At 46.7% G+C, this 230,153-nt stretch overlaps 2 protein-coding genes and 10 non-coding genes across 15 annotated transcripts; 2 read left to right on the plus strand and 10 right to left on the minus strand.

The window, feature by feature from the left end:
- The first annotated feature begins 7,625 nt into the window (after positions 1-7,625).
- On the plus strand, positions 7,626-75,494 carry PER1 (period circadian regulator 1). Of its 4 annotated transcripts, none has more exons than XM_040346769.1 (23): positions 7,626-8,074; positions 32,151-32,443; positions 37,084-37,182; positions 38,132-38,283; positions 39,663-39,784; positions 41,290-41,491; positions 42,392-42,443; positions 47,966-48,108; positions 48,944-49,022; positions 49,104-49,210; positions 51,367-51,520; positions 52,300-52,408; positions 53,348-53,482; positions 55,557-55,665; positions 56,436-56,583; positions 56,770-56,891; positions 56,982-57,164; positions 60,098-60,307; positions 63,151-63,866; positions 66,335-66,491; positions 71,032-71,224; positions 71,332-71,482; positions 74,900-75,494. In XM_040346769.1, the coding sequence occupies exons 2-23, from the start codon at positions 32,214-32,216 to the stop codon at positions 75,026-75,028; spliced, it is 3,702 nt and encodes a 1,233-aa protein (XP_040202703.1). In that variant the 5' UTR covers positions 7,626-8,074; positions 32,151-32,213; the 3' UTR covers positions 75,029-75,494. The 4 variants fall into 4 exon arrangements, with proteins under 4 accessions (XP_040202703.1, XP_040202705.1, XP_040202704.1 ...); XM_040346770.1 differs by lacking the exon at positions 7,626-8,074 and adding an exon at positions 17,738-17,925; XM_040346773.1 differs by lacking the exon at positions 7,626-8,074 and adding an exon at positions 36,279-36,385 and having other exon boundaries at positions 32,361-32,443.
- A 7,496-nt stretch (positions 75,495-82,990) lies between these two features.
- CTC1 (CST telomere replication complex component 1) lies at positions 82,991-209,369 on the minus strand. Its single transcript, XM_040346774.1, has 24 exons — positions 209,260-209,369; positions 209,044-209,183; positions 172,933-173,185; positions 171,661-171,866; positions 168,633-168,774; positions 167,779-168,069; positions 167,033-167,161; positions 161,571-161,797; positions 154,999-155,173; positions 152,130-152,282; positions 149,368-149,476; positions 147,773-147,854; positions 141,267-141,564; positions 123,223-123,312; positions 121,964-122,065; positions 121,825-121,883; positions 100,570-100,664; positions 100,338-100,500; positions 98,524-98,595; positions 94,332-94,479; positions 92,141-92,202; positions 88,497-88,659; positions 85,942-86,065; positions 82,991-83,267 (listed from the first exon to the last, which is right to left on the minus strand). The coding sequence occupies exons 1-24, from the start codon at positions 209,287-209,289 to the stop codon at positions 83,119-83,121; spliced, it is 3,462 nt and encodes a 1,153-aa protein (XP_040202708.1). The 5' UTR covers positions 209,290-209,369; the 3' UTR covers positions 82,991-83,118.
- Positions 100,148-100,219, minus strand: TRNAP-UGG. The gene has a single exon. It is a non-coding gene; the product is annotated as a tRNA-Pro (tRNA).
- On the plus strand, positions 174,659-174,730 carry TRNAP-UGG. Its single transcript has one exon. It is a non-coding gene; the product is annotated as a tRNA-Pro (tRNA).
- On the minus strand, positions 179,909-179,980 carry TRNAP-UGG. The gene has a single exon. It is a non-coding gene; the product is annotated as a tRNA-Pro (tRNA).
- Positions 199,337-199,408, minus strand: TRNAP-UGG. The gene has a single exon. It is a non-coding gene; the product is annotated as a tRNA-Pro (tRNA).
- On the minus strand, positions 199,730-199,801 carry TRNAP-AGG. Its single transcript has one exon. It is a non-coding gene; the product is annotated as a tRNA-Pro (tRNA).
- Positions 201,491-201,562, minus strand: TRNAP-AGG. The gene has a single exon. It is a non-coding gene; the product is annotated as a tRNA-Pro (tRNA).
- TRNAP-UGG lies at positions 201,932-202,003 on the minus strand. Its single transcript has one exon. It is a non-coding gene; the product is annotated as a tRNA-Pro (tRNA).
- TRNAP-UGG lies at positions 202,981-203,052 on the minus strand. The gene has a single exon. It is a non-coding gene; the product is annotated as a tRNA-Pro (tRNA).
- TRNAP-AGG lies at positions 205,047-205,118 on the minus strand. The gene has a single exon. It is a non-coding gene; the product is annotated as a tRNA-Pro (tRNA).
- Positions 205,564-205,635, minus strand: TRNAP-UGG. The gene has a single exon. It is a non-coding gene; the product is annotated as a tRNA-Pro (tRNA).
- Positions 209,370-230,153: the final 20,784 nt, after the last annotated feature.

Raw genomic sequence — 230,153 nt, forward strand, 5'->3', positions numbered from 1 at the left:
GGTAGATGAGTACGCTCTGGGGATAGATCAGTACTCTCTGGGGATAGATGAGTACGCTCTGGGGATAGATGAGTACGCTCTGGGGATAGATCAGTGCTCTCTGGGGATAGATGAGTACTCTCTGGGGATAGATGAGTAAGCTCTGGGGATAGATGAGTAAGCTCTGGGGATAGATGAGTACGCTCTGGGGATAGATCAGTACTCTCTGGTAGGGATGAGCTTCGAGTTCGAGTCAAACTCATGTTCGACTCGAACATTGCCTGTTTGGCGAAACAGTGAACAATTTGGGGTGTTCGTGGCAAATTCGAAAGCCGCAGAACACCCTGTAAAAGTGTATGGGAGAAATCTAAAGTGCTAATTTTTAATTCTAATATGCAAGTTATTGCCCTAAAAAAGTGTTTGGGGACCCGGCCCTGCCCCAGGGGACATGTATCAATGCAAAAAAAAAGTTTTAAAAATGGTCGTTTTTTTCGGGAGCAGTGATTTTAATAATGCTTAACCTCCCTGGCGGTATGATTCCTTCAGAAAAAAGGTGCTAAAAGCAGGACCATTATTTGCAAGGAAATTTGGCGTTTTATACTGTAGGCCTGTAATTTTTAGGAATAACTCACTTAAATCTGACCAAACAAGAGTATTGTAGGGATCCCGGGTATGACATTTTTTTTAAAAACAAAATTATAAATTATAATATAATAAATAATTATAAATAATTATAACAAATAATAATATAATTCAAATAAAAATTATTCAATAATGTAATCAACTCAAAATCACTGAAATTTGCTCAGTTGCAGAATTGTTGCTGTCATTACTTTTATTTTTTTTTGTGACAAATTTCCCCACAAATCGCTATAGCACAATTCTGCAAGTGATTATAATTTATTATCGCTGTTTTCTAGCTGCTCTAAAACCATTTTTGACATAAAGGGGCACTTTTGGTTGCTATGGACAATCTACAGTTTGCAGGGAGAAAGAACAGTATTTATTATATAAAAGTATATGTAGGACACTGGGCAGACCACTAGGGACAAGGGGGGTGTGTATTTTTTACATACAGTACTGTAATCTATAAGATTACAGTATACTGTATGTAATGTGTTTGTTTATGTTTTTGAATTTGGCCCCGTTCTCCGCTCCCGTGCGTCGTAACGTCGCAGGGAACGGAGATCGGCGGCACAGGAGGACGCTGTGTGAATCGAACGAGGTCCCGCTCGCTCACACAGTGCGGTGGCATCACTGGATCCAGGGACAAGGTAAGTAAACACTGTCTGTGGATCCAGCGAGGCGAGCCCGAGTCTGACTCAGGGTTACCGATCGCAGCACAGAAATCTAACCCCGAGTCAGACTCGGGAATACCGCCAGGGGGGTTAAAGTGAAACAATAAAAGTGAAATATTCCTTTAAATTTCGTACCTAGGGGGGTGGTGTATAGTATGCCTGTGAAGTAGCGCTTGTTTCCCGTGCTTAGAACTGTCCCTGCACAAAGTGTTGGCTCCCGGCAATACAGAGAAAAGTCATTCATAAAAAAATAAAAAAAATGCGTGGGGGTCCCCCCAAATTCAATTACCAGGCCCTTCAGGTCTGGTATGGATATTAAGGGAAACCCCGCGTCAAATACAAAAAAATGACATGGGGTTCCCCCCAAAAATCCATTCCAGACTCAACATTGGGAGCAGGCCCGGATTGGCCATAGAGCAAACCGGGCATTTACCGGTGGGCCGCGGCCGCTGTTCTTTCTTGCGGGGCCAGGGCAGGCTGCTCCGACCTTTCCGCGGCCGCCCGGCTGCCAGTTCAGCCTCAGGCTCAGCCTTCGGCATCAGCAGCAGGAGGACGTAAACAATAAGGGGGAGGGACTAGAGGAGATACCGCTCCACGGCCACCAGTGAAGTTCAGCCATTGGTGTCAGGGGGAGTGACCAGGAAGGGAGAGGAGCCTGCTACAGCCTGTTCTGCCGATCTCTCAGAGAGAACGTAAGTGTGGCCCCTGTAACCTGAATAGGTGGAGCGGTGGGGTGGCTGCATATAGAAGAATCATTCTCTCTATCGTCCTACCGCATTCTCTGAATGATTGCTTCTGCTCCTCTCCCTCTCGCAGGCATTCAGGTACAGCGGGAAGAAGATGGAGAGAATGATTCTTCTATATGCAGCCACCCCACCGCTCCTCCTATCCTGTTTATCTCTGCTGCCCCCAGAGTGCTCTCTACCCCCCCCCCACAGTGCTCTCTAGCCCCCCCAGTGCTCTCCACCTCCCCCATGCTCTCTGGTGCCCCGCCTCTCTTCCTGTGCTGCTCTGCACCTCCCCCTTGTGATATCCACCTCCCCCATGCTCTCCGCTGCCCCCTGTGCCCTCCACTTCTCCCCCAGCGCTATCCAGCCCCCCCCCGTGCTCTCCTCCTCCCTCCTGTGCTCTCCACCTCCTCCCATGCTCTAGGCTGCCCCCCTGTGCCCTTCACCTCTCCCCTTGTGCTTTTTACCTCCCCCTGTGCTCTCCACCTCCCTACATGCTCTACGGTCTCCCCCTGTGCCCTCCGCCTCTCCCCCTGTGCTCTTCACCTCCCCCAATGCTCTCCAGCCCCCCCAGTGCTCCACCTCTCCCCTTGTGCTTTTTACCTCCCCTTGTGCTTTTTACCTCCCCCTGTGCTCTCCACCTCCCTACATGCTCTACGGTCTCCCCCTGTGCCCTCCGCCTCTCCCCCTGTGCTCTTCACCTCCCCCAATGCTCTCCAGCCCCCCCACTGCCCCCTGTGCCCTTCCGCCTCTCCCCCTGTGCTCTCCACCTCCCCCTGTGCTCTTTTCAATCCCCCCTAATTCTCTCCAGCCCCCCCAGTGCTCTCTATCCCCCCCAGTGCTCTCCAGCCGCCCTCTTCTCTCCACCTCCCTCCTGTGCTCTCCACCTCCCCCATGCTCTATGCTGCCCCCTATGCCCTCCATCTCTCCCCCTGTGCTCTCCACCTCCCCCATGCTCTAGGCTGCCCCCCTGTGCCCTCTGCCTCTCCCCCAGTGCTCTCTAGCCCCCCAGTGCTCTCTAGCCTCCCCAGTGCTCTCTAGCCTCCCCAGTGCTCTCCACCTCCCCCATGCTCTCCCCCTCCCCCGTGCTCTCCACCTCCCCGTGTGCTCCACCTCTCCCCTGTGCTTTCCACCTCCCCCTGTGCTCTCCAGCCCCCAAGTGCTCTTTTACACCCCAGCCCAGTGCTCTCCACCTCCCCCATGCTCTACGCTGCCCCCCTGTGCCCTTCGTCTCTCCCCCTGTGCTCTCCACCTTCCCAATGCTCTATGCTGCCCCCCCCCTGTGCCCTCCGCCTCTCCCCCTGTGCTTTTCACCTCCCCCTGTGCTCTCCACCTCCCCCCATGCTCTACGCTGCCCCCTGTGCCCTCTGCCTCTCCCCCTGTGCTCTTTTCAATTCCCCCTAATTCTCTCCAGCGCCCCAGTGCTCTCTATCCTCCCCAGTGCTCTCTATCCCCTCCAGTGCTCTCCAGCCGCCCTCTTCTCTCCACCTCCCTCCTGTGCTTTCCACCTCCCCATGCTCTACGCTGCCCCCTATGCCCTCCGTCTCTCCCCCTGTGCTCTCCACCTCCCCTATGCTCTACGCTGCCCCCTGTGCCCTCTGCCTCTCCCCCAGTGCTTTCTAGCCCCCCCCCCGTGTTCTCTAGCCCCCCAGTGTTCTTTAGCCCCCCTGTGCTCTCCACCTCCTCCAATGCTCTCTGAGGCCCCCCCTGTGCCCTTTGCCTCCCCCCAGTGATCTCCACTTCCCCCAGTGATCTACGCCTCCCCCATGTGCTCTCCGCCCCGTGCTCTCCTGCCCTCCCTGTGCTCTCTGCCCCACCCTGTGTTTTTGCTTCCCCCTGTGCTCTCCAACCCCCCATGCTCTCCGGCCCTCTTGTGCTCTCCTCTTCCTCTCTGTGTTCTCTGCCTCTCCCCTGTGCTCTCTGCCCCCCCCATGCTCTCCGCCTCCCCCGTGCTCTCACCCCACCCCATGTTCTCAAGGTTCTTCCCTGTGCTCTCTGCCCCCCCTGTTCTTTCCCTTTCCCCTCGCCCCCTGCACCTTTGCAGGGTTTCCCCCTCCCCTCTGCCGGGGGATCCGTCAGGATGGAGAGTGGAGAAGGGGCCGGTTAAGATGTCATTCCAAAATGCCCGGGCCTATTTTTTGTCCCAGTCCGGGCCTGATTGGGAGGATGCTTTGGGGGTCTCAGCTCAAGGCTGAGAGGAAAGGAGAGAAATCAGTTTCTTTTCGGCAGTTCTCCTCGTTCTCTCATGTAGCGGCTGGAGAGGGGAGAGTTTACTTTCACTTTTAGCAGCACCCCCTTCTTTCTCAGGTCATGGCTGTTAAAGCGGTGGTTCACCCTGCAGAACAACTTTTTAGCATAAAATTAGGCATAGTAGCGCGAGCTACAGTATGCCTGTCTTAATTTTTTTATCCCCGTACTCACTGTGTAATCGTACATAGAAGATTCTGACTGCCCGCGGGGAATGGGCGTTCCTTTTAAGAGGGAGGGTGATTGACGGCCGGCTCTGGCACGTCACGCTCCCCGAAGACAGCCGGAGTAGGTCTCGGCTCTTCACGTCGCTTGCGCACAGACTATGCGCAGGCGCCGTGAAGAGCCAAGCCTATTTCGGCTATTTCCGGAGAAGCGCGACGCGCCAGAGCCGGCCGTCAATCACCTTCCGTCTGGATTGGAACGCCCATTCCCCGTGGGCAGTCGGAATCTTCTATGTACGATTACACAGTGTGTACGGGGATAAAAAAATTAAGACAGGCATACTGTAGCTCGCGCTACTATGCCTAATTTTATGGTAGAAGAAAAATTATTATTATTTTTTTTTTTTATAGGGTGAACCCCCGCTTTAAGAGGAGAGGGAAGAGGTGAGAAGGTAAGATGACACCGGTCCTCAATCCACGGCACCCCCCCCCCCCCGGTTCTCAGTTTGTGGCAGAACTCCACCCTGTTCTAGTTTTGAGGCACAACTAGGGTTGCCACCTGTCCAGGATTCACCCGGACAGTTCGGGTTTGGGATCTTGTGTCCGAGTTTCAGTCTGCCTGTAACCCGGACACATTATTTAGACTGGGCTATGGCTCCCCAAGTAACTGAGGTAGTCACACAAAAATCTGTTGCCATTCGGGAGATGGGGCTGCTGTCTGGGGACAGGTTTGGCATCACTGAGGGGGAGCCACGATGTCAGCAAGAGCAGTTTGGCCACACCCACTGTTTGCCGCAGCACGCTGCATTACCACTCTCCTTGAGGCACCCAAAGGTGCCCCAGGTCTTTTATAATCCTATTGTGTATACTACGAAAAAAAATGTGCCCTGTGCCGCTAAAGTGTTCGGGTTTGGCTTGAAGAAAAGGTGGCAACCCTAGGCACAACTCCCCCCCGGTTCACAATTCGCGTCAACCCCATCCCCAGTTTTCTGCACCATAACTGCAGCTGTGTAAGGTAAGGGGCCCCAAAATTCCTGATGGCGGCCCTGCGCTCAGGTATAAGATGAGTAATCTGGGGATAGATGAGTACTCTCTGGGGATAGATGAGTACTCTCTGGGGATAGATGAGTACTCTCTGGGGATAAATGAGTACGCTCTGGGGATAGATGAGTACTCTCTGGGGATAGATGAGTACTCTCTGGGGATAGATGAGTACTCTCTGGGGATAAATGAGTACGCTCTGGGGATAGATGAGTACTCTCTGGGGATAGATGAGTACTCTCTGGGGATAGATGAGTACTCTCTGGGGATAGATGAGTAAGCTCTGGGGATAGATGAGTACTCTGGGAATAGATGAGTACTGGGGATAGATCAGTACACTCTGGGGATAGTTGAGTACGCTCTGGGGATAGATGAGTACTTTTGGGTATAGATGAGTATAGATGAGTACTCTCTGGGGATAGATCAGTGCTCTCTGGGGATAGATGAGTACTCTCTGAGGATAGATATGTACTCTCTGGGGATAGATTAGTCCTCTCTGGGGATAGATGAGTACTCTCTGGGGATAGATGAGTACTCTCTGAGGATAGATGAGTACACTCTGGGGATAGATGAGTACTCTCTGGGGATAGATGAGTACTCTCTGGGGATAGATGAGTACTCTCTGAGGATAGATGAGTACACTCTGGGGATAGATCAGTACTCTCTGGGGATAGATGAGTACTCTCTGGGGATAGATGAGTACTCTGGGGATAGATGAGTACACTCTGGGGATAGATGAGTACGCTCTGGGAATAGATGAGTACTCTCTGGGGATAGATGAGTACTCTCTGGGGATAGATGTGTACGCTCTGGGGATAGATGAGAACGCTCTGGGGATAGATCAGTACTCTCTGGGGATAGATCAGTACACTCTGGGGATAGTTGAGTACGCTCTGGGGATAGATAAGTACTTTTGGGTATAGATGAGTACTCTCTGGGGATAGATCAGTGCTCTCTGGGGATAGATCAGTGCTCTCTGGGGATAGATGAGTACTCTCTGGGGATAGATGAGTACTCTCTGGGGATAGATCAGCACTCTCTGGGTATACATGAGTACTCTCTGAGGATAGATCAGTACTCTCTGGGGATAGATGAGTACTCTCTGTGGATAGATGAGTACTCTCTGAGGATAGATGAGTACACTCTGGGGATAGATCAGTACTCTCTGGGGATAGATGAGTACTCTCTGGGGATAGATGAGTACTCTGGGGATAGATGAGAACGCTCTGGGGATAGATGAGTACTCTCTGGGGATAGATCAGTACACTCTGGGGATAGTTGAGTACGCTCTGGGGATAGATAAGTACTTTTGGGTATAGATGAGTACTCTCTGGGGATAGATCAGTGCTCTCTGGGGATAGATCAGTGCTCTCTGGGGATAGATGAGTACTCTCTGGGGATAGATGAGTACTCTCTGGGGATAGATCAGCACTCTCTGGGTATACATGAGTACTCTCTGAGGATAGATGAGTACTCTCTGGGGATAGATTAGTCCTCTCTGGGGATAGATGAGTACTCTCTGGGGATAGATGAGTACTCTGTGGGGATAGATGAGTATGCTCTGGGGATAGATGAGTACGCTCTGGGGATAGATGGGTACTCTCTGGGGATAGATGAGTACTCTCTGGGGGGAGGAGTAGTATAGATGAGGGGGACTCTATCGGGTATAGATCAGTACTCTCTGTGGATAGATCAGTATGTTCAGGTATAGATCAGTGCTCTCTGGGGATAGATCAGTGCTCTCTGGGGATAGATCAGTATGTTCGGGTATAGATCAGTACTCTCTGGGTATAGATCAGTACTCTCTGGGGATAGATGAGAACTGGGAGAGGGTCAGTACTCTCTGGGGATATGGATCAGTACTTCTATGAAATAAATATATACTGGATCTCTCTGGGTGATGGGGTGAGGGGTGGGGTGGGGTAGTACAGATGAGGAGTACTCTCTGGGTATAGATCAGTACTCTCTGGGTATAGATCAGTACTCTCTGGGTATAGATCAGTATTGGGAGAAGAGAGAGGGTCAGTACTCTCTGGGGATAGGGATCAGTACTTCTATGTAATGAATATATCTGTATCTCTGTAGGTTAGGGTAGGGGGGTGCAGATTAGTACTCTGTGGGGGGAGGAGGAGTATAGATGAGAAGTACTCTCTCTCTCTCTCTTAGTACGGATTAGTACTCGGGGCTCTCGCTGTTGTTGATCTGTCACACTGCACATTGTCTGTCACACATTCTATTTCACGTGTCCCCTCACATTTCTGTTCCTCCGGCCAATCAGCGCGCTGAGGGCGGATCCAGGTAACTGGGACAACCAATGATCGCCCCAGTGGGCGGGGGAATAAAGGACTGCACTCACGTGTAGCACGGAATGGTTGGGAGAATCTGCGAGTGAAAGAATCAGAAGAGGAGGAGAGAGGAGAGGAGAGGAGAGGAGAGAGAGGACCGACCATAGAGGAGGACAGACTGACATTCCTTCCCTCTACTTCTCTGCAGGAATTCTCATCATATATAGAAAACTATGTGACCCCCCTGAGCCCATCACCCACCAATATCTTCACCCCCTGAGCCCATCACCCTCTGAACACTCTGCTAGCCTGAGCCCATCACTCTCCACACTGTAAGTACTCATCCTGAAATATGTGACTGTCAGGGTGGTTTTACAGGGTTGTCATTGGTCACAATCTTATCATCTCCTCCATTACACCTGTAGATGTGTCAGTGATTATGTGCCCCCCCCCCCATTGTGTGCCCCTCCTGATTGTGTGCCCCCCTGATTGTGTGCCACCCTATTGTGTGCCCCCCTAATTGTGTGCCCCTCCTGATTGTGTGCCCCCCTGATTGTGTGCCACCCTATTGTGTGCCCCCTATTGTGTGCTCCCCTATTGTGTGCCCTTCCTGATTGTGTGCCCCTCCTGATTGTGTGCCCCTCCTGATTGTGTGCCCTCCTGATTGTGTGCCCCTCCTGTTTGTGTGCCCCCCTGATTGTGGGCCCTCTGATTATGTGCCCCCCTGATTGTGTGCCACCCTATTGTGTGCCCCCTATTGTGTGCTCCCCTATTGTGTGCCCCCCTGATTGTGTGCCCCCTATTGTGTGCTCCCCTATTGTGTGTCGCTCCTGATTGTGTGCCCCTCCTGATTGTGTGCCCCTCCTGATTGTGTGCCACCCTGATTGTGTGCCCCTCCTGATTGTGTGCCACCCTGATTGTGTGCCCCTCCTGATTGTGTGCCCCTCCTGATTGTGTGCCCTCCTAATGGTGTGCCCTTCCTGATTGTGTGCCCCTCCTGATTGTGTGCCCCTCCTGATTGTGTGCCCCTCCTGATTGTGTGCCCCTCCTGATTGTGTGCCCCTCCTGATTGTGTGCCCCCTGATTGTGTGCCCTCCTGATTGTGTGCCCCTCCTGATTGTGTGCCCCTCCTGATTGTGGGCCCTCTGATTATGTGCCCCCCTGATTGTGTGCCACCCTATTGTGTGCCCCCTATTGTGTGCTCCCCTATTGTGTGCCCCCCTGATTGTGTGCCCCCTATTGTGTGCTCCCCTATTGTGTGTCGCTCCTGATTGTGTGCCCCTCCTGATTGTGTGCCCCTTCGGATTGTGTGCCCTCCTGATTGTGTGCCCCTCCTGATTGTGTGCCACCCTGATTGTGTGCCCCTCCTGATTGTGTGCCCCTCCTGATTGTGTGCCCTCCTGATTGTGTGCCCTTCCTGGTTGTGTGCCCCTCCTGATTGTGTGCCCTCCTGATTGTGTGCCCCTCCTGATTGTGTGCCCCTCCTGATTGTGTGCCCCCCTGATTGTGTGCCCTCCTGATTGTGTGCCCCTCCTGATTGTGTGCCCCTCCTGATTGTGTGCCCCCCCTGATTGTGTGCCCTCCTGATTGTGTGCCCCTCCTGATTGTGTGCCCTCCTGATTGTGTGCCCCTCCTGATTGTGTGCCCCCCTGATTGTGTGCCCTCCTGATTGTGTGCCCCTCCTGATTGTGTGCCCCTCCTGATTGTGTGCCCCCCCTGATTGTGTGCCCTCCTGATTGTGTGCCCCTCCTGATTGTGTGCCCTCCTGATTGTGTGCCCCTCCTGATTGTGTGCCCTCCTGATTGTGTGCCCTCCTGATTGTGTGCCCCTCCTGATTGTGTGCCCCCCGATTGTGTGCCCCCTATTTTTTGCCCCCATATTTGTGTGCCCTCCTGATTGTGTTGCCCCCGATTATGCTCCCCTCTGATTGTGTGCCCTCCTGCTTTCGCGGTAAGGGGTAGCTCTGGTTTACAGTGGGTGGAGTGCCATCATCCCTCAAGGGGTGGGACTCTATGGGCACTGAGTAAGTTTCAAATATTTAATAAAAATCTTTATTGGTACAAAATGATAAAATCTGATAAGACGTACAAAACATCATGCAGAATATAAGACGAGATACAAACATTTCATAAAAGAGGCCGCCGCGCCTTTTCATTTCAGCCTCCTGATTCTGTGCCCCTGTTCTCTTTGATTGTGCGCCCCCTGATTCCCCCCCCCCCCTGATTTGTGAGAAGCTCACAGTGTGCAGTGACATCAGAGTGGCCTGTGCAGCTGTACAGAACTAAGGAGCATTATATATAGATGGAGTGTTAGACATTAACATTTGTTGATCTTTTTATATTTTATATCTAATATTTACAAAACAATCATTGTTTTAGTAATTTTTTTTTTTTTTTGTTACATAACATTTTTAAAAAGTGTATTTTATTTTTATTCTCTATATATATATATATATGGCGGCATATGAGTAGTTACCTCCTTTTAGGCACCCTGTCTATCATTGAAACCTCAGCAGGGGAAAAAGTGGGAGGAGCCAATGTGCTTACGCATTTAGCCTTAGCGAGAGCTCTGCCTATCGTGTCTTGGAAAGAGAATTGCTCCACCTAGTGTCTTCTAAAGAGAATTGCTCCACCTAGTGTCTTCTAAAGAGAATAGCTCCGCCTAGTGTCTTGAAAAGAGAATTGCTCCACCTAGTTTCTTGAAAAGAGAATTGCTCCACCTAGTGTCTTGAAAAGAGAATTGCTCCGCCTAGTGTCTTGACAAGAGAATTGCTCCGCCTAGTGTCTTGACAAGAGAATTGCTCCACCTATTGTCTTGAAAAGAGAATAGCTCCGCCTAGTGTCTTGAAAAGAGAATTGCTCCGCCTAGTGTCTTGACAAGAGAATTGCTCCGCCTAGTGTCTTGAAAAGAGAATTGCTCCACCTAGTGTCTTGGAAAGAGAATTGCTCCACCTAGTGTCTTGAAAAGAGAATAGCTCCACCTAGTGTCTTGGAAAGAGAATTGCTCCACCTAGTGTCTTGAAAAGAGAATTGCTCCGCCTAGTGTCTTGAAAAGAGAATTGCTCCACCTAGTGTCTTAAAAAAAGAATTGCTCCGCCTAGTGTCTTGAAAAGAGAATAGCTCCACCTATTGTCTTGGAAAGAGAATAGCTCCACCTAGTGTCTTGAAAAGAGAATTGCTCCACCTAGTGTCTTGGAAAGAGAATTGCTCCACCTAGTGTCTTGAAAAGAGAATTGCTCCACCTAGTGTCTTGGAAAGAGAATTGCTCCACCTAGTGTCTTGAAAAGAGAATAGCTCCGCCTAGTGTCTTGAAAAGAGAATAGCTCCACCTAGTGTCTTGGAAAGAGAATTGCTCCACCTAGTGTCTTGAAAAGAGAATTGCTCCGCCTAGTGTCTTGAAAAGAGAATTGCTCCACCTAGTGTCTTGAAAAGAGAATTGCTCCACCTAGTGTCTTGAAAAGAAAATAGCTCCACCTAGTGTCTTGAAAAGAGAATAGCTCCGCCTAGTGTCTTGAAAAGAGAATTGCTCCACCTAGTGTCTTGAAAAGAGAATTGCTCCACCTAGTGTCTTGAAAAGAGAATAGCTCCGCCTAGTGTCTTGAAAAGAGAATTGCTCCACCTAGTGTCTTGAAAAGAGAATTGCTCCACCTAGTGTCTTGAAAAAAGAATAGCTCCACCTAGTGTCTTGAAAAGAGAATTGCTCCACCTAGTGTCTTGAAAAAAGAATAGCTCCACCTAGTGTCTTGAAAAGAGAATAGCTCCGCCTAGTGTCTTGAAAAGAGAATTGCTCCACCTAGTGTCTTGAAAAGAGAATTGCTCCACCTAGTGTCTTGAAAAGAGAATTGCTCCACCTAGTGTCTTGAAAAGAGAATTGCTCCGCCTAGTGTCTTGAAAAGAGAATTGCTCCGCTCAGTGTCTTGAAAAGAGAATAGCTCCGCCTAGTGTCTTGAAAAGAGAATTGCTCCACCTAGTGTCTTGAAAAGAGAATTGCTCCACCTAGTGTCTTGAAAAGAGAATAGCTCCACCTAGTGTCTTGAAAAGAGAATAGCTCAGCCTGGTTTCTTGAAAAGAGAATTGCTCCGCCTAGTTTCTTGAAAATAGAATTGCTCCACCTAGTGTGTTGAAAAGAGAATAGCTCCGCCTAGTGTCTTGAAAAGAGAATTGCTCCACCTAGGAATTTAGGGTGACGTCCTTTACCAAACTTGGTCATCACCTGGGATTTCTGGTGATAAGCCTAAATGAGTAATTTGTCCAGTAAGGGAGGGCAGAGTGTGTGTGGCGCCCCCCTCCTGTACCATAGAAGACCACACACCCTTCAACATTGTCTGGTGGGGGATGGGGTTTGTTATCTTGCCATGCGGCAAGATAACCTGTTGATAACCTGTTGTACCCATTGATAAGCCTAAATGACCGCAGCCGGGAGTCAGTCATTTGTCCAATAAGAGAGGGCAGAGAGTGTGTGGCGCCCCCCTCCTGTACGATGGCAAGCCACATGCCTTTTGACATTGTTGGGGGGGATATGTTATCTTGCAGAGGGGGGGGGGGGCACCAGGAATTTGGGGTCACTACTTTACCAAATTTGCTCAAAGACATCACCCAGGATTCCTGGTGATATGACTACAGCTGGGAATCTGTTTTTTTTTTTTTGCAGAAAGGTGGCATGTACAGCCCATCCCAGTTCACTCACAATTGACTTCAATGGTGTTTTTTTGCTGATGTTTGACTGAGCAACTTCTTTAATGGCTCCTGAAAAGCAATTGGCCCTTTCCCCTCTGTCCTCAACCCCCCCTCACCCTTTGTCTTACAGCACCCCCCAGCTGTACGTTCAGCAGCACCTGCTATGTCTCTGTTCTGTAACAGACTGCTGCCTCCTGTTATGTCATCCTCCTCCTCCTCATTATATAACGCCATACTGACTTGGATAACACTCCTCACATAGTCATCCCCATGTTTCCCCGCAGACAGAGATTAACGGGAACCGCTGTCTGCATTCTATAGCACAGTGAAATGATAACAACCTTCGTCGCTGTCTAAGTGTCCTGATATTACCTCCAGTTTATGGCAAAAAACATAATATAATTTTTTGTTCTTTTTATGCTGCTAAATATGTAACCCATTAAAGAAGTTATCCAAAGCAAACTAAATAAATAAAATTGTCCTGCATGTACGTTAGTTGTGCGCGAACAAGGGGCAAAAAACGAACATTACTAGGCTAATTTTCCTCTAGGTCGAATGTTTTTCATTCATACAGATCAGAGTGAATCAGGAAAGTACAGTATGGCCACTAGGTGGTGCTGAAGAATAATATTAAAGAGGAAGTAAACCACCTCTCAATAAAAAATAAAAAAAATAAAAGACCCTGCAAGAGAAAGGCATAATGAGCTAGTATGCACTAGAGCTGCACGATTCTGGTCAAAATGAGAATCACGATTCTTTTGCTTAGACTAAAGATCACGATTCTCAAAAACTGAATGCCAGAAACAACCCCCCCCCCCCCCAAATAAATAAATAAATAAACCTGTGATTTATCTGAAATAATGAATATATAAAAAACAGACCAGTGATATGTCTATAATGTTAAAAACCATATAACTCCTATGAAAAAAGCAGAATCAAACTTTGATTCTGCTTTTTTCATAGGAGTTATATGGTCTTTAACATTATAGACATATCACTGGTCTCTTTTTTTTATACATCAGAAGCAGTACCGCCGGCATCCATTGGGTGGCGCATGGATACACACAGTTGTACAGAACTGTGAGAAAGATTAATACATCAGAAGCAGTACTGCTGGCAACCACTGGGTGGCGCATGGATACACACTACAGTTGCACAGATCTGCAAGAAAAGCCCAGGCATCCATCCAGCGGCGCAGGCTGCTGACGCCGGTTCTGATATCGGCGCCATTTGCGTTCCACGCTGGTTTACGTGGAACCGGCCGTGAAACAGAAGAATCGTGGGTCATCCCGCGGGGAGATCGCGGGCGGGGAGAATCGAGATCGCGATTCTCCCCGCGATTAATCGTGCAGTTCTAGTATGCACAGCATACTAGCTCATTATGTGGCACTCGAAATCGAAGCCCCCTTAGTCCTCCCCGGTCCCACCCACCGCCACCGCCGCTATGTCCCCTCGTAGCTACTTCCTGTTATCGCCGCTCTGGCGCTGTGATTGGCCGAAGCGGCGCTGACGTCATACGTGGGAATACGACATTAACACTGTAATGCCATTCACAAAAAACGGCACGCTCAGTGCGCATGCGCTGTAGACATCAGTGCATTCCTTATTGCAAATGTCTCTTTAACCGTGTAGGTCTCGGAGATATTTCTTGCACCTACAGGTAAGCCTTAATCTAGGTTTACCTGTAGGTGAAAGGGGGTGTTTACAACCACTTTAACCTGCATAGTAGGATTTTCAATACCCCTCCAGTGAGCACAAAAATACATCAATCGTGTTAAAAATCTTTATTTCATCCAATAAAACATTTGGTATTTTGTATGTGCTTGTACATTGATACCCTCGATTATCATCCACTGAATAAGTGTAGACCGTTGTGGTTTAGTCTAGACTAAGAAATGAGGTTGACGCGTTTCGCGGAGTCACCGCATCTTCAGGACCTCCTATCATTTTCATCAGGAACTACATTTCCCATGAGGGAAACTGCCAGCCTTTGCAAGGCTGGCAGTTACAATTACTCCCAGAAGCATGATGGGACTTGTTGTTCTGCAACAGCTGGAGGGCCCCAGGTTGCCTACCCCCTGGCTTACATAATAAAAAGGGGTATAATAAACTCTGAAAACAAAAATACATACTTACCGGTAGTTTACTTCATTCATGCTTAGTTTTGGATGGCGCTGATGGTCATAATAAATAAGTATGAATTTGCTAGAATAATTAGCTCAATCTAGTGGCCGTGATGCGATATTTATCTGATTTACTCTATTCTGTATGAAGAATAACATCCGACCTGCAGAGCAGTGGCGGTTCGTCCATAGAGGGCGCTGGAGCACCGCCCCCTCTGGCTCTCGCCCGCTGCTGAGTCTAAAAACATACATTCATGCATTGCACATTTTTGGGACCATTGTCATGTTTACAGCGATCAGTGCTATAAAAAATGCACTGATTACTGAAAAAATTTGACAAAGTCTGGAAATCCTGGGTGACAGCTAGAGCGATCTCTGTATAATGACATGACTGAGGATGGCCTTGGACTCTAAGACCCTCTCCACGATTGGGTGATGGCTCTCTGTTGCTCTGTGGCACGCTCTGATCCCCCCACCGCCTCCCACATGCAGGAGATGTTGCTCCAGGCGCCTCATAGGCCTTTGTATATCCCAACTCCCCCCCCCCCCCGTTAGGGTTGGTGCCTATTAGCCTTGACTGTAAGTAGGTAGTGATCGCCTCATCCAGCTGCCCATTCTAGACCCGGCAGGGTCTACTCTCATTTACTATCCTGTGATTACCCTGGTAATCTTATTGTATTGAGCTCCTTTACCACTTCCATACCAGGCACTTACGCACCTTCCTGCCCAAGCCAATTTTCAGCTTTCAGCGCTGTCGCACTTTGAATGACAATTGCGCGGTCGTGCTACACTGTACCCAGACAATTTTTTTATCATTTTGTTCCCACAAATAGAGCTTTCTTTTGGAGGTATTTGATCATCTCTGCGGTTTTTATTTTTGCGCTATAAACAAAAGAAGAGCGACAATTAAAAAAAAACAAAACAATATTTTTTACTTTTTTATTTAATAGATATCACAATAAAAAAAAAAAAAAACATTTTTTTTCCTCAGTTTAGGCCGATACGTATTCTTCTACATATTTTTGGTAAAAAAAAATCGCAATAATCATATATTGATTGGTTTGCGCAAAAGTTATAGCGTCTACAAAATAGGTGATAGATTTATGGCATTTTTATTTTATAATTTTTTTTTACTAGTATTGCCGGCGATTAGCGTTTTTTTTACTGTCACCGTGACATTGCGGCGAACACATCGGACACTTTTGACACGTTTTTGGGACCATTTACATTTATACAGCGATTAGTGCTATAAATATGCATTGATTACTGTGTAAATGTGACTGGCAGGGAAGGGGTTAACCACTAGGGGGCGTTGAAGGGGTTAATATGTTCCCTAAGGTGTGTTCTAACTGTAGGGGGAGGGGACTCTTAAGGGGAGGAGACCGATGTGTGTTCCTCTGTACTGGGAACACACATTGGTCTCCTCACCGTCCACCCTCATATGACGTCCACCCGGATGGAGGAGGGGTTCCTGCCGCCGTCATTTTACAATGACGCGGTAAGGATGTGGTTAATGTACTGAACCTCTGCTGTACCGTAGTTTTGTTGTTTTAATTTCTGTACCATTTTCCTTTTTTGCTTTAATAAAAACGTTTCTGTTAAAAAAAAAGAAAATGACACTGGTAGTGAAAGGCTTAACCACTAGGTGGCGCTGTAGGGGTTAAGTGTTCCCTAAGGAGTGATTCTTACTGTAGGGGGGCGTGGCTTGCTGTGACACATCACTGATCGTGTTCCCGATGACGGGGAACACGATCAGTGACAGTGTCACTAGGCAGAACGGGGAGATGTTGTGTTTACACTAACATCTCCCCGTTCTATCTTTCTGTTAGACAGTTTGAGGGCGCCCGCGGCGATCGAGTCCGTGGGACCCGTGGGCGCGCTCACGGAGATCGCGGCGGGCGCGTGCCCGCAACAACCGCTTCTTAAAGGGGACGTACAGGTACGTCCTTCTGCCCTGCCCGTGCCATGCTGCAGACGTATATCTGCGTGCGGCGGGTGGCATTTCTATAGAATTTCCAAACTCGTTCTATACTCCTGGAGTAAAAATATCTAATATCATGTTATTGTCCGGGATCTACAGAACAAAATCCGGTCAGAGTTTGGTAAAATCTCCTGCAATGTAAATGGTTGATCGGGAGACGATTATTTTATAATAATGAAGTTCGATGTTTATTCCTCGTAGCTCGTTATTCCAATGATCCTCCCCTCCGGCTCTCCATCCATACATGCGTCCTTTCCCCCACCGACCTACTGAATGTCAGGTCTCTCTGTGACGCATTTTCTATATAAAAAAAATGTTTTTCCTCAGTTTAGGCCGATACGTATTCTTCTACATATTTTTGGTAAAAAAATTGCAATAAGCGTTTATCGATCGGTTTGTGCAAAATTTATAGCGTTTACAAAATAGGGGATCGTTTTATTGCATTTGTTTTTTTTGTTTTTTTTTACTACTAATGGTGGTGATCAGCGAAGGGGTTAAGTGTGACCTCATCTGTGTTTCTAACTGTAGGGGGGCGGGGCTGGACATGTGACGTCATTGATTGCGTTTCCCTATATTAGGGAACACGCGATCAATGACAGCGGCACAGTGAAGAACGGGGAAGCTGTGTTTACATACGGCTCTCCCCGTTCTTCAGCTCCGGGGACCGATCGCGGGACTCCAGCGGCGATCGGGTCTGCGGGTCCCGAGCCCGCGACCCACGGCTGGGCACTTAAAGAGGACGTACAGGTACGTGCTTGTGACCAGCCATGCCATTCTGCCGTCGTATATCTGCAGGAGGCGGTCCTTAAGTGGTTAAATAAAATAATTCTGTGCAGTTGGAAGCAGTGATTTTTTATTTATTTTTTCAGCAATGACATTTGCAATGGAATAACAGTTTTAAAGTTGCTGGCAAATGACTTTGACAGCTGTTGGCTTTTTTTATTTAAAAAAAAGCAGCGCGAAGACCCGCCCCCCCCCCCCCCCCCCCCAGGAGTCGTCTGTGTATTTTGGGGGACCTTTTAGAAAGGTTTGTGTGCTGTTTTTATTTTATTTTTTTTAAACCAGGAAGCTGCCAGTGAATGTCCTTGGCAGGCAATTTAAATAGTTTAATTCATTTAAATGAAAAAAATAAATAAATAAAGTTTCTCATCGCGTGCCCGACCTGTGTGTCTTTTTCTCAACGCCACGCGCTGATTGGATGACCTACTAACCTAGCCGTCAGCCTGGGGCGAGGGAGAGGGTTACGGAAGAAGATTTTTGGCAGAATGCGGAAGCAGACAGACAAGAACGCAGTCCCGTGTGAGCGAGCGTGTAGTTCGGTCTACCACATCCCTGGTGATCAATGCATCCGGAGCGTGTCCCCTCTACCGATGTGAGGTCACCGATTCTTGCTGCCAATTCAGGTCAGAACCTTAAAAAAAAAAAAAAAGTTTGTTGCCAACGGAATTGTTTTATTTATTTTTGACACACGGAGAAAACGCAAATACTTGCTTTTCTGTAAATTCGTGTTCATGCAGGCGACCTTGATCCGAATTCCTAATTTTTTGAGAAGATAGCATTTGCCCGAAAGCCGTTTGGCGTGAAGTCAAAAGCAAAAAAACAAAACAAAACTTTCTAAACGACTGCCATAGTGCTGATCTATAAGGATCCTTACCTGTCAAATGTCTTCCCTCTGTCTGTTATAAGAACTGAAAAACTGCAGATTCTGTGGGTGGGTCTGTTGTCTGGAGCTCTGTGGGTGGAGTCGTGATGTCAGTAGACTCTCCGCCCACCTTTACACTCCCCTTGTCAACATGCATTTTCTCCTGTGTATTTCTTGCACTAAATTCTGCTATGATCACTAGAGGTTGACCGATATATCGGCCGATATTTGGCCGTTTTGGAGAAATGGGCATCGGACGATTTTTATCCAAATTAGGCCGATATTTTACATGGCCGCTAGCAGTACAACGGATCCGGAGCTAGGCCGAAGCCGCGGCCTTTCCTGATGCTGTGACCGCGGCGGCAATCAGGAAAGACCGCGGTTTCGGCCTAGCTCCGGAGCCACGGCCATCTTGGTACACCCAGCGCGGCGGCCCTCCTCTCTATTTACACCCACAGAGGAGGAGGGGCCCGCGCTCGTGGGACACACACTACTCTCTGGTGTCTGTAGCGGGGGGGGGGTGTCTATAATGGAGGGAGAGGGGGTCTGTACTGAGGGGGGTGACACCATTTTTTTTTGCACCAGTGCCAATTAGTTCCACTTGCCATCCAGTGGCAATACCAGTGCCACCATCCAGTGGCAATTAGTGCCACCTTCCATCCAGTGCCACCTGCCAGTGCGATCCAGTGCCACCTACCAGTGCCAACTAAAGCCATCAGTGCCACCTGCCAATGCCAACCAGTGCTAACTATTGCCCCCTGCCAGTGCCAATTAGTGCTACCTGCCAGTCAGTGCCAACCAGTGTCACCTGTTAGTGCCACCTGCCAGTGCCATCTGCCCATCAGTGCCACCTGCCAGTGTCAATAAGTGCCACCTGCCAATCAGTGCTATCTGCTAGTACCATCTTTCATTGCCATCCAGTGCAACCTGCCAGTCCCAATAAGTGCCTTCTGCTAGTGCCATCTTCCAGTGCCAATTAGTGCCATCCAGTGCCACGAGCCAGTGCCACCAAAAATAACAAAAAAATTGGCCTAAAATATCGGCTGCAAAAATTGGCATCATATATCGGCCATCGGCCGCCCAGATTTCTAAATATCGGCATCGGCCAGAGAAAAGCCCATATCGGTCGACCTCTAAGATCACCAACATCCAGTGAAAATCCAGAAAAGTAACCACATGACTTCAGAAAAGGAGTCTCCAGGCTAGTGCGTGAGATATGTAAATAACCTGTCACTCACAGCAAGGGGGAAGAACGGACAAAAGTTTTCTCCTGTTTGTTTATTTCACTGAACAAAAAAAAAAAAAAGAGGATTGCTCAGAGCTGGATTAACTCTGTGTGGCAAGACTGGGCACAGATGATAGGAAATCTTATACTCTACATTGTGACATAAAAAAAAAAAATCGGGTTTACATCCACTTTAAAGTTTTAAAATTGCTGGCAAATGACTTTGACAGCTGTTGGCTTCTTTGTTTTTTGTTTTTTTTAAAGCATTACAAAGACCCCCCAGGAGTCATCTGTGTATGTTAGGGGACTTTTGGAAAAGTTTGTGTGCTGTTTTATTTTATTTTTTCCTTTTTTTTTTTTAATACACAAAGCTGCCAATGAATGTCATTGGCAGGCAATTTAAATGGTTTAATTTATTTATTTAATCACTTCAGGTTTTACCCCCCCTTAATGACTAGGCCATTTTTTGCGATACCGCACTGCGTTACTTTAACTGACAATTGCTCAGCCCTGCCACACTGTACTCAAACCAAATATCCTTTTGTTCCCCACAAATAGAGCGTTCTTTTGCTGGTATTTGATCACCTCTCTGATTTACATGTTTTGCGCTATAAACAAAAAAGTGCGTCAATTTAAAAAAGAATAAAAAATATTTTTTACTTTCTGCTATAAAACATATCCAATAAAAAAGGAAATAAATCTAATTTATTCATCAATTTAGGCCAATATGTATTCTGCTACATATTTTTGGTGAAAAAGAATGTATTGTTCTCCTGTGGATGGAGAATAGTACGGTATTTCACATTTTATTCTACGCTTTGTGGATCACATATGACAAAATGAGTCACCCCCCGCACACACCAACTCTCGCATATAACGGGGAGCTGTGTATCCAGGAACTGGTGTCCATTATGAAATCCTGATAATTACTGAGCCCAGGGCTGGCCCAAGACATTGTGCTGCCTTGGTCCAAGAATGACATGTTTATCAGCGCAGCCCCCCCTCGGATGCCCACACTGGACCACCAGGGAAGGGCAGTAAAAAAAAAAGGCAGTAAAAAAAATAAAATAAAAAGAATAGATGCCAATCAGTGCCCACAAATGGGCACTGACTGGCAACATGGGCACAAGTGATGCCCACAAATGCCATCAGTTCCACCCATCAGTGTCCATCAGTGCCACCCCTCAGTGTCCATCAGTGCCACCCCTCAGTGTCCATCAGTGCCACCTCTTAGTGCCCATCCATGCCCAGTGCCCACCTATCAGTGCCGATCAGTGCCGCCTATGAGTGCCCATCAGTGCCACCTATGAGTGCCCATCAGTGCCGCCTCACCGGTGCCCATCAGTGCCGACTCATCGGTGCCCATCAGTGCCACCTCATCGGTGCCCATCAGTGCCACCTCATCGGTGCCCAAAATCAAAGTAGAAAACATACTTATTTACAAAAAAATTAACAGAAGAAAATAAAAACGTTATTTTTTTCAAAATTTTCGGTCTTTTTTTAGTTGTTGCGCAAAAAATAAAAATCGCAGAGGTGATCAAATACCACCAAAAGAAAGCTCTATTTGTGGGAACAAAATGATAAAAAAAATAGTTTGGGTACAGTGTAGCATGACTGCGCAATTGTCATTCAAAGTGCGACAGCGCTGAAAGCTGCAAATTGCCTTGGGCAGGAAGGTGCGTAAGTGCCTGGTATGGAAGTGGTTAAAGTAGTTGGCAGTATCTGAATGCACAGGGCCTTTTTACGCAACACAATCAGAGCTCAGCGAGATCCAGAAGTGGCTGAGAGTTTACAGCGACTTTTTAGAGACCTTCTCCGCAGTGAGCTTCATTCGCTCCTGGCGTACATCTGTAATGGCACCAGACAGACCAAACGGTCATATAAATAGATCAGACGTATGTTCAGAAGTCAGAGACAAGCGGCCGCATTGGACGTTGGCCACGGGTCTATTTATCTCTGCATGAGCTTGTTCAGGAAAACCATTTGTGGTAGGCTTGTGGATGAGGTGTAAGCAAGAGATCAAACCCTCAACAGATTTCTAAAGGTTGGCATGGTAGTAGATATGAGTGTTTTTCTCATTAGTGCCTGCTTTTGTCACCTGTTGCCAAGCTCTTCGCCCCTTGGCACAATGGGCACATATCCTGTTTGTTTGAGAGCAGGGGTCTCCAAACTTTCTATACAAAGGACCAGTTTATTTCCAATCCAACACATTTTGGACAATTTCAACTTTGTGGGAACAGCTTGGGGATGGCCCCTTCCTGTTCCAACATGACTGTTCGCCATAAAGATGTGGATGAGCGAGTTTGGGGTGGAGGAACTTGACTGGCCTGCACAGAGTCCTGACCTAAACCCCCATAAAACACCTTTGAGATAAATTAGAGTGGAGACTGCCAGCCAGGTCTTCTTGTCCACTTCAGTGTCTGACCTCACAAATCAACTTCTGGAAGAATGGTCAAACATTCCCAAAGATACACTAAACCTTGCGGACAGCCTTCCCAGTTGAAGCTGTTATAGATGCAACGGTTGCGCCAACTCAATATTGAACCCTTATTCTCTCTGGAGACAAGACGCTTGAGAGGGGATATGATTTCAATTTACAAATACAGTACTGGTGACCCCACAATAGAGATTAAAAAAAATGACTCCGAGACTTTTGACTTTGGTGCTAGGGGTGATGGTTTGTCCCAGAATGGGAGGCGGTGTCCATATTGGTGCGGGAAGTCTCTTTCGGTTGGCGTGAAACAGGAAAAGTTCTGTTTTTGAGCCGTTGAGTTTAACCCCCCTGGCGGTATTCCCGAGTCTGACTCGGGGTTACATTTTTTGGCTACGATCGGTAACCCCGAGTCAGACTCGGGCTCCCCTCGCAGAATCCACAGGCTTGGTTTACTTACCTTGTCCCTGGATCCAGCGATGCCACCGCGCTGTGTGAGCGAGCAGGACCTCGCTCGATTCACACAGTGTCCTCCTGTGCCGCCAATCTCCGTTCCCTGCGACGTTACGACGCACGGGGGCGGAGAACGGCGCCAAATTCAAAAAGGTAAACAAACACTTTACATACAGTATACTGTAATCTTATAGATTACAGTACTGTATGTAAAAAATACACCCCCCCCTTGTCCCTAGTGGTCTGCCCAGTGTCCTGCATGTACTTTTATATAATAAATACTGTTCTTTCTGCCTGCAAACTGTAGATTGTCCATAGCAACCAAAAGTGTCCCTTTATGTCAAAAATTATTTTAGAGCAGCTAGAAAACAGCGATAATAAATTATAATCACTTGCAGAAATGTGCGATAGCGATTTGTGGGGAAATTCGTCATAAAAAAATAATAATAATGACAGCGACAATTCTGCAACTGAGCAAATTTTGGTGATTTTGAGTTGATTACATTATTGAATAATTTTTATTATAATTATATTATTACTTGTTATAATTATTTATAATTATTTATTATATTATAATTTATAATTTTGTTTTTTAAAAAAATTCATACCCGGGATGCCTACTAGACTCTTGTTTGGTCAGATTTAAGTGAGTTATTCCTAAGAATTACAGGCCTACAGTATAAAACGCCAAATTTCCTTGCAAATAATTGTACCACTTTCAGCACCTAATATCTGAAAGAATCATACCGCCAGGGAGGTTAAGGTAACTCTCCGTCATCCAGTTTTCTATCAAAGTAAGGCATTTCTCTAGTCCGAGATAATGATCCTTATTGTTACAGATGCGAAAATAGAGTTGGGTGTCATCCGCGTAGGAGTGGTAGAGTAACTTCTGGTTACTGATGATTCCAAAAAGAGGGCGGAGATAGATATTGAATAGTACGGGCGACAAGGGGGATTCCTGAGGGACTCCGCATGACACCGTGCGTTTTTCAGAAGTGAAAGGATCTAGTTTCACTATTTGAGATCGGTTTTCCAAAAAGGAGGAGAACCAGGGTAAATCCGAGTCTGCGACTCTAGCTACTTCAGCTAGGGTCAGCTTCTGAAATTAATTGCTAGGCTAGCCTCCTTGATGTATTGAAGTCCAGCCTCCTTATATTAAGGGCTGAAGCTTCCCCTGCATTGGAAGGTCAGTCTCTTCGAGGCATTTGTAGGGTTGCCTCCCTTATGTATTGGAGGTCAGCCCCTTCAGTGCATTGTGAGGTCACCATCCTTGATGTATTGGAAGTCAACTTCTGACATTAATTCGGTGATGTATTGGAGGTCAGCCTCCCTATATAGAGGGGTAAAGCTTCCCTTGCATTGAAAGGTCATTCTCCTTGATGCATTTGTAAGGTTGCCTCCTTTATGTATTGGAGATCAGCCCCTTCGGTCCATTATGAGGTCACCATCCTTGATGTATTGGAGGTGAGCCTCTTCAGTGCATTGTGAGGTCACCATCCTTGATGCATTGGAGGTCAGCCTCCCTATATTAAGGGGCGAAGCTTCCCCAGCATTGGAAGGTCAGTCTCATTGAGGCATTTGTAGGGTTGCCTCCTTTATGTATTGAAGGTCAGCCCCTTCAGTGCATTGTGAGATCATCATCCTTGATGTATTGGTGGTCAGCTTCTGAAATTAATTGGGAGGCCAGCCTCTTTGATGTATTGGAGGCCAGCCTCCCTATATTAAGCGATGAAGCTTCCCCAGCATTGGAAGGTCAGTCTCATTGAGGCATTTGTAGGGTTGCCTCCTTTATGTATTGAAGGTAACCCCCTTCAGTGCATTGTGAGGTCATCATCCTTGATGTATTGGTGGTCAGCTTCTGAAATTAATTGGGAGGCCAGCCTCCTTGATGTATTGGAGGCCAGCCTCCCTATATTAAGCGATGAAGCTTCCCCAGCATTGGAAGGTCAGTCTCATTAAGGCATTTGTAGGGTTGCCTCCTTTATGTATTGAAGGTAACCCCCTTCAGTGCATTGTGAGGTCATCATCCTTGATGTATTGGTGGTTAGCTTCTGAAATTAATTGGGAGGCCAGCCTCCTTGATGTATTGGAGGCCAGCCTCCCTATATTAAGCGATGAAGCTTCCCCAGCATTGGAAGGTCAGTCTCATTGAGGCATTTGTAGGGTTGCCTCCTTTATGTATTGGAGATCAGCCCCTTCGGTCCATTATGAGGTCACCATCCTTGATGTATTGGAGGTGAGCCTCTTCAGTGCATTGTGAGGTCACCATCCTTGATGTATTGGAGGTGAGCCCCTTCGGTCCATTATGAGGTCACCATCCTTGATGTATTGGAGATCAGCCCCTTTGGTCCATTATGAGTTCACCATCCTTGATGTATTGGAGGTGAGCCCCTTCGGTCCATTATGAGGTCACCATCCTTGATGTATTGGGGGTGAGCCCCTTCAGTGCATTATAAGGTCACCATCCTTGATGCCTTTGGAGGTCAGCCTCCCTATATTAAGGGACAAAGCTTCCCCAGCATTGGAAGGTCAGTCTCATTGAGGCATTTGTAGGGTTGCCTCCTTTATGTATTGAAGGTCAGACCGTTCAGTGCATTGTGAGGTCATCATCCTTGATGTATTGGTGTTCAGCTTTTGAAATGAATTGGGAGGCCAGCCTCCTTGATGTATTGGAGGCCAGCCTCCCTATATTAAGCGATGAAGCTTCTCATGCATTGGAAGGTCAGTCTCCCTACGGTATTGGAGGTCAGCTTCCTCAGTACAGTGGGAGGTCAATGTCCCTGACACTTCGGAAGACCAGTTGCTTTGTTGCCAAGGAATATAGGGCCTTAGCTTGTTTTTCCCTCCTATGTAGTTACATTTCTGTGTTGCAGGAGGAATAAGAAACCTATTTGAAGCTCCAGGAGGCCGGCCTCTTCGGTGTAGTGCCAGAGGCCAGTCTAGACTCCTGGTTGCATTAGTGAATATGATCTGTTTGCTTGTAGGCCGGTCAGGTGGCTGCACTGTGGGGTTTTGTAACCCTCCAGGCTGAATGCCTCCTACATGTGCTAATGATGTAAACTCATATTATGACAAATCTTCATAGGACAGAGCAGTGGTTGGTCGGCGATGCTGAAGAATCTCACGATCTGCTGTCACACCGCACTGCACGCTTTTACATAATGACTTTTTATATAAGACGATATCATGACACCGTGGGCCGCACTGCCCCCTCGTTTATATAAGACCTGGTAACCTGATCAGATCAGCATACGGCTGTGTGTGTGGGCTCTGTTATCCCGGGGTGTGTGATGTCACCCGGGGGATCCCAGAGATTTTCTCCCTTTCTCTCTCACCACCTTCCATGATTGCTTTCCCTGGAACACAATGTACTTGGCACCGGCCCTGTCTGTCTCGTGCCCTGGGTGGGTCTCTGCATTCGGCAAGAGAAGGGTTAAAGGAAAAAGGCAATGATCTGCCTGCTGGCGAAAATTGTTATTAAAGGGGAACTCCAGAATAAATCTCTCTCTATACGCTCCTGAGTAATATGTATATAAGGTGATTGTGTGTGTCTTGTTATATAGTGGAGGAGGAAGCAGTGATGGATCAGTAATCTGTATATAAGGTGACAGGGTGTGTGTCAGATAGTGGAGGAGGAAGCAGTGATTGATCAGTAATCTGTATATAAGGTGACAGTGTGTGTCTTGTTATATAGTGGAGGAGGAAGCAGTGATGGATCAGTAATCTGTATATAAAGTGACAGGGTGTGTCAGATAGTGGAGGAGGAAGCAGTGCTGGATCGGTAATCTGTATATAAGGTGACAGGGTGCGTCTTGTCTGATAGTAGAGGAGGAAGCAGTGATGGATCAGTAATCTGTATATAAGGTGACAGGGTGTGTGTCTGATAGTGGAGGAGGAAGCAGTGATGGATCAGTAATCTGTATATAAGGTGACAGTGTGTGTCAGATAGTGGAGGAGGAAGCAGTGATGGATCAGTAATCTGTATATAAGGTGACAGTGTGTGTCAGATAGTGGAGGAGGAAGCAGTGATGGATCAGTAATCTGTATATAAGGTGACAGTGTGTGTCTTGTCTGGTAGTGGAGGAGGAAGCAGTGATGGATCAGTAATCTGTATATAAGGTGACAGGGTGTGTCTTGTCAGATAGTGGAGGAGGAAGCAGTGATGGATCGGTAATCTGTATATAAGGTGACAGTGTGTGTCTTGTTATATAGTGGAGGAGGAAGCAGTGATGGATCAGTAATCTGTATATAAGGTGACAGGGTGTGTGTCAGATAGTAGAGGAGGAAGCAGTGCTGGATCGGTAATCTGTATATAAGGTGACAGTGTGTGTCTTGTTATATAGTGGAGGAGGAAGCATTGATGGATCAGTAATCTGTATATAAGGTGACAGTGTGTGTCTTGTCAGATAGTGGAGGAGGAAGCAGTGCTGGATCAGTAATCTGTATATAAGGTGACAGTGTGTGTCAGATAGTGGAGGAGGAAGCAGTGATGGATCAGTAATCTGTATATAAGGTGACAGGTTGTGTCAGATAGTGGAGGAGGAAGCAGTGCTGGATCAGTAATCTGTATAGAAGGTGACAGGGTGTGTCTTGCTATATAGTGGAGGAGGAAGCAGTGCTGGATCAGTAATCTGTATATAAAGTGACAGGGTGTGTCAGATAGTGGAGGAGGAAGCAGTGATGGATTAGTAATCTGTATATAAGGTGATTGTGTGTCTTGTTATATAGTGGAGGAGGAAGCAGTGCTGGATCAGTAATCTGTATATAAGGTGACAGGGTGTGTCAGATAGTGGAGGAGAAAGCAGTGCTGGATCAGTAATCTGTATATCCAATAGTGCCCCAATCGCGGCGCGATTTTGCCGTGATTGTCACGCAGTAAATCGCGCTGCAATCGCAACGGAACGTGAGCTTCTTTTGGGCAATGTTCTGTGATTGCAGCGTGCTCTACCGTGCGACAATCGCGGCAAAATTTGTGACGTGATGGGGGGGCCGTTGGAAGTTGGCGGCATGGCAAGCGCGTCCTGCGTTTTGCGGCGATTCCACCTGCGACCGGTTGCGAATGGAGCCAGCGAAGCAGAAAAAAAGTGCAGACAAGGACTCTGGTTTGTCATGGGTCTCTGTACACGACAGCTGCCCTTTACCAGACGCACGCTCTGCGGTGATGTAATCGGAGGCGATCGGCACACCAGAAGCCAGCGCGGGGCTAATCCACTATCCAATCCATGCTCCGTATTTGCATGTTATGCAGGAGCTGCTCTCTGATTGGCCACAGAGTAGGGAGAGAGGGGGAGCAGGCAGCACTGTTTTCCACGTGTGGGGCGATTACCGCACAGGGGGGCGGGGTCAGTGACATCACAGGGGCCGAGCACCTATAGGGAGGCAGAGAGGAGAGAGCTGGATGGTAGAGGGAGAGCGAGGAGACGAGGAGACAGAGGAGGAGGATGAGACAGACAAGGTGAGCTTCTATCGGTGGTGGAGCACCGGGGTCCTATCATCTCTCCCTGCAGGAAGACGTTCTCATTGGTAATCGGTTTTTTTTATTTCGCACTCTCGCCGTCTGCATCTTCATGGTTGTAGGTGACGACCTAGACGTGTCTGTTCTGCCTCTAAGCACTGTGAGTACGGAGGGGGCAGGGGGGGACTTCTACTTCCAGAACTGACCATACACTATGCAATCTGATTGTACAATCTCCTATAGGTTTATGTAATACAAAAGTCCATTCGACTAGGTAGGTCATTGTACTACACAGTCCTTATAGAGATTGTACAATCTGATTGTATAGTGTATAATCAGAGTTCATCCTCTACTGCTGGCTATACAATCTTATTGTACAATCACATGTGTAATACAGGGGCCTGTCTGATTGGATGCAAATTGATTGGAGTTTGTAATGTGTATGGCGACCTTTCGCTCTACTATTGATTTATATAGTATAAGGGCCTGTCTGATTTGATACAATAGAAAATAAATTGTTTAAACCGTTATGGGTAAGTCTGATTTTGTGTAAAGATTGTACGGCGATTGTAATGTGTATGGTGACCTTTTCGATCTACCATCAGTTAAATAATATAATAGCCTGTGTGATTTGATACAATGGAACGAGTTGTTTTGGTGTAATCTCCATGTTAAAACAGTTTTGGGTAAGAGATAAGATTATACAATCAGATTGTATCATGTATGATTAGCCTCTACTACCGCATATGAATTCTGATTGTACAATCTCCTTTAGATCTACCAACAAGTATGTAGTATAACTGCCTGCCTTCCTTGTTGGGTATAAATTGATTGGGTAGGGTAGGTAGGTCCTCGTATTGCATATCTCTGGTGGATCTAAGGTTGATTGTACAGACATTGTATGGCCAGATTGGATTGTGTGTATGGTGACCCTTAGATCCACCACCAACGTTATATAATAGAAGTGTCTGTCTGATTCGACACCATGGAATGAGTTGTTTAAGTGTGTCCCCATGTTAAAATTATTTTGGAAAGTCCCAAGGATCTTGTATAAAGATTGTACAATCAGATTGTATCGTGTATGGCCAGTTTACGATGTAATGAAGGCAAGCCAGAAACACCAGCTCGTCGTTGTGCTGCTTCTCCTTTCAAAGGCTGGGGGCTCGTCCGGGATGACGAGATAAAGTGGGTTGTCTGATGTTGGCCATTAGTGTAAGCACCTGAATGGGACCCGGTATCTGCCTCTTGCCCTCCCTGTACAGTGGGGCTTGAGTGTGAGAGGAAGAAGCAGCACAAGAAGCCAGTCAGTGCATGTGCGGACAAAAAGCATGCTGATAGGAGGAGAGAACATAGTGGCAGAAACATCAGCTCATCGTTGTGCTGCTTCTCCTTTCACTGCCCAGTTACAGGCTGGGGGCTCGTCCGGGATGACCTAGCCTCAGAGGAAGTGTTGTCTGATGATGGCCATCAGTGTAAGTCAGTGGCGGTTCGTCCATAGAGGGCGCTGGAGCGCCGCCCCCTCTGGCTCTCGCCCGCCACTGAGTCTAATAACATACATTCATTATTCAGAGATAGCCAGAACTTCAGCGCCGGCCACCTGAATAACGGCAGCTGGTTGGCTGTGCGGAAGTGCCTATCAGAGCCGCTGGCTCTGATAGGCTTTCCGAAGTACAGCCCTCGGCTCCCGGATGTCTTATCCTCGGAACGTACGGGGGGGGGGGTTCCTTGGATAAGACTGACGGCCGTCTCAGCCAATCAGGTTCCCCCGATTCTGGTTATCGGTAACCTGATTGGCTGAAGCGTCACCAAGGCGGGAGAAGACATCGAGGGACGTGGAAGGAGTAAGGTAAGTGCATTTGCACAGGGCACAGCGGCGACAATGGGCACAGTGGCATCAATGGGCACAGTGGCGACAAAGTACAAAGTGGTGACAATGGGCACAGTGGCAACAATTAATGGGCACAGTAGCTAGTTTGGTGACCCCTGTGCACTCCTGTGCCTCCTAGCTAGTTTGGTGACCCCTGTGCACTCCCATGGCGGCCAGACAACTTACGCACCCCCCCCCCCCCCTGGCCACCCAAGCCCCCTCTCCCCCTTCACTAGCCACTAGCCAATCTACTTTATTAGATACTGGTACTCTTATAGGCAGTACCAGTGGGGAAGCTAAACATTATTTCACCCGGGGCAAAGAATCAGTTCGGTGCCCCCCCTTATGGGACAAGATTAGGCAGAAGTGAGAAACTCCCAGGCCATAGCTGTTGAGTCAGCTGTCTGTCCCCTCACCCCTGCTTCTCTGTTCCCCCCAGATGAGAGATGCGGGGAGGGAGAGACAGAGGAGCGGAGGGGGGCAGCAGTCCGCTGTCACTGAAGCCGGTCCACTGAGCCATCGGCCCACCGGGAAACTCCCTGTAGTCCCTATGGGCAGTCCATCCCTGTACGTGATACGGCACAGAGGTGCATACTATAGGGTGGAAAAAAGTTATATTTACCTCTTCAGCATAGTCCACTTCTGTCATTTCATTGAATGCAGCTTTAAACGAGTTCTTACATCTGCCTATAATCAGCTTAACAATGTTTTTTCTAAGAGGCTTTTATTATTCTTGGTTGCGAGTATTTTCTTCTTTTGTTTCTGATCTGCATTGATGACACACAGAATCCTTCATATACATAATGTTATATAATACGGGATTATTCAGCCTTTCCGTGTCATTGGAATTCTTCTGATGATATAGGTCGCTAATAATAAGATAGATGACAGTATATAAGTGTATAGAAAGTCAGGGAGAGAAGGGCTCCACCCCCAAGGCTCCTGGGCTTAGTTGGAGGTTTCACTAAAGCTGTCCATATACTATACCAGGGATCTCCAAACCTTCAAAACAAGGCCTAGTTTACTGTATTTCAACCTTTAGGGGGGCCGGAATGTGGCCTCAGTAAAAGGAATAGTGCCCCATCATTGGTGTCAGTGAGAGGAATAGTGCCCCATCATTGGTGTCAGTGGGAGGAATAGTGCCCCATCATTGGTGTCAGTGGGAGGAATAGTGCTCATCTTTGGTGTCAGTGGGAGGAATAGCGTCCTATCATTGGTGTCAGTGGGAGGAATAGTGCCCCATCATTGGTGTCAGTGGGAGGAATAGTGCCCCATTATTGATGCCAATGGATGGAATAGTGCCCCATCAATGTCAGTGGGAAGAATGGTGCCCTATCGTTGGTGCCAGTGGATAGAATAGTGCCCCATCATTGGTGTCAGTGGGTGGAATAGTTCCCAATCGTCTGTGTCATTGAATGGAATAGTGCCCATCATTGGTGTCAGTGGGAGGAATAGTGCCCTATCGCTGTCAGTGGGAGGAATAGTGTCCCATCATTGGTGTCAGTGGAAGGAATAGCGTGCTATCACTGGTGTCAGTGGGAGGAATAGTGCCCATCATTGGTGTCAGTGCTGGGAGGAATAGTGCCCTATCATTGGTGTCAGTGGGAGGAATAGTGCCCCATTATTGATGCCAATGGATGGAATAGTGCCCCATCAATGTCAGTGGATAGAATAGTGCCCCATCATTGGTGTCAGTGGGTGGAATAGTTCCCCATCGTCTGTGTCATTGAATGGAATAGTGCCCATCATTTGTGTCAGTGGGAGGAATAGCGTGCTATCACTGGTGTCAGTGGGAGGAATAGTGCCCTATCGCTGTCAGTGGGAGCTTGTGGCCCATTATTGGTGACATTGGATGAAATAGTGCCCATTGGCACTGTCAGTGGGAGGAATAATGCCCTATCGCTGTCAGTGGGAGGAATAGTGCCCATTGGCACTGTCAGTGGGAGGAATAGTGGCCCATCATTAGTGTCAGTGAGAGGAATAGTTCCCCATCATTGGTGTCAGTGGATGGAATAGTTCCCCATCGTCGATGTCATTGAACGGAATGGTGCCCCATCATTGGTGCCAGTGGGAGGAATAGAGTCCTAAGGGGCAGATAAAGGCAAGCAAAGGGCCAGACGCCTCTAACAGCAGCTCTAAAAAACATCCAGTATTCATGAAGCCTCAAAGTGATACTAAATTCTTCGATTTATTTATTTTTTCATACTCCCCTGCTCTGTGTAATTGTTTTGCACAGAGCAGCCTGGGTCCTCCTCTTCTCGGGTCCCTCTTCTCCGCTCCTGGCCCCTCTTTTCTATTGAGTGTCCCCGTAGCTTGCTATGGAGGGCACCGGAGCTGAGCAACAACACCCCATATATCACTACAATACAGCATCAAAGATGTCCAGACTCGAGTGAAGGAATACAGTTATTGATTATGCTTCTGCATCTACCTCTCTATCTATCTATCTATCAATCTGTCGATCTGTCTATAGATATACTGTATATTATTTTTATTATTATTATATATTTTTTATATATTCATTTTTAAACCTATTTTTCTGTTTCCCTCCCCAGATCGTCTTCATTCTACATCTATTCTCTGGTCCCTCACAACACTGATTGGCCAAGACGGAGGGGATGAACGGATCCTGCGAGCCCCCTCCCCCTCTCGCGGAGAGGGGGAGGAGAACACGGGGGGCGCGGGAGATGGAGGGGACTCAGCAGGACGAGACGGACACCAACAGCCACGGATCCAGCGGGAACGAGTCCAACGGGAACGAATCTCGGCAGAGCCGGAGCTCCCACAGCAGCACGAGTGGCAATGGGAAAGATTCGGCCATGTTGGAGGCGACCGAGAGCAGCAAGAGGTGAGAGGGGGGCGAGACCGGGAGAACAAATTTGAGTTAACCCCTTTCCTGCCCCAACCTTTTAACACTGGGGGGGATGGGAAGATCAGTTAACTATTGTGATTGGCTGTCACAGTAGTAACATCTTCCATCTTCAGGAGCCGTACCCACAGAGACAAAGAGCTGTCTTTGAGAGCTCAGTGCTGGGAACGGGCTCTCGGCTCAGAAAAATCTGCCACCTATGGACTCATATATGCATTACATGTGCGGCAAGAGATTAAAGCCCAACTTTGGCCTTTTTTTTCAGTTTTGGGTAGAGTAAAGAAAAAGGTTACAATTTCTGCAAACTGTTTTTTGCCTCTAACTCCATTGGGGAGATATTTTAATACATCCTGTCTTTGTGACACCTATGCAAGATATTGGGGGGGGGAGTTGGGGGTGTTGTCACTGTGAATTTAGGGCAAAGACAGCAACAGAAACATAGTTAAAAGTTCTATTTGTGTCCCAATTGGAGAGTTGTTCCCTTACCTTATTGGTGAGGTTTTCCATCACTTCCTGTCGGAAAAGGAAGTGATCAGAAATCTTCACGACTTTACTAGAAATGTTTTTTTTTTTTTGTCTGTATCTCCATTTGGGAGATTTTTGATCACTTCCTTTTCCGGCAGGAAGTGATGGAAAACCTCACCATTATGGCAAGGGAACATCTCTCCAATTGTGCAGTGACTGATCTTGCCTCCGCCCCCTCCTGTAGTTTTCTGCAGGCAGCCTGTAGTGGGTGGAGCCTGCTAGGCCCCTCCTATAGCCCTGCTCACTCTCCTTGTGCAGGGTGACTGGTCTTGTCTCCACCCCTCCTGTAGTTTTCTGCAGGAAGCCTGTAGTGGGTGGAGCATGCTGGGCTCCTCCCATAGCTCTGTTCCCTCTCCTTGTGCAGGGTGACTGGTCTTGTCTCCACCCCTCCTGTAGTTTTCTGCAGGCAGCCTGTAGTGGGTGGAGCCTTCTGGGCCCCTCCCATAGCCCTGCTCACTTTCCTTGTGCAGGGTGACTGCTCTTGTCTCTGCCCCCCTCCTGTAGTTTTCTGCAGGCAGCCTGTAGTGGGTGGAGCATGCTGGGCTCCTCCCATAGCTCTGTTCCCTCTCCTTGTGCAGGGTGACTGCTCTTGTCTCCGCCCCCCTCCTGTAGTTTTCTGCAGGCAGCCTGTAGTGGGTGGAGCATGTTGGGCTCCTCCCATAGCTCTGTTCCCTCTCCTTGTGCAGGATGACAGGTCTTGCCTCCGCCCCCTCCTGTAGTTTTCTGTAGGCAGCCTGCAGTGGGTGGAGCCTGCTGGGCCCCTCCCATAGCTCTGCTCACTCTCCTTGTGCAGGATGACTGTTCTTGTCTCCGCCCCTCCTGTAGTTTTCTGCAGGCAGCCTGTAGTGGGTGGAGCCTGTTGGGCCCCTCCCATAGCTCTGTTCACTCTCCTTGTGCAGGGTGACTGGTCTTGTCTCCACCCCCCTCCTGTAGTTTTCTGTAGGCAGCCTGCAGTGGGTGGACCTACTTGGTCTGCTGTCTGTGCAGGCGATGTACAACACAGTGATGTCACTGCTACTTTCACAAGGTAGTATCTGAGTTTGTGGTACTTCCTTTTTCTGGTTATCAAGGAACATACTAAAATTATAATTTTTTTTATTTAAATTAATAAAAAAAAAAAAGTTTAATTACTTTTTTTTGCTTAAAGTTCAGCCTTAAAGCTTATATCTCCTATGACTGTAATTGTTGCAAATCCAGGCCCCATATCTAGAAGCCTCTTGGAAAGCAGTAGTGGAATCTGGGCAGAAGTGATCCATTGTAATAAAGCTGATTTTCAGCACCATGGACAGCAGAGAGAATATAATTGGCTACAACAATAGTGTATATTGTACTCTAGGAATGTGCGGGCATAACATGAGCAGAGAGCACGTGCAGCAACCGATACCCAGGAACCCACGATGCCCCATGCGTTTGGATTTGCTGCATTTTGAAAAGATCCATTTTTCTTCCTCCTGAAACTTCATGATCCCTAACTAAATATTGTTATAAATAAAATATATAATATTATAATATAATAATATAATATACTACATTAGGGCTCAAAATTTCTAAATCGGAGCTACTAGCCAGGCCACCATGCAGCTCCACACTCGCCCTCAGATTATTTCCACTTGCCTAATGCGACCCGGCGAGTGGAAATTTAGAGAGGGTTAGAATGTAGAGGTGTGTGTATATATTATATAGAGTATATATTGAGTTTATATACCGTATTTATCGGGGTATAGCGTGCACCCCTAAAGTTGCCCAAATTCCTGTGGAAAAAAAGATGTTTTGTACTTACAGTTTTGGTGTCTTGCGCGGCGTCCATCGGCGGCCTTGTTGGGTCCGGCGTCCGTCTGCGGCTTCGGGTATCCTCTTCGTCGGGTCCGGCGTCCTTCTGCGGCGTCCTCCCCGCTCGTTTCCCGCGCTGAGTTTGAATACTGCGCCGACATATACCGAGCGCAGTACACTCGTGTATCGTCGGGCAGGCTCGGCAACTCTCGCGCTGACGTCCTGTACACTCAGGACGTCAGTACGAGCGGCGCCGAGACTGCCCGAAGATACACGAGTGTACTGCGCTCGGTATATGGCGGCTCAGCATTCAAACTGGTGGCGGGAAAGCGGGTATCGGCGTATATCGCGCACCCACGATTTTGCCCAGTGGCGGCTGGTGGTTTCTTGTTTGGGGGGGCAAACAACCATCCCCTCCCGCGGAACCTCAACCCCCCCCCCCCCACTCGCTGTCTGCCGGTCCACCGGCACTTGCCCCATCTATGCAGCAGGCACATCAGGCATCGGTGGGGATTGTGGCATCGGTAGACGTCAGGCTGCGGTCGGGATAGGGCAGCGGCTCCTTTGTCTTCTACTCCTCGCTTCCGCCATGCGTCTCCTCCCCCTCCTCCTAGGCGGCGTCGAATAGAATCGCCTGTCGAATAGAATCGCCTGTCCTTTCAGCCAATCGGGTGTCTGGTATCAGACCCGCTTCCTGATTGGAGGAGGATCAGTGTTGCAACAGCAAATAATTATTCGCTGTTGTAACACACCTGGGTGGGTTCCAGACGCAATGCTCTGCGTCCTGAGCCAACCCTATTTTTAGGGTGCGCCCCTGAATGTGCCCCTATTTATTTGAATGGCCCATGAACTCAACACAGTATCATTTTTGCAGTTGCAGCATGTGTACATCCCCCTCCAGCTACTGTGTTGGTTAAAGGGTGGGTGGTTTGGAGGAGGCTTAAACCAAAGCTTAACTGTCTATTCATCTTATGGGATGTAGGCTTGATATGCATAGACTCTGAGTTATAGGCTGGTGCCTTCAGGTTCTTGGACACTGAGAAAGCTTTTAGGAGACCCCTCTGGGCATCCCCCCTATAACCCTGCGCGAGTCCTCCGTTTTTGCTAATGTCCTAAGGTGATGGACCTCTTCTCCTTCATAGAAAAATCACTTTTACCTTAAATAGTTTATTTATTTTTTGCTTTTATTTTTTGGTTCTTCAATCAACTCTTCAATGTCTTCTAATACCACAATAGAAGCAGTGCCTCTGGATTGATGGTAGCTCGGTAAAACCTTGGAAGCCATACCTGGACCCCGTGCTGGTGGGGATGGCCTGTAATGTTGCTTCAGGCACTGGACCCTGCGTTGGCGCTCGCCTCGGCCCTTGGTGCATGGCGTGCAGGGTGCTATACGGGTCCAGGGCCGTAAACTGCATCTCAACCAAGCCAGGGTTAAAGAGCCATAAGAATGTGAATAAGGTCAAGGAGGGCCGTATTTAATTAATTTTTATTTATTTATTCCAATTGTTTTTATTTATAGAATTCAACAAGATTACAAAGGAAAATTAAGGAGACACTTACATATTGTCAGACTTGAAAAGCTTAGTTCACATAGGCTTATTGGATGGACCCAAGCACAGAGGCCCGGTAGGTCTATCACATCTTGACGGTAGGAAACCAGGACAATGAGAGTGAGGTGGTAATCGGTCCATTCTCAAACCACAAGAGAGTAACTGATTGTTTGGAAACATCGCGTGGAATCCAATTTTGAATTAAACAACATACGAAACGAATAGCCTAGATAAATATGAGGTGAGTAAGAGGGGGTTTACATTTAGGGGGATGGGGGGTCTAGGGTCAAAATCTTTCTTAGTAGCCTAGAAGAAAAAGGGTAGATGTTCTTCAGGTAGGTAGAAAGGAACAGGAAAATGGAAAAAAAGGGGGGGGGGGGTTATAATAATAAAATAATAGTAAAAGATGGGACAAAATGACAAGGCTGCCAGAGAAGCCACCAGTTAAGGACTCAGGGAGGTCTTTTCAAGATAAAGATAAGATGAAGAACACAAGGAGATGAATGTAAACAAATAGGAAGGGGCGCTCAAAACGAATCAAATAGACTTCCAGCAGAGGTAAGTGAGTCAGTCAACAGTATGCAAATCAAACATACTTGGGGCAAGATCTATACTAAAAAAAAAAGGTTTAAAACAACAACAAAAAAAAAAAAAAAAAAAAAAAGGAATAAAAAAAAATAAGAAAATAATAAATGGGACTTGATGGACTACTTTTTTTTGGCTGTCGCACTTCTATGCTTCTTCTCATGTGATTCATTCTGTTTCCACCCACAGCACAAACTCTAACAGCCCCTCGCCTCCCAGCAGTTCCATCGCATACAGTCTCCTGAGCAATAGCTCCGAACAGGACAACCCTTCCACCAGCGGCTGCAGGTAAGTCCAGTCAGCGTTGGAAGTCTTTTGTGTTCTCCTCCTCTAGTGGTCTTCTTGCACAGATTGTCAAAATGCACTGGACTAGATAACTAGCAGAGCAACACGCATGTGATAAGGAGGGTGCAACTCGAGCCTCCCCCCCTTCACATGAAAACACTGGACCCGTGGAAGCTTCTTCTCCTGACCTCCCTTCCCATGAAAACACTACATCTGGGGAATCTGCTTCTTCTTCTTCCCATTCACATGAAAACACTGCATCTGGGGAAGCTTCTTCTCCTGACCTCCCCTTCACATGAAAACACTGCATCTAAGGAAGCTTCTTCTCCTGACCCCCCCCCCCCCCTTCACATGAAAACACTGCATCTGGGGAAGCTTCTTCCCCTGACCTCCCCTTCACATGAAAACACTGCATCTAAGGAAGCTTCTTCTCCTGACCTCCCTTTCACATGAAAACACTGCATCTGGGGAAGCTTCTTCCCCTGACCTCCCCTTCACATGAAAACACTGCATCTAAGGAAGCTTCTTCTCCTGACCTCCCTTTCACATGAAAACACTGCATCTGGGGAAGCTTCTTCTCCTGACCTCCCTTTCACATGAAAACACTGCATCTGGGGAAGCTTCTTCTCCTGACCTCCCCCTCACATGAAAACACTGCATCTGGGGAAGCTTCTTCTCCTGACCTCCCCCTCACATGAAAACACTGCATCTGGGGAAGCTTCTTCTCCTGACCCCCCCTTCACATGAAAACACTGCATCTAAGGAAGCTTCTTCTCCTGACCTCCCCTTCACATGAAAACACTGCATCTAAGGAAGCTTCTTCTCCTGACCTCCCCTTCACATGAAAACACTGCATCTGAGGAAGCTTCTTCTCCTGACCTCCCCCTCACTTGAAAACACTGTATCTGGGGAAGCCTTGCCGCTGATGCTATTCTCTTTTTTGTTCTTGTAGCAGTGAACAGTCTGCCAGGGAGAAAAATCAAAAAGAATTAATGAAGGCCTTGAAGGAACTGAAAATCCGCCTGCCGTCCGAAAAAAGAAAAGGCAAATCTGGGACTCTTGCCACACTGCAGTACGCACTTTCCTGCGTCAAGCAAGTCCGAGGTGAGCGGAATGATATACAAATATATAATAATATATTGCATATATAATGGTATTGTATTTATATCATTTATTTGTATAAATATATTTATATAATATATTATTGCTAATAAATCATAAATAATATATATTAATATAAAATCTATGATATACATAGGCGTGTGCAAGGGGTGTGCCTGGGCACACCCTAATCCTGGGATTGGCAACCTGTCAATGGTGGGCAGGTGACAGGTAAACCACAATCCTTCCTTACTGACCCTCAGAACCTGGACAGGAGGGTTGGTGGGGGTGGAATTTAGTGGAACTGATCAGTATTTTCCTCCTGCAGCAGCTGAAAGTAGGCTTCTCCTCCTCTCCCCTTTGTCAACATTCAGCTGCCACAGGGTCCCCCCTTTCTCCCATTGTTTCAGGATGGGGAGCAGGGAAAAGGCTGTTAAATATGTCAAACGCATATGTTAGAAATTAGAAACTGATTGGTTACTATGCACAATGACACCCCAGATTCTGTGTGCAACCCCCCCCCCAATTAAGGCACATTGATCAAAGTTTTTAACATTAAAGTGGTAGTAAACCGCAAAAAAAAAAAAAAAAAAAACTGCAAGACAATAGCATGATGTGCTAGAATACATTGCATACTAGCACATCATGAAATACCTTTGAACAAAACTCCCACAGCTCGCCCGGTCACCACAGAGGGGGCTGACATGTTTCTTCTGGGATCTCTGGCACTGGCACTGTGAGTGGCCGGAACTGCGATGACATCACTCGCGCGCATGAGCCCTTCCTTCCGTCAGGATATGCTGGACCTGCAAAGCGCATGCACCGCTGACGTCAGCGGCTGCATGCAGGGTCAATATCTCCTAAACCAGTGATGGTGAACTTTGGCACCCCAGATGTTTTGGAACTACATTTCCCATAATGCTCTACTACACTGCAGAGTGCATGAGCATCATGGGGAATGTAGTTCCAAAACATCTGGGGTGCCAAGGTTCACCATCATTGTCCTAAACCGTGTAGGTTTAGGAGATATTCTTTTTACCTACAGGTAAGCTTTATTCTAGGCGTACCTGTAGGTAAAAATCACCAAGCGAGACATACATCCGCTTTAAAGTACACCTATAAAGACGATTTTCTTTTAAATATTTTAACAGGCAGTAAAAGAGCTTTTAATAGTTGTCACCGGAACAGATGACCCCATTTGAAGTTGCTGCCTCTAGTCTTTTGGTGACAACTGTAAAATTTTACATTTTACATAATTTTCTGTCCCGATAACAATACCACCAGGACAAAAAGTTCTGTTATTTTTCTCGCATGCTTGGCTCAGGTGTCAGATATTTCCACATTTGTTTTCTGTGCTTGCTAACAGTTGACTGTTTTTTCAGCTAACCAAGAATATTACCAGCAGTGGACCATCGATGAGTCCCAGCCATGTAGCCTGGACATGTCCAGCTTCACTATTGAGGAGGTGGAAAGCGTCACATCGGAGTACACGCTAAAGAATCCTGTGAGTTCCTCTGGCTCTTAAAGTGATTGTAAAGATTTTTTCATTATTTTTTCAATAAAAATAACAAAAGTTATACTTACGTGCTCTGTGCAATGGATATGCACAGAGCAGCCCGGATCCTCCTCTTCTCTGGTCCCTCTTCTATGCTCTTGGCCCCTTCCTCCTGTTGAGTGCCCCCCCTCCCACAGCAAGCAGCTTGCTATGGGGGCACACAAGCCAAGTCACAGCTCCATGTGTCCATTCAGACTTGGAGCTGTGTCCTGGCCCCGCCCCCTCTCTCTCTCTCTCTCCCCTGATTGGCTGACTGACTTTGATTAGCAGAAGCCAATGGCGCCACTGCTGTGTCTCAGCTAATCAGAATGGAGAATCTCAGAAAGCCGAGACACTCGTGGACATTGCTGGACAGAGATGGGGATAATGTAAGTATTAGAGAGTGCTGGGCGGCTTCTTTTTACTTTAAAGTGATACTATAGGTTCTTTTTTTTTTAAATAACAAACATATCATACTTACCTTCACTGTGCAGTTTGTTTTGCACAGAGTGGCCCCAATCGACCTCTTCTGGGGTCCCACAGCGGCTCTTGCGGCTCCTCCCTGCAATAGATCGCCCCCTCTGGGAAGCTCTCTCCCGAGTCATACATTCGACGGCCATAGCCTCCGAGTGTATGACTCGGCCCTGCCTACCGGCGGGCGCGCGTCATTAGATTTGATTGACAGCAGCTGGAGCCAATGGCTGCGCGGCTATCAATCTATCCAATGAAGAGCCGAGAAACCGGAGAGAGAGCGATGCGGGATCGCGCCCACGGAAATTCGGGGGTCAGGCCGGACACAGCAAGGTGTTTTTTCACCTTAATGCGTCCTATGTTTACAACCCCTTTAATATATAGGATGGATATGTCATAACCATTTTGTTGCACAGCCTATTCACAAGCTAATTAAAGTAGATCTGTTACATACGCGGCCGATTGCAACTTGGTATAGGATGGAAAAGTGCACAAGTAGATTTGCATGAACAGCAAATCCAGGTGTACAGGCAGCTGAAGTTATGTACGATTTTTCACTTTTCACTTTTCCAGTAAGGCTGGGATCACACCTCCGTGCGGAGCGGCTCTCCGCAGGCGGTCGGGTGTGTGTCCCCGTTCACCGGTTCAGGTCCCATTTTGGTCTGAATTTTTGGCTGAATTCAGACCTGAAATGGACCAGAAGACGCACAGGACTCCTGTGCAATTCTATCCGCAGGCGCTCCATAGCTGTGGGTACCGGCTCCATTAAGTGCCGATCACAGACTCCTGACATGCCAATTGGATGCGGGGAAAGCCGCAGATTTTGCACTCTCCAGTTTTGGTAAATTAACCACTATGGCTGGCATCAGTTTCTTAAAGTCTCCTGCCTTCCTCTCCTCTTGTCCAGTAGGAAATGTTTCTGATGTCTGGTACTTCACCTATGTAGGGTTGGGTGTGAACAGCCTTGTTCTAAAATTCTGCATCTTTTTTTTTCTTTTCTCAAGGACACATTCGCTGTTGCTGTCTCCTTTATCACCGGCCGCATTGTCTACATCTCTGACCAGGCCTCCCATATCCTGCATTGTAAAAGAGACGTGTTTAAAGGAGCAACTTTTGCTGAGTTTCTGGCCCCGCAAGATGTCAGTGTCTTCTATGGGTCTACAGCACCTTATCACCTCCCATCCTGGAGCAGCTGCATATCTGGAGGTAATGTATAGATGAAGAGTGACAGTCTGTCCTCCTGCAGGGTGATACAGAAGGGAGCTATGAGTCTGTCCTCTTCCTGCGGGGTGATAGAGACAGAAGGAGCTATGAGTCTGTCCTCCTCCTGCAGGGTGATACAGACAGAGAAGAGCTATGAGACTGTCCTCCTCCTTCAGGGTGATACAGATAAAAGGGAGCTATGAGTCTGTCCTCCTCCTGCAGGATGATAGAGACAGAAGGAGCTATGAGTCTGTCCTCCTGCAGGGTGATACAGACAGAAGGGGGATATGGGTCTGTCCTCCTCATGCAGGGTGATACAGACAGAAGGGAGCTATGAGTCTGTCCTCCTCCTGCAGGGTGATACAGACAGAAGGGAGCTATGAGTCTGTCCTCCTCCTGCAGAGTGATACAGGCAGAAGGAGGCTATTTGTCTGTCCTCCTCCTGCAGGGTGATACAGACAGAAGGGAGCTATGAGTCTGTTCTCCTCCTGCAGGGTGATACAGACAGAAGGGAGCTATGAGTCTGTTCTCCTCCTGCAGGGTGATACAGACAGAAGGGGGTTATGAATCTGTCCTCCTCCTGCAGGGTGATACAGACAGAAGGGAGCTATGAGTCTGTTCTCCTCCTGCAGGGTGATACAGACAGAAGGGGGTTATGAATCTGTCCTCCTCCTGCAGGGTGATACAGACAGAAGGGAGCTATGAGTATGTCCTCCTCCTGCAGGGTGATACAGACAGAAGGGAGCTATGAGTCTGTCCTCCTCCTGCAGGGTGATACAGACATAAGGGGCTATGAGTCTGTCCTCCTCCCTGCAGGGTGATACAGACAGAAGGGGGCTATGTGCCTGTCCTCCTCCTGCACTTTGACTCCTGCTGACTCTCTATTTCTCTGTCTTCCTCCAGATACGGCCTCAATGGACTACACTCAGGAAAAGTCTCTTTTTTGTCGGATCAGGTGGGTATCGTAAAATCGGGGAGAAGTAAAGATAACAGTGACTAATTTTACTGCAGTTACCTTAACCAAGAGGAGAGATGTGAGAGAAAGAAAAAAATCGATCACACATATAATATGCAAAACAGATAAGTGTATACGAATAGAACATTATAGATATATATCTATATATATATATATAATAGTATACACAGCTATTACATCCTACATATGGGGAGAGGGAACACTTTCATACACCGAGGAGGTGTATATAGAGGGAATGTAGACATGGCTCCTTATATACAATATATATATATATATATATATATATATACACACACACACACAGAGACTGGCACAGGTCCCCTCCCACCTCCGGAAGTCCCCCTCTTCTGTCTCCCATATTTAATCCATCCTCACATATCGGTGACACAAAGCACCGTGTAATTAACATACTGACACGTCCTGCGTCACCCTCCCACACGCCTCCTCCTCCCCGCACAATCCCTGCGTCTGTAACCTTTCTCCGGCAAGCCCTGCAGCATGGCAGCCAATGCATTGCATACGTTGGTATTTATAGCCAACACATTCTACATAGAAGAGTTCACAGCTCCATGCATCCATTTCAATGAAATCGCTGAGATATTCTATAAAAGCCGAGGATGTGGGAAGGGGAGGTTTTGTTCCAAATAAGGAGACAAGCGATTTTGCCTTTTCGCTGTTTACGACCCGAACACAACGTTCTACTTCTGAACACTGATGATGTTTATAGGTTCATCTCATCTCATGAACAGAAAAGATGTGCTTCTTAGAAAAAGAAAATAGCGACAAGTGACGTTATTTTTACATCATTTAAATCTACTCGAGAGCGAGAGACGGAAATACTGAGCTGTTTATTCACTTTGAATATATCAGGTCTATGCAAGCTATGGAAGTGATGGGTTCTATGGAGTCATTCAGGTTATGGTGATGGGGGTCAGAAGGCAATAGAGTGTCACTCTAAGTTTGTAGAAAGTACAATCTAAGAAGATGTGTGTGTGTGTGTCAATAACAAGGCGTTCATTTATCTTTTTACCAGTACACTTATCCTCCTACCAGTACATTAATCCTTTTACCAGTTCAGTACCAGTACATTAATCCTCCTACCAGTACATTAATCCTCCAAACATGTTATTCTTCCCTGCTCTGTGCAGTTGATTTTGCACAGAACATCTCCGACCCTTATGTTCTCAGGTACCACCTCCCGTGCTGCAGGCCCCTCCCTCCTGCCGAGTGCCCCCAGAGCAGACAGCTTGCTATGGAGGCAACCGAGCCAAACTGCTGTTCTGATTGTCCATTCAGACAAGGAGTGTGAGTCCCTGGAAAGACAAGGCTCTCAGAGGGGGCTCAGGTAAGTATTGGGGGGGGGGGGCTTTTTTTACCTTCATGCATAGATGTTTCGATGAGCCTTTGGTGAGGCTGCGATGAGGCTTCGTGGGGCTTTGGTGAGCCTTTGATGGGGCTTTGGTGAGCCTTTGATGGGGCTTCAGTGAGCCTTTGATGGGGCGTCAGTGAGCCTTTGGTGAGGCTTTGATGAGCCTTTGGTGGGGTTTTGGAGAGGCTTCGATCGGTGAGCCTTTGATGGGGCGTCAGTGAGCCTTTGGTGAGGCTTTGATGAGCCTTTGGTGGTGTTTTGGTGAGGCTTCGGTGAGCCTTTGGTGGGGCTTCGGTGAGCTTTTGGTGGGGCTTCGGTGAGCTTTTGGTGGGGCTTCGGTGAGCTTTTGATGGGGCTTTGGTGAGCCTTTGATGGGGCGTCGGTGAGCCTTTGGTGGGGCTTCGGTGAGCCTTTGGTAAGGCTGCGATGAGGCTTCATGGGGCTTCAAGCAAGCTTTGCCATAGACTTCTATGGAGGCTTTGAAGCACAACTAAAGCTACATGGGGTAAAAAATGTAAATCGAATCCTAAGCAATGTGTAAACAGAACTGTAAGCTAACCATTTTATTTAGTGACCGCAGCTTTGACTAGGGTTCATAGAGCTGTAACACAGCCTGTCCGAAGCCTTGTTTTGAAGAAAATGTGAACTAGCCGTTAATGTGTGTTGAAGCCGAAGCAAGCGTAAATGAGCCCTTACAAATCTGCTGTACTAGCTCCTGTAACTGCATGTCTTAAAGAGAGATGGTTTTGGCTAACCGGACTGCAGACGTCAGTGATTTGTATAGAAGACGCTCAGGTTGCATTTCTGTATCGTGCGGGAAAACTAGCAAGGTTTGCATATTGAGCCTCGTACACACGACCGAGAAACTCGACGGGCGAAACACATCGTTTTCCTCGTCGAGTTCTTGTTAGGCTGTCGAGGAACTCGACAAGCCAATTTTCTCCATTCCCGTCAAGGAAATAGAGAACATGCTCGCTTTTTGGCTCGTCGAGTTTCTCGACAGTTTCCTCGACGAAAATGTACACACGACCGGTTTCCTCGCCAAAAAAAAATTCTCCCAGCAAGTTTCTTGCTGGTTGTGCTTACGAGGCCTTGGCCGTCATGTGATTGGGCTTTCTGTTCCAGAATGTTTTGCAGACTTACAATGTCAAGTGTGTTGCATATGTAGAGAATGGAAAATTTGAGCTTCATTAAGTTTAGGAAGTTTCCCAGATTGCTGTGAAGCATTTTATCACATGTTGTTCTTGTGCTGTACTTTACCCTGCCATATGTCTACAATTTGCAATAGAAGTTGTGTACAATAAAGCAAACCGAACCACTGTGAATATAGGCTATATTGGTTACAGGGGTCTCCCCACTTTTACAAACAAAGGGCCGATTTATTGTCCTTAAGGTTTTAGGAGGGCCTGGACTGTGGCCATCAGGAGTAGACAATGTTCCAGCATCAGTGGGAGTATATATCGCCACATTTGATATTAGGAGGAGGAATAGTGCTTCATTGTTAGCATCACAGGAGGGTATAGTGGCCCATTATTTGTGTCAGTGGGAGAAATGGTGTCCCATTCTTGGTGTCAGATGGCAGAATAGTGTCTCGTATTAGTGGGAGGAAGAGTGCCCCAGGGGTCAGATTGGAGACCCCAGGGTTAAACTTTTGTGGAGCTTGCTGGACATTCCATTCCAAAGCCATGGGAGTTCATATGGAATGGTCCCCTTCCCTTTGTGGCTCTTATAACTTCTACTCTTTTAGGAAGGCTTTCCACAAGGTTTTGAAGTGTGTGTCTGCAGGGACTTTCCGCCAAAAGAGAATCTATTTGATGGTTGGCCTTCTAACTCTAAGTAGACAATGTTCCAGCATCAGTGGGAGTAAATATTGTCACATTTGATATTAGGAGGAATAGTGCTTCATTGTTGGCATCATAGGAGGGTATAGTGGCCCATTACTGGTGTCAGTGGGAGAAAAGGTGTCCCATTGTTGGTGTCAGATGGCAGAATAGTGTCTCTTATCAGTGGGAGGAAGAGTACCCCAGGGGCCAGATTGGAGACCCCAGGGTTAAACTTTTGTGGACATGTAGACTTTTGTGGAGCTTGCTGGACCTTCCATTCCAAAGCCATGGGAGTTCATATGGAATGGCCCCCTTCCCTTTGTGGCTCTTATAGCCTCCACTCTTTTAGGAAGGCTTTCCACAAGGTTTTGAAGTGTGTCTGCGGGGACTTGTGCCCTTTCAGCCAAAAGAGAAGCTATTTGAGCTTGTTGGCCATCCAACTCCGAAACCATGGCCGTTATTATCAAGTTGGCTTCCTTTTTGGGGCTAAATTGCTTCCACTTTTCTAGTAAGGCTTTCCACGAGATTTTGCAGTGTGTATGTGGGGATTTGTACCTGTTCAGCCAAAAGAACATTTGTGAGGTCAGGTACTGATGTTGGGTGAGAAGACCTGGCTTCCAAATGATTTGAAATGTAGACAGTAGGGTTAGGGTCAGGGTTCTTTGTAGACCAAGTTCCTCCACGTTAAACTTATCAAACCATGTCTTTATGGAGCTGGCTTTGTGCATAGGGACACAGTCATGCTGGAACACATAAGGACCTTCCCTAAACTGTTCACACAAGTTTGAAGGCACACGATGCTGTAGCATTAACGTATCCTTTATGGAATCGCCAGCATTTGGAGGGGTATCCTCATATTTGTAGGCATATAGCAGCTGTGATGGTGAGGTGTCCACAAATGTTTGGTCTTATCGTGTAAATATGAATGTAACAGAATGTGTGAAGAAAATGTTGACGTAGCACAAGGATCCATTAAAAAAAAAAAAATACAACCACTAGCCTATCTTCTGCATTTGAGGTTCCACAACTATCCCTCAATCCTCACCAAACGGGCATGTTATGTGCTTCTCATTACAAGGGCACAGGCTGATTTTGTTACTTAAAGTAGAACTATAAGCAAAACTTTTTTTTTTTCATATTGGATGGAGTAAGGGAAGGTCATAACCCCTCTCAGTGTTTTTTTTTTTTTTGCCACCTGTGCCCCATTGGGGGGATTTCCTTTTCACTTCCTGCCCTGTAGCCAAAACAGGAAGGGAATCCCTCCAAATTAAGGGAATTGCTTGGTCACCAGAACTAATGACCCCATTGATATGAGGAAAGACGGGATGGACAGCCGCACTCCAAAAAAAACATAAGGTTGTCTTTATTGTAAAAGGATAAAAAACTCAAGGAAAACAGCCTACGCGTTTCACACTCCAATTAGTGCTTAGTCATGGCTAAAGAACTAATGACCCTATTGGAAGATTTCCCCTCTACTACTTTTTTGGTGACAACCAAAAATGTGGGATTTTATTTTACTTTTACTTTGAGTGATAATGGTAAACAGGATAGATGTAGAGGGCTAGTCTTCCTAACGGGGGCACAGACAGCAATGAAAACTTGATAGGGGTTCTCTATCAAAAAAAAAAAAAAAATGTTGCCTTTAATTATACTAATTTGACCTGGAATCAACCCAGATGTGATGTGGGAGAAAATTCACCACATTGTTGGTGAGGCTTAGGTGCGACTGCGTTCTGCATGAGTCAGGTCAATAGTTATACGGTGGATGTACCCATACGTGAAGTCAAATGATAATGCCATAAGACAACTGCATGGCTTTCGAGAGATAAACCCATCCCCCGAGGGCAAAAGTTGTCCATTTTGTTTGTTAGCAGTCTATAGAAATGGAGAGGTATCTGCAATGTCATCCTTTTACCTTAATTTCCTGAAACTGTCAGGATTTTCGTCATTGAATAATTCTTGTGCCCATGTATGGGTATAGAGTTTCCCAATGAAGATCTAAATTTTATGCTGATTGGGTGGCCTCGGGTGCATTCATCTCACCACATATAGTATATATAATATCTCTGACATTGCAATTTTCTTCTGTCTCTCTCAGCATCTCTCTCAACCCTCCCTAATATCATATCAAATGTTTGTCTTCTCTCCATTTCATACATATTCTCCTTAGTAGGAAATATGCCAAATCTCCACACCCAGCAACCCCCTACCCCACCAGCACCCCCCCCCCCCCAAATGTACCCTTTGTTTGTCCCCTTTGTTGCTGTGCTCTCCCTGGCTCTGGTCTTATTGCAGGCGTGTGTTTTCAGTGGGGGCCGAGAGCGGGATATGAACATCCGCTATCACCCTTTCCGCCTCACCCCTTACCTGATGAAGGTGCGAGATCCGGACAACGCTGAGGGGCAGCCCTGCTGTCTGCTAATCGCAGAGAAGATCCACTCTGGATATGAGGGTAAGAGAACAAACCTCAAGTCATCAACCAACTAACTAATTAAGGTAGCGGAAGGTGGGATAGAGGTTTTCAAATTAAGGATTTAGCTATTTAAGTAGAGTTGTAATTTAAGTAAACTCCTGTGCTTGAGGCCTTCTTGTTAAGCGTCACTGAAATTTCCTACCCTACCTTCCTAGTTCTCCTATTTCTGGGTAGAATTAGGGCACAGTGCACATGAGTGTAGTCCTGACATGAGATGTAGGCATGTGCTATAGAGCTCTGTTGGGGAGGAACTTAGAGCAGAATTTGGGTGAAGTTAGCGTGTTTAGGGTATCAAAGGATTGTGTTTTTTTTAATATGAGATAATATAGTTAGTAGTGCAGCTAAGAAGAGTCTAGCTGGAGTGTTGATTGAGATTCGGTAGGATATTTTCCTGATATTTGATAGAAGTATATATCTGAGATATATATATATATATATATATAACAGTAACTTTTTTAAACAAGGAATCATTTAATTAAGAATTTTCCTTTTAATAAGTTTTAAGGTGATGTCCCACTAAAAACAGTAAGCGGCGAGACATTTGAGTCCATACAAATCGATCGGCACACCATTGAGCTGCAGTAAAATTCTCGTTTTATTAATCCATCCACAGGGATAAAAACTCACAGAAAAGTTGACGTGTTTCTGCCCAAAGGGGCCTTAGTCATTGTTATGACTAAAGCCCTTTTGGGTAGAAATATGTCAACTTTTCTGTGTGTTTTTATCCCTGCGGATATAGGTAGCAGACAGCATCTAGGTAGGAAGGAAGAGGTAGGGCCTGTTGTCTTATTGACGGTTACGTCTCTTTCCTCAGCACCACGAATACCTCCAGATAAGCGTATTTTCACCACCAGGCATACGCCCAGCTGTGTGTTCCAGGAGGTAGATGAGAGGTAAGTTTCATGTCCCTCTGTCTGCATCTTATCTGTTCATCTTCCTGGAAAGCTGTCTGATGGTCCTCCATTTTCTTACAGAGCTGTCCCTCTCCTCGGCTACCTCCCGCAGGACCTTATCGGTATGCCTGTTTTGTGTTTCATTCATCCTGAGGACCGGCCACTCATGCTTGCCATACACACTAAAGGTATTTTGTTTGGGAGGGGGATAAAGGACTGAAGAATTTGTTTTTAGATGTTTTAAGTATTGCTGATTGTACCTTAAAGTCATTCTAAAGGAAAGATTTATTTTTTTAAATAACAAACATGATATACTTAATGGTTTTGCACAGAGCAGCCCTGATCCTTTTTTTTTTTTTTTTTTTTTTGGGTCCTCCGTTGGTGGTCCTTGCTTCTTCCCCCTGCCGAGTGCCCCTAATGGCAAGCAGCTTGCTATGGGGGCACTTGAGCAGGCTCGCTCCCAAACCATGCTGTTTGTGTCCATTCATACACAGAGCGGCGCCCCTGCCCTGCTCTCTCCTCATTGGCTCACTGGCTGTAAATTGACAGCAGTAGAAGCCAATGGCTCCTGCTGCTGTGTGAGCCAATGAGGAGAGAGAGACCTAAGAGAGCTGCTGCTCTCAGGCACATCGCTGGATCGAGTTGGGGTCAGGCAAGTATTAGGTGGGGCTGCTGCACTCAGAAGATTATTTTACCTTAATGCAACCTTGAGCTTTTAGAACCACTTTAAAGCTGAAGTTTAGGTACGGCAATTTTTACTTAGTTACATTGGACCATAGGTGCGACCAGATGTGCCTGGGCACACCCTAATCACCCCATGTTCACATACTTCTCTTTCACTGTGCAAGCAGGGAGATAGATGCGCCGGGGTCATATATACTGTAGACACACGCACACTTGTGTTTGAGCTTTAGGGAGCACACCCTTATGCAGTAGGCATTGGACCGTTGCTCTGATGAAGGCTTCTTAGCCGAAATGCGTCAGTGTATAGCCTGTACCCATGTAACCAATAAAGGATTTTATTCAAAAGTATCCCAGTTGCCAGCCCTTTTTAGATTCAAATATGCATTGGACCAACTTGGACATTCCTATGGGATCCCAGTGCAAACTGGAAGCCATTGTATTGGGCACCGCTACCGCAGTGAGCTTCCAGGTCTCATGCTGAGTGGCATTCCTGCTGCATTGTAAAAACAGGATGCTGTTTGCTCGGCACGGGCCCCATTCATAAGTCCAACATCAGTTCCTAAACTCAGAAATGTTCTTTTCCTTTTAGATTCATTCCGAGAAGTGTGGAGACTGCCATAGCATAAAATAGAGGGCCGTCTCCATATTAATGTCCATGGTTTGGAATGTCCAACAACCTCATGTAAGAGTGATCGTCGGGTTCCAAAAACTTTTGGCCAAATAGCGGGGGATTTACTAAAACTGGGGAGTGTACAATCTGGTGCAGCTCTGCATAGAAACCAATTACCGTATTTATTGGGGTATAGCGCGCTCCCGCGTATAGCGCGCACCCCTAAAGTTGCCCCGAAATTCCTGTGGACATTTTTTTTTTGTGCTTACAGTTTGGTCTCTTGTGCGGCGTCCATCGGCGGCCTCGTCGGGTCCGGCGTTCGTCTGCGGCTTCGGGTGTCCTCTTCGTCGGGTCCGGCGTCCTTCTGCGGCGTCCTCCCCGCTCGTTTCCCGCTTTCCCGTGCCGAGTTTGAATACTGTGCCGGCATATACCGAGCGCAGTACACTCGTGTATAGTCGGGCAGGCTCGGCTACTCTCGCACTCACGTCCTGTACGTCCAGGATGTGAGCGCGAGAGGACCCGAGACTGCCCGACTATACCCGAGTGTACTGCGCTCGGTATATGCCGGCGCAGTATTCAAACTCAGCGCGGGAAAGCGAGTATCGGCGTATATCGCGCACCCACGATTTTGCCCTGATTTTCAGGGCAAAAAAGTGCACGGTATACGCCGATAAATACGGTAGCTTCCAGGTTTTATTGTCAAAGCTTAACTGAAGAAGTTGGAGTTTGAAGCTGATTGGCTACCATGGACAGCTGCAGCAGATTCCGAATGCTCCAGTTTTAGTAAATCTCCCCCATAGTGTCTATAAGATGCCTTAGATGTTTCCTTGGGTTATATTTCTAGATAACATTTTCCATTTTGGGTGTAGCAAAAGAGAAATTTGCTTTCTTTATTGCCATGAGATTGGACTTGATGGACTTGTGTCTTTTTTCAACCTCACCAACTATGTAACTATATGAGAGGAAATCGACGTTTTTTTTCACTAGCTGTAGCTTTAAAGTGTGGTGGAATGTGTGCCGTATAAAATAATGATCATCTTTGGCCCTCAGTCTTACAGCAGGCCGGCCAGCCTTTCAGCCACTCTCCCATCCGCCTGTGCGCACGTTCTGGGGAGTACGTCACCATCGACACAAGCTGGAGCAGTTTTGTCAATCCGTGGAGTCGCAAAGTTTCCTTCATTCTTGGAAGGCACAAAGTTCGCACGTAAGTTCCGTTGGCCTGTTTTTTTTTGTTTTTTTTAGGTGCTTCGCTAAATAGGGCCCACTACTAAACGGGGCCCGCTACTAAACGGGGCCCGCTACTAAACGGGGCCCGCTACTAAACGGGGCCCGCTACTAAACGGGGCCCACTACTAAACGGGGCCCACTACTAAACGGGGCCCACTACTAAACGGGGCCCACTACTAAACGGGGCCCACTACTAAACGGGGCCCACTACTAAACAGGGCCCACTACTAAATAGGGCCCACTACTAAACGGTAATGGGATAAATGTTGTGTAATCCACTGCATTGAAGATTCCCATTATTCCTGGAACATCAGCTGAAATGTGAAGTTAGGCAGCAGGAGTGACCTGTGTTGGGTCCTAAAAAAAGGAAGAGGAAGAAGCCGTGAGAAACAAACTCATGCTTGGTGGCAGTCCTGTGTCTCTGACAGCCTCCTATTCCAGACAGTACCGATGGCAGGGCGGGTATTTCAGATACAGTTGGAAATTGGTATGGTGGTTCCAGGGATGTTTAGGAAACTGTTACATTCTAAGCAGCCATATAACATAAGGGGGCCTATGTCACAATGCTGGGACAGCTTATTGGGAGAAAAAAAGGGTATCCACTAAATTGGAGGAAAAAATATACCGGTATATATTCTTTTTACTTTTTACCAATTTCGAAGTTGTCCATGTCTCTTCCTGCTCCCTCTAACTGTTTGGGCCGTGTGCCTGTCTATATCTATCCCCTCATCTATTCCTTGGCTTGTCTTTCTGCAGAAGTCCTCTCAATGAAGATGTCTTTACTGCTCCCAAAGGGGCCGAAATGAAGCCTCTAGACCCAGACATTCAGGAACTGTCCGAGAAGATCCACAGGACATTGATGCAGGTATGGACCCTTTCCTTCTCTTCGTTCCTTCCATCTTTTCTCTTATTTTATCAACATTTTCCTTTCCTTTTCTCTGCAATTTCCAATCCCCTCCTTTCCACTCTTCTCTGTTATTTTCTGTCTCCCCCCCCCCCCCTTCCATTTTCTACTTTCCTCTCCTCCTTTCTTTTTTCTCCCTTCTCTTTCTTTTACTCATTTCTTTAGTCTGCTCTTCTTCTTTTCTCCAATTTCCTCTCCTCTCTTTTCCACTCTTCTCTAGTCTTTCCTGTCTTCCCCTCCCATTCTCTCCTTTCCTCTCCTCTATCCCCCCACCCTTCTCTTCCTTCTCTTTTTTTACTCTAATTTCTTTCTTCTCCTCTTCTCTCCAATTTCCTTTCCTCTCCTTTCCACTCTTCTCCGTTCTTTCCTGTCTTCCCCTCCCATTACTTTCCTCTTCTCCCTTCCCCTTTACTCTGCTCTCCTCTTCTTTCCTTTCGTTTTCTATCCTTTTCTCTCCCTTTCCAACTGCCTTACCTTTTTTTTCCCCTTTCCCTCCCTTTCTTTTAGTCATCTCTTGTTTTTTGTTTTTATGTGTTTGCACATTATTTCTGCTTTTGTGTTATTTATTGAAATATATTTTGATTGACTTTTTAAACAACTGCCATATGTCCATAGGCATCAACCTCCTTGGTGCAGCTGCCTGGACCTAATTGGCTGCCTTTAGGTATTGCATTGTAAGTGCAGTGGAGGAGCTGAGAATCTCTGTAAACTGCTGCACGAGACCTGTTACCGCGCAATGTCTTGCAGCAGTTGCAATAGATCGCCTTGGCCGAAAGCCTTTAAAATACTGTATGTGTTTTCATCCAGCTGCATCAGTCTGCTTTAGGGAAGTTAAGACTTAACTTTGTCATTATATTATGGTTGTTGTAGTGTTACAGCTGTGCACATTGTACTTTACAGCCTGTACATAGCACGTCCTCTGGTGGTGGGAATGGTAGTGGCGGCAGCAACGCATCTCAAGAACCATTTCACTGCAATGCTTCATCCAGTGACAGCAACGCCATGGTCATCGAGGAGAGGAGAGAGCCCAAACCTGTACGTGCGACTATGAATAAGTTAACGCTGAGCTGGTCAGATCTTATGATACAGTGTATGAGGGGGTTGGCTTTATTCCAGCTAGACGCAGATCTGCCTGAGCTTGCTAGAAATAATTTTTACAGATGAGTATTGTATGTCTTCAGTTTTATTTCATTTAGTTCTTTCCAAGATATTAAAAACTTTAGCTATATGGTCAAAAGTATGTGCAGACGACTCCAGATTATTAAAGGGGTTGTAAAGGTAAAAAAAAAATGTTTTCCCTAAATAGCTTCCTTTACCTTAGTGCAGTCCTCCTTCACTTACCTCATCCTTCCATTTTGCTTTTAAATGTCCTTATTTCTTCTGAGAAATCCTCACTTCCTGTTCTTATGTCTGTAACTCCACACAGTAATGCAACACTTTCTCGCTGGTGTGGAGATAGCCTCTTGAAGGGGGAGGGGGCGAGCAGGAGGGTCAGGACGCTATCTACTTGGCAGATAGAGAAAGGAGCTATGTGTTAGTGGGCGTCCTGACACTCCTGCTCGCTCCCTCCCCCTCAAGAGGCTTTCTCCACACCAGGGAGAAAGTCTTGCATTACTGTGTGTAGTTACAGACAGAAGAACAGGAAGTGAGGATTTCTCAGAAGAAATAAGGACATTTAAAAGCAAAATGGAAGGATGAGGTAAGTGAAGGAAGAGGACTGCACTAAGGTAAAGGAAGCTATTTAGGGGAAATAAATATGTACCTTTACAACCCCTAAGTGTAGGTGTTTTCAGTGAAGGGCACTGTTAATGCTACAACATGCAAAGACATTTTAGATAATTGTCATAAGGTTGGAAGCGCACAACAGTTTGGGGAAGGTCCCTTACTGTTCCAGCATGAACGTTCCTCTGTGCACCAAGCCGACTCCATAGGGTCATGGTTTCATGAGTTTGGTGTGGAGGAACTTGAGTGTCCTGCACAGAGTCTTGACCTCAACCCTACTGAATGCCCATTGTGAGCCAGATCTTCTGATCCAATATCAATGTATGCCTCCAACCTTGTGGGAACAGTTTGGGGAAGGTTTTTTTTACTGTTCCAGCATGATCATTCCCCTGTGTACAAAGTCGGCACCATAAAGACATGGTTTGGTGTGGAGGAACTTGAGTGTCCTGCACAGAGTCTTGACCTCAACTCTACCGAATGCCCATTATGAGCCAGATCTTCTGACCTAATGTCAGTGTGTGCCTCCAACCTTGTGGGAACAGTTTGGGGAAGGTCCTTTACTGTTCCAGCATGACTATTCCCCTCCAGGAAGACATGGTTTGAGTTTGGTGTGGAGGAACTTGAGTGGCCTACACAGAGCCCTGACTTCAACCCTATTGCACACTTTTGGGATGAATTGGAACACCTTACTTAGCCGGGTCTCCTCATCCAATATCAGTACCCAAACTCACAAATGTTCTTTTGGCTGAATGGGCACAAATTCCCACACTCACACTGCAAAATCTTGTGGCAAGCCTTCCCAGAAATGTGAAGGTGGCTATAGCCACAAAGTGGAGACAACTAATGCCCATGGTGTTGGATGGCCAACAAGCTCATATAGATGTGATGGGCTGGTGTCCACAATTTTTTGACCATATAGTATAAATGACACAAAATACCACTACTGTGTACTGTGTAAACCCCAAAACATATGTAATATATTGCAATTTACCCCTCCTTAGATGTGGTGGCTACATTCATTTTCATTTATTCAGGCTAAGGACGTTTTTAGCACAAGTCGCTCCAATGTGAACCAGGGCCTAATGTAACAGAAGGTTTGCACTCTGAACTCAGAGGTCACGCAACCACATTCTGGTTATAAAGCGAATAAAGAAACCTAGGGGGCTGGGATAGGGAGCTTTAAAAGTGTAACTGCTGTAATACTGAAATAGACCCCAAACCTATATAGGTTACTTTTTAAAATGGTGTAATGATGGTTAGTATATTCTACTCAACACTGACTGTCATCAGCATCAAGATTGAAGATATTATGTTTTGGGAGAAAATGAGAAGATAGTGTCTGGAATCCCCCTCATTCCTCACTATGTGTTTTTTTTTGTTCCCTTAGATGACCTTTCAGGAGCTTTGCCACAATGTCCACACAGGGAAGAGTGGGGGCCAGCAGACCTTCCTGGGCTCCAGGGTCATACGACCACCTCACCGAGGACATTTTCAAGGTACGTCCCCCCAGAACTTATTGTTTTCATACATCTCTTGCAGTATTGCTGCAATCTTAAAGAGGAAGTAAAGCCTCCTTAACCACTTAAGACCTGGACCTTTAGGCAGCTAAAGGACCTGGCCAGTTTTTGCGATTCTGCACTGCGACGCTTCAACTGACAATTGCACGGTCGTGCGACGTGGCTCCCAAACAAAATTGGCGTCCTTTTTTCCCCACAAATAGAGCTTTCTTTTGGTGGTATTTGATCACCTTTGCGTTTTGTATTTTTTGCGCTATAAACAAAAATAGAGCGACAATTTTGAGAAAAATTCAATATTTTTTACTTTTTGCTATAATAAATATACCCCAAAAATATATAAAAACATTTTTTTCCCTCAGTTTAGGCCGATACGTATTCCTCTACCTATTTTTGGTAAAAAAAATAGCAATAAGCGTTTATTGATTGGTTTGCGCAAAAAATGTATAGCGTTTACAAAATAAGGGATAGTTTTATTGCATTTTTATAAAAAAAAATTTTTTTACTACTAATGGCGGCGATCAGCAATTTTTTTCGTGACTGCGACATTATGGCGGACACTTCGGACAATTTCGACACATTTTTGGGACCATTGTCATTTTCACAGCAAAAAAATCATTAAAAATGAATAGTGTTTGGGGGTTCTAAGTCATTTTCTAGCAAAAAAAACTGTTTTTAACTTGTAAACAACAAATCTCAGAAAGAAGCTCGGTCCTTAGGTGGTTAATTAGATGTGACTTTTCTTCACCCAGCTCTCGCTCCGGCTCGCACGGTCCCTCCAGCCAGCATAGACAACACTCCTCCTGACACGGCGGCTCCTCGAATCCCTGAAGAGCTGACTCGAAAAGAGACCTCCAACTATTCCTACCAGCAGATCAACTGCCTGGACAGCATTATCAGGTAAGAAGGGAACAGGAAACCACATGTGCGCTGGGAAATGTGGTCCTCTCTGTAGTGCTTTCATGTCTCCTTTGCTAGTTGGCAGGAACACTTTAGACTGGACTTTAGCACAACAAATGAGACCCATTCAGTGAAATGTGGCCTTGTGTCTATTTCTCCTTCGCTTACATTCCATCTCCTTTACAGGTACCTGGAGAGCTGTAACCTCCCCGGCACAGTGAAGAGGAAATGTGGCTCCTCATCGTACGCCTCGTCCACCTCCACCTCAGAGGAGGAGAAACAGAGGACCGGGGAGAGCGATAAGGAAGGTGAGACTGGGGACACGCGCTGGTGCATGTGGCCAAGATTGAGGGGTAGAAATGTTAAAGTCGTATTCTGCTGTTTGCATTCCTTCACAGATCCCTCGGCTGGCCCACCACAGCGGCAGGATCTGCCTCCTCCACCCACACCAGCAGCAGTGGGCTCCTCGCCTCTGGCTCCTCTACCCCCCAGCAAGGCAGAGAGCGTGGTGTCCATCACTAGCCAAGGAAGCTTCAGCAGCACAATTGTCCATGTGGGAGACAAAAAAGCGCCAGACTCGGGTAATTTGCTTAGTGGCCAGTCTACTGCTGAGGATTCGGGGTGGAAGGGACTGGTGGACCAATGCTGAGCAACGGACTTGTGTGCACTACGTCTTGTGCTGAAAAGCTTGTATCTTTTTTTTTCTTTGCGTGCTTTGTGTGGTAATGCCGGGTCTGTCACTTTGCAGCAGGGCAGATAAGGTTTGACGCTTAATTATTTCAGAGGACAAAAAAAAAATAATAAAGCCGAAAAGTCGAAGTCATACCTGCAATGGGAGCACTTGCTTCGTAACCTAAAACTACAAACTTGGTTCCTACCTGTGAAGAGATAGTAAAGTGGGAGTTGCATGAAAACCAAAGGTCTTCAATACATAGCGTATTTATCGGCTTATAACACGCACCCCAATTTTAAGAGGGAAGATTAAGGGGAAAACAAATTCACAGCCCCCCATCCAGAACACAGTCCCCTTCCCCAGTACACAGCCCCCCATCCAGTACACAGCCCTCCATCCAGTACACAGCCCCCCCCTCCCCAGTATACAGCCCCCCCCCCATCCAGTACACAGCCCTCCATCCAATACACAGTCCCCCTCTCCAGTACACAGTCCCCCCCCCAGTATACAGCCCCCCCTCACCAGTATACAGCCCCCCTCCCCAGTACACAGCCCCCCTCCCCAGTACACAGCCCCCCATCCAGTATACAGCCCCCCATGCAGTACACAGCCCCCCCTCACCAGTACACAGCCCCCCCTCACCAGTACACAGCCCCCCTCACCAGTACACAGCCCCCCTCACCAGTACACAGCCCCTCTCCCCAGTATACAGCCCCCCCATCCAGTATACAGCCCCCCATCCAGTACCCATCCATTATACAGCTCCCCTCCCCAGTATACAGCCCCCCCATCCAGTATACAGCCCCCCCATCCAGTATACAGCCCCCCATCCAGTACCCATCCATTATACAGCTCCCCTCCCCGGTATACAGCCCCCCCATCCAGTATACAGCCCCCCATCCAGTACCCATCCATTATACAGCTCCCCTCCCCGGTATACAGCCCCCCCATCCAGTATACAGCCCCTCCCTGCACTACCAGGAGACCCCCCAGTGAAAGGGAAATTCAGAGGCCCCCTTCACACCTGAGCGATTTTAAGCTCAGCTCTGACGCTCCAAAATGCCATTCATTTCAATGGCCCCTGTTCACATATGAGCATTCTGTCGCCTGAAGGCCAGCACACATAGTACACAGAAACACTGGTTAAGCTCACATTTAACCCTTTGATCACCCTAGATGTTTAACCCCTTCCCTGCCAGTGTCATAGGTGACAGTGCATATTTTTAGCACTGATCACATCACTGTATTAGTGTCACTGGTTCCCACAAAATGTCAGTGTCAGAATGTCTGCCACGATATCGCAGTCTCGCTATAAGGTCCCTTTCACACTGGGGCCATGGCCACATTAGGGCTGGCTTTACCGCTGTTTATGCAGCGCTTTTCTGCTACTTTTAAGCCCAAAAAAGGGGTTACAATCTCCAGTTTTGCAGTGCTTTTAACGCACTTTGAAAGCGATGCCCATTCATTCCAATGGGCAGGGGCGCTTTGGAAGCACTGTATACAGCACTCCTAAACCACCCCAAAGATGCTGCTATCATGACTTTTCATAACGTCCCGCAAGCGCACCACCTGAGTGTGAAAACTCACACTAGAATGAATAGGTAGGCAGTTTTCAGGCGCTTAGCAGAGGCTATTTCCAGCGCTAAAGCGCCTGAAAACCGCCATTACAAATATTATTATTATTAGTATAAATAAAGATTCCATAAAAATGTCCCATAGTTTGTAGACGCTATAACTTTTGTGCAAACCAATTAATCACTTCAGCCCCAGAAAAATGTACCCCCTTCCTGAGCAGAGCACTTTTTTGCGATTCGGCACTGCATCACTTTAACTGAAAACGTTGTGCGACGTGGCACCCAAACAAAATTGACGTCCTTTTTTTCCCCACAAATAGAGTTTTCTTTTGGTGGTATTTGATCACCTCTGCGGTTTTTATTTTTTTGCGCTATAGCCAAAAAAAGAGCGCAAATTTTGTAAAAAACACATTATCTTTTACTTTTTGCTATAATAAATATCCCACATTTTTTTATTTTTTTTAATTCTTCTACATATTTTTGGTAATTTTTTTTTGCAATAAGCGTATATTAATTGCTTTGCGCAAAAGTTATAGCGTCTACAAAATAGGGGATAGTTTTATGGCATTTTTATTATAATTTCTTTTTACTAGTAATAGCGGCGATCTGCGATTTTTTTATTGGGACTGCAACATTATGGCGGACACATCGGACACTTTTAACACTATTTTGCGACCATTGTCATTTATGCAGCGATCAGTGCTATAAAAATGGACTGATTACTGTTTAAATTACACTGGCAGGGAAGGGGTTAAACACTAGGGGGCAATGAAGGGGTTAAGTGTGTCCTAGGGAGTGATTCTAACTATGGGGGGGGCTGGGCTACCAGTGACACGACCGGGATCAGTAGATCATTGTCCTGTCACTAGGCAGAACAGGGAAATGCCTTGTTTACATAGGCATCTCTCCGTGAGACGATCGTGGGCACCCGGCGGACATTGAGTCCGCATGATCTGCGGGCACGCTCACGGTACACCTTGTACCAATAACTAGAAGGGTGTAGCTCTGAAAAAACGCAGGATGACAATTCTCAGATACTCGGACTTAAGCTGTTTCCTCCCAAAAGCAGGTAAAACGCAGGCCTGCCTTGCTTGATTGGAATTGCCTTTTACATTTTATAAATCGAAAGCTTATTAATGAAATAAGTGTGTTGTTTACCTTACCTGCCCTTCCCATATGTACAAGTGACAGCCGATAAAAAATAAAGACTTTCTTAGTTCGGATATTATGAACTAATGCTTTCCATTCTTGTGTTTTCTACCCACAGCTGAAATGGTGCCTTTGGAGGAGTCCCCGTGCCCAGCAGCCCCACCACCTCCACTGCGACCGCTGGGGCTGACCAAAGAAGTCCTCTCTGCCCACACTCAACGGGAGGAGCAAGCCTTCCTAACCCGCGTACACAACCTCAGCCAGCTGCGGGTGTTTGACCCTGTTCCTGCGGGAGCATGGGAAGAGCAGAGCCAGCGGGGTCCTAGAGGTCAGTTCTCCATCTCCACTGCTACTTTTAGAGGGTTTCAGTCAGCCATATGTTCTCACTTTTTATTTCTGACTGTTCTTGTCTCTCCCATTAATGTAAAGTTATGCACTTGGGGGCTAAGAATATGCATGCACCATACATACTAGGGGGAGTACAACTGGGGGAATCAATGGTGGAGAAGGATCTGGGTGTTCTGGTAGATCATAAGCTCAATAATAACATGCAATGCCAAGCTGCGGTTTCCAAAGCGAGCAAAGTCCTTTCTTGTATTAGGAGAGGTATGGAGTCCAGAGAGAGATATATAATTTTGCCCCTGTACAAATCATTAGTAAGACCTCATCTGGAATATGCAGTTCAGTTTTGGGCACCAGTTCTCAAAAAGGATATCGGGGAACTGGAGAAAGTGCAGAGAAGAGCAACCAAACTGATAAGAGGCATTAACTGACAATTGCGCGGTCGTGTGACGTGGCTCCCAAACAAAATTGGCGTCCTTTTTTTCCCACAAATAGAGCTTTCTTTTGGTGGTATTTGATCACCTCTGCGGTTTTTATTTTTTGCGCTATAAACAAAAATAGAGCGACAATTTTGAAAAAAATGCAGTATTTTTTACTTTTTGCTATAATAAATATCCCCCAAAAATATATATATAAAAAAAAATGTTTCCTCAGTTTAGGCTGATATGTATTCTTCTACCTATTTTTGGTAAAAAAAAAACGCAATAAGCGTTTGTCGGTTGGTTTGCGCAAAATTTATAGCGTTTACAAAATAGGGGATAGTTTTATTGTATTTTTATTAATTTTTTTTTTTTTTTACTACTAATGGCGGTTTTTCGTGACTGCGACATTATGGCGGACACTTTGGACAATTTTGACACATTTTTGGGACCATTGTCATTTTCACAGCAAAAAATGCATTTAAAATGCATTGTTTATTGTGAAAATTACAGTTGCAGTTTGGGAGTTAACCACAGGGGGCGCTGATGGGGTAATGTGTGACCTGAAGTGTGTTTACAACTGTAGGGGTGTGTGGCTGTAGGTGTGACGTCATCGATTGTGTTCCCCTATAAAAGGGATGACACGATCGTTGACGCCGCCACAGTGAAGAACGGGGAAGCCGTGTTTACACGCGGCTCTCCCCGTTCTTCAGCTCCGGGGTCCGATCGCGGGACTCCAGCGCCGATCGGGTCCGTGAGTCCCACGGTCACGGAGCTTCGGACCGGGTAGCGTGCGCCCGCGGCTGGGCTTAAAGAGCAACGTACCTAAACGTGGATGTGCCCAGCCGTGCCATTCTGCCGACGTATATCGGCGTGAAGGGGTCCTTAAGTGGTTAAATGAAGCAGTTCACAGGTAGGGATTAAAAATGAAAATAATCAAGTTTAATGTGTATATAAAACATTAATGTATTGATGTATGGAAGGTAACATGTGTCAGTGCACACGATAAAACCTACATAAACATATAATAATAAACATAATTCATCAAACAGTAGAAAAGATTATAATCATGAATTAAATACAGGTGTAAATTCAGCAGCACATAACATGATATAAAAGTATAAATCGTAACAAGTTTAGATGAGTATCATCTATTTGAGGTAGGTAACTGCATCCTTAGTGCCCGACGCGTTTCTGTGTTTTTTGTTGTAAAAAACACTTTCTCAGGGGCGGGGATATCTGAAATGTTAAGATATAATTGCGTCAAAATATTGACACTGGGCCAGATTCTTGTAGTTCCTGCGGCGGCGTCCCGTAAGCTATTTACACTACGCCGCCCCAACTTACAGGAGCAAGTGCTGTATTCCCCAAACACTTGCTCCGTAGTTTGGGGCGGCGTAGTGTAATTGGCCCGACATATCCCCACGTAATTCCAAGGGGGCGGCTTGTATTTAAATTAAGCGCGCCCCTGTGCCGTTCGAACTGCGCATGCGCCGGGCTTAAAATAGCCCAGTGCGCATGCTCCAGTTCTCGACGGAAAATGTCAATGACGCCGACGTGTGCGTCATTGACGTAAAGTCGTATTCAAGAACGACTTAGGAAAACGACGTACCCGACGGGAAAAGACGACGCGGACCCGACGCCATACTTAACATGGCATACGGCGGACTGGCGTAAGGTTACCCCTCATATAGCAGGGGTAACCTTACGCAAACGACGTAAGCGTCGGCTACGCGACGCGATTTCGTTTGGGAATCGGCGTATCAGGCTCATTTGCATAAACAGATGAGACCTGAACGTAAACGCCACCTAGCGGCCGGCGGCAAATTACATTTAAGATCCGACAGTGTAAGTGACTTACACCTGTCGGATCTACAGCGTATCTATGCGAAAATTATTCTAGGAATCACTCGCATTGATACGCGGGTCAAAAAACAGAGATACGACGGAGTTTCCTGAGATACTCCGTCGTAACTCTTCTGAGAACATGGCCCTAAGTGCATAGAATGCATTAAGGTGAGAAACCTTGAGACTTTACAACGCCTTTAAGGAGGGCAAGTTTTCTCAGCAATGTCTGTATCGCTCCTTTCAGTGGTGATACAGAACTCTTGTTGAGATTGCAATCCCTGACTGTCAGCTAAATTCAGCAAATCGGATTCACCGCACTTAGCCAATCAGCAGCGGGGAATTAGATTATATGTTTCTTATGAGAATTTGGCTCTGTGGGATCTGAGTTCTTTCCCCAACCAGACATTCTTCATGACAGATGAGGCAGCTAGACATGCAGGGACTTTATGAAAAGATGTCTATTATAGCCAGATATTCAGATTTCATCAAATGCTTCGATGTTTTCAGAAATCAGTACTTGTTATATGGTCATGTTTAATTATTTAATTTTTTTTCCACACAGGAGCTAAGCCCTCCCGATCCCACCAACACCACCACAGCTCTGCCAGCAATCCTGCCCCCCCATCGCGAGAGGGGACAAATAATGGAGGTCGTCGGGGCAAAAGCCGAAAATCCAAAGCAAAGCGGCCGAAGCAAGGCATACATTTGTCACCCACTTCCATGCCAACGACCAACCTCCCCGAGGCTCCTCTCCTACCTCCTCCACCTCCAGTCATCCCTGGTTACCCATTCCCTATGTTCCCCCCACGACCTCCTGCTCCTGAACCAGCCCCATCCCTCCCGAGATACCCTCTTGTCACACCCATTGTTGCCCTTGTACTCCCCAATTATCTTTTCCAACCTCCCCCAGTGGCACCGCCCTTCTTTCCTGGAGTTCCAGGGTTTCCTACCTTTAATCCCACCTCCGAAGCTCCCACACCAGCCTCTGAAGCCCCTCCTCCCACCCCAGCTCCTCCCACCCCCGTGGCCACCTGCCAACCCCCTCCTCCTTCCCGCTCCTCCTCCCCGCCCCAGCGGCTCTTCCCGTCACGGTGCAGCTCTCCGCTCCAGCTTGACCTGCTGCAGATGGAGGAGCTGCCGCAGCTCAGTACTGGAGGGGGAGGACCAGGAGGGGAGCTGGAGGAGGAAGGAGGAGCAGCCGCTGGCAATGCTACCGCTGGAGGGCCCAACCAGGGGTCAGCAACTCGAGAAGAAGACAGACAGCCGGAGAACTGCATGGTGATTATTTATATGTTTAAATGCTGCTTTCACATCATCGTGTATAAACATATACACAATGTATACTTAGCTCCTCCGCACTGTCATTGTCTTTCCCATCTTGTCCACCCTTTACAAATCTCACATGGCCCTAATATTACATCTTGTTACTGTGTGTATAATGCTCTATTACAGTGGTCTCCAAACTGCGGCCTGGGGGCCGGATGTGGCCCTTTGATTGCCTTTTTCTGGCCCTTGGATGCCATTTCATCCACTGACACCAATGAAGGGGCATAATTCCCCCCACTGACACCAATGAAGGGGCATAATTCCCCCCACTGACACCAACGAAGGGGCACAATTGCTCCCAATGACACCAACAATAGGGCACAATTCTTCACACTGACACCAACAATGTGGCACAATTTCTCCCAATAACACCAACAATGGAGTCCAATGACATCAACAATGGGACACAATTCCTCTTCCTTACATCAATAATGGGACGCAATTACTTTCACTAAAACAAACAATGGGGCATTATTTTTTCCCCACTGACATCGGGACCTTTTCTACCACCACTGGTCACAGTCCGGCCCTCCTGAGGTCTGAAGGTCAGTAAACTGGCCCTTTGTTTAGAAAGTTTGGAGGCTCCTGCTCCATTATATCCTTTGTGTGTGTTCTGTATTGTCCCCTTCTCTGTCCTGGCTATGTGTACCATTCTGTACTAGCCTCATCTTCTCCATCCATCAACGTATCTAACATCCCCCTTCTTCTTCGTCCATTGACAGTCATATTGGGGGTTATTATGCCACCTACAGGAGGATTGTACACCCGCATACAAGTAGGTAGATTCAGAAAGAGTTGGGCCGGCTTATCAGTAGATAAGCCGACCTAACTTAGAATCTACGCCGACCTATGTTTAAGTGTATTCTCAATCAGAGATACACTTAAACATATCTGAGGCCCCGTACTCACGACCAAACATGTCTGCTGAAACTGGTCCGCAGACCAGTTTCAGCAGACATGTTTGGCCGTGTGTTGGCCCGAGCGGACCATTTTGGGACGGATCGGACAGGTTTCCAGCGGACAACTGTTTCCCGGACTTGTTTTAAAACAGTCCGCTGGAAACCTGTCCGCCCGGACATGTACGGTCGTCTGTACAGACCTACCGTACATGTCCTGCCGCCCGCATCCCTCGCATGCGTCGAATGACTTCGACGCATGCGTGGAAGCATTTTTAAGGCGGCCCGCCCACGTCGCCGCGTCATTGTCGCGGCGACACCGCGTCATCGACGCGGCGACACCGCGGACACGCCCCGCGTAATGTTTACGCGCGGGCTTCTGTTCGATGGTGTGTACAGCCATCGAACAGAAGTCCCCGGGCAGTCCCCGGCCAGACATGTCCGATGGAAACGGTCTGCAGACCGTTTTCATCGGACATGTCCTGCCGTGAGTACTCGGCCTCAGATACGACGGCTTGCGCTGTCCTATCTTAGGTTGCAATATTTCGGATTGCCGCTAGGTGGTGCTTCCATTGCGGTCGGCGTAGAATATGTAAATTAGTAGATTTTTTTGAAGCACCGATTAGAGCCAAAAGGCTCTAATAGGCTTTAACATAGGGTAGGCTCGGGTCGCAGAGAGTGCGCTCCGAGCCCACCCAGGTGTGTTACGACAGCAAATCAGTATTCGCTGTTGTAACAGTGATCCTCCTCCCAGCCAATCAGGAAGCGTGTTATGACACCGGTCACCCGATTGACTGATTGAAAGGACAGGTGATCCTATTGGATGCCTAGGAGGAGGGGAGGAGCTGGAGTCTGCCATGGAGAAGAGGACTTAGTGCTGAGTCGCTGGACCACGCTGCCTGACACCCACCACAATGGGGTAAGTGCCGGACCCCCCCCCCCCCCCCCCCCAAAAAAAAAAAACAGCCACCACTGGAGCTGGGATGCCAGCCGGAGGTCTGAAATCCCTTTGAAACCAGCCTGGAGTGCACAAACAACACAGGAGCGGAAAAGACGTAATTTCGGGAGGATGTGGCATTGGGAGTGCCTACACATTGCCGACCATGCATGCTCATTCTTCAAGCCTTTTACATGGGAGTTGCCAATTGTGTGCTCTCTCTTTTATCTACATATTTACAGAGACTGCTTGGTTAGCTAGCTCTTGGGTTCAGCAGCCACAAGTGTTGTGAACATTTCCTGCCATATGCCACAGTGGCACCAAGAAGTGACATACAACTCATGGCAAGCATATGGTCTCAAGGATCAGGTTCCACCCATTACCAGTGAAATCACACTGCTTTGACCAAGGCATGTTGATAGTGGGAAGGGGCTGGCCTACAGTTTCCGTTTACTTGTTAGGGTCCATTCCTCCTCTAGGCGGCAGTATAACCTGAAGGTTAAAGGCTTCATGTGTCCCTTATTGTTTTCCTAAGAAAACAATTTTATGGCAAGTTCAAAAATTCTATTATTTCTCCCCATCTCCAGGGTGATAATCAGGAGTCCTCGTCCCACCATGATGCTCTCTCGAGTTCTAGTGATCTTCTGGATCTCCTCCTCCAAGAGGATTCCTGCTCTGGCAGTGGCTCGGCCGTTTCTGGTTCCATGGGCTCTAATGGAGGCAGCACGTCTGCATGTGGCACCAGTAAGATATTTGATTTATTTGTGTTTTTATCTGTAGATGAATGACAGACGACATTATTATGACCAGGCCTCGACAAATTCCGGTCGCCAGGTCACAATTGCGACAAGAAATTGTGACCTGGCGCCCGCCGGTAATTGAGGGCGCGGCTTTGCAGCCTTCTAGGCCACGCCCTCAATTACCGGCCGTCGCGGGCCTGCCGCGATTGCGCGGCGGGGGCGCACAGAGGCACAGGATCCTGGATCCCGTGAAGGCCCAAGCTACCTTCTGTGACCTGGCGCCATATGGTGGTGGCCGTTGGCATTACAAGTAAAACAGCAGTTCTAATGTGTGTTCTTTTACTGTTTTCACTGCCATCTCCTTCCCTCTAATTAGAACCCCCAAACATTATATATATTTTTTTATTCTAACACCCTAGAGAATAAAATGGCGATCGTTGCAATACTTTCTGTCACACCGTATTTGCGCAACGGTCTTACAAGCTCACTTTTTTTGGGAAAAATACACTTTTTTAAATTAATAAAAAAGACAACAGTAAAGTTATCCCAATTTTTTTTTATATTGTGAAAGATAATGCTACACCGAGTAAATGGATACCTAACATGTCACGCTTCAAAATTGCGTCCGCTCGTGGAATGCCGACAAACTTTTACCCTTTAAAATCTCCATAGGCGACGTTTAAAAAATTCTACAAGTTGCATGTTTTGAGTTACAGAGGAGTTCTAGGGCTAGAATTATTGCTCTCGCTCTACCAATCACGGCGATACCTCACATGTGTGGTTTGAATATCGTTTACATATGCGGGCGCTACTCACGTATGTGTTCGCTTCTGCGCGCGAGCTCGGCGGGAAGGGCTAGTTTTCTGGCTCCTAACTTTTTTAGCTGGCTCCTAGATTCCAAGCAAATTTGTCAAACCCTGATTATGACTGATAAATGAAAGGGCCTAATGCCATCAAGACTCCGCTGTAAATAAGCTAAAAAGTGGAGTTTTTCAATTTCTGTGTATCCGATGCGAGAAAATCATTTTCCTGTCTTGTATAAAACAAGACACACATTTTTTGCGAAAAAAAAAAAAAAAGGAAATTCAAGCAAATACGTCATATAGAGTAAAAGCCAAATCTACACTCCAGTACTCTGTGCTCTCTCCAGGATGTTGTCGGAAAATTCAACCATTTGTACGCTCCATCGGACAATTGTCGGATTTTTCGCGGACAAATGTGGGATAGCATGCTTTAAAATTGTCCGTCAATAAATGTGTGTTGTCCGATTATCTGATCGTGTGTACACAAGTCCATATGAAGTACAAACACGCATGCTCAGAAGCAATGCTCACCATAACACAGTATTAGCAGAAGTTGCCCAAAGGATGTCACTAAAGAGCAGAAAAACCACGTAGTTTTGTTTGTTGGCCGACAATTCTTTGCCGTTTGTATGCAAGACAAGTTCACGGCCAACGCCCTTCGGACAAAAGTCCTAAGCTTTGTCCGATGAAAATCCGATCGTGTGTATGAGGCTTAAGTATGCTTTTGTCTCCTGTATTTAATACATTTTTGTGATGGTAATGCCTTTGCACCCTCCTGTGTGTATTTTGCAGTTTGTTAACAATTTCCCGATCTGAGGAGGGCTGCATTGGGTGAAGCATTATGGGCTTTGACACCATCAGATGTACTACCAGTGGCGGGTCGGGTCAGTCGGTAGCACTTACCCCATCGCCGTCCTCCCATTCTACTGCTGTTCTCCTGGGGCCTCTCATTCTCCGGGTCATCACGGCAGCTACCGTTTCCTCCCTCCTCCTCGGCGGCCAATCGGGAGTCTTCTCTTTTCGGCCAATCGGAAAACGAGTCTCACACCCGCTTCTGATTGGCTGGATTGAGGCTCAGTGTTTTAACAGTGAATATTCATTCACTGTTATAACACACCTGGGTGGGATCGGAGCATATCCTCTGCGACATGAGCCCGCCTAATTTTGAAGCCTATTAGAGCCTCTGGCTCTAAACGAGTGCTTAAAAAAAAGAAAACTTGCTGCTGTGTAATTCATGCACCCGGTGCCCTGAAAGGGGCCAGACGCATGAATAGGGGGCGGCCGCGGCAGCCGTGGATAGATTCATGGAAAAAACAAGATGCGCTATACAAAAAAAGAATTTTTTTTTTTAAAGGTCATAACATAGATCAGTGTCCATAGATGATCTAAAACGTAAAGAAAGTCCTGATCCCCAGTGAAGTGAAGGAAACAGAAGAAACAGTCCATAAGTGTTGATCTAAGGCTGTGGTGACGATCCAATAGATAGAAAAACCTCCACCATAAATCAATATGTCTGCTTACCAGATAACCAGCGGTCTCTTAATTAAAAGAAGACCCCAGAAGGCGTGTGGGTAAACACTATGGCAGTTGGAATGTAGAAAGACTGAATATCATGTACACCTCCGTCTCAAGCCAATCGATGGAAAATTGGGGTCCCGATTATCATGGAAGACACATAAGGGCCACAATAGTGTAATAACGTAGGTAACATTTATTAAAAAGAATAGATTCATGCTATGTATGAATCTATCCATTGCATATAGGGGGTGAAGTGTAGAGAGGGGGCAGCGCCTGGGCACCCCTAAAGGACGGGCCGCCACTGTGTACTACTCTTGAGTGCTGGAGTGTTTGAACTTTTGTAAACACCAGCATTTTGACTGAACTGTGGATTTGTTGACGAGACTAAAAGGTAAGTTAACCACTTGCAGACCGCCCGCCGTCGTTATAAGTCGGCAGTTTGAAGAGGAATATCATTGTTATGACAGCAGCTAGCTACCATAAACCCGGTATCCTCTTCTTCAGCGGACGGTCCACTTACAGATAAAAGTGGTCTCTGCAGGAGATTCGCCGCAAGATCACTATTATTGGGGGCAGGAGAGGGCCCGCCGCACTCTAGTTGTCTCCACTTACCGGAGCTGTCAGTAGCGGCGGAGACGATCGCTTCTGCTCTCCTCTGAGCCTGTATGGCGAGGGGAAGATGGCTCCCGCTCGGCTCTATAGCATTGGAGGGGGGAAGCGATGTCACACGTCACTTCCGCCCAATGCTCTTAAAGTGGAATTATTTTTTTCAAATACATTTTTATTTTTATTGCATTTTAGGCCCCGTACACACGACCGAGAAACCCGGTCGTGTGTACACTTTTCAGCGAGGAAGCCGAGGAGGAACTCGTCGGGCCAAATAGAGAACATGTTCTCTATTTCCTCGTTGTTCAATGAGGAAAGTTGGCCCGCCGAGATCCTCGGCGGCTTCAACACTGAACTCGACGAGGAACTCGATGTGTTTGGCACGTCAAGTTCCTCGGTCGTGTGTACGGGGCCTTAGTGTAAATATGGGATCTGAAGCCTTTTTGACCCCAAATCTCATATTTAAGAGGACCTGTCATGCTTTTTTTCTATTACAAGGGATGTTTACATTCCTTGTAATAGGAATAAAAGTGACCCATTTTTTTTTAAAAGGACAGTGTCAAAATAAAAAGTTAAATAAATAAAAATAAAATAAAAATTAAAGCCTGCACGCAGAAGCGAACGCATACGTAAGTCGCGCTCGCATATGAAAACTGTGTTCAGACTACTCTGTAACTCAAAACTGGTAACCTGGAGAAATTTTTAAACGTTGCCTATGATAAACGTCATAAAACTTTGTCACCATTCCACGAGTGTGCGCAATTTTGAAGCGTGACGTGTTATATATCAATTTACTCCGCATTAACATTACTTTTCACAATATGAAAAAAAATTGGGCTAACTTTACTGTTGTCTTATTTTTTAATTAAAAAAAATGTTTTGTTTTTTTTTCCAGAAAAAGTGCGCTTGTAATGCCCTGTACACACGATCGGGTCGTCTGATGAAAACGAACCGATGGATTTTTCATCAGATATCCGATGAAGCTGACTTTCATCAGTCTTGCCTACACACCATCGGTTAAAAATCTGATCATGTCCAACGCCGTGACGTAAAACACAACGACGTGCAGAGAAAAATAAAGTTCAATGCTTCCGAGTATGCGTCGGCTTGATTTTAAACATGCGTGGATTTTTGACCGATGGATTTTCCCACAGACGATCGTTTTTTTAACCATACGCAAATTTTAAAACCGGTTCTATTTTTTTTTTTTATCGATGGGGGAAAAAACTGATGGGGCCCACACACGATCGGTTCGTCCGATGAAAACGGTCCATCAGTCCGTTTTCATCAGACGAACTGATCATGTGTACAGGGCATAAGACCGCAGCGCAAATACAGTGCGACAGCCATTTTATTCTCTAGGGTGACCGAAAAAAATATAATGTTTGGGGTTTCCAAGTAAATTTCTAGCAAAAAAAAAAAAAAATGTTTACCTTGCAAACAGAGTCTGAAAAATAGACCCGGTCCTTAAGTGGTTAAATGGTTGGGTGCCTGGCACGGGATGGCAGGGTAAATTTGGCTTTTAGTTTGTTTAAAATATTATTTTAGTGATATTTTAATTTAATCTCTTAATCCTTCCTAATTCCGTATTCTTTGTCCTTTTCTTCTCTTACTCAGGGAGCAGCGAGAGCAGCAATACCAGCAAATACTTTGGGAGCATCGATTCATCGGAGACAGATTTGAGGGTTAAAAAGGCAGAGCGGGAAGAGGCCGAGAGGAAAGTTATCAGATATGTCATGCAGGACCCACTGTGGCTACTGATGGCGAATGCCGACCATGATGTGATGATGTCGTACCAGATCCCCTCAAGGTTAGAACCCTAGGGGCTTTTATTACATGAATAAGGTCTTTGGACTGTTCTAAAACTGATCTCAGCCGGTTTCTATTATACTTACGACTCATGTTGTACCCACACAGAGACATGGAAAGTGTCCTTAAGGAAGATCGGGAGAAGCTAAAGCAACTCCAGAGAAACCAGCCTAGGTTTAGCGAGGAGCAGAAGAGGGAGCTGGGGGAGGTCCATAGCTGGGTCAGAAGAGGACGATTACCGCATGTCATCAATATCACTGTGAGTGTTTACATGTGTATGGAATGCATAGAACATCTGTGATAGAGATTATATATATATATATATATAATATATATATATATATATATATATATATATATATTGCATGACTTCCAGAACAAGAACTTCTATAGACTAAAGTTTTTCTAGGCTTGTTGACCCCAAGTGGTCACGTTGGCTTTCTTTCATTCCACAGATAATCAATATCACCAGCTTAGTAGTTCCCATAATAGTTTTGTACTCACCGTAACATTTCTTTTCTTGGAGTCCATTGAGGCAAATAGAAAGTCTTAATGCTTGAGTTATGCAGCCGCCTACAGGAGGAGTGGACAATGGCAAACAAAAATTTGTAGGCCAGTCCAGGATAACTCCTCCCACTACCAGCAATCCTTCATTTGTTTTTTTTAGCAAAGCAGTACTGAGAGCGTGATCATGCCTTACATAGGGGTGGGACCGGGGCTGTTCAACGGACTCCAAGAAAAAGATTTTATGCCGAGTACAAAATCCAATTTCCTTTCTCATCTCGGGGCTCAGAGCACAGGAAGTCCCAACCTTTAAAATGCCCCCAAAAGCAGTACAGATCAGGTATTAAAGGTGCAAGCCCCTGACCAGGCTACGCACCAAGTGGGTGTTCAGAGACGAAGCAAGTGCTAAGGCAATGCCAAAGGCTCTGGACCTAGAAAATGCTCCATAGCTGTGACGGACTCCGGCCACCCTGTTGGGTATTTCCACCAAGAAGCTGCTTCCCAAGTCCTGGAACACGAGACCAATAGATCTGGCTATAGCAGTGATGGCGAAACTTGGCACCCCAGATCACAGCTCCCAACTGTCCCTGATTTCGAGGGACTGTCCCTGATTTGGAGCAATGTTCCTCTGTCCCTTATTCCTCCTCATTTGTCCCTCATTTTGGTCTGATCTATAAAGATGTATATAAAATGCACTTTTTATCTATCAAACAGTGTTTTCCAGCATTAAACTTTCATCTGATTTCTAATATGCTGCATTTGTAAATTCCAAAAGTCAATATAGGGGAATAGTAGTGGTAAAAAAAGCACTTGTAGGTTTAACCAATCTTGTTTTTTTTTGTACAATTCTCCTTTAAGGGGGCGTAACAAGGGGTGTGTCCTATGCCTACATACTTTTGCTGATAGGTGTCCCTCATTCCCATCTTAAAAAGTTGGGAGGTATGCCAGATGTTTTGGAACTACATTTCCCATGATATCTCATGCACGCTGCAGTGTAGGTGAGCATCATGGACATCTGTTGTGCCAAGGTTCCCTATCACTGGGCTATAGTAATCCCAAGAACCAGGCAACACCAGTTTTGGAGTACACCAAAAATTGAACTGTTTATTAGAACCAGAATACAGTCTTATATACACTTGAGGAGGTGGTTCCCCTCTCCTGATCATATTACCCTAACAATACAAACTGTAACCAGAAACATAAATTAACATGAGCTAATTAACTAGTCATTTATCCAGCCTAGGTGACTCAGGTCAGGTCAGCCTTGTTGTTTTCTAGCTCAGAAGACACAATTAGACTCGGTTCACACAGGGGCGGCTTCCAAGTCGCCCGGATCTAAAGCCGCTCCGCACATCGCGACTTGCAAAACAACTTCTGTATAGAAGTCAATGCAAGAAGCTCTGAAGTTGCCCCAAAGTAGTACAGGAACCTTTTTCTAAGTCGGAGCGACTTGAGTCGCTCTTATTAGAGCGGTTTCATTGTACAGAATGGAGCGCGACTTGTCAGGCGGCTAAGACGCCCCCGTGTGAACCGGGTCTTAACATTATCATAAGTATAAACACAGGACACCTTCTCACAATAGCAGGAGCTCCCAGTAGCAGACTGTCCGTCTCCCCCATTATACAGAGGCCAATGTGATCAGCTCTTTCAATTAACATGTATAGTTCAGAATCAAATAAACCAGGAATAGTCTTTGTATATTTCCTGGGAGATATTGTGGATAAATATTACTGTCCTATTTATTTGGCCACCCTGTAACCCTAATAGACAACAGGGTAACTTAGACATAAGAGGGACATGGGGGGCTGAAACAAAGGTTTCCCAGTTCTCTTCAAAAGCCCCTGTCCCGGCATCCTATGTGAAGTCCTGTGCCTGAAGGTAATTTCCAGGCTCTACTTGCATTTTCTGAACCATCAGAATCTGGCCACAGTGCTCCAAAGGCTGGTGGTAATTAACGAGAACAAGCCACAGACGGGCAATTGTAAGAAACTGCAACTCCAATCTTAAAGCGCAGCTAAAGGCAAAACTTTTAGAGAGGGATTAGAACATCTGTCAGCTTTTATTGCCGTCTGTCCCCATTAGGGAGATTCACCCCCTCTCTTTGCCACGTTTACCATTGTCATTGAAATTGGAAGTAAAGAAATTCCCAATTTTTGATTTGTCCCCAGAACAATAATAGAGGGGAAATCTTCCAACGGGAACATTAATTCATGTGATCCTGGTGCAAACCAAGGATTTCCTCAGTTTAGAGGAATTTCCCCTCACTTCCTGTTTTGGCTGTGGGACAGGAAGTGAAAAGAAATCTCCCCAGGAGATAGGACAGTAATGATAATTCACAATGTATTGCAGGATATCTTGAAATATTACAGGTGGTTAATTCTGAACCCAACAGGTCAATAGGAAAGTGATTCATTCACGTGGTAACACATGCTGTTAAGGGGGTAATTAAGTCTACTACTGTCATGTAAATTACCCTTAGTTTGGCTTCTAAAGACCTGTTCATTGTGTGATGTTAATTAACACTATATTGTGTGAAAGTTCTATTGATGATAGATGTGGAATGTGTATTGTATTGAGGTGAAAAGAGCTTATCTCAGAGTCACCTCGTCTGGATAAATGGTTAGTAATTAGCTCATGTGGATTGTGTCAGGCCCGGTGCCAGAAAGTCTACCCAAGAAATGTGTATTGGAGGCTCGTTAGCACCCATTGTATGATGTTGTGGGTGGATTGTGTCATTGTCCCTTTGATTACTGCAGCATGCTTTCAACTGTATAAAAAGAGCCTAAGTTTACCATTAAAGTGTCATTCGTTTGGAACCAGAGAACAGAGCTGTGTGTGTCTCGTTTTCTGGGGGAAATCCAATGGGTCCTGTCTGCTGGATTGTGGAGTGTCGGAAGCGGTCTTGGGTTGGTGGAATGGAATATCGTAATGGCGTTAACCCCTGACCGTTACAATATATATATCAGTTATTTTTATATCCTGATGCCAGTTTTGTTAGGTGAATGTTTGTATAGGTACATTTTGCATATACCGATAGCAGATGATTTTACAGGGGAAGGGGTTTTGACATTATAAGTGACCCTTGCACAGTCTGATTTAAGAGATTTAATGGGTTAAACCGATTTGCTGTTTCTGAATAATGATTGTTTATGTCCTCTCTCTCTCTTTCCAGGCCTGCACAGGTTGCTCTCCGGATGCACCTCCATACGAAGAAGACCTGGACCTCTCGATAATGATGGAAGAGGGAGGAGAGTGCACAGAGGGGGGAGAAGAGGCCAGGGCTAAAACGACGGCAAGCTGAAAAGCCTCCTTGCTTCTTCTGAGCTGATCAGTGACAATCCTAAGCTGCCTTATAGACAATCTTGCCAGTGATTCACTTGCTAGAACTGCTGGAGCGCCCACGCACTGCCGCTGGGAGGGGCTGGAAGATGGACCAAGCTGCAAAGGTGACATTTCCCGTCTTCTCCGCTCTGATTCAGCCGCAGTGGATTTCCACAATACGAAGTTTGGGTTTCGCAGAACCTCTAAGTGCTATCCTCGTGGGCTACAAAAAATAAACTAGATGGCTTAACCAGGCCACCATTGTGAAGGATGAAAGGGATCGGATGAATGTGTTTATTTTTCCCTATATATATTTTTTTAATTTATCATCTTGTGAAAGTTAGGGGAAAGAAAATGCTTTATGTTTTGGGCTGCTGGTCAACGTGCCGTTGTCCGCTGTTCGAACAGTTTTTGTAAATAAAGATCTGTTGTTTTTTTATTCCTTACAAATGTGTGAACATAGTTATTGCTGCAAGCCTTTGCTCCACCTTCCCTTTTATAAAGGGGCTACATGGGTGTCAGACCCAGAAAAGGTTAAATCGAGGCAACTACAAGGAAGAAGTGGAGACACATATACCATGGAGATTTACAAAAACGTGTGCACACAGCATCTGGTGCAGCTGTGCATGGTAACCAATCAACTTCCAGGTTTTATTGGCAAAGCTTAACCACTTCAATACTGGGCACTTTCACCCCCTTCCTGCCCAGGCCAATTTTCAGCTTTGAGCGCTGTCACACTTTGAATGACAAGTGCGCAGTCATGCAACACTGTACCCAAATACATTTTTTATCTTTTTCTTCACACAAATAGTGCTTTCTTTTGGTGATATTTAATCACTGCTGGGATTTTTATTTTTTACAAAAAGAAAAAAGAAAATATAAAAAAAAAAGTTTTCTTAGCTTCTGTCAGTAAATTTTGTAAGTACATTTTTCGCCTTTACTGATGTGCGCTGATGAGGCAGTAATATGCCGCACAGATGGGCACTAATAGGTGGCACTAATATGCGGCACTGATGGGCAGGCACTGAAAGGATGCACTGACTGGCATCACGGATGGGCACTGCTTCCCTGTAATCAGGGCACCGACTGATTACAAGCCCAGGTCTTCCCGCTGATTGGCACTCCTCGCCACACACACTGTCAGTGTAAGGAGAGCCGATTCTTGTTTACATCTGATCAGCTGTGATTGGACACAGCCGATCACATGATTAAAGAGCCATGGCTCTTTAGAGATCGGGGTCACGCCGTGTCCTAGCAACAAGGCGTGGCCGTTCTGGGCGCTGTCATATGACGTCCACCCAGATGGAGAGCCGCACCATCCCTATGTCATTTGACGTGTCGGCGGGCGGCAACTGGTTAATTGAACAAGCTGAAGTTAGAAGCTGCAGGGTGATGTCATAAGGAAGGGATGGAGAACACTTAAGATTCCTATTGGCTGAGGAGGCAGCAGGGGATGGTGCCTCCTATAGCCTACAGGCTGCACCGCCTCTTCAGCGAATTGGTCTGCTGTCCATCACTGCAATTTTGAGTTCATCCCGCGGGCTTCCTTTCAGTACAGATCCTGGATGGAGCCGTGACTAAAGTGAGGGAGAATAGAACAAGAAAGCAGAATTCTTCTCTCTCCCACAGCTCCATGCACTGTACTGTCTGTAGCTGGTGACTACAGCCTGAGAATTGCACAGGTCACAGCTGCAATAATCACCAGCTACACCCAGTGCAGGTAGCTGTGTAGGTCTGGAATTACACCTGTGCATTCTTGGTGCTTTTTGCATATTTGTACTACAGAACGTGTTCCATAGGAAACCATGTTAAATGTCCTGTATTGTAAAAATGCATAGGTGTGAATCCAGCCTAAGAGAGAATAGCATTTCTGCTCTGTGTTGTGTGACGGAAGCACCAAGGAGATCTTGCTGCCTGTGCTCAAACTGTGTATGTACAGTGCAGGGATGGGAGCTGTGCTGAGTGCCCCGTCAGCGGTGACCCCTGTACTCTCTCTCCTTCCAGCTGTGACCCCTGTACTCTCTCTCCTTCCTGCTGTGACCCCTGTACTCTCTCTCCTTCCTGCTGTGACCCCTGTCCCCTCTCTTCTTCCAAAAGTGACCCCCCCTGTCCTCTCTCTCTCCTTCCAGCTGTGACCCCTGCCCCCTCTCTTCTTCCAAAAGTGACCCCCCTATTCTCTCTCTCTCTCCTTCCAGCTGTGACCCCTGCCCCCTCTCTTCTTCCAAAAGTGACCCCCCTGTCCTCTCCCTCTCCTTCCTGGTGTCCTCTCTCTCTCTCTCCTTCCAGGTGTCCTCTCTCTCTCCTTCCAGGTGTCCTCTCTTTCTTCTTCCAGAGGTATCCTCTCTTCCAGAGGTGACCCCTGCGTCCGCTCTTTCCTTCCAACAGTGACCCTGCTAATAGTTTGACCAACCCCATTTCTCTTCTGTTCATGGACGGACACAGCAGCCTTTGACTGTAGGGTTATATCCGCTTCCTTCCAGGAGAGTTAGGCAGAAATACAGCACTTAAAGTGTTAACTTTTCTTCAGTGCAGCTCCTCCCAGGGGGCGTGGTTCCCCGGGTATAACCCACACCCTGCTCTAGCAGCCTCAGTTTTTCTCTGCCTAACGTCAGGAGAGGACAGGTCCTCTAGAGTCCTGTACTCTGGAGATTTTATTGCGATTTTTTTCGTTTTTTATTGTTTTGTTCCTGCATTTTTGGCATCCTGTGATCCATCAACTGCCGACTGGGTGACAGGCTGGGTCTTGACTCTTGTAGTCCCCCCATGTTTGTCACAGTGTGTCTGGCCGACAGCCATACCGTTAGTGGACGTTGGTTCTGTCTGGGATACCTCCAGCCGGTGGTCGCAGGACGAGTAAGTATGGACCCTTGCTCAGGTAAGGTGGTATGGCTGGAATTTTCCCCTGGGAGGTCAACTGAGGGTTCCCCCTGCTTTCCTCTCTCCCTTATTTCCTTTCCCTCCTTCCCCTTTTGGGTAGTGGCTGTGAGGGGGGGCCTTCTGGGGTCTCTTTATTACCACAGGACCGGTGTCTATAGTGGGGGCTGTGTGATATGTGTGTTTTACATATAGGTTATGTGGGCTGCGCTGTGGTGCTGTGTGCTGCGCTAAGATGTTGTGTCACTGTGGGTGTTTTAAACTGCTCAACGGCCGCCATTTTGCCGTGGTCGTGGTTTTTATGGTCGGCGGCCATTTTCCTGTAGTCCTATGGTGTTTTTTCCTCATACGGCAGCCATCTTGGATTTCGTTTGGCCTCATGTGGTCGTTTTTAGCGCTGCAAAAAGACCGCGAATCTCCCTGATGTGACAGACGCAGCACAGCCGGCTACAGTGCACACCTCAGATCTGTCTCAGCTCATGCTACACCGGGTGGGGTGGTGAGTTCCCTGGGGGCCTCTACCTCTGTTTTTAGCAGCCAGGAGGTGAACTGCAAGGCAGAAGGCAGAGGTGGTTCTGCCTTGCAGTTCAGGGTGACACAGCGGTGGAGCATTATGGAGCCTGAACCGGGTACTTCTGCCCCAGCAATGCCTGAGTCAACCCTTGCTGCCCCTCCCCCTGCCACATCTGTTGAGGCAATGTCAGCTGTCCTAGAGGCATTTCTCGCCAGGTTTGAAGCAGCTGCTGGCCAGAAGGGGGGTAAAAAAGTGCCCCCTCCCTGAGCCTGCTTCTGGGGATGTCTCTGACGCAGAATCGGACCCTGCTATTGCTACTGCCTCTGGTTCTGTAATGTCAGATGATGCGGGCTTAACCTACACGGACAGTGATGATGGCCCTGCTTCAGGGTTAGTCGCTGATAAGGAGTTTGTTAGAGCTCTTATTTCTGCGGTGCGTGATACTCAGAAACTTGATGTGGCGGAGGCACCTGATGTGCCAGTCCCTTTTGGGTTCCGCAACCCGCCACGCACCGCCAAAGTGTTTCCTTGTGTTCCTTATTTGGACAAATTGTTGTACAAGGAATGAGATACGCCGCAAGAGGTTTTTGCCGTTCCAAAAAACTTTGCAACCCGTTATCCCTTTGAGGAGGACTTTTTAAAAAAGTGGGTCTCTCCTCCGTCTGTGGACCCTCCCGTGTCCAGATTGAGCAAGGCCACCATGTTGCCTGTGGAGGGGGCTCCTGCATTTAAGGACCCTGCTGATAGGAGAGTGGAGGCTGTGGCTCACTCCCTCTTCACTGTAGTGGGTTCAGCTGTGAGGCCGGTTCTGGCCGGGACTCTGGTGTCACAGACTCTGACCGAAAGGGTAAAGCTTCTGCTGCAGGAGCTGGAGGAACCGGATGCTTCCGAGACCTGTAAGGACCTGGTTGAACAATTGGTTCAGGGTCTGAAGTTCGTCTGTGAGTCAGTCCTGGATACGCTCCCTTGCTTTCCAGGGCTTCCGCCTATGCGGTGGTATTGCGCCACCTTGTGTGGCTGAAATGCTGGTCTGTGGACCAGTCCTTGGTGGATTCGCTCTTTAAGGGTGAGCGGCTTTTTGGGGCATCCCTGGATGACATCATTAAGGATGCCACAGGTGGTAAGAGCACACTGCTCCCACAGTCTGGGAAGGGCAAGGAGCCTCGTCGTAAGCAAGGGCCCTCCTTTACTGCTCCCAAGCGTTTTTTCGTGCGCCCATCGCGGCAGGGGAAAGGTCCGCAAGGTGCTAAGGCCCCCGCTGCGGTGCAGAAGCGCACCTGGTACCACAAGCCAGCCTCCGCATGAAGGTCTGCCCCCGCCCGGGTCTCAGGCCGGCTTCGCGAATTCACGGCTCGGTGGAGGTCTCTTCTTTCCGACCGTTGGGTTTGCGAAGTAGTTGCCTCGGGGTACAAGATAGAGTTTCTCTCTTGTCCGCCAAACAGATTCTTTCCTTCCAACCTCCAGCTTCCTCCGGATCGTCGGCAGGCTCTGGCGGGGGCTGTCCAGGATCTACTGGGCAGGGGAGTGATTGTGACAGTTCCCTCGCAGGAATGGTTTCAGGGGTTTTACTCCAATCTGTTCGTGGTCCACAAGAAGGACGGGGTCCGCCCAATCCTGGACCTCAAGGCCCTCAATTGTTTTGTCAAAGTGCAAAAATTCAGGATGGAGTCGATTCACTCGGTGATAGCGGCACTCCATTAGGGGGACTTTCTGGCGTCCTTGGATATCATGGACGCGTACCTACATGTTCCCATATGTATAAAACATCAGAGATTTCTGCGCTTTGCGATCGAGGAGGACCACTTTCAATTTGTGGCCCTTCCATTCGGCTTGGCCAGCACCTCTGGTTTTCACCAAGGTGCTCCCCCCGATACTAGCCCTGCTGAGGCAGCGAGGGATCGGTATCGTGGGATATCTGGACGACCTTCTCCTGCGAGCTTCCTCAGGCTCAGAATTAGAGGAGGACGTGTCTGTCAGACTCTGCAAGAGAGTTTTCCTCCCGACGGAGAAACTGAAGACCCTGCAATCTGAAGCAGTTGTCGACCCAGAAGTGGTCGTCTCTTCGATTCTGCATGAGAGTTCTGGGTCTTTCGAGACGGTCCCGTATGCCCAATTCTACACCAGGGAGCTACAGAAGGAAATTCTGTCACGTTGGGACAAGCTCCCGTCTTCTCTGGATTACCAGATTCAGTTAAGCCATCTGATCAAGTCTTCCCTGGTGTGGTGGCTGACGTCTCCGGTACTTCGGACCGGGAAGTCTTTTCTACCGTCCTGCTGGACAGTGGTCACGTCGGATGAGTCGGGTTGAGCGCTCAGCCATTCACAGGACAACTTGTATTTTATCAATGAATACAAAGCTTCTCCTGATTGACTAAAATGTGTGGATATAGTCACTATCTCCACCTCAGCTAATCAGAGGAAGCTTTGTATTAGTTGATAAAATACAAGGTGTCCTGTGAGTGCTCAGCCAACACAATTTTGTTCCGTGAGACCTATGCCTAATTGTTGGCGTAAGTGGATGAGATAGTGCACCAAGGGCCAGATAAAAGCAGGCAAAGGGTCACATCCAGCCCCCGAGCCACATTTTGGAGACCACTGAACTAGAATTCTGATTGGGAGCCTGGTCTTGTCATTCAGCACTAGTACCTGACCTCACACACATTCCCACAGAAACACTAAAATATTGTGGAAAGGCTTCTTAAAAGAGTGGAGGCTGTTAGAGTCACAATGGGGCGGAAATTTCATATTATTGCCCATAGTTTGGGAATGGGATATTCAACAAGCTCATATTAGTATGATGGTCATGGTCAGTTGTCCACAAACTTCAACCAACCATGAAAGGAATATATAGGTTCCCAATCTCTGCTGTCATTTAGCCCCTCAGAACAGACTGCAAGTGACATACAGTGGAACCTCGGATTACGAGCATAATCTGTTCCAGGAGAATGCTCGTAATCCAAAGTACTCACATATCAAAGTGAGTTTCCCCATTGAAGTCAATGGAAACAAAAATAACTTGTTCCGCATTGACTTCAATGGCATGCAATCCCGCATGTGGCCAGAGGTGGGGGGCACTGGAGAGCCTCGGAAACAGCAGGAAAGGTATTTCTGTGTCTTTCCGAGCATTTCCGGCTTGGATCGGCTCAGATGATAAAAAAAAAATATAAAAATTTCATTTGGGTACATCGTTGCATGATCGCGCAATTGTCATTCAAAGTGTGACAGTGCTGAAAGCTGAAAAATGGCTTTGGCAGGAAGGGGGTGAACGTGCCCAGTAGGCAAGTGGTTAAAGGGGGTGAGATTTACTCAGACGTTCTCACCTTTCCCTAAATGGGGAAGTTTGTGACCAGATGTCACAAAGATATTCCAGAGTGAAAAAAAAAACACCTAGAAAGAAGTAATGGCAAAGTATTGAAGCCAGAGGGAGTCAGCACAACAGCCAGGCAACTAGAATTTTCAGAAAGACACAATGGCTGCCCCCTCATTCTTTTAAGACTGGTTTACTTGAAGGAACAGGTTTGTAAAAACTAAAATAAGTAAAAATTAGGGCTGTGCGTTAAACGCGATATTAACGGCGTTAACGCAAACCCATGTTAACGGCGTCAATATTTTTATCGCGCGATTAACGCAGGAGCCCTCGGGGTGGACATGCAGAGTGTGCAGCGGCGCGGCGCGGCTTACCTTTTCGCTGGATTCACAGACAAGTTACTCACCTTGTCCCTGGATCCAGCGATGCCACCCCGCTGTGTGATCGAGCGGGTCCTCCTTGCTTGGCGGGTCCTCCTTGCTTGGCGGGTCCTCCTCGCTTGGCGGGTCCTCCTCGCTTGGCGGGTCCTCCTCGCTCGATTCACAGTGCCTGTGTGCCGCCGAGCACCGTTCCCTGCGACGTTACGACGCACGGGAGCGGAGAACGGCGCCAAATTTTAAAAAGTAAACAAACACAATACACACAGTATACTGTAATCTTATAGATTACAGTACTGTATGTAAAAAATACACACCCCCCTTGTCCCTAGTGGTCTGCCCAGTGTCCTACATGTTCTTTTATAAAATAAAAACTATTCTTTCTGCCTGAAAAACTGTAGATTGTCCAAAAGTGTCCCTTTATGTCAAAAATGGTTTTAGATCAGCTAGAAAACAGCGATAATAAATTATAATCACTTGCAGAATTGTGCGATATTTGTGGGGAAATTCGTCATAAATTAGAGCGATTAATCGTGAGTTAACTATGACATTAATGCGATTAAACGCGATTAAAAATTTTAATCGTTTGACAGCACTAGTAAAAATATAAAGTAACTCCGCCACCCTTTCACTAAACTCCTGCGTCTTTAATATTGATTGGGCCATCCCAAATCCACTTATCAATTTGCGGGCAGCGTGGGCTCAAGGGGAAGCTGCTTTGGGCCTCACTACAATGACTGGGCCCCTGTTGCCCTGTGTTAAAGACTATCCTGTTTGTTCCTATATAAGAAAGGCACATACCCATTCGATAAAGTATTATGACAGCCCTTATTAAGGTATAAAATGAATATATTACACAAACTGACAATATAATTTGCCATATAAATATATTAGATCATCTTTAACAAAGAATAAATGTTGCTTTATAACAAAAATATACATTCGGTAAAATTCCTGATTAATCTAGAAGAAAATACACATCTGGAAGGTGTGCAGATCTAACTGCCACGTGATTGGCGCTCTCTGATCAGGCAACACAAGTCGCGGGGCTCCACTTCCTGCAGCTGCAGACAGGTCAGAGTGGGAGGTGGCGGCACGCGGGTCACGTATTCTCTGTCCCCTCGGGTGAATCTGGTAAGCTGGGCCACTGTGGGGGAGGGGAAACAAAGTATGCACCAATCATTATCAAGTACAGAGCAGAAGACATAACATCGAAATGTACAGTTAAAAGGCTCCACATTGAATAAAAAAGGAACCTATAAAATTCCCATTACGATGTTCCACCTTTGTCACTCCTAACCACCTTATTGTACTCTTCTGACCCCATCCATTTCCTCAAATTTAAAGCTGAACCAAACCCTCTTATCCATTTCAGCCATGGAAGCTGTCATCTTGGCCTCGGTTTGATCTGCAACTGCCATAATGCAGCTCATGTGATCAATTATGACTCCAGCCATTGGATGGTTTGACAGTTTGGTTGAGAGCACAACCAATGTGACAGCACTCCCGCCATGCCAGGAATGTAACTTTTTTTGAAACCCTTAAATTGATGGGTTTAGTTCTGCTTTAAGTGAACAACGCACATATAAAGCCACTTTCTTGTACAAAATGGCTGTTGGAATGTCTCCAACTTCATTGTACATCAAGTTGAGGTTAGTTCCTCCATCCCAAAATTGCTAATCACTGGGCCAGATTCAGATAGAGATACGACGGTGTATCTCCTGATACGCCGTCATATCTCTGAGTTCCGTCGGTCGGATCTATGCGCCTGATTCATAGAATCAGGTTCCGCATAGATCTCCCTAAGATCCGACAGGTGTAAGTGACTTACACCGTCGGACCTTAGGCTGCAATCTCACGCTGGCCGCTAGGTGGCGCTTCCGTTTGTATACGCGATGAATATGCAAATGAGGAGTTACGCCGATTCAGAAACGAACGACTGCCCGGCGATTTTTTTTTACGTCGTTTGCGTTCGGCTTTTTCCGGCGTATAGTTACCCTTGCTATATGCGCCGTATCCTATGTTAAGTATGGCCGTCGTTCCCGGGTCGAATTTTGAATTTTTTACGTCGTTTGCATAAGTCGTTCGCGAATACGGATGGACATAATTGACGTTCACGTCGAAACCAATGACGTCCTAGCGACGTCATTTAGAGCAATGCAAGCTGGGAAATTTAGCGGACGGCGCATGCGCAGTTCGTTCGGTGCGGGGACGCGCTTGATTTAAATGTTACACACCCCCTAGCTGCGGAATTTGAATTCCGCCGGGGGATTTACAATACGCCGGCGTAACGTAAATCAGATCCGCTGACCTATCTGAATCTGGCCCCATGTCTTTATGGACCTTGCTTCGTGTACTGGTTCAAATCATTTAGTGGAGGGTGGATTATGGTGTGGGGTTGTTTTTCAGGGGTTGGGCTTGGCCCCTTAGTTCCAGTGAAGGGAACTCTTAAGCATAGCAAGACATTTTGGACAATTTCAAGCTCCCAACTTTGTGGGAACAGTTTGGGGAAGACCCCTTCCTGTTCCAACATGACTGCACACTAGTGCACAAAGCAAGGTCCATAAAGACATAGATGAGTGAGTTTGGGGTGGAGGAACTTGACTAGCCTGCACAGAGTCCTGACCTCAACCCGATAGAACACCTTTGGGATACAGCGGAGACTGCGAGCCAGGCCTTCTCGTCCACATCAGTGCCTGACCTCCCAAATGCGCTTCTGGATGAATGCTCAAACCTTCCCATAGACACACTCCTAAACCTTGTGGACAGACTTCCCAGAAGAGTTGAACTGTTATAGCTGCAAAGAGGGGCCAACTCAATATTGAACCCTACGGACTAAGACTGGGATGCTATTAAAGTTCATGCGCGTGTAAAGGCAGGCGTCCCAATACTTATGACAATATAGTGTATGTGTGCAGACTGTGTCAAGGGGTTAAAGGCTAACTCCATCTTTTTCAACATGTTACACCCATATATAGGGTGTAATATGTAACGCGGTGCAAAAGATGGAGTTAGCTTAGATCAAGAGAGTCTTCAAACTACGGCCCTCCAGTTGTTCAGAAACTACAATTCCATACCTCCCAACCGTCCCGGATTTCGTGGGAATGTCCCGCGTTTCCCGTTAAATCCCGCGAATTCGCGTCACCCCCCCCACGATCCCGCGAAGGGCGACAAACCCCCTCCCCGCTCAAAAGCTGTGATCTGCGAACCCCCCCCCCCCGCTCAACAACCCTGATCCACGGAATTTCCCCCCCTCAAAAACTTTGATCCACGCCCCCGCTCAACAACTTTGATCCGCGCCCCCCCTCAACAATTTTGATCCGCGGAATTACTTCGTATGGGGGGTATGCTCATTTGTCCCTCATTCTGAAGTTGAAAAGTTGGGACATGTAGTTCCACAACAGCTGGAGGGCCGTAGTTTGGAGATCGCTGGCTTAGATTGTAACACCAGAGGCATCATGGTCATGTGATTACTGTGATTGGTTCTCAGTGATCATTTGATCAGGTCAATGCCACCCCTTCCCCATCCACAGAGTTCCCCCGTGACAGCGTGCTGGGATTCTTTTTCCCCACAGCACCAGTCACTTCTGAAATGAATGCATGGGGTCCACCGGGACTTCCATGTTATTCACATACATTTGTAAATGAATGAATGAAAGTTCCATAGTCGGACTTGTAGCTCTCAATGGAACATGAAGGTGGTGATCAGACTTGCCCGCTGATTGTAAAGGGTTAGATATCTCTTTACGTCCACAGAAAAGGGAAGGCTGACGTACACATGTAATCTCTAGCAATCACATGTACAGATCCGCAGTCATTACCTGAGGCTTGGGCTCCGCTAATGCCGGTCTGTCTGAATGTCACAACCAGGGGACGAGACACAGCTGGACGGGACATGAGGAGGCTCACATGATCCATCAGGGAGTCTTCACTGTGCTCTTCACTCTGCGGAACAAGCGGTAATTTGGACACATTCAATATCAGGGGTGGGGGGGGGGGGGGTGTTATACCTGAAGCTGGGCTTTACAACAAACCTATGCTTTATCCATACAGGGCTACCTAAAGGTATCACATAGATCTGGTAAAACAAATGCATGTGTCATATTTGATGGATTCTTATCATCTATGTGTCAATTTGCAAAGATTTGCACGTTTTTTTTTGCTCCTTAAATTTATGGAGATAATTCTGAGTTTCTATGAGAGGTAGAGTGCATGGAAAGGAGCAGTTTGTGGAGGTAAGAATGATTCATGAGATAAATTTGATTTAAAAAACTGGTGACATTGGGATCGGCGGGAGGAACCACAGTGGGCAGCGGGGGACCAGACCTATGACAAACCTTTTGGGCGGAACCATAGTGGGACCAGACCTATGAAAAACTTTTGGGTGACTCACAGTGGGCAGTAGGGGACCAGACCTACGACAAGGGGCCAAACCTATAGCAAACCTTAGGGTGGAACCACAGTGGGCAGCGGGGGACCAGACGTATGACAAACTTTTTGATGCAACCACAGTGGGCAGCGGGGGACCAGACCTATGGCAAACCTTAGGGTGGAACCACAGTGGGAAACGGGGGAACCAGACCTATGACCAATTTTCAGTGGAACCACAGTGGGAAACGGGGAAACCAGACCTATGACCAATTTTCAGTGCAACCACAGTGGGCAACGGGGAAACCAGACCTATGACCAATTTTCAGTGGAACCACAGTGGGAAACGGGGAAACCAGACCTATGACCAATTTTCAGTGCAACCACAGTGGGCAACGGGGGAATGTAGAATAATTATATTAATTTGGCTTTTTATCAAGATCTTTGGTTTACAAGGTTGAAGTCATCATTTAATGACATGGCCTAGCAAAAGACAGATCTTGAAATAGGTTAGGTATGTATGAATGGAGTTTTGTCCAGTTGTCCCGAGGATGTCCAAGATTGACATGGGTTCAGGAGGTCACTGGGTTCACGGCTAAGAATACTCACAGAGTCATGTATCATAGAGTAAAAAACCAGAAATACTGTCTTCATATGTTTCAAAGTGTCTAATTTAGCTTCATACAGGGAACCAGACCTATGACCAATTTTCGGTGGAACCACAGTAGGCAGCAGGAACCAGACCCATGGAAAACATTGGAACCACAGTGGGCAGCGGGGGACAGACCTATGACAAACTTTTTGATGGAACCACAGCGGGCAGCAGGGGACAGACCTATGACAAACTTTTTGATGGAACCACAGTGGGCAGCAGGGGACCAGACATTTGACAAACTCTTGGGTGGAACCACAGTAGGCAGCGGGGGTACCAGACCTATAAAAAACTTTAGGGTGGAACCACAGACAGTAAGCACCAGGGAACCAAACCTATGACAAAGTTTTTGATGAAACCACAGTGGGCAGCAGGGGACAGACCTATGGCAAACTTTTGGGTGGAACCACAGTAAACTTTAGGGTGGAACCACAATGTAAACAGGCAGATCCCCAATCTGTCAAGGGAGTAGAGAGAGATCTGCTGTTCCTAGTGATCAGGAACAGCAATCTCTCTCCTCCAGTCAGTCCCACCCCCCCCCCCACAAAACAACTCCCTAGGGAACATTTAATCCCTTGATCGCCCCCTAGTGTTAACCCGTTCCCTGCCAATGACATTTATACAGTAATCAGTGATCTCAAAAGTGTCCGATCATTCCGCTGCAATGTCGCAGACCCGCTAACAAAAAAAAAAAAACCGCAGATCACCGACATTACTAGTAAAAAATAAATAATAAAAATGCCATAATTCTATCCCCTATTTTGTAGATGCTATAACATTTGCGCAAACCAATCAATATACGCTTATTGCGATTTTCTTTTAACAAAAATATGTAGAAGAATACATTTCGGCCTAAACTGATTTTTTGGGGGGATGTTTATTGTAGCAAAAAGTAAAAAATATATATTTATTTTTTTTCAAAATTGTTGCTCTTTTGTTTATAGCGCAAAAGATAAAAACCGCAGAGGTGATACCACCGAAAGAAAGCTCCATTTGTGGGGGGAAAAAGGACATACATTTTGTTTGGGTACATTGTCGCACAAGCGCGCAATTGTCAGTTAAAGCGACGCAGTGCTGTATCGCAAAAAATGGCCTGGTCATTAAGGGGGCAAACCCTTCCGGTCCTTAAGTGGTTAAAGTGAATGTATGAGCAATGCAGAGGATCACTTTAAATGTATCATGATTTGAAGTCAGTGGGTACATTGAATGGTTGTACATCTCTGTACATATTTCTGTCCTTGATTACCTATAGAGCAGAGCTGATGGTGTTTCCATGAATTTTACTCCTCTGCACAACGTTAAAACATTTAATAAAAGTCCCTTTTGGAATAATAAAAAAAAAAAATTGAAACCTACCGGCAGTTCACTTCTGCCGCGAGTCCTCACGGTTAATTTTCCTCTAGCCAGAACTTGTCTCTTCAGCGCCTCCCAGAGGCTGTTGGGCACGGCCAGGAGCAGACAGACCGCGTCATCCTGGAGGTACAGCTGGACCTCCCCTGAGCCGTCCTCTGCCTTCACACTGGAGATAAATAATAGGATGGTGAACAGGTCAGCGCCGAGTCCAGTACACAACCCAGAAAATATTTACAATGCATGGAAAGTCTTTATCACAGTAATAAGAGAGCTCTATTATGTATGCTGTGCAGTACATGACATACCCTCACTGCTCCACATTGAACACTGTGCTCTATATTATATACTTCAACCCAGGCCCGGACTGGCCATAGGGCATACCGGGCATATGCCCGGTGGGCCGAAGCGGCCTGCATGTTACGTCTCCCCCAGTGTAACATGCAGGGGGTCCAGAACTGTTAGGGGGGTGTTTGTGTAACAAACTGTGGGGGGCTGTGTAATGTAAATTATGTGAAAGCCTAGGAGGAGGGAAGTGGAAGAGAGAGAGCACAGTCTGCACCTCCTCCTGGCTCTCTCCTCCTCCTCCTTGCTGCTTCCAGCGCTGGGCTGACAGAAGTAGTAATGCCGCTGTCGCTTCTCCTGTCAGCCTTAAAGTAGAAGGAACTTCCGGCACCCCCATTCCTGCAATAGACGCTACGCCCAGGGCAGCCGTCCCCTTTGCCCACCCCTTGTCTTGGCCCTGTCGCTACCCACCTATCAGTCTCCCTAAATATATACATACAGTGCATAGATATATACACTTTTTTATGTATTTAGATTTGTAGCTTAAGTACAACTACAGGCATATCTTACTAGCAGCCCTCAACACTTCCAAAGGGAAAGTTAAAAAGCCCTTTAGAGTTGCTTTGTAAAAAAATAAAAATAATTAAAAAACAGAGTCACTTGCCTTTCTAAGTTGGTGTGCAGTGCAGGCAATGGACATACTACATCGCCGAACAGAGTTGCACTTCATGGAGGGTGTGCTATTGGCAGTTACCAGGCACAGCACTTGGGAGCCGGACTGCACGGAATAACCGTTGGTGACGGCTGATTGGGTCTCGTGGCTAAAGGAAATGCTAACAGCTTGTCCATCAGGGGAGAAAACAGTCCTGTCCATGCCCCCTCCCCAGCACCAACGTGATGTGCTGGAGTGCTTGTGGAAACAGCTGACAAAAGGGTGACAATGCTGGAATTCCTCAGAACTCAGCCTAGCATTGCCACCCTCTAACAGGAAATGACATACAACAGAGAGCTCTCTCTTTCACTGAGAAAACCTTTTGTATTCTTTTTACGAAATGCAAAGTGTTCTGTGAATGGACAAAAGGAGATTATGGCCTTCTCCTCTCGCCTTGTCCATTCACAGAACACTGTATCCTGCGAAAATATGTTTTCTGAGTGGAGGAGGAAGGGTAAGGTGCACCCCACATACTCCTTTTCTCTTGCAGCCACTGCTCTTAAAGGGTCACTAAAGGAAAAAAATGTTTTTGCTGAAATGACTGTTTTTTGGGTATAGAGACATAAAAGTTAACTGATTCCTTTTAAAAATGATTAAAAATTTAATTTAATCTATCATATAATGTGCCTCTAGTTTAACTTTCGGTTTTAAAGGTACATACATGAAGTTCCGGGTGAGAGGTGAGTCGGGAAGACTCACAGAACAAAAACAAACAAATCCAAGGCAGTTTTTGTTTTTAAAATGAATCTGATTGGTTCAGAGGAGTTTTAGACACACAGTAATGTAATGACAGCTTAGACCACCGTGAGAAAGCTCCCAGTATGATGGTTATAAGGAAACAGGCAACCAGGAAGTGTGAAGATCACAGCAGAATTTTGCTACTTCAAAGCAAAAACGAACAATGAGGACATGAAACCAGTACTTCAGTAAGGTAAAGGAAGCTATTTAGCTAAAAAATTTCCTTTAGTGACCCTTTAAACCAGGTCCGTCTTAATAGCATCATGGTCCTCTGGGCAAAGTAATGTGCTTGGGCCCCACCAGCTTGCCCTAATTTACACACCTACTTTCAAGGAATAAAGTATAAGAAGTTGATAGATTTAAACATATATTCATACGGGGGGGGGGGTGCAGAAGGGCACAGTACAGAGGGGCAATGCAGAGGGGCACAGTACAGGGTGGAATGCAGAGGGGCACAGTACAGGGTGGAATGCAGAAGGGCACAGTACAGGGTGGAATGCAGAAGGGCACAGTACAGGGTGGAATGCAGAAGGGCACAGTACAGGGTGGAATGCAGAAGGGCACAGTACAGGGGGGCCAGGAGGGCACAGTACAGGGGGGAATGCAGAATGGCACAGTACAGGGGGGAATGCAGAAGGGCACAGTACAGGGGGGGATGCAGAAGGGCACAGTACAGGGGGGGATGCAGAAGGGCACAGTACAGGGGGGGATGCAGAAGGGCACAGTACAGGGGGGAATACAGAAGGGCACAGTACAGGGGGGAATGCAGAAGGGCACAGTACAGGGGGGAATGCAGAAGGGCACAGTACAGGGGGGAATGCAGAAGGGCACAGTACAGGGGGGGATGCAGAAGGGCACAGTACAGGGGGGGATGCAGAAGGGCACAGTACAGGGGGGAATACAGAAGGGCACAGTACAGGGGGGAATGCAGAAGGGCACAGTACAGGGGGGAATGCAGAAGGGCACAGTACAGGGGGGAATGCAGAAGGGCACAGTACAGGGGGAATGCAGAAGGGCACAGTACAGGGGGGAATGCAGAAGGGCACAGTACAGGGGGGAATGCAGAAGGGCACAGTACAGGGTGGAATGCAGAAGGGCACAGTACAGGGTGGAATGCAGAAGGGCACAGTACAGGGTGAAATGCAGAAGGGCACAGTACAGGGGGGCCAGGAGGGCACAGTATGGTTCTGGAGCGCTTCCCAAGACACGACCATATCCGGACAGTTTAGTAAAAAGCATGACTATTCCAGCAAATCCGGGACAGTATGATGTAATGCAAGATTATCGTCCCCCCCCCCCCAAGTACCGGGGGCCCCTGGGCAGTGCCCTTGCATTATAATGGCCCTGTCTTAAACCCTGCAGCTCCAGAAAATCCTCACTGAGTGGATCTGGCCTCACTGAAAGGAGATTTTTTTAACAGTAACCAGCAGGAGGCAGGATAATCTTCATTAGTGGATAGTTATGTGACTGGCCCTATATACCCAAAACCTTTATTTTATACTAGACTTCAGCTTTAAGAAAGAGACCAAGCAGGGTTACAATGGCCATAGTGGACATCGATTGAATTTTACTTTCACCAAAAGGTCACGATGAAGCAGTACGGCCTCCAATCACAGAGCGCTCTCTGCGGCATTAGACCGAGAGAACTCCAGGAACACCTGCGGGCTCAGCAGCATGGCCTACATTTTATGAATGGGTTGCATAATGCAGGCAATGCGGGCTGTGGTACTGAGAAACGAGGGAAAATAAAACTGAGCAAATAACGTTATCCGCTCTGTAAATCAACCCCAAGTGGTGAAAGGAGGATAAAGAACTCCGGGAACACCTGCAGGCTCAGCAACGTGGCCTACATTTTAATAATGGGCTTCTTTAGCTCTATCAGAAAATATTGGGGGGAAGTTAGTGTTGTACTCACCAAGCATTTGCTCGGAAGACTCCGGACTGAGAGGTGCAGAGAGGCGAACGTTCACACAATCCCTGGAGACAGAAAGAGAACAGATGGTGGCCGTCAGGTTTAAGTGGACAAACAGTACCATGCAAATCACACACCACTAGAAGAATCAGACACTTTACTGACCATTGTACCAGGAGGGGAGGTGGGAGTATGAAGAGCAGTTAGGCATATGCAAAGCACAGGTTGACCTTAAGCTGCTCACATCCATTACAATCTGATTGTACAATCCCAACAAATGATGGCCATACACAAAACAATAAATTACTCATTGATCAAAAATGTTAAGTGGTTGTAAACGCCAATAATGGAGCACAGTTCCGCCCACTGACACCAACATTGGGGCACAATTCCTCCCAATGATATCAACATTTGGGCCCAATGATGCCATTAATGGAGCACAGTTCCGCCCACTGACACCAACATTGGGGCACAATTCCTCCCACTGAGACCAACATTGGGGCAGAATTCCTCCCAAGGACACCAACTTTGGGGCACAATTCCTCCCACTGACACCAACATTGGGGCACAATTCCTCCCACTGACACCAACATTGGGGCACAATTCCTCCCACTGACACCAACATTGGGGCACAATTCCTCCCACTGACACCAACATTGGGCCCGATGACACCAATGATGGGGCACAATTCCTCCCACGGACACCAACATTGGGGCACAATTCCTCCCACGGACACCAACATTGGGGCACAATTCCTACCACGGACACCAACATTGGGGCACAATTCCTACCACGGACACCAACATTGGGGCACAATTCCTCACACGGACACCGACATTGCGGCACAATTCCTCCCACGGACACCAACATTGGGGCACAATTCCTCCCACTGACGCCAACATTTTGGCACAATTCCTCCCACTGACACCAACATTGGGGCACAATTCCTCCCACGGACACCAACATTGGGGCACAATTCCTCCCAATGACACCAATTGGGGCACAATTCCTCCCACGGACACCAACATTGGGGCACAATTCCTCCCACTGACACCAACATTGGGGCACAATTCCTCCCACGGACACCAACATTGGGGCACAATTCCTCCCACTGACACCAACATTGGGGCACAATTCCTCCCACTGACACCAACATTGGGGCACAATTCCTCCCACTGACACCAACATTGGGGCACAATTCCTCCCACCGACACCAACATTGGGGCACAGTTCCTCCCACTGACACCAACATTGGGGCACAATTCCTCCCACCGACACCAACATTGGGGCACAGTTCCTCCCACTGACACCAACATTGGGGCACAATTCCTTCCACTGACGCCAACATTTTGGCACAATTCCTCCCACTGACACCAACATTGGGGCACAATTCCTCCCACGGACACCAACATTGGGGCACAATTCCTCCCAATGACACCAATTGGGGCACAATTCCTCCCACGGACACCAACATTGGGGCACAATTCCTCCCACTGACACCAACATTGGGGCACAATTCCTCCCACGGACACCAACATTGGGGCACAATTCCTCCCACTGACACCAACATTGGGGCACAATTCCTCCCACTGACACCAACATTGGGGCACAATTCCTCCCACCGACACCAACATTGGGGCACAGTTCCTCCCACTGACACCAACATTGGGGCACAATTCCTCCCAATGACACCAACAATGGGGAACAGTTCCTCCCACTGACACCAACATTGGGACACAATTCCTCCCAATGACACCAACAATTGAGTCACTATTCCTCCCCCTGACACTAAGGATGGGGCATTGATTTTTTCCGCTGACGTTGGGACCTTTTCTACTCCCAGTGGCCACAGTCTGCCCCCTTTACTGTCAGGACAGTAAACTGGACTCTCGTTTAGAAAGTTTGGAGACCCCTGGCATAAACTGATGAATACATGTGTTTTTTTTTTATATTTTTTGGGGATATTCATTATAGCAAAAAGTAAATGAAAAAACGTTTTTTTTACACGACAGTCAATTAAAGTGACGCAGTGCCGTATCACAAAAAAAGGCCTGGTCATTAAGGGGGCAAATCCTTCCGGTCCTTAAGTAGATAAAGAACATCGATTGAAAGTGATCAATTTTTTTCTAGCTACAAAGAAGGGTTTGAACAGAGTGTGGGCACTGTAATTGGAGAGAAGATCTAATATGCTTACCTGGGAGAATGTGCTGCAACACATGGAGCAGTCCCAGGACAAGGTGACACCGAGGACACAGGTCACTGAGCACACGGCGCGCTGGGATGAAGGCAAACCAGAGAGTTGTCTGAATAGCACAAGAGGTGGAGCTGGGTGACCACTGTCACTGTACACAGCATGTGGGGGAACAAAAACACAGAGAAGATTTAAGGTAGAATAACAAAATCAGCAACCAAGAAAGCAAGTATCACATAATTCAATCAAAGTGAGACTTAAAGTGGAAGTCCATGCTAAAACTAAAATCCTTGCATCTTCAGCCACCGACATTTTAAAGCCTCGTACACACGATCGGATTTTCATCGGACAAAACGTAGAACTTTTGTCCAAAGGTCGTTGGCCAGGAACTTGTCTTGCTTACAAACAGCAAATAATTGTCGGCCAACCAACACAAAACGTTGTGTTTTTTCAGCTCTTTAGCGCCACCCTTTGTGCAACTTCTGCTAATGTTGTGTTATGGTGAGCATTGCTTCTGAGCATGCGTGTTTGTACTTTTGGAGTTTTGTCCGACGGACTTTTGTATACACAATCGGATAATCCGACAACACACATTTGTTGGCGGACAATTTTAAAGCATGCTATCCCACGTTTGTTGGCGGAAAACCCGACAATTGTCCGATGGAGCATACAAACGGTCGGATTTTCCGACAACAGCCTGTCATCACATAATTCTCGTTGCATAATTCAATCGTGGCCCAGATTCACGAAGGAGATACGACGGCGTATCTCCAGATACGCTGTCGTATCTCTGAGTCTGATGCGTCTCATCTTGGCGCCTGATTCAAAGAATCAGATACGCCAGAATTTCTCTAAGATACGACCAGCATAAGTCTCCTACGCCGTCGTATCTTAACTGCATATTTACGCTGGCCTCTAGGGGCGTGTACGCTGATTTACGCCTAGAATATATAAATCAGCTAGATATGCCTATTCACGAACGTACGCCCGGCCGTCGCAGTACAGATACGCTGTTTACGTTAGGCTTTTCTCGGCGTAAAGTTACCCCTGCTATATGAGGCGCAGCCAATGTTAAGTATGGACGTCGGGCCAGCGTAGAATTTTTTGTTGATTACCTCGTTTGCGTAAGTCGTTTGCGTCGAAAGCTTGTTACCTGTATAAAAAGACACCTGTCCACAAAAGCAATCAATCTCTCCACCATGGCCAAGATCAAAGAGCTGTCCAAGGATGTCAGAGACAAGATTGTAGACTTACACAAGGCTGGAATGGGCTACAGCAGCGGTCATCAACCCTGTCCGCAGGACTCACTAACAGGCCAGGTTTGCAAGATAACTGAAATGCATCACAGGTGATATAATTTGCTGCTCAGTGATTGCAGTATTCTAGTCTGCATCTCCCCAAAGTAATACATAAAATCTGGCCTGTTAGTGGGCCCTGAGGATAGGGTTGATGACCACTGGGCTACAAGACCATCACCAAGCAGCTTGGTGAGAGGGTGACAACAGTTGGATCGCAAATTGAAGAAACATGTTTTTGATGCTTTTTTGCTGGTTTCTCCCACATAACAGATACCTTCCAAAAATGCATGTAAAAAAAAAAAAACGCAAAATGCACCGGCAAAATGTATTAACAGGAACCCGCATATGTGTGCACCGAGCCTTAAATAATGACCAATTTAGTGCCAAATAAACTGGCACATAGTAGAAATGTAAAAATGACTTTGGTCCGTAGGGGGCGTACAAATGGGACAGCTTTACAGGTTAAAAAGAGATGTGGGTAGTTGAGGGTTTTTGGGAAAAGAAGGTGACTACAGTCACCACGTGGCACCTACTCTAAAGCTGCCCATACTCCTATAGAAATTCAGCTGTTTGCAGTGCGAACAACTTTTTCCCGCTCGATAGCGACTTGTCCACCAACCGAAAGAATAAAATTGTTCCATGATTGAAAGTGAACGATCAATAACATATATGTTTCCAGTTTACCTCTATTGTAAGGACATGCGCAATACATTTAGAATGTAACATACACATATACACTTTTGTTGAAACAGTAAAAGTTTGGGCTTTCCAATCCATCAACATTAGCCGGGCCTACTGTCCAAATCTACGGTAAAGTGGAGTCCACTAACTGCACAAATTTTGAATGATCTTTCCAAAAACTACCTGTTTTGGCATTAACCAATGAAAACATACATGGTGTGAGGTAATTCCTTTTCCTGCCATAGTTTCCAGTTCCTGTTTGCTTCCTGGTTGTTGTGGTGTGTTGTGACAGAAAATGTTTGCTACTCAATATATTGCCACAGCAGTTGCCATTGCTGCTGCAGCAGTGCATGAGGAAGAAAAGGTGGAGAAGCGGAGGACAAGGACAAGGACATCTCTTTTTTTGGGCTGTTTGGAGCACATTGTTCCTGAGGGAATAACCAGGAAGTGAATGTGCGCTACAAAAATGTGCTTGGGAGGGGCTACCATGTTGAAAGGATTGGGTGGGACAAGGGTCAAAAAGCTGCTTGTGCTTACAAAGTCATACTGAAATCGTCTATATTATTTAGGTACGATTTGAATGCTACTTGAGGGTTTAACATTGAGGTCTATGGACATCAACTCGCATGGAAGTTGGACCAAAGTAGTGCAGGGACTACTTTGAAGTCAGCACAACTTAAAGTCGTGCCAATATGAATGGAAGTCATTGAAAATCATGGAGAATGACTTGTCATGCGATTTTGCAGTCCAAAATCGTGGGACAAGTCGCACCAATGTGAAAGGGGACTTAGGCCCCTTTCACACTTATACGACTTCAAAGTCGTGCGATTTTACGGCCGCGATTTTGACACGATTTGGGATCAGTACAACTTCGACTTTCCCACAACTTTGGCATTAACCAATGAAAACATGCATGGTGTGAGGCAATTCTTTTTCCTGCCACCACAGTTGTCATTGCTGCTGCAGCAGTAGCAGTGCATGAGGAAGAAGAGGAGGATAAGCGGAGGGAGAGAAGACGTCGATATTGGGTACATCCCATCATTGCCAATCGTGAAGATAGGGGTCAATTTTGGGTCCTCTATAATGAAGAATAAGAAGAATGCTCCTTACATTGGTGGTCAGTGGGAAGAATGTTCCTTACATTGGTGTCAGTGGGAAGAATGCTCCTTACATTGGTGTCAGTGGGAAGAATGTTCCTTACATTGGTGATCAGTGGGAAGAATGCTCCTTACATTGGGGGTCAGTGGGAAGAATGTCCCTTACATTGGTGGTCAGTGGGAAGAATGTCCCTTACATTGGTGATCAGTGGGAAGAATGCTCCTTACATTGGTGGTCAGTGGAAAGGATGTCCCTTACATTGGTGGTCAGTGGGAAGGATGTCCCTTACATTGGTGGTCAGTGAGAAGAATGTCCCTTACATTGGTGGTCAGTGGAAAGGATGTCCCTTACATTGGTGGTCAGTGGGAAGGATGTCCCTTACATTGGTGGTCAGTGAGAAGAACGCTCCTTACATTGGTGGTCAGTGGGAAGAATGTTCCCTTCATTGGTGGTCAGTGGGAAGAATGTCCCCGTCATTGGTGATCAGTGAGAAGAATGTTCCCTTCATTGGTGGTCAGTGGAAAGAATGTTCCCTTCATTGGTAGTCAGTGGGATATTGTCTTTGTTTTTTATCTTGTCTTTGTAGTTTGGGTCACACAAATCATAAAGAGCTGGGCACTCACAGATAAATCGAATGATTTGCTCATTATCGAGGACGTCTCTTTTTATTTTTACCTGTTTGGAGCACATTGTTCCTGAGGGAATAACCAGGAAGTGAATGTGTGGTGGAAAAATGTGCTTGGGAGGGGCTACTATGCTGAAAGGATTGGGTGGGACAAGGGTCAAAAAGCTGCTTGTGCTTACAAAGTCGTACTGAAATCATGTCTATTATTCAGGTACGATTGGAATGCTACTTGAGGGCTTAACATTGAGGTCTATGGACATCAACTCGCATGGAAGTTGGACCAAAGTAGTGCAGGGACTACTTTGAAGTCGGCACTACTTAAAGTCGTGTCAGTATGAATGGTGTTTTCAATAAAAATCATGGAGAATGACTTGCAGTACAAAATCGTGAGACAAGTCGTGTAAGTGTGAAAGGGGACTAGTTTATGGCACACCGACTCTTCTACGATTACAGCTCCTTGTTATTCTTATATGCTTAGGCTCATATTAAAGACCTGATCTCTGTCGGAGGGCTCAGAACCCTGATGTAGGTGGTGGACACACTGCGGAGATATACTTTTCCAGACCTGAATAGACAAAAAGAAGAACATAAACAAGATTTGTTAGAATTTCCGAAATTTTGAATTTCCGAAATTTCAATATTCCGAAATTTGAATTTTCGGATTTCTAAAATTTAGAATTTCCGAAATTTTGAATTTCGTAATTCGTAATTCCAGAAATTTGAAAATTCGGAAATTCTAAATTTCAGAAATCTAAAATTCAAATTTCGGAATATCGAAATTTCGGAAATTCAAAAATTAAAAAAAAATCCGTAAATAACAATGAAAATCTGACAATTCTAAAGAATGAAAATACGAAAATTTAAAATTACGAAAAATCGGAAATGTGAAAATTCTGAATTTGAAAATTCTGAATTTGAAAATTCTGGAAATCTGAAAATGTGGATTTTCGAATTTCCGAATTTTCTGAATTTCCTGAAAAAAGCAAAAAAAAAGAATTAAATGAAAAAGAACACATTTTTCGGCAGTGCACGTCTAACGCTTGCTACCAACAAGTTGCATCCAACTCCCATAATGCATTCCTTTGGCTCCTCTGTATTTTGCACGCGCACTGGATCCTGAGTGGCGCAGGCGCGCCCCCTAGACGGCCGGGAAGCCCAGGACGTCATATGATGCCCGCCCAGGAAGGGAGATCCCTCCTGCAGACGTCATATGACTATGGCTGGGATGGGAAGTGGTTAAAGTTGAACGCTGAACCATAGCTTCCAACTGTCCCTGATTTGGAACAAAGTTCCTCTGTCCCCCTCATTTTGGTCCGATCTATAAAGTTGTATATAAAATGCATTTTTTTTTTTTTTATTAATTGAGCCCCGGTTCACATTGGAGCAATTTGACATAAATCAGAGGCAATTGCACCATTTCAAATTGGTGCGACACCGCATTTGTGGCGCTGCGCCGATTCCAAAAAGTCGTTTTTGTACTACTTTTGGCAACGTCGGGGTACGATTTCCATAGACCTCTGTGCAGAAACCCGCACACAGATGTTTCTTCGAAATCGCCCCCTGAAGTCGGGACTCACATGCGTAAATGAAATTGTGCGAGTTCAGCTGAATTTTTTCCCAAAAAATTGCGTTTGAAAGACCGCTGCACAAATACAGTGCGACATAAAATATTGCAATAACCCCCCTTTTTTTGCTAAACAATATATATATATATATATATATATATATATATATATATATATATATATATATATATATATATATATATATAAAATATGTTTGGGGGTTCTAAGTAATTTTCCAGCAAAAAAAATACTGATTTTAACTTGCAAACAACAAATGTCAGAATTGACGTTGTCTTGAAGTGGGTTAAGGAGAAATGAAATAAGGAAGATAGAATCCCAAATCCAATTTCCCTGGCTGTCATATTTTTCCAGTGGCTCCAGTACTTTCCAAGTATACAGATTAGGTTCTCTTCCTAAGATCTGCATACTACTCCCAGGTCATTGTCCCAAAGTATTGAGGCCAGAGACAGCCAGGCAATTTTTGTTTTCAGAAGGAGGTCAACAAAAGCAGCCTTGCATTTCATTTAAAAAAGATTGTTTTAAATAAAAGTAGGGCTCGTCCGGGATTTGAACCCGGGACCTCTCGCACCCAAAGCGAGAATCATACCCCTAGACCAACGAGCCAGCTGATCTTTATGAGTCACATGAAATGTAAATAGACATGACATCAGCATATGACCCTGCAGCTGCAGAAGAAATACGAGAAAGCCCTGTTAGCTAACACAGCTGTGTTATACGATACCTGGACATTTTCCTCTCTAGTCCTTGCATTAGCACAGTGGCCCCTGGAAGCAGCCCCAGAGGGTAGGGGCCCAGTGTCAGGTCCAAATAGACTGATACTGATGTTAGGTTGGCGGGTTGGGTCAGGATCACCTTGATGGAGACACCGGGTGGCAGGAAGTTGTCTGTAGAGAGAAGATTGAGGGTCAGCGCCCACATGGATTCTGCTGCTGCAGGAAAGGTATAATGCTTACCGTGAGGACGCGCTCGCCGCTGCTGGGTGTACGTGCTCTTCATGTCACACATGGACCGAGAGGACACCAGGCCACTCACAGACACCAGACATCCACTATAACCGAGAGGAAACACCAGAAAATCCCTATAAATATGGGGCTGTAGAATGTGAAAATAGCAACCCACAACATTACAGTAGTTATAAAGTCAAAAAGTTTTTTTTTCGTACCTCAATTTGCATTAAAGGAATAAAAAAAATAAAAATTAAAAAGCTGCTCCCCAAACCCCCCAGCCCTCCGTTAACCACTTAACCCCCGGACCATATTGCTGGTCAAAGACCAGAGCACTTTTTGTGATTCGGCACTGCGTCGCTTTAACGGACAATTGCGCGGTCGTGCAACGTGGCTCCCAAACAAAATTGGCGTCCTTTTTTTCCCACAAATAGAGCTTTCTTTTCGTGGTATTTGATTACCTCTGCGGTTTTTAGTTTTTGCACTATAAACAAAAATAGAGCGACAATTTTGAAAAAAAATTATATTTTTTACTTTTTGCTATAATAAATATCCCCAAAAATATATAAAAAAAAACTATTTTTTTCCTCAGTTTAGCCCGATACGTATTCTTCTACATATTTTTCGTAAAAAAAAAAAATCCCAATAAACGTTTATTGATTGGTTTGCGCAAAAGTTATAGCGTTTACAAAAAAGGGGGTAGTTTTATGGCATTTTTTTTAATATATTTTTCTTTTACTAGTAATGGCGGCGATCAGCGATTTTTTTTCGGTACTGCGACATTATGGCGGACACTTCGGACACTTTTGACACATTTTTGGGACCATTGGCATTTTTATAGCGATCAGTGCTATAAAAAAAGGGATTTTTAATACAGCTTACCTGTAAAATCCTTTTCTTGGAGTACATCACGGGACACAGAGCGGCATATTCATTACTATGTGGGTTATATGGAGTACCTTCAGGTGATGGACACTGGCAATCTCAAACAGGAAGTGCCCCTCCCTATATAACCCCCTCCCATAGGAGGAGTACCTCAGTTTTGTAGCAAGCAGTATGCCTCCCAAAATGTTTCCCATAAGAGGGGTGGGAGCTCTGTGTCCCGTGATGTACTCCAAGAAAAGGATTTTACAGGTAAGCTGTATTAAAAATCCCTTTTTCTTTCTCGTACATCACGGGACACAGAGCGGCATATTCATTACTATGTGGGATGTCCCAAAGCAATGCTTTACTGAGGGGAGGGAGAAATCTTCCCAAGACACAAGGATTTAATTCAGAGATACTCTCAAATAATAATAAATCCAACTTAGTCGAGAAAAATTTAACTTAAATTTTAACTCAAGGGTGCCCCCGATTCTGAGGGTCTTAAATCGCAGCCCGCAGCACTGCCTGCCCAAAGGCTGTATCTGTATTCCTTCTTACGTCCACCTGGTAAAATTTTGTAAACGTGTGGACTGAAGACCAGGTTGCCGCCTTGCATACTTGAGCCATAGAGATCTGATGGTGTGCTGCCCAGGAGGCGCCCATGGCCCTGGTAGAATGAGCCTTTACTGACAAAGGAGGAGGCAACCTCTTCAAGCCGTAGGCCTGAGTAATTAACTGTTTAATCCACCTCGAGATGGTGGATTTTGCAGCTGCCTGCCCTTTCTTGGGCCCATCCGGTAGAATGAACATCACATCTGTTTTCCGAATCTTCTCTGTAGCTTTAAGATAGGCCTTCATGGCCCTGACAATATCCAAGGTATGCAGCAACCCTTCCTTTCTGGAAGTGGGCTTCGGAAAAAAGGATGGTAATACCAAGTCCTGATTCAGGTGAAAACTGGATATAACCTTTGGTAAAAAGGAAGGATGAGGACGGAGAACCACCCTGTCCTTATGCAGAATAAGATATGGCTCCTTACAAGATAAGGCTGCCAATTCTGACACTCTTCTGGCGGAAACTATGGCGACCAGAAATACCAACTTCCTTGTTAGTAACACCAAAGGAACTTCAGCCAACGGCTCAAAAGGTTGTTTCTGTAGAGTTGACAGAACAAGATTCAAGTCCCACGGACAAAGTGGCGACTTCACCGGAGGATTAATACGCAAGACCCCCTGAATGAAGGTCTTAACCAGCGAGTGGGTGGCCAGCGGCCTCTGAAACCACACTGACAAAGCTGAAATCTGTCCTTTGATTGTGCTTAATGCCAGGCCTTTATCCACTCCTAGCTGGAGAAAACTTAACACTCGATCAATGGTATACTTGCGGGAAAGCCATTTCTTGGACTCACACCAGCCTACGTAGGCCTTCCAGACCCTGTAATAAATCACCCTGGAAACCGGCTTTCTAGCCCTGATCAGGGTAGAGATTACCTGCTTAGACAGCCCTCTACCCCTGAGAATCAGGGATTCAGCCGCCAGGCCGTCAAATTTAGATGCCGTAATGCAGGGTGGAGGATCGGGCCTTGCGAGAGTAGGTCTGGCCGTAGAGGAAGCGTCTAAGGATCTCCCACTGACATCTTTAGGATTAGTGAGTACCATGCCCTTCTGGGCCATGCTGGAGCTACCAGGATGACTGGTTTGTGCTCCACCCTGATCCTGCGTAACAGGCGGGGTAGCAACTGTAGCGGGGGAAAGGCATAAAGAAGTTTGAACTGATGCCAAGGGCAAACCAACGCATCGGCTCCGCAGGCCATAGGGTCCCGTGTCCGGGACATGAACCTGTCTAGCTTCTTGTTGAATCTCGATGCCATGATATCCACGTCCGGCATTCCCCACCTCTGGCAGATTATCTGAAAAATTTGCGGATGCAGAGACCATTCCCCTGGCGACAGAGTCTGACGACTCAAGAAGTCTGCCTGCAGGTTGTCCACCCCGGGAATTAATATTGCCGATATGCAGGGCACATGAGCTTCTGCCCACTGGAAAATCAAGCTCACCTCTCTCTGAGCTGCCTGACTCTTGGTTCCCCCTTGGTGGTTTATATATGCCACAGCTGTGGCATTGTCCGATTGTATCCTCACCGGGAACCCCTGCAATTTGGCTGTCCAAGCCTCGAGGGCTAGCCGAGCAGCTCTGAGCTCCAAGATATTGATGGGTAACTGCCTCTCCGCCTGTGCCCAAGTACCTTGGCGAGTGCAACCATCCAAGATCGCTCCCCAGCCCCTCAGGCTGGCATCTGTGGTCACTATCTTCCAGGCCACGGGGCTGAAAGATTTTCCCTTCAGTAGATTCTGAGGATTTAACCACCAGCACAGACTTTGCCGGACTCTTGATGAGAGTGGCAAAGGAAATTCCAAGGCCTGTGGCCTCTTGCTCCATGCTGACAGAATGGCTGCCTGTAGGATGCGAGTGTGGCTTTGAGCGTAAGGTACCGCCTCGAACGTGGCCACTAGCTTGCCTAGTAGTCGCATACATAGGCGAATAGTTGGTTCTTTTTTGCTTAGAACCAGATGGATCAAGTCTTTGATGGCCTCGACCTTTACTAGAGGCAGGAACACTCTTTGCTGTTCTGTGTCTAACGTCATGCCGAGGTATTCCAACCGTCTTGTGGGTTGGAATGCTAATTTTTCTCGGTTTAGGATCCAACCGAACCTCTCGAGGTACTGAACCGTGAGGGCCACTGCTCGTTCCAGGCAAGGAGACGAGTGATCTATGACTAGGAGGTCGTCCAGGTAGGCTAGGACCGTGACCCCTTGGACCCTTAGGTTGGCTAGGATCGGAGCTAGGACCTTTGTGAATACCCGGGGGGCCGTAGCCAGCCCGAAAGGGAGTGCCACAAATTGGAAATGATGCTGGGCCACTGCAAAGCGGAGAAATCTTTGATGTGGCTGAAAAATTGGCACATGAAGGTAAGCATCCTTTATGTCTATGGACGCCAGAAAGTCGTCCTTCTGGAGTGCGGCGGCTGCTGACCGAACAGATTCCATCCGGAAAGAACGAACCCTTAGGTAAACGTTTAAACCCTTTAGGTCCAAAATTGGCCTGACATCGCCATTGGGCTTTGGAACGGTAAACAGATTGGAGTAGAACCCTAGCCCTTGCTCTTGGGCTGGTACTTCTACTATCACGCCCTGGTAAAGCAGATGATCCAACGCCGCCAGTAAAGAGGCCTCTTTTGTTGGATCGCTCGGTACCCTTGACTTCTGATAATGAGGTGGAGGAAACTTTAGCAACTCTAATCTGTAGCCTGTGGCCACGGAAGACCGGACCCATTTGTCGGGGATATCGGCTTCCCAAACCTCCGCAAAAAGACAAAGCCTTCCCCCCACCTTTGTGGGTGGGGGCGCCCCTTCATAAGGCAGACTTAGGGGCTGGCTTTGCTGGCTTACGATACCACTGCTTCTTGCCCCCAGAGGCCTGTCCCTGCGACTTATTGTTAAAGTTTGATCTCGCAGGAGGCCGTTGATACTGCCTGGAATTGGAGGGCCCCGGAACAGGGGAGAGCTGCCTTTTAAACGCAGGTCCCCGAAACTTATTTTTGACCGGTAAAAGGGTACTTTTGCCACTCGATATAGTCTGAATATATTTATCTAGATCCTCTCCGAAGAGTCGACCTCCATGGAAGGGAAACCCTGCCAGAAGCTTTTTGCATGGGGGCTCAGCCGCCCAGTTCTTCAACCATAAGAGCCTTCTCATGTGTACTAAAAATAGTGACAAACGAGACGCCTGCTGAATGGAGTCCTTTATAGCATCCACCGCAAAGCACAGGGCTCTAAGAATATCCGATAACTCTTCTGCCTGTTGGGCAGGAATGTCTTTAAGCATCTGTTTTGTCTGGTCTGTTAACGCTTGACAAACCCCAATAGCAGCCACTGCTGGCTGTATTACTGCACCTGCCGTAGCAAAGGATGCCTTTAAAAGTGTCTCAAAACGCTTATCCACCGGTTCTTTAAACATCTGTATGTTTTCCACCGGGCAAGTTAAAGATTTGTTTACACAAGAGATGGCGGCATCCACAGCTGGGAGAGCCCACCTCTTGGAAAATTTCTCTTCCATAGGGTAGATGGTGGAAAATCTTTTAGGTGGTAAAAAGATCCTATCTGGTCGTATCCAATCCTGAAAAATCAGTTCCTCTAAAAGAGGATGGACCGGAAAAACAGCGCTGCTCAAAGGCGCTTTCAATGAACCTAAGGATGATACCGCCGAAGCCTGAGGCTCCGGTAAGGGCAACTTAAATGCCAGGCGGACCATGTCTGTCAATGACTGAATCCACAAGCTCTCTGCATGGGAGGCCGAGACTGGCTCCTCATAAGTAGACTCCTCATCCCCTGAACCCTCATGGTCCTGGGAATGATTTTCCTGAGCTTCTAATTCTCCGAGGGAGAGAACCTCAGCATCTGGGGGTACACCCCTAGGTGACAGAGACCTAGTCCGCTTCTTGCCCGACATGGAATTGACTATCATAGTTGCCAATCTCTTCTCTAGTCCCCCTAAGGAAAGGGCTAGCATTTCCTCTGTGACAAACACAGGGTTGGGTGGATCTGAACTAGCCTCAACACCAGATCCCCCTAATGGCTCAACCAAGGCACCCACTACTGGAATAATTTGTGGGGAGAGTACAGGCATATCCCGACTCGAACCTTCAGAATCTGAGGGGGAACCCCTTTGTCCTCTGGCACCTCTTGCCATTTCCCCTGATCCTGATGCTTTGGAAGCCATGGTACAATACCGAGGCACCCCTACTTACAACAACTGACTGATGTAGGTAGGAGAAAAAACTATGCGGTTTTAAGGGGACAGTAGTAACAACTAATGCCCAAAAAACCCAATGGGGAAACCAATATGTGTTCCCTATTTTTCTTTTTTTTTTTTTCAATTATGCATATATATATATATTTTTTTTTTTTTTTTTTTTTTGGATTTTTTGGATCCTGGGTCCCTTTTTTCCCTTTTTCTACGGAATCACATTGTCTCCCCACAAGAGAAATTGCAAGAATCCACCTGCTGTAAGGAAATGTTTAGGCTAGATTGAAAAGCTAGTTCTGTTTGTCAGAACTGCAATACTCCCTTGCGCCACCGGGTGCCACTGTGCATCAGGCTTGCACTGCTGCCGCTCTGTGTCCTCCTCTCCTGAGCTCAGAAATGAACTGAGCCAATACAGCACAGAGGAAGGGCCGCCCCTTCCTCTTATGAGATCCAACGTCCCGCCCCCCCCCTTTAAAAACGGCGCGAATTTCGTCTTTTTCTTTTTTTTTATAAATCGCTGTGCACGCGCCCGCGCGCGTGCCCGTGTCACGGGGGGGGGGCCATGGTGGAAGCAGCATGCTGCAGGGACGCAGGAGAGAAGACAAGACACAGAGGAAACATCCGCACAGCACCCGGCCAGGTAAGAACCTTCAGGTAGGCGCAGACACCTCCCTAGTTCAGGGTAAAGAGTAGGCACACACTAATACCCCACCTAGCGCTCAGCCAGATAGAACCTGCAACACATAGACCAGGGAGATCACACATATGGGGAGTAAAAACACAGACCATCCTGTCTTACACAGACATAGTGGCCCCAGACTGCCAATGCAAGAGCATACTCAGGCAAACTCCCCCAAAAGATCCCCCCTGGAGAGCCTGCTGCCGAACCAAGTTCCGCAGACCCCCCTTTCTTACCTGCTCCATGCCGCAGGACCTTGCACAGCAAGTGGTCCAATCTTCCCCCATCTCCGTGGGTGGCGTCTAGACCTTCAGGCCCTGGGGTCCTTTGAAGGAACCCACTGTCCTGGACCCATATAGCATCCTGGCAAACAGGGACTTTAGGCACCCCAAAGGGTTCTAAGTCCTGGGCCCAGGATCCAGCTCTCTGAAAGAGAAGCATTATGGGCAAAACCCCCTAGCTAGGGGCCCGGGTACTGTCCACTTTGGCTCTGAGGCACCTTGGACAGATCCGGTTAGCCTGCCTTGATCCCAAGGATGTAGAGACAAGCTATTCCATGACCAACACCTAAGACACTGGCGAAAAAACTGAGGTACTCCTCCTATGGGAGGGGGTTATATAGGGAGGGGCACTTCCTGTTTGAGATTGCCAGTGTCCATCACCTGAAGGTACTCCATATAACCCACATAGTAATGAATATGCCGCTCTGTGTCCCGTGATGTACGAGAAAGAAATGCATTAGATTACTATAAAAATGTCACTGGCAGGGAAGGGGTTAACACTAGGGGGCAAGGAAGGGGTTAAGTATGTTCCCTGGGTGTGTTCTAACTGTAGGGGGGTGGCCCCACTAGGGGAAATGACTGATCGCTGTTCATACATTGTATGAACAGACGGTCAGGCATTTCCCCACTGACAGGACCAGGGGCTGTGTGTTTACACACACAGCTCCCTGTCCTCGCTCTGCAACGAGCAATCGTGGGTGCTCGGCGGCGAACGCGCCCGCCGGGCACGTGCACGGGAGTCAGAAACGAGCCGATGTAGAGCTACGGGCTCTCGTGCAGGGGAGTCGACCTGCCGTCGTAGAACTGCGGCGGCTGGTCGGCAAGTAGTTAAACACCTACTCAATCCAGGACTGCAGCAGCTCTTCTCCCCTCTCTTCTCACAGGAGACTTCTGATGTCAGTCAAGTCCAGTGAAAACGTAACGAGGGGGGGGGGGGGGTTGGTAGTGATCCAAGGTGTGCTGTGTGTGTCTACAGACACACACAGCCTGGCTCAGGATCAAGTCTGCATGAGTGCCCCTGTAGCAAGCGGCTTCCTATGGCCCCGTACACACGGCCGAGGAACTCGACGTGCCAAGCCCGTCGAGTTCCTTGTTGAACTTGTCGAGAAGCTCGACAGGCTTGCTTTGCATACACACGTAACAGTAGGCATGTGCAATTTTTTAAGTTACGAATACGTTTTCCGTCATTTTTCGTTATTTTAGTTGATTCGTTAACATACGAATGAACGAATGGTTTAGCGCAATTAATAACGAATAACGATATTTTCAAAATAACGAATATGGAAAACAACGAAGATACGAAAGAAGAAAAAAACGAAAACATAGAAACAACGAAAATACCGAACCCAAAAAAAAAATAATTACGAAAAACAAAATGAACGAAAATGCAAACTTACTAATATTCGAAGACCGAAAAGAAAACGAAATGCCGAACAAAGACTAAAAAACGAAAATCAAAACTAACGAAAAATAAATTACGAATCTTCGGAAAACTGAAATGAAAACAACGAAAATACAAAATAATGTAAATTAGCTTTCGTTAGTACTGAAATATTTCTGGACATTGACCAATAGCCACTGAGCGCTGTCCCTTTCCTCTGAAGAGGTTTGTTCCTTCCCCCAATGAGCTTCTTTCTCATTACCTCCTGGCTCCTTGTGTCTTTTTCTGTGTTAGACTGCAGTGCATCTAATTTCTAGATTTGTATTTGTAATATCTGACATATTTTAGTTTTCTTCTACGTCAGACTTCATTCTAGACAGGGTGTGTGTGCTAACTAAGACAGTCAAGTCAATCACAGTAAAGTACAAATTACAAAATGACGACGAGTAGTGTGTCGAATAAACGTAAAATGTATTCTAACAAAATTACGAATGCAATAAAATCTACAAAAGTACGTTTTTACAATCAAAGGAAATTAGACATGAAAATACGAATGATCATAAAGCAACGAAAATATATTTCTTTACGAAAATACGAATGCGGCATGATGGAAAATATAATGTAAATACGAATAACAAAACAACGAAAATTAAACTAACGTAAAAACGAAGGAACGAATAAAATCATTTTAAAAATACGAACGCGGCAGAATACAAAATATAAAGAAAATACGAATCTCGATTCAACGAAAAATAAACTAACAGAAAAAAACGGAAACGGAAAAAAGAGTGTTACGAAAATACTAAAGAGTACGAATACGATAACTAACGTCTTACGAAATTACGACTCGTTACGAATCACGATAAACGAACAGAAACGAAACAGAAATAAACGAAAATTTTTGCTGTGCACATGTCTACGTAACAGACCAAAATTTGGTTGTTCTCCGGCGCGGTGACGCTCACGACGTATGACGCGACTATAAAAGGGGAGGTTTGATTTTGTTGGCGCCACCCTTGGGGCTCCTTTTGCTGATTCCGTGTTTACGCGTGTTAGTAAAAGTTTGGTGAGTGACGATTCGTGCTTTTCAGTCTTTGTGCTTTCAGATTGATCTCTGCCGTTCAGTTTGTACTTGTGGGGGTCGTATCTAGGCAATCGGGACGTGCGGTCAGGTCGTATTGTTTTACATTGCGGTCCTGTCCCCGCGTTTTTCATTGTCAGGGTCGTTCTTCATAGGTCTTGCTGTTCTTCACTGCGGTCTGTTTAGTGCAATTCTGATTTGTCGTTCGTTCCTAGCCTTGTAGCCATGTTGCAGGCACCTAGTCGTCGCCGACTTCGTGCTAAGCATCTTCTGTGTGTAGGTCTGTTTGTTTATGACCTAGACGATGAGGAGTTCATGAACAGGAGGAGGACGCGTTCATGGACCAAGAATTGGTTGCTCCGTAGGAACCAATTCTCTCACATGCCTTTGCTGCGGGAGCTTCAGGAAAATAATCCTGTTGATTACAGGAATTTCCTGAGGATGTCTGATCCCGTCTTTCAGCACCTGTTGGCTTTGGTGTCCCCCTATATTACCAGGCAGGACACCGTTATGCGGGAAGCCATCAGTGCTGAGCAGAGGCTAGTTGCCACCCTCCGTTATCTGGCAACTGGGAGAAGCCTTCAGGACTTAAAGTTCTCGACGGGCATCTCCCCCCAGGCTCTGGGCCTCATCATTCCTGACACCTGCTCTGCCATCATCCAGGTTCTGCAGGAGGAATATATGAGGGTAAGTTTGGTCCTTTAATATCACATTTTATGTCTATAATGTATGCTAATGTCTTGTAGTTATCTCCTCCTTCCCTAATTACCATGTCTGGAATATGCTGTGATTGTCCCCTTTGCCCCCATGCATGCTGTAAACTTTGATGCCCCTTTTTTGGCCTACATGCATATTTCCCATCACTTACCTCCCCAGCATGCTATCCTGGGCCCCAACCTACCTAGTCTAGTCACTTCCCAATGTATTGTGTTATATCCATTGTAATGTCCCCCCCCCCTCCCCTCCCAAATGTGTTGTAAAGTCTATGTTCACCAATAATCCTAATTATATTATTTTTGTAATCCCAAACTCATCTAGCCCTCCCCTCCCAAATGTGTTTTAAAGTCTATGTTCACCAATAATCCAAATTATATTATTTTTGTAATCCCAAACTCATCTAGCCCTCCCCTCCAAAATGTGTTGTAAAGTCTATGTTCACCAATAATCCAAATTATATTATTTTTGTAATCCCAAACTCATCTAGCCCTCCCCTCCCAAATGTGTTGTAAAGTCTATGTTCACCAATAATCCAAATTATATTATTTTTTTAATCCCAAACTCATCTAGCCCTCCCCTCCCAAATGTGTTGTAAAGTCTATGTTCACCAATAATCCAAATTATATTATTTTTGTAATCCCAAACTCATCTAGCCCTCCCCTCCCAAATGTGTTGTAAAGTCTATGTTCACCAATAATCCAAATTATATTATTTTTGTAATCCCAAACTCATCTAGCCCTCCCCTCCCAAATGTGTTGTAAAGTCTATGTTCACCAATAATCCAAATTATATTATTTTTGTAATCCCAAACTCATCTAGCCCTCCCCTCAAAAATGTGTTGTAAAGTCTATGTTCACCAATAATCCAAATTATATTATTTTTGTAATCCCAAACTCATCTAGCCCTCCCCCAAACTTGGGCACTGGCCCATCAGAGGGGGTGTTTAATGTGTTAATTGTCTAAATCTATTTAGATATAATATGCTAGTTCCCAGAAATGTTATAATGCTTATAATGTCTTTGTCTTATCTGCTTGCAAGGTTATGTGGCTAATTTTTTGCATTTTTTCATCCCCAGCTTCCGTCCACACCACAGGAGTGGCAGTCTGTGGCTTTGGACTTCCAGACCCAATGGAACTTCCCCAACTGCGGGGGAGCCATCGACGGGAAGCACGTCCGCATCGTGCCTCCACCCCGTTCGGGATCCCAGTTCTTTAACTATAAGGGGTTCAACAGTATTGTGCTGATGGCGGTGGTGTCAGCACAGTATGAATTCCTTTTTGTGGATGTCGGGATGAACGGACGGATATCGGATGGGGGAGCCTTCAGGCAGACGGAGTTTGCGCTTCGCCTTCAGGATGATGATCTGTCATTGCCACCGGATGACCAGAATGTAGAAGGCCTGCCATTTGTTTTCCTGGCTGATGAAGCGTTTGCCCTGGGACCCCATCTTATGAGGCCATTCCCTCAGCGCACCCTCACCCCAGAGAGGAGTGTCTTTAATTTCCGGCTGGGCCGAGCACGCAGAGTGGTTGAGAACGCTTTCGGCATCATGGCCAGCCGGTTCCGCCTTTTCCTCACCTCTCTCCACATGGCGGAATATAAGTGGAATACTATTATTTTTGCATGCTGCATTCTTCATAATTTTTTGCGGAGACAATCTCCAAATTATATGGCCCTGGTTGGGCCTGAGGCACAACTTTTGGCTCCATCACAAACTTTGGCGGGCCTTGAAGCTGGCCACACAGGACTGCCCCCCCAGAGTGCCCGTGAAGTCCGGGACAAATACATGGACTATTTCATGGGTAGAGGGGCAATACCATCTCAAGCAAATTTGCCATAATTTAATCTTTCCCAAAAATAAATCCGAATATTTTTTATAAACTTGTTATGTCTTGCTTGTGTTGCTTGGAGTTCTTTACTAAGTGTAACTAAGTGTATTTTCATTATCAACTAGCAAACATTTCCCAGGTGATCCCCAAATCAAACCCATAGAAAATTTAACGTATTTTAGGAAAACCACCACACACTTTTTTGAGGTTCAAAAGCTCTTTATTTTACTAATTTTTTTTTTTTTGGTTTGTTTTCCAAAATACCCTACAAAAATATTTGGTTTTTTTCTCATACAATATACAATCATTTTTGTAATTTTTTTGGTCTTTTTTCTCATACAATATACAATCATTGTAATTTTTTTGGTCTTTTTTCTCATACAATATACAATCATTTTTGTAATTTTTTTGGTCTTTTTTCTCATACAATATACAATCATTATTGTAATTTTTTTGGTCTTTTTTCTCATACAATATACAATCATTTTTGTAATTTTTTTGGTCTTTTTTCTCATACAATATACAATCATTTTTGTTATTTTTTTGGTCTTTTTTATCTTAATAAACATTAAAATCTGTTTTTTTTATTTTTTTTGTTGTTTTTTTAATTAAATAAACATTAAAATCAGTTTTTGTATTTTTTTGTTGTTTTTTTAAATAAAGAAACAGTAAAATCTGTTTTTTTTATTTTTTTGTTGTTTTTTTAATTAAAGAAACAGTAAAATCAGTTTTTTTTATTTTTTTGTTGTTTTTTTAATTAAAGAAACAGTAAAATCTTTTTTTTTTTTTTGTTGTTTTTTTAATTAAAGAAACAGTAAAATCTGTTTTTTTTATTTTTTTGTTTTTTTTTTAATGAAATAAACATTAAAAACTGTTTTTTTTTTTTTTGTTGTTTTTTTAATTAAAGAAACAGTAAAATCTGTTTTTTTTATTTTTTTGTTGTTTTTTTAATTAAAGAAACAGTAAAATCTGTTATTTTTATTTTTTTGTTGTTTTTTTAATTAAAGAAACAGTAAAATCTGTTTTTTTAGAATATTTTTTTTTTTTTTTATGATTCAGACTCTCCCCAAAACATCAAGTACATTTTTTAATTTATTTTCCACCCTCCTTGTTCTTTCTTTAATTTTTCTGTTGGCCAGATGAATCTCCTCCACCTCTGCAGGCCCAGATTTCTGATATAAACATCTGGACAGTATGCCTGTCCAAGTCCAAGCCACCACCTGATCCTGAAATGTGGGACAAAACCATTTTTTTAAATTAGGCAGGCCTACATCTACATTACCTGAAGCTGGGTTAGTTATATGTTACTTTACCTGATGTGGTGGCAGGCTGCGCATCATCACCATCCCTCGGGGGTGTGGCTTGCTGGACTTCTTGCTCCCGTGTCGAAGCTTCATGACGCCCTACGAGAATGAAGAAAATGGAAACAGGATTTTTATAGCTTATAGGCCTGAAAGAGGAATATGATTCACTTTATACAATTTCTGGGACTATTGATGTTTTGAAAAACCCCTCAGGGCAAAACACAGGATTGAAGGCATTCACAAAGATCATGACAATTCTTGTAGCTTTGGTCTACTTTTAAACATGTAAGCCAACCAAGTATACACTGGATCACCTCACCTCTGTGTGAACCCCAAAATGGGTTATTAAAGGGGAAAACAATTATGCAAATGAGTCCACATGTGTCACCGACTGCTGAGCAGACTCTCCTTTTACTGTATATATTTTAATTTAACAAAAAGTTTTGTTGTTTTAATAGCACATCTACATCATTTTCAATATTGATCTCACCCCAATTTTTGTGAAATGTCATAATTTTGAGCATTTTAAACACAATATTTTGTCGTTCCGAATGTACGTCCACTTTGACGACAAATTCTTGTGCAGAAAAACATAATACAGTACAACCTGAAATAAAAAACACATGGAGCGGAACAAATCTTACAAAATATATAACAAACTTACTTCTTCTAATCACTCTCCTGATCCTCTTCATTTGTTCCGGCTCCCGTTTTTTGAGGTCACACCACCTTTTTCGGATCTGCTCCTTGGATCTTTTCACCCCAAATTTCCGATGGAGACTCCTCCTCACCTTCTCCATTATTTGGGCCTTGACCTTATTAGGGTACTTGTATGGCCCATGCCTCCCATCATAGTCCTCTGCTTTGAGGATGAGGACCATCTCCACCATTTCCTCAAAGGTCATGTTGGTGGCCTTAAAACGGATTCTCCGTGTGATTCCTCGTCCCGCCTGGCCTGGCTCCTGTCTTGCTGCCATATTATCCAACATGTGCTCCCAACAAAAAAAAGATTGAAAAGGGGCGGGGAAAATACGACACCATGAACGTCAGGGGCGGGGAGACGTGCGTAAAGTCACACATGCGCGTGTATAAAGGGCTACCACGTGAGTAAAAGGGGCGTTCACAGTTTGTGGAAGACGGCGGAGATAACGATCGGGTCAAAGACCGGTATGTAACTACATTTTACATGTTATTCTTGATTGAATGATTTTGTGGGCTACATCTTATGTTCATAAACTAAAACATAGCTAGTTCGAAATTTGAAGGTAATGGTCCGCTATAGTGCCGTCGTACGTAACCAACGCTTTGCTTATGCATTTTGATCCAACTACTGTTGTGTGGGCAATCTCGGTTCTCATCAGGATGTCTTCTAAAAAAAAGTCGGTTTAAACATGATGCAAATGGTCGCTTTTATGTCTTGACCAAACTAGATCGGAGTGCTTTTCTCTAACGTTTCATACACAAATGAGGATGAGATCTGGCTTATTAGTTCTACACAACTGGTCATCTGTTTCCTAGGAACTGACCCAACATGATCTGCTGCCAATTCCTCCTTGTCGTTTTCGCGACGGAAGATAAGGGGCGGGGGGAAACATAAATTTTTTTTAAGCATGGGCGGATGTCGTGTGCGGAGTGTATATAAGGCTCGAACACACGTAGCGTCCATACGACCGGCTTGCGTAAGAAAGACGTTTGAACGACAAGCGTGTAGGTATGCTTCGAACTTGGGACAGCAGTGGCATATTCAGGAAAGACAGACATTTAAAGGAGCAATAACCCCAAATTGTTTGGGGCAGAAATAACTAACTTTACATTATATCAGTCTGGATTTCATGTCCTCATTGTCCCTTTTTGCTTTTAAGCAGCTGTAATCCTTTGCATAAATCATCACTTCCTGGTTCTCTGGCTCCCTCAAAAATTTATCAGGGGAGCTTGTCACTGTGGTCTAAGCTGTGTGTCTAAAAATCCACCGAAACAATGCTAATAATTTTTGAAATGAAAATATGCCCTGGATTTATTTGTTTTTGTTCTGTGTGTCTCTTTACTTCACAGAAACATTAAATCATTTTAAAAGCAAAAGTGAAACTAGAGGCACATTATATGTATGCACTTGTATGTCTCTAGACACTGTAAACAGTCATTTCCTCCAAAAAAAGAGTTATCCATTAGTGACCCTTTAAGGGCTAGCTGGTGAGAAAGAGTAATTAACTTTATAGACTGTGTATTGACATTATTTATTTCTCCTTGGTTTTGGACAGGAAAAGATGAACCTGTTTAACAGACCTGATTTTTTGGAGATATTTATCGATCGGTGGCAAGAACTTCCTGTTCTGTGGGCCACCAAAGACCCCATATCACGAAACAGAGACTTGCGCAAAACCGCACTGGAGAGCCTGCTCCCACTTGTGCGGAGACAGGTGGGGTTTGATGTGACAACTGACCAGTTGGAGGTCAAAATTGGGACCTTGAGAGGCACCTACAGGAAGGCACGCAACAAGGTCTTGGCTTCGATGAGATCTGGAGCTGGAGCAGGGCGGGTATTTAAACCCAAGTTGTGGTACTATAGCAAACTGAGCTTCCTGGATGAACACCTGGAGGTAAGGGAGTCACTTTCGAGCCTTGCCCCCAGAAGGAACAGAAGGTCCAGCCTTCCCTCCAGCCAACCTGCTGCTCCCTCTGCAGATGAACCCTCTCAGCAGCCTTCCATCCTGGATGAAGATCCGGATTTGCCCAGCTGGAGCCAGGTATATAGTACTTTCAATGTGCAAATGTGTGGTGTTTAAATGTTGTTAAAGAGATGTAAATTAAGATGTTAAAGGTAAAAAAAAGTTAGAGCTAAAAGTGTTATACAGAACATTTGTCAGTATTGGCCAGGAATTATTTTTGTGTGATTCACCATAAAACATGGGTCACAATGATTGGCTTAGCTAAGTCGTGACTAAAAAATATGCAACAGTCAGGAGCTTAAAAAAAATTTATTTAAAAAAAAAAAAAAGTAAAACTGTACTTTTTTTCCATACACAGGACGAGACCAGGCAGCAGGAGGATCGGGAAAATGCCAGGCAGGAGGAGGACAGGGTGAGTGGCTTGGAGGAGGCTGCAGGCCCAAGTATCTTGGACGTGTTGGCAGGCCCAAGTGGCTTGAACGTGGTGGCAGGCCCAAGTGGAGCGGATGAGGTGGCAGGCCCAAGTGGGTTGGACGAGGTGGCTGGGCGAAGTACCAGATGTCAGGTGTCTCCTCTTCGCCTGCGTCCGAGAAGGCAGGTGAGGGATACAAGGGTGCGTGACGCCTCACTAGCCCTCATTCGGGACGCCCATGCAACCCTTCAACAGCCTCCCACTGCTCAGGAGGGATTTGTAACGGTGGTTTTGGCCAAAATGTCCGAAATGACAGTAGACCAGCGCCTCCTCTTTGAGGGACTTCTCATCACCCTCGCAAATCAGGGGGTGAGGGGTCTTCTCACGGAGGACACTGTCATTTGCCGCCATCCCCATCCTCACACACCACATAACTCCCAAGCTCACCCACCTTCTTCTTCTCCTGCTCCTTCTCAACCTCCCCCACCTTCTTCTTCTTCTCATGCTCCTTCTCAACCTCCCCCACCTTCTTCTTCTTCTCATGCTCCTTCTCAACCTCCCCCACCTTCTTCTTCTCATGCTCCATCTGAACATTCTTCTTCCTCTTCTTCTCCTGCTCCTTCTGAACATTCTTCTTCCTCTTCTTCTCCTTCTGAACATTCTTCTTCCTCTTCTTCTCCTGCTCCTTCTCAACATTCTTCTTCCTCTTCTTCTCCTGCTCCTTCTCAACATTCTTCTTCCTCTTCTTCTTCTACTACTCCTCCTCCTTCTACTGCTCCTCCTCCTTCTACTGCTCCTTCTACTACTCCCCCTCCTTCTACTACTCCTCCTCCTTCTACTCCTCCTCCTTCTAATGCTCCACCTCCTTCTACTACTCCTCCTCCTTCTACTGCTCCTCCTCCTCCACCTCCTCCTCCACCACCGTCGTCTACTCATCCTCCACCACCTTCGTCTACTCCTCCTCCTGGCATGAGTACTACCCCTGTGGCACCACCTCCAGCCAGGCAGAAGAGGAAGGCTGCTGAGAAGGCTGCAGAGAAGGTGAAAGAGCAGGCTGCAGGGAAGCCACCAAGGAAGGCCTTGAAGAAATCAAGAAAGTGACTCCCTTACTTCCATGTGGTGTACCAGAGTTCAGGCTGCTATAGTACCACAACCTGGTGACATCTGCCTGCCCTGCTCCAGTTTGTGACCTCGGGGAGTCCAAGACCTTGATGCGTTCCTTCCTGAATGAACCTCTCAAGTCCCCATTTTGGCCTCCAACTGCTCACCAGTCACATCAGGCCACACCTGGCTGTGCACAAATGGCAGCAAGCTCTCCAGTGCTGACTTTTGCATACTTAATTTATTTTTATAACCAAAATAAATGGTAAATTTTTATTTTACAGTTCATACTTGTCCTTGTATTTTTTTGATTTACAATTTTGCAAGTGAGAAGGCAGGTTTTTTTTTTTTTTAAATTGGATATAAGGTGTCATTTGAAAGGGACAGATGAGATAAGACAAAGTAATAAGGTTTCTATGGGGGGAACTTGACATTACAAAAAATAAAAGGATTTGCATTTTTGTGAACTTTAAAATTAAGGTGAATATTAAGAGCAGGATTTAAAACACAGGACCAAAATAAGGTGAGAATATTTAAAAAAAAAATATTGAGATCAGTAAGAAAAAGGTTCCACCAAATTTTAAGGAACTCTGTGTGAATATCCTAAAAAAAGAAAAAAATAATATTGCTGTTTTGTGCCCTTACAAAAAATTGTGTAAAGTGCTGCAAATAAACGATGAAATAATGTTGGAAGCGACACGAATGTGCTATCTCCATTCCAAATGCTAGTTTTACCTATGTTGTTCTCCAGTGTCTACGTTTTTGACAGGTTTCTTAGCATACACACGACCGAGTTTCTCGTTTAAAAAACAGCCCGATGAAGAACTCGTCGAGCCAAAATCCACTGCCATCGAGAAAATAGAGAACCTGCTCTCTATTTGCTCGACGAGTTCCTCGGCGGCTCCATCGGGCCGAAAATGTACACACGACAGAGTTTCTCGACAGAATCCGGCTCTTCACCGAGATTCTCGACGAATTCTGCCGAGAAACTCTGTCGTGTGTACGAGGCCTATGGGGGCACTCAGAGAAGTGGAGGTTCGGGTCCGCTCTGTGCAAAACCATTGCACAGAGCAGGTAAATATAACATGTTTATTATTTAACGTCTTCTCGTCCATGCTATAGCCACAAAGATGGCTACAGCGCCGCCGTCCATTTCTGGGAGGGTGTCCATGGATGTCCTCCCAGAACTACGCACCCCACACACTCCCTGCCCCCCCATCAGTGTCAGCTATCACTGCCCTTCAGTGCTTCATATCAGTGCCCATCAGCGCAGCCTTATCAGTGCCCATCAGCAAGCCTCATCTGATCTAAATGCAGTCTATTGTTTTTTTACAGGCCTGTACACAAGTACAAAAATCTGCATTGATGCATAGTATTTTAAATACAAATACGTGCATTTACTATATACAGTGGATATAAAAAGTCTACACACCCCTGTTAAAATGTCAGGTTTTTGTGATGTAAAATGTGAGACAATTCAGAACTTTTTTCACCTTTAACCACTTCCGGACCGCCACATGTACATATACGTCGGCAGAATGGCACGGACAGGCACATGTACGTACCTGTACGTGCTCTGCTTGACGTGGGTCGGGGGTCCGATCGGGACCCCCCCCGGTACATGCGGCGGTTCCCCTGGCTCCAGGAGCGATCCGGGACGAGGGCGCGGCTATTCGTTTCTAGCCGCCCCCTCGCGATCGCTCCCCGGAGCTGAAGAACGGGGAGATCTGTATGTAAACACGGCTTCCCCATGCTTCACTGTGGCGGCTGCATCGATCGAGTGATCCCTTTTATAGGGAGACTCGATCAATGACGTCAGTCCTACAGCCACACCCCCCTACAGTTGTAAACACACACTAGGTGAACCCTAACTCCTACAGCGCCCCCTGTGGTTAACTCCCAAACTGCAACTGTCATTTTCACAATAAACAATGCAATTTAAATGCATTTTTTGCTGTGAAAATGACAATGGTCCCAAAAATGTGTCAAAATTGTCCGAAGTGTCCGCCATAATGTCGCAGTCACGAAAAAAAATCGTTGATCGCCGCCATTGGTAGTAAAAAAAAAAATAAAAAAAATAAAACTATCCCCTATTTTGTAAACGCTATACATTTTGCACAAACCAATCGATAAAACCGCAGAGGTGATCAAATACCACCAAAAGAAAGCTCTATTTGTGGGGAAAAAAGGACGCCAATTTTGTTTGGGAGCCACGTCGCACGACCGCGCAATTGTCTGTTAAAGCGACGCAGTGCCGAATTGTAAAAACCCCTTGGGTCATTTAGCAGCATATTGGTCCGGTCCTTAAGTGGTTAATGTAACTTATAAACTGTACAACTCAGTTGAACAACAAACTGAAATCTTTTAGGTGTAGGGAAGTAAAAAAATAAATAAAAATGATGGTTGCATAAGTGTGCACACCCGAAAACCCTGTACACACGATCAGAATTTCCGATGGAAAAAAGTCAGATGGAAGGCATGAGTAGGCTGCAAGAGGCCCAAAAGAAACCACTGGCTTGACAAATCTACTTTACAGAGATCAATGTGATGACTAACAAGCTGGCAGACACCACAGGGAACCTGTACTGCAGTATTGCCAGTACCATGAAAACATCGAAGGCAGGTCAGGTTCACCCTAAAGAAGAACAGTTTTAAAGTAGGGCTGTGGAAATTAACTATTAATTCCTAGATTAATCGACTCACCTCTCCGCTGTCTTCCGGGTCTTCAGGGAGTTCCGTCGGAGATCCGATGACGTCACGGACACCGGCGGGGCTTGCCTTGTCCATCTGAAGGGCTCCTTTGCTGTGCCTTCATATCTGCATGGACCTTACTATCTGCCACACGCAAGGGCTGTTACACTTCCCTCCATCAACCTGGGATTCTACAGCCATCCACTGGGAGTTGTGATAGTTCCCTTCACGGGACATCTACATGCCGACGGACTGATGTTAACCCCTCCTCATCTGGATTCAGCAGTGGTATCATAGTACACATTTTTATACCAGTATCATACTTGGCTACATGTTTTTATGACTGCTTTTGCTAGCATTTGGTATTACTCTTACCATTTTTACAGTTTATGTAGCCACATCGATTTTAGCTCCAGTGCAATATTTATTTTGTTACCTACTTGAAGACTATAAAAGTTTTAATGCTATTCCCATCGAGCGCTGCCTTTGTGTGTTTTTTGTATCCTGCTATCCATTTTCCAGTGGTTGGTAGCTGCACTGGGAATCAGCCTGCAAGGAGATCAGCTAAAAGTAGTTGGATCTGCATGTGCGTTATAATTAATCAAAATTAGTCGATCCAACAATTTAAAAAAATCGATTAATTGAACACGAAAATTTTAATCAGTAACAGCCCTATTTTAAAGCACTACTTCTCCAGCTTCCCATGCTCCAGTGCTGCCTTTGCCAATACTCCTCTTGGGGGGGGGGTTCAATGACTTCCAGTGAGGCCGGGTTTTCACATGCATACCGTCCCGTGGAGTGTCTTCACACCAGAATCATGATCCAGAGAACAGCACTCACCTAAGAAATGTTCTCTGCAATCCTGGGGACTGCCCACCTCTGGAGAACAAGGAAGGTTAAGGAGTCACACATGATGTGAACTACCTGGAGTTTGCATGTTCTCCCTGTGCCAGTGTGGGTTTCCTCCGGGTTCTCCCCTTTCCTCCCACACTCCAAAGACTGCTGGTAGGTTAACTGGATCCTGTCTAAAGTGGCCCTAATGTGTGTATAATTGTGAGTTAGGGACCCTAGATTGTAAGCTCCTTAAGGGCAGGGACTGATGTGAATGTACAATATCTATGTAAAGTTCTGCGAAAAATGGACAGCGCTATATAAGTAATAGGTGATAAAAGACTGGAATATTTCAGTGGAGGGTATGAAACTTGGATTTTGAACCTTTTGCACCCAAAACAAGCATGGAGCCAAAAACAAATGGGATCTCGTACTGAAATCTCTATAATGGAGTTCTTGGCTTGGCCATCAATTTCCGGTCAATAGATGGATAGTTCAGTGTTCCCCCCCGCCTCCACTCATAATGGCTGTTGTAAATGAATGGTAAGTCTTGGGAAAAATTCACACAAGCATCCACCCAAAACTACGTTTCTGATTGACACAAATTGAATATATGGGGTTACCTGCTCTTCACTGCCTCCTCTATGGAGAAGCTTTCAACATTGTATGAATGTTCCGAACTCTGTGGACACAAGAAGAAAATATCACATATATTACAGGAACCAAATACACAGCTCATCCACTATATAATCTGAAATGTACCTCTACATCTTCCAGCATCCAATCACTGGGGACCTTGAGACCCCGCAGACCACGCTGCATATCTACACCACAATCCGACAACGAATCAAATGTTCCACCATCCTGCATAATACAAATAAACTGAGTCTGTCCTCCTCCTGCAGCGTGATACAGACAAAAGGGGGCTATAAGTCTGTCCTCCTCCTGCAGGGCGATACAGACAGAAGGGGGCTATGAGTCTGTCCTCCTCCTGCAGGGCGATACAGACAGAAGGGAGCTATGAGTCTGTCCTCCTCCTGCAGGGTGATACAGACATAAGGGAGCTATGAGTCTGTCCTCCTCCTGCAGGGTGATACAGACAGAAGGGAGCTATAAGTCTGTCCTCCTCCTGCAGGGCGATACAGACAGAAGGGGGCTATGAGTCTGTCCTCCTCCTGCAGAGTGATACAGACAGAAGGGAGCTATGAGTCTGTCCTCCTGCAGGGTGATACAGACAAAAGGGAGCTACGAGTCTGTCCTCCTCCTGCAGGATTATACAGACAGAAGGGAGCTATGAGTCTGTCCTCCTCCTGCAGGGTGATACAGACAGAAGGGAGCTATGAGTCTGTCCTTCTCCTGCAGGGTGATACAGACAGAAGGGAGCTAAGAGTCTGTCCTCCACCTGCAGGGTCATACAGACAGAAGGGAGCTATGAGTCTGTCCTCCTCCTGCAGGGGGAAAAAGAAAGAAGGGAGCTTTGAATCTGTTCTCCTCCTGCAGGGTGATACAGACAATAGGAGGCTATGAGTCTGTCCTCCTGCAGGGTGATACAGACAGAAGGGAGCTATGAGTCTGTCCTCCTCCTGCAGGGTGATAGAGACAGAAGGGGGCTACGAGTCTGTCCTCCTCCTGCAGGGTGATAGAGACAGAAGGGGGCTACGAGTCTGTCCTTCTCCTGCAGGGTGATACAGACAGAAGGGAGCTATGAGTCTGTCCTCCTCCTGCAGGGTGATACAGACAGAAGGGAGCTATGAGTCTGTCCTCCTCCTGCAGGGGGAAAAAGAAAGAAGGGAGCTATGAGTCTGTCCTCCTGTAGGGTGATTCAGACAGAATGGAGCTATGAGTCTGTCCTCCTCCTGCAGGGTGATACAGACAGAAGGGAGCTATGAGTCTGTCCTCCTCCTGCAGGGTGATACAGACAGAAGGGGGCTATGAGTCTGTCCTCCTCCTGCAGGGTGATACAGACAGAAGGGAGCTATGAGTCTGTCCCTTTTTTGGAAACCATCACAAGTTTTTCTTACCGTTTGTCTGCTGGCAATAATATGATATTGTGTGTTGGGCCGGAGTAAAGGAAACCATCGAACAGAGGATTCAGAGAAGAGCAGCAGAACCTACAGATGAGAGAAAGACATAGACATAAAGAGACATAGACATAAAGGGGAGCTAGAAGGTCCGCAGACTGTAAAAACCTTTTATCTCTGTGACCACACTTTATCCATACCAGAGCAATCACTGTTAGCTCGCGGCCTAACCTTTTCCCCCACAGCACCACCAAACCCATTCACCCTCTCTTTAGATCTTAATAGATTAATCAGGAATATTACTATTAAACGTTATTACAACATTGAAGCCTCCAAAAAAAAGGTAGCCGAGATTTAGAATATGATACCACCCTTGAAGGTCACACGATTGAAGATTCCACCCCCATCAGTGAAGATACCACCGTTGAAGATTCCTACATCTTGGGCTCACCGGAAATGAGGGCACTTGATCAACTGGAAGAGCTATATACTGATCACCTTATCGAAACACTGACTCAACATTTTGCCACCTCCCCACCTATTCAACATACTAAATTTAGGCCCAAATCTATTTTTAACCCTACATTTGCTAAAGGAACCTATGTTCAGACGTTTTACCAAGTTGTTTATGCGGACATTCTACGCATGTGTAATGAATCTACGGCCTGAACCCACTGCACTTCCAACCTGACCTCCACAGAACTTACAGCTCTTAAACTGCATACTGACAGCAGACAACTTGTCATTAGGTCAGCAGATAAAGGAGGAGGGATTGTAGTCTAAAACCGCACAGATTATATGAAGGAGTCCAATCGGCTGCTTTCAGATAGTTCTACGCATAAGAAACTTCCTAGAGATCCCTTACCTCAGGGTTCGACAAAATCCGGGCACCAGGTCGCAATTGCGACTAGAATTAGCGACCTGGTGCCCGGAAAGCTTAGGCCTGCAGAAGGCCGCAAAGTCGCGGCCTCAATTACCAGGTGGCACAGCCTGACGTGATCTGGAGTCATCTTGTGGTGGCCGTTGGCATGACAAGTAAACCAGCAATTCTAATGAAGCTTCCACAGTGTTTTCACTGCCATCTCCTTCCCTCTAATTCGAGCCCCCAAACATTATATATATTTTTTTATTCTAAAACCCTAGAAAATAAAATGGCGGTCGTTGCAATACTTTCTGTCACACCGTATTTGCGAAGCGGTCTAACAAGCCAAGTTTTTGGGAAAAAATACACAGTAAAGTTAGCCCAATTCTTTTATATATTGTGAAAGATAATGTTACGCCGAGTAAATTGATACCCAACATGTCACGCTTCAAAATTGCGTCCGCTCGTGGAATGGCAACAAACTTTTACCCTTTAAAATCTCCATAGGCAACATTTAAAAAATTCTACAGGCTGCATGTTTTGAGTTACAGAGGAGGTCTAGGGCTAGAATTATTGCTCTAGCTCTACCAACCACCGCGATACCTCACATGTTTGTTTTGAATACAGTTTACATATGCGGGCGCAACTCACATATGGGTTCGCTTCTGCGCGTGAGCTCGACGGGATGGGGTGTGTTTTCTGGCTCCTAACTTTTTTAGCTGGCTCCTAGATTCCAAGCAAATTTGTCAAACCCTGCCTTACCTACTTTCATCACTGAGGCACATGACATTGTAAACAGAGCTACCGCAGATGGTATAGTTACACCACATGAAGCTGCATTCCTGAAGCAGGATTTCTACAAAAGGCCATATTTTTATCACCTGCCGAAGGTACATAAAGATCTCAAAAATCCCCCAGGTAGACCCATAGTTGCCGCTATGAAAAGTGTTAGCAGCTATTTTTCTGTTTATATAGATCACTTTTTGCAGCCAATAGTACAAAATTTACCCTCCTACATAAAGGACAGCATCCATCTTCTCAACATGTTACAATCCTACACCTGGGAACCCACATATCTTTGGCTCTCTTTAGATGTGGTCTCTCTATACACATCCATCCCCCACAATATTGGACTCATGGCCGTACAGGATTTTCTCAACAATGAACCACTTTTAAACCCGCGTCAGACCCAATTCTTACTTAAAATGCTCGAATATTGTCTCACACATAATTACTTCGAATCAAATGGAGATTCCTACATCCAGACACAAGGGACAGCCATGGGGGCTAATTTTGCTCCCAGCTACACAAATTTGACCATGGGCCATTGGGAACAACACATAACAACCCCTATGCATCCCATATAGTTTTCTATGGGCGATATATAGATGATGTTGTAATTATATGGGACTTTCCTTTACCTCAGTCTCCGACAGTAACAAATTGGCCTTCTTGGATTTAGAACTATTCCATCACAATGATAAAATCTGCGCTACAAATTATACCAAACCTACTTCAGGAAATTCATATTTACATTTTAACAGCTATCACCACCAACGATGGGTGAAGAATATTGCCAAAAGCCAATTCTGACAACTGAGGCATAACCGTATGCGTATAGAGGACTACAACGCCCAGGGTCAATGTCACGTACCTGGTACAGAGCAGAGCCTGGCGTGCAGGGAATGGCAACTCTTGCTCCTCTGACTCCGGAACCCCTGGTAGAGCAGACAGGGAGCGCTAGAGTTCAGAGTCGCACAAGCGCCAGGAAGGTGCCGTGCAGGTCTGCGGTGGTCTCCTGAAGACTCCACAGATGCTGTGCAGGAACTGCAGAGATGCTGGAGGGAGACAGCAGACAACAGGAGCTTGGTGCAGATGGCTGGAACAGGCAGCAGGTGGGAGGTGTGTTGTAGTACAGATGCTGGCAGAGTCAGGCAGGCCGGGTCAAACACAGGCGGGCGGATCCGGTACAGGGGGAAGCCAAAGCAGAGTCGTAGTTCAAGCCGGATCAGTAACAGGCGGGCAGCAGACCGTTTGGAAGGAGCAGGCGGAAGCGAAGTCAGACAAGCCAGGGATCAGGGCAGGCGGAGAACAGCAGGGTCAATGGTAAGCCAAGGTCACAGGTAACAGGAGCCAATCAGGTAACAGGTGTCAGGTAGGGTAAACAGGAACGCTGTTGACTGAGCAGCAGGGAGCTATGGGGAGAGCCCCATTAAATAGCCTAAGTGGCGCCAAAATGGCGTCAGCACGTGCCCGCGCGCGCCGCTATTGCGCGTGCGCGCGCGCGCCGCTATTGCGCGCACCCGTGCGCGCCGACGTGCCGCGAGCGCGCGCTCCCGTGCGCGCTAATGCGCTATTGCCGCTATTGCGCGCCGGTGCGCGATTAGCGCCACCTAGTGGTCGACCAAGTCCATGACATTGCCCCCCCCCAATGGGCAGCCTCCGGATGCCCAACTGAGACATCTTAAGTGGATGAGCGTTCTTGAAGGACCGAATCAAGCTTTTAGCGTGGATGTTGCGTTCAGGTTCCCAGGAGTTTTCCTCAGGGCCATAGCCCTTCCACTTCACCAGGAACTGAACCTGATTGCGCCTTTTTCTGCAGTCAAGGATAGACTCAATCTCGAATTCCTCCTCACCGTTAACCAAGACCGGTTCGGGTGGATCAGTGCTTCGCCCAGGAAAGGGGTTAGCGACGTCAGGCTTCAGGAGGGTGACATGAAAGACCGGATGGATGCGGAAAGACTCTGGTAATTCGAGTTCATAGGCCACACTGTTGATCTTCCTTCTGATTGGAAATGGCCCCATAAACTTAGGCCCCAGTTTCTTAGACGGACAGGCAAGTCTCAGGTTCACAGTAGACAACCATACCAGATCCCCAGGTTCCAGGTTCAGTTCTCCTCTTCGCCTTTTATCAAATACCTCCTTATTATGCTCCTGAGTCTTTGCCATAGTTTCCTGGAGAAGCCTGTTGTTAACGCTGAAGAAGTCTAATGTCTCTTGGACGGCGGGCACCGTACATTCCGGGACACGATTAGACAAAAATAGCGGGTGGTAGCCGTAATTCGCAAAGAAAGGGGTTTGTTTGGTAGCAGAGTGAATTGAATTATTATATGCGAATTCAGCCAGTGGAAGTAGAGAGACCCAATCTTCCTGGGAGAACGACGAGAAACAGCGTAGGTATTGTTCTAATGTTTGGTTTGTCCTCTCAGTTTGGCCATTTGATTGTGGGTGATAAGCAGATGAGAACGACAGCTCAATCTTGAGGGACTCGCAGAGCGTTCTCCAGAACCTGGAAGTAAACTGTACTCCACGATCTGACACGATATTTGCGGGGATGCCGTGTAACCGCACAATTTCCTTAATGAAGATTTTAGCCGTTTCGGGAGCAGAAGGCGTACCCCTCATGGGCAGAAAGTGTGCCATCTTGGATAGTCTGTCCACTGTCACAAAAATGGTGGTGAAACCCTCAGAAGGAGGGAGCTCAACAATAAAATCCATGGAGATCATTCTCCATGGTCTCTCTGGTACGGGCAAAGGCTTCAACAGTCCCCAGGCTCTGGATTTGCTCCCTTTACTTCGGATGCACGTGGTGCACGACTCCACATAACTCTTACAGTCTTTCATAAGCTGGGGCCACCAAAATGTGCGCTGCAAGAGTTCCGAGGTCTTCTGTACCCCAAAATGGCCAGCCAGCTCATGGTCATGACAGAGACTCAGGACACTGACCCGTAAGTCTTCCGGCACAAAAATCCTGTCCTCATGCCACAACAAGCCATCTCTGAGTTGCAAATTTGTATCCGAAGAGGAGGCCAATCCTGCAGAGGCCTGTTTGATCCGTGACAATAGGTCATCCTGAAGCAGCAGAAAATTTCCCGGAGATAAGATAGTGTCCGGAGGAGCAGGGTTTTCAGAGTCGCTGTACATCCGGGAAAGAGCATCGGGCTTGGTATTCTTGGACCCTGGCCTGTACGTTATGTGGAAAGTGAACCTGGTAAAAAAAAGCGCCCATCTGGCTTGACGTGGTCTTAGTCTCTTGGCTACTCTCAGGTATTCTAAGTTCTTGTGATCTGTATAGATCAAAATTGGGTGCGCTGCACCTTCCAATAAGTACCGCCACTCCTCCAGCGCTGCCTTGATCGCTAAAAGTTCTCGGTCACCCACATCATAGTTCCGTTCCGCGTCAGATAGTTTGCGGGAAAAAAAAGCAACCGGGTGGAGAAGGGCCTTTGGCCCCTGTCTTTGGGAAAGCACCGCCCCGACTGCCGTCTCCGAAGCGTCCACCTCCAAGATATAGGGCAGGCTGGCATCTGGGTGTCTAAGGACCGGTGCAGACGTAAACAGTTTCTTCAACGCCTCAAAAGCTCCTTGGGCTTCAGGGGACCAACGGAACCGGACAGTTTGTTTGGTCAGGCCGGTTATGGGAGCGATGATGTTGGAAAACCCCCTAATGAACTTTCTGTAGAAATTGGCGAACCCGATAAAGCGTTGGATGCCCTTTTTATCTGTGGGCGCAGGCCACTCAAGGATTGCCGTAACTTTCTGCGGGTCCATCTCAATGCCGTTGACTGAAATAACAAGTCCCAGGAACTGTATGCTTTCACATTCAAACTCACATTTTTCAGGTTTGGCGTATAATCCGTGTATTCGGAGTCGCTTAAGTACGCTTTTGACGTGTTCCCGATGTTTGACAACAGAAGGGGAAAAAATGAGGATGTCGTCAAGGTAGACCACGACAAAGAGGTCAAGGTAGTCTTTAAAGATGTCATTCACGAAGTGCTGGAATGTGGCAGGCGCGTTGCAGAGCCCGAAGGGCATCACCAAGTACTCGAAGTGGCCGAAGCGGGTGCGGAAGGCAGTCTTCCATTCGTCGCCGTCCCGTATTCGTACCAAGTTATAGGCCCCCCGCAAGTCCAGTTTCGTGAAAATGACCGCTGCTCCCAGTCTTTGGAATAGTTCCGGCACCAGCGGGAGAGGGTATCGATTTTTTATTGTTACCTTATTAAGCTCGCGGTAATCCACGCAGGGGCGGAGAGAATGGTCCTTCTTCTCGACGAAGAAAATTCCTGCCCCTGCTGGTGAGGTAGAGGGGCGGATAAACCCCTTCTTGAGGTTATCGTCGACATAAGTCTTTAGATTTCCAAGTTCTAGTTCAGTTAGGGGAAAAATTCTTCCGAAAGGGATTTCGGCCCCGGGGAGGAGCTCAATCGGGCAGTCGTATGGTCGGTGAGGGGGAAGGGTGTCAGCCCCCTTTTTGCTGAAGACGTCCAGGAACTCGTGGTACACCTCGGGGACAGATTGGCGGATTTCAATGTCGGAGTCCATGCAAAGCAAAGAGGGGGGAGATGAGATTGCCTGCAAGCAGTGTTGTTGACAGTAGGTGGAACAAAAGCAAATCTCACCGGTAGTCCAGTTTATCTGAGGGTTGTGAGCCTGGAGCCAGGGTATGCCCAGGATTATAGGGAACAGAGGGGATTCAATAACATCCAGGCATAAAAGTTCTCGATGACTGTCCGAGATGGTAGTGGCAATGGGCAGGGTTTCTTGGGTGACTGGCCCGGATTTCAAGATAGACCCATCGGCCAAGTGTACAGACAGTCCAACAGCCCTTGGGCGTAACGGAATATGGTGATGAGTGGCAAAGGCAGAGTCCAGAAAACAGCTGCAGGCCCCGGAATCAAGTATGGCGCTGGTCCGTATATCCCTTCCTGGAAGCTGCAATAAAACGGGGACAGCCAGATGAGCAGATTTGTTGAAGACAATGGGTGAGGGGACAGATGACATGAAGGTGCACTTACGGAATTTTGCTGGGCAGGTCCTCACGTAATGGCCGGACTCTCCGCAGTAGAGGCAAAGGTTGTTTGTCCGGCGTCGAAGTCTTTCCTCAGCAGTGAGAGAAGGGCGGATCAAACCCAGCTGCATGGGTTCTGGAATGTCTCTAAAGGCAGTGGTCGGAGCTGGAGGAATCGGGTTAGGGTACGCGGGTACCCGGGGTAGCATCCATGTTGGGCGATTCAGACCGGTGGCACGTTCAGTCCTGCGTTCCCTCAAGCGTCTGTCAATCTGGATGGTTAGGTTGATAAGAGCCTCCAGAGTGTCAGGGACCCCTACACGTGCGAGTTCATCCTTAAGTGCTTCGGCGAGGCCCAAGCGGAACTGATAACAAAGGGCCGAATTGTTCCAGGTAGTGTCCGCACTCCACCTTCTGAACTCGGCTACATAGTCCTCAACGGGTCTGCGACCTTGCAGGAGGGCATGCAAAGCGGCTTCAGCGGTAGCGGCCTGATGAGGGTCCTCATACAACAAGGACATAGCCTGAAAGAACGTGTCCAACCGGTCAAGGGATAAGTCCTTTTGCTCCATCAGACGGTGGGCCCACGCCTGCGGTTCACCCGATAGGAGGGCCATAACAAAACCTACTTTGGTAGCTTCTAGTGAGAAAGTTCGTGGCTGAAGCGCAAAGTAGAGCTCACAAGCATTCCGGAACGCTCTAAACTTGCTTCGTTCTCCTGCAAATCTTTCAGGCATGGGCACTTTAGGTTCAGGGGGCAGCATAATAACTGAAGGTGACGCGGATGCGCCAGACGAAGAAGAAGTGGATGGAGTAGACAGTTCCTGGACACGATTTTCAAGTCGGGTATAGCCTTCCTGCAGGGCCCTGACTGCTTGGGTAAGGCCATCCAGATGGCGACAAAGTTCCGTCATAGGGTCCATTCCCTGCGCAGGCTCAGACATGGCTGCTCAGTACTGTCACGTACCTGGTACAGAGCAGAGCCTGGCGTGCAGGGAATGGCAACTCTTGCTCCTCTGACTCCGGAACCCCTGGTAGAGCAGACAGGGAGCGCTAGAGTTCAGAGTCGCACAAGCGCCAGGAAGGTGCCGTGCAGGTCTGCGGTGGTCTCCTGAAGACTCCACAGATGCTGTGCAGGAACTGCAGAGATGCTGGAGGGAGACAGCAGACAACAGGAGCTTGGTGCAGATGGCTGGAACAGGCAGCAGGTGGGAGGTGTGTTGTAGTACAGATGCTGGCAGAGTCAGGCAGGCCGGGTCAAACACAGGCGGGCGGATCCGGTACAGGGGGAAGCCAAAGCAGAGTCGTAGTTCAAGCCGGATCAGTAACAGGCGGGCAGCAGACCGTTTGGAAGGAGCAGGCGGAAGCGAAGTCAGACAAGCCAGGGATCAGGGCAGGCGGAGAACAGCAGGGTCAATGGTAAGCCAAGGTCACAGGTAACAGGAGCCAATCAGGTAACAGGTGTCAGGTAGGGTAAACAGGAACGCTGTTGACTGAGCAGCAGGGAGCTATGGGGAGAGCCCCATTAAATAGCCTAAGTGGCGCCAAAATGGCGTCAGCACGTGCCCGCGCGCGCCGCTATTGCGCGTGCGCGCGCGCGCCGCTATTGCGCGCACCCGTGCGCGCCGACGTGCCGCGAGCGCGCGCTCCCGTGCGCGCTAATGCGCTATTGCCGCTATTGCGCGCCGGTGCGCGATTAGCGCCACCTAGTGGTCGACCAAGTCCATGACAGTCAAATACTAAAAACTAAATTCAAAGACCAGGGTTATCCAGACCAGATTGTCGATGAAGCATTCCATCAATATGTTAATAATAACATTGGTCGATTCTGAACGAAGATCCTCACTTAAAATCTTCTCTGAGCGACAGACCCTTGGTGACCTGTAGACAGCCCAAAAATATAAAAAACAAATAGCTCCCAGCAAAATCAAACCGATACGGCCATCATTTAGTGCCCCTTTGATGTTTTTCAATATTAACCCCTTCCAGCCGAGCGTACGCAGATATGCTATCATTTTTTAGAGCAGGCGATCAGCTTTCCGGTGATAACAACCGATGCGGCTAAAAGCCGCTCGGTTGTTATCCCGGAAAAACACGTCCCCCCTCCCGCCACCTCCGCCGCTCTTACCGGGCCTCCCGTACCACCGGGAGACCCGATCCACGATGCGCCACCTCCGGCACCTAGAGAGAGACTGAATCGAAGCCGCAACGTCACTTCCGTGTTACTCGGCTGCCAATGGAGCTGGATTTAAAAAAATACACAGTATTCAGAATCGCCGTTTGACGATCTGAATACTTTGAAGTGCAAAGGAGGGATCCCCGATCCCTCCATAAAGAGTACCTGTCACCACTTATTACTGTCACAAGGGATGTTTACATTCTTTGTGACACCAATAAAAGTGATCATCGAGAGCCCGGAGAAAGAATCATCCGGCGCCAGATGGGAAGCATAGAGATAACTGGTGACCAGATGGTCACCAGTCATCTCTATGACCGTCAAAGGCACGGGCACGATGTGATGACGTCACGCCCGGGTTCCCAGAAGTAAACAAAGCCGCGATTTCAGCTAGTAAGCATGAGATCAGTGAATTTTTTTTCACAATCTCATGCTTTCCAGCATGGAGGAGAGATGTGGGGTCTTATTGACCCCGCATCTCTCCATAAAGAGGACCTGTCACGCACTATTCCTATTACAAGGGATGTTTACAGGTTTACAGGTAGGATAGAGTACAGATGTGAGGAATTTTTAGGCGCAATCCTGACCAATGCACTGTGTACTTAGCGCAATCCTTACCCATGCACTGTGTACTTAGCACAATCCTGACCCATGCACTGTATACATAGCGCAATCCTGACCCATGCACTGTATACGTATGGCAATCTTGACCCCAGCACTGTATATGTAGCGCAATCCTGACCCCTGCACTGTATATGTAGCGCAATCCTGACCCATGCACTGTATATGTAGCGCACCCGGCCCTTTGAGAGTAACCATACTGCTGATGCGGCCCCCGATGAATTTGAGGTTTCCACCCCTGCCCTAGGGTGTCTGCTAAAAAAAACACATAATGTTTGGGGGTTCGGAGTAATTTTCTAGCAAAATAATGATTATTTGTACATGTAGGAGAGAAGTGCCAGAATAGGCCCGGTATTGAGGTGGTATAAAAGCCCTGTATTGAAGTGGTTAATGCTATTTATTTTACCATCTAGCTTTGTCTATAATTATTCTCGAAACCACTACTACCTCTTTTATATAGATACCATTACTGATCCCCACGGGTTCCACAAGTTGGGTGTAAGTATAGAAATTAAATTAGCATAGAGGTTATAATAATCTTAACCAGTTGAGACCCGCGCTATGGTCGAAAGACGTCCACAGCGCGGCTCTCAACTGCCGGGTGGACGTCCTGCTGTTGTTGTTCCCCGTGCGCGCCGCTGGGGGCGCGCAGCGGGGAAACAACGTGCCTGGCGCATCGCTCGGGAGCCGATGCGAGTGCCTGGCGGCCGCGATGTCCGCCAGACACTCGCGATCGTCGGTAAACACAGCCGGTAACACAGCAGGACGTGGAGCTCTGTGTGTAAACACAGAGCTCCACGTGCTGTGAGGGAGAGAGGAGACCGATGCTGTGTCTCTTTACATAGAGACACAGCATCGGTCACCTCCCCTAGTCACCCCCCTCCCCCCACACAGTAAGAACACAATGAGGGAATACATTTAACCCCTTCCTCACCTCCTAGTGTTAACCCCTTCACTGCCAGTCACATTTATACAGTAATTAGTGCATTTTTATAGCACTGATCGCTGTGTAAATGTGAATGGTCCCAAAATTGTGTCAAAAGTGTCCGATACGTCCGTCGCAATATCGCAGCCCTGACAAAAAAAATCGCGAATCGCCGTCATTACTAGTAAAAAAAAACAAAAAAAAAAACATAAATCTATCCCCCATTTCGTAGGCACTATAACTTTTGCGCAAACCAGTCGCTTATTGCGATTATTTTTTTTTTTTACAAAAATACGTCGAAAAATACGTATCGGCCTTAACTGAGAAAAAAAAAGTTTTTTTTAAAAAAATTGGGATATTTATTATAGCAACAAGTAAAAAAAAAAATATTTTTTTTTAAATTGTCGCTCTTTATTTGTTTATAGCGCAAAAAATAAAAACCGCAGAGGTGATCAAATACCACCAAAATAAAGCTCTATTTGTGGGGAAAAAAGGACGCCAATTTTGTTCGGGAGCCACGTCACACAACCGCGCAATTGTCAGTTAAAGCGACGCAGTGCCGGAAGCTGAAATTTCGCCTGGGAACGAAGGGGGTTTATGTGCCCAGTAAGCAAGTGGTTAATATAGTATGCAGTATTAATCACTTAAAGCGGGGGTTCACCCTATAAACCCAAAAAAAAATAAAAAAAATTCTTCTACCATAAAATCAGGCATTGTAGCGCGAGCTACAGTATGCCTGTCCCGATTTTTTTATCCCCGTACTCACCGTGTACTCGTACATCGAAGATACCGACTCCCCTCGGGCAATGGGCGTTCCTTTGGAGACGGAGGATGATTGACGGCCGGCTCTGGCACGTCACGCTTCTCCGGAAATAGCCGAAATAGGCTTGGCTCTTCACGGCGCCTGCGCATAGCCTGTGCGCAGGCGCCGTGAAGAGCCGAGACCTACTCCGGCTGTCTTCGGGGAGAGTGACGTGCCAGGGCCGGCCGTCAATCATCCTCCCTCTCCATAGGCACGCCCATTCCCCGCGGGAGCCGAAATCTATAATGTACGAGTACACAGTGAGTACGGGGGTAAAAAAATCGGGACAGGCATACTGTAGCTCGCGCTACAATGCCTGTCTCGATGGTAAAATCGTGTCACTGAGGGTGAACCACCGCTTTAAGGACCTCTTCTTGCCAATATACGTCGGCAGAAGGGCACAAGCACCTACCTGTACGTTCTTTTTAAGAGCCCAGCCGTGGGGTCGCGAGTGCGCCGCAACCCGCGATCGGTCACAGGAGCTGAAGAACGGGGAGAAGTGTGTGTAAACACACCGTCCCCGTTCTTTATTGTGGCAGTGTCAGTGATCGTCTGTTCCCTGATATAGGGAAAGACGATCACTGACATCACACGTCCAGCCCCGCCCCCTACAGTTAGAAACACATATGAGGTCACACTTAACCACTAGGGGGCGCTGTAGGGGTTAATTCCTAAACTGCAATTGTCATTTTCACAGTAATCAGTGCATTTTTATAGCACTTTTCATTGTGAAAATGACAATGGTCCCAAAAATATGTCAAAATTGTCCGATGTGTCCGCCATGATGTCGCAGTCACGAAAAAAAAAAAAACGCTGATCGCCGCCATTAGTAGTAAAAAAAATTATTATTAATAAAAATGCCATAAAACTATCCCCTATTTTGTAAACGCTATAAATTTTGCGCAAACCAATCGATAAACGCTTATTGCTCTTTTTTTTTTTACCAAAAATAGGTAGAAGAATACGTATCGGCCTAAACTGAGGAAAAAAACATTTTTTTATATCTTTTTTGGGGGATATTTATTATAGCAAAAAGTAAAAAATATTGAATTTTTTTCAAAATTGTCGCTCTATTTTTGTTTATAGCGCAAAAAATTAAAACCGCAGAGGTGATCAAATACCACCAAAAGAAAGCGCTATTTGTGGGAAAAAAAGGACGCCAATTTTGTTTGGGAGCCACGTCGCACGACCGCGCAATTGTCAGTTAAAGCGACGCAGTGCCGAATCATAAAAAGTGGCAAGGTCCTTAACCTGCATAATGGTCCGGGTCTTAAGTGGTTAATATAATATACAGTCTAATAGAGTTTATAGGGATCGATTGATATAAATCAATCACCTTGGTATATGTCCTATTTTATGAACCGATTATTAACATTTGTCATTCCTAGTTGTGTCACCAATGTTTTCATTAGTACTATAGCTGTGCCGCTCCCCCGTGCTGCCTTGCTCTAGCTTGTGTGGTCTCCATGACTACCTGAGTCGATTGCCACTCCCCCACACTTCTCCTCACCTCATAGTAAAAATTACCACATCTAAGATGGCCACCTATCAAGCTTAAAGAAGGGGCACGCATGTCCGGATTGCGAAGAGCCGCCCGCCAACCTGAATCCCGGAAGTGACGACATCATTACATCACGGAGACGCCGCGATCCCCGTCCCAGCCGCCGACCAGCGCTGTACACATTCAGTGCAGACAGGACTGCTACAGGACCTAGACCTCCACCATCAGCCCGTGATGTACACACTCCACCAGGACTAATGCGGATGAAACACGTTTAACCCTTGACATGCCTGATGATCTCTACTCATATGTGAGTGTCTTTATATTTAAGATGTTTTAAATATGCTGCACTTAGAGGGCGCCATTCTCCTTCTTCTTGAGAGAAAGACATTACCAGATGGTTATAGTAGTATTATTGCAACACTTCTTAATAAGGACAATGTTTACCCCTTCCTGCCGAGTGTACGCACATATGCGTCCTGCAGCTGCGGGCATCATCCTGGTATCATTTTTTAGAGCAGGCGATCGGTTTTTCGGTGATAACAACCGATGCGGCTAAAAGCCTCTCGGTTGTTATGCCGAAGGAGCGGGAGGGGACATCTTACCGGGCCTCCCGTCACACCAGCAGACCCGATCCTCGATGCGCCACCTCAGGCGCCTAGAGAGAGACTGAATTGAAGCCGCAAACGGCTTTGATTCAGTCTCTTCAATGTAAACACGGAAGTGACGTCATGACGTCACTTCCGGGTTACTCGGCTGCCAATGGCGCCGGATTTAAAAAAATACACAGTATTCAGAATCGCCGTTTTTGGCAATCTGAATACTTTGAAGTGCAAAGGAGGGATCCCCGATCCCTCCATAAAGAGTACCTGTCACCACTTATTACTGTCACAAGGGATGTTTACATTCCTTGTGACAGCAATAAAAGTGATACATTTTTTTTTCTTTTAACCACTTAAGGACCGCTGCACGACGATATACGTCGGCAGAATGGCACGGCTGGGCACATCAACGTATATGTACGTTGCCCTTTAAGCCCAGCCGTGGGGTCGCCGGCGCGCGCGACCCGGTCCGAAGCTCCGTGACCGTGGGACCCGATCGCCGCTGGAGTCCCGCGATCGGACCCCGGAGCTGAAGAACGGGGAGAGCTGTATGTAAACACGGCTTCCCCGTTCTTCACTGTGGCGGCGTCATCGATCGCGTGATCCCTTTTATAGGGGGACACAATCGAAGACACCACACCTACAGCCACACCCCCTACAGTTGTAAACACATATTAGGTCACACATAACCCCTTCAGCGCCCCCTGTGGTTAACTCCCAAACTGCAACTGTCAATTCCACAGTAAACAATGCATTTTAAAGCGGAGTTCCGGACACAATTTCACTTTTTATATATAAATACCCCTGTAATACACAAGCTTAATGTATTCTAGTAAAGTTAGCCTGTAAACCAAGGTCCGTTTTGTTAGGTTGTTACAGCATTTAGATACTTTATAAAATAGAAATTGACTGGGGCCATCTTAAGTGTGGGCATCATGAAGCCAGACTGTATGACTTCCTGGATTTCAGCCTTGCAGATCTCGCACATGCTCAGTGCTGCACAAGCAGTGTAATAGGTTTCAGATCAGGTTTCAGCACCTGTACTGTCCAAGTCACATGATTCTTCGAGACTGGGGAGTGCACAGACTCCTGGAAAGTTACACCCACTACATTCCCAGGAGTCTGTGCGGTGTAGGTTAGGAAGCTTAAAGCACCTAGGTGCAGGAAGAGGGAAGATTAACTATTCTGCCTAGCAACAACACTTTGAAGGCATCTAAAAAAAAAAAAAATTTTCTTAAAGGACTAATGAATTTTTTTTTAAACTACTGATGTAATGTTATATTTATGGGTGGAACTCCACTTTAAATGCATTTTTTGCTGTGAAAATGACAATGGTCCCAAAAATGTGTCAAAATTGTCCGAAGTGTCCGCCTTAATGTCGCAGTCACGGAAAAAATCGCTGATCGCCGCCATTAGTAGTAAAAAAAAATTTATTTATTTATAAAAATGCAATAAAACTATCCCCTATTTTGTAAACGCTATAAATTTTGCGCAAACCAACCGATTTACCAAAAATATGTAGAAGAATACGTATCGGCCTAAACTGAGGAAAAAAAAAAGTTTTTTTATATATTTTTGGGGGATATTTCTTATAGCAAAAAGTATTGCATTTTTTTCAAAATTGTCGCTCTATTTTTGTTTATAGCGCAAAAAATAAAAACCGCAGAGGTGATCAAATACCACAAAAAAAAGCGTTATTTGTGGGGAAAAAAGGATGCCAATTTTGTTTGGGAGCCACGTCGCACGACCGCGCAATCATCAGTTTTAAGCGACGCAGTGCCGAATCGCAAAAAGGGGCCTGGTCCTTTAGCTGCATTTTGGTCCGTGGCTTGAGTGGTTAAAACACAATTTTATACTATAAAAAAAAAATAAAAAAAAATAAATAAAAAAAGTTTAAAGCGCCCCTGTCCCCGCGAGCTCGCGCAGCAAAGAAAACGCATACGGAAGTCAAGCCCGCATATGTAAACGGTGTTCAAATTACACATGTGAGGTATCGCCGCGATCGTCAGAGCGAGAGCAATAATTCTAGCTCTAGACCTCCTCTGTAACTCTAACCTGGTAACCGTAAAAAATAAATAAAGCGTCACGCCTATGGAGATTTTTAGGTACCGTAGTTTGTCGCCATTCCACGAGTACGTGCAATTATAAAGCGTGACATGTTTGGTATCTATTTACTCGGCATAACATCATCTTTCACATTATATAAAAAAATTGGGCTAACTTTACTTTTTAATTTTTTTTTAATTCATGAAAGTACATTTTTCCCAAAAAGTTATGTCCTCACCCAAGCCGATTTTTTAATCGGCTATCGGGTGATGCTGCCGCCATCTTCCCCTTTCACACTTTTGCGGTTTAGTGTTAAAAAAAGCGCCTGAAAGAAGCTGCATCTGCAATCTCAATGTTAAAGCCAGAGTGCTTTCACACTTAAGTGCCTGAAAAACGCCCCAGTGTGAAAGGGGTCTTAGCGTTAAAAAAAAGCGCCTGAAAGAAGCCTCATCTGCAATCCCAATGTGGAAGTCCGAGTGCTTTCACACTGAGGCGCTGCACTGGAAGGGCGTCAAAAAAAGTCCTGCAAGCAGCACTTTAGGAGCGTTGAATACACCGCTCCTAAAGCGCCCTTCCCATTTAGGAAGCTACAACTCCCATTGAAGGAGCTACAAACTAAAACGCCTGAAAAACACCCCACTGTGAAAGGGGTCTTAGCGCCGCTTTACCAGCGTTTTTCGGGCACTGGCAGTGTAAAAAGGCTCAGGCTTTCACATTGGAATTGCAGATGAGGCTTCTTTCAGGCGCTTTACATGCTTTTTTTTAACGCCAATGGTTCCAGTAATCCATTTCTTTAGTCTGCTTGTCTTCAGCAAACTGTTTGCAGGCTTTCTTGTGCATCATCTTTAGAAGAGACTTCCTTTTGGGATGACAGCCATGCAGACCAATTTGATGCAGTGTGCGGCGTATGGTCTGAGCACTGACAGGCTGACCTCCCACCCCTTCAACCTCTGCAGCAATGCTGGCAGCACTCATACGTCTATTTCCCAAAGACAACCTCAGGATATGACGCTGAGCACGTGACCTCAACTTTTTTGGTCGACCAAGGGGAGACCTGTTCTGAGGGGAACCTGTCCTGTTAAACTGCTGTATGGTCTTGGCCACCGTGCTGCAGCTCAGTTTCAGGGTCTTGGCAAACTTCTTATAGCCTAGGCCATCTTTATGTAGAGCAACAATTATTTTTTTTCAGATCCTCAGAGAGTTCTTTGCCATGAGGTGCCATGTTGAACTTCCAGTGACCAGTATGAGAGAGTGAGAGCGATAACACCAAATTTAACACACCTGCTCCCCATTCACACCTGAGACCTTGTAACACTAATGAGTCACATGACACCGGGGAGCGAAAATGGCTAATTGGGCCCAATTTGGACATTTTCACTTAGGGGTGTACTGACTTTTGTTGCCAGCGGTTTGAACATGAATGGCTGTGTGTTGAGTTATTTTGAGGGGACAGCAAATGTACACTGTTATACAAGCTGTGCAATCACTACTTGTGACATGAAAAGATAGAATAAAATATTTACAGAAATGTGAGGGGTGAACTTACTTTTGTGAGATACTGTATATCATTTAATTTTTTATATAAATTGATGTTTATACTGTATATACTTTTACTTTTATAATCTTATTTATGCTTTCTTTTATAATCAAATTTTATTTTATTTAAGATTCAATATATCAATTCATTGTTATACAATCTTGTTTTCAGTAATTCAAATAGAAAGAAAGCAATACAAATAAAAAAATAAAAATACAAGAGAGAGCTATATAAATACAAAACAAACTTGTATGCTATTTACCACAGTTGACACATTTACCCCCCCAAAAAATAAAAATAAATGACAGTATAATGGAGAAGAGAGGAAAAAAAGAAAAGAAAAAGTAATTTTCCTCTCTCTTCCCCTCCCCTCCACTTTCCGCCTCCTCAACACCATCCTTAGTTAGTAAATAATAATAATAAAATTCCATCTACCCCATTACCCCCCATTCATTTCTTCTACTCCAATTCCTATATTCCCCTACTTATACTGTGACCCCCTATGTGCCCGTGCTAAGAACAAAAAATAAAAAATCTAATTAGAAAGCAGCATGCTTTTTGGCAGCTCATGTATAATTGACTAATCTTCTCCTTGCTGGGAAGGGGAGAAAAAGAAGGTGTGACCCTGAGGACAAGGGGGCACTCTTTACGTCTAGAGGAAAAGAGATTTCACCTCCAAATACGGAAAGGTTTTTTCACAGTAAGAGCTGTGAAAATGTGGAACAGACTCCCTCCAGAGGTGGTTCGGGCCAGCTCAGTAGATTGCTTCAAGAAAGGCCTGGATACTTTACTAAATGTACATAAAATAACTGAGTACTAAGATTTGTAGGTAAAGTTGATCCAGGATAAATCCGATTGCCTCTCGGGGGATCAGGAAGGATTTTTTTCCCCCTGCTGTAGCAAATTGGATCATGCTCTGCTGGGGTTTTTTGCCTTCCTCTGGATCAACTGTGGGTATGGAGTTGGGTGTATGGGATTGTACTGTGTTTTTTATTTTGTTTTTTGTGGTTGAACTGGATGGACTTGTGTCTTTTTTCAACCTGACTAACTATGTAACTATGTATGTAACTATGTAACCCTCCTCAAAGTCATTCTGATTGGCGTGTAGTCTGATCTCTCCTGCTGCTCAGATTTCATGTCAGTTTTTATTATAATCCCTGTGCACAATCCTGTGTGTACCTTACCTTGCTAGGTGGCTTGCCTCCATCTTTTGTATTTTGTCCTCCATCTTGTCCCTTGCAGGCCGATTCTTGCACATTCCCCCATGAAGCTTTAGCCTGAAACTGAAGCCCCTTTCCATGCCCCGGCTTAGCCAGCATACCCTCAATGCTCTCGATCAGCAGGAGACGCCTTGCCGAGGAATTATCCACCCGACGCACCTTACTAGGAGATGGCCCAGCAGGTGTGGGGACCGAGCAAGAGGGACAGCACTGCGGTGAGTGAAGAATGGTCACGTCTTCAGTAAGGAACACTGCATAGGTCCTGGGGGACAAGACAGAGACGGTCCAGTTAGTCTACAGTAAGGTGAACCTGTTCTCTCCGCATGCAGAAAAAAATAAGCTTCACTTTGGGTTGTTCTTTGGTTGTAGGTTATGGTAGTAGCAAGAAATATACAGTTATATTAACCGCTTCAGCCCCGGACCATTTGGTGGTCAAAGACCAGGCCACTTTTTGCGATTCGGAACTGCGTCTCTTTTACTGACAATTGCGCGGTCATGCGACGTGGCTCCTAAACAAAATTGACGCCCTTTTTTTCCCACAAATAGAGCTTTCTTTTGGTGGTATTTAATCACCTCTGCGATTTTTATTTTTTGCGCTATAAACAAACAAAAAAAGAGCGACAATTTTGAAAAGAAAATCAATATTTTTTACTGTTTGCTATAATAAATATCCCCTAAAAATCTATATATTAAAAAAAAAAAAAATTCCACAATTTAGGCCGATACGTATTCTTCTACATATTTTTGGTAAAAAATCGCAATAAGCGTTTATTGATTGGTTTGCTCAAAAGTTATAGCGTCTATAAAATAGGGGACTGTTTTATGGCATCTTTATTAATATTTTATTTTTTTAATAGTTATGGCGGCGATCAGAGATTTTTATCCGGACTGCGACATTATGGCGGACACATCGGACACTTTTGACACCATTTTGGGACCATTGTCATTTTCACAGCGATCAGTGCTATAAAAATGCACTGTGATTACTGTAAAAATGACACTGACAGTGAAGGGGTCACGGGAAACGGTCATCAGTGACAGCATCACGAGACAGAATAGGGGAATGTCGAGTTCCCGGGACCTGAGACTGCACTCGCGAGGCACGCGGCATGAGCGTGGGCGGCAAATTTAAAGGGGCGTACCTGTAGGACAATCTGCCTGCCCGTGCCATTCTGTCAACGTAAATAGTCGTGCGGCGGTCGGCAAGCGGTTAAAAAAAAAAAAAAGTAATTTTTTTACTATTTTGGCCCAGTTTTCCCCTTTGATAATAAAAAAAAAAAAAAAAGGAGATACCTATTAACATTTACCACCAAAAAAATGCGTTATAGTCAACCTGGATGCACAAGTAGTTGTGATAATATGTACTGTTTTGCTCACACATGTCAAAATTTTGAAATTGTGCTTAGACATTAAGATTTGTTTTACCTTTAGGTGTGAATAGCCCCCCCCCCAGAAATGTAATTTCCTACTTGTGTGATTGGCTCACTAATTTTCCCTGAAGTCTGCACTAAAATAAAGATTTTGGGCATCCCCTGCAACAAAAATTTCATTTTTGGAGATACAATAAATACAATAAAATTACATCTAAAAAGGGATGCAGACCTTTCCACGTTCCTCATTAGAATTCTGCAGCTGATTAATAATTATAAAATATAAAAAGACCCACTTGGACACAGACAACCAGCTATTTCTTCAGAATAATGAAAGGTAGGAATCTGCAACAATGTTTGGTAAAATCCCTGCAATTACATCACCCAGAAGTGAATATTTTGTTCTTAACAAAAGTGGAGTTACTCTTTAACCACCTAAGCCCCGGACCTTTAGGCAGCTAAATGCCCAGGCCAGGTTTTGCGATTCGGCACTGCGTCGCTTTAACAGACAATTGCGCGGTCGTGCGATGTGGCTACCAAACAAAATTGGCGTCCTTTTTTCTCCACAAATAGAGCTTTCTTTTGGTGGTATTTGATCACCTCTGCGGTTTTTATTTTTTGTGCTATAAACAAAAATAGAGCGACAATTTTGAAAAAAATGCAATATTTTTTACTTTTTGCTGTAATTAATATCCCCCAAAAACATATATAAACATTTTTTTTCCTCAGTTTAGGCCTGTGGCAAACCTAGCCACTTCTGGAAAGCTGGACGTTACATGTCAAAGGGTTATCTGTATTATATGCTATGTATTCTGCTGGGTCTTATGTGGGCATAGTAATTCGTATGCTAGCAGCCGTAAGCCACTAGCATTCAAGTACTTTGTTTTATGTTGCCCAATCGGTGTTTTAAACCGAACTGCCACAACACATAACCCCAGACCCCAGCTATCAACCGACTTTTCCCTCGTGCAGCAATGCCTGATGGGAGAATTATCCAAAATGTTAAGTTCCCCATGTGGTCCTCACTGTATTACCCCTGCTAAATCTGTTTGGCTGTTGGAAACCCCTTGCATGGGGAATTATATAAATATGAAAGCCTGTGAATAAAAAGTCAGTTGACTACCAGAGCTGTGTTTCGTCCGGTTACTGGGGGGGATTTGGGACATTGCCTTACTTTTCAGCGCTGACTGTGGATTTACCCTGGTTACCAGCAGAGATCGTGGATTTTAATATTGTACTCCGCTACAATTGGTGGCAAGCGACGGGATCCAACCTTACAGCCGATAAGCGCAATTCGTGCAATGTGAACTACCGATGGAGACGGATTATTCTACGCTAAAGCGGCAGACATTAAAGGAACTGCTAGAAGCCAGGGGTAAGGTAGCCAGCAACAAATCCAAAGCTGTACTAACTGCCGAGCTGATGGAGGGAGACAGAGCCCGCAGCGCTATACAACCAGTTTGGCCTGTATCAATTTCGGGTCATGCCATTCGGGATGAAGAACGCTCCGGCAACTTTTCAGCGGATGGTCGATCAGTTATTGGACGGATTCCAGGAATACGCATGTGCCTATTTAGACGACATCGCCATATTTAGCCAGACCTGGGCAGAGCACCTACAACACATAGGGGCCATTCTAGATCGTATTGGAGAGGCAGGGTTAACACTGAAACCCAGCAAGTGTCATACAGGGATCGCCGAAGTGCAGTACTTGGGCCACCGGGTGGGGAGCGGGCATTCTTTAGACCCCTTTCACACTGGGGCGTTTTTCGGGCGTTTTTTAGGCGCTTTGGCGTTTAAAAAAAGCCTGTAAAGCGCCTGAAAGAAGCCTCATCTGCAATCCCAATGTGAAAGCCCAAGTGCTTTCAGAGGCCTTTCACACTGTCAGCGCCCGAAAAACGCTGGTAAAGCGCTGCTAAGACCCCTTTCACACTGAGGCGCTTTTCAGGCGCTTTGGCGTTAAAAAAAGCTTCCTCAATGGGAAGGGGGCTTTAGGAGCGGTGTATTAACCGCTCCTAAAGCGCTGCAAAGAAGCTGCATGCAGGACTTTTTTTGACGCCCTGCCAGCTCAGCGCCTCAGTGTGAAAGCACTCAGGCTTTCACATTGGGATTGCAGATGCAGCTTCTTTCAGGCGTTTTACAGGCGCTTTTTTTAACGCTAAAGCGCTTGAAAAATGCCCCAGTGTGAAAGGGCCCTTATTGTGAAAATGACAGTTGCAGTTTGGGAGTTAACCACAGGGGGCGCTGAACGTGTTAGGCTTCACCTAGTGTGTGTTTACAACAGTAGGGGGGTGTGGCTGTAGGTCTGATGTCATCGATTATAAAGGGGATGACACAATCGATGTGCCGCCACAGTGAAGCACGGGGAAGCCGTGTTTACATACGGCTCTCCCCGTTCCAGAGCTCCGGGGAGCGATCGCGACGGAGCCGCGCCGTCGTCCCGGATCGCTCCCTGAGGTAAGCCGCCCGCCGCGGGGGGTCCTGATCGGACCCCTGACCCGCGGAAAGGCAAGGACGTATATATATGCCCATCTGCCTGTCCGTGCCATTTTGCGGACGTAAATAGTCGTGCGGCGGGCGTTAAGTGGTTAAAGGGGTTGTAAAAGTTAGTTTTTTATTTTCTAAATAGGTTCCTTTAAGCTAGTGCATTGTTGGTTCACCTTTTCCTTCTATTTCCCTTCTAAATGTTTTTTTCTTTGTTTTCTTTGTCTGAACTTCTCACTTCCTGTTCCTCCTCAGTAAGCTGTTCTAAATGACTTTCCACTGCTCGGATGATGGGGGCAGGCTTACTGAGTAGAAACAGGAAGTGAGAAATTCAGACAAAGAAAAAAAACATTTAGAAGGGAAATCGAAGGAAAAGGTAAGTAAACCAACTATGCACTATCTTAAAGGAACCAATTTAGAGAATAAAAGACAAACCTTTACAACCCCTTTAACCACTGGCCGACCAGCCGCTGTCATTATACTGCAGCAGCTCGTTCCTGTGAATTTCCGTAGCTGTACAGCTATAGCAGGCGCGCCCGCTGCATGGCGGGGGAGCTGATGCGCGTGTCCAGCGGCCGCGATGCCCGCCGGCCATCTGCGGAACGGGGATCTGTCAATGTAAACAAACAGATCCCCGTTCTGACCGGAAAGTACAGAGTGATCGTCTGTTCCTAGTAATCATGAACTATCTTGCTTTGCATGTAATGAGTCTCTCTCATATATTAGTTTCACCTTTTAAGTTGCATTAGTGAAATAAATTAACTTTTGCACGATATTCAAATTTTCTAGTTTCATCTGTATGCAAGTTAAAAAAGGTACCAGCAGGGACACTCATTCAGTTTGAGCGTTTGTGGTTACATACATAGTTATATAGGAGGTAAGATTGAAAAAATACACAAGTCCAACCTATGTGTGTGTGGTTGTTGATGGACCATTTTCTATTTCAACTACAAATACTCCACATATCTGCTACCTGAGCCTTCTCAGGAGGTTATGTCCATGCAAATACTACACTCGTAAGATTTGTGGGTACTTATTTCAGATGATTGTAAAAAAAGCAAACAGAATTCTGGGATGCATCACTAGAGGGATCACAAGTAGGAGGAAAAAGGTCCCAATTCCTCCATATAGATCTTTAGCTATCACTAGAGGGAACTTCAGCAGGAGGAAGGATTTCCTGATTCCTCTATATAGAGCTTTATTACAAACGTGATCACCAGCAGGGGAAAGAAGGTCCTAATTCTTTTATATAGATCTTTAGCTATCACTAGAGGGATCACCAGCAGGAGGAAGCAGATTCCTCTATATAGATCAGGGGTGTCTAAAACTTTTTTCAAAGAGGGCCAGATTTGATGAAGTGAACATGCGTGAGGTCCGACCATTTTGCCTGACATTCTTTGAACCATTAAAATTCGGTCTAAGTGTGTTTCTCCGAGCAACTAATACACTGCCCAACAAGAATTATCTTGCCTTTGTGGCTGTGTGTGGTGAAAAGATGAGCTTGGGCGTATTATTTGGATACATCGTATTTATTGGCGTATAACACACACCTTCACTTTAAGAGCAAAGTTTCAGGAAAAAAAAAAAATGTAATAAAGATCTGTGAAGCAAAATAAGTGTCAGTGCCCATCTGCAGCCTCACAAGTGCCCATCTGCAGACCCACCATTGCCATGAATGTAGCCTCACCATTGCCAGGAATGTAGCCTCACCATTGCCAGGAATGCACCCACCATTGCCAGGAATGCACTCACCATTGCCAGGAATGCAACACCATTGCCAGGAATGCAGCACCATATTTGCCAGGAATGCAGCGTCTTTGCCAGCACCATATTTGCCAGGAATGCAGCACGATTTGCCGGGAATGAAGCATCTTTGCCAGCACCATATTTGCCAGGAATGAAGCACCATATTTGCCAGGAATGCACTCACGAGCACCAAAAATTTATTACAGGAGAATCTTCTGTTTACACAGCGTGCTCTTTAATAGAAAGTCCCCCCTCCTTTGATGGACAGAACAGTCGTCCAATGGCAGTGCGAGACTTTCCATTACAAATGCCGCCAGTAAACAGGAAATTCTCCTGTGTGTGTACGGTGGCGGGGCTCATCCTGCCTCCTCCCTGTCCCGTTCCAAGGCATATACATCTTTTGTGGCCCCGGCGCTGGGAGATCGTCGGGGGCCACAAAAGATATATATGTCTAAATAACCCGGACTTTGGACATGCCTGATATAGATCTTTAGTTATTACTAGAGGGATCACCAGCAGGAGGAAGGAGGTCCTGATTCCTCTATATAGATCTTTATATCACTAGAGGGAACTCCAGCAGGAGGAAGGAGGTCCTGATTCCTCTATATAGATCTTTACTTATCACTAGAGGCATCACTAAGAGGAGGAAGAAGGTCCTAGTTCCTACGTGTAGATCTTTTTAAATTTTTTTATTTTACCCCTTCACCAGACCTTTCTCTTTTTTTTTTTTTATCGATCTTTAGTTATGCATCACCAGCAGGAGGAAGGAGGTCCTGATTCCTCTATACAGATCACTAGAGTTGGAATGGGCTTTTATCATGGCCCCTCTGCTGGACAACCATCTTATGAAAAATTATAAGGTGTTGTTACCTGTTGCGTTGTTCTACGTCCTCTTCTTTGCATTGCAGAGTTTCCACTACCAGCTGATACCGACGCACCTCGAGGACACACCCTGAGACACAGAGAGTAAACCAGAGATCAGGGCCAGACTGGGATAAGAAGCACCCATGCATTGTATAATTACAGCTAGGTATGTAAGCAAATCCTGCTGGAGACATAAGCGGACCATGGAATCCATCCATAACTGCTTTTCCTGCCCTACTGACTGTATGCTTACACCATAAATCTAAGTTCAAGTTTTGAATACCATTAGCTGGATTCAGAGAAATGTGCCTATCTATAGGCGGGCGTAGCGTATCTCAGATACAGTACGCCGCTGTAATGCAGAGCGGCAGGTCTTGTATTGACAAAGAATTTGTGCTTTAACTTACAGCGGCGTAGTGTAACTGGGCCGGCGTAAGCCCGCCTAATTCAAATGTGGAAGATGTGGGCGTGTTGTATGTAAATTCATTGTGACCCCACGTAAATGAAGTTTTTTACTAACGGCGCATGCGCCGTCCGTGGACGTATACCAGTGCGCATGCTCCAAATTACGCCGCAAAGACTCATTGGTTTCGACGTGAACGTAACTTACGCCCAGTCCCATTCACGGACGACTTACGGTAACGACTTAAAAAATTTGATGCAGTCCCGACATCCATACTTAACATTGGCTGCGCCATCTTTTTGGTGGTTTATCTTTACGCCTGAAAATGCCTTACGTAAACGGCGTATCTTTACTGCGACGGCCGTGCGTACATTCGTGAATGCCTATTCACGAATGCTGATTTACATATTCTCTAGGCATAAATCAGCGTACACGCCCCTAGCGGCCAGCGTAAATAGGCAGCTAAGATACGACGGCGTAGGAGGTCATATCTTAGCAACATTTAAGCGTATCTCAGTTTGAGCATACGCTTAATGTTACGACGGGGCGGAATCAGAGTTACGACGGCGTATCTACTGATACGCTGTCGAAACTGTACCTGAATCCGGCTACTTGCCTCTAATGGTCACTGGAGTTCTGAATAACAAGGGGCTCAGGCCCACCTATCTCATTCAAATGTAAATTGCTAGAACCTCAGTGGGCAATGGGGCTATGGTATTTAGATTACAGGGGGTGAAGCTTAATCTAGACTTGAGTAGAAGTCAATGCCCTGTGTACAGCCTGGGAGATCCACAGAGATCTACATGAGGACTAACGCAGGCATCTGCAAATGCCACAAGGTAAGTGCACTTTAGCACAGTTGTTACCTTGGATATATTTTAGGATATGTTGAATCAAAACTCAAATTGGTGTCTTGATGCGTCTGTAAGCCCATGTGTACAACCCATACAGACTACAGTCACCTTGTTTTATGATGATCTCCAGTTAAAGGAAAATCAAATAGTTTTATAAAGGTGCTGAAATCATGACATATGGCTTTACATTTGACCCTTTTTAAAGTAGAAATATAGCCTTAACCTTAACTTAAAAGACTATGCACTTGTGCCTATCCTGCAAACAATGCCATTCCAATTGACAGCATTGTTCATATTACAACGCTGTGCAAGATATGTTTTAGAAATACATTTTCTGCATTTACCTATCCAAGCAATGGGAGAGTTCGGCAGAAGCAGGCAGGTGAGGGAAGAGGACTGATCCCTTAACTGAAGGAATCCTGAGGAGGAAGCATGAAGAACACCGAGCAGGACCTAGGAGTGGGATAAGGCAAAAGAGAGAGAGAGAGACAAACAGAGAAAGAAAAAAGGAGAAAGAAAGAGGGAAAGGGAAGGAGAGAAAGAGAAAGAAAGAAAGAGGGAAAGCGAAGGAGAGAAAGGGAAGGAGAAAGAAAGAGAAAGAGAAAGAGAGCAAGAGCGAAAGCGAAAGAGGGAAAGCGAAGGAGAGAAAGGGAAGGAGAAAGAAAGAGAAAGAGAAAGAGAAAGAAAGAGGGAAAGCGAAGGAGAGAAAGGGAAGGAGAAAGAGAAAGAAAGACAGAGAGAGAAAGAAAGAGAGCGAGAGCGAAAGCGAAAGAAAGAGGGAAAGCGAAGGAGAGAAAGGGAAGGAGAAAGAGAAAGAAAGAAAGAAAGAAAGAAAGAAAGAAAGAAAGAAAGAAAGAAAGAAAGAAAGAAAGAGAGAGAGAGAGAGAGAGAGAGAAAGAGAAAGAGAGAGAGAAAAAAAATAAAAAAAAGAGAAGAAAAAGAGAAGAAAGAAAGAGAAGAAAAAGAGAAGAAAGAAAGAAAGAAAGAAAGAAAGAAAGAAAAAAAGAAAGAAAGAAAGAAAGAAAGAAAGAAAGAAAGAGAAGAAAGAAAGAAAAAAGCGAGAAAGAGAGAAAAAGAAAGATAAAGAAACAAAGAAAGTAAGAGAAGAAAAAGAGAAAGTGAAAGAAAGAAAGAAAGAAAGAAAGAAAGAAAGAAAGAAAGAAAGAAAAAGAAAGAAAGAAAAAGAAAGAAAGAAAAAGAAAGAAAGAAATATGGGGTTAAGAGATATAATTAAAATGAATGGATGAGATGCAAAATCAGATTTTTCTCAAGTCAACTGGCATATTTTATTTTATTTTTTATTTATTTTTCCCGTCTTAGAAAGATGTTGCTGGAACAAGTGTCCCCATTGGAAGATTTCCTTTCTACTCCCGCTCAGTGACAACAGAAAATATTAGACTTTCCCTCTCTTCCCTAGAGAAAAAAAAAAAGAAAGAAAAAAAAAACCTGACAGAGGTTCTGACCCTTAACAACTCCATTTAAAAAAAGAATATAAAAACACAACTTTAAATCTACTTATAATTTGACTCCCAACACAAATACCATACTGGGTCTATGTGTCCTCTACTGCTCAATGCAGAGAAATCATGGCTGAGGGGAGGGGCCGACAGGGGGCTGTACATAGCTTCCTGGAAACATCACAGTACTCTGCCTCAGTACTCCTTTCCAGAGCCCTCAGTCATTATGCAAGTAGTAGGCTGACTTTTGGAAGGGGCTATGCAAATGCCAAAAATGCCTTGATGTCAGTCTGGAAGAGTAGGCGTTCCTAGGCAGGCTGTATTTGCATGAAGACAGACTAGGATAACACCCACATATGATACTGAGCCTCCATGATTGAAAGAACTCCTTCTCAGGCCTCGTACACACGACCGAACATGTCCGCTGAAACTGGTCCGTCGGACCAGTTTCAGCAGACATGTTCGCTCGTGTGTAGGGCCGACCGGACAATTTTCCGGCCGACCGGACAGTTTTCCAGCGGACAAATGTTTCTTAGCATGCTAAGAAACATGGCCGCTGGAAGCCTGTCCGCCGGACATGTCCGATGGTCAGTACGACTCATCGGACATGTCCGCTGGCCCGAGAACCCGCGCATCGCGTTGAAGTGATTCGACGCATGCGTGAAAGATTTGAACTTCCGGGTTCGCGCACGTCGCCGCGTCATCGTCGCCGCAGTGACTCACCTGGTCTTCATTTCCTGCTTGATCCTTGGATCTTCTGTGCCTTTGCCTTGTTCAACATATCCAGACTCTTTCTGCTGTGTTTTCCCCTTCTGGCTCCTGATCCTGTTTGCTGCACCAGACTTTGCTGATCTCTGGACTCCTGTTTCTCTGGCTCGCTCTGACTACCCATCCTGGTTACCGAACTCTGGCTATGTTTTGACTACGTTTGCTCTGTTTATACCATTTTACCTATTTATTAAAGCGGGGGTTCACCCATAGAGGGCACTTTTCCCCCTTAGATTCCTGCTCGTTTTTACTAGGGGAATCGGCTATTTATTTTAAAATATGTGCAGTACTTACCCGTTTACGAGATGCATCCTCTCCGTCGCTTCCGGGTATGGGCTTCGGGAATGGGCGTTCCTTCTTGATTGACAGGCTTCCGACAGGCTTCCGACGGTCGCATCCATCGCGTCACGATTTTCCGAAAGAAGCCGAACGTCGGTGCGCAGGCGCAGTATAGAGCCGCACCGACGTTCGGCTTCTTTCGGCTACGAGTGACGCGATGGATGCGACCGTCGGAAGCCTCTCGGAAGGCTGTCAATCAAGATGGAACGCCCGCTCCCGAAGACCCATACCCGGAAGCGACGGAAGAAGATGCATCTCGAAAACGGGTAAGTACTGCTCATATTTTAATACAAATAGCCGATTCCCCTAGACCGAACGAGCAGGAAGCTAAGGGGAGAAACATTTTTGTTTTACAAATGGGTGAACTCCCGCTTTAAATAGTGTGGTTTTTACTGCACTTCTGTCTCAGTCAAAGGAAAGATAATTTGTAATAACATTCAATTACAATATGGCTTGTAAAGCTATTGTATATGCTATATTATTTTTTTAATTGCGTTTTTCCCATGAAAGTGGAGTTACTCTTTAAAAAGACAGGTACTCACATGAGGAGGAGAGAGGTCCTCTGATGGCAGAGAATAATGACACCAGTCAAGGCTGCTTTTCGACTCCTTCCTCTGCAGATACTGAGACTTACAGGCTAGTGATGAGAAGTGAGAGAGTGGCGGGAGACTCCAGGGCGGAGGCAAGGGGGAGTACTGAAAACAAGATCCAAAAAAGGGGAAATTAGTGTATATATCTTTCAACAAAGGAGGTTTTCCTGAAACAATTAAACCTGCTACTCTGCAATATCCATTGCAACAATTCTTTTTTGGCTACATGGCAGGATACAGCAGTAACATGCTAACACGTTTCGGCCAAAGCCTTACACATAGCATGCATGAGTAAGGCTTTGGCTGAAATGCGTTAGCGTGTTACTGGTGTATCCTGCCATGTAGCCAATAAAGAATTGTTGCAATGGATATTGCAGAGTAGCTGGCTTTATTGTAATAGATGAGCATTGCTACAATTCACAGGAATCTGGGCCAGAGCATCGGTTTCCAGTCTCCCAGGTAATTTGCGGTAGATTTGCGAAAGATTTCCCATTTTTAGAAGTTTTAGAAAACTGGTCTATTGTGATTGCAGGGACACAGGTTGTGCTCATGCGCAGTAAAAACACTTCCGCCAGCAATCAACGTGAGGACTATAAAGGAAAGGATTGCCGTGCCGTACAGCCAATCCCATTAATAAGTGGTGATGACGAAACGCGTCGGATCTAGCTGTACGGCAACCAGCTGTGACGTTTGACGCCAAACCAGAAATGATGTTAAGAGTCTGAGGAGCGAGTGAGGGTGACACACAGATTGTACACCGCGGGTCTGCCGTGACCACAATATACCACCACTGGCTGTAAACAGGAGGATTGTCTTTTGTGCTGACTGTATTTGGATTTATGCAAGTGTAATTGTTAAAGATTTTGTTCATTAAAGCGGAGCTCCACCCTAAAGTGGAACTTCTGCTCATCGGAAACCCTCCCCCCTCTGGTGTCAAATTTGACACCTTTCAGGGGCAGGGGGGTGCAGAAACCTGTCTAAGACAGGTATTTGCACCCACTTCCGGGAGTCCTCTCTGCGGGGATTCTGCAGGTAGTGCGTCACTTCCCGCCCCCGCCCGTTATGTTCTGGGAAACACACGGCTCCCAGAACACAGCGGGGACCAGTGAGGATGGCGCTGCGTGACTCGCGCATGCGCCGTAGAGAATCGGGCAGTGAAGCCGGAAAGCTTCACTTCCTGATTCCCTCACGAGGATGGCGGTGGGACGAGCGATTGCTCGTCCTCTGCTGCCGACGTCGCTGGACTCCAGGACAGGTAAGTGTCCTAATATTAAAAGTCAGCAGCTGCAGTATTTGTAGCTGCTGGCTTTTTTTTAACGGCGGAGCTCCACTTTACATTGATTTTCCGTTATCACACTATTGGAGCACTTATTTTATTTTCATGTGGAGAGATCCTTTTCCGTTTGCACAGTTGGATATCGGTGGGTGTATTTAACCCTTTGAGGGTAAAAGCGTTTATGCCGAGCATGAGAGTGCAAGGGACCTAAAGCTGGTGAGTGCGTTTCTTAAAAGGGGAGCGGAATCACAGTCACATACGGTGTGGTGGAAGATCTGATATAGTACTACGGCTATAGAAAGACTTTTCACTGAGTTAAAAAAATTGGATTCATTTTTATGGACTTTAATTATTGTCACTAAATGTTTTTTACTTGTCACATGGTGTTAATTTATTTGTCATTATAGTATTAATTGTAATACTGCGATATCAGCGCCACTATTTTTCTTTTATAATGTAGGTAGAGGTAAAAATACTATTTTCAGACTCTATTAACTACTTGCCGACCAGCGGCCGTCATTATATGGTGGCAGGTTGGCTCTCCTGCATGAATCGCTGTAGCTGTACTGTGGGCGCTTGAAGGGTTATAGCGGAGCACGTGCGACCCTGGAGCTGATGCGCGTGGCTTGTGATGTCCGCCAGCCACACGCGATCGCTCCTCACAGAGCCAGAATGAGGATCTGTCAATGTAAACAGACAGATCCCCGTTCTGTCAGGGAAGTAGAGAGAGATCTGCTGTTCCTAGTGATCAGGAACAGTGATCTCTTCTCTACTCCCTGTCAGTCCCCTCCCCCCCCCCACAGTTAGAAACACCTCCCGAGGGAACACTTTTAACCCCTTGATCGCCCCCTAGTGTTAACCCCTTCTCTGCCAGTGACATTTATACAGTAATCAGAGGCTTTTTTTAGCTCTGATCACTGTATAAATGTCACTGGTCCCAAAAAGTGTCACATCTCTCCTGCTAAAAATCCCAGATTGCCGCCATTACTACTAAAAAAATATGAAATTTTATAGACGCTATAACTTTTGCGCAAAGCAATCAATATACGCTTATTGTGATATTTTTTTTACCAAAAGTATGTAGAATACATATTGGCCTAAACTGATGAAGAAATTAGTTCTTGTTTTTTTTGGGGGATATTATAGCAAAAAAAAAGTAAAAAATATATATATTTTTTAAATTGTCGCTATTTTTTTGTTTATAGCGAAAAAAATAAAGACCGCAGAGGTGATCAAACACCACCAAAAGAAAGCTCTATTTGTGGGGAAAAAAGGACGCCAATTTTGTTTGGGTACAACGTCGCACGACCGCGCAATTGTCAGTTAAAGTGATGCAGTGCCATATTGCAGAAAATGGCCTGGTCATTAAGGGGGCAAATCCTTCTGGTCCTTAAGTGGTTAAAGTGATGCTGAGTCTGGGTGGGAAGAGGTTAACCTAAACCTGCAATTTAATAATTTTGTGGCCTTCTAAGCATAAATACTACTCCACAACTCTCTTCTTCCTCTATCTAATGGTCCCATGTCCTCCCTTCGAGATGCTCCTACCTCATGGAGTGGACAGTCATGTGGATTGGCCACCATCTCCTCATACAGGTTCCTTTCCTGCCTCCCATCCGACAAAATTGACAGCGAGGAATTCAGCAGCTTCTCTGCGACGCTCTGTGAAGAGGTCCCCGCGTGTCGGGTGAGGCAGCGCTGCCGGATAAACTGAGGCCGCAGTCTGAAAGATACAGTGCAAAGTAACATTAAGCTAAAAAAAAAACAAGCTAAAAAATATAATATATTGCATCTTACCAACCAGACCACAGATGTGGTGGCTGCATTGTTTTTTTGTTTTTTAGGCTTTGTTTCCTTTATTTGTACCTGGTGATCCCGCCAGTAATGCACTTCCTGTAATAGGGTGACAACGCTCCCTCATTTTACTGGAGGAAGCAGAGAGTCGTCATCCTAGGACAGGACTAAAAACTCTTCCTGCTCTCCTCATCTCCAGAACATAGAGGGGGAGGGGCTCTGTAGTAAGGTGACCAGATTTCTAAAATTAAATCCGGGGACATTTTTTTTTACTAGTAATGGCGGCAATCAGCGACTCTCTGCCCGTCGCTGCCACCGCCCGCCTCACAGCCTGTCAAGTCTTATGCCCTGTACACACGATCGGTTCATCCGATGAAAACGGTCTGATGGATTTTATCAGATTTCCGATGAAGCTGACTTTCATCAGTCTTGCCTACACACCATCAGTTAAAAAAACGATTGTGTCCAACGCGGTGACGTAAAACACAACGACGTGCTGAGAAAATGAAGTTCAATGCTTCCGAGCATGCGTCCACTTGATTCTGAGCATGCGTGGATTTTTAACTGATGGATTTCCCCACAGACGATCATTTTTTTCTATTGTTTTTTTAACCATCAGATCATTTTAAAACAAGTTCCTAGTTTTTTCACCGATGGATAAAAAACCGATGGGGCCCACACACGATCGGTTCGTCTGATGAAAACGGACCGTTTTCATCAGACGAACCGATCGTGTGTACGCGGCATTACTCTCCGGGCCCCGGCTACTACTGATTGGAGAACGAAGGAAGATCACTCCGCCAGGGAAGGCAAGAAGATAGGCAGGTGGCTGGCCAGGATTTGAGCCAAGGCAGAAGAACATGCGAGCGGAGCTGAATGGGCATGCGCCCGAAACTGAAGAAATATTCCCTCCGCTCCGACCAGCACATGATCATCAGAAAGGGGTACAGATAATGGAAAAATACACCCCCCTAAGCTAGTAGGTGTAGTAGAGCGGGGGGGGGGGGGGGGGGTGTAATTCAGAATTTTTTTTTTATTCTGCACTGACTGTCTTTGAAATTGTCCCAGCTCCTGTTCAAATCCAATCCGGGGACAAAACCGGGGACAGACTTGGTCCGGGGACAGTGTCCTCAACCCGGGGACTGTCCCAAGAAACTGGGGATGTCTGGTCACCCTACTCTGTAGGCCTCAGTGTAACTGATAGCAAAGCACAGGCAGGGAGCCCTGGAAGTTATCAGCTGACAAGATTTCTGGCAGGATCAACAGGGATTTTTAAAACAGAGATAACGAAAGGTTTTCAACAGTATATTCAATGGATAAAAAGGGAGCAAAGCCCAACTCCAGGCAAATGTTTTATCTGTTGCAGTGGGGCTGTGCCCATACAGCAAAGGGTACATTTCTTATTAACCGCTTTAATACCTTTATCCACTTCCTGCCCAGAACAATTTTTATTTTCGGCCTTTTTTCCCCACAAATAGAGCTTATTTTTGGTGGTATTTGATCACCTCTGTGGTTTTAATATTTTGCGATATAAACAAAAAAAGTTTTTGATAAAAATGTTGTTTGGGTACAGTGCATGATCGCAGTTACCAATTATAGTAACGCAGTGCTAAATAGCAAAAAATGGCCTTGTCATTAAGGGGGGTAAAACCTTCTGGAGCCGACAACCCCATGCACCTGTAAGCTCGTGTGCCATTTAGCACCATGTGGTTTGGTGCAGTCTGTTTCTGAAAAAGAGTCAAGGACTTTTCCACTTTTCTCAGGGAAGCCAATTGAAATAAAAGAGCTGCCCTACACGTGACGAGCAGAAACGCGACCGCACTTGGTCACACCTGTAATTGTGAACCAAGCCTAAGGCAAAGCAATTTATTTTCCCCGCATGGGTGCAAAGTTTTCACACAGGGCCGTCTCATATTGATTGGACCCTGGGCAAACACTTTCTTGGGTGCTCCTAAATCCACTTATCAGCTAATTGCGGGCAGTGTGGGCTCAAGGGGAAAGCTGCATTGGTCCCCACAACAATGACTGGGCCCGAGGCAGCTGCCCCTTTTGTCCGGTGTTAAAGACGGCCCTGGTTTCACAGATCATATATCTCCCAGGAGGCATCTCCCCAGTCAAGACGAGATTACAGCAAATGCCCTGTTTCTCCTGTAAATGGCCGTGGCGTGGATAAAACCTTCAACAATATTTCCAATCCACCAATGTTTAGCTGCCTAGTGCCAGCCCGGCACCCTTCCAGTTGCTGTGTCACGCTCTGCAGTCTCTTTGGCCGAGCGCCCAGACATCTCACACAGGGAAACGCTGAGTGTGGAAGAAATAGATTGCAGCAAACTGAACGCTCCTAACCCTTTTCATTTTTTCATGCATGGCAAAATGTGCATTTTTTTTGGGACTGAAAACACCCCAAATTATATATATATATTACATATATAATATAATGGTGGCAGCTGCAATTTATTCTGCACAATATTTGCTTAACTGTCCATTAAATCTATGTTTTTAGTATTAAAAAAAAAAAAAAATTATTATGTGTGTGTATGTATGTATGTATATATATATATATATATATATATACACACACACACACACATACATATACACACACATACATGCATATATATAAAATTTCAGTTAAAGGGGTTGTAAAGGTAATTTTTTTCCTAAATGGCTTCCTTTACCTTAGTGCAGTCCTCCTTCACTTACCTCATCCTTCCATTTTGCTTTTAAATGTCTTTATTTCTTCTGAGAAATCCTCACTTCCTGTTCTTCTGTCTGTAACTCCACACAGTAATGTGAGGCTTTCTCCCTGGTGTGGAGTGTTGTGCTCGCCCCAGGGCCGATCCGCCTTATAGGCTCACTATGCAAGCCGCTTAGGGCCCCGCAAAGCTGTGGAGGGCCCCCCAAATTACTAGAGGCCCCGTCTGGTGAGAAGTCATTTTCGGCCCCTCACCCCGCTGGCTGCATGGGAGAAGAGGTAAGAAGTCAGCACCCCTCGCTTCTCACTTTAATGGAAGATGTCATTTCCGACAGCAGAACACCCCCTCTTTAATGTGACATGTCCCCCCCCCGACCGCTTCTCAACTTTAATGTGACATGTCATTTTCGGCAGCCCCCTTGTGACATGTAATTTTGATTAGGGCCCCAGGGAGGTCAGGATCGGCACTAGCTCGCCCCCTCCCTTGGACTACAGGAGAGTCAGGACGCTCTCTATGTTGCGGATAGAGAAAGGAGCTGTGTGTTAGTGGGCGTCCTGACTCTCCTGTAGTCCAAGGGAGGGGGCGAGCACGACACTCCACACCAGGGAGAAAGCCTTGCATTACTGTGTGGAGTTACAGACAGAAGAACAGGAAGTGAGGATTTCTCAGAAGAAATAAGGACATTTAAAAGCAAAATGGAAGGATAAGGTAAGTGAAGGAGGACTGCACTAAGGCAAAGGAAGCTATTTAGGAAAAAAATTACCTTTACAACCCCTTTAAAGATAAAAAGATGAGAATGTGTAAAGTAAATAGATACCCCATATGTCAGTCCTCAAAACTGCATAACTCTGGGATACAGCAACAAATTATAATACTCATAAAGGTCAATAGGAGAACATGAGTTCTGGAAGGTTTTACCCCCTTAATGACAAGGCCATTGTTTTCCATTTAGCACTGTGTGCCTATAATTATCGCTCTCACTCCAGCATGCACAGTGATATGCAACATACTGTATGTAGTGCAATCAACATTTTTGTATATGGGCACCCCCAACACTTGTGTTTATGTGGGGGAAAAGCGGAGCAGGGCTGACATTTTTTTATTTTTTTTTATTTCACAAAATAAGTAATTTTTCTCCATCATAGGCTGCACTAATGAGACAGCACTGATGGGCACTAAATGGCAGTACTGATGGACACCGACAGGCATCACTAATGGGCACTGAAAGGCAGCACTAATGGACACTGACAGGCATCACTGTAGGGCACTAAAGGGCATCACTGGTGGGGCTGCACTGATTATCTGTGCAGATGTCTCCACTGGGAAAAGCCACTTATTGGTGAGGAAAAGGAATGCCAATAACGAGCATTTTCTATTTACACTGTGCTCAGCTGTGACTGGACACAGCTGATCACATGGTAAAGAGCCTACCACATAGGTTCTTTACCATGATCAGTGACGCGGTGTGTCCGAGGGATTACCATGCCACGCACCCCCGGGGGCTCGCACGAGTGGCCAATCCTAAAGGGCATCATAGGATGTCCAGTCAGGACAAATAAAGCCCCTGACTGGCCTATAGCAGATTGACGGATGGGCGGGGGCTTTATTGGCCATAGTGAAGGTGATAACCACCGAAGGTTTACCCCCTTGATTACCAGATACATGTTTTCTATTCAGCACTGCGCTACCTTCACTGGCAATTGCTTGGTCATGCAATGTTGTACCCAAACTAAATTTATATCATTTTTTTTTCACACAAATAGACCTTTCTTATGGTGGTAATTAGGTTTTCTATCGTTTGCTATAGAAAACGAAAAAAGACCAAACATTTTGATACAAATATATATATTTTTGGTTAAAAAATTTGGCAAACAAATAATCTTTTTTTCATAAATTTAGGCCAAAAATTATTCTGCTACATTTCTTTGGTGAAAATAACCCAAACCAGTCCACAAACCAAGGTATATATCTAAAAATTGATCAGTCCTGATGACAGTCTATTTCATTTCTTGAGGCCCGAAAATGCCAGGACAGTACAAATATCCCCCAAATGACCCCTTTTTGGAAAGTAGACAGTGCGAGGTATTTTATAAGAGGGATGGCAAGTTTTTTGAATCTGTAATTTTTTTGTAATTTTTTTTTTCTTACTGTCGCCAGTACAGCATCATATTATGATTGGTGTGGTGGCATGACCAGTGTGGTGGTGATCAGGGATACCAACTGGTGACAATATGTAAAAAACAAAAACAAAAAAAACAACTTTTAATTAAAATGTTATTTTCTTTTTTACAATTCTTTTTACATGCGCTCAGAGTAGTTAAAACACTAAAGGTTTGTTTTTTATTAGATCAATTGATTGCTGTAAGCTAGAGCATTTAAATATCACTTACCTCGTTTTTCTTTTTGACCTCCAAAATACAGTAATCCAGGTTTGAAAATGCCATTTCCTGTCTCTCCTCTTCTTGCTTTCCACCAGCATCTGAGCCGTTTTGCATGGTGGAAAGCAGAATGTGCTCACCCCCTCCCTATGACTACAGCCCTGCGTGAAGATGCTCTCCTATCCCTCACAGGCATGGAGGCTAAGCCTAATGGGAACTGTAGTTCCCATTAGGCCGTGATGTAGCAAGAATGAATGCGCACCGCAAACCAGGAAGTCAGTGAGAATAATGATTCAGGAGTGACGGAGGTGAATAAAACACCTCGATTTCAACAGGTATCAAACTAGTTATAATGCAAAACTTTACTTTTTACTTTATCAGCTACTGTCAGACTTTAATTTAAGAGGAAAATATTTTTGTCTTTACACCCCCTTTAAGTGTTTTTTTTTTGTGGTTTGTTTTTTACACGTTGATTGCTTGTAAGAGCCGGTTCACACAGGGGCGGCACGACTTGCCGAGCGACTCGGCAAGGCGATCTGCACACGACTTCAGAGGCGACTTGCAAAATGACTCCTGTATTGAAGTCAATGCAAGTCGCCCTGAAGTCGTACGGGAACCCTTTTCCATGTCGGAGAGACTTGAGTCGCTCCTATTAGAACCGTGTCATTGTACGGAACGGAGCGCGACTTGTCAGGCGGCTAAGTCGCCTGACGAGTCGCCCCTGTGTGAACCGGGTCTTACAGTGATGATCACTGTAACAGTAATTGTTTGAACTGTCATGAATGGCTTTCATTCATGACTCATGGTATACTATTGTGATGCTGTGTTTGGCTCAGGTACCATGTGATCACTGGTGACCAATCACAGATCACACACACAGTAGTAAACAATGATGTCATGAATGGATTCCATTCACAGCTGTTTACTATGCGTTATGTGATCACACAGCGACCACTCACAGCAGCCTGATAGCGAGCACTGCAAAGCACTGTGTTCGCAGGACACAGCAGTCGCAGATCACAATGCTGCGTGCCCCAGGGGGCATGCCAGTGCGCGATAATGGGCAACATACGGGTATGCCGCGATGCCTGCTCAAGCCACCGGCCAGCAGTAAAATTACTGTTGGTCGGTTGGCAAGTGGTTAAAGAATAAGAAAAGGTACTTCCAGGTACCACAAGGTGCTACCAGGTTAGGTTCCCTTTAAAATAACCTATAGACATAACTTCCCCCACCCATCTGTCCCACCACTTACTTCTCCTGCAGCTTGTTTATGACATCACAAACCCACAGGTACTCTGGAAGTCCCAGTCGGTAGTGGAATAGGAGGTGGAGGTAGAGATTCCCAGAACCAGAATACACAGAACAAGGAGCGCTTAGACGAGAGAACTCAAAGACTTGGACTCTGCTTCTTAGACAGGTGGAGAGGACGATGGTAGGGAAGAGGGGACTCGGAGACTGCTGGAGGTGAACGTTGCATACCTGAGACAGATAGGAGGGACAAACAGACAGGTAAATATTGCTGATATATTAGTGATAGCCAATGCATTCCCCCCTTACTTCGAACGGGTCATTTTCAACTGTAGTCCAGCAGGAGAGAACTCAGTCAGGGGTGAGAACACTACTTGGGACTTCAGTGCACAAAAGGCAGCATTGGCGGACCAGACATACAGCTTAATTAAAATGTAAGATACTGAGGTATCTTCTATGATTGGCATGGCAATATTACTCCAGCAGAGAGATGATGGCACAGGACAACATAAAATCTTTAAAATGGGACACAGTTTATCCACAGATAAATACACAAAGTAAAATATAACCCAATGCCCAACTATAAAGTGGTTCTAAAGCCTTAAAGTAAATGTAAACCTGAAAAAAAAAAAAAATAGCAGCTGTCTCCCTCCACACTGGGCAGATTGAAAGTAGTGGGAGCCATTCCATCTGTGACGAGGAAGTGGGGGGCGGTGCCAAGTTGCCCGGTCTGTGTCCAAAGACGCAGACAGGGTGGCTCAGGAGCGAGCCCGCACGAGTGCCCCCATGAAAAGCAACTTTACATGGGGGCATGCGCCTGAAAAGGATGGGCTTGGAGCACTGGTGGGAGTCCCCAGGAAAGGAGGACCAGGGCTGCTCTGTGCAAGACCATTGCTTAGAGCAGGTAAAGTATAACATGTTTGGTTTTTAACCACTTCATTACTGGGCACTTAAACCCCCTTCGTGCCCAGACCAATTTTCAGCTTTTAGAGCTGACGCATTTTGAATGACAATTGCTCGGTCATACAACACTGTATCCAAATTATATTTTTATAATTTTTTCCCCACAAATAGAGCTTTCTTTTGGTGGTATTTGATCATCTCTGTGATTTTTGTTTTTTGTGCTATAAACAAAAAAAGACTTTTTGTTAGAATAATATCCCAATTTTCAATTTTTTAAATATTTTTCCCCCTAGGTTTAGGCCGATACGTATTCTTCTACGTATTTTTGTTAAAAAAAATTGCAATAAGCGTATTATGATTGGTTTGCGCAAAAGTTATAGCGCCTACAAAATAGGGGATAGATTTATGATTTATTTTTTACTAGTAATGGCGGCGATCTGCGATTTTTTTTGTCAGGCCTGCGATATTGCGACGGACATATCGGACACTTTTAACACAATTTTGGGACCATTTACATTTATACAGTGATCAGTGCTATAAAAAATGCACTAATTACTGTATAAATGTGACTGGCAGTGAAGGGGTTAACACTAGGGGGTGAGGAAGGGGTTAAATGTATTCCCTGGGTGTGTTCTAACTGTGTGGGGGGAGGGGACTGACTGGGGGAGGTGACCGATGCTGTGTCCCTATGTACAAGGGACACGGCATTGGTCTCCTCTCCTCTGACAGGACGTGGAGCTCTGTGTTTACACGTCCCTGCTGTCACCGCCGATCGCGGGGACCTGGCGGACATCGCGGCCACCAGGCACACGCATTGGCTTTTCAGCGATGCGCCAGGCACAGTGTTTACCCGCTGCGCGCCCCCAGCGGTGCGCGCGGGTAATGCACATAAAAGGACGTCCAGGGACGTCCACCCGGCACTTGAGAGCCGTGCTGTGGACGTCTTTCGTCTATAGCGCGGCTCTCAAGTGGTTCAATTCAGGGATCTCCAAACATTTTACGCAAAGGGCCTGGTTTACTGTCCTTTAGACTTTAAGGGAGCCAGACTGTGGCCAGTGGGGTTAGAAAATGCCCCAGTGTCAATGGGAGTACACAATGACCCTGGCTTTGTGGTCAATGGAAGTAAAGAACATTACATGGCACCTGTGGTCAGGAGGAGGAGCAATAGTTCCCCATCATCGGTGTCAGTGGGAGGAATAGTGCCCCATCATCGGTGTCAGTGGGAGGAATAGTGCCCCATCATTGGTGTCAGTGGGAGGAAAAGTGTCCCATCATTGGTGTCAGCGGGAGGAATAGTGGCCCATCATTGGTGTCAGTGGGAGGAATAGTGTCCCATCATTGGTGTCAGTGGGAGGAAAAGTGTCCCATCATTGGTGTCATCGGGAGGAATAGTGTCCCATCATTGGTGTCAGCGGGAGGAATAGTGTCCCATCATTGGTGTCAGTGGGAGGAATAGTGTCCCATCATTGGTGTCAGTGGGAGGAATAGTGTCTTATCATTGGTGTCAGTGGGAGGGATAGTGTCCCATCATTGATGTCAGTGGGAGGAATAGTGTCCCATCATTGGTGTCAGTGGGAGGAATAGTGTCCAATTGTTTGTGTGGAAACAATAGTATCCCATTGTCAGTTGGAGGAATAGGGCCTCAGTGTTGGTATCTGTGGAAGAAATGGTGCTCCATCATTGTTATCAGCTTGAGAAACAGTGCCTTGTATTAGTAGAAGGAATATTGTCCCAAGGGCTGGATTAAGGGCCGAATCTGTCTCACGGGCCACAGTTTGGAGACCAATGGTTTAGAGTGGTTGTAAAGGCACAAGGTTTTTTACCTTCATGCATTCTATACATGACAATAATAAAACATTCTGTGTGCAGCAGCATCCCCCCCCCCTCCATACTTACCTGAGCCCCCTCAATTCATCGATGTTCACGAGAGCATAGGCTCTCTGGGGACTCACACTCCAGACTGGCTTTTGTGTACTATCAGTGCACTTGTAGTGCAAAGTGGATTTTCCTTTAGTAAATAACCCCCACTGTGTGTAATAAAGGTATTCGGTACTGTGTGTGATAAATAAGCATTAAGCTCTGCTTGTGAGGGTTGGCAAAACGTGTAACAGAGAAGCATAAGGCAATGTGTATAATATAAGAGGTATATAGCATTGTCCCTATCAGAGAGGCATAAGGCACCACATCTAATACAGAGGCATGAGGCACTGTGTGTAACAGAGGAAAGAGATTGTGTGTGTGATTTGAGAACATAATTGTGAGACAGAATATATGCTTATGATCTGCATCTACAAAATATTTTAGATGTGGTGGAGTTGGCTGTCAGGATCCTTGTCTGTGCACCAGAGTATGGTTTGGAATGATTGGGCAAGGACATTAGAGAACTTCCATTGTGTGGGGGAACATTTCACCCTGAACACACCATCCCCACCATGACACATGTTGGTGGAAGCATCATGTTGTGGGGAAGTTTTTCTTCGACAGGGAAGCTGGTCAGAGTTGATGGGAAGATGGATGAAGACAAATACAGGGCAATTTTATAAGAAAACCTGTTAGGCCTCGTACAGACGACCAGACATGTCCGATGAAAACGGTCCGCGGACAGTTTTCATCGGACATGTCCGCTGGGATCATTTGGTCTGATGTGTGTACACACCATCAGACCAAATTCCCCGCCGACAGAATACGCGGTGACGTGGCGGCGGCGACGATGACGCCGCGACGTGCGCGCACCAGGAAGTTCAATGCTTCCACGCATGCGTCGAATCACTTCGACACATGCGTGGGATTTCGGGCCAGCGGACATGTCCGATGAGTCGTACTGACCATCGGACATGTCCGACGGACAGGCTTCCAGCGGACAAGTTTTTTAGCATGCTAAGAAACTTTTGTCCGCTGGAAACCTGTCCGCTAGGCCGGGAAACTGTCCGGTCGGCCCTACACACGACCGAACATGTGCGCGGAAACTGGTCCGACGGACCAGTTTCAGCGGACATGTTCGGTCATGTGTACAAGGCCTTAGAGTCTGCAAAAGATTTAAGTCTAGGGCTGGGATTCACCTTCCACAATGTGAATGATTTAGATCAGGGGTCTCCAAACTTTCTAAACAAAGGGACAGTTTACTGTCTTTCAGGCTTTAGGGGGCCAAACTCTAGAAAATTTCCTGGAGTCACTGCAAGTAAATAGTGTCCCCTCTTTGGTATCAGTGGGAGGAATAGTGTCCCATCATTGGGGTCAGTAGAAAGAATAGTGTCCCATCATTGTTGTCAGTAGAAAGAATAGTGACCCATCATTGGTGTCAGTAGAAAGAATAGTGACCCATCATTGGTGTCAGTAGAAAGAATAGTGTCCTATCATTGGTGTCAGTAGAAAGAATAGTGACCGATCATTGGTGTCAGTAGAAAGAATAGTGTCCCATCATTGGTGTCAGTAGAAAGACTAGTGACCCATCATTGGTGTCCGTAGAAAGAATAGTGGACCCATCATTGGTGTCAGTGGGAAGAAAAGTGCTCCGTTGTCAGTGTCAATGGCAGAAACTATGCCCCACTGTTGCCGACAGTGGGGGGGAATAATGGTCCAAGGGCCGGATAAAGGCAAGCAAAGGGCCGCATCTGGCCCCCGGGCCACAGTTTGGAGACTACCGATTTAGATCAATGGAATGATTTAGATCAAAGCATATTAATGTGTTAGAATGGTCCAATCAAAGTCCAGACTTAAATCCAATTGAGAATCTGTTGCAAGACTTGAAAATTTTTGTTCACAGACGCTCTCCATCCACAGAGCTTAAAATATTTTGCAAAGAAGAATGTGCAAAAATGTCCCTCTCTAGATGTGCAAAGCTGGTAGAGACACCCCCAAAAATACTTGCAGCTGTAATTGCAGACAAAGGAAGCTCTACAAAGTATTGACTCCGGGGGGCTGAATACAAATGTACACCACACTTTTCACATATTTATTTGTAAAAAAAAAAAAAAAAAAATGAAAACCATTTATCTTTTTCCATCCACTTCACAATTATGTGTCACTTTGCGTTGATCTACGATCTATCACATAAAATGCCGCGTACAGACGGTCGTTTTTTGTGATGAAAAAAAACTATGTTTTAAAAAACGTCATTTAAAATGATTGTGTGTGGGCAAAACGTTGTTTTATGTCTTCAAAAAAACGACAAAAAAAAAAATTCAAACATGCTTAAATTTTTTGTGTCGTTTTTCAAAACGTCGTTTTTTGTTTCACAGAAATTGACCGTGTGTAGCAAAAAACGACGTTTAAAACGTAACCTCGCTTTGCTAGAGCATTGTGAAAAAACGATAGTGTGTAGGCAACGTCGTTTTTGAAAATGAAGTTTCAAAAACGTTGTTTTATTTCATGATTTAAAACGTCGTTTTTTTTCATCACAAAAAACGACCATCTGTACGCGGCAAAATACCAAAAAATACATTTACATTTTTGGTTGTAACATGACAAAATGTGGAAAATTTCAAGGGGTATGAATACTTTTTTCAAGGCAGTGTATTTCAGCCCCCTCTCCCATGTCAGTAGGCCTCTTTTACATAACCTTACCTCAACCCTCGCCCCCTCTCTGAGTCCTCTTCCTCCATTATGAAGCTGTGTGTAAGCAGTGCAAAGTACCACCACTCCATCCAGCTCATATAGACCGGCATTGGCATCCCGGACACGTGTCACAACACCCTGAGGATAAAGAACAAAATATTATATTGTGAGGTGTATAAATCAATGAGTGTCAGTGATGTCACCGGTCTCTAGTGATTGGATGGGCTGTGTTCTAATGAATATGACGTTTTGGCGATGTCACTGGTCTCTAGTGATTGGACGGGCTGTGCTCTCATAAATAGAAATTGTTGGTGATGTCACTGGTCTCTAGTGATTGGACGGGCTGTGCTCTCATAAATAGAAATTGTTGGTGATGTCACTGGTGTCTAGTGATTGGACGGGCTGTGCTCTCATGAATATAAAAGTGTTGGTGATGTCACTGGTGTCTAGTGATTGGACGGGCTGTGCTCTCATAAATATAAAGTGTTGGTGATGTCACTGGTGTCTAGTGATTGGACGGGCTGTGCTCTCATAAATATAAAGTGTTGGTGATGTCACAGGTGTCTAGTGATTGGACGGGCTGTGCTCTCATAAATATAAAGTGTTGGTGATGTTACTGGTCTCTAGTGACTGGACGGGCTAAGTCACCATGAGTATTATTCTAATTGTTCTATTGTCACCATGAAAAAATGAACATATCGCTTTAACAGATAAGACAGACACAGTAAAAGAGGTTAGGATTTGAATTTGCTCACCTTGTAGGTTAGGGTCTTTGACATCTTTTGTTGTTTTTCCCTAATTTTTTCCTGTGGGTTAAAATGTTGCTCCTGCCCTCCACTTGAGGGATCTGTAAGCTCTTCTGAATTTTCTTTTGTAAGGCTAGAGGAACATGCCGGAGAAAGTGCAGGACGGGGGATAAGACATGAAGAGGAGGTAATGGCAAAAATCTGCTGCACAGACCCACGGAGAGAGGATACTGAGAGTGATGTCACTTCATATGTATTACCGATGTGTAGAGCGTGATACCAACACAACTTTTGAGGTACCTGCAAAGACAGGAACAGAAAGGAGAAGGGTAATACAGACAGAAGAGAGCTATGAGTCTGTCCTCCTCCTGCAGGGTGATACAGACAGAAGGAAGCTATGAGTCTGTCCTCCTCCTGCAGGGGGATACAGACAAAAGGGGGGGCTATGAGTCTGTCCTCCTCCTGCAGGGTGATACAGACAGAAGGGAGCTATGAGTCTGTCCTCCTCCTGCAGGGTGATACAGACAGAAGGGAGCTAGGAGTCTGTCCTCCTCCTGCAGGGGGATACAGACAGAAGGGAGCTAGGAGTCTGTCCTTCTCCTGCAGGGTGATACAGTCAGAAGGGTGCTATGAGTCTGTCCTCCTGCAGGGTGATACAGACAGAAGGGAGCTATGAGTCTGTCCTCCTCCTGCAGGGTGATACAGACAGAAGGGGGCTATGAGTCTGTCCTCCTCCTGCAGGGTGATACAGACAGAAGAGAGCTATGAGTCTGTCCTCCTCCTGCAGGATGACACAGAAACAAGAGAGTGATTTCATGCATGTTTCTGATCCATTACACATTGAAGAACACACAAATACACACCTTCACTATGACTGGAACAGACTTTGTTGTATCTCTATCCTGAAGAAAGAAAAAGAAGAAGGTTTTGTCCCGGATATTGATGAGTGATGTGATCGATACCAGCTGACCAGTCACTGAAACTCGAAACCCTCGAGGGTGGGACCTTGGAAAAGAAGAAGAGGTGCAGACAGTTATTGCGTGAAATCACTGCTAATATGAAAAAGAACAATATATAATCAGGAAAGGAGGATGGGAAGGACAGCAAAAGAAGACAAGGAAAATGGGGAGGATTAAAGAAAATGACGACAAGGAAGATGGGGAGGATAGAAGAAAAACGACGACAAGGAAGATGGGGAGGATAGAAGAAAAACGACGACAAGGAAGATGGGGAGGATAGAAGAAAAACGACGACAAGGAAGATGGGGAGGATAGAAGAAAAACGACGACAAGGAAGATGGGGAGGATAGAAGAAAATGACGACAAGGAAGATGGGTTGGATAGAAGGAGACGACAAGGAAGATGGGTTGGATAGAAGGAGACGACAAGGAAGATGGGGAGGATAGAAGAAAATGACGACAAGGAAGATGGGGAAGATAGAAGAAAACGACGACAAGGAAGATGGGGAAGATAGAAGAAAACGACAACAAGGAAGATGGGGAGGATAGAAGAAGACGACGACGAGGACAAGGAAGATGGGGAGGATAGAAGAAGACAAGGAAGTTGGGGAGGATAGAAGAAGACAAGGAAGATGGGGAGGATAGAAGAAGACGACAAGGAAGATGGGGAAGATAGAAGAAAACGACGAAAAGGAAGATGGGGAAGATAGAAGAAAACGACAACAAGGACAAGGAAGATGGGGAGGATAGAAGAAGACAAGGAAGTTGGGGGGGATAGAAGAAGACAAGGAAGATGGGGAGGATAGAAGAAGACAACAAGGAAGATGGGGAGGATAGAAGAAGACAAGGAAGATGGGGAGAATAGAAGAAGACGACAAGGAAGATGGGGAGGATAGAAGAAAAACGACGACAAGGAAGATGGGGAAGATAGAAGAAAAATGACAAGGAAGATGGGGAGGATAGATGAAAATGACGACAAGGAAGATGGGGAGGATAGAAGAAGACGACAAGGAAGATGGGGAGGATAGAAGAAGACGACGAGAACAAGGAAGATGGGGAGGATAGAAGAAGACAAGGAAGTTGGGGAGGATAGAAGAAAAACGACGACAAGGAAGATGGGGAGGATAGAAGAAAAACGACGACAAGGAAGATGGGGAGGATAGAAGAAAAACGACGACAAGGAAGATGGGGAGGATAGAAGAAAATGACGACAAGGAAGATGGGTTGGATAGAAGGAGACGACAAGGAAGATGGGTTGGATAGAAGGAGACGACAAGGAAGATGGGGAGGATAGAAGAAAATGACGACAAGGAAGATGGGGAAGATAGAAGAAAACGACGACAAGGAAGATGGGGAAGATAGAAGAAAACGACAACAAGGAAGATGGGGAGGATAGAAGAAGACGACGACGAGGACAAGGAAGATGGGGGAGGATAGAAGAAGACAAGGAAGTTGGGGAGGATAGAAGAAGACAAGGAAGATGGGGAGGATAGAAGAAGACGACAAGGAAGATGGGGAAGATAGAAGAAAACGACGAAAAGGAAGATGGGGAAGATAGAAGAAAACGACAACAAGGACAAGGAAGATGGGGAGGATAGAAGAAGACAAGGAAGTTGGGGGGGATAGAAGAAGACAAGGAAGATGGGGAGGATAGAAGAAGACAACAAGGAAGATGGGGAGGATAGAAGAAGACAAGGAAGATGGGGAGAATAGAAGAAGACGACAAGGAAGATGGGGAGGATAGAAGAAAAACGACGACAAGGAAGATGGGGAAGATAGAAGAAAAATGACAAGGAAGATGGGGAGGATAGATGAAAATGACGACAAGGAAGATGGGGAGGATAGAAGAAGACGACAAGGAAGATGGGGAGGATAGAAGAAGACGACGAGAACAAGGAAGATGGGGAGGATAGAAGAAGACAAGGAAGTTGGGGAGGATAGAAGAAGACAAGGAAGATGGGGAGGATAGAAGAAAACGACAAGGAAGATGGGAGGATAGAAGAAGACGACAAGGAAGATGGGGAGGATAGAAGAAGACGACGAGGACAAGGAAGATGGGGAGGATAGAAGAACACAAGGAAGTTGGGGAGGATAGAAGAAGACAAGGAAGATGGGGAGGATGGGGAGGATAGAAGAAGATTGACAAGGAAGATGGGGAGGATAGAAAAAGACCACAACGACGAGGACAAGGAAGATGGGGAGGATAGAAGAAGACAAGGAAGTTGGGGAGGATAGAAGAAGACAAGGAAGATGGGGAGGATAGAAGAAGACAAGGAGGTTGGGGAGGATAGAAGAAGACAAGGAACATGGGGAGAATATAAGAAGACGACAAGGAAGAGGGGGATGATAGAAGAAGACGATGACGACAAGGAAGATAGGGATGATATAGAAGAAGACGACAAGGAAGATGGGGAGGATAGAAGAAGACGACGACAAGGAAGATGGGGAGGATAGAAGAAGACGACGACAAGGAAGATGGAGAAGATAGAAGAAGACGACGACAAGGAAGATGGGGAGGATAGAAGAAGACAACAAGGATGAGGGGGAGGATAGAAGAAGACGACGACAGGGATGAGGGGGAGGATAGAAGACAAGGATGAGGGGGAGGATAGAAGAAGATAAGGCGGATGGGGAGATTTAAAGTAAACAATGAGGATGAGGGGAACAAAAGAAGACAAGGAGAATGAGAATAGAATCAGAGAAGAAAGAAACAGATGTTGGAATAAGAGGAAGGATGGGAATGACACAATCAAAGGAGGAGGATGGAGGGACCAGAATCAGTAACATGGCAGAATAATAATGCGAAAGGCAGAATTAAAGATGAAGGCTAGCTGGGTAGACTCAAAGAGAGAGGAAAAAAGGCAGGGGTAGCTGAACTAATAGGAAACTGACAGAAAAAAAAAAAAAAAAGGGAGGAGAAAATCTCCATTAACCTGCTACACAAAAGCTGTGAGGCTTTGTCAGAATTAAGAGCTGTGGCATTGGCCTGGTCCGGCACTTCTGGTCTCACCACTTGGGTAGAGACTGAGATAGGAGAAGACAGGACCTCCACGTAGCCTCCTCCATGTTGGATGGGAATATAGGACCAGCAAGGGAAGAGGACTAGTGACCCCAATAGGTTTAAATCAAACTTGGACACCTGGAGAAAAAAAAAAAAAAAATACTGTGCTATAAATCCACAGGTCCCCATCCAAATTAATGTAACAGTCTGTATATATTAAGAGTAATAAAGACACAAAATCACAACTGATATAATATTGTGAAACAAGCACCATTGATAATGCAGATTTAAATTTAAACCCAGGCAGCAGAAGTTGTTAGCAGTGCAGTCAGGCTTGCAGTAGACTGGATGGAAAAGCAATAGGCACGCACCTTCACTTTGCTCCACAGCCTGTCAGTGAGGAGAGCCAAGCCTCCACTTAGACCTTACATAGGGTTGATGGCCCTCCCCCTGTCCCAGGTAGCTGGATCATCACAGCCAAATTACAGGGTATTCTGTTCAGTCGACAGGGGAGCAAAGGCTAAGTGAGTATAGGCTGCTGCAGGGACTGACATTAAAGTGTAACTATGGGCAAAAATAAAAAACTGACATATTATATATGATGCAGTGTGTCAGTAGCATTAAAACAGATTTTTTTTCCTCGAACATGGGCTATTCTGTTGGACAGGGACCTGAAAGGGTGACCATACAACAGACAGGGACCTGAAAGGGTCACCACACAACTGGCAGGGGCCTGAAAGGGTCACCACACAACTGGCAGGGACCTAAAAGCATGACCATACAACAGACAGGGACCTAAAAAGGTCACCATACCACTGGTAGGGACCTGAAAGGGTGACCATACAACAGACAGGTACCTGAAAGGGTCACCACACAACTAGCAGGGACCTGAAAGGGTCACCATACCACTGGTAGGGACCTGAAAGGGTCACCATACAACAGACAGGTACCTGAAAGGGTCACCACACAACTAGCAGGGACCTGAAAGGGTCACCATACCACTGGCAGGGACCTGAAAGGGTCACCATACCACTGGCAGGGACCTGAAAGGGTCACCATACCACTGGCAGGACCCTGACAGTTACCCTCTATTATCTAATTTTCCAAGAAAGAGCTAAAGGTTTTCTGCTGTGGGGTCATAATATATAGCCAGTGTTTTGAGGAGCCCCAAAGGGCCCTTTCATTGACTCCATATACAACTTACCTCACAAGGTATACATCCAGTGGAGTCCCTGACATACAAGTTTCCATCATGCACTGGGCTGTCTCCTGTCCGGTAGTTTGATATGTACCCCACCAGGAGGAGGCGAGCTCTGGAGAGGACCACTGGAGGTTGGCTTACTTTTGTCTGCTGCAAACCCTGGTGTCTCCATTGCTGAAAGTGTTCGGTGTCCCAGCCCAGGGCAGACACACATGGAGATTTCTGCAGGGAGAGGAGCTGGGAGATTGTTGTGAAACTGCAATAGAAAAAGAAAATCCCATATGTCACTTCTTGGCTTTGTCCATAGTTCATATTTTAGCTATATAGGCAGTAGAGTTGCACCGATACTCTTTTATTACAGGAGAGTACAAGTACCGATACTTTCAGTCAAGTACTCGCCGATAGCGAGTCCTTTGCGGTACGAATTAAACCCATAAAAAATGTGATTCCTGTTCAAATTGCATGCATTTCCCCACCACCACTCCTGTGTGAATCCAGGCTGAAGAACCTATGACAAGTTTGGGATCACACAGGAGTGTTGTGTGAAACTGCTTGCAATTCGGACAAGAATTGCATCGCATTCCTGTTCAAATTGCATGCGATTCCTTGCAGTGCGATATGAGCCCATTTATTTTGTATGGGCTCAAATCGCACCGCAAAGGTATTGGTTTTGGAACATTTTTACTAGTACTCGTGAAACTACTTGGTATTGCCACTGATACCCGTATCATTATCGGTGCAACCCTAATATGCAGTGAATATTGTCAGTGGGTCAGTAGACCAACATCCTTGCATTTTGAGAAGGAGCAGTAAAGAAAAACACATTGAAAAATAAAAAAAAAATCACAAAAACTGAGCCTGTGTATGGAGCAAATATGGCTGCACCCATGAACACAAAATAATCCCAAATCACCCAAAGCTGAAGCAGATCTCTTATACATGTACATTTGTAGTTGCAATATACCACAGTGTCACAGGTAGGGTTGCCACCTCATCCCTTTAAAAAGGAACACATCTGAATTACACAGGTTCTGTGGCTGATTAAGGTGGTAATTAAACTCACTTGGTGCCTTATCTGCATTAAATTAGCCTCAGAACCTGTGTAATTCAGATGTGTTCCTTTTTAAAGGGATGAGGTGGCAACCCTAGACAGGGCACCGTGGGCATTCAAAGGAGATAGATTAGTGGAAGCAGTTTACTTTCAGACTATCTCTCTCTAGTTGAAAGTCCATAAGAGCTGTCTCAATAGGCTGGCTGAGAGGGGGAAACAGAGGGTGACAGCTGGGGTGCATAGGTCTCTAGCATCCATACTACAAAGAGATTTGTTCACCCAATGACTTATCCCGAAGGGCAGCAGTGAAAACACAGCACTGAGACTAACGGAGCTAAACAAGTCGAGGGAGCCTTCATAGTGCCTTGTACTGTGCAATGTAGGATGAAAATGGCTACAACATTCATATTACAGTCCTCGCCTCTTAGTAAAGCAGTTCCATCTGCTCTGAGAATATGCTGAGCTATACATATCAGGTTACAGTCACTGTGGTGCGAACTTTGCTATTGCAGAAGGCGAGTATGCAGCAAATGTGAACACGTTTTATTGTATTCTGTGTGGAGAACCTTTGCATCCTGCGGGACCTGATGAGTGCAAGCATATTCCACATACATACATAGCATACTTTTAGGACACATATCCCTCACCTAAAGGCTTCTCATACAATGTATATCAGCTGGCTCGTTGGTCTAGGGGTATGATTCTCGCTTTGGGTGCGAGAGGTCCCGGGTTCAAATCCCGGACGAGCCCTACTTTTACTTTGGTTCCTTCACACCCAGCCCACAGTAATTTCGACCAACACCTTCTAGTTAAAAAGCGTTGTTCCACCCATGCCTTTAAAAATTACAAAAATTAGCAGCTACACATACTGTAGCTGCTGACTTTAAACATTAGGACACTTACCTGTCCAGGAGTCCAGCGATGTCGGCACCGCAACCAATGTTTCCGCGGCTAGTCGGGCGCTGCCGCCGCCATTGTGGGTAAGGGAACCCCAGGGCTGTGGAGTCGGTAGATAAATGTTCCGACTCCTCAGTTTTATGTACTTCCGACTCCGACTCCTCTGTATTAATATGCAAATGTATTTTATACATTCCTTGAGGGAAAGAAACGCAACCTACCACAGGACTACTGGCTGGGAAGCCAACAGTCTACTGTATTGCACAGTTTAAGCAAAAGACAAACACAATGAAAACAATCAAGATAGTAGCAGCAGGCATAAACATCAGGAACAGGATCTTTACCAGTTCAAAAATACAAACCACATTATGTGGTTGTTTTAGAACAAAAACAAAGCTTATCTATAATGAACCAAAAACAAAATCTGTAAAACCTAGAAATGGTTTATATTAATCTTGAAATGTAGTTCTAGGCTTAGCAAATGCAAATCAATTCAATGTAGAGTTCTAAGGAAGAGAATTGCCTCTGCCAGGTCCTCTTTCATAGAGGCTCTTAAGTCAGACTTTATTATTTTTAGGGCTGAAAATAATCTTTCGACACTGACTTGGGTGGGTGGCATTGCAGTAACTATTCTGGCCACATCACTAACGATCTCTGGATAAACAAGGATGGCTTCTTCAACAGTAAGTTTTGATGAGCGATCATACTTTTCAACTTCTTTTAGTGCTTTATAAAACTCCTGTTGGAATTTTTTTATTTGGACACTTACTGGTTCTCTAACGCTTATGCGACGTCTCTTTCCTTTAGCAACTTCCATTTTGTCTAAGAAGGAATCAAAGTCAAACACAACACTATGGAAAGTATAAGTATTGCAGCTCCTAATTGTGCGTTGCGTGCCATATAGTGAAGCACATGAAAAGCGCGCTTCTTCACGGTCACTTAACGTGTTCGTTTTGCGGTTACGTGAGGCACTGCATGCATTGGTCTTTATTCTTACAGTAGAGAAGTCATTAATTATAACTTTTTGTGAATTAGGGCATTTAAACTTGCTTTTTTTTTTTATTCCAATTCCAATCTAAATTTAGTAGGAGTCGGAGTCGGAGTCGGTGCATTGTTTGCCGACTCCGACTCCAGGTACCCAAAATTTCCCCCAACTCCGACTCCTCGACTCCGACTCCACAGCCCTGGGGAACCCGGTAGTGTAGCCTTTTGGCTACACTACCGGTGAAGATGCTGGATGTGGAGGTCCTGGGCTGGTGTGCTTACACGTGGTCTGCGGTTGTAAGGCCTGTTGGATGTACTGCCGAATTCTCTAAAACGCCTTTGGAGACGGCTTATGGTGGAGAAATGAACATTTAATTCATGGGCAACAGCTCTGGTGGACAATTGCACGCTCCCTCAAAACTTGGGCTATCTGTGGCATTGTGCTGTGTGATAAAACTGCACATTTTAGAGTGGCCTTTTATTTTGGCCAGCCTAAGGCACACCTGTGCAATAATCATGCTGTCTAAGGGCCAGATCCTCAAAAGGGATACGCCGGCGTATCTACTGATACGCCGTCGTATCCCTGTTTCTATCTTTGGAACTGATCCACAGAATCAATTTCCAAGAGATAGACAGAAGATCCGGCATGTGTAAGGGACTTACACTGCCGGATCTTAGGATGCAGTACCGCATCCGCCGCTGGGGGCATTTTGCGTCGAAATGCTGCTTCGGGTATGCAAATTAGCACTTACGGAGATCCACGAAGCTTTTATGCTTCGTTTTTTCTCCGTAAGTATTAAGTTGCATGTGTAAAATTAGGGCTGCTTTTACAAAGTGTAAACTGTTTACACCTTGTAAAAGTAGACCCTTCTGTCCAGCGACGCGTTTTTTTGTTTTTTTTTTATTTTTTTTTCTTCCGCCGTATCTTTTTTTTTTCCCGACGCAACTTTATTGACCCGACGCGATCCACAAAGCTCGGCGTAACGTAATTTCGCGCTATGCACGTTGGGAAAATTATGTCACGAGCATGCGCAGTACGGCCAGCGCGGGAGCGCGCCTAATTTAAATGGGAATCGCCCCCATTTGAAGAGGAACGCCTTGCGCCGGCGGAATTTAAGTTACACAGCCGAAAATTTCTAGGTAAGTGCTTTGTGGATCGGGCACTTGGGTAGAAATTTTAAGGCAGTGTAACTTAAATGGGAAATTTTACGTTACGCCGGCTCTCTGTGGATCTGGCCCTAAGTGTCTAATCAGCATCTGGATATGCCACACCTGTGAGGTGGATGGATTATCTCGGCAAAGGAGAAGTGCTCACTAACACCAATTTAGCCCTGGTTCACATTAGGGCGCCTTGACTTGTCAAATTGGCGGCAATGGCACCGCCCTAATCGGTGCGAGGCTGCATTTGTGCCGCTGCACCGTTTTTGTACTACTTTTTTGTGATTTCGCGGTGTGATTTCCACTGACATCTGTGCAGAAACCCACACAGATGTCAGTGAAATTGCCGCCAAAATCGGAACTGACAAACGGGAGTGAAATCGTGCAAGTTCAGCTGAACTCGCATGGCTTCATTCCCGCAGTTCATTGTGAACCTGGGCTAAGACAGATTTGTGAATAATATTTGAGAGAAATAGGCCTTTTGTGTTCATGGAAAAAGTCGTAGATCTTTGCGTTCAGCTCATGATAAATAGGGGCAAACACAAAAGTGTTGCGTTTATAATTTTGCTCAGTGTAATATACATATATTAGGGCTGCGGAAATTAACGATTAATTCCTTGATTAATCATTAATTTCTTTGATCGATCAAAATATTTTTGATCGAGTATGAGATCCACGGATTGAGCTCTGTGGTCTCGCCCATAGGAAAGGCTGCGGCTTTGGCCTAGCCGCGGCCATCTTGGTGCAACCAGCGATGGCCTATTAGCGGCGTGCTGACATCGTCTGCTGCTGGGGAGATGTGGACATTACAGGGGGGGGGGGGGGGGGGGGGGGAAAGATGTGGACATTACAGGGGGGGGGGGGGGGTGTGGACATTACTGGGGGAGATGTGTGGACATTACTGGAGGGAGATGTGCGGACATTACTGGAGGGAGATGTGCGGACATTACTGGAGGGAGATGTGCGGACATTACTGGAGGAAGATGTGCGGACATTACTGGAGGAAGATGTGCGGACATTACTGGAGGGAGATGTGCGGACATTACTGGGGGAGATGTGCGGACATTACTGGGGGAGATGTGCGGACATTACTGGGGGAGATGTGCGGACATTACTGGGGGGAGATGTGCGGACATTACTGGGGGAGATGTGTGGACATTACTGGGGGAGATGTGCGGACATTATGGGGGAGATGTGCGGACATTATGGGGGAGATGTGCGGACATTACTGGGGGAGATGTGCGGACATTACTGGGGGAGATGTGCGGACATTACTGGGGGAGATGTGCGGACATTACTGGGGGAGATGTGCGGACATTACGGGGGGAGATGTGCGGACATTACTGGGGGGAGATGTGTGGACATTACTGGGGGAGATGTGCGGACATTATGGGGGAGATGTGCGGACATTACTGGGGGAGATGTGCGGACATTACTGGGGGAGATGTGCGGACATTACTGGGGGAGATGTGCGGACATTACTGGGGGAGATGTGCGGACATTACTGGGGGAGATGTGCGGACATTACTGGGGGAGATGTGCGGACATTACTGGGGGAGATGTGCGGACATTACTGGGGGAGATGTGCGGACATTACTGGGGGAGATGTGCGGACATTACTGGGGGAGATGTGCGGACATTACGGGGGAGATGTGCGGACATTACTGGGGGAGATGTGCGGACATTACTGGGGGAGATGTGCGGACATTACTGGGGGGAGATGTGCGGACATTACTGGGGGGAGATGTGCGGACATTATGGGGGAGATGTGCGGACGGACCCCGGGCTCCCTGTGGCCTCACCCGGCCCACAGTGCCACTGGCCGGCATCAATACCTTGATGCCCCCATGGGATCCTATGTGGTCCCCCGCCTCCCAGGGTCCATTACCATGGTCACCCCTCAGTGGAGGTCAGACGCGGCTCCACCGAGAAATCGTAACCAGGGTTCTCTTTATTGGGGCCCCCTACATGCTACACTTCTTGTACACAAGTAGGTCCAACCGTCTACTTACGCGCCCCCCTGTCGCCATCTGGTACCCCATGTGGTGGCAGCCACCCTCCCCGCCTCCTGTGTGTGGGGGGATTTTAGACCTTCTTCTGATGAAGCGGCAGAAGCCGCGAAACTAGTTAAGATGTTTGATATGACTTTCAACCCTCTGTTCCTCTCCCCCTCCTGGGGACTACTACATTGGTGTTATGTTGGTCGTTTTGTTTTTTAATTCTGTATTCCCCTACTGTATCTTTTTTTGATACTGCATTTAATAAAATGTTTTTTATTTACTTACCTGTTCTTTTCTTACATTCCATACCTACGCTACTAGTACCGTGATAGTCCAACCTTGGCCCCAATCTTCTCCTATTTGGTTCTTTGGTTCGGGGACCTTAGAACCAAAATTTATATATGCATACTAGGAAATGTAGTTCTTACATGAACGAGCGCCGCAAACCAGGAAGTGAATGAGAGAACAGAAACTAGAACGCCGGAGGTGATATAGATGAAGGAATTTAATAGGTATTTACTTGTTTAACAGAATCATTACACTATTCTGTCTGTCTACCTTGCAGACATTAATTTTAGGCAAAAATGTTTTCCTTTACAACTCCTTTAATCAATTAAATATTTTTTTATCAAACACGAAAATTTTAATCAGTAACAGCCCTAATATATTATATATATAGTCAAGTTACTAAACACTCCAGAGACCGACACAAAGCTGTGACCAGAGCAGAAGGAGAGCTCAAGGAAGGTAGGTACCCCAATGGATGGGTTGGGGGGGGGGGGGGACTACCTCCCAAACCGGTCACTCAATGGGCACTTTACAGATTTGAGTAGACAGAATACTACTAAACACATTTATATTGTGAAAAGATATGAAAGCAAAAAAAGTAGGGCTCGTCCGGGATTTGAACCCGGGACCTCTCGCACCCAAAGCGAGAATCATACCCCTAGACCAACGAGCCAGCTGGTCTTATAAGTAATAGGTGAGCCAGTTAGACAGGAAATAGCATTCCTGCAGCACTATATGTAGTTCATAACTGATGGCCTTTCCAAACACGCCTTGTGTATACACCCCTCCCATCATAGTATTAGTCTAGTTACATTTTACAACTTGCAATGTGATCCCCACAGCCTGTTGATGTAAAAAAAAGCTTCATCTGTGTGTCAGTATGTTTATACTGAAATATTAAAAATAGTATTGTATTTATGGAAATATGCAAATCCTTGATTTGGGAGATTTACAACTTCCTACAATATCAATAAGACATTATTTTATCCGTGCTAGTTTGAAGACAAGTAACACAAATGAAAATTGCTTAAAATAAATTATATATATATATATATATATATATATATATATATATATATATATATACACACACACACATACATACATACATACACATACACACACACACACACTGACAAATTTGCTTGGAATCTAGGAGCCAGCTAAAAAAGTTAGGAGCCAGAAAACGCACCCCGTCCCGACGAGCTTGCACGCAGAAGCGAACACATACGTAAGCAGCGCTCGCATATGTAAACGGTGTTCAAACCACACGTGAGGTATCGCCGCGATTGGTAGAGCGAGAGCAATAATTCTAGCCCTAGACCTCCTCTGTAACTCAAAACATGCAACCTGTAGATTTTTTTAAACGTCGCCTATGAAGATTTTAAAGGGTAAAAGTTTGTCGGCATTCCAAGAGCGGACGCAATTTTGAAGCGTGACATGTTGGGTATGAATTTACTCGGCGTAACATTATCTTTTATAATGTAAAAAAAATGGGGATAACTGTACTGTTCTCTTATTTTTTTATTTAAAAAAGTGTAATTTTTTTCCTAAAAAAGTGTAATTTTTTCCTAAAAAAGTGTAATTTTTTCCTAAAAAAGTGTAATTTTTTCCTAAAAAAGTGTAATTTTTTCCTAAAAAAGTGTAATTTTTTCCTAAAAAAGAGCGCTGCGCAAATACGGCGTGACAGAAAGTATTGCAACGATCGCCATTTTATTCTCGAGGGTGTTAGGATAAAAATATATATAATGTTTGGGGGTTCTAATTAGAGGGAAGAAGATGGCAGTGAAAATAGTGAAAAATGACATTAGAATTGCTGTTTAACTTGTAATGCTTAACTTTTAATACCAACGGCCACCACCAGATGGCGCCAGCACACACAAGGAAGAGCTGGGGACTCAATTACCGGACATCACGGGTCCCCCGAGATCGAGCGGCAGGGGGAGGTGGGGGCCTAGTCCTCCGCGATCCTGGGGAAAAGGTGCTCCGCCGCCGCCTCACCTAAAATATCCTGCCCGCAGCGATCCTGGGAAAAGGCCCCAAGTGGCAGATGCGGCTCTCGGCCCTTTCCCTGGATCGCGGCGAGCTGCGGGCAGGATGTTGTAGGCGAGGCCGCGGCTTCGGCCTAGTCCGTGGAGCGCCAGTCCTATAGAACAACATTTTATTTCTTTTTTTTGCCCACCTTCCAAGCCAAGTCGCCAGGACGCTATTTCTAGTCGCCATGGCGACCTGGATTTGTTGAGCCCTGTATATATATATATATATATATATATATATATATATATATATATATATATATATATATATATATATATATATATATATATATATATATATATATATATATATATATATATATTTATTTATTAACTAAAGACACAGCTAAAATTATCAGGTATAATTCGTGATAAAACAAATAAATGATATATTTCTACAATCAGAGATAAATTGTGATTAACTACTTAAGCCCCGGACCAAAATGCAGCTAAAAGACCAGGCCAGGTTTTGCGATTCAGCACTGCGTCGATTTAACAGACAATTGCGCGGTCGTGCGACGTGGCTCCCAAACAAAATTGCCGTCCTTTTTTCCCCACAAATAGAGCTTTCTTTTGGTGGTATTTGATCACCTCTGCGGTTTTTATTTTTTGCGCTATAAACAAAAATAGAGCGACAGTTGTGAAAAAAATTCAATATTTTTTACTTTTTTCTATAATAAATATCCCTCAAAAATATATAAAAAAACGTTTTTTTCCCTCAGTTTAGGCCGATACGTATTCTTCTACATATTTTTGGTAAAAAAAAAAAAAAAAATTGCAATAAGCGTTTATCGGTTGGTTTGCGCAAAATTGAAAGCGTTTACAAAATAGGGGATAGTTTTATAGCATTTTTATAAAAAAAAATTTTTTACTACTAATGGCGGCGATAAGCGTTTTTTTTCGTGACTGCGACATTATTGCCGACACTTCGGACAATTTTGACACATTTTTGGGAACATTGTCATTTTCACGACAAAAAATGCATTTAAATTGCATTGTTTATTGTGAAAATGACAGTTGCAGTTTGGGAGTTAACCACAGGGGGCGCTGAAGGAGTTATGTTTCACCTAGTGTGTGTGTTTACAACTGTAGGGGGGTGTGGCTGTAGGTCTGACGTCATCGATTGTGTCTCCCTATAAAAGGGATGACACATTCGATGACGCCGCCACAGTGAAGCACGGGGAAGCCGTGTTTACATACGGCTCTCCCCGTTCTTCAGCTCCAGGGAACGATCGCGAGGGGGTGGCTAGAAACGAATAGCCGCCCCCTCATCCCGAATCGCTCCTAGACAATTTCCGACCGCCGCATGTACCGGGGGGGTCCCGATCGGACCCCCGACCCACGTCTAGGCAGGGACGTAAGGGTACGCCCATCTGCCTGTAAATGCCATTCTGTGGACGTATATGTAAATGCGGCGGTCGTTAAGTGGTTAATATTCAGATAATATTCACATACATTTCTATGCAAGCTCTATATTACAAGATATATTCACAGTTCTTATGCTTAAAGGGTCACTAAAGGAAAAAAAATGTTTTGCTGAAATGACTGTTTATTGGGTATAGAGACATAAAAGTTAACTGATTCCTTTTAAAAATGATTAAAAATTTAATTTAATCTATCATTTAATGTGCCTCTACTTTCACTTTCGGTTTTAAAGGACATACATGAAGTTCCGGATGAGAGGTGACGGAAGATTTACAAAACAAAAACAAACAAATCCAGGGCAGTGTTTTGTTTTTAAAATGAATCTGATTGGTTCTGAGGAGTTTTATACACACAGTAATGACAGCTTAGACCACCGTGAAAATCTCCCAGTATGATGGTTATAAGGAAACAGGCAACCAGGAAGTGTGGAGATCACAGCAGAATTACAGCTACTTCAAAGCAAAAACGAACAATAAGGACATGAAACCAGTACTGCAGTAAGGTAAAGGAAGCTATTTAGCTAAAAAAAAAAAATTCCTTTAGTGACCCTTTAAGGCTGGATTCACACTTGTGCAGTGCAAATTCCAGCTCTGTTATCTCTGCAAAGAGATAAGAGAGCTGTTCAGCAGATCATCTTCAGTTTTACCTGTGAATTTGGAGACCTGGGAGAGGGGAGGGGGGAGAAGTGTATTGAGGAGAATGAGAGAAATCCTGATGAGAAATTAACACATCTGAGAATCAGATGCGTGCCCATAGAAGATAATTTGCCTGAATTCGCACCTGAGCTGCACTGCAATGCCTAGAAAGCGCACACTTTTTGGGCAATGCGAAGTCCGAATGCATCGCACATATGTGAACCAGCCTCATTAAAATCAAAGTATTTTATAATGTTATGCGAATTGGATGCGGTTTAAGCCCCACTCAATTCGCATAGGTGTGAACCCGGCCTAAATGATACTTGTACATTTTAAACCTGGTAACTTGTGATCTATTTTATGCGCTACACTTTTTATGTTTGTTTTGTATTCCACCATTGTCTATTGGTAGTGTGAGCTGCTTACTATTGATAACGCGGAATTTTCTGTTTCCATTATTGTAAAAGTAGGAGAGGGGAGATTCTCTGAAATGCATCATTTATAAATTCACCCCAAGCCATTATACACTGCTCAAAAAAATTAAAGGAACACTTTGAAAACATATTAGAACTCAACAGGCAAAAATCTCATGCTGGATATCTATACTGATATGGACTGGGTAATGTGTTAGGAATGAAAGGATGGCACATCATTTGATGGAAATGAAAATTATCCACCTACAAAGGGCTGAATTCAAAGACACCCCAAAAATCAAAGTGAAAAAACTATGCAGCAAGCTAGTCCATTTTGCTGAAATTTCATTGCAACAACTCAAAATGGTCCTTAGTAGTTTGTATGGTCCCCTGAGTGCTTGTATGCATGCCCGACAACATCAGGGCATGCTCCTAATAAGACGACTGATGGTGTCCTGGGGTATTTCCTCCCAGGTGCAACCTGGCGGTCCCAGAGGTGTTCTTTTGGATTTAGGTCAGATGAGCATGAGGGCCATTCAATCGTATCAATTTCTTCATTCTCCAGGAAGTGGCTGCATGCTCTCGCCACATGAGGCCGGGCATTGTCGTGCACCAGGAGGAACCCAGGACCCACTGCACCAGGGTAGGGTCCGACAATGGGTCCAAGGATTTCATCCCGATACCTAATGGCAGTCAGGGTGCCATTGTGTAGCCTGTACAGATCTGTGCGTCCCTCCATGGATATGTCTCCCCAGACCATCACCGACCCACCACCAAACCGGTCATGCTGAACGATGTTACAGGCAGCACAAAGTTCTTCGCGCCTTCTCCATACCCTTTCACGTCTGTCAAATATGCTCAGGGTGAACCTGCTCTCATCTGTGAAAAGCATGGGGCACCAGTGGTTCAGAGACATTCACACCAGTGGCCTGCTGGAGGTCATTTTGTAGGGCTCTGGCAGTGCTCATCCTGTTCCTCCTTACACAAAGGAGCAGATACCAGTCCTGATGATGGGTTAAGGACCTTCTACGGCTCTGTCCAGCTCTCCTAGAGAAACTGCCTGTCTCCTGGAATCTCCTCCATGCTCTTGAGACTGTGCTGGGAGACACGACAAACCTTTTGGCAATGACACGTATTGATGTGCCATCCTGGAGGAGTTGAACTGACTGTGCAACCTCTATAGGGTCCAAGTATCGCCCCGTGCTACCAGTAGTGACACTGACCCTAGCCAAATGCAAAACTAGTGAAAAACAGTCAGAAAAGACGAGTAGGGGAAAAAAATGTCAGACACCTCCACCTGAAAAAACATTCCTGTTTTGGAGGTCGTCTCATTGTTGCCCATCTAGTGCACCTGTTGTTAATTTGAATTAAACAGAAAAGCAGCTGAAACTGATTAACAACCCCCTCTGTATACACCCCTCCCCCTCTGCTACTTAACTGACCAGATCAATATCCCAGGAGTTCTGATTCAAAAGTGTTCCTTTAATTTTTTTTTAAGCAGTGTATGTTATCAATTGTACCCTTGCATGTTATGATTAATTATGAACTACATTCTCTGTTTAGGTGTCCTTTCCTCTCAGTGAAAATGCTGCAATGTGCTCTCCCATTGCAGTGCCCTGTGCTGGCAGTGTTGAGTAGTGCGACTGTCACTTAGCACAGGTGTCCGCATACCGATTTTTACAGCGGAGGAAGGGAAGGGGTGTGTCTGATCAGCTCTTTTTGGCCTTGGGGGTAATGGTAAAACATGTTTCTCTTTCGTTCATGGACGGACACAGCTCCTTTATTCTTGACAGTAGGGTTTATATGCCGTCTATCAGGAGAGGACTAGGCAGACATGTTAAACAGTTAAAAACATGCAACAACAGCAAAGCTGAACAGTACCGCCCAGGGGGTGGTCCCTCTGACTATAACCCCCTCACTCTGCATCTAGCAGCTCAATTTTTTTTCTGCCTAGCATAGGGGAAGGACCTGGCTCCCTATGGGACCATTGGTCCTGGAGATTTTTTATTTCTACTTTTTTGATCCTGAGATCTACTATCAACTGTCGGCTGGGTGACAGGCTGGATAATATAGATCCTTGCAGTCTTCCCAGTCCAGCCATCGAGTGTGAGCAGACCTTTAGCTACGTGCTGGGTCAGCCACGACATACCCCATTGCTCCAAGGGTGGCCGGTGAGCTATGCTCCAGGGCACACCTATGACCGGGCTACTTCTGTCCGAGTCACAGTGGGCCGTGGCCGACAGCCACTCTGTACTGCTCGGTGATGGGTCTGTCAGGAATGCGTCCAGCAGTCCACACAGGACGGGTAAGTAGGGCTCCTCCTGTTTCGACAGGATGGAACAGCTGGGCATTCCTGGGGTGGTCGATTAGGGGGGGGGGGTCTCTCACTCTCCCTTTCTTCTCTCCCTGTCCCTTCCCTCCTTTTCATGCATCTGGGCTGGGCCTGCTGTGTACCTGACCAGGGGTCCTCCAGGAGGGGCTCTGGGTCCTAGCTGGGGGCTTAGCGGTGTGTCCGGGGTCTGCTCTTAGTGTGGGTGGTCTGCCATGTGGGGGGCCTCCGCTCGGAGGCCCAGTGTGTTTGCGGTCTTATATTTTACCTCAAACGTTTCGGCGGACATTTTGGATGAGCTGGCGCCATTTTCTTGTAGCCGCGCTGGTTCTAATGCAGCTGGCGCCCATTTTCTTGTAGCTTGCGTTCTTTTTCCTGAGGTGGCTGGTGGCCAACTTCTTGTAGCCCTAGCTTGGTTTTGGCCTCTAGCGCTGAAAAGGTCTTTCTAAATGGCGCGAACAGCACGGAACACCTCAGAAACACCTCAGGCACAGTCTGTGCAGGAGAGAGAGCGGACCACAGCGGTACCTGTGTCAGGGCGGTGAGTCCTCTGGGGAGCCCCTCGGTCTGTAGCTGTCAGGTAAGCGTGGGTCAGCATGGCGTCAGAAGCTAGCGCTTCTTTCCCAGACATTCCTGTGATAGCAACTGGTGCCCCTGCGGTACCTGTGGATGCTTTGTCGGCGGTCCTGGAATCCTTTGTTGCAAGGGTGGGGAAAGCTCAGATTCAGACTCAGGCCTTGCTGTGACACAGGGCCCCTGTTCTGACGTGTCAGAGGATGCGGACCAGGACCCTTCGGACAGTGAGGAAGACACCGCTTGTTGGAGCACTTATAACCGCAGTGCAGGTAACCCTCAAACTGGAGGAAACGGCGGGGCATCTACTGAGGTGTCGGCCCCTTTTGGGTCCCACAAGCCGGCCCGCACTGCTAAGGTGTTTCCTTACATAACTTATTTTGATACGTTTATAGACAAAGAATGGGATCGACCGCAGAGGGCCCTTTTCGGTCCCAAAACGCATGGCGGTCCGTTACCCCTTTGTCTCCTCAAAAAATAGACATCTCCCCCAGTTGTGGACCCCCCCCGGTATCCAGGTTAAACAAGGTAACCATGATTCTGGTAGAGGGGACCCCTGCCTTTAAAGGACCCTGTAGATAGGAGGAGGACCGAGGCGGTGGCCCGGTCCATGTTCATGGTGCTGGGGTGTCAGCATTGCAGCCAGTATTGGCCATGGCCCTGGTGTCACAGACACTTACAGAATGGGCAAAGTTGCTGCACCATGAGTTGGAGAAGCAACAGGATTCCCCGGTCTGTGTGGAACTGGCCGACCAGTTGGTGCATGGCCTTAAAGCGTAGGTTCACCCTAAAATTGAACATTATAGCTAACCTGTCTCCAGCCTTAGTAAATCACTGCTGCGTTGTCATTTTTTGGCATATGTGTACACTTACCTGTATTCTTGCTGACTTCCGGGTCTTCTTCCTTGCGGGGAGTGGGCGTGTCGCTCCTTTTCCCCGACGACTCTCGGCGTAATGTGATCTGGGCACAAGGTCTCCTGGGAGTGACGTTTCACAACTCACAGGAGACCATCCGATTAACTAGGCGTGTATTCTCGCGCTAGCTCGAGTGTCACGTGATGGGGAAGCGGGTCACATAACTCGCAAGGTACGTCATGTGACGAGGGCGGATACTAATTCGCCATTTTAACTAAGGGAAATCTGATGGCAACAGTGCAGTGTTGACGGCGACGCTCGCCGTCAACACTGCACATGCGCGGGATAGAGCGGTGAATGCTGGGACGTCAGCATTCACCGTATCCCGGAAGGACGAGCTGCTGGGCTTCACAGTGCCCATAGTAAAGATGAAAACGTCTATCTTTAGATTTTAAAACATCTCATTTTCTGGACAAGTGCAATGCTGCGGGCAGAAAAACTGGGAGACACGGGTGCTTATTTCAAGCAGGTAAGAGCCGCAGAAGCATTGCAAAAAAAAATAAAACGAAAACCCGCTTTAAGTATGTCTGCGATGCAGCCTTGGATACAGCTCCCTTGCTTTCCAGAGCCTCAGTATCTGCTGTGGTGCCATGTCACCTGATTTGGCTAAAATGTTGGTTCGCGGACCAGACTTCCAAGAAGGCTCTGGCGGGTTTGTCCTTCCAGGGAGGGAGGCTTTTTGGAGCTTCGCTGGACGACATTATTAAGAATGTCACTGGGGGTAAGAGCATGCTGCTCCCACAATCCAAAAAGGGTAAGGAGCCACGCTGTAGGCCAGGCCCTCCTTTTCCGCTCAGAACCAGTTTTTTCTTCAGTCTGGGCCCGCAGGTAAGCGTTCCCAGGCCGACAAAGGGCCAGTTGAGGGACAAAATCGTCCCTGGGTTCGCAAGCCAAACAAGCCTGCAAACAAATCTGCGACAGCATGAAGGTTTGCCCCCGCCCGACTCTCAGGTGGGGGGGCGCCTTCGCAAGTGTGCAGCTCGATGGATCTCCCTGCTTTCCGACCGGTGAGTTTGCGAAGTGGTTTCATCAGGGTACGAGATAGAAATTCTTTCTTGCCCACAAAACAGATTTTTTCCCCTCAAACCTTCATCTTCTCCTGGCTCGCCAAAACGCCCTGTTTGGGGCATTGCAGCACCTGCTGAGGCACGGGGTGATAGAACCTGTGCCGCTGCCAGAAAGGTTTCAGGGATTCTACTCCAATCTGTTTGTAGTCCCAAAGAAGGATGGGGTCTGTCCGAACCTGGATCTCAAGGCCCTCAACACCCTTGTAAAAGCAAGAAGGTTTAGGATGGAGTCAGTCCGCTCTGTGGTCGCTGCACTCCATCTGGGGGATTTTCTGGTGTCCTTGGACATCAAGGACGCATATTTGCATGTCCCAATATATGTCAGGCATCATCGATTTCTGCACTTTGCAGTCGGGGACGACCACTACCAATGTGTGGCTCTCCCCTTTGGCCTGGCGTCGGCGCCAAGGGTTTTCACCAAGGTGCTCGTCCGGATTCTGGCTCTGCTGAAACAGCAAGGAATCGCTATTGTGGGCTACTTGGATGACTTCCTTCTCAGAGCTGCTTCAGACTCAGAATTAGAGGAGGATGTGGCGATTGCCACTCAGACCCTTCAAGAATTTGGTTGGGTACTGAACCTCCAGAAGTCGGTGTTGGTGCCGACTCAGCGCCTGGAATACCTGGGCTTAATTCTGGACTCCTCAGAGGCGAGAGTTTTTCTCCCCTTGGAAAGGTTGCAGACTCTTCAGGCTGCGGTGAAGCTGTTGCATCCAGCAGGTGGTCGTCACTGCGCTTTTGCATGCGAGTCCTGGGTCTCATGGTGGCCACCTTCGAGGCGGTACCATATGCTCAATTCCACACTCCAGTCTTGCAGGGGAGATCTTGTCCAAATGGCACAAGTCTCCGTTGTCCCTGGATTGTGAAATCCGGGTGAGTCAGCTAGTCAGGGTTTCCCTGGTCTGGTGGCTGAGATCTCCAGCCCTTCAGTCCGGGAAGTCGTTTCTTCCCTTTCGCTGGACAGTGATCACGACGGACGCCAGCCTGACCGGCTGGGGGGAGTGTTGAGGTGTACAGTCGACACAGGGTCACTGGACGCAGGAAGAATCCTGCCTGTCGATCAATGTGCTGGAACTTCGAGCGATCAGGCTGTGCCTCTCCACAGGGTTACAGAGGCTTCAGGGACGTCCGGTTAGGATCCAGTTGGACAATGCTATCGCGGTGGCATATGTCAACCATTAAGGAGGAACAAGAAGCTCGACTGCAGCATTGGAGGTCGCTTACATCCTGCGGTGGGCGGAGCATACCGGCTCTGTCGGCCGTGTACATTCCGGGCATAGAAAACTAGCAAGCGGACTAGTCGCCAGATGCTGGACCAAGGAGAATGGTCGCTACACCCGGATGTGTTTCGGCTACTTTGCCGGAGATGGGGCACACCAGCCGTGGATCTCCTGGCTTCTCGACTCAATCGGAAGGTATTGAGGTTGGTGGCTCCGTGGGGACAGTATAGGCCAATTTATGCCTTACCCCCTCTGAAACTCCTTCCTCGTCTGCTCCGCAGAGTGGAGACCGAGGGAATTCCAGTGATTCTAATTGCCTCAGATTGGCCTCGGCGTCCCTGGTACGCCAAACTCGTACGCCTGGTGCGGATGTTCCTTGGCGACTGCCAATGCGAGACAACCTTCTGTCGCAAGGTCCTATACTTTATCCTGCTTTTGTATAGAAGGGGGTGTAATGGCGCTTACCAGTTTAGGACGGAATAATCAAAAATAATAATAACTAATACGCACAGCAACGTATGATAATTGACCAGTGCATCCAATAAAATGTGTTCCACTCCTAATTCCTCAAGGACTCCTCATACATCAACATCCATGATGTAAAGGATGGAAATAGTGAAAATAATGAAATCCAAAAATTATGACTCAAAACACCAAATGAAAGTCATTCAATACAATAATGTGAAAACAATTGCAATAATGCGTGATAAAATCCAGCGCAAACACCAATTATGCAAATGATTGATATAAATGTGAATCAATAAATACTAATGATAAAATCCAAACAGTGAAACAAACTAAATTCTTAAAAAATTCAGTAAAAATTGTGCACTAAAATATTGTGCCAGTGAATAAATAAATAATGTTCAGGCAATAAAAGTGTTCAGAAAAAACTCAGTGCTTGAAAAGGTTTTTCAAAGTGCAAAGAAAAAAATCTAAAAAAAATAACGTGCTTTATTCAATAGTTCAATAGTTCCCAAAAAGTGCAATAGTGCTTTGGTCAAAGGATGATGCTGCAGTCCAACGCACGATCCTTCAGTGTAGTAGTGCAGATCAAATTTTAAGAAAATACTAGCCTCTCACCTCAAGAAAGGCTAATCAAGCCTAAATGATGTAAATGGAGCCCAGCAGGTAAAGCTATGGATCCAGGACAGCTCAGCTTGCTTCACTCATCCGACCACAGATTATCCAGAGACCGCTCTCAACAAAAGCAGAATGCAATCTCCATAGTGTAGTATATAATGATAAGGTTTATTTAACAAAAATGTATCACTCACATTTAAAATCACTGTAAACAGCAGATGGTTACAGGAAGCGATGTAAAAGCAGCAGATCTCCGCTCTCGGCCGCGAGCGGAGATGACGTCACTTCTCGTTTCTCTGACGCGTTGCGTGGCAGATCGACGCCACTTAATCATAGGCATATACCTATGATTAAGTGGCGTCGATCTGCCACGCAACGCGTCAGGGGAACGAGAAGTGCCGTTAGATTTTTTTCTTTGCACTTTGAAAAACCTTTTCAAGCACTGAGTTTTTTCTGAACACTTTTATTGCCTGAACATTATTTTAGAAATGACTTGGTGTTTGAGTCATAATTTTTGGATTTCATTATTTTCACTATTTCCATCCTTTACATCATGGATGTTGATGTATGAGGAGTCCTTGAGGAATTAGGAGTGGAACACATTTTATTGGATGCACTGGTCAATTATCATACGTTGCTGTGCGTATTAGTTATTATTATTATTTTTGATTATTCCGTCCTAAACTGGTAAGCGCCATTACACCCCATTCTATACATATGCTATTTGGTGCGTGAGCACTTTTTTAGTAGTGGCTGCTGCTTTTTAAATTTAATTTATATATCGATTTTTATTTTACTAATTTTAATGCCCCTGGTTAGTTTGGTTTTGCGCATTAGTTTCCCCCTTTTTACTTTATCCTGCTTTACAGTTGCTGGCTTTAACGGCATGGCTGTTGAAAGTCAGGTACTAAGGGAACGAGGCCTGTCTGTCACGGAGCCATGAACCAGACGTACAACAAGAGATAAGTGAAAATAAGAATGCTTTATTGAAAATCAAGCTGTAAAGCAAAAGTCCAAAAAGATGGTGAAACCGAAGCAGAGTCTTTGCGAAGCCAGAGGTCAGGAACCAGCAGGGTAGTCAGACGAAGCCAGGATCAGGAACCAGCATGGTAGTCAGACGAAGCCAGGATCAGGAACCAGCAGGGTAGTCAGACGAAGCCAGGATCAGGAACCAGCAGGGAAGTCAGACGAAGCCAGGATCGGAACCAGAAGCAGCAGCAGTCTTAGAAGCATGTGAACACAGGAGGACCAAGCAAGGAACTGAAGCCACAGACCTCCTATATATATGAGCCAGGCATCCAGCTCCTCCCAGTGGGAAGGAGGAGCCGCAGGGTGGGAGGCTACAAGAAACCCAGAAACCAAGATGGCCGCGAGCACATGTCAAACGAAGGAGGACAGCAAGGAGGTAAGACCATGACAGTACCTCCCCCTCAAGGGCCCCTCCTCCGCGGAGCAAAAAACGGTTTCTGAGGGAAGCGTGCGTGGAAGGCTCGGAGCAAGGCAGGAGCATGGACATCTGCGGAGGGAACCCAGGAACGCTCCTCTGGACCATAACCACGCCAGTGGACCAAAAACTGCACCCGACCGCGGACCAGGCGTGAGTCCAGGATATTGCTCACCTCATACTCCTCATGATTGCCCACTTGGACCGGACGAGGCCGAGGAACCGAGGAAGTGAAGCGATTGCACACCAGTGGCTTCAACAGGGAGACATGAAACACGTTGGAGATCCGCATGCCAGGTGGAAGCGCAAGGGCATAGGCTACCGGGTTTACCCTGCGAAGCACTCGGAAGGGACCAACAAAGCGAGGAGCCAGTTTGGGAGTGGGCACACGAAGGTTGAGGTTGCGGGTGGACAACCATACACGGTCTCCGACCTGGTAGGAAGGAGCAGGCGCTCGTCTGCGATCAGCCTGGAGTTTCTGGCGCTGCGCAGAGACCTCAAGGGACTTCTGGATCTGTACCCAAGAAGCACGTAGGACGGAAAGGTGATCCTCCACAGCCGGAATATCCTGGGGAGAGAATGCCTCCGGTAACATGGCAGGTTGGAACCCATAATTGGCCATGAAGGGAGACGTCCCAGAGGAAGAGTTCACCGCCGTGTTCCTGGCAAACTCAGCCCAAGGCAGGAGGTCAACCCAATTGTCTTGGTGATCGGAGACATAGCAACGAAGGAATTGCTCCAAGGCCTGATTGGATCGTTCTGCGGCCCCATTGGACTGAGGGTGGTAGGCCGAGGAGAAGGAGAGATGAATCCCCAACAGGGAGCAAAAGGCGCGCCAGAACCTGGACACAAACTGACTCCCCCGATCCGACACAATCTCCTTGGGCAAACCGTGCAACCGGAAGACCTCCCTGGCAAAAATCGTGGCCAACTCTTGTGCAGAGGGTAACTTCTTGAGAGGAACACAGTGGCACATTTTGGAAAACCGATCCACAATCATGAGAATGACCGTATGGCCTCGGGATGCAGGGAGGTCCACGATGAAATCCATCCCCAGGTGCGACCATGGGCGCTCCCCGGTGGCTATGGGTTGCAGAAGGCCCAACGGAAGGTGCCGAGGGGACTTACTCTGGGCACAAACGGAGCATGCCGATACATATGCGGCGATGTCGGAACGTAGGGAAGGCCACCAGAACAGACATGAAACAGCCCAGGACAGCTGATTCTTTCCAGGATGCCCCGCGGTCTTGGAGTTATGGTAGGTTCGCAACAACCGAGTGCGCAACTCCTCAGGCACAAAACATCTGCCGTTGGGTCTCCCAGAGGGAGCACCAGATTGAGCCGCCAAAATCTGCTCACCCAGGGGAGAGGTCAGGCTGGTGCGAATGGCGGCCAGGATCTGATTCGGAGGTATGACCGAAGTCGGAATCGATTCCTCCCTGGACAGCTCGGAGTACTGCCGTGATAAGGCATCCGCCCTGATGTTCTTGGAACCGGGTAGGTAGGAGACCACGTAATTAAAACGTGACAAGAACAGAGCCCATCTGGCCTGACGTGGTGACAATCTCTTGGCCTCAGAAAGGTAGGTCAGATTCTTGTGGTCCGTCAGGATGAGAACCGGAACCACCGAACCCTCGAGCAAGTGCCTCCATTCTTTAAGGGCCTGCACGATGGCCAATAACTCCCTGTCACCAATCTGATAGTTGCACTCCGCGGGAGACAGTTTCCGGGAGTAAAACCCACAAGGAAGCAGAGGACCCTCTGGTGTTCTACGCTGAGACAGAAGAGCGCCTACTCCCGTCTCAGACGCGTCCACCTCGAGGACAAAGGGCAACCCAGGGTTGGGATGCGACAGAATCGGAGCCGACACAAAGGCGGATTTTAGGGCCTCAAAAGCTCGGATGGCCTCGAGCGGCCAGACCTGGGAATTACTGCCCTTCCTGGTCAGATCCGTGAGAGGCTTGGCCAGCATGGAAAAGTCCCTGATGAACTTCCGATAATAATTGGCGAAGCCCAAAAAGCGCTGCAGGGAACGAAGACCACTGGGCTGGGGCCACTGTAAGACAGCCGAAACCTTCTCAGGATCCATGGAGAACCCCTCAGCGGAAATGATGTAACCTAGAAAGGTTACCTGGGATTGGTGAAATTCGCATTTCTCAAGCTTACCGAACAGCTTGTTCTCTCGTAACCGTTGCAACACTCGTTTGACATCCAGAATGTGGGCCTCCATGGATTCAGAATATACCAAGATGTCATCCAAATAGACCACCACACACTGCTGCAACAGGTCACGGAAAACATCATTGATGAATTCCTGAAAGACTGCGGGCGCATTGCACAACCCAAAGGGCATAACCAAGGATTCATAATGACCGGTCCGGGTGTTAAACGCGGTTTTCCACTCATCGCCCGCCTTGATCCTTACCAGGTTATATGCCGCCCTCAGGTCGAGTTTGGTAAAGACCGTGGCCCCTTTAAGGCGATCGAACAGCTCGGAAATCAAGGGTATCGGGTAAGCGTTCTTGATCGTGATGCGATTGAGACCCCTGTAATCGATGCAAGGCCTCAACTCACCGCCCTTCTTTTTCACAAAGAAAAATCCAGCCCCTGCCGGGGACGAGGATTTGCGAATGTGCCCGCGTGAAAGCGCCTCCATCACGTACTCCTCCATGGCCTCATTCTCCGCTACCGACAGTGGATAGACCCTGCCACGAGGAGGAACGGCACCAGGTTGTAACTCTATGGCACAATCGTATGGGCGGTGCGGAGGTAGGGCAACCGCGCGCACCTTATCGAATACATCCCGGTACTCCTCGTATTCAGGAGGCAACAGAGAGTCCGAGGAAGTACACAGCAACTTGACAGGCCCATGGATGCAACTAGCCCCACACTGCGGTGACCACGAGAGGATCTCGGCCGATCTCCAATCGAAAGTCGGATTATGCTTCTGGAGCCAGGGGTACCCCAAGACCACCGAGTAGTGTGGAGACGAAATAACCTGGAAGCAGACCGACTCTCTGTGAACGGCACCAATGGCTATCCCCACTGGAAGGGTCTCATGAGTCACGTGTGACGGCTGGAGGGGTCTGCCGTCTATCGCCTCAAGAGCCAGCGGGGAACCTCGAGCCTGCAGAGGAATGGAATTGGCGGCAGCGAACACACTATCAATGAACAAACCACCAGCACCAGAGTCCACCAACGCCTGGGTCATCACCGAGCCCCCGACCCAGGAGAGGACAACAGTGATCAGTGGTTTGTCAACACGGGAAACCGGGGACGAGGAGACTCCACCCAAGATCTGCCCCCGACAGGATCTCAGGTGCGAGCGTTTCCCGGACGGTTCGGACATGCCAACCGAAAATGACCACGAGACCACAGTACATGCATCGGCCCTCGCGTCTCCGGAGTGCCCTCTCCCCCTCGGACAGGCGAGCAAACCCCAGCTGCATGGGTTCACCCCCAGACAAGTCAACCCCAGGAGGCGTGGGAGGAGAGGGAGGCACGGGTGGGACAGCAAACTTAGGCGCCAAACTGTTAGGAGGCCTCCGCAGGCACTCCTTAAAGGAAGGTCTCTCCCTGAGTCTGGTGTCAATCAAAATTAGGAAAGAAATAAGAGCCTCGAGCTCCACTGGTAGGTCCTTAGCTGCAACCTCATCCTTCAAGGCATCCGAGAGACCATGAGAGAAAGCAGCGACCAGAGCCTCATTATTCCAGCCCACCTCTGCTGCCAGGGTACGAAACTCAATGGCGTATTCGGCTACGGATCGTGAACCCTGTCTGACGGACATAAGGAGCTTCGCAGCAGAGGCAGCGCGAGCCGGCACATCGAATACCTTCCGAAGAGAAGCAACAAAACCGGAAAACTCGGCAACCACCGGATTGTTGTTCTCCCATAAAGGGCTGGCCCAGGCCAAGGCCCTGTCCGAAAGAAGCCCACCTTTGATCTCTCAGTAGGAAAGGCATGTGGCAGCAACTCGAAATAAATGCCCACCTGGTTAAGGAAACCTCGGCACTGAGTTGGCTCTCCCCCAAAGCGCTGTGGAAGGGGGGCAGAACCGGTCATACCCCGAAACACCGCAGGCGCAACAACAGGTGTCGGGGTAGACTCTGGCGCAAAAACCGGAGCGGCAGTAGGAGCGGGCCCAGGAGCGACCACCGACCCATCGGCAACGGGAGCGAAATGAGCCGTGCGTTCAAGCAGGGTTTGCAACGCCACAGCGAACCGACCCAACAGGTGATCCTGCTGATCAAGTCTGGCAACCAGCGTGGGTAGCGAGGATGGCCCTGTACCGTCAGAATTCATGGCTTGGTCCTAATGTCACGGAGCCATGAACCAGACGTACAACAAGAGATAAGTGAAAATAAGAATGCTTTATTGAAAATCAAGCTGTAAAGCAAAAGTCCAAACAGATGGTGAAACCGAAGCAGAGTCTTTGCGAAGCCAGAGGTCAGGAACCAGCAGGGTAGTCAGACGAAGCCAGGATCAGGAACCAGCAGGGTAGTCAGACGAAGCCAGGATCAGGAACCAGCAGGGTAGTCAGACGAAGCCAGGATCGGAACCAGAAGCAGCAGCAGTCTTAGAAGCATGTGAACACAGGAGGACCAAGCAAGGAACTGAAGCCACAGACCTCCTATATATATGAGCCAGGCATCCAGCTCCTCCCAGTGGGAAGGAGGAGCCGCAGGGTGGGAGGCTACAAGAAACCCAGAAACCAAGATGGCCGCCAGCACATGTCAAACGAAGGAGGACAGCAAGGAGGTAAGACCATGACACTGTCGGACTGAGTAATTTCCACCATGCTGAGGGCACGGAAGTCATCTTCTCGAAAGATCTATCATCGCACGTGGAAGGCCTACATCTCTATGTGTGAGGAGATGGAGTGGCGTCCACGGGCATATTCGGTTTCCAGGATCCTGCTGTTTTTACATTGCGGATTGGATCAAAAACTTGCCTTAAAGCGGGGGTTCACCCTAAGAAAAAATTCTAACATTGCATGGAGCCGACCTATGAGACCGACAGTATGCTGTTTTTTTTTTCTTTTGTACATACCATTTTAGGGCTTTCCCGCGGGAGTGGGCGTTCCTAATCACAGGCTGTGATTGACATGCTTCCGACCGGCGCATACTGTGTGTCACGAGTTGCCGAACGTCGGTGCGCAGGCGCCGTACAAAGCCGCACAGACGTTCGGCTTCTTTCTGCAACTCCTGACGCGCAGTATGCGCCGGTCGGAAGCACGTCAATCACAGCCTGTGATTAGGAACGCCCACTCCCGCGGGGAAGCCGGTGGTGAAAATAGCCCTAAAATGGTATGTACGCAAAAAAAAAAAACAACAACAGCATACTGTCGGTCTCATAGGTCGGCTCCATGCAATGTTAGAATTTTTTTTTAGGGTGAACCCCCGCTTTAAGCACCATTAAGGGGCAGATAGCAGCCTTGGCTGTCTTCTTTCAATGACCCTTGGCGACTCATTCACTGGGGAGTACGTTTGTGCAAGCGGTGCGACATGTGGCCCTTCCGGTTCGACCACCATTACCTCCATGAGATTTGAATCTGGTGCTCTCTGTACTTCAGAAACCTCCATTTGAGAACATCAGAGAGATTCCCCTTTTAACACTCTCTCAGAAAGTTGCCTTTCTAGTGGCTTTTACATCCGTCAGGAGGGTTTCTGAGTTGGCGGCCTTGTCTTGTCCCCATACTTGATCCTCCACAAGGATAAGGCGGTGCTACGCCCGCAGCCTTCGTTTCTTCCAAAAGTTGTTTCGGCTTTCCTCTTAAATGAGGACCCTTATGTCCTCGGCCGTCGCACCCCAAAGAGGTTGCTTTGCATTCCTTGGACGAGGTCCGAGCTCTGTAGGTGTATCTGTCTGCTACGGCTCAGTTTCGGAGGTCAGACTCACTGTTTGTGTCAGTGGTTGGTCCAAAGAAGGGCCTGGCGGTCTCGTCGGCCACCATTTCTCGGTGGATCAGACAGATCGTGATTCAGGCTTATGCCCTAAAAGGGCGGGCGCCTCCCTTTCCTGTCACAGCACATTTGACCAAGGCCATTTAAGGTTGCAACTCCTTTGTTGAAGAGCTCTGTTTCTTTTGGGGGGGGGGGGGGGAGTTGGTTTGCTTGCTGTGCCCACCCCTCGTTTTTTTGACACTGCTTGGGGACGTCCCTACTGTCAATAATAAAGGAGCTGTGTCCGTCCATGAACGAAAGAGAAAATAGGATTTTTGTACTCACCGTAAAATCCTTTTCTCTGAAGTTCACGGACAGACACAGCACCCACCCCACCTTTTTATGTTTGTACTGCTTTTTGACGAACTGAGCTGCTAAATGCAGGGTGAGGGGTTATAGCCAGAGGGACCGCGTTGTTACATGTTTTTAACTGTTTAACATCTGTCTGCCTAGTCCCCTCCTGACAGACAGCATATAAACCCTACTGTCAAGAATAAAAGGAGCTGTGTCCGTCCATGAACTTCAGAGAAAAGGATTTTACGGTGAGTACAAAAATCCTATTTGTCGTCCCCCCCCCCCCCAACTGCTCCCCCTTAAAGGGGTTGTAAACCCTCATTTTTTTTTACCCTAATGCATCCTATGCATTAAGGTGAAAAAACTTCTGGCAGTGACCGACACGCCAGCCCCCCCCCCCCGTTTTACTCAACTCAGCCCTGGAATTTCCCTCAGCGGAGAGACACGCTCTTCGTATGCCCGGGGTTTTCGGCTTCTGATTGGATAGATTGATAGCCGCGGGCGTCGGGCCGAGTCCTACATTCGGCGTCTATGGAAGCCGAATGCTGGACTCAGGAACACGCCCGTAAGGTAACCGCCCGGGAGAGCGATGGGGGCACACTACACCGACTGATTCGAACATTTATATTGTGCGTCAGAAAAGATGCAAAAAGTAGGGCTCGTCCGGGATTTGAACCCGGGACCTCTCGCACCCAAAGCGAGAATCATACCCCTAGACCAACGAGCCAGCTGAACTTCTTTTGTAACAGGAGCCAGTTAGACAGGAAATAGTGTCACCAGAGCACTATATGTAAATTGTGACTGATGGACTTTACAAACATGCATTGTGTACACACCCCTCCCATCAACTGGGGATGCGCTACACGGGCTGGCCAATGACCAGAGACTGGGGGCACATTACACCCATGATTGGAGGAAGGTGCACCGGATGGCCCCGACACTGGGGGCACGTTACACTGGATGGCCCCTGACACTGGGGGCATGCTACAGTGGATGATTCAAACACTACCAAACATTTATATTGTGCATCAGAAAAGATGCAAAAGAAGGGCTCGTCCGGGATTTGAACCCGGGACCTCTCGCACCCTAAGCGAGAATCATACCCCTAGACCAACGAGCCAGCTGAATTTCAGTTGTAACAGGAAAACCAGGTACACCAGAGCACTATATGTCATTCATGACTGACGGACTTTTCAAAACACGCCTTATGTACACACCCCTCCCATTATAGTATTAGTCCAGCTATAATATCCATATAACAGAATAACTTGTTCTGCTATTTAGGTGCAGCTCTTTGTTGCCTGGAGGGGAGCTGTGAATACCACCCACATGTAGGAGAGACAGCCTCATGCTTCCATCATGGTGACATCATAGGATCAAGCATGAGGTCAACGCTTTTTCTACTAGAGTCATTTATCTACATAAAGCATTGAAGAGGGGACATGAAGACATTACCAGAGGGCAAGGTGCACTATACTGTGTACGCTACAGTGGGAACCTGACCGGTTCTCTTCAAAACTCACTACCATCTCTTTTATACCAGCCACCCAACACAGGTTCATCTTTTTACAATATGTCACTGCTCAGTCATTGTCTGCACCTGCATTATGGTGCGGATAGTTTTAGGAGACTGCTTCTGGCACAGCTTCAAGGGGCAATCATACTGATTTATTAGTTAGTGGTCCAAAACTGGGGATGCGCTACACGGGTTAGCCCATGACAGGATGACCAGCGACTGGGGGCAAGCTGCACCGGATGGCCCCGACACTGGGGGCACGCTTTTAAATTTATATTGTGCATCAGAAAAAATAAAAAAGCAGGGTTTGTCCAGGATTTGAACCCAGGAACTCTCGCACCCTAAGCGAGAATCTTACCCTAGACCAGGGGTGCCCAACCTTTTGAAGAGTGAGGGCCATTTAAGCAACTTGGTAGCCAGTCGTGGGCCACAATGAGCGGATGGCAGGTCACGGCTACTCTATAGGCCCTCCGATCCACCCATATGGAAGGGGACGAATTTCCTTCTGTTTGGATTGGAGGTAGTCGGGTGTAAACGGACATCTGTCGCTATTGAGGGTCCCATTTGGTCGGGCTGATCGTGTGAAAAGGGCCCAAGACTGCTTTCACACTGGTGTGCTGTGGTTTACCCACACCGCGGGTGCAGCATAGTGCATCTGTGTCTATCCTACGGGTTAGCTGAACTTTGCCATAGACTCCACTTGTGGCAAAAGCTGGTGCTGTAGAGGACGCATCGGCTTATGGGGCTCTGCTCCGCAGCTGCGTTCTTCCTCTACCACCAGCTTCATTCACAACACTGATGCTGAGGTCAGCAACCTGAGATCTGGGCTTGCCAACCCACCAGTCCAGAGCAGGAGGTTGCGGGCCACATCAGAGGGCTCCGTGGGCCACATGTGGCCCCCGGGCCACCCCTGCCCTAGACCAACGAGCCAGCAGAATTTCAGCGGTAACAGGAGGGCCAGGTAGACAGGAAATAGTGTCACCACAGCCCTATATGTCATTCATGACTGATGGATTTCCCAAACATGCCTTGTGTACACACCCCTCCCATCATAGTATTAGTCTAGATATAATATCCATATAACAGAATAGCTTGTTCTGCTATTTAGGTGCAGCTCTTTGTTGCCTGAGGGCACGCTGCACCGGATGGCTCCGACATTGGGGGCACGCTACACTGGATGGCCAATGATTGGGGCACGCTGCACAGGATGACCTGAGACTGGGGGCACGCTGCACCGGATGATTCAAACAGTTTCAAACATTTATATTGTGCATCAGAAAAGATGCAAAAGCAGGGCTCGTCCGGGATTTGAACCCGGGACCTCTCGCACCCTAAGCGAGAATCATACCCCTAGACCAACGAGCCAGATGAAACTCAAGTGTAACAGGAGAGCCAGTTAGAAAGGAAATAGTGTCACCACAGCACTATACAGTATAACATTTATGGCTGATGGACTTTCCAAACACACCTTGTGTACACACCCCTCCCATCATAGAGGAGAGACAGCCTCATGCTTCCATCATGGTGACGTCAAAGGATCAAACATGAGATCAACGCTCTTTCTACTGGAGTTATTTACATACATAAAGCAGGGCAAAAACCGGATGGCCCTGAGACTGGGGGCACGCTATTAGCCACAGGATGACCAAAGACTGGCAGCATTATATACGGGATGATTCGAACACTAAGAAACATTTATATTGTGTATCAAAAAAGTATATGAGATGAAAAGTAGGGCTCGTCCGGGATTTGAACCCGGGACCTCTCGCACCCAAAGCGAGAATCATACCCCTAGACCAACGAGCCAGTTTTAGGAGACTGCTTCTGGCACAGCTTCAATCGGTGCAGAAGGGGCAATCATACTGATTTATTAGGGTTAGTGGTCCGAAACTGGGGATGCGCTACACGGGTTAGCCCATGACAGGATGACCAGCGACTGGGGGCACGCTGCACCGGATGGCCCCGACACTGGGGGCACGCTACAACGAATGGCCCCGACACTGGGGGCACGCTTTTAAATTTATATTGTGCATCAGAAAAAATAAAAAAGCAGGGTTCGTCCAGGATTTGAACCCAGGAACTCTCGCACCCTAAGCGAGAATCTTACCCTAGACCAGGGGTGCCCAACCTTTTGAAGAGTGAGGGCCATTTAAGCAACTTGGTAGCCAGTCGTGGGCCACAATGAGCGGATGGCAGGTCACGGCTACTCTATACGGGATGATTCGAACACTAAGGCCGGGTACTCACGACCAAACATGTATGGTGAAAGCGGTCCGTCGGACCGTTTTCACCATACATGTCTGCCAGAGGGCTTCTGTACGATGGTTGTACACACCATCGTACAGAAGTCCGCGCGTAAACAATACGCGGGGCGTGTCCGCGGTGTCGCCGCGTCGATGACGCGGTGTCGCCGCGACAATGACGCGGCGACGTGGGCGGCCCGCCTTTAAAATGCTTCCACGCATGCGTCGAAGTCATTCGACGCATGCGAGGGACGGCGGGCGCCTGGACATGTACGGTAGGTCTGTACTGACGACCGTACATGTCCGAGCGGGCAGAATTCCAGCGGACTGTTTTAAAACAAGTCCAGGAATATTTGTCTGCTGGGAAAAGGCCCGGCGGGCAAATGTTTGCTGGAATTCGGCCCGCTCGCGCCCACACACGACCAAACATGTCTGCTGAAACTGGCCTGCGGGCCAGTTTCAGCAGACATGTTTGGTCGTGAGTATGGGGCCTTAGAAACATTTATATTGTGTATCAAAAAGTATATGAGATGAAAAGTAGGGCTCGTCCGGGATTTGAACCCGGGACCTCTCGCACCCAAAGCGAGAATCATACCCCTAGACCAACGAGCCAGTTGAAATTATCCAGCAACAGGAGAGCCAGTTAGACAGGAAATAGTGTCACCAGAGCACTATACTGTATGTCATTCATGGCTGATGGACTTTCCAAACACACCCTCCCATCATAGAACTACCGTAGTCTAGTTACCCGCAGCCTGGTGATGTTAAAGCGGAGGTCCACCCTAAAAAACAACTTTGTACCATGCCATCCACCCAGCATACTAGCGTCAGCTACAGTATGCCTTTATTTATTTTGGCGCTGTACTTACAGTTTAATCCTTTAGCTTCGTTTCAGACTCCCGCGGGGAAAGGTGTTCCTATGAAGAGGGGAACATGATTGACGGTTGGCTATGGCGCGTCACGCGTTCCGAAAATAGCCGAGATAGGACTCGGCTCTTTACGGCGCTATACGGCGCCTGCGCACAGACTAGGAGCTGACTGCGCAGGCGCCGTATAGATCTGATTCCTATCTCGGCCTTTTTCGGAAAGCGTGACGCGCCATAGCCGGCCGTCAATCATGTTCCCCTCTTCATAGGAACGCCTACTCCCCGCGGGAGTCTGAAACTAAACTAAAGGATGAAACTGTAAGTACAGCGCCAAAAAAATAAATAAAGGCATACTGTAGCTGACGCTAGTATGCTGGATGGCATGGTACACCAAGAAAGACGTTTTTTTTAGGGTGAACCCCCCGCTTTAACAGCTTTCCGACTGCTTCACGCACTTATACGTCGGCAGAATGGCACGGGCCTGCCGCAGTCTCGGTGACCGTGCAATCGGGTCACGGAACGGCAGAATGGAGGGGGGGGGGGGCGGTGTGCGATAATGTCACTCCTGCACATGCATACACAAGCGATGTGCCAAAATGTAAACATCTCGGTGTACGTCCCAAAGAAGACTGTGAGCAGGCTGGTAGGTTTCTTTTATTGCAGAAGAGACATTGAATGTCTCTTTTGTAATAAAGACCTTACTAAAGCGAAATACCACCCAAAAGTGGAAGCTCTGCTTATCTGCCTCCTCCCCTCCTCCGGTGCCACACTTGGTACCTTTTTTTTTTTTTTTTTTGACAGGTACCTGGCCCGCTGTCGGGCCAGTTAGAAAGTGCAGCATGCTTCGCACATGCACAGTAGGGAACTGGCTGTGAATCCAAATGGCTTCACTGGCGGTTTCCCTTGCCACGAATGACGGCGGCAGCACCCGAGAGCCAATCGGAAAAATCACCTGGGGTGCCAACATCGTGGGATCCTGAGATAGGTAAGTGTCCTAATATTAAAAGTCCGCAGTTACAGTATTTGCAGCTGCTGACTTTTACATTTTTTGGTGTGGGGGGGGGGGGGTGACTCCTCTTTAAAAATGGAACTTTAGTTCCACCTTAAAGCGGGGGTTCACCCAAAAAAAAATGTAACATTACATTCAGCCGAGTTGTCAGAATGACAATCGGTTGTTTTGTTTTTTTTTATCTCCGTACATACCGTATTTTCACCGTCGCTTCCGGGTATGTCTTCTGCGGGACTGGGCATTCCTAATTGATTGGCATGCTTCCGACCGTCGCATACTGCGCGTCACGAGTTGCCGAAAGAAGCCGGACTGCGAGTCGGCTCTATACGGCGCCTGCGCACCGATGTTCGGCTTCTTTCGGCAACTCGTGACGCGCAGTATGCGACAGTTGGAAGCCTGTCAATCAGTTAGGAACGCCCAGTCCCGCAGAAGACAAACCCGGAAGCGGCGGTGAAAATACAGTATGTACGGGGATAAAAAAAAAAACAACCGATTGTCATTCTGACAACTCGGCTGAATGTAATGTTACATTTTTTTATTTTGGGTGAACCTCCGCTTTAAGCTGCAAAAGCAGTGGACAGGGGTGTACACATGCCAGCATGGCAAAAATTCCTGGGATCTGAGACTGGGGGCGCGGTGCAGGTGATGGTCTGTGACTGGGGGCGCAGTGCAGGGGATGATTCAAACAGTTTCAAACATTTATATTGTGCATCAGAAAAGATGCAAAATAAGGGCTCGTCCGGGATTTGAACCCGGGACCTCTCGCACCCTAAGCGAGAATCATACCCCTAGACCAACGAGCCAGATGAAACTCAGATGTCACAGGAGAGTCAGTTAGAAAGGAAACAGTGTCACCACAGCACTATACAATATAACATTTATGGCTGATGGACTTTCTAAACACACCTTGTGTACACACCCCTCCCATCATAGAGGAGAGCAGGCCTCATGCTTCCACCATGGTGACGTCATAGGATCAAACATGAGATCAACGCTCTTTCTACTAGAGTTATTTACATACATAAAGCAGGGCAAAAACGGGATGGCCCTGAGACTGGGGGCACGCTATTAGCCACAGGATGACCAAAGACTGGCAGCATTATATACGGGATGATTCGAACACTAAGAAACATTTATATTGTGTATCAAAAAGTATATGAGATGAAAAGTAGGGCATTATATACAGAATGATTCGAACACTAAGAAACATTTATATTGTGTATCAAAAAGTATATGAGATGAAAAGTAGGGCTCGTCCGGGATTTGAACCCGGGACCTCTCGCACCCAAAGCGAGAATCATACCCCTAGACCAACGAGCCAGCAGAAATTCTCTAGCAACAGGAGAGCCAGCTAGGCAGGAAATAGTATCACCACAGCACTATACTGTATGTCATTCATGTCTGATGGACTTTCCATACACACCCCTCCTATCATAGAACTAGTCTAGTTACCCGCAGCCTGGTGATGTTAACAGCTTGCCGACTGCTTCACGCACTTATACGTCGGCAGAATGGCACAGGCCCACCGCAGTCTCGGTGACCGTGCAATCAGGTCACGGAATGGCAGAATGGAGGGGCGGGGGGGCGACGTGCGATAATGTCACTCCTGCACATGCATACACAAGCGATGTGCCAAAATGTAAACATTTCGGTGTACGTCCCAAAGAAGACTGTGAGCAGGCTGGTAGGTTTCTTTTATTGCAGAAGAGACATTGAATGTCTCTTTTGTAATAAAGACCCTACTAAAGCGTAGTTCCACCCAAAAGTGTAAGCTCTGCTTATCTGCCTCCTCCCCCCCTCCGGTGCCACACTTGGCACCATTTTTTTTTTGACAGGTACCTGGCCCCGCTGCCGGGCCAGTTAGAAAGTGCAGCATGCTTCGCACATGCACAGTAGGAAACTGGCTGTGAATCCAAATGGCTTTACTGGCGGTTTCCCTTGCCACGAATGACGGCGGCAGCACCTGAGAGCCAATCGGAAAAATCACCTGGGGTGCCGACATCGTGGGATCCCGGGACAGGCAAGTGTCCTAATATTAAAAGTCAGCAGTTACAGTATTTGTAGCTCCTGACTTTTAATTTTTTGGTGGTGGGGTGACTCCTCTTTAAACATGGAACTATAGTTCCACTTTAAGCTGCAAAAGCAGTGGACAGGGGTGTACACATGCCAGCATGGCAAAAATTCCTGGGATCTGAGACTGGGGGCGTGGTGCAGGTGATGGTCCGTGACTGGGGGTGCGGTGCAGGGGATGGTGCGAGACTGGAGGCGCCTACGCAGGATGGTTCGAGACTGGGGACCCGGCGCAGGGGATGGTCCGTTACTGGAGGCGCCTTCATGGGATGGTCCGAGACTGGGGAGGCGGTGCAGGGGATGGTCCGAGACTGGGGGCGTGGTGCAGGGAATGGTCAGAGACTGGGGGCGTGGTGCAGGGAATGGTCAGAGACTGGGGGCACGGTGCAGGGGATGGTCCGAGACTGGGGGCGCGGTGCAGGGGATGGTCCGAGACTGGGGGCACGGTGCAGGGGATGGTCCGAGACTGGGGGCACGGTGCAGGGGATGGTCCGAGACTGGGGGCACGGTGCAGGGGATGGTCCGAGACTGGGGGCACGGTGCAGGGGATGGTCCGAGACTGGGGGCACGGTGCAGGGGATGGTCCGAGACTGGGGGCACGGTGCAGGGGATGGTCCAAGACTGGGGGCACGGTGCAGGGGATGGTCCAAGACTGGGGGCACGGTGCAGGGGATGGTCCGAGACTGGGGGCACGGTGCAGGGGATGGTCCAATACTGGGGGCGTGGTGCAGGGGATGGTCTGTGACTGGGGGCGCCCTACACAGGATGGTCCGAGACTGGGGGTGAGCTGCACGGAATGGTCCGAGACTGGGGGTGCCCTACCCGGGATGATCCGAGACTTAGGAGGCATTGTAGGGGATGGGCCAAGATGGGGGCACGCTACACGGGATGATCAGAGACTGGGGGCGTGGTGCAGGGCATGGTCCGAGACTGGGGGCACATCACAGGGGATGCTCTGGGACTGGAGTCCACTTTAAGTTTCAAAAGCAGTGGACAGGGGTATACACATGCCAACAATTTCTGGGATCTGAGACTGAGGACTTGGTGCAGGGGGAATGATCCCAGAATGGGGGCGCGGTGCAGGGGATGGTCCGTGACTGGGGGCACGGTGCAGGGGATGGTCCGAGACTGGGGGCACGGTGCAGGGGATGGTCCGAGACTGGGGGCACGGTGCAGGGGATGGTCCGAGACTGGGGGCACGGTGCAGGGGATGGTCCGAGACTGGGGGCACGGTGCAGGGGATGGTCCGAGACTGGGGGCACGGTGCATGGGATGGTCCGAGACTGGGGGCACGGTGCAGGGGATGGTCCGAGACTGGGGGCGCGGTGCAGGGGATGGTCCGAGACTGGGGGCGCGGTGCAGGGGATGGTCCGAGACTGGGGGCGCGGTGCAGGGGATGGTCTGAGGCTGGGGGCGCGGTGCAGGGGATGGTCCGAGACTGGGGGCGCGGTGCAGGGGATGGTCCGAGACTGGGGGCACGGTGCAGGGGATGGTCCGAGACTGGGGGCGCGGTGCAGGGGATGGTCCGAGACTGGGGGCGCGGTGCAGGGGATGGTCCGAGACTGGGGGCGCGGTGCAGGGGATGGTCCGAGACTGGGGGCGCGGTGCAGGGGATGGTCCGAGACTGGGGGCGGGGTGCAGGGGATGGTCCGAGACTGGGGGCGCGGTGCAGGGGATGGTCCGAGACTGGGGGCGCGGTGCAGGGGATGGTCCGAGACTGGGGGCGCGGTGCAGGGGATGGTCCGAGACTGGGGGCGCGGTGCAGGGGATGGTCCGAGACTGGGGGCGCGGTGCAGGTGATGGTCCGAGACTGGGGGCGCGGTGCAGGGGATGGCCCGAGACTGGGGGCACGGTGCAGGGGATGGTCCGAGACTGGGGGCGCGGTGCAGGGGATGGTCCGAGACTGGGGGCGCGGTGCAGGGGATGGTCCGAGACTGGGGGCGCGGTGCAGGGGATGGTCCGAGACTGGGGGCGCGGTGCAGGGGATGGTCCGAGACTGGGGGCACGGTGCAGGGGATGGTCCGAGACTGGGGGCACGGTGCAGGGGATGGTCCGAGACTGGGGGCGTGGTGCAGGGGATGGTCTGTGACTGGGGGCGCCCTACACAGGATGGTCCGAGACTGGGGGTGAGCTGCACAGAATGGTCTGAGACTGGGGGTGCCCTACCCGGGATGATCCGAGACTTAGGAGGCACTGTAGGGGATGGTCCAAGATGGGGGCACGCTACACGGGATGATCAGAGACTGGGGGCGTGGTGCAGGGTATGGTCCGAGACTAGGGGCACGCCACAGGGGACGCTCTGGGACTGGATTACACTTTAAGTTGCAAAAGCAGTGGACAGGGGGTATACACATGCCAGCAATTTCTGGGATCTGAGACTGAGGGCTTGGTGCAGGGGATGGCCCAGGACTGGGGGCGCGGTGCAGGGGATGGCCCGGGACTGGGGGCGCGGTGCAGGGGATGGCCCGGGACTGTAATATTTTAATTTCTGTGGCCCCCCATTAGGGCGGGGAGGGATTTTCATGTCTCAGAGACACCTGAGAAATGAGAGGAGCAGTTGTTACCAGCACAGACAGCAATAAAAACCTGGCAGAGGGTCTAATGAAGACATTTGTCAGTCTCCCGGGTCATTAAAGGTAAGTACACGTTTCTTTGTACCTGTAGCTAAGTGGCAACTGGGGGCAGAAATTCTGAATGCACCTGATGACGTCATCACATAGCCCAGGGGCCCCTCCTCCTTCCTCCTCCTGCAGGTAGTCCAGGACATGTTTGTGAGCAGCCTGCAGCCAACCACTGACCTGTAACACAAAGCATCCTCATTATACAGACACTCCTATCATTCCCAACCCCCAAGTCTGCAGGACTTACACCCACCTGAGCGCCTGGGGGTCTCTCTGCTTCCATAGCAACAGCAGCCCTGCAACTCTTTTCCTCTCACTCATCCATGCTTTCAACTTCTAGGAAGTAATGGCAAATAAACACGGAAGTCACGTCACTGAGCAAGCTTCATTGTACTGGCGGAAGGAGCTGTTCCCGGTCTCTATCGCCCCCTGCTGTTCACATTACAAACGTTCCGGTCAGAAACGTTAGCTATCTAACGACACATACTAAACAGTACTTAGAGCAGGAATATAATAATTCGCCAGAAACAGGCAGTTCATGGTACATGGTAAACATTTTTTATTTTATTGCAATATACAGTGTGTATATATATATATAATGCATGCATTTCGCTGTTTTTACACTTTAGTTCCACTTCAAAGCCCAGCACCAACCAACACTTTTTCGAGCAGTTACAGCGACAGATTCGCTGCATTTCCCCTGCTTGGCAATCGCACTGCGTCCATGCGATCTGCTGGGGGTGTGAATGTCAGATTAACCACTTCAATACCGGGCACTTATACACCTTCCTGCCTGGATGAATTTTTCAATTTTCAGCTTTCAGCACTCTCACATTTTGAATGACTATTGTGCGGTCGTGCGACGTTGTTCCCAAACAACATTTTTTATCATCCCCCCAAATAGAGCTTTCTTTTGGTGGTATTTGATCACCTCTGCAGAACGAAAATTTTGAAAAAAAACGTTTTTCTTTGTTTCTGTTACAAAACGTTGTAAATAAGTACGTTTTCTCCTTAACTGAGGGGCACTGATGAGGCAGTACTGATTGGCACTGATGAGGTCTCACTGATGGTCACTGATGAGGCTGCATTCACGTGCACTGATGAGGCAGTACTGATTGGCCGTAGTAGTTTAGACAATATTTAAACACTGGCCAAAATAGTTCCTATATTATCATTTGTTCACTCTTTAATTTTTTAAAAATGAAAATCGCTAAAAACACTTACATTCGTACACATACACACGCACACTTACACGTTTACACTCGCACAATTACACTAGCACACATATACTCGCACACTTAAACTTGCACACATACACTCGCACACATACACTTGTACACTAAGGCTGCATTCACACCTTGGCGTACAAAATCGCGGCGTTTTGTCCCGCGAATTGGGGCCACAAATTGCGGCGTTTTTTACCGTGATTTGCGGCAACAAAATGCAGCGATTGTGAATGCAGCCTTACCCCCTCTATGGAGATGGTTCACATCTCCTATGCCGAGCGCCGAAAGCCGCCTGAAAAAAAGGTCCGGGACTTGTTTTCAGGCGTACGGCGTTCGGCGTGGAGATGTGAACCATCTCCATAGAGGGCAATGTGAAATCATCCCTCCAGCGTCTCGGGGGCTGCTGCGGCGTCGCACTACAGGCGTATATATGCCTAGGTGTGAACGGCGGCTTACACTCGCACACATACACTCGCACACTTACACTCGCACACTAAAGCCTTGTACACACAATCAGATTTTCCGACAGGAATTGTGTGATGACAGGCTGTTGGCGGAAAATCCAACCGTTTGTACGCTCCATTGGACAATTGTTGTTGGATTTTCCGTGGACAAATGTTGGATGGCAGGCTTTAAAATTTTCCACGTTGTCGTATTTTCCAAAATGTGTACACAAGTCCATCGGACAAAAGTCCAAAGTAAAAACACGCATGCTCGGAAGCAATGCTCACCAAACACAACATTAGCAGAAGGTGCCCAAAGGGTGGCGCTAAAGAGAAACACGTTTGGTGGCCGACAATTGTGTGCGTTTGTATGCGAGACAAGTTTTTGGCTAATGCCCTTCGGAACAAAAGTCAGAGGCTTTGTCTGCGGAAAATCTGATCGCGTGTACGAGGCTTTACACTTGCAGGCATACACTTCATCTGCAGCTAATAATCATTGCCAGCCAGCAACCAGAAATAATGGAAATGACAGTTAATTTCTTTGTAATCCCTTAATTAATAAAATGTTATGTAGCAGGTATTTTGTAATTAATGCAATTTCTCATTTTGGCCACTAGATTGAGAAAGAGAGATGCTGACTTGTCATTCCAGAAAACTGAGAAAAAAAAGCTCACTGGGAAAAAAGGGGAGGGTCAGATAGTGCTGAGAAAAAGGAGGAGGGGAAGTATCTGAGGAGAGGGGAACTTCTGAGGAGAGGGAACTGTCTGAGGTAAAAAATTGGTAAAAAAAAGTTTTTTCTTCAAATGTAATGTAATGTGACTATGTATATAATGTGGAAGTTTAAAGAAAGCTTTTTAAAAAAAAAAAAATCTGAGCAGAGGGGAACTTCTGAGGAGAGGGAACTGTCTGAGGTAAATAGCATCTGAGAGGGAGATACCAAGGCTCAAAAAGTCCTTTGCTAGGACACAGTGACACTTAACAGTGAGGAGTGGAGGAGTGTGTGAAGGGAAGAGACTGAGGAAAACCATTGAGACTGAGGAGAGAGACATACCCTGGCAGCATTAGAAGGGGAGAAAGCCTAGCTTTTCCAGAGGCTGCCTCGAAACGGAGGAGTGAGGACTTTTTCTGCATGCACATTTTTGATCCGTTCAGTGTGTTTTTGGTACATTTTTAATGCAGTCCAGTGGTTTTTTTCTTTTTTTTTTTTAAATTTTTTATTTATTAAGAACAGGTAACAAGCCCACAGGGGCCACAGCGGCAAAAAGTACAGGTTAAACAGCTGCTTGTGGACAGGAGAATACGAAGAAACTCATTACAGATAGGGAGGGGCATACGTCCCACCTATTACATTGCCGTATGACAGGATATCTACTTTGTTCGCATGTTTCCATACAGATAATCAGTTGTCCAACTACGCATCAGGCAGGCAATTCACCATGGACCCGCGGGTCCGTCCCCCGCTCCTTTTTTTTTAAGAGAAATAAGCTAGTGCAGCCTAAGAGAAAAGGTTTAGAAAGAATATTAAGGGGAATAGCAGAGAGGCGCAGGGAAGATCCCTGCAAGGTGGGGGGAGAGAGAAAAAACAGGTGTAGGGGGGGGGGGGGGGAAGGGGAGTCTGCGGACATGGACATCCGTCATGTCTGAGGAGGCTCATTGACAGAAAGGGACACGCAGCATGTCAGAAGCAGTCGGGTCGATAAGGTCCGTCGGCGGTCGCTACAGACCTCCTCTGAGGGCCTGACCCTCCTCCGAATACTTAAACATATTCCAGAGCTGCCAGGTCTTGGAGTATGTCTCGTTCCTATTTTGACTTGTGAGGACCAGGTCTTCCAATCTGCTGATATCGTCCACTTTCCGCAGCCACATAGGGACCGTCGGGGGGTGCGGAGACTTCCAACATATTGGAATACACGCCTTGGCGGCGTCGAGAAGGTGGCGTATGACCGATTTCTTATATACTCGCAAAGGAACATTGTTTGTGTGTAGTAGGAAGTACGCTGGGTCGTCTGGTATCTCCCTGTCGGTAAAGTTTTGCGAGATTTTCTGTACTTCATCCCAGTATGGTCGAAGAGCTGGGCATGTCCAAAAGACATGTAGCAGTGTGCCTCTATCTGTATGGCATCGCCAACAGAGGTCTGATGTTGTCGGGAAAATCTTGTGCAAGAGAGTCGGGGTCTTGTACCACCTCGTCATGATCTTATAGTTGGTTTCCTGCATCTTAGTGCAGATCGATGACTTGTGTGCAAACGTGAGGATGTGTTTTACCTGCCCGGAAGAGAATTTACAGTCCAGGTCTCGCTCCCACTTAGCTAGACTTGGAATTTGGTAATCCGCTGATGGTGTGATCAGCATGGTGTGAATAAGGGATAGGGCATGCGGTAGCACGCCCGATTCTGAGCATAGCTCTTCAAAGTCCGTAAGGGGTCGGTCAGTTCGGGCGGGGGGAGTCAATGTTTTTAGAAAATGGTTGAGTTGATGAGCTCGCAAGAAATCTAGATGGAATCGGCCCGTTGGAGCCATCAGCTCTGAGGGAGATCTCCACCGGCCTGCCACACTAAAGTGAGAGGCCTGGAATAGGCCAGTATCTCTCAGCTCGGAGAATTTCGCATCTCTCATGCCTGGTTCGAAGGAGGGGTTCCCCAGTATTGGGCGTAATGGTGAGATCCCCGACGAGATGTGCGTTTGTGTCAGTAGCCTAGCGCATACTTTAATGGTGGTACCTATTACCGGGTGGCTTTTAGACGTTTTTTCTATTGCTGTGTGGCACCACGGCGCTCGGTCCAGAGGGGTCTCGCATTGCGATTGTTCCAGTCTAGGCCAAATTTTAGTGTCCTTGTGTCTGCACCAATCTATAAGACGGTTCAGATGAGCAGCGTGATAGTAAGTTTTGATGTTTGGCATCGCCATCCCACCATAGGATTTAGGGAGGGAAAGGATTGTCTTGTGGATTCTAGGGCTCTTTCCGGCCCACAGGAACGTCGCGAATGCAGTTTGTGTTCGTTTGAAGAAGTCGGCTGGTATTTGTATAGGTAGGGCTTGCAAGAGATACAGGAATTTTGGCAAGATGGTCATCTTAAGGATGGAGCACCTGCCAAACCAGGAGTGAAACCCCGAGGTCCACTGGGTCAGCAGAGTCTGGACGGACCTAAGTAAGGGTGGAAAATTCAACTTGTATACTTGGGAGAGCCTTGGAGGAATGCGCGTGCCCAAATATGTAAGGGCCACATCCGTCCATTTCAGGGGGAAGTTGTTTCTAAGGCTGTCTAATTGTGATTTGGCTACTCCCACCCCCATCGCTTCAGATTTCGTGAAGTTGATCTTTAAGTTGGATAAACGACCATATCTATCAAATTCTTCCATTAAGGTGGGAACCGATACTGCAGGTGATGTTAGCGAGAAGAGCATGTCATCAGCATATGCTGATATTTTGTGTTGCTCATCCCCCACCTCAACACCCCTGATGTCTGGGTTTAGTCTCACGTGCCGCAAGAAGGGCTCCAGGGACAAAGCAAACAGGAGGGGTGAGAGTGGGCAGCCCTGTCTGGTGCCGTTGTTGATTGGGAACGGCTCCGAGAGTGTACCATTTGCCCTGACTCTTGCTGTCGGGTTTGTGTATATCGCCGATATCCAGCTCAACATCTTTGGTCCTAGACCTATGTGTCTCAGGGTGGCAAACATGAATGGCCAGCTGACCCTATCAAATGCCTTCTCGGCGTCTGTGCCTATAAAGACACAAGGGGTCTTTGATGACGTGGCTACTTGGATCAGATTCAACACTTTGACAGTATTGTCTCTGGCTTCCCTAGTCGGGACAAAGCCTACTTGGTCGAGGTGTATCAAGTCTGGTAAATGGCGCTGGAGTCTGGCTGCTACTATTTTAGTAAATAATTTAAGGTCAGCATTCAATAGTGATATCGGGCGGTAGCTACCGCACCGTCCCGGGTCCTTTCCGTCTTTATGGATCACAGCTATCTGTGCTTGTAGTGTGGAGATATGCAGTTTCGTCCCTGTGCTCAGGTTGTTAAGGAGGGACACTAAGTGGGTCCCCAAGGAGGGAAGAAGGGTCTTGTAGTAGGCAGTAGTTAGTCCGTCAGGGCCCGGAGCCTTACCGGGTTTGGTTGTGCTAAGTGCCGCTGTAAGTTCCTCGAGGGAGATCGGCTCCTCTAAGATTTCTCTCGACTCCGCGGTCAATGCCGGCATCTGTGAGGAGTTTATGTAGGTCTCTGTCAGGACTAAGATAAGGTGGACTCTGAAGCCAAAATCCTTGAACTACCGCTAATCCCGAATCCCCATCTAAACTGTTCCACCGGGATCCCCATCTAAACTGCTCCACCGGGATTACCTGGTCAGGCGGGTGGCGTAGGTGCCTGTGTGCCTGTGTGTGGTGAAACTGGCCGAGGGATATCCCGGGTGCCCTCCGCGCGGAGTATCGGAAGACCGTGGTGTATGGAGCCTCCAGTGAGCCACCTGTGATTGGATACCAGGCGGAGTGACGCGTGAGAAGGAGGAGGTGGTAGCAGAGGGAGCGTGAGCACTATACGAGGATTCGCTGGGTGCCGCTCCAGACGCCAACGTGGATGCCGATACTTGCCCTGCTGTAAACGAGTCAGAAGGGAAGCTGGGGCTATAGGAGCTCGATAGACGGCCGTACAGGCCAGCTGAGCGGACCGTCCCCGTTCCACGTCCGTCCCCGTACGTCTCCATAAAAACGGGTGACGTTCTCCCCCCCATTGCCTGCTTGTGGTCTGCCTAGGAATAAGAGGGGAGGTGAGTGAGAGGCTCCGAAGCTGCGAAGCTGAGAATGCAGAGACGGTAAAGTGAACAAGATGGCTCTATGGCCTGTTACACTCCCAAGTTGATTTAAAAGGATTTGAACTGATATCTTGCTGCTATTTTGCTATCTTGCTAAAGGGGGTTTATTGGTTATGGTCTGGCTACAATTCCACATAAATGCACATTTAAGTGCTCCCAGATGCATACAAAGTAGTGAAAAAAAAAGGGAAAAAGAGAGGAGAGCTTGCTTGTCTGAGTTGAAGGGGCCATAGGACTGTTATAACTATATTGAAATAAGTTGGCTGCCTGACTACTAGCAAGCTTTTCGTTTTTCTTTTTTTTTGAGTGGAAATTGAGTGGAAATTATACCCCGATAAAAGAAATATGATGGATATAACCACATAGAATTGCACACACAGACAGAATCCTTAAGTGTATAGAAGTCCCAGGGAGTGGGGGTGAAGCTCCAAGTAAAGTGGATATAGGACTGTGCGGGGTGGATATTCCATCAAAATTATTAAAAGGGCAAAATGGTACGCAAGGCCCCAAAAAACACGCAGGGAGGTGGATCCGGCCGCAGTACAATGAGGTCATATCTTGTTTCTGAAGGACTGGAGCGGATACCGGATAGTCCTAAAGGAGACGGGGATAATGGTATACCTGAGACACCTGTAAAAAACAAGGGACAGACTGAGGGGGAGACCCCAGGGAAAAAGGAGAAAAATAAAGATCAATCCCCAGCAGTGAAAGGTCAAAGTAAAGTCTTAAAGACCCCTGAGAGCCAACAACAACAACTAAGCATGTTCTCTGATATCCCCCCTAAAGACACTCAAGCCCCACCAACTAGACAGGATATGATGGATATGTCAGAAATGATATTACGCCTAGAGAGAACCATTAAGGGGGAAATGGGGGCAACAAGAAGAGATATTCAGAGTGTGCTACAGAGAGTGGAAGGGATAGAGGAACAATTAGAGGAACATAGAAATGCAATAACGGAACTAAGAGAAAGAGATGATATGGACTGGACTGAAATAAGAAATGCCCGATATAAACTAGAGGATCAAGAAAACCGCAGCAGAAGAAAAAACCTGCGTATAAGGGGCCTCCCAGAAGAAGTCAAAGATATAGAATTGGGGGAGGTGCTGCGAGGGATATTCAATACAGCTCTAAAAAGGGAGGTGTTAGCCCCCATGCACTTTGAACGGGCCCATAGGATACAAAAATCATTTAACACACAAAGAGACCTACCAAGGGACACTATAGTGAGATTCCTAGAATATAGTGAAAAAGAGCTGGTATCTCAAACTACGAGGAATTCAGTAACTATGGAGTATAAGGGGGTCAAGTTACTCTTGTTCTCAGACCTCGCGCCAGAGACACTAGCACGAAAAAGGGCGCTGAAACCACTAACTAGTCACCTACAAACAAAGGACATACCATATAGATGGGGCTTCCCAGCCTGCCTGTCGGTTAAGAACCAGGGGGTCTCAGCGGTTATTCGCTTCCCTGAAGATGTAAAGGAATTTTGCAAAAAGCTGAATATTCAGCCGATGCAAATAGACAACTGGGAAAAGAGACCTCCAGCTTGGAGAAGATGGAGGGAACAGGACTGGAATAGGGCATAGTTTATTCAGGTTCATTTTGGATGTAGGGTGCCTCTTTCTGGGGACTGGGACGGGAGGAGGGTGGGATGGGAGGATGGGGGACAAGGGTGGCTGGTCACCAAGTATCCGCGGGGATTGTCCTCTGCTTCTGATCTCCCCTCGGCCCGCTCTGTTTGTAATGAAGGTTGTTAGTAAGGATGGGAACCTAGAGGAAGAATAAAGGATGCCGCCTGGGGAGGGGGTAACATGGAGCTGATATGCCGTCCCTGGACCAGGTGCCGTCCTACCTTAGTGGACGGGGCATGGGAAATGGGGGGTCATAGTAGACGTCCCGAGGATAGGCCCACTCGGCAAGTGGCCTGGTTGGGCACAGACCGAGTGAGTCTTAGCATTGAGGATCAATGCGCTGGGGGGGGGTTGGGAAAGGGGGGGCGTATGTTGTATATGTTGTTTGTGTGGTCTCAAGGTACCTCGGCTGAGATTTTCTCCTGGAACGATATTAGTTTGATGTTGAATCATGAATATGGTTTAGATTTTCTATATAACGAGAAAGGGCCTGGAGTCTCTTGTGTCCTGTGGGGTAAGATGCATGCTCCCAATCAGGGGGGGGGAGGGAAATAAATAAAAAATATGAATAATAATAAATGGCTGCATTAAAGATTGTTACGTACAATGTACGAGGGTTAAATAGCCCAAGTAAGCGGTATCAGATACTACAGGAGATGAAGAGACTCTCGGCCAATATTGTGTTTCTTCAGGAAACCCACCTAAAAATAACATCAAAAACTAGACTAAACTCAAAGGAGTTCCCTACATGGATTCATAGTTACTCTCCCAACAATAGAGCAAAGGGTATTGCAATAGGGTTCGATAGGAACATAAGGTTTTCCCTAGAAGCTACAGAAATAGACCCTGACGGAAGATTCCTATTCGTTAAGGGCACTGTTCTAAATATGAGATACAAATTGGTAAATATATACTGCCCCAATGTAAGGCCAGCTGTATACCTGAGAAAAATATTGAACAAATTAGAAGGATTTAGAGAGGGTATGGTGATTCTAGCGGGTGATCTAAATTTTGTATTTGACCCACTATTAGACACCCAACCCATCTCATTGAGATCAGAGGGGAAATATCTCAGAATGATTAAACATAAATTACACCAGATGCAACTGGTGGAAGCCTGGAGAATTTTCCATCCAAAAGATAAGGATTTTACATATTTTTCATCGGTTCATGGGTCATATTCAAGAATCGACCATGTCCTGCTAGATCATCGGCTGCTTGAGGGACTGATGAGGATAGAAATAAAATCTATAACGCTATCCGATCATGCTCCAGTGGTAGTGTCCTTAGATTCAGGGGAGACCCCGGCTGGACAGCATGTATGGAGAATAGATGAGTCCCTAATAAATAACACCAAAACAGCCAATGACCTAGAAAAGGATATGTGTATATTCTTTAAAGAAAATGATACTGAAAATATCGCACCAGCCACGCTCTGGGAAACGCACAAGGCATTTATGAGAGGGAGGTTGATAGCAGAAAAAGCCAAGCGGAGGAAGATCAGGCAGGCACGGAAACAAACATTACTAGAGGTAATCCAGGCCCTTGAACGGAAACATAAAGAACTACAGGAAGAACAGGTCCTAAGGGCACTAACTAGTAAAAGAGAAGAGCTCCGTGACCTCCTGGAGCAGGAAACAAAATGGGTTTTTAACAATGTGAACAACAAATTTTATGCGTTGGGTAATAAACCGGGGAGACTATTAGCAAGGACCATAAAATCAAGAAACACGCAGAACTCTATTCTGAAAATAAAAGATAAGAATGGGGATATGAGACACTCCACTAGGGAGATAGTTAAAACATTCTATGAATACTACCAAGACTTATATAATGTTAATAAGGGGCAAGGGGACACAGATGTCAAAAAAAAAAGGGAAAAAATTAAACAATATCTAGAGAAGGTTAAGACCCCAGGTTTGGCAGAGGAAGTAATAAGTAACCTAGAAAAAGAAATAACAAAAGAGGAAATAAGCCAGACGATTAAGAGTATTAAAATGGGTAAGAGTCCCGGCCCCGACGGGTATACGTCATTATATTATAAAAGGTTTGGGGAGATACTAGTGCCATTTTTTCAGAAATACATGAACTCCATAGGAGGGGGTATGGTAATGCGTAAGGAGGCCTTGAACGCTCACATAACTCTGATAGGGAAGGAAGACAAGGACCCCTCCCTATGTGCCAGCTACAGGCCGATATCTTTAATAAATGTGGATATAAAAATATATTCAAAAATCCTTGCAGAGAGAATAAGACCACTCTTAATAGGCCTGATAGACAATGACCAGGCAGGGTTTATACCCGGGAGAGAAACGAGAGAGAATATCTTAAGAGTGATACTTTTGTTACAGAAAGCAAAAAAGATTAAAGAACCAGTAGTTTTCCTGTCTTTAGATGCCGAAAAGGCGTTTGACAGGTTGGATTGGGAATTTATGATAGCAAACTTATCCCATATAGGATTTGGCCCAAGTATGCTCAGGTGGATAGGAGCTCTGTATTCGGCTCCCTCGGCTCAGGTGAGGGTGAATGGCACCCTCTCGGATAGCTTCTCACTTTTTAATGGGACCCGGCAAGGATGTCCGCTATCGCCTCTCCTATTCGTTCTATCATTGGAGCCTTTATTGGAAACAATACGGATGAATCAGGAAATAGAAGGGATAAAATTGGAGAGAAGGGAGCACAAGATATCTGCATTCGCGGACGACATGATGCTATTTGTATCTAACCCCAGGGAGACACTGCCTAAAATAATGTCGGAATATGAAAAGTATGGGGAGATTTCAAATCTCAAAATCAATAAAGAAAAAACGGAGATACTAAGTATAGCATTAAGTCCGCAGGACCGTAGGGAGCTTGAGGTCCTCTATCCATTTAAATGGAAGCAGAGGAGGATGAAATACCTAGGTATATACCTGTCTAGCATGGAAAGATACTTCTATGAAGACAACTATATACTATTATTGAATAAAGTAAAATCAGACTTAAAAGGTTACAACATAGATAGAGTGTCATGGTGGGGAAGGGTTAACACTATAAAAATGATGATTCTGCCAAAAGTCCTTTATATCTTCCAAACACTTCCGATAAAAATCCCAGAAATGTACTTTAAAGTCCTGGATAAGATAATAGGAGGTTTTATATGGAGGGGAAAAAAGCCGCGTATAGCAGTGGATACTCTGATTAAACCTAAAGAGGAAGGGGGAATACAGTTGCCGGACTTTAGAAGATACTATGAGGCGGCGGTATTGAAGAGGATCACAGACTGGGTGCAGGGGGAGGATGTGAGTAAAAAAAAGTGGGTAGAAGTTGAAGAAAGCTTAAGCAAGAAAGAGCTGGGAAATATAATATGGGTACCGAGGCAATATAGAGGACTAACCCTGGACACGCCTGCAATAACAAAAGAAACTCTTAGACTTTGGGATAAGGTCTGTAAGAAAAATAAACTGCTCTATAATAGCCCTCTGCTGCCCCTTACGGGAACGGATTTCTTCCCGCCGGGCAAGGAGGGGGGGATTTACCTGAGGTGGGCAACCTCGGATACTTTAAGATTGAAGGATATAATGAAAGGAAATGAATTATGTACGATGGGAGAACTCCAAGAGAAATATGGCCTGTCCTTAGGGGACAGATGGAGATATAGACAAATCCAACATTTTGTGGGCACTTTGTCAAAGCCCCTGCGAGATGCAAGTGATCTAAATCTCTGGGAAAAATATATGACCCAAGATGAACCTGGGAAACGGGGAATATCAAGTATCTACAAAATGTTGACAACCAAAACAGAGATAGGGAAATTGAAAATAATAGAAAGCTGGGAAATAGAACTGAATCAAACTATATCCAATAAAAAGAAGAGACAGGTATTAGAATATGTCCAGGCCACATCGATGGATGCAAAAGTAAAAGAAACTAATTATAAGTTATTAACTAAATGGTACTTCGTTCCAACTAAATTGCATAGAATGAATAGTGAGGCCTCCCCCCTTTGTTGGAGAGAGTGTGGGATGGAGGGAACCCATGCCCACATATGGTGGCAATGCCCCCTCATACAAGTATACTGGCGTGAGATATTAGGACTGATTAAAAAAATTAGTGGATATGAGACAAGATATGACCCATGGGAATGTCTGTTTCATACCACGAGTTTGTCCAGGAAAAAGTATAGAGGTACCTTGGTCCCGTTCCTGTTGAACGGAGCCAAGGTACTAATACTGAGGAACTGGAGGGAAAAAAGAGCACCCTCGATAGGGGAGTGGCTCCAAGAAATTGACCGAATTAAAGTGATGGAGGAACTGTGGGCCTTCCATGTAGAGGACGGGCCAAGATTTGAAACGATCTGGAAGAGATGGAGGGACTTTAGGTCCGGGGGGCGAGATGGGGGAGAAGGGAGTAGGGGGGATTAGAGGAGACCGCTAGTCAGGACCTCTTTAAGAGTACCCCCCCCCTGCCTGTTTTTTTTTTTTTTTTTTTTTTTTTTTTTTTGGGTTTGGGGTGGTTTCTATTTTAAAATATGGGTAAGGCTCACAATAAGGGGAAATTATAGTCCCTATAGTAGATTGTCATGTCTGTGTTTATCTTCTCTTTTTTTATTTTTTCATAATATAGGGGAAATAGCTTATTCCCCTTCTGATTTTGTAGTTGCTGTTATTATCTTTCTACTTTTTTTTTTTTTTTGTCTTTTTGTACACAGAATCACATTCATGACAAGGGGAATTAACCCTATGGTCTATACTATATCCTAGATAGGTCTAATGTTTGTTTTTTCTTTGTCTTCACTACATAGGGGAATTTTTAAAAGTCTTCCCCCTTTTTTTTTTTTTTTTTTGCTCACTGAAGTAAATACACAATTAGGGGAAATGATCCCTACACTTTATATAGATTTTTTTTAGATTTATTTTTTTTTTTTATTTTTTTTTTTTTTTTTTTTTTTCATAATCTAGGGGAAAGTGTCCTTTTTCCCCTTCCTACTATTTAGCACTTGGTGTTTTTTTCTTTATTTTTTTTTCTTTTCCTCTCACCGTAGTAAATACACAATTAGGGGAAATGATCCCTATACTTTATATAGATTTTCTACAGATTTATGGGCTTCTCTTTTTTTTTATCCACAAGTTAGGGGAAAGTGTTCTTTTTCCCCTTCCTACTATTTAGCACCGTTTTTTTTTTTTTTTTTATTGTTTTTTTTTCTTTCTTCCTCTCACTGAAGTAAATACACAATTAGGGGAAATGATCCCTACACTGTATATAGATTTTCTACAGATTTATTGGCTTTTTTTTTTTTTTTTTTTTTTTTTTTTTTTTTTTTTTTTTTTTTTTCTCCTCTCACTCTCCTCCTGCTTCCCTCTCTCTCCCTCCTTTTTCCCTTTGTCTCTATATTGGCCCTTCCCTCCCATCTAATAGGGGTAGGGTATTTCCTACCGCCAGGTATTTCCCATGGATAAGAGATGGGGAAGGACTGGTTCAGGAGGAAAAAAGGGACGGAGAAATCTAGGTGTAAGACTGGCAGAGGACTATCCAGCCTCTATACTATTTTAGGAAGGGGTATATCTTGAGACCTTGTATGTTAGTTGTGTATAGTGATTTTATGTTGTATTTATTGTACTGTTTTGTAAAGAAATGAATAAAAGATTTGTATAAAAAAAAAAAAAAAAAAAATGCCTTCTCGGTGTCTGTGCCTATAAAGACACAAGGGGTCTTTGATGACGTGGCTACTTGGATCAGATTCAACACTTTGACAGTATTGTCTCTGGCTTCCCTAGTCGGGACAAAGCCTACTTGGTCGAGGTGTATCAAGTCTGGTAAATGGCGCTGGAGTCTGGCTGCTACTATTTTAGTAAATAATTTAAGGTCAGCATTCAATAGTGATATCGGGCGGTAGCTACCGCACCGTCCCGGGTCCTTTCCGTCTTTATGGATCACAGCTATCTGTGCTTGTAGTGTGGAGATATGCAGTTTCGTCCCTGTGCTCAGGTTGTTAAGGAGGGACACTAAGTGGGTCCCCAAGGAGGGAAGAAGGGTCTTGTAGTAGGCAGTAGTTAGTCCGTCAGGGCCCGGAGCCTTACCGGGTTTGGTTGTGCTAAGTGCCGCTGTAAGTTCCTCGAGGGAGATCGGCTCCTCTAAGATTTCTCTCGACTCCGCGGTCAATGCCGGCATCTGTGAGGAGTTTATGTAGGTCTCTGTCAGGTCTGTGTCAGGGGTCGGGGGGGCAGCGGTCAGGTTATATAGATTGTGGTAGAAGTCTCTGAATTCTTTGGAGATGTCTTGGGGTGTCGATATCTTCCGATTGTTGTGTGACATAATGTGCGGTATGTAGGAGGATTTGTTTTGCTCGCGAATAGTTTGGGCTAGCATCCGTCCGCATTTGTCGCCGGATTCGTAGACTTTACGTCTACATATTTGCAGAGCCGCTTTGGCTTTAAATTGCAATATGTCGGTGACTTGTCTGCGGGTGTTATCTAGTTCTATGCTTAGCTGTGTCGTCTGGGCCTGTTTGTGTTGTATTTCTAGTGTCTGAAGTTTACCCAGAAGAGCAGTTAATTGTTCGGACCTCGCTCTCTTTAGTCGAGCTCCGTGTTTGATGAGTATGCCCCTGACGACCGTCTTGTGGGCCTCCCACACCACTTCCAGAGGGCAGTCCTGGGTAGTATTCTCCACAAAGTAATGCCCTAATTCCTTAACCACTTCAGTCATAGTGTCATGATCCTGTAAGAGAGATTCGTTCAGCCGCCAAGGGTGTCTCTGGGCGGATTGCCCCTCTGTTAAAGCGTAAACCAACGTAATCGGGGCATGGTCAGACCATGTAATGGAACCTATCGTGGTGTCCTTAACGGCTGCTAACTGTCTGTGAGGGATCAGGAAGTAATCAATCCTGGAGTAGGACTGATGGGGTCTGGAGAAGAAGGTATAATCCCTCTCTCCAGGGTGATACAAACGCCACGCGTCTAGTAATCTGTTGGAGTGAAGTAGTGTCTGGATGGTTTTCCGCTGGGTTCCAGGGGTCGAGGAGAGACCCGTAGAGGTGTCCTCGCTAGGTGACAGAGGAATGTTCAAGTCGCCCCCTAGCACCAGCTGACCCTCCATGAATTTAGTCAAGTGTTTTATATGTTTTGTCAGGAATGCATCTTGTCTGTCGTTTGGGGCGTAGATGTTCGCTAATGTAATTTTCGTCTCCCCTATCCTACCTTTCAGGAATAGGAACCGCCCCTCCTTGTCTAGCTTCACGTCACCGTGCGTCCAAGGCACCTTGGCAGATATCAGTATAGACACCCCTCTGGTCTTGGTCAGTTCATAAGTTGAGTGATATACTGTGGGATAATATTTGTTTTTCAGCATCGGGTATTGGTCTCCCTTAAAATGTGTCTCCTGTAGCAGGACAACATCCGCTCGCAGGCGGCGCATATCATTCAGTAGCATCCTCCTTTTCTCAGGGATGTTTAAGCCCTTGGCATTAAGTGAGACAATTTTCAGCTCGTCCATGTCCGCAGAAGGGGGGAAGGAAAGGATGGAGTCACCGGGGGTAGGGGGAGGGGTAGGTCAGAAGGGTAGTAGAAGAGGCGCTTCCCAGGACTCGGGTAAGACGAGCCACGGATGGGGGGGGGATGAAGAGAGGTGAGAACCAGATGGGAGAGGAGCTATTACCGCCCCGGAAAGAGAGAAAGAGAGAAAACTTAGAGTAGTAGGCCGTCACAAGGGTGTGCGGCACAGGGTAGAAATTCTAATTTAGCCAAACGGGCTAGAGTGCTCTCCAGCAGGTCGCTGGTTACCGAGCACGGTCCTAATTGGGTAGGTGGTTGAGCAGAGCCGGCGAAGCGAGCCCACCGGCCCTGCCAACCCCCACCGGCCAATCAACATGTCAGCATTGCAATCAAATAAAACAGGTAAGTGCAGTAAATTCAGGGCTAGAACACAAAATAACAAACAATTATAGCCTATATTAACATTGCAGGGTGCGGTATGAGATCCTGGAGTCCCTCGGAAATAGGAGGGGCACACAGCAACTACATCCGCCCACAGGAACCGACTAACAGTCATACACTCCCCCGAACACCGTAGGTGGGATCGTTAAGATCTCCCATTCTCTCCCTCCACCCTCGTCTTCATTGAAAAAGCAGCTACAGTGTGAGGGTCATGTGCCTCTCCCTCTCCCCCCCAGCTCCGTAAAGCGTCCCAGTCATCACCCCTCCTCCCCCGGAGCGTCTCTCTCGCTGTGAGGCGGTCGCCAGAATCATCCTCCGTCAGACTACTCGTGTCGGGAGCTCACCGGGTGTCAGGGGTGGAAGCCGACTGTAGCCCGGGCTCCACAGTTCCCACCGTTCCCGGGCATGAAAAAATAATAAAAAAGGTGGCCAAGTACTACTGGGGGGGCAGAACTCAGGAGTGGTTTCCTTCAGGGCACGTCCTATCAACGCGGGGGCCCACCGGTATGCACAGCGTGGTGCGCTATCTCTAATTTCCGCTCCCTCCTACGTGAAATATGGCGGATCATCTTGTGGCCTGCGGCAGGAGGAGTGTGGGCAAGGCATGAGGGTCCGGGCCAGGCGGGGAGCGGTCCGGCGGAGCTCAGAGTTCTAGAGTATCTCAAATGGCTCGACTTTTGGGGGGGCTATGTCAGGCACCTGGGGCACAAGGTGGGGATCCAATGGGGAGTGGACAGAGGAGTCAGAAGAAAAATAAGGGGAAGTGTTGTGATCATGGGGTGTCGGCCACAGGCCTACTCACGTCTCTCCTCTCCAGATGGCGCCCGTTGTCGTCTTCTGTTGCCTCTTTGCTGCCCGGGGTGCGCCGCCATTCTGTGCAATGAAGGGCCCGATCTGCCGGCTGGTCGTGGCAGTAGCTGAAGCCAATCGGGGACCTCCATCGATTCCGCCCCCAGAAACCTGAAGAGGGCCGGGAGATCCGCTGGAGTCTGCAGCGTGAATGCCTCGCCATCCTTCCGAAAGGTAGCTGATAGTGGGTACCCCCATCTATAGGTGTAGCCTTGGTGTCTCGCCAGGTCCAGGACAGGTCGCAGCATGGCTCTGCGTCGCAGGGTTGCTCTCGAGAGATCCGGGAGGATTTTGACTTGTGCATCTTCCAGGAGTACTTCTCTTTGCTCCCAGGCTCTACGGAGGATCTGTTCTTTCTGGGCGAATCTTAAGAGCCTGCACACCACATCGCGGGGCCTATCCGGGTCGGTCGGCCTCGGGCCCAGAGTTCTGTGCGCTCTATCGAGCTCCACTTGCACGGTCGGCTCGTCTAGGATGGAGCGGAACAGCTCCTGCAGCTTCTCTCCCATTGCCTCCGTCTCCACCGTCTCCGGTATCCCACGGATCCGCAGATTGTTGCGGCGGCTCCGGTCTTCGACTTCCTCCAGGTGGAGTTGGAGGGTAGCCGCCGCCTCTCTGTGTTGGTCTCTGGATCTCTCTAGGTTCGCCACCCGGAGCTCCAGCGCAGTCATCGAGGTGTCGCCTGTAGTCACGCGCTCCGTCAGCGTGGAGACCTCCTCTCTCACCTCCTGGAAGTCCCGGCGGTGAGTTTCCTCTAACTTGAGGATAAGGGTCTCCATGTCGGATCTCGTAGGTAGAGCGCGCAGGAGGGCCCACATGGCCTGGGTCGACTGCGGGTTCTCCGTGGATTGCGGTGAAGCGTCCATGGTGCCCTGATCCGGGAGTGTAGTAGATGCCTGGCTGTCTGCTGGGTCCAGGGCGTCCGGGCAGGGGGCCTCTGCACTCTGTACGTGGTCTTGTGTCAGAGGTCTCTTTGCAGTGCCTCGTGGCGCTGTGGCGCGGGCCCCGGCAGAGGAGTGCTGCTGGGTCTCGAAATATCGATGTAGGTCACCCGCGGAGGCTCCAGAACGGGTCACTCGGGTAGGCACTTTCTTTCCTAGCTTTCTGGTCGATTGCATGCCTGGTCAGATGATATATTAGCCGGTAGAGGAAGGCTCAGGCCGGGAGCTCAGATGAAACACGACTTCACACGGCCATGTCCAGCCCAGTGTTTTTTTTCATCCCTCTTTTTTATTAACCTTAGATAGGGACAAGTGTGTTCTAGTGCGTTTTTGGTGCATTCCAGTGCGTTTTTGATGCGTTTTACAGCGTTCCAGTACAGTTCAGTGCAGGTAAAATGCAGCATGTTCTACTTTTTTTTCTGGAACTGGAATGCACTGGAACTGCAATCGCTGGTGTGAACTATGCCATTGAAAACCACACAACCTACTGTAACAAGCCCCTGCTCGCTCGGTTCCACTCTCCCGACACTCCTGCTGCTACTGGATCAGATTGCAACGTCTGATGGTTCGGTCATCCGATGCTTTAGGATTCGAACTACAGCTATGTGCCATTCCAATCCAGTTGTGATAGCGCAGAACAAACACCAGGCAGGCTGTATGTAAGTTCAAGCAGGAGAGACCTTTATTGGATGCACACAAACTTTTAGGCCCCTTTCAAACGGACTGATAGACTGGTGCTTTTAGCTGCGGATTCTACCGCAGCTAGAAGCACACAATGCTTTCCTATGGCCCCATTCACACACTGTGTTTAGCTGCAGTTTCGTTACCTGCGGTTTGGTGCGAATAGAAAAAATAGAATTGAATGCGTCCAGGTGAGATCTGGCGCAGCTATCTGCACATAACTGCAGATAATCGCAGTGCACTGTGTCAGCTGCGTATGGTATAAATCTTGAGGGGGAAAGCCACGCCAAATTTTAAATAAAAAACCGGCATGGGTTCCCCCTCCAAGAGCATACCAGGCTCTTAGGTCTGCTATGGATTTCAAGGGGAACACCGTACGCTGATAAAACGGCATAGGGGTCCCCCAAAAATCCATACCAGACCCTTATCCGAGCACGCAGCCCGGTTCCTCCCGCTGTAATGCCGGGTGCACGGTGCGCAATGATTTATATAGGCCTGTTATGACGTCACAGTCCCATCATGCTTCGGGTGGTGACAACATAAGGGGGCGGATATCACCCAGTGACCCCCCATATTAAGGGCATGCGACCTGGTGCGGTTCAGGAGGGGGGCACTCGCTCGTCCCCACCCCCTTTTCTGACCGACCGGGCTGCGTGCTCGCATAATGGTCTGGTATAGATTTTGGGGGGACCCCGAATGCTGTTTTTTTTGGCTTATGGGGTTCTACTTGAAATCCATAGCAGACCTAGGGCCTGGTATGCTCTTGGAGGGGGAACCCATGCCGGTTTTTTATTTAAAATTTCCCCCTCAAGATTCATACCATACACGGTGCCTGGTATTGACGGGTATCCAAGTCGGATCCCCGTTCAATATCGTGCCACGGCTAAACGCAGCCGCAGCTAATCCCACTGTACAAATGCAGCTGAACGCTGTGCCTGGAGTCTTGAATTTCAGCAGAAAATAAACATGCTTTTAACTGCGGCAGAACAGCCATCCATGTGAAAGGGACCTCATACATAGCAGTTTTAACACCCTGCCCCAACAACCACTTTCCTATTGGTTAATTGTAAAGTACATTGTAGTTCTCAATTAGGCCATGCAAATTAGTACTTGAAACAGGGTCAGCAGGGATTGGTCCGCTTGAATAGGAGGACTGATATGCGTAATGACACAGAAGCCCCAGGGGGTAATTAAAGTACATAAACAAACAGTCAAACACAGAACAATGCTTATCTCCCAGACCATGGAGCCGTCTGGAGGGGGGGGGGGTTAGCCTTAAAACAGGGCAGAAGACCCACCACTGTGTAATAGATTCAAAGGAGAAATATTTCAGTATTCCAAGGTTCATGACACATACTTTCCATGCGTTTTTGATGCAGAAAAAAAACGCACTGGACTGCATGTGCTGTGAACTGGCCCTAAATGTGTTTGCAGTAATTTTATTTAACCAGGTGTGTCAGAGGGGCTGAGGTCATTCTTGGAGTTGAGGCGGAGATCAGAGAATCCAAAATGTAACCTCCTTCAGGGGGTGATGCTACAGTTGTCATATTACAAATGTGCACATTTTATCTGAATCCTCCTTAGGGCCCTTTCACACCGTCGTCCGTTTTTCATCCGTCCGTTTATGGATGAAAAACGGACTACAATGCTTTCCTATGGGATAGTGGACGTTAGCGGATGGTCACGTTAGCGGATGACCATCCGCTAACGTCCGTTTACATCCGTCTCCGTCAAGCTCCGTTTTTCTGAACGGAAGAAACCCTATTTTCTCTTTCGTTCATAGACGGACACAGCCTTCTTTGACATTAGGGTTATGCTTCTTCCTACCAGGAGAGTTTAGGCAGAATTTAACAGCACTTAAAGTGTTAAAACCTTTCCTTCGTGCCGCTCCTCCCAGGGGGTGTGGCTCCCCCAGGCATAACCCACACCCTGCTCTAGGAGCCTCAGTCTTTTTCTGCCTAACGACAGGAGAGTAGTCAGGCACTTCTGGAGTCCCTGTACTGGAGTTTTTTTCTTGCGATTTTTCTCGCTTTTATTATTTTGTTCCTGTATTTTTGAATCCTGTGATTCTTCTATCAACAGCCGACTGGGTGACAGGCTGGGTCTTGACTCTTGTAGTCCCCCCATTTTCGGCCATCGAGCGTCCACGGGACGTCCACGACAGGCCCCATTGCTCCAGGGGCGGCCGGGGAACTTTGGTTCTAGGGCACACATATGACCGGTCTCTATGGCTTTGTCACAGTGTGTCTGGCCGACAGCCATGCCGTTTACGGACGTTGGTTCTGTCTGGGATACCTCCAGCCGGGTAGTCGCAGGATGGGTAAGTAGTGGCTCCTTACTCAGGTAAGTGGTCTGGCTGGTGTTTTCCCTGGGGAGGTCGACTGAGGGTCCGCCCTGCTTTCCTCTCTCCCCTTCCTCTCCCTCCTTCCCCTGACTGGGTAGTGGCTGTGAAGGGGGGCCTCCTGGGTTTTCTTTATTACCACCGGGGCCCGTGTGTTGTTGGGGGACTGTGTTGTTACTCTGGGGGTGCTGCTGTGTGCTGCTGTGTTCTATGAGGTGATTTTTACCTCAGACGGCGGCCATCTTGGAAATCTCCTTGGTAACGCTGTGATTCTTCCCTGAGGTGACAGACACAGCACAGCCTCTGG

Source organism: Rana temporaria, chromosome 3, assembly GCF_905171775.1.
Source record: "Rana temporaria chromosome 3, aRanTem1.1, whole genome shotgun sequence".
Classification (NCBI taxonomy): Eukaryota; Metazoa; Chordata; class Amphibia; order Anura; family Ranidae; genus Rana; species Rana temporaria.

Bases quoted from the DNA above. Each gene is read 5' to 3' on its own strand.
- PER1 (XM_040346769.1), top strand. From the start codon at position 32,214: ATGAACGGATCCTGCGAGCCCCCTCCCCCTCTCGCGGAGAGGGGGAGG. The intron at 48,109-48,943 runs GTAAGAGAACAA...CTCTTTCCTCAG, and splicing joins GATCCACTCTGGATATGAGG to CACCACGAATACCTCCAGAT. The intron at 49,211-51,366 runs GTATTTTGTTTG...TTTGGCCCTCAG, and splicing joins GCTTGCCATACACACTAAAG to TCTTACAGCAGGCCGGCCAG.
- CTC1 (XM_040346774.1), bottom strand. From the start codon at position 209,289: ATGGAAGCAGAGAGACCCCCAGGCGCTCAG. The intron at 171,867-172,932 runs GTAAGTTGTATA...TTTTTTCTCCAG, and splicing joins CTGGATGTATACCTTGTGAG to GTGTCCAAGTTTGATTTAAA. The intron at 86,066-88,496 runs GTAGGTTTCAAT...CTTGTTCCGCAG, and splicing joins GCGGCAGAAGTGAACTGCCG to AGTGAAGAGCACAGTGAAGA.